This window comes from Bos mutus, chromosome 1, assembly GCF_027580195.1.
Source record: "Bos mutus isolate GX-2022 chromosome 1, NWIPB_WYAK_1.1, whole genome shotgun sequence".
In the NCBI taxonomy this organism is placed as follows: Eukaryota; Metazoa; Chordata; class Mammalia; order Artiodactyla; family Bovidae; genus Bos; species Bos mutus.
Window position 1 is genome coordinate 140789679 of NC_091617.1, and position 287597 is coordinate 141077275.

The window sequence follows — 287597 nt, forward strand, 5'->3', positions numbered from 1 at the left end:
GCCAAGGGACCACAGCCACCATCATGAAGGCGAGCTCTGGTTCAGACTCGGACTGTGTCGATTTTACGAGACCACTTGAAGGAGGGGTGCAAGGTCTCCATGTGCAGCGGGGGCCTGCAGAGGAAGACAGAAATTGGCATGCTTCCTTCAGACCTTCGCCCTTGGCCAACAGTGTGCCAGGGGGTCAGAGCCCAGTACCAGGCAGAATCAGAGGATCAGAGTGTGGCAGGGTCCAAGCCCCTCCGCTCACTTCCAGTACAACAGCCTTCCAGGTGTTTGCCAAGCACAGTTAGGAAGGTGACTCACTCAGCCCACGTTGGGGATGCTCACACAGAGCACAGGCTGCCGAGGAAGGTGCCAGAGCACGTGGGTACTGTTCCTCCTCTGGCTCCATGGGGCGGCTCCAGGAGGGCCCTGCCCTGCCCCCACCCCATGCAGAGGATGTCCCTGGGCCTACTATAGGCCAGTCCAGCTGCTAAAAATAGTCCCAGTCTGCAGCCAGAATCAATAAACATCATCACATTTTCCACAGCAGGCAGCAGCACAGATGACAAGGGAAATCATGGTGACTTTCCTAGTCTTCCCTGTGCAGCCTGCCCGCGGCAAAGGGGAGCTTTTTGAACAGGACTGAGGCCCCTGAATCTCACACTGCAGCTCCAAATGCTTTCCAGAGGTAGGTCAGGTAGGACCATGGTGCCAACATGGGAGAGGAGCTAGCCTCACACTTTTTTCATGTTCTGTGACATTTAAATCACATGTTTCTTATTTCTGAAAAGACCAAATGAATGACAATGTAGATAAAACAAGTCTACAAAATTGGTCTACAAAGGGATAGTTCCTTTTGTGAGACAAGTTCTTACCAAGCGAACCTTGTAAGTTTTAAAAATATACTGTTTCTCGGGGCTTGGAGGTCCAAAGTTTAAGAAACCACCTTCCAATTCACGGGACGCTGGTTCGATCCCTGGTTGGGGCGCTAAGATCCCACATGCCCCGGAGTAACTAAGCCTACATGCCACAACTAGAAAAGAGCCCAAGCACCGAGATAAGCACCCATCACAAAGTTTAAAAAATTAAAAAAAAAACAATAAAAAAGAAAGTATATTCAGTTTCTCAAAAAGTCCTGGTTGGTGTGCAACCATTTCATAAATGAGAACATAAAATCAGGTATAATATTACCCCTTGATCAATGTACTATTTAAAAAGCTTTCTTCCCCCATGTCTGATGAATTAACTCCCCCTATTGTGACTGCCTTAATATTGTTGTTGTTGTTTAGTCACTAAGTCATGTCTCACTTTCAGACCCCATGGACTGCAGTATGCCAGGCTCCCCTGTCCTTCATTATCTCCCAGAGTTTGCTCAAACTTATGTCCGTTGAGTCACTGAGGTTAGCTAACCATCTCATCCTCTGTTGCCTCCTTCTCCTCCCACCTTAAATCTTTCCCAGCATCAGAGTCTTTTCCAATGAATCAACTTTTTGCATTAGGTGGCCAAAATATTGGAGCTTCAGCTTCAGCACAGTCCTTCCACTACATATTCAAGGCTTATTTCCTTTAGAATGGACTGGTTGGATCTCCTTGCAGTCCAAGGGACTCTCAAGAGTCTTCTCCAACACGACAGTCCAAAAGCATCAATTTTTTAGCGCTCGGCCTTCTTCACAGTCCAACTCTGACATCCGTACACTACTACTAGAAAAATAAAGCACCCCGAACTGGGGCTCGAACCACAGAAACTTACTCTTAGCTCTAGAGACTCGAACTCCAAAATTGAGGCACGAAAAGAGCCACGCTCTCTCTGAAGTCTCCAGGGGAGGGTCCTTCCTGGCCCCTGCCAGCATCCTTGCCATCCTTGGCTGGCAGATGCATCACCCAGTCACATGGATGTCTTCTCCTGTGTCTTCTCACTGCCTCCCTCTGTAGCTGTCTGTCTAATTTTCCCTTTTTTAAGGATGCCAGTCATATCAGGGTAGGGTCCACACAATGCCTCATTTTCTTTCATTTTTTTAAAAGGCTGCTATGTTGCTGTGCTCTGTTGCTCAATTGTGTCTGACTCTTTGCAATCCCATGGACTGTAGCCCACCAGGCTCTCTTGTCCCTGGAATTTCCCAGACAAGAATACTGGAGCAGTTTGCCATTTCCTCCTCCACGAGATCTTCCCAACCAGGGATCAGACCCCCATGTCTTACATCTCCTGCATTGGCAGGCAGATTCTTTATTACTATGCCACCTGGGAAGCCCCTTTTTGCAAATAAATTGGTTAATTCCAGGTGGTGTAGAATTCAGGATAGAACAAAGACTAAAGAACACTCTGGCAGGAATATTCTGGGCTGGGTTTTTGTGTGTCTCACAGCTAAGGTAGGAATGGCTGAGAAGTACTAAAGACAAGATAAGCCAGTGTATGATTTTTTTTTTCACACAAGTTTATTATTCAATGGACAATAGGTTCCAAGACAACGCTTCCTTCTATTATCAGCTCTAGGTGGCAACAGACGTCATGGCAGGACATCCAGGTGTTTAAACAAGAACGGAATGAAGGATCGCCATTGCCTTAGGCACAAGGAACAGCTTACTTTTTGCCAGATTTCTTAATTCCACCTGTGGTCAAGCGGCCTCTCCCCACAGCCCTCGCTTTTAGTTCCTAGAGTTTCTTCTGCTCCTCCTTCTGTATCTGCTGGAACTCATCTCATCCATCTTCTTGGCTTTCTTCTTGGGCTGCTTCAGGGGCTGCTTCTTGCCTCCTTCGAGGCCCGACATGGCGCCTGCCATGCCTCATTTTTTTTGATCACCTCTATAAAGACCCTGAATCCCCATAAGGTCATGTTCTGAGATATAGGGGATAAGAACCCCAACATGTCTTTGGGGGATCACATAAATAATTCATATCACTGCCTAGCTTCTCCTGGAGGAGCAGAGGTGGGAGAGGGAGGAGAGACATGTGGGAAGATGTGGGGAGAAGCCTAGCCTGCTCCAGGCATGCCCACTTCATTTTTGTGGTTTGTACCCATGAAACATGCAGGGCAGACAGAACAAAAGAATTAAACTACAAAGCCAGAGCACAAACCCTGATGGTGCCAAAGATGCAGTGGTGAGAACATTACCTGAAGAAGTTGTTTTTCTGTTGTTGTTCAGTTGCTAAGTTATGTGCAACTCTTTGTGACCCTGTGGATTGCAGCACGCCAGGCTTCTCTGTCCTTCACTATCTCCCAGAGTTTGCTCAAACTCAGGTCTATTGAGTCAGTGATACTATCTAACCATCTTATCCTCTGCCTTCCCTTTTGCCTTCAATCTTTCCCAGCATCAGGGCCTTTTCCAGTAAGTCAGCTCTTCCCATCAGGTGGCCAAAATATTGGAGTTTCAGCTTCAGCATCAGTCCTTCCAATGAATATTCAGGGTTGATTTCCTTTAGGATTGACTGGTTTGATCTCCTTGCTGTCCACGGGACTCTCAAGAGTCTTCTCCAACACCACAGTTCAAAAGCATCAATTCTTTGTCATTCAGCCTTCTTTACGGTCACAACTCTCACGTCCGTACGTGGCTTCTGGGCAAACCATAGCTTTGACTATATGGACCTTTGTTGGCTGATGACTTTTTGTGATTTGTCTCAAAAGTGTTTGGTGTCTGAAGTCCATCCAGTCTGGGTCAAGTTTCAGGTGGGGCAGTAGGTCATGGGCCCTGGAAGAGCATCTGGCTCCCGGGGCACAGGCCTGGGGAGACCCAACCCCTGGCAGGTGGGCCCTAGTGACTTTCCCAGGAGAAGAGAAGCATTGGTTCAAGGTTACACGTGGCCTGTTCCTGGCTCTGTGGATGGAGCATGCTGTTACCATCTGCGATGCAGCGGGTCCTTTCAGCAGCACCATCCATGTTTCACAGCCCATGAGGCTGCCAGCCAGGTCTCAGGCTTTGGAGGTATTGGTCTCTCTGAAGCTAGGAAGCCTCAACCTTAAAACCTGGTACCGAAGAAAACACAGACAAGGCTGTCCGTTGCGGCCCATCCATCCTCCCTGTGCTGACATGACTCAAGAATCACATGACACTTTGAGTGCCTTTGTTCAGAAGCAGCCTGGGGATGGCAGGGGTCTCAGCCTGCTAGACTCTGGTTAGAAATGGCGACATCTGAGTGTCAAGGCAACACCATCTGTTCCCAAAATCGGGCTCAGCAGGATCACGGCTGATCCATCCTCGCAGTCCACCTCCTCTTCCAGGTTTCTCTCTGGCGTCCTCCTGTGTCCTCTGGGAAGGCGCCCCCCAGGCTGGCCAGGAGCAGTCGTCAGCACCTGGCTCCCCTGTGCAGGGCCTGAAAGAGGGCCCGCGGGCAGGCGTTGTTAGGAGAGGGCCCCAGAGAGCCCCAGCAAGGGGAGGAAGAAGGTGAAACTGGAGGAGGAAATACACTGCAAGACACAGGGGAGGTGGGTCATGAGGACTTGGCCCCCAGAGCTTCAGAGTTGTCAGGTGAGGTCAGACAGGGAGCAGCCTTGCCCATCCCCCCCTGGCTCCCATATTCAAGCAGTCACTCCCACATCTCCCGGCACCATCTGCATGCCAGGTGGGCTCCACGAGGAGAAGCCAGGGGCAGGAAGTGAACAGGGTTCCCCCAGACCTGCTCCCACAGCAGCAGCTGGGACCCGGGGGACAGGGCACAGGAGGCGCTGGGCATACCAGTCCCCCACGACATTCCTTCACTGCAGGGGCAGAGATTGTAATAAGCGAGTGGGCAGGCCCTTGCAGTTGAGTCTGGGTCCTGGGAACCAGGCCTCAGCCAGCAGGGGAGGCCGTGGAGAGCAGTCGGAGGCAGGCGGGGATGGGGGAGGCCACCTTGCCTCCACTGACTCACGGAGGCAGGAAGCACTCCTCTCTGAAGCCATGGAAGGCCCCAGATTGTTCCCTACGGTCACCAGCTGACCCCCAGCTGGTGGTGGGGTCTTCCTGACCGGCCCTCCCAAATGAATGCAAACTGGGTGTGAGATGATGAAAACACCCATTTATTCTGTACCTGCTATGAGGCTGGGGCTCCTTCTGCGGTATTTTATTGACCGTCCAGGATCCTGCAGGGCAAGCATGTGTGGGCCCCATTTTTAGAAGAGGACCCCAGGGCTCAGGGGGGTTGGCCTCTCAGCAAAATCCACACAGCAGGCGTGAGGGTCAGAATGCAGGGCTGCCCGCACCCTCGTGAGCCAGGCCCAGGTTGACTTGGTTTTATGTGCTTTGTTGACACCGTGCCAGGACATCAGTAGAGGGAGTGCCCTGGAGGAAGACTTGCAGGGGGCCCTGCCATGGTGTGTGAGCGTGTGCACGTGTGTGTGCATGCGTGCATATGCATGTAATGGGACGAGGAAGAGCCACACATCCTCAGAACTGCCTGCTTTGGTTCTCATTCAAACCTACACAGGGCAAAAAACAAAACCAGGATGCCCAGTTAAACTTGCGCTTGGATGCCAGATAAACAGATATCGCATACAATATACTTATACCAACAAATTATTTGTGTTTATCTCGAATTCACATTTAATGGGTGTTCTGAATCTTACCACTGGCTCTCATGGGCTCTCAGCTGGCCTATTCCTCACATTAAATACCATTAAATACCATGCTTTAAACATTTAGAGGGGTTTCTGTATACCTAGTGGGATGCTGAGTTATACTCAGGTAAAATAACCTGGACAGAAATACACTAAATTGTTAATAGCCCTTGTCTCTGGTTAGTGGGCTTACAGATGGTTTTATTTCCTTGTTTATACTTTTCTATATTTTCTAATTTTTTCAACTCACATCTACTTCACAGAAAACATTTTAATGACTCCAGTAACAATTACTCTCTCCTCCTTGGCACCTGAGACCAAAGGGCAGATTCTGCCAGCATGGGGGAGGGGACGGAGTGGACTTTGGCAGCTGTGGGTCCCAGGCCATGTGAATCATTAACCCTCAAGAGGGAGTCTTGAGGGGCTGATGAGGGTCTGAGTGCCTGGAGAAATGGGGCTGTGATGAGAGCAGTGACTGGAAAGAGTGGTTCAAAGGCAGTTCACGAATCGGCTACTTTGGATGAGAGGACTGTACAGGGGACCGCCCTGCCAGGTGCAAAGGCTGCTACCCACCTGGAGACAAGGAAGACTCAGGATGCTCTGGTGGAGAGGCTGAACTGCACCCACCGAGGGGCACATGTGCAGTAGGAACGCCACTAACATCGGCTACAGAAGCATATTCCCTGACAAAACTTCCACTTCTTCCCAAAAGGAAAACGAAGATCACAAGACCAGGCGTGGATTACAACCTCTTTTTTTTTTTTTTTTTAAGGAAAGGGCGTGTATCCATCCCCTTAGGAAAGAGTTGCAAGGCTATAAGCAAATGAGAACTTGTCCTCTCCAGGTGCCTCTGCAGACTGTCTGCAGGAAATCAGGAGCTGAGTGGTCCCACACGCAAGCCACAGGGTTGGGGGTGGGGGGTAGGCACCCTTCTAGGAGGCTGTCTTCATGCAAAGCCCATTCCTCTGCATCTCCTGGCAAAATGCTCCTTCTGCCATTTGAGACATCCATCATTGTAATCAGTGCTTCTGCTATAAATCTGTCACTCTGTAATCTGATACACTCTTTATTACCTACACACATCCCACAGCAGTCATCTAAAAGAATGATGTGTTTTTCACTTGTTGGCCAAAGTCAGCCAATAAAATGATAATTGCATGTTTGTTATTCACTTCACAAATTCAGGTAGTTGATCCAGACATCATAGAGTTCATTTTTCACTTATTTCCATATTAACCTTAAAATTACAAACAAACAAAAAAATAACTCTCTATACTTTTGATATAATTCAATAAAAGACTTCAAACTTTAAAAAAAAAAAAAAAAAGAGTGGGTATCCTGAAGCTCCAGCTAGGTCCTGGCCACTGGCTAAATGCAGTGGGCACCTCCTTCCAGATTGTGCCAGGTGGTTCAGTGGCCAAGACTCCATGCTCCCAGTGCAGGGGGCCTGGGTTTGATCCCTGGTCAGGGAACTAGATCCCACATGCCACAACTAAATATCTCACGTGCCTCAACAAAGATTGAAGATGCCACACGCCAAAACTAAGACCTGGCACAGCCAAATAAATAAATATTTTTAAAAGAAAAGTAAAGTGTGGGGCAGGATCTCAGAGCCCACCCCTCGCTCATTCCCCAGGGCCTGGGGAAGGGGAAGTCCTGATTGATTCAGTTCTTGCGGGGGTGTCCACTCCTGAGAAGGGGTTAACCTCACCCCTTCAGAACTGCTTGGACCAAATGTGAGTGTGTACGTATGCACATGAGTGTGGTAGGGGACACAGGCCACCCGCCGCAGAGAGCAGACACTTTAGGAAGCTCCCTGCGCCTGTTTCCTTTTCTTTAAAGTGCTTGAGTGTCTGACAGTGGCTGTGTGACTCTGTTTTGTCAGTGATCAGGAAGGTGAAGTCGCCAACGGCTTCTGGACAAGGTGACACAAGAGCTGTGAGAATAGAAGCCCTTTGCCACCTGCCCCTCCCTGCACTGGGTGTTGCCTAGGAGTATGTGATTCCTGGAACCCCTGCAGCCATCTTGCCACTGAGGGGCAAGCCAAGAAAAATCTCACCAACCCAGTGCCCTCCCTGCATAGTTCATGAAATGATTGAAGGCATTGTTATCAACTACACTTCAATTTTTAAAATGCAAAAAAAAAAAAAAATTTTTTAAAGAAAGCTTTGCTTTAGCTTCTGAGAGTTAGAGATTCTATTATTTATGACCAAAAGCACCCTATGACCACAGCCATTCTGTTGACAGACAAATAAATGGTCAGGAGGCCAGCTTAGTCATCTGGGTAGAATTTAGCTGAGACCTGTTCTGACACCTTTCTACCCAGGTACTATAAATGAAAACTTTGCCCCTTGACATGTCCCCAGCTCCCCATTCCCACACGACCATAACCTTCTGTGTGTGAAATGATTCCCGGTTGCCGTGGAGACCAGGACACCTGCAAAGGAAACAGACTGCACAGTGGGGTTGAAGGTTAGTCTAGGAGTAGGGCGTGGGAAGGCAGATTCTCCTGGCCCTTCTCTTTAATGGCCTAATTGTTATTTCGCACACAATAGTCTAATTATTTCCCTAAGGCTGGGGACACGGGCTTGCCTGGAATGGCTTTCTGAGTTGTCACAGGTCCCTTCCTTCTGACTCCTACTCGCGCCTAGCAGGGGCTGGGCAGCCCCCGTGGCAGAGACGGACCCTGGCTTAGCACCCCTGGAACAGCAGGGGTGGGCCAAGGGGAAGCTGCCCCTAATCTCACCCTCCACAGGACTGGACCTGGGCAGCACGGCTGGAGGTGTAAAGGTTCTATTTCTAGAACTCTCCAACCTGCCTGCTGAGCTCCAAGTCTCTACTGCAGGCAGGCAGATCGGCACGAACACTCATGAGATGCCCACTGAATGCATCATCCACCCCACTTCCAGGACCAACAATCAGGCCTAGATTGGGTTTCATCTGACCCCTATTCTTTCATTCAACACATATTTATGGAGCATATTTCTCTGCTCTCAGGTGGGGATGCCTATGGTGGGCAGAATAAACCCCCCTTCCACCCCTCTCCACCCAGGGATGATGATGATCCTGGTCCTGAGACCTGTGTCATTTCTTCTGGCAGCAGGGACCCTGTAGCTGTGGTTCAGGTAAGGAATGTGAGCTGGGAGATCATTCTGGATTATCCACGTGGGCCCAATGTCATCCCAGAGGAAGAGAATCAGTGAAGGAGACCTTCAGGGAAGCAGAGAGGGAGGGAAGTGATGGCTGGCTTTGAGGCTAGAGGAAGGGGCCAGAGAGCCAGAAAGATGAGCAGCTTCTAGAAGCTGGGAAAGGATTCTCCCCCAGGATTTATAGAAGGAACCTCCCTGCTGCCACTTGACTTTATCTCAGCCAGGCCCACATCAGACCTCTGACCTCCAGCACCGAGAGCTGATAAATGCAAGCTGTCTTAAGCCACATGTAACAGCAGCCACGGGGAACCAGCCCAGCGGCCCTCTCATTGACCTCCATCCCCAGACCCCGCTTCCTCCCTGTGCTTCACACCTTCCTCCTGCCACCTTTGAATCCAGACTTTCCTCTCCCAGGGAATGTCCAGAACAGGCACAGTCATAGAAAAACAGTAAGTGTTTTGGTTTCCAGGGCCTGGGGGCTGAGGGAAATTGCAGGGTGTTACTGAAAGGGTAGAGTGTTTCTTTTGGAGGTGATGAAGGTTCTAAAATTGACCATGGAGATGGCTGGGAGATGGTTGTACAACTCTGTGAATGTACTAAAAGCCATTGCATTGAACACCTTAAATGAATGAATTATGTGGTATATGAGTTCTTGCTCAGTTGCTAAGTCATGTCCAACTCTTTGTAACCCTAGGGACTGCAGCATGCTAAGCTTCCCTGTCCTTCACCGTCTCCCGGAGTTTGCTCAAACTCATGTCCATTGAGTCCATGATACCATCCAACCATCTCTTTCTGTGTCACCCCCTTCTTCTCCTGCCCTCAATCTTTCCCAGCATCAGAGTCTTTTCCAGTGAGTCAGCTCTTCACATTAGGTGGCCAAAGTATTGGAACTTCAGCTTCAGAATCAGTCCTTCCAATGAATATTCAGGGTTGATTTCCTTTAGGACTGACTGGTTTGATCAGAGGCTGGGAAAGGAGTCATGTAACACATGTTATTCTTGCCCTTCCTTTTCCTCCTCACCACCTCCAACCCGCCACTGCTTCCTGCACCCACCTGCCTGGCACTCTCTTCTCTCAATGGGGTGGGGGGCATGTCACCTGTTATGAGTGTTATTGTTGCCTGTTCTGGTGGTTGGGGGAGAGGTGTTGGGGAGATGCTTTCACTGTTTCCTTCAATGCAGATACCTGGGAGAGTCCCACAGGTGAGGCAGGGCATTGTCCTATTGGCCCCAGTCACACCTGGACGTGGGGAGGACTTCCTGGAGAATGTTGCCAGGACTGTGTGGAGGAGGAGGGATGTGGGCAGCAGGACAGCCAGGAAGCTCCAGAAGGAGGGGCACGGATGTGTAAGAGGGGCTGCCAGCCCTTCAGGGGCCAGGACGGAGGCCCAGGAGGGTAACTGAAAGTGGGGCTGGACACAGGCTAGAGTGAGCGGCCTTCATGGGGGCAAAAGGACCACTGAAGGCCTGGGGGCATCAGGCCTGGGAAGGAGAGTCAAGTTCCTTTAGAGGCCACTGGCTGCTGAAGGGAGAGAAGACAGAAGGTAAGATGGAAGGAGGCCTGGAGCCTCTCAGAGGGACATTCCTGGCTGGTGTCCTGAATTAACCTCATGAGTTAGTTCATGCTCAGAGCACAGAAGAGGCCAAAGTTCCTGTCAGGTGCCCTGGTGAGCACTCACAGCCGCCTAAGAGAGTCCTCCGCACTTTGCACCCGGGACTTCAGGGACTCCAGCCAGCTCCCCCGCCAGCCCACACTCTCCCAGCTCCCTCCTGGGCGCTTTCTGGGTTCTGGCTCCACCCCAGGTGCTTCACCACTGAGTGCCACACCCACCAGGGGTACCTGCAGATGGAGCCAGGAACCGCCACACCTCCCCCAAAGTCCTTGGTCCGGAAGTGGTGGCCAGGGACAAGAACAAGCAACTTGGCAGATTGGAGAGAGTCCTGTTCCCTTCATCTCCTGGCTGGCTTTGCAAATAGCAAAGCACGTTGTCTTTGTAATGCAAGAAATATCAGCTCTTTGTTAATGGTCATGACCCTGATGCTGGGAAAGATCGAGGGCAGGAGGAGAAGGGGGCAACAAAAAATGAGATGGTTGGATGGCATCACCAACTCAATGGACACAAGTCTGAGCAAACTCCAGGAGACAGTGAAGGACAGGGAGGCCTGGCATGCTGCAGTCCATGGGGTCCCAAAAAGTCGGACACAACTGAGCAACTGAACAACAAAATGACATCTGTGGGTTGCAGTAAAACCTATACGATAAGCTTACTTGAGAGAAATTCAAATATTGAACTATTTAAAAACAAACTTTCGGGGGGGAATAAATTAAGAGTTTGGAATTAGTAGAAATATATATATATATATGCTAATATATAAATTACAATATACAAAATAGATAAATAGCAACTGTACAGCACAGGGAACTATATTCATTATCTTATAATAACCTATAATGGAAAAGAATCTGAAAAAGAATATATATATACAAGAAAAAAATTTTATATATCATATAAAACTGAATCGCTGTGCTATACACCTGAAACTAACATGTTGTAAATCAACTATACTTCAATAAAACAAAAAACAAGGAAAAATTCGAAATTTAATAGAAACAAAATTTTATACTCTTCAAAGAACCAAGAATTACTAAGAGGATGTTACGTAAGTAAGGTGCTAGATAAAATGCAGGGCACCCAGTTAAATGTGAAATTCAGATCAGCAACAATTTTTTAGTATGAGTAGTCCCTGATAGCTCAGTTGGTAAAGAATCCACCTGCAATGCAGGAGACCCCGGTTCGATTCCTGAGTCGGGAAGATCCATTGGAGAAGGGATAGGCTACCCACTCCAATATTCTTGGGCTTCCCTGGTGGCTCAAGTGGTAAAGAATCTGCCTGTAATGTGGGAGACCTGGGTTCAACCCCTGGGTTGGGAAGATTCCCTTGAGAAGGGAAAGGCTACCCACTTCAGTATTCTGGCCTGGAGAATTCCATGGACTGTATAGTCCATGGGGTCACAAAGAGTTGGACACAACTGAGCGACTTTCACACATACACACAGTCATAAACAATAAAATACAAGTATAAATTATAAACATTTGTGAGCTATTCATCATTTTTTGTAAGTCCATGCAATATTTAGGGTATACTTGTGCTAAAAATTATGAATCATTTTTAAAATTTCAAACAGAACATTAGTAAAATTGAGAATTGTACATTTTAATAAAAAATTAATAAACTATATTATGGCTAACTTTTTATTGTAAGTATGTCTTGTGCAATATTTGGGATATTAAAAAGTGATCTTGGGCAATAGCTTCACCACTCTGGGGCCTCGATTGTTTCATATCCAAGGTTGTAGTCCAGTGTACACACTCCCATCCCCACTTAATCAGGATCCTCCTTGTCACCTGGGAGTGATGATACTGACCTTGGTTTTAACCAACATGATCAGGGAAGTTGGCCCCTGGCTGAGATGCTCTGACTCAGGTCATCCTGGAAGCCCCCCCTAAGGGGACTTGGGACCACAGGGAGTCGTTCCCAGGGCTGAAGGTCGAGGGAGAACTGGGTTGTGAGTGAGGACGATGGGGAGGCCACTCCAGGAAGGTGTGTTCAGGTAGATTGAGGTGATGATTTCCTGTGGCAGGTCCCAGCAGGCCGTTGCTGCCTTTGATGAATGAAGGAAGAATGTGGCCAGATCAGCAGAAGCGGTTTCCTGTGACTTGGTCTCCTCGGCGGTGCTGTGGTTGTCTACATTAACCTCTTCCCTCCTGTTGTTTCATCTCCAGAGAGAATGTGTGGTCCAGGCCCCTAGTGGGACTGCCAGGCCACCCTGCATCCCTGGGCAAGCCAATACCTTCAGTCTTATGAGTTTACCTGTATGCAAGGTAAGTGACATTCACCCAACTGAACAGGGTTCCGTGGGAACCTATGATGCTGAGGGGGCTCCAGCACCCAGGGCTGCTGGTAAGGGTGAGGAGAATGTGATGTTTCATTCTGTGCATCAGCTTGGCTAGACCATGGTGCCAGACATATGGCCAAGCATTTTTCTAGTTGTTACTGTGAGAATGCTTTTGGATGAGATCAGCATCTAAATTGGTAGACTTGGAGTAAAGCAGATTGCCCTTTGTGGTGTGAGTGGGCCTCACCACATCAGTCAAAGAACCCAATAGCACAAAAGATTGCCTTCTCAAGAAAAAGAGGGCTGCTGCAACCGATGAACTTTAGACTTCAGCTGGGTCTCCAGCCATCTGGTCTACCCCATAGGATTTGGGACTTGCCAGCCTCCATAATCTCATGAGCAAATTCCTCATGATAAATCTCTTAATTTGCACATTTTCACACCCACTGTTCTGTTTCTCTGGACAGATGTGATGAATGCAGGGCGTGTCAGGCCTGCTCCCTCCCCCAAGACCAGGAGAAGCTGACAAGCATCAGACACACAGCTCTCCAGGCTCGATCAAGGCTGGGAGAAGCCTTCTGGAGGGGCCAGATCTGTGCCAAACAACTGGCAGAGCTCCCCCAGCCCCTCCTTCATGGGCCAGCCCCACCCCTCCATCCCTAACATGGCTACAGCCAGGGTGTGGAGATCATTACTGCCACCACCAATAATCACCAGGAAACTCCACCCAGCCCAGCACCGACACAGGATTCCACAACAGCCAGGCCTCTTCTGACTCCTTGGGAGCATCTCTGTTTTGCTGTTTCAGAGTTGCTCCAAAGTGCAGCTCTGGGGGCCCACAGCCTGAGATGCCTCTGCCTCAGGAAGATGTGTCCTGTGAGTGGATGGTCATGCATGGGTCCCATTGTAGCCATTTCCCTGGGGAGGGAGCCCTGCCAGCCAAGATGGAAATGGTGGAGGGTAGGGTGGGGGTGGGGGCCCCTGGACAGCCTCCCCAGCCCCAAGCCCAACTCTCCAGCCCATGAGGCCTGGTCCTAGGAGCTCATCCAACTTGTTGGGAAGAGCCCAGGATGGCTCACTCCCACGCTGGGACCATAGTGTTCTAAGCTACTGCCTAACTGACTCCGAAAGGGGCAGCATGGGCTGCTCCCCATGTCTCCACAGCCCCCGTTTCTGGCCGGCATCCAGATCACTCCCAGCACACCAGCCCATGACACATCTCTGTCCATTGTTCCCACCTGCAAGGGCTTTCCTGGTCTCCCTGACCTCCCAACACCATCCCCTAGCCACCTGAGGGCTGGGTCCCCAGGCAAGGAACTTCCAGGCCGCCTCCCTCCCCTTCTCCTCTGGGCCGGCTCTCTCTGTTACTCACTGTCCTCTAGAAGGTGAGCAAGTGTCAGAGACGCTAGAGGGCTTGGTGTCCTTTGAGACCAGGAGGTGACCCACACTGCTCGGTGGGAGCTTGGTCTGTGCAAATGATGGAGGAAGTGAAGGAACAAAAGGTGGACTGAAGGGATGCCTTAGTCTGACATGTCCATGCTGCACAGCTTCATTACATCTACAAAAGAGATGCAGTGAATCATAAGACAAGACAGAGTCAGTGTAAAATAAGGACGCACCAGGCACCGCCCAGGTCCTTAGCGGGCCTGGAAGAGGAAAACACAAACAAGGGGCCCCTTTCTGCCTTTGGCTCAGGGCCTGGCAGCTGCAGGACTTGCTTCTGTTGAGGGACCTTTTTTTTAATGTATTGAGATGAATACACACAGCATAAGATTAGTCACGTTAGAGGCAGCTGAGGAAGCATCTAGCACATTCACAATGTTGTTCCAACCCCGTGTTTCCTTCCCTCCAAAGGAAAAGCCTGGACCTCTCAGCAGTTTCTCCCCAGCCTCCCCCCAGGCCTGGCCACCACATCCAGGACTTTTCCTATCCATGGAATATACAGTATGTGACCTCCGTGTCTCTTGTCTTTCTCTGGACATAGAGACTTAGAGGCTCACTCACGTGGTAGCAGGCACCCATCCTTCCTTCCTTCCTGGATAACACGCTACTGTGTGGAGATGCTACGCTGGGTTGATTCCAGTACCCACTGACAGACCCTGCACTCTTTCCCCCTTGCTGGTTGGGAACGAGCTGCTCTGAGTACAGGTGCGCTTGCACTTCTCTGAGTCTCTGTTTGCAACTCTTGGGGTGTAGACCATCAATAGTTCACAGTTCACAGGACTGTGGATATCCAGTTTTCAGGCATCATAGCTTCGCCAGCCCACAGTCAGGAGCAGAGGGCCGGCTTTGTACGTGGGTCTCCAGACTGCATGCCATTCTCCCTCCATGCTCAGGCTTCTCTGATGGTGAAGAAAGGGAACAGAAGGTGTGTCTTCTTGCCTTAGCAGGTGGGCAACACCCACCAGGCCAGGCCGCAGGCAATGTTGTTGGAGGTGGGGCCCACATAGTCTGCCACCACCCACCCGCGCCACATGAAATAACCAGGTTGGTCCACATGCCGGGGCAGCTAGAGGAGACCTGGTTAGCCTCAGACAGAGATCAAGGTTCAGCGTCCCACGGAGAGAGGCAAAGCCCAAGTCTGGGTGGAGGGAGGGAGGGGAGCGGGAGGAGCAGGCTCATGAGTGAAGCCTCACCCAGTTAGTCAGTGGCAGGTAAACATCGTTATTTCCACTCGGGGCTAAAAGAACGAGAAGGAAAGTTCCCTGATGATGCCACCATCCCGAGAAGCCACCATCAGCCTCTGAAGGTGGATTTGAGTGGACAGGAAAATCTGTGTGGGTTAATTACAAAGTCAGTGGTCAGATCTTAAGTCAATAGAGAAGTCTTCAGGGTTGGTTTCATGGACATCACTGGTGTGCCTTTTTCATTCTCCCTCAGGAAAGGCCAGAGGTTCTCAGCTCCTAGCTCAGGCGCTGGCACTTGGGAAGGGCTGAGGAATGCTTGTTGGATGGATGTTGAAACTTGGGCTGCCTTAAAAAGTGAAAGCAGAACCCCCAGAATCCTGCACTTGGGATCTTTCAGAGAGCTGGGTCTCAGCCAAGATACCCTGCCTTGTTCATTCCCAAGCCCCTTGGGGTCCTGTCATCAGCAAATCAACATGTGTAGGCATGTTCACTTGGTTGTTGCTGCTGTTCAGTCACTAAGTTATGTCCAACTCTTTGAGACCCTACGGACCACAGCACACCAGGCTTCCCTCTCCTTCACCATCTCCTGGAGTTTCTCAAACTCTTGTTCATTGGGTCAGTGATCCCATCCAACCATTTTATCCTCTGTCGCCCTCCTCTCCTGCCCTCAACCTTTCCCAGCATCAGGGTCTTTCCCAATGAATTGGCTGTTCACATCAGGTGGCCAAATTATTCCTTGTGTGTTTTTTAATCAGATCAGTAAATATACACGGTGCATTAAGCAAAGAGCTCCAGACAAGGAAGCAGAACACAACTGTCCCCTGCCTTACTGGTCGCCCACTGCCAAAATCCAGCTCTCACACAGTGGGGCAGCCACATTCAAGTCCTGAAGTTCGTGACTTCCTAGTGGTCTAGTGGTTTAGAATCCACCTTGAAGTGCAGGGGACATGTGTTCAATCCCTGATTGGGGTACTAAGGTCCTATAGAGCAACTAAGACTGTGCATCAAAACTTCTGAGCGCCCACGCTCTGGAGCCCGAACACCACTAGAGAGTCCATGTACTGCACCAAAGATCCTACATGCTGAAACTAAGACAGAGGCAGCCCAATAAATAAATATATTTTTTAAAAACTTGAAGTTCAAATCTTTAGTGTTCATCCTGTCCTAAGTGGTCACTGCTGTTCACTGCTGTTTTCTGTTTAAGTCTTCATTTCTGACTACAAAAGATGAAGATTGAGCCCTTTCATAACAGCCCCACCCACACGCACAGTCACCCAGGGTGGTTATGTCAACAGCCACAATGAAATTAAAATTCACTGTTTGTACATCACTATGCCTAGGTCAATAGGCTTGGACCTGCCCCTATCCTATGTGGACCAGATATGAAGACTTGCCTAATACACATTTAGAAATGTTGTATAAAATGTGAGAATCCCTTTACATGATTATCTAAATGTACCAGAAAAAAAGGGAGCAAAATTTCTAGGCACCAAAGGAGAAGAGAGAAATGAAGACCAACCTGGTAAATGTGGCTGCCAGTCTCCATACCTGGGGAGTTGGGTCCAACATCCCAGGACACAAGATAAGGCTGGGGCCCATGCAAGGCAGCTGTTGTAAGTGAGACCCTTGAGAGCTCCCTGTAAAGGAATATGTCTACCCACCAACAAAGAGAAAAGACCTGGAAACATACCTATCTCAGCCTGCGCCAGAGAAGAGAGAAGTGAAGTCACTCAGTTGTGTCTGACTCTTTGCAACCCCATGAACTGTTGTCTGCCAGGCTCCTCTGTCTATGGGATTTTCCAGGCAAGAATACTGGAGGGGGTTGCCATTTCCTTCTCCAGGGAATCTTCCCAACCCAGATATCAAGCCCACAGCTCCTGAATTGCATGCAGACTCCTTACCAGCTGAGCCATGAGGGAAGTCAGCCCGTGCCATGGGTGGTTTAAAAAACCAAGCAAAAAAACAAAAACAAAACCAATCTAGAGAACTTGTATTGGTGAGCCTGTCCTTTTCAGGTGTGAGATTCAAACGTGTACTACCTGCATAGTCTAGGACTCACAAAGCCCTGAGATTAGCATGAAAATAATCACTGACTGCCAATACAAATGAGAATCTTGCAAACACAAAATCTCTCAGGAAAAACACATCCTCAGCTTAAGCACAAAATATTCCCACAGGCAGAGCCCTACTGAAAATGAGCTCACAATCCAAAACTGTAAGACATGAGAAAACAATCCACCAGCAGACCCCATAAACAGGGAAATGAGATTCCTAAGAACCTCAGGTAATAGGACTATCAGATAATAGCTTTAAACAAACATGTTTAAAATGATTATAGATGTAAAAACAAGGAATTGAACCCAGGTACTGCTGGAAAAAAAAGGGGGGGGCATATTCAGAAGGAGTGAAATAGAACTTATAGAAATAAAAAATACAATGGATGGAATAACAATATCAATGGATAAGTTAATGACAGGTTAGACACAGCCCCATTCTCACAAAGTCAGCTCCACTCTGCAACTGGAAGGCACAGCTCCTATATAGGGGCCAATGATGTAGACCATAGCGAAGGGAGAGAAAAAGATGGAGAGACAAACAAAGCTGACAATTAAAGGAGAAAATTCACAGCAGTGCTAGACTGAAAAACTACCTTCCCGGGGACTTCTCTGGCAGTCCAGTGGTTAAGACTCTGCGCTTCCCCTGCAGAGGGTATGGGTTTGACCCCTAGTCGGAGAACTAAGAGCAAATGCTGCTGGGCAGTCAAAAAGAGAAAGGAAGGAAGAAAAACACTTTTCTTAGAATGTTGAGGGCATCGCTCTCTTGTCTTCTAGTTTGCCCTTTGTTGTCTAGCAGTCTGATGCCACCTGACTTAGAACCCCCCACCCCCAAGCCCCGGCAACCCCCTGGAAGTTTCCAGCACCACCTCTGCATCCCCACCCTGACCTTCCGGGTGCCATGCTTTGACTAGCTGTCCACCCAGACATTGCCCTGCACCGTGTGATGGCCCTTCTGTAGCTGAGGCTCCTGTCCTTACTTTGGGTGTCTTTGCTTCCTTCTCTCCTTCTGGACATTCTCTCATTGGGATGTTGGGCCTCCTGGAATGATTCTGACCTTCTTTCCTTCTGTTAAGGGTTTCATCTCTCCCACCACATTAAAAATTTTTTTCAATTTCTGTTCTCGAAATGTTCATGCACACACTCCTGTTCTGATTGCCGTTTGTTTGAAGTCTTCTGCTTTCTCTCTGAGGTAATTGTATATTTTAAAGTTTTCCCCTGCTCCATACTTTGTTTTCTCTGCTTGTTGGCTTAGTTGGGGGTGATGTCTTTCTTTTTCTTTCTTTTATTTTTTGGTTGGGGGTAGTGTCTTTCTTTGTCTTCCTTGTGAGAGGCTCACTGTTATCTTCCCAACGTGATTAGTAACTGAAGTCTGGAAGCCCTGTGCGCAGGGGCAGGGCTTACCAATGAGCAGGTGTCTCTGCAGGATGACAGAGGGCAGGGACCTTTAACTGTCAGGGCCAGAGAGCTTTTCCTGGCTAGAGGTGCTGAGTGCTGAGAGAAGGGAGAGAGGCCTGGGGGGCGGGGCAGGAGAGGCGCAGTTCCTATTTGTGAGTATAGAGAGTCACAAGGTCCAGGCACAACTGGTTCAAATGTGTCCCATGTCCCGTCTTTGATGGAGCAGGGGGCAGGGCAGGGAGAGGTCTGGGTCTAAGGGTTCCTGGCAAGAGCGCTGAGCAGTCCACGTGTCTGTCTCTGCCTTTCAGAGTCTGGTACCTTCACCTCTGAAGATTGACATTTTTAATATCAGATTCAACACATCCAGTTGGCTTTGTTCCTGGAAGCACAGGGAGAGGTGGACGGGCAGGGAGATGCCCTGCCTCCTGGGGAGCTGGCTGGTTAATTAGCAGGGCTCTTTCAGGTGGCTCTAGTGGTAAAGAATCCACCCGCCAATGTAGGAGATACAAGGGACACAAGTTCAATCCCTGGGTCAGGAAGATCCCCTGGAGGACGGCATGGCAACCCATGCCAGTGTTCTTATCTGGAGAATCCCATGGACAGAGGAGCCCGGAGGGCTATAGTCCATGGGATCACAGAGTCAGACACAACTGAAGTGACTTAACATGCACGTTCACACAGCTGCCCAGGAAAGACCAAAGAAAAAGGAGGTCCCGTGGCCACAGCCCACCACAGCCCGCGGAGGAGGCAGCGGCCTGCCCAAGAGCCAGTTTTTTCTCAAGCAGGGGCCACCTCCCCCCCAGCCACACTCACTGTCCCCATCAGGTGCCACTTCACCAGGGGCTCATCTTTCCGGTGGCCCAGCCAGCCCAGGCAGTGACTCAGGAGGGAGGAAGCAAGGAAGGAGACCTCATTCCCTTTGGTTGCCACAGAGGCGCCCAGGCTTGATGAAACCTTCAGGCTGTGAGCCAAGTAGCAGCAGCATCTAACTCAGACACGAGTCTTAAAAATTGAGTGTCCTCCCCCAGCACCCTCCACCCTCACGCTCCAGGCCAGCACCCCACAGACTCTGGGAGCATCCTTCTGGAGCTACATGCAACTATTGCTCTTTAGTCACTAAACTGTGTTGCATGCACTCTTTCGCAACCCCATGGACTATAGCCTACCAGGCTCCTCTGTCCACGGGATTATCCTGGCAAGAATACTGGAGTGGGTTGCCATTTCCCTTTCCACGGGATCTTCCCGACCCAGGGATTGAACCTGCGTCTCTTAGGTCTCCTGCACTGGCAGGCAGATTCTTTACCACTGAACCACCTGGGAACCCCACATACAACTATACAGTTATTTTTCCCCTACATGTACTTGTAGGTATGAAATGGCCGGCAGGGATGCCTCCTGCCCTAGGTGGGCTTATCTCCTACTGCATGTTTCCTCATCCTCATCCAGCAGCTAAATGCTTTTTTGAAAAATGTGGGTCAGATGGTAAAAAAAAATCCGCCTGCCAATGCAGGAGACATAAGAGACACAGGTTCGATCCCTGGGTTGGGAAGATCCCTTGAAGAAGAAAATGGCAACTCACTCCAATATTCTTGCCAGGATAATCCCATAGACAGAGGAGTCTATAGTCCATGGGGTCGCAAAGAGTCAGACATGACTGAGCACGCACACGCACACACACATACGTTACTTTTAGTGCAAACATTTTTATTACAGATATTAGCACTTTCCAATAGTCACGGAGGACACTTATTCTTTGTGTAACCCCTTCATCATCACGGCCCTCAGCCACCTGGGAGGTTCTGGGTTGTTCTTCCCTCCCGTAGCCTGCAGAGGTGGCCACCTGAGCCACCTTTCTGTTACTTGGTTGCTTCATCCCCTTCAATCAGGTGGGCACCCTCTTAGATCCAGCTTGGCTTAGGGAGGACAGGGTCTCAGTAACTAGGGATGACTCTTCTTCCTTCTAGATATGGTGAGAGTTCACAGAGCCGGGGAACAGGGGTTCCTCCCCCACCTCTGATGCATCGAGTGGGTGACCCTAAGATACTCTCTCTGACCCAGTGGCTGTGGCTTGGAAGCCACTGGGTAACTGTCCAAAAGCCAGGCCAGTGCCTTCCAGAACATCCCTGCTATTATCCAGGGTTTCAAGAAGGACCTGAATCAGGGAAACTTCTGTCCAATTCCTGAGATGTCCAGACACACATTCCACTGGCATCTCAGGTCCCCAGGCGGGTCCAGCTCATCTGGGGGCTCTTTGTGGGGGGTCTCTGTGTGGTGAAGCCTGTGTCTGTTAGTTGTTCAGTCGCCAAGTCGTGTCAGACTCTTTGTGACCCCATGGACTGCAACATGCCAGACCTCCCTATCCCTCACTGTCTCCTGGAGTTTGCCCAAGTTCATTTCCATTTAATCGATGACGCCATCCAGCCATCTCATCCTCTGTCATCCCCTTCTCCTCCTGCCTTCAATCTTGCCCAGCATCAGGGTCTTTTCAAATGAATCAGTTCTTTGCATCAAGTGGCCAAATTACTGGAGCTTCAGCTTCAGCATCAGTCCTTCCAATGAATATTCAGGACTGATTTCCTTTAAGATCGATTGTTTGATCTCCTCGTTTTCCAAGGGACTCTCAAGAGTCTTCTCCAGCACCGCAGTTCAAAAGCATCAATCCTTTGGTGCTCAGCTTTCTTTATTGTCCAACTCACATCCGTACATGACTACTGGAAAGACCTTGGCCTTGACTACACAGACCTTTGTTAGGAAAGTGATGTCTTTGCTTTTTAACACACTGTCTACCTTTGTCATAGCTTTCCTGCCCAGAAGCAATCATCACTACCCAGCCTCTAATCCACCTCTCCAGCAGGAGTGTCCTGGTTTTCCTTTAGCAAACTACCACCCCAAGTTCTGGGTAAGACCAACCACCTGACCCAGCCTGGGGTCCAGAGCATTCTCTTGCCCTGGCCACCACAGCTGGTCTTAGGAATGGGCATAGCCAGGCCGTTCCTAAGGGGAATGGCCAATGTACTACATCAATTCTGAGATGCTGTGAATGACAAAATGTACCCTTATCTAGAGCACCTCCAAAAGAGAAAAAAATGTTGCCAACTTCAACTGTAAGATGCCATCCACTCTCGCAAGAGCTGTTAAAATGTGGGGAGGAAAAAAAGTAAGTTCCTGTGTATGTGTGTGTGAGTCCCTCAGTCGTGTCTGACTCTTTGCAACTCCATGGACTGTAGCCCACCAGGCTCCTCTGTCCATGGGATTTCCTAGGCAAGAATACTGGAGTGGGTTGCCATTTCCTTCTCCAGATCTTCCTGACCCAGGGATCAAACTCACATCTCCTGCTTTGCATCTGAACCACCAGGGAAGCCCAAGTTCCTATGAATAACATTGAATTTGGGGTTTGAGAAGGGGCAGAGATGACGAGAACACTCTTTCTACTGGGATCCTTGGGCTGAGGTTAAGCTAGGAGATGTCAGAGCCATTTGTGTTTTTGTGCATGGAGCCTGCTTGCACCTTAATGAAACCACCAGTGGGGAAGTGTGACACTTGTGAACACTGGGTCCAGCCATTGTTCACACTGGATCATGGTGTGGCAGATTTTTCTTTGCCAATTGGGCCCAGAGTGATGACTAACACCCCTGCATAGTACACTGCCCATGTGGTGCCTTTCCTGACTCAACAGTCCCCACCAGAGCCACATGTCCCTGATCATGATGTCAATGCATGGATACAATAGGAAGCCTGGAGCTCCAGCACCTGGGAAGGTCGTGCCGGTGCTGGAATGGCAGGTCCTGACCCCCTGACTTCATACGATAATTGTAAAGGAAGGCAAGAGAAGAGAGGAAAAGAGGGGGATAAGGATGGGAGGGAGAGAGGTAGGTAGGGGGAAATGACTGAGGAAAGTGGGAGGAGAAGAGGGGTGGCTGAGTGGGGAGGGACCCTTGCCCAGGGTTAAGATCAAAGTTTTCCATAAGCTGGCCCTCGAAGTGAAAGCTCAGGGAAAGGACCCTGCTGAATGTCAGCTTCTCCAACGCTGGTTTCCGCTCTGCTGCTGCGTCAACAGGAGTCCTGAATCAAACTGCCCGCCACACCCAAGTAGCTGAGGCTGGGCAGTGAAATGCCTCCAGCCAAGGCCCTGAAGAACCGGCACCAGGCACAGTGACCTGGAAGAAGACGGCAACTCTGGGTGAGTCAGCACTTGGGTGTGGAGCACTCAAGTGGAAAACCAGGAGCCCATGGTGCCCAGGCCCGCGTGCAGGGGCAAGAGCACCAGGAGCTGACGGGAGGTGCCCTCAGCCCAATGGGGATCCGGAAGAAATTTGCACCCAGCTCACAATGTCCTCACAGTTGTTGGACACGGAGTCTAGAAACCACAGAAATGAAAGGGCTATATCGGTCATGGTCAGGGGTCTGACCTCTCTGCTCGGAGTGAGGCAGCAGGCACGTCTCTAGGGGGGACACGGTGACAACAAAGTCATGAGACACCTGAGCCCACGGGACCACATCTCCAAGGCTGGGACTGAGACGCAGCAGACACAGCACGCGGATACTGTGGCTATCCTGGTCAGTAACAAGGGAAAGCTTGCTGCCAGCTCACCCCTGGTTCTGACCTCAGCTCCAGGCTGCCCTTCCAAAGGGCGTCTCCACACGACGTGTGACCGCCTCAACCTCTGGTCTGCAGAAATCCGATTATTTGAGCTCATGTATAAAAAGATGTAGTCTCAAGGGCTTCAGAGAAGTAGGAAGAGAACTCAGCTTTATTGACATCAAGCAGACTTTCTTCCACGCGTTCTACATCCAACAGTAATACAACATAGTAAAGCACAAGGCGTATTAAAACATAGCCAGTTCTAAGCAGTCGGGATATTTCCTGTTATAGAAAAGAAGTAACCTGCCCACAGATTCACATTAACATACACGGTACATTAATATCAATCTCTGCTTCATACACCAGGCCAAGGGGCATGTGTACGTATAGGCTGCGGCCCTTCAGCAAACTGACTCTCACAACAGCATCAGCGGGAGGTGCGAGACACCCTTGATGATGAAAGAACAGTGCTTTTATAGCCGAGACCATGAGGCTGTCTCCTGCAGTCGTCTCGGGGGTCACACCCCGAAAGCTGAGGCCCCTGCACAGTGTAGCTGTCTGTAAAGCAAGTCAGGAGCCGCCTGGGAGACCCCAACACAGCATCACTCGCCACAAACCACCGTCTCTCCAAAAATAAGAACTGGAGAGAAAATGACATGAAAGGTGGGTCACTGAACTCAATAACACTGTTCTGAGTCCAGAACTGAGGCTGTCCGTTGACTTTTGGACAGCTGACTTTCGAGTTCAAATATTTTATGCAACATGAAATGAACAAAGGCAGGTAGCACGGCTGGCATCCATGTGTGGCCACCCACAAGGACAGAGTGATGGACAAACAAACTTGGGTGTAAAAGGGCTGGTGAGACGACTGCTTTTGTTTTAAAAAACCAACTTATCAGTTTATGCTCGTTGCCCACAAACTAGATTAACCTACTTTTTATTTAAATTTTCATTATCTATTTGGCTGCACAATGTCTTAGTTGTACATGCACGATCTTCAGTTGTGGCGCGTGAGATCCACTTCTGTGACCAGGGCTCAGACGCAGGCCCCTTGCACCGTGAGCATGGAGTCTTAGCCACTGACCACCAGGGAAGTCCCCGAACTGAGTGCTTTTAACAGATCTCAAGCGATAGCTGACACTCTTCATCCATTACTGACATTCTATAAAGCAAGAATCCCACTCAAACTCTGTGGAGCAAGCTTCTTCACTGCTGCAAATGGAGACAAAAGATTCAGCTTCTCCCGCACCTGCGTTCCCATGCACTCCAGGCAGCCGCTCAGGACAGGTGGGCTCACGGCTCTGTCACTGAGGGACCAAGATCAGGAGTGAGGGACACAACCAAATGCCTCCGGCCCACCATCCCTCCGACATGGGTGCCCACTAGCAGCGGCCAAGCACACTGATCAACCTCATCGGTACGCCTAAGCTCGGTCAGTGTCCCGCAGGCCACGGATGTGACGAGCACAGCACGATGCTGGGACAGGAACCCTGCTGGGCCCCGTCTCCCGTGTCAGCAGGCTAGGTCTTGCTCCGCCGGAGGAGCGTGGCGGCAGGACTGGGGCCGCCCTGGAACTTGAGGCTCTGTAGGTTGACGTGGGCTCCGTGTCTGAGCAGAGTCTCCACCGTCTTGGTATGTCGGCCCTGGGCGGCCAGGTGCAGTGCGCTGAGGCCCTGCTCATCGGACAGGTCGAGCACATCGGCGCTGACCAGCTCCTCCACCACCTCCGAGTGCCCGCCGGCAGCAGCCAGGTGCAGTGCTGTCTGGCTGCGGGGGCCCCGGGCCAGCATGTTGGCCCGCTCCTCCACCAGCAGCTTGACGGTTGCCAGGTGCCCATTGCGGGCGGCCAGGTGCAGAGCAGTGCAGCCCTCTGCAGTCACTGCCTCTCTGTGGGCGCCCCGGTGCAGGAGCAGCCTGGCCGTGCTCGTGTGGCCCGTCTCCGCGGCCACATGAAGCGGCGTCTGCGCCAGCAGGTTGCACACGTTGACGTCGGAGTGTAGGTCAATGAGGACGCGGGCCACGCGGTAGTGCCCGCGCTGGGCAGCCAGGTGCAGGGGTGTCCTCCCGTCCAGCGTCTGGGCGTCCACGCTCACCCCTGGCTGCTTGGCCAGCAGCTTGACGATGGGCAGGTGGCCCTGCCAGGCGGCGTAGTGCAGTGGCACCCAGGCGTCCTTCCCCGGCAGGCCTGCATCCACGCCACGGCGCAGCAGGATCCGCACGACGCCCTCCTGGCCGTGCTGGCAGGCCACATGCATGGGCGTCCGGCCCTCGCAGTCTGCCTCGTGCACAGAGGCGTTCTTCTCCAGCAGCAGCCGCGTGCTGCCCTCGTCCCCGTTCTGGGCCGCGAAGTGCAGGGCCGTCCACTGGTCCTCATCTGCGGCGTTGACACTGATCTTCCGGGCCAGCAGGAGCTCCACGATGCCCCGCACCCGTTTCTCCACGGCCACGTGCAGCGGGGTGGAGCCCCTCCTGTTGGTGAGGTTGGGGTTGGCATTGTTGAGCAGCAGCCACTTAACACAGTCCTCCTGCCCGGCCTCCACGGCCAGGTGCAGCAGGCTGGCACCCCCGTCCAGGACCAGGTCCACGTCCTGGGGCTGCAGGATCTTCATTAGCCTGCTGGTGTCCCCACTCACGATGGCGTCCACCAGCTTCTTCTTCTGGATGTCCGTGGTGCCAAGGTCTGCAGGGACAGCAGATGCAGGGGTCAGACGGGGCGGCTCCCGAGGTCTGGCCGGTGTTTGAACGTAGCTACTGTTAACCTGAAATCGCTTAAGTGTTTGTCCATGTGGTTTAAGACCTAGTGGGGAGACCTCAGGAAGGTCAATGAATATCCCCAAGGTGCTCTTTTGTCAAATTGCAAAATGAAAATCATTCCAGCTATCCGATGAAGTTGTGATTAAATAAAGGATATAAAATTCAGGCCCTTGCTGGTGCTCAGCAATGGCAGTGACTGCTAACAAGGGAGAGAAGGCAGTGAACACAGAGCAGGCAGGAGCCCCCAAGCCACTGGAGATCTGGCAGCTCCCACCTTGGGGTATCCCTCCAGGGCCAAGCAGCTGCCTGCAGCCCAACCTCCAAACAGTGCCTCTTGTCCCAGTACCACCACCTAGGATGTTTTCTAGAAAAATCCTCCAAGGACCGAGACTCCCACTTCAGAAGGACTGTTACTCATGATGTAAACATGTAAATGTTTGATTTACAGAAAAACCCCACTATGTTGTCTGGGGTTCTGATATGCATGAAACAAGGCGCCTTCATGGGAGACACACTCAAGGGGCCTTGCATAGGAGGAGGGGGTGCTGGGGGTGCTAAGACAACAGAGTAAATGCAGCTGGGACTTGGTGTTTCAGCACAGGCCCCTGAGATGGACCAGTGACTGATCTAAGCATGAACACGTTACCTGAAGGTACCAGACCCTGAGAAGAGTGCATTCTAATGACTTTCTCCATGGGAAACAGGTGCTTCTTTCTTTCCAACCTCAGCGCTGACTGCTCACCTCCAATGCAGCCAGGCCTTCCCTACATCTGCATCTTTGCAAGGTGTCTCCTTACTCAAAATGCTCTCTTTAATCCCAAACACACCACTCTAAAAATCCCAGGAGGGCCAAGGCATCTAGGCAAGGTCCTCATTCCAGGAAGAATTCCCGATTCCCCAGGAGGAGCAAGCTTCCCTTCCCCCTGAGGTCTGCACCCTCCCCACGACCCTCTGGCCACCCCTGTGCTACAGCCCTACACATGAACATCCGTCTTTTCCTCATGGAAAGGAAATCTCACACATCGTCCTCACAGGAGATGCAGTGAGGCCCTCACAGGAGGGCCCCCATGCCCAAGGGCCAGCAACTGGGACAGGGCCGGAGCAGGGAAAAGTGCCTTCCAGAGAGAAAACCCAAGGTGTATAGTCAGGACCAGGCAGTTATGACTTCCAACGACAGTGCAGGCCCAGGAAACGGGAGCCCACAAATAAGAAAGAATGGGGTGTGTACCCAGCGTTGCCTGAGAAAGAGGGTACAGGGCTGACATTACAAAAGAGAGAGAGCTCTCCAGGAAGAGGGGGTCCATCCATTCACTGGGCTACCTGGTACAATCCAGGTTCTTCAACCTACACACCTGAGGTCAGTCCCTGCACGCGGTGTCGGCACAGGCGAGACCCTCCACACAGCCAGGGGCATGACCCACTCCCCTTACACCTAAGTGACACCTGCTCAGCCCGTGTGCCCCCCCAGTGTGCACTGACACCCAAACCCCATAAGCAAAGGGCTGCAGAAAACACAGAACTACAGCCGGGCCAAGAAACAAGACGCCTGATCCTTTTCAGTTGCTCACACCATGCCTGCCCCCTCAGAATTAAACCCATTATTTCCCTGGTGTGGGGGTCCCTGCTCACCATTCGTTGAAGGTTCCCTCTCGAAAGACAAGGACAGTGACCCTCGGGAGGAGAAAGCAGAATCCACAGAGGACACCCCCGAGAGCCTCTTGCCACTGCTTGCCGACGGAAGTTTGGACTCGGAGGAGCTGCGGCTGAGCTCTTCCGGGCCCTCAAGGGTCTGGGAGATGCCAGAGTCCAGCTGGGACAGCAGCTCAGAGAGGCTGTAATCGTTGTCGAAGGTGGGGGCAGACGCACGCTTCAGTGGGGTGGGCACAGGGGCCTGTGGAGACAAGCAGACAGAAGAGATGACCGGATGGGGCAGGATCAGGGGAACATGTGGGTCCCCCCACGTGAGCCACACAGAGAATTCAACTCTTGTTCCCACACGGTGCTGGTGCTAAAGAGAAACGGAGGAAGGAGATGGCTTTGGGTAGGGTCCTAACACGCTGAACCCTCCTTGGGGCCATGCAAGGCTGGCTTGGGAGCTGCGGGTGCACAGGTGAGGTGTGGGGCTCAGCCCTGGGGAGGGCACGGTGTTCCAGCTCAACCCGTGCTAACAGGCCCTTCACAGGCTCTGTCCTGACAGCAGGGAGAAAGGCAGGTCCTGGTGAGGGATCAGAGCCTGCGAGGGACTCACGGCCCTTCCCTGAATCCTCCAACCCCGCGGCCTGGTGCGCCGAGTCACACCCATGTGCTGGGCCGCTCTTTTCCTTATCAGGGGCCAGGTCCCCTCCACCATCGCTTTGCCCCCAGACCTGACACACACAGCCCTCGTGCTCAGAAAGCAGACACACCATAAACGGTTACTTATCTGCCGGCCTTACACCCCGGCCAGGGATGATAACACCAGATAACACCTTATAAAGTCAGTTTATCAGCCTCCACTTTACAAGTCCGACTGCCTTAAATGTATTTATTTAGTTAGCATAGTTAGAATTTCTTATCACATCTTACATAACCTGTGTGGCACTCATAGAGGAAAAACATTTATGGGCAGTTAGAAAGGCGCCAATCCCCAACCTCGAGGTGCAGAAAGACACCCAGACCCCTGGAGCCCAGACCCCTCTCCCCAGTGTGGCCCAGCAGGGGCTTCAAGCAGCTCCCCTGGTTCAAAGAGCATCCGGCCCGGACTTCCCTGGTGGTCCAATAGTTAAGCCTGTGCCCTTTCAATACAGGGGGTGCGGGTTCTGTCCCTGGTCAAGGAACTAAGATCCCACATGCTGTGCAGTGCAGTCAGAAAACACACACACACAGCATCCAGGCGGCGGCTACTTAATGTCAGCCATGGGCCCACACTGCCCTTCCCTAAGCACAGACAGCAGGTGGGGATGGGATACCGTCAGGCAGGAAACCAATCCGGGGCCAGCACACCATGGACCTACCCCTGCCCTGAGACAGAATTCTGCGGCCGGCCCAAGCCTCAGAGCCGGGTGGGTGGTCCAGGCTGGCAGGGTGTCTGCAGGAAGCAGAGACTCAATCCCTGAAGCTGGTGTGGCAGAAACCAGGCCCCGGGAGGGTCCCCATTACCTCGGCCTCAGCATCAGGCGGGTCTCTCACATCTGGGTCTTGAGTCGTCTCTTTCACCTCCTCATCAGGTTTTTCGCACAGGTCTTCGGTTTCAGAAGTGATTTCTTTGGAGGAAAATACAAACGGGTGTGTCACTCAGACAATGAATTAGCAAATGAGCTACTTAAGCCTGTGACCTTGGAGGGGACCAGCGCCTGCAGTGTTCAGTCTGACCTGTCAGTGCTGCCCACGCTGCTGGCCCCTGGCTGAGCTCACAGCGGACCCCCGGCACCCCTATCAGCCACCACATGCAGGGTCTGGCCAGACTCTAAAAGGAGCCACCGTGTCTCTGTTTCCCCAAGAAGCCTTCGTCCAGGGAGCCCCACTAGCCAGCCCAGCCAGAGCTCGTACTCCGACGGCCTGGGCTGCCAGTACCAGGCTGCCAGCACTTCGTTCACACTCATTTTCCTCATATGTTTGAAATGTCATGATCAATTCCAACAGCATCAGGATCACTCTCCTAACCAAAGGACACAGCTGTTCCCTGGGGACGAGGCCCCAAGAGAAATTCAAAGAAGGCCACAGGCCAGTGGTCATGTGGTCCCCAAAAGACGCACTACTGTATCTGAACCCAGAACACCAGGCTCCTCGGGACAGCAGGCCGCAGCCGGAGGTGGACAGCTGGAGATGACCAAGTGGTTCCAGCCGCCCCTCCCTGGCCCTGGGAGCTGGAGGGCCATGGGCGGGGCCCTGGGCGGGTACAGCCTGCAGGAAGCGGGCTCACTCTGGCACTCCTGTCTGTGAACAGCCTCCTCGTCCCAGCTGCCGCCTGTCCCGTTCCTGGCCATCAACTCCATCCCCTGGGACAACAGCATGAGAGTCAGGCAGCAGGGCTCCCGGATCCCAGGGTGGGCGCTCACCTTGGAAGCTGGGCCGCTCCCGGGGGTCCCCGTGCCAGCAGCGCTGCATGAGGCGAAGGAGGCTCCTGCAGGCGCGCGGCCGGGGTTTGCAGACAGGCGGCAGCTCCGGCCTGTGGCCCTTCACCACTCTCACCATGATGTGCAGGATGTTTTTCTCGTCTGCAAAGGGAAGGTGCACAAGTCAGGGCAGCTCCCAGGGGCTGAGGTCGGATTTCTTATCTTCAGGAGGAGCGACGACGACCACGGGAAAGTTTGGGCGCCCTCCTGGGAGACACGGTATTATTTCCTCTTCAAAGCACAGAGGTTTCTGAAATCCTTAACCTTGCCGGACACACCTGTCCTCTATGCTCCAGATGTTGGAAACCACCTGTGATCTACCGAGGGGAATCACTCTCTGGTACCACAGAGATCTTTCTATGCCGCGAACTCAAAGAAAAATCAAGTTCAAAGGAGCAAAATATCTAACGGGGCAGATTCCAAAGGGGCCCAAACAGAGGAAAACTGATAAACCGTGGAGTCACACTGCCAGCCCCTAAGTGACCCATAGCTCCCTGCAATGACGAAAAAGTCTTTCTGAATTCCTACCCCAAAGCACACGTGCCTGGCGATGAGCCAGCCCCAGTGATGGTACATGGCTCTCAGTCTCTTCACACATGGGCTGTGTAAACGGGGACCCTTCTCCTGCAATTCGTAATGTGGGGCCCCACCTGGCCTCCTTTCTAACCCCCTTCAGAAGCAGGCGTGGACCCCTCACTATCATCATCCTGGTCACAGAATGAGGGGCCCAAGGCGACCCTCAGGGCCCAGATTTCCTCAATCAGCCTAAAACCACACCAGCGACCAAGCAGGAGTGCAAGTTTCTGGTTCCCACCACGCCCACACCAGGGGACTCCCAAGATGCCGAGCCACAGGGGTGGAAAACTGGCCCAAAGTCACCGATGGCTGCCAGGAGTCTGCTCTGATATTTTGTTCCACTTTCCCGTTAAACCTTATGCAATAGCGAGCTCAGGTATCTACATGTTATCTCCACAATAACTCAGACTTCCAAAACCCAGCAGGTCCTCTGGATAAAATGTAAGTCACCTAAACACCTGGAAGGGTTTCTGATGCCAAACACAGACGGAACAGGTTCATAAGCCGCCTCTGCGCACCCTGGATGGCCCGTCGACCAATTGATGAAGCACGGGCACCTCAGCTCCCACGTTCCTTCCCATCGTGTGTCTGACCCCAGGGGCCATGTCCAGCAGACGGTGGCAGTCAGACAGGCACATGGCCACACTGAAAAGAACCCAGACCCTGGACCTCCGTGGAGGAGGCAGCGCCATGGAGACAGGGTAACGACTACGGGCAAAACCCTACAAGGATCCTACTCTGCTTCTCAACCAGCAGACCTAGGGCTGCACACTGACTCTGATCTGCATTTTTAGAACTTTTTGGTCAAACCAGAAAAGATGAAGTAGCCCAGATAGGCTTGGAGAGGAAGAGGAAAGCTTTCCAAAATAAAGAGAAAAAGTACTTGACTTTTCCAGTAAACCAAGTCAAGGTACTGAAATCTCAAGGCCAGAAATCCATGTGGTGGGTGCCTGGTGGGTGCGGGGGAAGAGGAAACCCCCAGCTCTCAGGCTGGGCGGGCTGACCCAGGGACTCTGACCTGGGGGCACCCCTCTACACAGTGATTCTGGAGACTGGCTGCCCCAGAAGAACACCCTTCACACGACTGCACCATACACTTCAACACAGTTCTAGTAGTCATTTCTGTTAGACATGTATTTTACAACCAAAAATTACAAAATTTAAAAAAAAAAAAAAAAAAAACCTAGCTGGAAATAAGTACAACAGACAAACCCACAGAAACAGAAAACAGGTGAGTGGTGGTCAGGGGCTGGGGGCGGGGGGTTGGGAATGACTTGCCTAAGCGCCAGGGGGTCCAGGTCGTGATGATCATACAACACTGTGAGCTTAACACCACAATGCATAGCTGAAGTGATTAAAAATGGGAATTTTAGCAACTAAATGCTAATAAGAATTACTTCTAAAAAATTGTAATGGGAATTATATGCTATGTATGTCACACAACACAAAAGAATGAGCTGGTACCTAACAAGATCCACTGACTGGACCCCATTGGATCTGTGCCTTTCCCTGTATGTGAACTGCATGGAGAGATCACCTTTTTGACATATGGGAAAGCCCACAATGAGGTGGGCCGTGGGTCTCCATGCTGACCTGCTGGGCTGGACAGAGCAGCCTCACCACCCCACCTGCCTGGACAGCCCACCAGCTCCACAAGCCAGGGCAGCCCCCTCTGCGATTGGCAGGCCCTCCTTACACAGAAAGGACCGCAAAGCACCCCCTTCACGGGGCCAGGAGAGACGGCTGCACCACCCCTGACATGTCCACTCACCTGCAAATGGCTTCTTCTGCGTGAGCACGCCCCAGATCACGATGGCAAAGCTGCAAGGAGATGGGCACATCAGTGCCTGCAAGTCAGATTCTCAAACAAAGCCAGAGCCCCACTCCCCTGACACTGCGACAAGCTCAGTAAAACCACCCCCTCAACCAGAGTCTTTAAGAGACAGGGAGAGAGAGAAAGAGGACATGGAGGTATTTTCATGAATTTTTTAAATGGGCAAATACTCTTATTGTGGGACAAGGCATGCTGGAAGCTCAGACTGGACTGTCAGTCCAGACAGCAGGAAGGGGTCCCTGAGAGGGGGCCACCCTGTCCCTGGGCCATCAGCTTGTGCGGAGAACGGCGTGACTGCTTCATTCACACCACGTTCTTGCAGACACGTCCACAAGATGCTGACTACAGCTCTTGGTGACTGAGTAACCTGCCCACTGATGTCATCCAAGTGCATGGAAAAGACGAGCAGGCAGCCATCTGAGCTTCCCACAGCCCTTGGTGGTGATTAGAAGCTATATATACTTGTGTGGTAATACATATACAAATTGGGTTGGCCAAAAAGTTCATTTGGGTTTTTCTGTAACATCTTACAGAATACAGGAATGAACATTTTATCCAACCATGTAAATATACATACATAAATGTGTGTGTATGCACATATTTTTATATATGTACACATATTTATCTACATATATAATATATACATACACAACACACATATATATATACATGTGTGTATACACACACACACACACACACACACACACACACACAATCTATCTATATAATTGCTCTGGATATACCCCCCAAAGAGCTCAATCTGGTAAATTTAAAAAAAAAAGTCCAAACTTGGGCTATCAGCCTGCATTGGGTTAACAGCACCTGTTTATAGAGACCCAAAAGTCCTCAGTGAAAATTAACTGAAATCTGCCAGTTCAAAAACTGAAACTCTCAACTCTGAATAAAGAGAGAATTTTATTCTCCCTAAACCCTACGAGCCGGGCCCAGTGCCCCCGTACCGCTTGCCTGCAGACGGACAGAAAGAAGCCCAGCAGAGCACAGACAGGGCGGCTGTGGTCAAACCAGCTGGCGGGACCCCAGGCAGCGGCGATGACACAAGGGCAGGGCTCAGGGTGACAGTCATCCGCGTGGACAAGAACCACAATGACGGGGCTTAAGTGCCACTCACACCCGCCCGCCTGCTTTTCTTCTTCAAGACGTCTGAGGGATTAAGACCATGACAATTTGGGAAACGATGCTACCACGTGATTCCCGATTGTTCTCTGGCTCAGAAATCCCCAATGCTGCCTTGGAACAGCCTCCAGGTGTCCACGTTCCTGTCACAGGTCAGTGATGCTCGGAAGGGTAAGTTCTGAGCCAGAGGGACTGGATTTGGGAGCCTGAATTCACATGCAGACAGACGCATAGACCACTGAAAGCAGGTGGTCTCAACAGACACGTGAGGAAGCCTACCTTTCCTACAAACACCAAAGCTCTCACCAGGCAGGGGCTGCCCATCCATTACGTAACCGGCTCTGACTGACACCAGCCATTCATGACCTCCATCCTAAGCGGCATCACTCACAGCAGAGAAGTTCCTCTTGTAAGAAAGTTCTGGGGTTGGGACTTCCCTAACAGTCCCTGGTTAAGACTCTGAGCTCCCCATGCAGGGGTCACGGGTTTGATCCCTGGTCAGGGAACTAAGACCCCCACATGCTGCACAGCGCAGCAAGGAAAGAGAAGAAAAAAGAAAGTTCTGGGGTGGCTTGTGCCCACCGACTAAACGCCCTCTCATCTGGACTGAACCTCTTATCTGACGGTACCCAGGAGCCCTTGGGAAAGCCCCGTCCAAACCCGAGGAATGGAGCTGCAGAGCCGGCCGGGGCTGTACACCTGTCGCCCACCTGTACACGTCATGCTTGGTGTCAAAGAGCCGGCTCTTCTCCCGGATGCGCTCCGGAGGGAGGTAGGCGATGGTGCCGAACAGGCCATCCATGCTGAGGTCATGCGAGTGGGACAGCCCGTTGCACTTGGCCAGCCCGAAGTCGGAAATCTGGAACAGAGCGGCGAGGAGGGGGCTGGTCAGGCTTGGCTGGCAGCGAGCCGAGTGAGGTGGCCCGGCTGCCACTTGAGGACGTTTATCATCATGTCCCCTCAGCAGTGTTGGGGGGCGCGGTCCCCCAGCCTGGCTGTGCGGGCCCCTTCACAGGACCACAGCTCTCACGTCAGCTGCACTCCCCGAGCAGGCGGGAAGGCCCGGCTGGCCAGGGAAGAACCAAGCCTGAAGACATTAAGGGCTTGACAGCTTGGGAAAAGATGACACTATCAGGAAGGAATCCACTGGGAGAGGGAACTGAAGAATTACGGCTTGTCTGTGGGGCGTTGTGTCTGCCCCGTCACACAAAGGGAGGAAGCGGCCCTTCGTTTTTAGGTGTTGGGGCAAAGCAGTTATGCAATCTCGCAGCTGGGGAAGCGGGCAAGTGGTGGCACGTCCTTTAAAAGGAAATATGTCTTCAGAAGCCCTTTAAAGCGAGCAGAACACACACGACCAATCTGTCCTCCACGCAGAACGTTCTGGGGACAGATACTTGCTGTCTGCAAGCACACAGCATCCCAGCGTCCTGCAGCCGGCTCGTACACCACCCAGCCCACCAATCCAAGGGCACCTGTTCCCAGGGGCTTGGCCCTCACACCCCCCTGCCTCCTCGGCTCCTGGGACAAAGGTGCCCACCCTGAAGGTCTGGGGAAGCCACAAGGGGGAAGTCACTGCAGGGACCCACCGCCCTCCGGCCCCCGACCCCGGCTGTCAATCAGAGCTTGGTGGTGTTAAACGCCCCTTGCAGTTAAGCCACACTTGCCGGCAGGTGGAAAATGGCCCCTTTATAAATTCTCCTCTGAGCCTCGTGGATTTTTCTAAGCCTTCTAATTAATTCTGGGCTCCTCCTCAAACACACCTCTGGAGTGATCGGAAATGCGGCTGAGTCAGGCCTTTAGTTCTGGGCTCACCTGCCCACAAGGCGAGCCAGGGGCCTGGTGTCATCACCGCTGAGCAAGGGAAGTTCACGACTGGGGACCCGGTCCTCACGTCTGCGGGGGTGGGGAGGGTGATGGGAAGAAAGCCTGCAAGACTGGACCCAGCCCCCTATTTCTGCAGCCAGGCTGTGCCAGGGTGGGCGTGGGTCCATGCAAAGGAGGCCAGTCTGGCCACTTCTGGGCTTCCGGCAGCTCTCCGTTCTCTGGCCTCCAAGACACTTTCCACTCTGAAGAGCAAAGCGCCAGCTCCCCATAACAGACCCATCACCCAACCCCGCCGCTCGGGAGGAGACAGCAACACAAGGTAATAGCTGGACGAGTGGAAAGTGTCAGGACCAGACTCAGAAGCATGCTGGCTGCCCTTTCTTTTTATTTCTGCTGTTTTCAGGTACAGCAGGCTGCTTCATGATATACGTGGTGAAAAGAAAATACGCATAATTCTATGTGAAAGCCCTGGCGTCAAAATCAAACTCAGAAATGAGAATCCTCTGATGCCCACTGACCCTCCGGCCCGCCAGACTTCTCCACCTGACCTTTCTCATCTCCCCGTCTGTCCCCAGGTTCCTGGAGAGAGGGACAGTGTGGCAATCCCGGTGAACAGCAAGTGTCTACAATTCACAAATGAATTCACACTTAGTGTCCACTGTGGTACTGCCCAGAGCCAGTGTTCACACAGGCCCCGAGACACAGCCCTTCCCCTGCTGGGCCCAGCTGGACGAGGCTAACAGAGTAACCGAGGGCAGGGGCGGGCTGCGCCACCTCGGGGAGAAGGCCACTGTGGACCACAGAGGACAGGACCCTGGGTGTCCCTCTGAACACAGTCTGGGCTGAGCAACCTGGGCCTCAAGTGTGGCCTGAGGTTTTAAGTCCAGTTATTTCATTATGAAGTTGAAATGGGTTTACTGCTTATACTAAAATTAATATTTTAGTAGTGACACTTCGTATACTTAATATCAAGTATTCATTTAATATTAAGCGTCTTGAATACTCATTCCAAAACATACTGGTTGCTGTGAAATTTTCAGTTCCAATCCTCCTATCTTTGGACATTAATGAGTCTAGAGGGATCAAGGGAAGGGGGTGGAGTGACAACTTATCATCTTATTTCAAGATTGCAGATTCCAGTTATATCACTGCAAATAACCATCAATGAAGAACTGCCCAGAAATCCAGTGGATGACTTAGAACCTCAGACCAAGCTCCCACTGAGCCATTCCTGAGGATGAAAGAAACACAGCCCATAAACAGATTTTCTGCTGGTCTGGGGCTGTGTGTGGTGACCGCCCCATAAATAGGGAGTCATGGAGGAGTCCGTTCCTGACCTCTCCAGGGAAGTGGGGCGGTACCCTGGCTGTGTCCTCCAAGTGGCAGCATCCCTCCCCACCTGTTCCCAGCCATCCCAGGTCCTCCATGACAAGCCGCATGGTCCTTGACAGAATGTTCACCCACTTCCTAAAACTGTCAAAAGTGCCAGGCCTGCCAAGCCAGGGGCTGCCAAGTGGAGGAAGAAGAAAGTGGAGGGAGAAAGTGCTCAAACCGAGGAGCCTCAGAGCCAACGCAGAAACACACAGACCACAGGGACACCAGCCCCGGGTGCCGGCGAGTGGCACTCTCCACCCTGCTGGGCGAGTGTTTGGTCCTACTGTGCGCCCAGCATCAGGACCATCCCTGTAAGAAGGTCAACATCTGGTATGGACAGAACAGAGGGACTGTGTCCTGGCCATTCCAACTCCATGGGCCAGGCGCGGCGACCCAACAACAGGGCCATCACCCCACCCGCCAGGGGCAGAGCACAGGAAGGCTGTGCTGCTGAGGAGGGTGCTGGGAGGAAGGTCACCATGGTCCTACAGGGCGTGGCCTCCCGGCCCAAACGCGGCTATCAGCAGAGGAACCTGCACCGTGGGGAGGGAATGGGCTGAAATATAAGCCCCGCCGGGCCCACTGTGGTCCATGATGCTGAAAAGACAGCTCTGAAGGCCGGGCTGTGCCCACTGGGGACTCCCTAAGAAAGGTGCATTTTATTCCAGCGATGTCTCAGCAACCCTCCCACACCCTGTGCTCTAATCCAACTATGTCTGTTTCCCCTGCCCCTAAAACCCAGAACTTTCCATGACTTCCGCCACCAAAAGGCTGTTTCGTGTGTGCCCCCCAATCCTGACTGGTCCCCCTCTGGAGACCAGTCCCACCCAGTGACACCCCCACCTTGAGCTGTTCCGTGTGTGCCCCCCAATCCTGACTGGTCCCCTCTGGAGACCAGCCCCATCCAGGAACACCCCCACCCTGAGCTGGAGTTACAGTGTCTCCTCACACTGTACCCGGGGGCTGCCTGGGCACCTACCACCACTGCCCACTCCACCCCTGCGTGACGCCTGCTACCCATTATGTCTGTGAGCACCCGATGTGTGGCAGCGGGTTCGGTGACGGACCAAGGGCTCCAGGGCCCCCGAATGTGGTTCTAACCTCTGCTCAACCATGCACACTGGGACAACACGGGCCTTTGACTCAACTTTCCCAGCTTGGCAGGAGCCACCGTCCAGGTGGTGCTTCCCCTGGGAGATGCGGCAGCTCCTGCAGGTGGGGTCCTCTGCAAACAGCAGGGACCTGTCCTCACCTCCCCATTCTTGGGCATATTCAAGTTTGAGATCCAAGGTCTCACACTGACTGGGTGCCCATGGACCCCAGGTTCCCAGTCACAACCCTGTAATGTTCACAGGGGGCAGAGGGTCAACACATGAGGCCAGCACCCCAACCAGAAGGAAGCAGGACTGCAGGGGTGCTAGAGCTGGGCGGACCAGGAACCACCCACCTGATGTCTGTTTTCTCAATTCCCTGCTTCACTTTAGCAGGAGCGTACTTCGAATTTCTGCTAAAATCTGATTATTGAGTGACATCTCCTTAAGGACACATTGTAACTAAACATCTGATGTGAAAACTGATTTCCCCATGGGTCACAGGTGGACTTGGCCAGGGCTCTGTGCCTGTTGCAGAGTCAGGATGCGGGCGGTGGGTGCGGCATGCGGGGGACCAGCCTTCCTTCCAAGGTTGAGTGAGGATGCCAAGGAGCCAGAGGGGACCCAGGCCGTGGTGTGTGGGTCTTCCCACCAACTTGCCTTCCTGAGGCATGGGGAGGCCGTGGCGGCTGGGTGAGCCCTAGGACCCAGGTCACCTCGTGCCCTCCATCGACAGAGATCTTCAAAGAAATGCAAACCTGAACGCACTAACAATGGCCAATCCCAGCGGGCGGCCCCTGGTTTTTAGTTATATTATACCTCATGCTTTTCTGCTTTATAAACTTACCGAAAAATAGATCAGAACTAACAGGCCTTGAGTGAAGACAACAGAAGGCGTCCCTCCAGGGCTTCTCTCCATGACACCCCGAGACTCCCATCACCCCAGGAACCACCAAGGGGAAACACAGCCCCACCGGGCCTCACACAGAGTCAGCCAATCCATGGTCCACTTTCTAACCTGACTTTGTCAGATGGCCAATAAGCCCGGACTCCTAGAGTCCTGATCCAGAATGTGGGGCAGGGTGACCTGTGTTCCTAAGAGCCCATTTTCCAGCTACACCATCAGGGGCATTCGGACCAGCCACACACGACAACAGTGGGGGTCCTGATGCTGAGAGAGCCTCTGTTTCAAGTTCTTTCCTGCAGGAGAACCTCTTCCACCTTCTCGCTGGCCCTGAGGTTCCACCACCTTCCCCACCCCACCCCAGAGCACCCAGCCCTCCCTGGGCACCCCCACCTTGACACGGTAGTGGGCGTCCAGCAGGATGGCGGGCTTGAGGGCCAGCCTCCCCCTGCACCCCCAGAGCACCCAGCCCTCCCTGGGCACCCCCACCTTGACATGGTAGTGGGTGTCCAGCAGGATGGCAGGCTTGAGGTCCAGCCTCCCCCTGCACCCCCAGAGCATGAGCCCTGCCCGCGCACCCCCACCTTGACATGGTAGTGGGCGTCCAGCAGGATGTTGGCGGGCTTGAGGTCCAGGTGCAGGAGCGGCGGGGCCATGCAGTGCAGGAAGTTCATGCCCACGGCCGTCTCATGGATGATGCGGAAGCGCAGGTCCCAGGGCAGTGGCTCAGAGGCCAGCAGCTTCTCCAGGGAGCCGGTCTCCATGTACTCCATGACCAGGCCCACGGGCTCCCGGCAGATGCCGTACACGGGCAGGATGTAACGGAACTTGGCCATCTCCATCTTCTTGGCTTCTTCCAGAAGTTCCATGCGCTCCCTGGAAAAGTTCAAAGACACGAGGAACATGGCGGGCAGCAGTTGCCTGGTCGCAAACACGGGCACCGCAGCCAGGAGACAATCAGCTCCATACGGCTGACAAAATTGCTAAAACACATGTACGCATATGTACAAATGCATGCGTGTGTGTGCACACATACACACAGGGCTCACTTTAGCGTCAAATACAGTGAGACCCCTACATACGATAGAGTTCCTTTCAAGAGCATGTTCGTAAGTCCAACAAAGTGAGCCTAGGTACCCAACTAACATAATCGGCTATATAGTACTATACTGTCTAGGTTTATAAATACTTTTCAGAAATAATATATTAAAAAACAAACACAAATTAAGAAAGAAAACATCTTTTAACCTTACAGTACAGGACCTTGAGAGCTACAGTGTACGGCACAACAGCTGGCACACGGGCACATTCACATCTTTGAAAGTTGGCAACTTAAAGGTTCGTATGTAGGGGACTTTCTGGGCCTTCCAAGGCCTTCAGTTCCATGGTTATTCAAACACAGCTATGTGTTTTGGGGTTATCAGAGGTGAAAACAGAGACTGATTATGATCTGAAAACTCTCAGGCAGCACTGAGCCAGTGCAGGCTCTGGGCTTCAGAGGCGGCGGCCGAAGCTGACAAATCCTTCACTTGGGACGTTCAGGTTAAAAGCTGTAATGAACTGTCCACCCAAAGAGCACAGTCCCCTTCTTTTTGAAGCCCATCACTCCATCCGGCCTTGTCATTCCTGACCGCAACCCCATACTGAAATCCACAGAGCACTGGTCTTGAGCAGGGTCTGCAGAGACCACTGTCCAAAAGCCTCCTTCTCTTTAAAGCCACTGTAGTGAATTACATGTAACACAGCATTTATCACTGTGACCATTCACAAGTGGGCAATTCACAGGCATCAGTATCCATTCACGAGGTTGTACAACCAACACTACTCTCTCCACCCAAACTCTGTCATCATCCCAACAAAAGTGTCTGTGCCCACCCCAACAGGAACCCTCCTCGCAGCCCCCAACCTCCTTTCCACTTCCCAGACCTCTATGGACTTCACATAAGTGGAATCATACAATACCTGTCCTTTAGTAACTTGCTTGTTTCACTCATCATGCTTTCCCAGTCCACCCATGTTGGAGCACACACCAGAAGGTCACTCTTCTCAGAGCTGAGTAACATTCCGCTGTAGGAACCCACACGCTGTGTTTATCTGCTTATCTGCTGATCAGCACTTGGCTGGTCTGCACCTTTCAGTTACTGGGACTAATGCTGTACATTTATACACACAGGTGGTTCAAGTCCCCGCTTCTATCTCTTGGATATACTCTGAGAAGGAGAGTTGCCCGGTCATGTGGTATTTCTATGTCTAACCTTTTGAGAAACTGCTGAACTCCTGTCCACGGCCAGCTCCTATTTTCTAAAGGAACTCTGGCTGGGAGTCTTGCCCATCCATTCACGTCCCCAGGGGCAGGGCAGCCTCTACACTCAAGGCAACTCAAGGCAGAGATGCGTGGCCAGACTCCGTGGGCTGCAGAGCCTGAAACATTCGCTCTCTCCAGTCAGAAAATCGGCCAACCCCGCTCTATGTCACTTCCTGGTGCAGCCCATGGCCTTACAGCCTAGCACCCAGGGCCTTGGTCAGGGTTAGTGTGACGGGTCAAAGTCTCAGGGTGCATTCAGGAGACGAGGCTGAGGCCCAAAAGGACAGCGTCTGGCCACCGCAGAAAGGACCTGGGAGCTGGCTGAAATGCAGATTCCTCAGCCCTGCTCCTGGGGAATGGGCTCCAGGTGGGTGCCAGGAATCTGTTTTCTCCAAAGCTCCTAAGGGACAGTTCAGAAGCACATAGCCCATGGAGGGCTAGGAACTGAAGCAGAAAGCAGCACAAGAGGCCGCAGGGACCCGTCCCCACCAGAAGGCAGACTCCCACACCAGCCACCTCACCCAGACCCAGGATGGCTGGTTCCCACCGCAGGGGCTCTTTCGGAGTCTGGGTGCACCTGCCCACCCCGCCTGCCCCTGGTCCCACTTCTCAGCCTGCTGGAGAATCAGAAACCACCAAGAAAAATGAGTCTGTTTCTCACTGACCAGCCTCCTCTCTGTGACCACAGCTCACTCCTAGGCTCCCCTCACAGGCACGAAAGCACTTCCCAGGGTGGGGCCACCAGCAAGAAAGAGCCGTGACACACTGACACCGGCTCTGGCTCTGCCTTCAGTGGGCTCAGCTGGACAGCATCTCAGCACCTCTGCCTACCTGTCCAGCCCCTGCTTTTGGGAGGGGAGCCCCCCGCCCCGTGAACACTCACCACAGTGGGTGTCTCAGGGACAGGATCTCTGGATGTAGACCAGTGGTTCTCACCCAGGGGCAACTTTGCCTCCAGGGACACTGGGCACTGCCTGGAGACATGTGGGTTGTCAGAGCTGGGGGCTGCTGGCATCCAGTGGGGAGAAGCCAGGAGCACTGCCCACCCCTCTACCCTGCATTGCACAGGACAGCCCCCAAGGCCAAGACTTATCCAGCCCCAAAAGCCAAGGGTTAAGCCTGACAACCCCGGCAACAGAGCTAACGCATTTTTAGCCAAATTTAAAATAAACCACTACAGCCTGGAATCGCCCACTTCAGTACTCCCAGCATTTGCTTTAATTTTAATCCGTATCCAATTAAAATTCATTTATTGACATATATTTACTGAGCATCCTCTACATGTTAGAACTGATGACAAGGAGACCCTTCCTTGCCTTCAGGATATTTACCTTCTAGGGGAGAAGATGGAAAATTACCCCCAAAAAGAGGTGTCCAAGAAAAGAAAAATCCAAGATCTTTGAGGGTAAAGAGCAGGGACCTGGGGAGGTTTAATAAAGGGGGTCCCTAACTTGGGTGGGCAGAGGGCAGGTAGCAGTAAGGGCTTATGAGGAGGTCACAGCCCCACTTCTGCAGGGGGGCCCAGGCTAGGAACCACAGGAGCAGAGGGGCTACACACACTCAGGGTGGGTGACCCACTCAGGGAGGTCACCAGGGCGCAGGCTGGTCGATGTGGGGCTCATTTCTGAATAAGAATCATTAAGGCTTGGTGACGGATTGGATGTGAAGAGGGAGGGAACAAGGACGGTCCTAGAACGCTACTGGGAATCACTAGGCGGCTCCCAATTCAGGGAAGCAGTAGGAGGTGGGAGGTAGGAAGGGTTGGCATGGGTTAGTCCTAATCAGGTTCAAGGAGCAAGAGAACCCAACTTACTGGCCTCAAACACAAGTGTGACAGGTATCAGGTGTAAATAAAGACACGACTACAAAACAAAACTGAGCTAACTCGCCTTAGTGTGATGCACTTCCTTAGCACTCTGGTTAAAGAGCCAATGAATGGACAGACAGCAGGATGCCCACAAGAGCCCCTGTGGGGGTCCCAGGCTGGGCTGAAGCCTGGGTTCAGATGCCTGGTCCCAGCCAGCCCCTCCCTGCAGCCACACTGCTCGCTGGGTTCCAGGATGACCTGCAGGCAGACCCCAGCCCTGTACCTGATCTCGAGGGACATCTATACCAGAAAAGGGCTGGATCAAGCATCATTTAAAATAAAAGTAGTGAAGGACAGGGAAACCTGATGTGCTGCAGTCCATGGGGTCACAAAGAGCTGGACACAACTTGGCGACCGAACAACAACACAAGTCACTTAAGGATCGGAAATGGCACCCTTGGCCCATCCCCTTCTTCCTCCTCCGGGGAGACCTCACGTCACCTACACTAACCAGTTCAAGCACCCTCCTCTGACACTCACTACCCAGTGGTGGGGATCAGCACTGGGGCTGCTTCTGTTCCCTACTGAAGAATCAGTTTTATGACTTGTCTGGTCCTCCTGCCTTCCTTCATATTCTTTTAAAGTGACTGGTGTGCCACTGCTCCCCACCAGCACGAGTCCAGCATGCAGCACTCACGTGGCCCTGACATATGTTTGGCCACGGGATGGACAGAGACACACTTTCACCGGGAGTCCCCCCACAGGCCTGCAGGCTTCCAGGCACTGCTGGTTCCAGAGTTTACAGGCCAGTCACTCAGAGGACATTCTGAGAGCCAGCCCCAGCCCCACCCCCCTGCCAGCCTGACAACAGCCAAGGAGGTTGTCAATTACACTGAGGCTGAAGGTCTTATAAAGAGCGGCTCTGTGCCTCTCAGCAAAAGTGTTTGCTTCCATTTGCCCAAAGGGCTGAATACATAAGACCCAGGTGACTTCTGATGGCAGAGTTCGTTAGGCTCAGAGGAGCCGCTGGCAGCAGATCACTCACGGCCCCACCAGCCGAGGTCAGCAGGTTCCCAGCTCATTCCCCTGCCCCGGGCCCTTCCCGCCAAACTGAGACCCCGTTAACCTGACTTTGTTTAAGCGGGCTGGGGGACGGCCCTGCAGCTGTCTGCTCCATAGAGTTGACTGTGGCTGGAATGTTCTAAGACTGCCTGTACCCTTTCGGGAAGCAACACCAGGCAGGCTTTGTGACTGACACAGGTCAGTGTGACCACTGACCACACATCCCACGACAGTTGGAGGAGGAAGGTGAGATATCCTGGAAATGAAGTCTGCGTTTCAAGGGACAAATCACCTTCTCCGTGACTGCTCAGTCAGAAACGCCTTAAAGCCGAGGACCCTACCCTGGCTGCACCCACCGGGGGGGAAGGGGGTTCCAGGACCACACAGCAGGGGAATCAAGGGAACCCAGAAGGAGCCCCTCACATGGAACTGGGGGCGGGCTGGCCGAGCCCCCCACCACCCTCATTGTTCAGGTTCAGGAAGGTCGACACAAAAGGTGTCCGTCCCATTTATCCTCTAGGTCTTTCTTCCCCAGGCCTCTGGTACCGTGCCAGGACCCCCCACCCCACCCCACTCCACCCCACCCCACACCTGGCAGTATCAGCAGTTCAATAAGTCTGGGCTGGGCTGGGCCCTTTCCGGGAGCTGCTGGAAAAGACAGGAAAGTGCTTCGTACACAGAATGAAACCACGACTGTGTTTTCATCAATTTAAATGCACTTTTCCTCGAAGCAGTGTTTCCAGTTTATGCTGATGACAACACACAAAGGATGGAGATTGGATATTGTGAATGGCTGCTATTACTTAAGGACCAGGAGAGACTGTCAAACAGGTCCCAGAACCCAGGTGTAGGACCGGGCCAGGGGCCTACAGGTGCCCAGACTCCTCACCATCAAATCCCATTCCACCCAGCGAGGCGGGGAAGCTCCGGCCACCAGAGTCCACTGACATCAGTTCAGCCGCTCAGTCGTGTCCGACTCTTCGTGACCCCATGAATTGCAGCACCCAGGCCTCCCTGTCCATCACCAACTCCCAGAGTTCACTGAGACTCACGTCCATCGAGTCAGTGATGCCATCCAGCCATCTCATCCTCTGTCGTCCCCTTCTCCTCCTGCCCCCAATCCCTCCCAGCATCAGAGTCTTTTCCAATGAGTCAATTCTTCGCATGAGGTGGCCAAAGTAACTGGAGTTTCAGCTTTAGCATCATTCCTTCCAAAGAACACCGACATCAGTCTTCATTAAACCCCAAAATGGTGACGTGCTAAAAGCATGTCTACAATTAGGCATAATTCAGTAGGGCTGGCGTCATGTTTCTCTTCTGTAATCATTTCAATCACATCTCCTTTCTCCCATTTGGGGAAGGGTTGCTGTTTCCCAGCAGGAATGGGGGAAAGCACACCCGCCCCACCCTTCTTGCTCTAAGACGGAACACCAAGCTGGGGTCTAATTTGTTAAAGTCACTTATTCAGCACCATTTAGGTCAGTACAATCTTTCTTCTGGCTGAAACCCATTTCCCCACCCCAGAGAAGGCGTAGGATGGGGAGAGATGAGAAATCTCACCAGATTGATCATTTTTTTCTTTCTTTTGATATTCATTTGACAGTGTCGGGTCTTAGTTGAGGCATGCGGGCTCTTTTGTCGCAGCCTGAGCTGAGCTGCCTTTCAGCTCGTGGGATCTCAGTTCCCTGCATCCCTGCATCAGAAGGAGTCCTGGCCACTGGACCACCAGGGAAGTCCCAAACTGATTATTTCCAAAGGCCCTTTTTTGGAGAAGCCATGGGGTTCTCCTCCAGTCTCAGGCAGAAATTCCAAAGACATCCAGCCATATCCGGAGGCAAGTACCTTGTGGGGAGGAGGGGAGAAAATGGGTCCTGGGACTCAGGCTTCTGAAAAAGGAGCCGCAGGAAACTGCGGGCAGAGGAGGAAGGGTGGAGGTGCTGGGAGGCACCTGGTAACAAAGAGCTCCTCAGAGGGAGAGCACTGGGAAGCACCTATGGGAAGAGGCAGCAGGAGCACCATTTAATCATTCCTGAGCCTCCCGGCCCAGCCTCCTCTCTGTGCACCAACCCAGTTACATTCCCAGGAAGCCTGCAAGGGGTTCCCACACTGCTATTTTTAAAACTGACAAGAACCAGGCTTGTCGGATTGTCGGCTCTGTATGTACAAACCTGAGGTTTGCTCAGGCTCGCCCCAACGAGCCTCGGCCAATCACCCAGCAGCTGCTGGTGCTCAGCTATCCCGGGCTTCCTCTTAGCCAGGGGTGGGGGCCAGAGGAACGGGCCTGCAGGGCTAGTTCTCACCTAAATGGGAATGCCCCCCCCAACTAAGCTCTGCCCAAAACCTCAAGATCCCCTAATGAGGGTCAGCTGGGAGGACACACGTCTCCCCCGAGCTACCAGACGTCCCCATGAGAGGGGGAGATGCAGATGAAGGGGGCATCAGTTCTCCCAGGTCCCCCTTGGAAGCTACCTTGCAGGTGTTCCTCTGCCTGCTGCAAACTTCAAGGGGTGTCTGGGACCAGGCGACTCCTGACTTTCTCACAGAGAAGTACCTGCTCACATAGTCTGGGAGAGCCTGCTCCTCTGAGGAGCCCTCAATGGGTGCTGGGGATCAGGCCCCGCTGTGGCCAAGGTGTGGCATGAAGACTGGGGCCGGGAGACCCCAGCCTCCCTAGAGGGAGAAGCAGCTAATGAAAACAAGCCCACACGTGTGCCTGCAGTGGGTCCCAATGTAACCAGCGGAAGAGGCCCTTGGAAGGAAAAGTCAGGCCCTTGTGGCAGGGGTGAGAAGCACCAGCCTAAAAACAGGCGAGACAAGACTTGGCCAGGAGGGGCACGGGGCTGGGGGCTGCACCCAGGAACCTCAGTCAAATCAACTGCCCGCTCCTGGAAACATCTTGCAAACAGAAGGGTCAGGATGGTGCGCAGCTCATCAAAAGAGCATGGAGCCAACCTGTGGAAATCTGGCTGGACACTCCACCATTCCAAGATAGGGATGCAAGCCTGCTCCCCCTGCACCACTGAGGGAGGGGCATGAACTCCGAATGAGAATCTCAAACCAAAGCGTCAATAATTAACTCTGAAGAGTTTTCTTTACAAAGAGCAGGGGTTTGACCATCTTCTCAATCAGAGGAATCTGCTGCTAACGCAGAAGCCAGCCTGCTTGACTCAGCCTGGCAAAGCGCAAGAGGTGAATTCTTCCTGCTGGGCAATGCTGACCTCGACCCAACTGCCCAGCACATGCCTCCACCTGCCTATTTCAGGCAGGGCAGGAAAGCCTTCCAGTTACAGGACAAAACACTTTTCAACCAGGCCATGCAAGATTCTAAGTGGCCTGCCTCACGTGGAGAAACCCGACCTCCAACTGGGCCACCCAAGAAACAAGGGCCTGGACGCTGGAAATAACAGATCCTAGGGAGGGCTGATGAGTCAGCCTGGGGACCTGCTTGTTTACTCTGCTCTTCCAACACAATAAGGTGATGTTAAAAGCCCTCACTGATGAGGAAAACGGCCAGAAGACTCCAGCAGACAAATAAATGTCCCCGAGAGCATAAAAATCTACACAGCGGCAAGAGTCTTGCCTTTCAGTATCCAACTATTAGCTGGCATTCAAAGTGATTCAGATTTCATCAAAATAACCACAGCGCCCCTCCCAGACTGAGAAGCTCCCAGGATCCGAGGCAGAGCTTCTCAGGCTGCTCACCTTTGAGCCGGTGATATGTGCATGACACTTGTCACCACTCTACTGAAATTTGAGGCTTAGAGCAAAAAGCCACCAGTAGCTCTGCTGTATAATCTCTTAGGCCAGGATGAAAACACAAAAGATGCCCAGGGCTTCCTCCTATCGGGACCACGGGCTGTGGCAGCTTGCACTGTGATTCTGTGTACCGCAGTCCAGGGGGTACACATGGCCACCCTGGAAATGAGCATTGCCACCACTGGGGAGGGGGTGATGGGGGGTGGAGGCGGGGGGAGCTGGAGTTTGTAGGCCCCATCACTCAATAAGCCGAGGATTAGGAACCAGGTCTCTGAGATAGCAAAGGAGTCACCTTCCTAGTCTGTGTCTGTTCAGGGCTGACTATAGAGACAGCTCTCCAAGAGCCCGCCCGTCAATGCAGAAGACCCAAGAAACACTGGGTTCGAGCCCTGGGTGGGGAAGATCCCCTGAAGTAGGAAATGACACCTCATTCCAGTATTCTTGCCTGGGAAGTTCCATGGACAGAGGGGTCTGGTGGACTATAGTCCATGGGGTTGCAAAGAGCCCCAACTTTGCAACAAGCATTGTGTGGCATGGCTCCATACAAACCACAAATGCCACACAACTTGCATGTTGAATGCAAACTTCACCAAAGGCTAAGTAATTTAGATGCACTCAACTAAAGCTTATAAATTATTAAAATGCAACCATAAACAGTGAACAACCCCCAGCCAAAAAGAGCTGCTTCTCAAGACTCTCCTCCCACCTCCCTTTCCCCTAAAAGTACACACAGACCATAATCCACAGGCTAAATTTAACTGGGGCAGCTCTGGTCCTTTCCAACTGTCTTTATTTGAGCGCCCCTGTTACCGAGGAACAAGCAGATATTCTCCCAGCTTTGGATGGAGAAACCGGGGTCTAGGAGGGCGCCCTGGCCCGGCCACAAAGCGGGTAAGTGCAAGGCCGCTCCCCAGAGGCCTGGTCTGGAAATGAAATCAGCCTAAAAGGCAGTGTGCGACCAGAAAGCGCCGAGTGTTGTAACAAGGCTCCCGGGCCACCTGCCGAACCCACCGCCAGGCCCAAGCCAGGTAGCGACTCTCAAGTGCTAGGGCTCTGAGGAAGCCTGGCCAAGCCAAGTCCAGTGCTTCCGACCGAAATAATTACTGTCTTCCACCAATTTGTGCTCCAAAGTAAATTACTAAGTAAGTCGAATGGAGTCTAACTCACTCACAAAGCCCAGATCCCCACACGGCAATTTTTCTAAGCCGGGAGCAAACCGCAGCGCCTGGGTGGGACCTGGGCGGACCGGACGCGCCACCGAGGGTCGAAGATGCAAGGCGAGCTCGGGACCCTGAAAATCCGGGGCTCACCGGAAGCCAGGGAACAATACAAGGCACTCAACAACTCCTTAGGCGAACGCAGCTCCCCGAGGGTCTCCCGTAGGAGCCGCATCCCGGGACCCCGGCGGTCAGATAGACCCGGAGCTCGCCAAGCCGCCCCCCGCGTCCCTCCCACCCGGCCAGCGGCGCCCACCCCGCCGGGGGCTCACGGCCTCTCCCGGCGCTGGGTTTTCCTGCCGAGGCTGCCCCGGAGGCCACTCGGGTGGAGAGAACGGGAACGCCCGGAACCCAGGCTCCCCACCGCCCGCCCAGCGCAGCCGCCCCCGCCCGGGCCGCTGACCTGTCGTCGACGTGCAGGCTTGGCGAGCACTTGATGGCGAGCCACGTCTTCCAGTGGACGTGGCGCACCTTGTACACCTGCCCGAAGCCGCCCGAGCCGACCTTCTCCCAGCCCGCGAACTCGCCCGCGTCGAAGGTGCGCAGCAGCCCCAGGGCCCACGGGCCCCGACTCTCGCCCTCCATCGCGCGCGTCTAGCCGTCGCCCAGCGCCGCCGCGGCCGCCCAGGTGCCAGGTGCGCGCCCCGCCCGCTGACATCATGTCCGCCGCCAGCCCCGCCCCCTCCGGCCCCGCCCCCCGAGCGATCACCAGGTTGGGCAGAACGACCCACCGGACAGGTGAGGTCGCACGGCGCCCAGCGAAAGAAGGACCTGGTGGCGCCCGCGTGTGTGCTGCGGCCCTGCGTATGTGTTTAGATCATCGTAGAGCCATACGCAGTTGTAAAAAATAATTCACTCTGCCAAAGTGCTATCACTTTACAAAATTTTGCAAAAATAGAAAAAAGTAAATATTGACTTTGATACAATCCGCCCATCTTATTCAGATTTCTCCTATATTCTTTGTTAGTAAGAAGTTCTATACAATGTTACCACTTGTGTAGATTCGTGTATCCACCTCAAACTACCTTATGTTCCCACACAGGAATCACAGCGTGGGAGCTTTTGGAATTGGCTTTTTGCACTCAGCATAATTCTCTGGAGATTCATGTCTCACTTTTTCACACGGAAGTTTCCACTTTGAAAGTAACTTGTTTTGTTTTTCAATTACCCCAGCAGAAAATCTAAAGTGCGTTCCTAAGACAGCAGAGGTTCTCATCTTTTCCTAGAGAGCAGCATCTTTTTACATATAGAAGCGACCATTTGAAAAGATGCTTTTCCACTTTTGGGAGAGAAAAAACAATTCCCCTCCTGAATGCTCCCTGCTCTTGGAAAGATATCTGGATCAGAGGTCAAGAAGTCTGACTGTGAACTTCCATGCCTAAAATACCACTCATCGAGTATATGGCTGAGCGGTGAGAGATTTATTTTTGGCCAAAGAGATGAATAATGGGAGTAGGATGGGGGAGATGAGAAGGAGCATTTTAATGACATCAACTGTATTTTTGTGTTAGTCACTAAAAAGGAGAGGTTGATCTTGGGCAGCATGTGGAAGCCTTAGCTTTCACAGACCTTACCTTCCCATAGGCACATAATCTTAGTTCACAGCCAGTACCTGATCCCCATTTTATCTTCTCTTTGGCAAGTACTCACACACTGAAACAGGGCAGTGCTTGTTCCAGGGCCTCTTGGGAAGATCAGGAGGCTGTATCCTTTTCCATATAATCTTGAAATCAACATTGATCTCCCTGAGACTAGCATGGCAAATAGTTATCTCAAGCTTGCTCATGGCAAATGTAACTAACATTTTTAAAATAATTGGGATTTAAGATATATAAAGACAAGTTGAAACATATAACATGCTCATTGTTTTGAGGGGGAAAAACACAAAATTGGGTAGAAAATGAGCCTCTTGGGCTCCTTCTGCCACCTTTCTCTCAGCTTCCTATCAACTCCGGAGTCTCAGCTACAGGAAGTTCAGCAGGCTTGGTGACTAACAGTCCACACCAGTCTAGTAATAAAACACACCAATTTCATTTCTTTAATCACCTGCTTGCTTCACTTGACAAATATTTATGGAGTGTCTGCCACAGGCTCAGTGTTGGCCTCCTAAACTGGGGATCCAGAGCCCACAGGACCCTGCAGTGCTAGCCCCCAGCTGCAAGTAGATGGAGCCAAAGATTCGGTCCAGGGCTGGCTGGACTGGCCCGGCTGCTCCTCCAGCTGTACTGGGGTCCTCATGTCTGCCACTCATCCCTCTCTGAGGGTCAAGTTTTTCATCTGTAAAAGGAAAACAGTTTCCTTTACATGAACTGTGAAGACAGGTGGGTTCTAGACTTTTGGGAATATAGGAGAGTAATCACTATTTATGTTAATGGTATTTATGTTATTTATGTCATTTATGGTATTTATGTTAATGGAAGTTAAGGTTGGTATTTCCAAACATGAAAGCAACTTACAATCAAAACAGACTCATATATATATAGAGAGAGAAAACCAACTAGTGGTTACCAGTAGGGAGAGAGGCAGTATGGGTTAGGTGATTAAGTGTTAGTCTCTCAGTCTTGTCTGACTCTTTGCGACCCCAGGAGACTGTGGCCTCCTCTGTCCATGGAATTCTCCAGGCAAGAATACTGGGATGGGTAGGCACTTGCTTCTCCAGGGGTCTTCCTGACCCAGGGATCGAACCCCGGTCTCCTGCATTGCAGGCAGATTCTTTACTATCTGAGCCACCAGGGAAGCCCCTGTATGAGTTAGGCATATACAATTGAAATGCAAAACTTTTAATGTTAACTTTAAAATACAATAAACCTTATTAGAATATTACATAAGAAATGCATACTGGGGTGAATTTTCCATCTTAAAAGAGCTGTAGTGAGTTTCTTAGTAAACAGAGAAACTTTATCTGTATTTTGTAAGCATTCATATTCAAGGAAATGATTGAACTCATTCCAGCTTCAATACTTTTTATATCACTGGGAACTTTTAATCAAAGCATCAACTTTCACTGTTAATACATTTTAGGTAAAAGTAAAAGTGGATTGATTTAAAGAAAAATATTAGGTGGATAACAGTGCAAGCCTTGCATCTCACACTTGGCAAGTCGTGATCGTGAGAGTCCCTGCAAGCCCATCTTCGCAGTGCCTGGGTGCCCAATGCGGTAGGGAATCAGTCAGCCCAGACGGGGGCCGCCCCACGAGGGCGCTGCGCCGGGCACACCGCAGGGGCTCCAGGCGGAAAGTTTTTTGTTAGCAGAGCCCCGAGGGCTTGATGCTCAGATAAGAGACAGCTGACGTGCCTGGGAGCCGAGCACGAGTGAGCAGGGGAGGGTCAGTGAGGAGGAAACCGACAGGGATGCTGCTGGTCCTTCTCGCTAAGAATTCCTAAATCCGCTTCCTCCTTCTCGGGTCCTCGGCCGGTGCATCTCAATAGGCGGTCCCGCCGGTTGTGCTGGGCTGCGAGGAGATGTCCCCTTCTCCACGCAGCCATTTAGCACGGCGCACTGACCCTGCGGGCCAGCCTGGGGCTGGGAACTGCCTCTGTCCCACCGTGGGGACAGGCCGACCCTGCAGGCAAAGGACAAGCAGCTGCGAAGATTGTCCCGGGGCAGGGTCCCAGCACCGCTGCTGCGGATGAGTTTGCCGGTCCCTGAAGTATGGGTCTCTGCCTCAGGTTGGTGACGGTCTCCAGCCAGTGCGCAGATACTCGGTGATGGATAAACTGTGTCGATTGTTCGTTACTTCTCAGCCGTGTGTCGGCTCCGAGAACGTGCACCTCTCTTTGTCCTCCTTAGGGTCCCCGGAGCAGCGCGCCCCTTGACACAGCCTTCCCAGGCAAATGGCTCACTTAGGTCCTGGAGCCAAGCTGGGACTCACCGTGGCCCCGGGCCCAGAAGGAAGCCAAAGCCGCTAACATCCTCCTGCTGCACCAGTCCACAGGGAGAGGGAAGTGGAGCCCCAGCCAAGCCAGGGCATCCTCCACACTCCGTACCCCGCCTCCCCCTCCCCTCCTCCCCTCCCCCCTCCCCCTCCCCCTCCCCCCCCCCCCCCCCCCCCCCCCCCTCCCCCCCCTCCCCCTCCCCCTCCCCCCCCCCCTTCCTCCCTGCCCTCCCAGGGGCTCCTCCCAGGCCTGCCCCTTCTCTGCCCTGCAGGCTCCTCCCTAGGAAGGTGTCTTGTTCACCTGGAACTGCAACTCCTGCAGCAACCTGCGTGGCCACTTTTGAGAATTCCCTGCATGATTTGAAAGCTATTTGCAAATAGAAGGTAACTTGTTCTCTGCTGGCGATACTGCCTCCCTGAATTCTGAAAAAAAGTGATTTGGAAGAAGGGGGTACCAGGAGCCAGATTCCTGGCAAGGATTTCCACAGCCGCCCCAGGGGTTGGGGTAGAAAGGAAGAAGGGGGAACTGACTCCCAATTTCTAGCTTTTCTCAAGCTACTGTGTTCTTTTTACCCAAACTCCCTTTTCAGAGACCACCTCCTCTGACCCTAGAGGTCCTGTATATGTCCTCCCTCGGGTCTTCCTGTGAGGTCAGGGTCAACACCCTGGTTGGCCCTCAGGTGGAGTGCAACATTAAGCCCTTGTTTGTTGAATTACACTCGTGATAGTGCTCTGCCCGCTGGTATTTAAGTGCTGGGCTCCATCAAGCCCCATCCAGGCCCTCTTCTCCCTCACTGGATATTCCTCTCTTTATCCCTAGTCATCCAGGCCTCAGTTTCCATCTACTCAACAAAGACTCCTGTATGTATTACTTCAGGCCAGACCTCTCCTCTGAGCCTCAGAGCCCCAAATCCAGCATGGCACCCACACTGGAATATCTTTAAGCCACCTCAACACATTTGAGATGAGCCTGTAATTTTCACCCTCAGACTGGTTTTTCCACCCATCTCTGCCTTGTGTTCTGAAGGCCAGGAACAAAGAAGTGTGTGAGAATCTCACGCACCCTCCATCCTACAAGATCCAGTCCATCGCCAACAGCCCCACCCTACACATGGACCACAGAGCTGCTCCAAAGGGCTCCTGTCTACCCTTCTTGGGCCTGCCCAGGGCCAGGAGAGGCTCACCCATTGACATCAAGCTCTGGGCACCTGTGACCCGAGAATTCCCAGCCCAAATGTCCCCATGCCCACCCATCAGCCCCTGTATGGGTCTGTCTTCCAGAGAATGACCCCGCTGCTGAGATTTGCCAGCTGGACTTGGGCTCTCCAGGGCCTTGTGAAAGTGGGTCTTTCAAAGCAGAAGGACAGAATACACTTTTTAAAAATTATTTTATTTATTTATTTTTGGCTGTACTGGGTCTTCAGTGCTGTGCAGGCTTCTCTCTAGTTGCAACAAGTGAAGGTTACTGTCTAGTTGTGGTGCACGGGCTTCTTATCGCAGTGGCTTTTCTTATCGTGGTGGCTTTTCTTATTGTGGAGCACGGCTCTAGGGCATAAGGGCTTCAGTAGTTGTGGCACATGGGCTTAGTTGTCCCAAGGCATGTGGGATCTTCCTGGACCAGGGGTCAAAGCCACATCTCCCGTATTGCAAGGCAGATTCTTAACATATTCAGGGAAGCCTCAGGATACATTTTATTTAGTAGTTTGGTAGCTTGATTTATCGTCTTCACCAGTTTAGACAATTAGCATGTAGATTTCAATCTGAACCTGTCCCTTGAAGAAATGTCAGCATAGTCTGATCACTGACAGTAGCTCTTCCCTCCTGAGAATCTCCCAAGAGAACTCCTTCTCCCATACCAGCCCCTGAGCTATTTGGTTATTTCCCAGCAGGGTCATTACAGCCCCTTCCCACATTCACACTGTAGCTGATGTTTTAAAAACACAAATCCAGGACTTCCCTGGCAGCCAGTGGTTAAAACCAAGCATTCAACCCAGGGGGTTCAGGTTTGACCCTTGGTTGGGGACTAAGATCCCACATGCCTTGCAATCAAAAATCCAAAACATAAAATGCAACAGAAGCAGTATTGTAACAAATTCAACAAAGACTTTTTAAAATAGTCCACATCAAAAAAAAACAAAAAACCTCAAACCCCTGTCTCACTGATTGAGGATGGAAATGAGCCTGCCCTTCGAGCTTCATCCTCTAGCTTCCCTGCTCTTGTCCTTGGTGGCCCCTCCCCAACACTGCTTCGCCCAGGTCCTCTGACCCAGTCTCCCCGGGGCCTTTGCACAAGCTGTCCTGTCTGTCTGAAAAGTTCAGCTGATGCCTGCTTCACTCCCACTCAGCACATCTCTCTGTTTTCCCCAAGTCCCAGACTCGGTCACATGCTTCTGTTACAAGCTCATGGGGCATGTGGCTGAGTGTATCATTGTGTTTATTGGGGGGCTGTTGATTAATACCTGGCTCCTCCACTCTGGGCCCCATGGGGGCAGGGAAGCCCCTCCCCCTTCCCTGGCAGAGGCCCATGTCTATGCCACCCCACCCACTTGTGTGGGTTCATCACTGACCACCACCCCCTCTCTGTCATGGCCACTGGCGTTTTCCCCTCAGCCCATTGGCAGGTGGGCCAGGTTCTGGGCTGCTCTGGCCCTAATCCTCAGTGGGCCTTACCTGCCTTCACCTCTTTCTGTTCAGTATCATCACTTCACTGAGGCCTTCTTGTCCACGAAAGCGCTGACCCACTCTACCTGGATGGCACACCCTTGGAGCCACAGGGGATGCTGGCAACTTTGTCATTTCTCTGCTGACACTTGCCCTTCATGAGTTCAATTACTCAGGAGTGAGTCCTGCTTACCTGGCCTCCAAGCCTCTAGTGCCTGGATGATACAGCTCCCTAAGTCAGAGGCTCCCAAACTTCTTAATATCTCAGCGAGCCCCAAAGAAATGCCCTGAAGTTTTGTGTATTAAGCTTGCATCAAACAACTTGAAGAGTATTTATGGGAAAACCATATAATCTAGCAACTTCACTCCTAGGTATATACCCATAAGTGAAGATAGGAATTGGAACAAAACTTGTACACAAAGGATCCTAGCCAGGAGGAGGCCCTCCTGTCTCCACCCCCCACCCCCCCCACACACACCCACTCCCTCGCCCCAGGGCCCACATCCCGCTGTTTGCGTTGCACCGGGGTCTCTCCTATCGCTGCTCCAGATCAGACCTCACCAGTCAAGGCTTTCCTCTCCAAGATATCTATGGGAAAGGAATTCTCCTTGGGTCCTGCTTCTCACACAGGCTCAGGCGGCTTCGCCAAGTTCTGCAGGGAGCGTCCCACAAGGCGGACGTCTGCCACCTGTGGGCCGAGCGCGGGAACTGCAGCGGCGGCCGATTGGGACATGCGGTAGTGCGCGGCTGTGTGCCGGGCGCCGCTGTGGGCACGGGTGGCCGCGGCCTCCCTTTGGCCCTCTGGATCTCTCAGCCTGGGCTCCAGTGGGCCGCAAGGGCTGCCTCGTGGTGTCCAGACCTGCCTTGCCACCTCCCAGCAGGTGACAGAGTTTCTCCCTCTATAGGAGGAAGGTGGAACTGCGGCTTCGGACCGCTCAGGACTGAGAATTCAATAGACGTGACCCCAGGACAGTGTCAGCAAGAGTGTGGGCTCTGATTGTCTTTTTTCTTTCAGTCTGGGCTATTTTCAAGGGCTTTCAGTGATGCACTGAAAACCGCTGCTGTTAATTCCATCTGGTGTGTCTTCCCATTGATTTAGGTTTCTGTTAAAATATGATACAATTTGCAAAAGCAAAATATTGGAAGCAACCCAAGTCCCCACTGTTGGGCACTGGGTGAATTACTGTCACTCATCCCCTTGGATGGGGCTTCCCTGGAGGCTCAAACAGTAAAGGATCTGTCTGCAATGCAGGGGACCTGGGTCAGGAAGATCCCCAGGAGAAGGGAGAGGCTACCCACTCCAGTATTCTTGGGCTTCCCTGGTGGCTCAGACAGTAAAGAATCCTCCTTCAGTATAGGGGACCTGGGTTCAATCCCTGATGTCTGGAGGGATTGAAACCCTGGAGAAGGGAATGGCAACCCACTCTAGTACTCTTGCCTGGAAAATCACATGGACAGAGGAGCCCGGCAGGCTATAGTCCTTGGGGTCACAAAGAGTCAGACACAACTGAGGGACTGACACACACTGCTTATAGCAAACACCCTCTTCCAACAACACAAGAGAAGACTCTACACATGAACATCACCAGGTGGTCAACACCGAAATCAGATTGATTATATCCTTGCAGCCAAAGATGAAGAAGCTCTATACAGTCAGCAAAAACAAGATTGGGAGCTGACTGTGGCTCAGATCATGAACTCCTTATTGCAAATTCAGACCTAAATTGAAGAAAGTAGGGAAAACCACTAGACCATTTGAATCAAATAAAATAAAATCCCTTATGACTATACGCTGGAAGTGAGAAAGAGATTTAAGGGACAAGATCTGATGGACAGAGTGTCTGATGAACTACGGGTGGAGGTATGTGACATTGTACAGGAAACAGGGATCAAGACCATCCCCAAGAAAAGAAATGCAAAAAAACAAAATGGCTGTCTGAGGAGGCCTTACAAATAGCTGTGAAAAGAAGAGAAGCCAAAGCAAAGGAGAAGAGGAAAGATATACCCATTTGAATGCAGAGTTCCAAAGACTAGCAAGGAGAGATAAGAAAGCCCTCCTCAGTGATCAGTGCAAAGAAATAGAGGAAAACAATAGAATGGGAAAGACTAGAGATCTCTTCAGGAGAAGGCAATGGCAACCCACTCCAGTACTCTTGCCTGGAAAATCCCATGGATGGGGGAGCCTGGTAGGCTGTAGTCCATGGGGTCACTGGGAGTCAGACACAACTGGGTGACTTCCCTTTCACTTTTCACTTTCATGCATTGGAGAAGGAAATGGCAACCCACTCCACTGTTCTTGCCTGGAGAATCCCAGAGACGGGGGAGCCTGGTGAGCTGTCATCTATGGGGTCGCACAGAGTCAGACACGATTGAAGTGACTTAGCAGTAGCGGCAGAAATCTCTTCAAGAAAATTAGAGATACCAAAGGAACATTTCATGCAAAGATGGGCACAATAAAGGACAGAAATGGTATGGACCTAACAGAAGCAGAAGATACTAAGAAGAGGTGGCAAGAATACACAGAAGAACTGTACAAAAAAGATCTTCATGACCCAGATAATCACAATGGTGTGATCACTCACCTAGAGCCAGACATCTTGGAATGTGAAGTCAAGTGGGCCTTGCTGCTGCTACTGCTGCTAAGTCACTTCAGTCATGTCCAACTCTGTGTGATCCCATAGACAGAAGCCCACCAGGCTCCCCCTTCCCTGGTATTCTTCAGGCAAGAACAGTGGAGTGGGTTGCCATTTCCTTCTCCAATGCATGAAAGTGAAAAGTGAAAGGGAAGTCACCCAGTCGTGTCTGACTCCTAGTGACCCCATGGACTACAGCCTACCAGGCTCCCTCATCCATGGAATTTTCCAGGCAAGAGTACTGGAATGGGGTGTCATTTCCCTCTCTGAAGTGGGCCTTAGTAAGCATCATTAAGAACAAAGCTAGTGGAGGTGATGGAATTCCAGTTGAGCTATTTCAAATCCTAAAAGATGATGCTGTGAAAGTGCTGCACTCAATATGCCAGAAAATTTGAAAAACTCAACAGTAGCCACAGGACTGGAAAATGTCAGTTTTCATTCCAATCCCAAAAAAAAGCAATGCCAAAGAATGCTCAAACTGCCACACAATTGCACTCATCTCACACGCTAGTGAAGTAATGCTCAAAATTCTCCAAGCCAGGCTTCAACAGTACGTGAACCATGAATTTCCAGATGTTCAAGCTGGGTTTAGAAAAGGCAGAGGAACGAGAGATCAAATTGCCAACATCTGCTGTATCATCAAAAAAGCAAGAGAGTTCCAGAAAAACATCTACTTCTGCTTTATTGACTATGCCAAAGCCTTTGACTGTGTGGATCACAATAAACTGTGGAAAATTCTGAAGGAGCTGGGAATACCAGACTACCTGACCTGCCTCTTGAAAAACCTGTATGCAGGTCAGGAAGCAACAGTTAGAACTGGACATGGATCAACAGACTGGTTCCAAATAGGAAAAGTAGTACGTCAAGGCTGTATATTGTCACCCTGCTTATTTAACTTTTATGCAGAGTACATCATGAGAAATATTGGGCTGGATGAAGCACAAGCTGGAATCAAGATTGCAAGGAGAAATATCAATAACCTCAGATAGGCAGATGACACAACCCTTATGGCAGAAAGTGAAGAATTTCTTGATGAAAGTGAAAGAGGAAAGTGTAAAAGTTGGCTTAAAGCTCAACATTCAGAAAACTAAGATCATGGCATCTGGTCCCATCACTTCATGGGAAATAGATGGGGAAACAGTGGAAAAAGTGTCAGACTTTATTTTTTGGGGCTCCAAAACCACTGCAGATAGTGACTGCAGGCATGAAATTAAAAGACGCTTACTCCTGGGAAGGAAAGTTATGACCAACCTAGATAGCATATTCAAAAGCAGAGACATTACCTTGCCGGCAAAGGTCCATCTAGTCAAGGCTATGGTTTTTCCAGTAGTCATGTATGGATGTGAGAGTTGGACTATAAAGAAAGCTGAGCACTGAAGAATTGATTCTTTTGAACTGTGGTGTTGGAGAAGACTCTTGAGCATACCTTGGACTACAAGGAGATCCAACCGGACCAATCCAAATGGAAATCAGTCCTGAATACTCGTTGGAAGGACTGGTGCTGAAGCCGAAACTCCAATACTTTGGCCACCTGATGCAAATAACTGACTCATTGGAAAAGACCCTGATGCTGGGAAAAACTGAAGACAGGAGAATGGTACGACAGAGTATGAGATGGCTGGATGGCATCACCGAATCAATGGACATGAGTTTGAGTAAAGTCTAGGAGTTGGCTATGGACAGGGAGCCTGAGGTGCTGCAGTCCATGGAGTTGCAAAGAGTCGGACACGACTGAGCAACTGAACTGAACTGAACACTTACTTATCCCTGTGGAGGAGCAGCAGGCAGTGGGGAAGAGGGAGGAAGTCAGTTCTGAGAGGTGGCCCTGGGGTGATCACAGAGATCTGTAAACAGAACAAGGGGAAGGAGCTAATGATGCCCAAAGTGTATATCACTGTTTTTCCAGGACAGGTGGGGAACAGGAAGGCAGTCAGCTATCATCATAATACCTATCATCATAATCAATATATTGATCATATCTTTTGTTCAGTGGCTAAGTCGTGTCCAACTTTTTGTGACCCATGAACTGCAGCATGCCAGGCTTCTCTGTCCTTCACTATCTCCCTGAGTTTGCTCAAATTCATGTCCACTGAGTCGGTGATGTCATCCAACCATCCTATCGTCCCCTTTTCCTCTTGCCCTCAGTCTTCCCCAGCGTCAGGGTCTTTTCTGGTGAGTCAGCATTTCACATCAAGTGACCAAAGTATTGCAGCTTCAGCTTCAGCATAAATCATATAATCATCTCATATAATCATAACCATTTCAATCAGCTATGTTGCTGTGGTTTAGTCTTTAAGTCATGTCCCACTCTTTATGACCCCATGGACTGTAGCCCAGCAGGCTCCTCTATCCATGGGATTTCCCAGGCAAGAATATTAGAGTGGGTTGCCATTTCCTTCTCCAATCAATCAACTATGCCTCAATTATTTATCATCTACCCATCAATATTTATCAACTGTCTACCAGCTCTCAGCTATCTCTCATAATCTGTCAAGTATTTATCAACTTGTTATTGATATTATTCTGGTGTTATTATTCTGGGACTGGTATATGTCAAGGGATAAAGCAAGTGAGATATTCAGATTCTGTCAATACCTGTGATGTGGAGGTTTTTGTTTTGAGAGGGTGGAAGTTAAGGAGCTCTGAACTTAAAAGGAATATTAGCACAGAGTTATCAGCAAAATTAATCAAAATGGATAATGGAAACACACTCTAAATCAGGCTGGTTAGCCATCATAAAGTAGTGTATTGGGGAATCATTCCTTCAAATAGCGAAGGGCTCTCCTACTCTGCTCCTTGTTTTAACTGTGTTTGTGTACACCTAAGACTCCCATTACTACCAAAATGAGAGGCACTGCTTACTGCAGTGAATCTTCAGGCCATCCTAAGAATAAAAGGTGAAATAGATTATTCAGAGTTTGCTTACAGTCTCCAAATGCCAAAACCCTCCCTACCTGATCGGTTACTTCTATCCATGATCAGGGATGAGATTATCATAATTTTTAATTTTTCACTATTAATTGTAAAAGTCAGCAAAACATTCACTTTCTAGAATAACAGCATTTGAAAGCTATCAAACAATAGTAGGTTACATGCAACCAGTAAAAACATTCTGCAGAAATCAGGGTTTTCATGCTTTCAGTAACTGACTTCCCTTTGGATCCGAATTTCTGGGAGGGGACTGGGGTGAAATTCTGCTGCTGATCCGAGAAGGCGGGTCACGTAACTTTCCCACATGCTTACCTAGGGCGGCACGTGCCGTTGTAAAACTGGAGTGAACTCAGATGAAGGTCATCAATGCCATCCTTAAATGATTCTCAGACTCCCCTCTGCTTTATGACAAGTCATTTCATTTGCGATTTAAAGATTAAACAAATGCTGCCTGATTTAAATGCTCCTTTTTGATTTGCAGAGAGAAAAGTCAATGTTAATTATTAAAGATGTGGCTGAGATATAAGTCCTGTCTAGTGGGAAGGAGAAAACACCAAATGTGTGACTGCAGGGTACATGACAAAATTAGTTAACTTTTATAAAACTTTATCCTTAGGCTGCATTCCTTCCTAAGGTCTAGAGCACTTGTCTTTCCCCTGTGTGCACACATGTGTGTTTGTGTGTGAACCTGAACCAAGGTCTCCCCACTCAGCTTCCCCAGGACCCCCTCCCCAGGACCCCCTCCCCAGACATGCACCCACACCCGCTCCCATCACACAGATGGCCCCACATTCTACACACAGCACTTGGGGGCCTCTGGGAAGGGACTAAGGGAAGAGGCCCAGCTCACACCCAAAGAAACTTCCAGACTGGCAGAGATTTGAGAAAAGCCTCCAACTCAGAAGAAACGGTTCAGAGACAATTGTGTGAAGTCCAGGGCGGGGAGGGCGGACATGGCTTAAAACAGGAGACTTGCATGTAACCTTAGGGGAACAAGATGTTTGTACCCATGAAGTTAGAAGATGGGGGGTGGTAAGTAGAAAGATGACTAGGGAACCAGAAAGAACTCTTAGAAATTAAAAACATTTTTAAAAGCCAAGGAAATCTAGATATTTCAACAAAAGGCAGAGATAAAAGGTTGAAGGAGAAAGTGGAGTAGGTCAGCAGAAGAGGTCCAATGTCTAACTCACAGGAATTCCAAAACAGGAGGAGAGAGATGGAGGGATTGAAAGGTTATCAGAGAAAGAACACAGAGAACTGCCAGGACTCAATGGACATGAATTTGAGCAAACTCTGGAAGATAGTGAGGGACAGGGAAGACTGGCGTGCTGCAGTCCACGGAGTCAGAAAAAGTTGGACACAACTTAGCAACTGAACAACAGCGACAACCAATAAGTTAGTCTTAACTAATAATCTAAAATTAACATTTAAATTAAGTGACTACTGTTATTAGCTACACATTGAAAATAGATTTTTTTCATTTTAGGATCCATTTTTAAGTACTTTCACTTTCTGTGGAAATTGTTTTTTCAGCAACCAGCTAGTCTCCATGTACAAGTCAACAGCATGCAGAAGGCAAAGAGGTGGGTGCATGGATGGGAGCCAGGAGCACCTTAACTCAGTAAATATTGACAGGCTGGTGCCTAGAGGAGACAGCAAGATTGGCTGCAATTCCCTGAGAGCCCTGATACACCCTAGGTTTAGGGTTCAAGGACATGTCCTTGCCTTTCATGCTGAAGGCGTCTGTAAGCTCTCCTTGGAGATAATTTCGAGTGTATTACATTAAAAAATACTTATTTTTTTAAGGTCTCTGGCATTAACATATACATACTATAATATATGATAGGCGCTTCCCAGCTGGCTCAGTGGTAAAGAATCTGCCTGCCAATGCAGGAAATGCGGGTTTGATCCCTGGGTCGAAAAGATCCCCTGGAGAAGGAAATAGCAAACCACTTCAGTATTCTTGCCTGGGAAATCCCATGGACAGAGGAACCCCATGGGCTACAGTCCATGGGGTCCCAAAAGAGTCAGACACAACTTAGCAAGTAAACGACAACAGCAACAACATATAAGATAGATCATCCACAAGGACCTACTGTATAGCACAGGAAACTAAACTCAATATTCTTCACTAATCTGTAAGGGAAATGAATCTCAAAAAGAATGCCTACGTCTTATATGTAATTGAATCTCTGTGCAGTACACCTGAAACTAACACCACACTGTAAATCAACTATACTCCAATACAAAATAAAAATTAAATTGAAAAAGGTATGGCATCTAAAATAAATCATTATAAATGTTAATGAAGAAAGTATTAAATTATATAGCCCTTTGTTTTTCTCTCTTCTGTTGGTTTTGTTCCATATCAATGTTAGATGTTAAGCAAAAACTTGATATTTTATTTGAATTAATAAATTATGAATTATTTGGGAACGACAGAGGATGAGATGGCTGGATGGCATCACTGACTCGATGGACATGAGTCTCAGTGAACTCCGGGAGTTGGTGATGGACAGGGAGGCCTGGTGTGCTGCGATTCATGGGGTCGCAAAGAGTCAGACACGACTGAGCGACTGATCTGATCTGACCATTATTTATAATTTATTAATAATTATTTATAATTTTATTATATAATTAATAAATTATGAATTAATGATTCATATGATCATTTTCATACTTTAAGATTGCACAATATAAATCAGAAACACTTTAAAACCTTTCCATCATATCTGAAACTTGAAGTGCTGAAGATCATTCTTTTCTTCATTCAATAAAGTCTTAGTGAATTAAAAAAAAGAAACTATCCCGTTTACTTTTCTTCAAGCTGGTAAGAAGAAGTTGTGTTGTAATTGAGCAGCCAACACCTCCTACGTGTTTTCCTGGCTTGCTACCCATGTTCCCTGAGTACGTACATGGGTGCTAAGTCGCTTCAGTCGTGTCCAACTCTGTGTGATTCCATGGATTGTAGCCCACCAGGCTCCTCTGTCCATGGGATTCTCCAGGCAAGAATACTGGAGTGGGTTGCCCTGATCTCCTCCAGGGCATCTTCCCTACCCAGGGGTTGAACTGGCATCTCTTTCGTTTAACGTGTATTGGCAGGCAGGTTCTTTACCACTGGCACCACCTGGGAAGCCTCAGTTACTTTGTCCAGTTGTCTTCTCCTTGATCCTGTCTTGTTATCACAGAACCAGAATTCAAGAATCATTTGTCTCAGAGATGAGACATCGACACAAACCACAGCGCACAAGTCAGCCTGAGTAGCTAATGAAAAAGAAATCAGTAGGAAAGTTAAAACAGTCCAGTTAATGTGAGTCAACACCTTAATTCTTCGATTTGCAAAACAAAGCAAAAGGCTTTGCAAGCACCCGCCATGATGTTTGCCTTACTTGTTAAAAGGTAATTTGTTAGCAAAGATGTTTAAAATAATGTCAACTGTCTTGAATAAATATATGTTCTGTATCCAACAAACCCCAACTATTTGTAGGGCACTGTGGCATGTTTTATAGCAGTGGTTTAAAATACTTTAACCTACAGCCCCAGTGGACCAGCCATTTCCAAGACGGTCTCTTCAACAATGGTAAGAGATAGGCTCCGCACCTCCCTCCAGCCCTCAACGACCCCATGCTATGCTGGCTTCCTGTTCACTTCCTCACATTGACAAGGGAAGACTGGACAGGATAGGTCTTGCTAGCTGCCAGGGGCTTTCCCTGGCAACTCAAAGCTACAGGGAGAATGAAGAGTCCCACACATTGTAAGAGATTGCAGATGGTCTTGGTCAGAGGTAGGGATTGAAAGAAATTGTAGTTGCTATGGAAACCATACATTTTTCTATGCTAAACTGCTCAGAGTCAAATCATGGCCAGCTGCCCAAAAATGAAAATCACCAGGAAAAAACCCATTACAAGGAAATTCAGAATATAAAAGTTCCACTTGTTTGTTTTTTAAAGATGAATTTGTCATATGAATCTCTAGGGGTTCATCTCCATTTTTCTTTCCTCAGCTTGGGTAGATTCTAATTAATCAAACTCCCAAACTTGATTTTTTACCCTTTTCAGAATTAGACTAGTACGTAATTTAAAAACAACATATCTTTTTTAATGTAAATTTAGAAATCTCCAAAAAGTGATCTGTGCATTATAAGAAAAATATGAACAAAGCTAATGGAGGTGATGGAAGTCCAGTTGAGCTATTTCAAATCCTAAAAGATGATGCTGTGAAAGTGCTGCACTCAATATGCCAACAAATTTGGAAAACTCAGCAGCGGCCACAGAACTGGAAAATGTCAGTTTTCATTTCAATCCCAAAGAAAGGCAATGCCAAAGCATGTTCAAACTACCACACAATTGCACTCATCTCACATGCTAGCAAAGTAATGCTCAAAATTCTCCAAGCTAGGCTTCAACAGTACATGAACCATGAATTTCCAGATGTTCAAGCTGGGTTTAGAAAAGGCAGAGGAACCAGAGATTAAGTTGCCAATATTCACTGGATCATTGAAAAAGCAAAAGAGTTCCAGAAAAACATCTACTTCTGCTTTATTGACTATGCCAAAGCCTTTGACTGTGTGGATCACAACAAACTGGAAAATTCTTCAAGAGATGGGAATACCAGACCACCATACCTGCCTCCTGAGAAATCTGTATGCAGGTCAAGAAGCAACAGTTAGAACTAGACATGGAACAATGGACTGGTTCCAAATTGGGAAAGGAGTACATCAAGGCTATATATTGTCATCCTGTTTATTTAACTTATGCAGAGTACATCATACGAAATGCCGGGCTAGATGAAGCCCAAGCTGGAATCAAGATTGCTGGGAGATATATCAATAACCTCAGATATGCAGATGATACTACCTTTATGGCAGTAAGCAAAGAGGAACTAAAGAGCCTCTTGATGAAAGTGAAAAAGATGCATTAAAACTCAACATTCAAAAAACAAAGATCACAGCATCTGATCCCATCACTTCATGCCAAATAGATGGGGAAGCAATGGAAACAGTGACAGACTATTTTTTAGGCTCCAAAATCACTTCAGATGGTGACTGCAGCCATGAAATTAAAATACGTTTGCTCCTTAGAAGAAAAGCTATGACCAACCTAGACAGTAAATTAAAAAGCAGAGACATTACTTTGCTGGCAAAGGTCCATCTAGTCAAAGCTATGGTTTTTCTAGTAATCATGTATGGATATGAGAGTTGGACCATAAAGAAAGCTGAGTGCCAAATAATTGATGCTTTTGAAATTGGTGTTGGAGAAGACTCTTGAGAGTCCCTTGGACTGCAAGGAGATCAAACCAGCCAATCCTAAAGGAAATCAGTCCTGAATATTCATTGGATGGACTGATCCTGAAGCTGAAGCCACAATCTTTTGGCCACCTGATGCAGAGAACTGACTCATTGGAAAAGACTCTGATGCTGGGGAAAGATTGAAGACAGGAGGAGAAGGGGATGACAGAGGATGAGATGGTTGGATGGCATCACTGACTCGATGGACACAAGTTTGAGCAAGCTCCGGGAGTTGGTGATGGACAGGGAATCCTGGCGTGCTGCAATCCATGGGGTCGCAAAGAGTAGGACATGACTGAATGCCTGAACTCAACTAGGCTTCCCAGGTGGCTCGGCAGTGAATCTGCCAATTCAGGAGCCGAAGGTTCGATTCCTGGGTTGGGCAGATCCCCTGGAGAAGGGAATGGCAACCCATCCAGTATTCTTGCCTGGGAAATCCCATGGACAGAGGAGCCTGATAGGCAACTGTCCATGGGGTAGGAGAGAGTTGGATGTGACTTACGACTAAACAACAATAAAGCAGTCTAGCCACACAGTCTAACCTGGCTCCATACGGATATCGATAAATACATGCTCTAAAGTTAAACATAAGCTCACCAAAAATGAGCCATAAACTTATTAGTAGAGTGTGGTTTAATAAGTGAAAGTGACAGTCACTCAGTCGTGTCCAACTCTTTGAGACTCCATGGACTATACAGTCCATGGAATTCTTCAGGCCAGAATACTGGAGTGGGTAGCCTTTCCCTTCTCCCGGGAATCTTCCCAACCCAGGGATCAAACCCATATCTCCTGCATCGCACGTGGAATCTTTACCAACTGAGCCACAGGGAAGCCTAAGAATACGGGAGTGGGTAGCCTCTCCCTTCTCCAGCTGTATCTTCCGGACCCAGGAATCAAACCACAGTCTCCTGCATTGTAGGTGGATTCTTTACCAACTGAGCTATGAGGGAAGCCCATGGTTTAATAAAAGATTTTATAAAAATATAATTCATAATTCATATTTTTCCTGAAAAGCTACATGAAATGAAAGTAAATACTGATCAGCCCACACAGAAAGGAGAGTTGAGCACAGAGAGAAATAATTAAAATAAAATAAAATCACAATGAAAACATTTTAAATATAAACTATAATAATGATCAGCAAATATAAATATTTCAGAAGACATTTATACCTATACTCTAAAGTACTTTTAAACACTCATTTGCAAAAACTTGGTAAATGAATATGAAAAATAAAAATGTATTCTAAAATGCTAACTGAAAATCTTGAATGTGAGTTGCATATACGATTGTGTGTGTGACAACAGAAGAAAACGTTTTCTTATCACAGCTGACATTTCCTGCAAGAAAAGCTTCCTGTGAGCAGGGCCTCAAATTTCGAAAGCAGAACTATGCCAGCAACAGATTATGGGTCATGAGAGCCTAGCCATATATTGCTGATCTTATAATGTGCTCCATATGCTTGCTTTCCATTTGTTGTTGCTCATTCGCCCAGTCATGTCCAACTCTTTGTGACCCCATAGACTGAAGCACACCAGGCCTACCTGTTCCTCATCATCTCCTTGAGATTGCCCAAGTTCATGTTCATTGCATCAGTGATGCCATCCAGCCATCTCATCCTCTGACGCCCTCTTCTCCTTTTGCCCTTGATCTTTCCCAGCATCAGAGACTTTTCCAGTGAGTTGTCTGTTCACATCAGATGACCAAAATACTGGAGCTTCAGCTCAGCATCAGTCCTTCCAGTGAATATTCAGGGTTAATCTCCCTTGAGATTGACTGATTTGATATCCTGGCAGTCCAAGGGACTTCCCATTTAGAAATGGACATATCAGGACACTCCAGCTCACTCTAATTCAGTAGAGATATTTGGGACCCAAGCAGTTTACAAGGACCTCAAGCTGCCCCAATCTGTACAAAATCAAGAAGGAAGGTTCCTAAGACCTAATGCTTTATTTATCTATTTTTTCTTTTTTTTTTTTTTTTTTTTTTTTTGGCCACTTGAGTGCAGCATGTGGGATCTTAGTTCCCCAAGGAGGAATGGAACCCGTGTCCCCTGTGGTGGAAGCTCAGAGTCTTAACCATTGGACCACCAGGGAGGTCCCAAGAGTTAATGCTTTAGAAAAGTGCTAAATTCTTTTCTTGCTTGTGAACCCAGATTGCCCAATATGACCCTGATCCCTTACTTAATCTGAGACTGCACCCAATTTGTCAACACAAAACTTTATGTCACTTGTAGGTCACCCACAGTTATGATAAGAAGACAAATGCCTTTACAAGCAGCTTAGAGTTTTGCTAAAATGTCTTTCCGTATCATTACATCTAATAAAAGATCCTTAATAACATAAAGATATCAAGGAGTTTTTAAGATAGGCTGAAGCTACAATTAGATGACCTTCAAAAGCAAATGCATTAGATTGCAAAAAAAGTCTCTCTCTTTTTTTAAATGAATGAAGAACAATAACCACAGAAAAATATGCCATTCTCTTTAAAAAAAAAAATTCTAAACCTTTCCAAAACCTCCAGTTTCTAAACTTTCATTTTCCCGTCTTAACAATAAGTGATGCACTTTCTAAACCTTTCTTAAAAGAACTTCAAATCTAAATATAATGAACCTGAGGCACTTCCCTGGTGGTTCTTGGCCAAAACTCCACTCTTCCAACACAGGGAGCTGGGGGTTCAATCCTTGCTCAGGGAGGTGGATTCCACATGCCACATCTAGAAGACTCCGCATGCCACAACTCAGACCTGGCACAGACAAGTAAATAAAATACATACACACACATAAAATGAACTTGAAGAAAGCCTTCGTACAGAGTCGCACACAGTGTGTTCACAGTGACAGGTAAGAGGAAGCCAGTGTTACAAATTTTCCCTGTGTAGGCGTTTGCCTGGACCCTGAGCTCATCTGATATTACCATTACTGACCATAGCCTACAACTTCATTGTACAATAATGACACGGCGAAGCTGATGTCAGTGTCTTGTCAATTCAGTTTAACTCTAAAAGAAGTTGTTAAAGACCTACTGAACTGCACTGATCAACTGAGGAACTGTCTCTCCAGCTGTCCAGAAGAGTTGTGTATCATATGTACACAGTCTCCTTTACTTCAGATTCAAAAGGAAGTGCCAAGTTAAGGCATAGTACTGTAGGGGCTTCCCTGGTGGTCCACTGGCTATGACTCCATGCTCTGAATTCAGGAGACCCAAGTTCGACTCCTGTTCAGGGAACTAGATCCCACATGCCACATCTAAGGGTTTACATGCTGACACAAAGATCGAAGATTCCCTCTTGCTGCAACTAAGACCCAGTGCAGCCAAATAAAAAAATTAAATAATTAATTTTTAAAAAGCATGTAACTATGATTCCAAAACCTTCAAAACATCATATTTTTAACCTCTGGATTGAATCTGACTTTTGGAAAATAAAATATTTGGCAAGAATATTTACTTTGTCATCAAAAAAACAGCCATGGACTTGCTGTCTTCTGGAACCTGTGATTTCACAAGATCAAAAGTTTACATTTGGGGAGAACATTCCTGGACGAGCAGGACAAGCCAGAACTTCCTCCTGAGCGTGTGTTCTGAGTGCCCGCTGGGTTGGTGCCTCCTGTTCTCCTGGGTCCCTGCCTTAAAGGTATGTCCTTGAAGGTTATAAAGAGATCTCCTTCAGCTGGGTCATGTGATAAAAGTAACATTAGTTTTTGCAAGGCATTCTAAAACTGAAAGGGAGATGATTAACTTAAGCAGTATTTTCAGCCATTGTCTAGGGGAGCGCTCTACTTACATCCACTTGAAAAGGAAGACAATTACAAAGCACACATACAAAGTAATGTGATTCAAGTTACAGATCCTGAAAGCTTTATTCCCTGTCTAGTCAAGATGGGACATAAGGAACTGGATTTTCACCACTAGTACGCTCTCTTTCAAAGAACGAGACTAGGAAAAGTGTGTAGCCGAGGGGCACGCCAGCCCTCAATGTGGGCTAGCCCAGTTTAAGACATGATTCAGAAGTACATCCAGATGTAACTACAATGCTTAGGGGATGAGGGGTACATTAAAAATCTAAATTCCCCTGAAAAACTGAAAAATAGATCATCAATGAAATTAGGTTCAGGGACTTTCCTGGTGGCCCAGTGGATAAGACTATATACTTCCTCTGCAGGGTCCATGGGTTCAAACCTGAATGCTGCACACCTTGGTCTAAAGAAGTTAAGTTCAAAGTTTATATGGAGTACATGTTTGGATGAAAACGAAACCACAGAGGACTTCCCTAGCAGTCTAGTGGTTAAGACTTGATGCTTCCAATGCAGGGGGCCTGGACTCAATCCCTGGTTTGGGTACAAGGATCCCACGTGCCATGGGGTGTGGCCAAAAAAAAAAAAAAAAAGATTACAGAAAGCAAAGCCACAGAAATGCACAAAATGAACTGCTTCTGTTCAAGAAATGAAAATCAGATTGCACAAAAATGAGCATAAGCTTGATGTCCACGCACAAATAGAGCAACAGGTAGATTTCTGCTTGGCTTTATCATTGTCCTTTTTATTAAGAATCATGCAAGGACTCTATTTCTTATTTTATCTTACTACAATGTTGTTAAGGGATCTATTTTTGAGCAACATTCTTTGTACAAGACCTTTCCAAGACCAGCTGGGCTCTCCCGACAGTTACTCTTCATTACCTGAGCTGGACTCAAGCCCCCAGGGAGGGTCAATGTGTTCAGTTTTACTTCTTCAGGTCACAGAAAAGTGGTCCAGACTCATCATGGTTTCAACCCCCAAGGAAAGTGAGGATTTTAAAAAGGCTATCATCTCAGGAATGTCCTGCAAATTCTATCACCAAAGACAGAACAACAGTCAATCAATTCTACAAACTAACTGTACTTTGCTGTTGTTTAGTTGCTCGGTCGTGTCCGACTCTTTGTGACCCCCTGGACTGTAGCCAGCCAAGCTTCTCCATCCATGGGATTTCCCGGGCAAGAACAGTGGAGTGGGCTGCCGTTTCATTCTCCAGGGGATCTTCCTGACCCAGGGATGGAAACTGCATCTCTTGCATCTCCTGAATTGGCAGGCGATTCTTTCCTGCTGAGTACTTAAGTCAGGTTTAATTGAAGTAAAACGATTCAGAGTTGTTAATTCACTAGATACAGCCCTTGTCAGGAAGACCCTTTAACTAGAATATGCAAAATAATACTTGGGTTTACAGTTGAAAGTATTTGGAACCCTTGAAGAGAATATAGGCAAAACATTCTCTGATATAAATTGTACCAATGTTTTCTTAAGTCAGTCTCACAAAACAATAGAGATAAAACAAAAATAAACAAATGGGACCCCTTCAAACTTACAAGCTTTTGTACAGCAAAGTAAACCATAAGCAAAATGAAAAGACAACCCACAGACTAGGAGAAAATATTTGCAAACTATGTGACCAAAAAGGGCTTAATTTCCAAAATACACAAATAGCTCATACAACTCAACATCAAAAAAAAAAAAACAACAACTAATCAAAAATAGGCAGAAGACCTAAACAGACATTTCTCCAAAGGAGACATACAGATGGCCAATAAGCACATGAAAAGATGCTCAACATGCCTAATCATTAGAAAAATGTAAATCAGAACTACGTGGAAATATCACCTCACATCAGTCAGAATGGCCATCATGAAGAAGTCTACAAACAATAAATCCTGGAGAGAGTGTGTAGAAAAGGGAACCCTCCTACAGTGTTGGTGAGAATGTAAGTTGGTGCAACCATTATGGTGAATAGCATGGAGGTTCCTTAAAAAACCAGAAATAGAGTTACCTTATGATCCTGCATTTCCACTCCCGGGCGTATCCAGACGAAACTAATCCCAAAGGATACATACTTCCCTATTTTCACAGCAATGCTATTCACAATAGCCCAGACATGGAAGCAACCTAAATGTCTATCGACAGATGAATGGGTAAAGAAGATGTGGTGTATAAAGTGTATATACCATGAAGCATCAGTGAAGTGAGTGAAGTCGCTCAGTCATGTCCGACTCTTTGCGACCCTAAGGACTGTAGCCCACCAGGATCCTCCCCCATGGGATTCTTCAAGCAAGAGTACTGGAGTGGGTTGCCATTTCCTTCTCCAGGGGATCTTCCCGACTCAGGGATCGAACCCAGGTCTCCTGCATTCCAGACAGACGCTTTAACCTCTGAGCCATCAGGGAAGCCCATGGAGCATTACTCAGTCATAAGAAAGAACCAAATGACGCCATTTGTAGCAACATGGATGGATCTCGAGATTATCCATTAAGTGAAATTAAGTCAGGAAGAGAAATACGAATATCAGATCGTACCATTCATATGCGGAACCTAAACTATGACACAAATAAACCTGCCTATGAAACAGAATCACGGGGAACAGACTGGTGGTTGCCAAAGGGCAGGAGGTCGGGCAAAGGTTGGAGGGGGAGGTTGAGGTTAGCAGATGCAAGCTTTATAAACACGAGGGACAACAACAAGGCCCCACTGTACAGCACAGAGAGCTATATTCAGTATCCTGTGATAAATCATAATAGAAAAGAATAACTTAAAAAAAATGTATATATATATATATTTATAACTGAATCGCTTTCTGTATAGCAGTAATCAACATATTGTAAATCAACTATATTTTAATTAAAAAAAAAAACTGGAACCCTTCAAGGTTCAAGGGTAAATCGAAGAGGAGAAAACATCAAGAACAAAAGTCTGAAGAGCTAGGGCAGGTTGTGGAGTTAGTTTGTGGGTTTAAGAAGTGTAAGGTTATTGGACAAAAACCTATGATTGGCTCTTCTTGATCTTCACCACAAACAGAACAAGGGGGCATACCCTCAATTATCGGACACAAGGGTGTTTTTTTGCACAGAAACAACTCCACTCGCCTCATTAGCAGTAAAATAAACGCTGGGGGAGTTCAGTTGTGTTTCTATTCTTGGTTTGAAATACTGGTGCCAAGCAGCAGCTCAGGGCTATTAAAATCTGAGTTGTAGCAAGCTGAGGAAAAGCCACTCTGCTGGGTGTGAGTCACCAGAGCCAGGGAAGTTCTCACAGTGATTCACACGGCAAGCCAGAGGTGACGGTAAGCTCTGCAGCATCACAAGTCTGACTGTGGCTGGTGACTAAGCAGTTCAAACATTGAGGCTGTGACTCCACCTGAAGACAGGTGTGGGGTAGGGGTGGGGGGTAATTACAGCCTGAGTGGGAAAGCTGAGCCCTGTCTGACAAACTGTCGGAAGGGAGCCAGTAAAGTCATTTAACTTTTTTTATTGTTGCCTTTGCAGTTAAAAAGGGAAAAACATAGTATGGAGGGTCCTCAAAAAACTAAAAATGAAGTTGCCATATGATCCGGCAATCCCATTCTTGGGCATTTATCCAGACAAAACTAGAATTTGAAAAGATACATCACCCCAATTCATAGCAGCGCTATTCACAGTAGCCAAGACACAAAAGCAAGCACAGAACCATTGACAGATGAATGGATTGAGAAGATGTGCTACATACATACAGATGGGTATCAGCCTTAGAAAAATGAAATAATGCCATTTGCAGAAATGTGGGTGGACCTGGAGATTATCATACTAAACAAAGGCAGTCAGAAAGAGAAGGGCAAGTATCATACGGTATTGCTTATATGTGGAATCTAAGATATGACACAAATAAATCTATCTATGACAGAGATAGACTATCTTAATAAAACAAAGTTGAAGAAATAATTAATCATCTCATCAATAAGATTGAGTCATTGGAGACTAGGATTTCCAAGTCTCTCAAAGACTCGGAAGTTTCAAGTGATAACTCCAACTAGATTTAATAAATTTCTGTTTTGGGGGGTTAGTGCTTCAAAGCTTTGGTGCTCAAGGAAGTATGTTGTCTCCCTCGATGCTTAGGAAAAATACTTGCCTATTAATCTCTAGTGTGGGTCAGGCTTATTGCATGGGGCTGGGGGTGGCTCAGAGAAAAAATGATGAGAAAAAGCAGTCTCAGCTGAGCAACTGAGCACACACACGCTTTTGGAGCTTACTGAACAGCAGGGAAGCTCAAATATGAACAAAGTCATATAATGAGTAAATAGTGTAATTGCCAACTGATTGGTGTTGTGCTTGCTTTCAGATGTGATATGAGGGTGACTCCAAGAGGTGTCTCTGAGGTGGAGTTTGAGGCGAGATCTGAAGGACAAGTACATTTAACCAAGTAAGGGTTGGGAGCTAGGTGGGTGGAGATCTTGGGAGGGGGTGGGAGAGGGAGGCAGGACAGCCACTGCAGCCTCGAGGCCACAGAAATGATCAGGGTGTGTCCAGAGACAGAGTCTGTTGGAGGATACTAGCATTGATGCGTGGGTGACCATAGAGCAACACCCCCACAAGGGCCACTGAGGCCGCCCTGTGGAACAGGGGAACGAGGGGGGCTGACTGGCCCCACAGGGTTGTCCACTGGAAATTTGGAGGGAGACAGTCACGGAGATGGTGACACCCAGACAGATCCAAAGGCACTGGGGGTCTAAATGCGGCTCTGGGTTCTTGCCTGTGTGAGTAGGTGGAGGGCTAGGCTATCAGCTGTGAGAGGTGACAGTGGAGGGGAGGCGCCAGGTTTGGGGCTGGGGGTCATGGATTCCAGGGTCAGACGTGCAAGCCTGACAACCCTCGGGGACATCCAGGTGGAGATGAGTCGGTGGACTTCCCGGGAACAGAAGATGGCAATGCAGGAGCCACACAGCACCCTTTCCCCAACTGCAGCCAGCCCCCCGCTCCCACCCTAGATCGTCTAGGAAAAGCAGACAGTGACACCTGAGGACTTCTAAAACAGCTCCTGCAATGCAGCGCCCACTCCCTGTCTTTCCTTGATGATCTTGCTACCCTGTTTCATGGCTAAAACTTGGAAGAGAGAATTTCTGGGGTAGGAGGCAAGCTCCAGATGGTCGTGCAAGGGCATGATGCCCTAGCGCCCAGGAAGAGTTGAAAGTCCCAAGTGGAACAGACAGGGATCACTGGGTACTGAGTCCTGGGTCCTGCATCCTTGCTCTTCCAGGGAGGTGTGCTACGCCAGGCTCCCTGCAGACTCAGGTAGGTCTGTGTCCCATTGATGGGCCATCTTCCCACAGAGACTGGGTCCGTCTCCCTCCTTATGGAGCAAATGTGGGCAGATACACCTGTTAACGGGGAAGAGCAGACGGCTTGGATTCAAGGCAGTCTGCAGGCAGGTGCCAACCCTCTGGTGTTGTCTGGATGCCAGCTGCCTGCACCTGGGACCATGGGGAGGGAGGAAAGCCTCAGATCCTGGGGCACTGGGGCTTGGTGGGTGGGATGATCCCAGTCAGCTGGTTGTGTGGGTAACCTAGAGCGGCTGCCAGACAATTCTGTTGCTTCCACCATCACGCAAATCAGATCATTCGCTGTCATTCCAGAACCGGGGCACTTCTGATGCAGAGGCGCTCAAGCTGGATGAAAACAGCCAGAGGCGCAACTGTCTCCCCTTTCTACTGGAATTTGTTGGACGTACAAGAATGTGCTGACGGCCTGCTGGATGCTGAGCAGGTGAATCCCACTCACTGGCAGGAGGGTTAGCTGCTATCAGCTGTCCCCTAAGACAGAACCGAAGCATCTAAAACAAGGTTCTCCTAATTCAAATCCTTAGAAGGTCTGATGGCACACCAGGTGCTTTTTAAGTTTAAAATGACCACTCCTAACAAATCAGAACAATTTGATCAATACAATTTAAGGGATTGTTCCAGACCACTTGCCCAAAGAAACACCTTGCTTGTCAAGTTCTCCCTTCTCTGGCTACTCATCTTTTTTGGATCTATTCTCTCTGTTTGAACTGTGGTGCCGAAGAAGACTCTTGAGAGTCCCTTGAATGGCAAGGAGATAAAACCAGTCAATCTTAAAGGAAATCAACCCTGAATATTCACTGGAAGGACTGATGCTGAAACTCTAATACTTTGGCCACCTGATGTGAAGAGCCAACTCACTGGAATAGACCCTGATGCTGGGAAAGATTGAAGGCAGGAGGAGAAGGGGGTGACAGAGGATGAGATGGTTGGGTGGTACCACCAACTCGGTGGATATGGGTTTGAGCAAGCTCTGGGAGTGGGTGATGGACAGGGAAGCCTAGCATGCTACAGTTCGTGGGGTCTCAAGGAATAAGACATGACTGAGCAAATGAACTGGACTGATTCTCTCCGTTTAAGGGCTTACCCTGGTGGCTCAGACTGTTAAGAATCTGCCTGCAATGCAGGAGACCCAGCTTTAATCCCTGGGTGGGGAAGATCCCCTGGAGAAGAGAATGGCAACCCACTCCAGTATTCTTGCCTAGAGAACTCCATGGACAGAGGAGCCTGGCAGGCTACAGTCCATAGGGTCACAAAGAGTCGGACACGACTAAGTGACTAACACACATCTCCATTTAAGCTTTACAAAAATTGCTACTACCACTTGCTTTTTCAAAAAATTGATGGCTGCACTGTGAGACATGCAGGAAGTTAGTTCTCTGACCAGGAATTGGCTCTGTTCAAAAAAAAAAAACCTGTGAAAGCTTCTAATATTTTAATATCTTGTTTATTTTCAACGTTTGGGTCACTTAAAATAATCCAAACATTTCACAGGGTGTGAACCACACAGGAATTACAATCGTTCTCAAAATATACTAAGTGTGTCCCCCACTCAGGACGAGTGATCTGAGCAGACCGTGAGCCATGGAAAAACACAGCTCCTGGCAAATCTTGTCTTCGAACAAATTGATGGGATTTGAAGGACGTGTGACTTCTCAGCCTTGACACCTTTCAAAACCCAACAGGAAAGTGACTCACACAGCCCTGAGTTGGGAGCTATGAGCTCTGGGCGCCGTGGCAGTCAGGCCCACACATCTGCCTCCAGAGCCTGGAATCCTCCCAGGCGGTCACCCTTGGTCACATGACCACTGTGGAGCAGCACCCAGCATGGGAGCACACCCCCCTGCGGGCCCTCCTGTCCTTGCCTCACAGTCCATGTCAGGCAGTGTACCCCGGGGGCCAGCTCTGCAAGGCTCACAGCACTGATGGCGTGGACGACACTTCACGGGCCTAGACCCAGCGTCTTCTAGTTACTGATTTAGCGGAACTCGGGGATTCACAGAGCTCAGAGGCCACAGTGATTTCATCCCCTTTCCTCCTACACTTGTGCACCTGGGATCAATTAAACACTAAATCCTTTCTACCAGGAAACAGGGATAAATGTGCACAGCACTCTAGAGCTGATGGCTCTTTGGGCTGACTAGGTTTTTTTTTGCTCCCCAGTTTTTTATATGGAAACTCAAAGCAACTGTTTCACGACAGCACAAATCTATTTTGCCTCAGACAGTGATCCTATTAGGACAAATATTTCTACAGAAAACTCAGGAGTAAATCTGATTTTTATTTCGAGTTTTCGCTTATTGTAACAAGAAGTATTATTACACATCTGTGTATTGAAATGAACGATGGTAAGTACACTGGGGCCACACAACCTAAATTAGGTTCTTTAAAAACACACGATGCATTCTTATCCTAGTCACAAAAACAACTTTTCTTAAAAAAATAAAATTGTGATTTTAAAGGCCTTTATTTCATAGGGAAGAGGAATAAAAGATAAATGATAGCGGGTGTTCAATCACATCTGGGTTTTTTTTCCTTGGTCATTTGTCCTTTATCTTCTGCAAGTGCAAAAGGAAATGGTCAGTGATGTTTAAAAAAATACCTTAGGGACCTTGGCGTGCTTGATGACTCCACAGACACCTGGACCACTTACATTTGGAGAACAGAGAGAATGCTTAGAAAATATATCACCCCTAGCCCAAGTTCATTTGATGAAACTATTATGTATAAAGCAGTTAATTATATACATAAATAACATAAAAATAATTATCATAAATTAAAAGTCAAATAATCGCCCACGACAAATTCAACCGAGAGGGGCAAGCTGGGAGTTAGGGACGAGCTGGGTGTGGAGGGTGAATTCTGCAGCCCCCTTTCACATGCTGCATGGGTGATGAACTCAGTTCACGAAGGCCTGTATTGCACACATCAAAACCTAGCCCTCTCCTCAACAGCTTGTGACTTGGAACTACGCGAAGTGCTGAGAACGCTGCCCTTTGCGCGACAGATCTCCCGCAGCCTCACTGGCAGCATCAGGTCAGTCTGTCTCACTTATTCACTCTTTACTGAAGGTCTCCCAACTAACACAGGATCACAAAGAGTGATCGAGACAAAGCAAAGCAACCGTTATCTTTTCATTCTGGACAGGGCAAAGGCATCACTCAAGCTTCTTCACCTGCCTCTTTGTCTCCCTGGCTGGACAGCCAGAGGACTGGCTGCTGGCCGCCACCTCGGTGGCCCTGAGCCTCACCCACCACCCCTGAAATGGGTGCACACGTGTGAGCTGTCACTCAGCACATTCATTCATTCATTCATTCGGGGCGCTGATGCTTCTACTACTCAGCTAATGACCTTTTCTGCTTTCATACTACTTGGCAGGACAGCACTACCTCTGTATTTCAGAAAAAAAACCTACCCCTTTCCCCATAAGGAGCAAAGTTCATTCAACATTTTTATAGAAAACTGGTCTTGAAACACATCAACCTTTGGAATTAGAGTTTAAACAGAAAAAAGACATGAATTTCTTCCCCGTTCTCCAGTTCAGGGGACTCTAGCCGAGTCTCAGCCACAATAAATACATTTGGATGGCAGAGTCCTGAGACGGCTCCAGGGAGCCTCCAGAAGGGCCAGCGGGAGGCCCTTTTGATGCACGTGTAACAGCGACCCCTGCGTTGGGGCCGCTGTGTAAGCTGGACATAGGCCTACAGTGCAAACGACGTCGTGTGTCAAAAGAAAACAGAAGAACATGGTCTCCACAGTTTCGAACACACGAGATACGCTCGAGATAAAGTCTAAAAAAAGAACCGTACTGAAAATCCATTCAGGAACCCTATTACTAGGATGCCTTGCTGAGCGACCTCACGTGACCGCTTGCCTGTGACCAATGGGAAGGCCAGAGGAGGGGCATCACCCCACAGGGCAGCTTTCCACATGGTTTCAGCCAACGACTTTGACTCAACTGGAATTTCAAAGAAGATAAACGTGACTTGAACTTCTACTTGTTCAAAGTCCAGGAGCCGAGAGAAAACTCTGTTCCCGCCCAGCACATTGCTACATTTTAACACAGCAGCCCAGCCCTAAAGGGAAAAAGGAAACAAACCACTTCCCTTTTGCAAACCTCCAGTCCCTCCAGCTCTGGGAGGGAAGCCTGGGGGCCTGCCTTATCTGGGAGAATGTGTGGGGCTGCTCCTGGGGACAACTGGCCTGCCCAGGGTCACTTCTGAGTTCAGCTGACATACTGCCATGGTTCTGGGGGCATTTGGAGATAATTCTGCAAAAGCTAAGTCAACCTTTCTTACACTGCAATAATGTGTTTGCTTTTCTCTGTTTGGTATCCAGCCAACAAATCTTAAGTGAAAACAAACCCCCATCTGTGGTTCTTTCCCTGGTTTCTCTGTAAGCTGCCTCAGTAGCTGTACATCTGCGGCTGCTGCTCGGCCGGCACTGAGGGCTGGGCGGCCTGCGGGGCGGGGGCGGGCGGCGGTGGGGGTGGCCCATCCGTCTGGGGCACCGCCCGCCAGGTGAGCGGGTGCTGCTCGCCCAGCTGGCTCCCCAGGGGCGTGATGGAGTTGACCAGGGTGGTCAGGTTGATGAAGTGGGCCACAGATTGTGGGTTCGAGGCTTCCGGCTGCGGGTGGATCTGGAGGTCGTTCTGGCGGTTGTGCAGCATGGCGGAGCCGCTGACGGTATCAAAGGTCACGGTCAGGATGGAGTTGTCCAGCTGGAGCTGGCGTTCTGGAGTGGTCAGGTGCCCGACGGCCACTGGCTGGAGGTTGGTAAACTGGGTCCCGGCCGTGGTGGTGATGGGGGTCACGGTGATGTTGGTCAGGCCGACGGAGCTGGACGGGGTGGTCACGTTGGGGTCGCCCAGGGTCACCACCACCTGGAAGAGTCACGCATGACACGAGACCGTTAGTTTCTGAAGAATTAAGAACAAGAGCAGCTTCCTGTGCTGTGCTTTGTGGAGGATTCCCCGTGACGCAGGGATCATCTCACGTTCGGCCCAAAGGAAGGAGGTGAGATGTGCTGGTGAAAGACTAAACCACACTAGTTTCCTGGAAAAAGAATTCCAGGGAAAAAGAGAAACGAGATACAAATGTGATCATTGAGACCATCAGTTGGATCTGAGCAATAAATGATTTCAGTGTCGAGAAAAAAACAGAGAACAGTAATCACGAGAGAAGCTGAAGTGAAGAGGAACTCAAGAGCCTCTTGATGAGGGTGAAAGAGGAGAGTGAAAAAGCTGGCTTAAAACTCAGCATTCAAAATACTAAGATCATGACATGTGGTCCCATCAATTCATGGCAAATAGATGGGGAAAAAGTGGAAGCAGTGACAGATTTTATTTTCTTGGGCTCCAAAATCACTGTGGATGGTGACTGTAGAAGGCGAAATTAAAAGACACTTACTCCTTGGAAGAAAAGCCATGACAAACCTAGACAGTGTGTTAAAAAGCAGAGACATTACTTTGCCAACAAAGGTCCATCTAGTCAAAGCTGTGGTTTTTCCAGTAGTCACGTATGGATGTGAGAGTTGGATCATAAAGAAGGCTGAGTGCTGAAGGACTGATGCTTTTGAATTGCAGTGTTGGATAAAACTCTTGAGAGTCTCTTGGACAGCAAGATCAAACCAGTCAATCCTAAAGGAAATCAACCCTGACTAGTCACTGGAAGGACTGAGGCTAAAGCGGAAGCTTCAATATTTTAGCCATCTGATGTGAAGAGCTGACTCATCGGAAAAGACCCTGATGCTGGGAAAGACTGAGGGCAGGGGGAGAAGGGGACGACAGAGGATGAGATAGTTGGATGGCATCACCAACTTAAGGAACATGAGTTTGAGCAAACTCTGGGAGACAGTGAAGAACAGGGAAGCTTGTCATGCTGCCATCCATGAGGTCGCAATGAATCAGACATGACTCAGCGACTGAACAACAACAATCACGAGAATATTCTTCGTTGTCTCTTAACACACTGCAAAGCTCAGAAGGACAACAAACCCGTGTGCGTGGCCAAGAGCTAATAAACAAAAAAGACAGCACCGCTCTCCCCACGAAGAGGGACAAAAGGCCAGAGAAACACAGGAACCCTTGCAACCAGGATGACCAGGGCCACTCAAGAGAGGCGCGGCGTCCAACACACGCTGACAGAGAGCTGAGGGCCCTGAAACCCAAGCAGGGAAGGGTCGGCAAAGGGGAAGTTCTGGCTAAAAGCAGCGGCTGGACACACGCCCTGCTGTGCAGGGTCAGGTCCCCCCGCCTGACCAGCACACTCAGGCCCCTGAGGACGTCCCCCAACTGGTCCCAGCCAGTTCCCAACCGTGGGGGTACGCCTGCTTTTCACCACGATGGTGGTGACCTCTGGGTCTGCACTGGGAAACGGGGCACAGGCTGACGGCGGTCAGGGTCCAAGTCCCCATGGGGAGAAGGGTACCAGGCCGGCCCCCCACACCCGGGCCAGACTCCGCACAAGCGCCACCTGCTGGATGCTCTGCACGGCCGAGTCCGTCTCGTCCCCGACACCGCCCGAGAACGAGCCCTCCTTCTCCGAGAACTCGCTGAAGGCGGCATCCTCAGGGCCCGTGGCCCCGGCCTCCTCCTCCGGCTTCTGCTTCCTCTTGGGAGCTCTCCTGGTGGCTTTCACGTGCTTCCCTTCGGCCAGCTCCTCCTGCTCCAGACTCAGCTCAGGCTGCATGAGCAGAAGGTGAGACAATGACAGGTCAGTGCGTCGTGCCCCTGAGGCAGCCTGGCACCATCTCCAGACACCAGGTGACCAGGCCCATCTGCTAATGTGCACATCTAGGGATGGCAGCAAGTTCCCGCTGGTCTCCGCTGCTTTTCTTTAAAGTGAGGAAAGTTGGATAGAAGTCATACTTGGTGCTGAAATAGAAATATCTCTGAAAACAGGTTTTGAGCCCCTGTTTCAGCCCTGTTGAGCTCTGCCTGAGGCTACAAAGGCTTTCACATCGGGCTCTCTGCCCCAGGCTGACACAGGTTCACTGTAGACATAATCTTGGATCAAGGATGAGTCTGACTGCAAGAACCGTGTGGTCATGGTTTTTAGGGATAGCAAATAAGGGCCCAGCAGTAATGGTGACCACAGATGGGTGCCCGGCATACTTCTTTCCCTCCTGCTGACCCACAGCTGGCCCAGCCCAGGATCACATTGGCCGCTGGGCAGTGGTGGCCCGCAAGGTTCTCCGCCTCGGTCACCCGCCACCCCTCCTGTCCTCGGCGCCATCCCATGAGGTGTGGCCTCACCCAGTGGCAGACAGACCCCAAGGAGGCCTGTCAGGACATGGCCACGAGGGGCTGCCCATGTCAGGGGCGGACGTGGTCATGGGTCTCAGGCCTGGCTGTTTAGCGCAACCCAGCCACTGAGCACTGGGCTCCAAGCTCTGCTACAAAACAGAGAAGGGTAAACGCGATTTTAAAGTAACTGAGCGCGAAATGTTCCCTTCAAAATAAGAGAAAGCCTTTATATCAAGGTACTGACTACAAATTCCTTTTGAAAGTTCACATAATACGTTTAAGGTTATTTTGCTCTTCTGGGTGATACTTGTGATGGTTAACTAAAGCATCCCTTTGCTAGTTTGGGGCGCCCAGTCATGTGGCCCAACACCAGTCCAGATGCTGTCCTGAAGGTGTTTTTCAGATGTGATCAACACTGAAGCCAGTAGGTGCTGAGTAAAACAGCACCTTCTGAACGTGGGTGGGCCTGGACCAATCAGGTGAAGGCCCTGAGAGCCGACAAAGTTCCCAGAAGACGAGGGAATTCTGCCTCCAGCATCAGCTCCTCTTGGGTGTCCAGCCTCCGGCCCTCCCGGCAGATTCTGGACCTGCCAGACCCACAACTGAGTGAGCCAACTCCTTAAAATAAATCTAGTTCTCTCTGCATGTGCGTGCATGCGCGTGCACGCACACACACACACTTTACTGTTTTCTCTGGGGGAACTCAGTCTTAATAAACAATCTATTCTCTAAAAAGACACACATCTGTTTTCAGAAAACTGAAATTCTAGAAATGTTCACAGAAACTAGAAGGCTCCTGGGGTGATGACCAATTAACAGAAGAGAGGGAAATGAGTGTGACACGTAGGGGTTGCCCCAAGGGCTGCTCCTGACACCTGCTGGGCTCCTCGGGTGAGACGCCCTGCCCCGCGTGCTCCGCACTCACCTGGACGATGCCGATGGAGGAGGCGTCAATGGTGGTGGTCTCCGGGAGGTGGTCCAGGTCATCAATCCTCACGGCCAGGACCTAGGAGTGGGTGCAGGGCCGTGAGCCCAGGACACAGCGCCTGAAGGCCAGCCCAGGAAAGTGGGGCCAGACACACGGCCGCCGGGCTGTCTCCCTCACAGGCCCCTGCGCGCCCACCGGCCCTGCTCAGCACTCAGAAGCCTGGGATCCAGAGTCCTGCCCGGCTCTCCTTCCCTCCTCCCAGGCTCCCTCTCCTCAAGTGTCCACCACGTTCCCCACACGGGGGTGTCCCCTCGGCCGTCCATGCGTCATCGCACCATCTACTGCCCCGGTGGAGGCCCTGCTTCCCTTCCTGTCCACGCCGTCCACTCTCTGAGGAAGTGCGTCCTCACTCAATCTCAGTATCTCTCACTAAAGCAGAGCGGGATAAGACACAGTACAGCAAACCCATCCTATAACGAGTTACCAAGAGGGAGACGTGTCCACGTGACACACCTTAATTTCCCAGCTGCGCCCCCCCACCCGCAGCCCCCAGGAGCCACACCGGCCTGTCCTCAGCAGGAGGCAGACCCTTACACTGGAACGCACGCTCGAGCTTTACATGGTTCCCCCCTCACCCCAAACCTGGTCCACACCCCGCTGACACTGGCTACACAGGTGACTGTGGTCACCTAACTGAACAAGTCACAGGTGGTGCACAGAGCACGTAGGACACTTCGGGGGGAGGCTGTGATGGGGAGTCGCTGAGGGACGGAGGTGGCTGTGGAAAAACGAAATGCAACCAGGGAAAGCACGGCAGTCTGTCCAAACGGCTCTGCAGTCAAATGGCTTTGCAAGCATCTTTCCATTTTTGTTCCAAACTAAATTAAGAACAAAACTATAGGCTATATATCATGGGTGTGGCTTATTTAAGAAAGATGACAGACCACTGTATTTCTGGGCTTAGGATCCAAGACCATCCAGGACAGGGCACTCTGAAAGGGTGGCCAGCGAGGCGGTTATGTGTGTTTCAATAGAAATACTGACATGGTGGTGAGAACTCAAGTGTGACTGAGGCTGCAAAGCTGAGTCAGAGCAGCTGGAGGCCACTGACTGTTCTCTCCCACCACACCACCTCCACCTCTGTCACCATCACCACCCCATCGCTGCCACCACCACCTCCATCACCAACATCATCAGTGTCCTAGTCACACCATCCGGAAGCCAGAGAGAACCACCACAGCAGCACCTGTCGACTTTACTCTGTTAGGAGATTCGACCACACGTGAAAAGCACTTTTTGTGTTTGAATTTTCCTCAATGTAACATTCATTCAAAGCAGAGGGAAGACCATGAGTGGAGTCACAAAATAGCATGAATTCTTAAAGATCCTGAGTTTGTGAAAGCAGCTTATACTTAACACCCTAACACGCAGGCCAGTCTTCACCAGACCCCCACGCCCGAGTCTGTGCCCAGCACCACTGCGGAGCACCCCCGCCCTGCACAGCACCCCCGCCCTGCACAGCCTGGCCGCGCGTGGTGCCCTCACTGCAGCAGAGCCTCCCCGGCCTCACTCCTGCAGTCTGGGGACGTTTCCCCCATTCCCTCTGCTCTCCTCTGTGTGACGTGTCTGCATCCTTCCCCTCCTTCCATCTACCACCCTAGACCATCAGGTCCAAGAGGACGGGGCACCCCCGGTCCAGCTGGTCATCAGCGCTCATCCCTGCAGGCACTTAACTATTTGAACACACAGAAGGAAACAACAGAGAAACATCAAAGGATCGAAGGAAAGCAGCTCAGGGGAGAGAGGCTGAAAGTGCCTGAGACAGAAGGGAGTGAGGAGAGAGCCCCGACAGTGGAGCCCGAGCCTGCTGGGGGCCCCTCCAGAGTACTCTGCAGCCCAGCATGGTGGGCTTGACAAGAGGTGCTAAGAGGTGGCCATGCAGATGGAGCGATGAGACAAGCGATCGTTAACCAGAGGAAAACGTCTGCTGAGCTGCTCCGTGTCCGCAAGGGCCCTGCACCCAGCAGCACACATCACACATGCCATGGGTAAAACCCACCGTGCACACCGTTAGTGCACGGAGCTACAGACACCCATGTGCCGAGAAATCACTCACTCCCACCCACCACGAGCCCCCGGGGGAGCCTGCAGCATCTGCCCTGGACCCCAACACCTAGAGGGGGCCCCACTGACACTGGGCAGCCAGATGGATGCTGACACACCAGGCTCCTGCTCCCGACTTTGTTTCTCTAGGTGGAGACGCCAGCAGGCCACTAGGCGAAAAAGGCTGGAGTGAGGGGAGCAAAGCTGGTGGAATCCCAGTTCCTCATGCTAAGCGGAAAGAGCCTGGGGTCCATGGGTCATGGACCTGCACGGGCTGTGGAGGACATGGCGAGGTGATGGGAGAAAAAGACGAACTCATCAGCCAAATGAAGCAGAAGGTGCTCTTATAATTGCAAAAGTAACCCATGTTCATCAGAGGCGATTCTTTGAAACAGAGAAAACTATAAAGGTAAGAAATAACCAAAACTTCGGTGCCAGAAGACCACAGTGCAATGCTTCCCCCTTTCTTGTTTCACATGGTTTATATTACACAGGTGAGTATCTGTAAATATACAATGTGAACGACACGCTGTGGGTACACCTGTAGTCTATGCAAGGTGCACGCTGCTTTCTTACAATGCGCATTCACAATCTTACGCAGAACTCTCTGCAAACACATCACAGTCACGCACATCGCTGAGCTACCACTAACAGCGGCATTCCTCTTACTGGACACTCAGGGGTCCACACAGTCATTTATTAAAGCATTGGGGAGATGTCACACTACCCTCAGGAGGACATGCAACTGTGCATGCCCTGGAAAGTGAAAGTGAAGTCGCTCAGTTGTGTCCGACTCTTTGCGACCCCATGGTCTGTAGCCTACCAGGCTCCTCTGTCCATGGGATTTTCTAGGCAAGAGTGCTGGAGTGGGGTGCCATTTCCTTCTCCAGAGGATCTTTCCAACCCAGGGATCGAACCCTGGTCTCCCGCACTGCAGGCAGATGCTTTAACCTCTGAGCTTCCAGTCCTGGAATTGGGTGCAATCCCAGTCATTCTGAATCCCAGAACCTCCCCTAATTCCACGGAGGAAGCATGCCACCTTCTACTGTTAAAGGCTTTCTCTCGTGTCTCAACCACATGTACTTCCTTTAGTGAATCTCCTCTCCCCAGACACAGTGGGTTCTCTGTTATTCTCGTGGAAGGCGTGCTATCTTTACCATTAACAGCCAGTATTTGTTAACTGCTGCTGCTAAGTCACTTCAGTCGTGTCCGACTCTGTGCGACCCCATAGACGGCAGCCCACCAGGCTCCCCCATCCCTGGGATTCTCCAGGCAAGAACACTAGAGTGGGTTGCCATTTCCTTCTCCAATGCATGAAAGTGAAAAGTGAAAGTGAAGTCGCTCAGTCGCGTCCGACTCTTAGCGACCCCAGGCTCCTCCGTCCATGGGATTTTCCAGGCAAGAGTACTGGAGCGGGGTGCCATTGCCTTCTCCGTCTGTTAACTATACTGACCCATTTTTCAGTTTTCCCTTTGCGTGTTCTCTTGACCCCCAGAAACTCTACTTGTTATGTTGCTTACTTAGTCAAATCGTTTGTTCAAAATTTTCACTGCTTTCGTGCTTATAAAGCCTCTAGTTTTGTTTTCAGTTTACTGTCTTTTCAAACAGAATGACTTATTCAATGCCCTGGACCTGCCTTGAGCACCGGCTTCTGGGTGTCAGGGTCCACCTACCTTCCTGGGTACACTTTCTCCATCTCAATCCTCAGGGCCACTTTCTAAGCAGCCCCCAACACCATGCAGAGCCCCTGGTTCTGCACATTTTTTAGCTACTCTAAAGGGAGGAATGGGGGAGAGGGAGGGTAGCACCCCTGTCCTGCTATAATTCCAGGGAGGGAGTAATTGATTACTTCAGCAAAAGACCACTTGGGGCTCTTCTATTCACTCATCCATTCGGTGCCTCCTACCCGCAGGCAGAGGGGAGCGTCGGACCCCAGCCCTGCCTCCAGGAATCCCGGGGTGGTGACCCTGCGTGGTGGGATCTCGGAGCGGGGAAGTCAGCGGGCCGAGGACAGAGGTGCCGGGCTCGCACGGGGGAGGGGACGAGAGTGGGCAGCCCCGCCCGGCGCATGCTCACCTCAGGGTGCTTGCGCCGCATGTGTCTGCTCATGGAGGCCCTGGTGGACACCTTAGTCCCACACAGCTGGCAGCTCTGCGCCTCCACCTTGTCGTGGGTGAGCTGCACGTGCTTCTGCAGCATGTACTCGGTGACATACTTCTTGTCACACACGGAGCACGTCCACTGCTTGCCCACTGCGCGGGCGCATGGGGAGGGAGAGACGAGCGTGGGTGGTGAGGGGGTCAGCCTCTAGGTCGCAGACCCAGTCACCCACCCCGAGGTCAGGCCTTGGAAAGACCCTCCTCCCACCCAGGAATGCTTCAATCAACATCTGAAAATGCGAGCATGAATATTCAAAAGTTTTGTGGCTGAATTTTAGGGGGGAAGGGGCTTCATTAAGGCACAAAAGTGTCAGATATTCTGAAAAAGTCCACATAGAGCCTCACAGCCAAGCTCTCCACACCCTGCACGCCCAGACGGCCCCAGCAAAAACCATGGCAGCCGGCCGGATGGTCCCCAGGCACTCCCAGCTCACCCGTGTGGATGAGCTTGTGTGTCTCCATCGTGTTTCTCTCACTGAATGTTTTTCCACACAGTTCGCACATGAAATCTTTAATCCCTGCAGGAAAAGGCACATTTAACATCACATTTCTCGAGTGTTTTAACTGTATACAGCATCAGTCTTGTCCATGACACGTTTCTGTATTTGTAAAGGCTGTGGGGGCTGCTAAGTTACCCAGAGATGACAGTAAGCCTTCATTCCCCCATTCAACCTGCAAACTGTGGCTTGAAAACCATCCTACTGCAGGTGTCTGAGTGTTCAGATCAGTGACTTGGGCTGGGGTGGTCACCCTGCCCGCCTGCAACCTGGTAACATGGAAGCATCAAGCCGTCAGACCGTTGCATTCCCCAAGCTGACAAAAAAGGTGGGCCCTCTGCCTCTTAGATAAACATTTGCCCTAAATGTAAAGCACGGCAAGTGACTTTCAAGTCTGCTTATCTCGGTCCTATATTTGCTGGGCCCCTGGTACTGAGGATCCCATGTTCACGTGGCTCCTGGCGCGAGAGCGACAGAGGCCACTACACCCCAGTGGGTGGAGAGTTGTGAGACCCCCAAGGAGGCGCAGGACCCAGTCCCAGGAGGCGAGTGCTTCCAAGAAAAGGGGAAGCAAGAAACGGATGGCCTCCCCCAGGAAAAGGAGAGCCGCATGCTTTTGTGAAAGCCCAGTGCCCTGGGGGCTGGCATTCCAGGGGGACCCAAAGCAGACCTGTGTGGTGGCCTGGCCGGCCCTGGGGGCAGTGAGAGAGGTGGGCACACAGCTGGGCCAGGCACTAGCAAGACTCAAGTCCATTTTAGAGAGAATATGAACCAACCAGATGCTCCTGCTAACTTCACACACAGCTCCACCACCCTGGGAAGACTGTCTCTCATTCTGCTGTCGATCTGATTCTGTCTTATATACACGTTCACCCATAGACAACCGTTTATAAGAAATGAGCTCGTGAATGTTGATGAAAGTTAACATGCACATCTCATCACTTGAAGGATGCACTGTCCTTTAAGGTGGACACACAATTCAGCCTCTGCCCTGCTGATAGACACTTAAGGGGTCCAGTCTCCCGTCCAGATGACATGACGATCATGCACACACACATGCCAGGTCTTTGTCTGATGGTTTCTCCTGGCTGAGTGGGAGGGAACGGCACTGAAGGCATCGAGGGCGGTAACCAGGACCTGTGTGTTTGGGGGACGCAGGGGGCTTGTTGCAGGGATGGGGGAGCTTCTGGGAAACCGGTTACTTATCCAGTTTCCTAAAGCTCGACCAGAGAGCCAGGGGCCTGTTGGGAGCTAGAGACCCTGCGGAGCAGCGGCGGCTCTGCTCGAGCTGTTCCTCACCAGCGGGCTGGTGCCTCTGCACCAAGCACCACGGACTCACCCGTGTGCCGCTTATAGTGCTTGAGCATGTTGACCTTCTGCGCGAACTTGCGGTGGCACTCCCTGCACTCGTACTCCTTGATGCCCTTGTGCAGCTTCATGTGGTGGCGCAGCGCGTGCTTGGTCTTCATGCCTGCGGGACAGGGCGGGTTGGCGCCCCACCTCGGGAGCCGCCCATGCCACACCCCACACCCTGCCCCCAGTGCCCACGCCTGCCCCCCACACCCCGCTCATCCCCCGCCCTGAGGGTCCATGCCTTACCCCACCCCCATGTCCTTCCCTGCCCCCACGCCCCCGCGTGCCCATGCCCCACCCCCACTCACCCCGAGTGCCCATGCCCCACCCCCACTCACCCCGAGTGCCCATGCCCCACCCCCACTCACCCCGAGTGCCCATGCCCCACCGCCACTCCACCCCAAGTGCCCATGCCCACCCACAGCGCCCATGCCCACCCTGAGGAAAGGTATGCCATACAAGATGTGAAAACAGGCCCCAGTACCTGCCCTGGACACCCCTCCCCATCCGGCCAGGCCCACTGAGCAGCACTCAGGACTCAGGTGTGGTTGTCCCTGCCCACCTGGGGGCAGGGCCCACCAGACCTGTCCCCTCCAGCCCTCCCCACCTCTCCACAGCTCCAGAGCGGTGGGAATGGGGCTGGAAGAGCTGTGGCAAAGATGGGGCTGGGGCTGGGGGTGGACTTCCACCCAGCATGGCCAGGGCTAAGACACGGGTAGAAACTTCTAGAAATGTCCGTGTGCAACACTTACATGCTGCTTTTGAAGCATGTAACTAAGGCCTGAGGCAGGAAAAACTATTTTGTATAACCATTTGTGTTGTTTAAAAATAAATATTTTTTGGTTAGGTTCTTGTGTTACTTTTCAATAGAACAATCTGCACTGTTGCACAGGGTTACTCTGGAGAACAGACAAGAAACTCTTGCCTCTGGGGAGGGGGACTGGAGCTGCCCGGGGTGAGGAACTTCTCACTTTCTGCTCTTCTCTGGTTAACTCTTTAAGTCTTCTACACGTAATCTTATTTTATGAGGCTAATTAGCAGTTGATCCAGTGAGTAGAATTATGGGACATTTGTGTTTGCTTTATACCTTCCTGTTTAATTTTAAAAATCAAGGAAAAATAAAAACTTCATGAAATAGTAAATTTTTAAAAAATGCTAACGGCATCAAGACAAACTTTTAAATCAAGACAGACTTGATTTGTCCTGTATCTGAAGGAGGGTGGCCCTGCCACTCTTCCACACACACAGCACTGGCAGCCGCTTGGAACCAAAGATCCACAGCTCCAGGCCTTCCTCAGTTTTGGTTTCTTTTTAAACAGAAATGGGTTAAAATTTTACCATGGACTGGGATTATCTCTTTCTATCTGATTATACTTAGTGATATGAGCTATTTTACTAACAGGTTCATTTAACTAATTTCACCTGATTAAAATAAAGGTCATTGTCATCACCGGCCACAGAAAGTCAGTGTCGACACACAGCTGGTCCCTGGAAGCAGCTGAGGGGTCTGCACCTCCACTGAGACCACACGGTGATTCTGAGGGCACTCTGTACATCACACACGGTGATTCTGAGGGCGCTCTGTACATCACACACGGTGATTCTGAGGGCGCTCTATACATCACACAGCCACGCTGCACTGTCTCCCTGCTCTTAAAACAGCTTACCTATGCCTCGGTTTTATCCCCTGCCTTTGACTGACTTTTCTTTTTGACCCACGGTTAAATACTCTGGGTCTTCTTTTCTGGTAGATGACTCAGGTCTGGGCAACGCCCCCCACCAGCCACTCGGCCTGCTGCCCCTTCTGGATGACGGCCAGGCCCCCACCTGCCCTCACCTTTCCCACACTCCGCACACAGGTACTCCCGGATGTTGTCATGGACACGCATGTGCTCCTTCAGCATGTCCTTCCTGGCAAAGGACTTCCCACACTGCTCACAGGCATGACTTTTCACACCTACGAGCAAACACAGGGCAGGCTGTCACCGCAGGGAATCCTGACCCAGGGTCACTGCACGAGGGCAGCACCCGGAAGAAGCACATCCCCTGGCCCAACCCAACCCACCCCTTGCAGCTGGAGCCCTGACCACTGAACCCTCCTTCCTTGGTCTCTGCAAGGACCCAGAGGGGGACTGGACAAGGAGGGGCTGAGTTGGGAGGAGTAGCAAGTATGGATGGAGAAGGACCAGCCGGGAGATGATGACGACCCCCCAGGGCAGGAAGCACGCAGAGGGGCCTGGCGCTGCATCCTCCCAGGCCCGGCTACCTGTGTGGATTAATTTGTGCCGCTCCAGGTTCCCGATGCTGTTGAAGATCCGCCCGCAGATCTCGCAGGGGTGGATGTACCTGAAAGCAGACACAGGCTCAGGACGGCACACAGCCTCGGCCGACCGGCACACGGAGTGCACTTGCATAAGCGCCTTTATCAGCAAGTGGGGTAAAAAAGGTGCTATGGGGGTGACAAGGGGCCCGAGACTTTAGCCTCCATCTGGGCTGAGTTGTCCCCCTCGAAGTTCAGATGCTGGTATCCTGACTCTGCACCTCAGAACGTGGCTGAGCCTGGAGATGGGGGGGGGGTCTCTGCAGAGATCCTCAAATTAAAGATGAGGTCACTGGACGGGCCCTAACCCAGTAACTGGTTTTCTTTCAAGCAGGGACACAGAGACACGCGCAGAGGGAAGGCCATGAAGACACACCCTGGCGCCAAGGAGAGAGCTGGGGCTGACACTCTCCCATGGCCACAGGGGGACCCAGAGCTCGGCCTCAGCATCGACATAACATGTCACTGTTGTTCAGGCCTCCGGGTCGCGGCCCCAGCGGAGGACTCGGCTCTAAACAAGGCTGTAGCCTGACTCACCCAGACACGCAGTACTGACTACTGGCTGCAGCCAGATGGGGGAGCTGATGTTCACAAAACCTAATTACTCTGGGGAAAAGGGTCTCTGGTCCTATGTAGGCAGGTCTGCAATGCCGCCCACTGCTGTGGGTCCCAGAGACTGTGCGAGCTGATGACCAAGCAAGGAGCAAGGCCAGCGCATCCCCCAGGCCGGCCCAGGGCTCTCAAAGGAGACAGGTTGCTCCGTGCCCAGCCCTCTCTCCGCACCACCCTAGAGTCCCGGGATCCTCACTTCTGCACGTTGGGGTCGGGCAGGTTCTCGCGGTGGATGACCATGTGGGCGTGGTAGGTGGCCTTTAGGGCGAAGCGCCGGTGGCAGATGCTGCAGCCGTAGCCCTTCTCCTTGTGCACCTCCATGATGTGCTTCAGGTACTCCTTCCCGCGGCCGAAGGTGAGCTGCGGACGCACACGCTGTTCACCTGCGCACGCAGCCCATCCCCGCGGCTAACGATGCGCCGCCTCCGCGCAGGCGCCCCGGGCACAGGGGGAGAACCCGCCTCCACGCAGCAGAGAGGAACTCTAAGGTGCAGGGCCAGTACCCGGCAAAACTATGAAGCAGGGGGGCCGTTAAGAGGCAGACCCCAGGTCCTCCTGTAACTCTCACAGCAGGTCCCGTCCCCCACCCAAGGCAGCTTCTAGAACTCCTCTCCTCTGCACTCAACCGACCCCATCTTTCCCCCACGCCCAAAGGTCCTGACAAGTGCAGGGCCTGGTGCGGGTGCCCAGCACACAGGGACCTACTTTGTGAAACCACAGGGTCTACCAATTGCTGAATATGGAAACCTCCCCCTGCACCCCCAGCTGCTAAGCAAGGCCCTCTGCTGTATGCGAGGGCACGGCCAAGGAGAGAAGCCCCGGCGCACAGGTCCACGCTGGTCAGCCACACAGGCACCGTGTGGACCAGACTGGTTCTGAGACGGTGGTCCCTGTGATGGTGATAAGACCCACAACCATCATCCCGGAGAAGCGACGAGCCCTGGGGCACCCTCCAGGACTTCTGTGAGGGCCCCACCCAAGCCTGAGCCTCTGTGGGCCAGCAGCCCCGCTACCCCATGCAGTCAGCAGCCGTGGTCCGCTTACCTGACACCTTTTGCAGCTGTATTTGTGAGGCTCTGAGTCTGCACTCTCGTCTGAATGGTCATCATTTTCTTCTGAGGAGATCCCAATCTTGCCAATAAACTCCTCTCTCTGGTGGTCATCCATCAGCGCGATGTCCTGCAAGACAATCACCGTGTTCTGCTTCTAACGTGCTTGGCAGAAGCATTAACCGGTGGCCTGTACACTAGGTGCAGAAACTATGTCCTCGGGTCACCTGGAACACCCCACCCCCTGACGATGGTGCCATCAGGTCCTGCTTGCGTTCACATGACTCTGCATGCCAGGGCTGGAGCTCCCAGGAACAGTCCCTGAGACGGACGACGCCTGGAGGGCGTGTTCTCCATCCTCACTTGGGCACCTACCACTCTTTCCTTTTTCCCGAATCAGCACTTCTCCCCCGAGAGCGAACCCGAATCCTCACTACCCTGCACACTGGCAAGCTCTCATCTCATGTTCCTCAAAGGTAGGGAGGGAAGCAAAAGCCCCTGGCCTGATCCTTGGTCTTCTCCCAGGAGGTATCTAGCATGGAGGGTTTTTTTGTTTTGTTTTTTTATTTTTATTTTTAAACTTTACATAATTGTATTAGTTTTGCCAAATATCAAAATGAATCCGCCACGGTATGCATGTGTTCCCTATCCTGAACCCTCCTCCCTCCCCATATGGAGGGTTTTTAATGTGAGCCCTTTAGGTGGGCGTGAAATGCAGCACTCAAGAGAGCTCACCTGGAGAGCAGCAAAAATATCCCTCAGACCCAGAGGGCTGGCCCCGCCCCCCCGCCCCCCCGCGCGCCCCGCGCGCCCCGCGCCGAGGGCTGGCCCCGCCCCCCCGCGCCCCGCGCTCCAGGCGCCTGACTCACCTTGAAGTGGACGTGGATGTGGTCCCTGAGCACGTCCACACGGAAGAACTTGCGCCCGCAGATCTCACAGGTGTACTTCTTGTCGCCGTGGGTCAGCAGGTGCTTGTTCATGTTGCTCCTGCAGGAGAACACCTGCGGGCAGGAGAGCGGGGGCGGAGATGCCTGTTACCACGCATGTAGGGCCTCACTGAGAGAACATAATCGGGCACAAAAATGCGGTAGTTTCCTCCCAAAATATAAGTTGCCACAAATCCTCAGTGTTCAAGAGAAATAATCCCGTGGTGCTGCAATCATGATCGTTTAACCATTTAAACTGGTGCTTACATTGTAATACAGAACTAACTGTTCTTTAGTCTTCACCATACACTACTCTGCTCACAATTTTACTCAAATATTTCACTGGAATGGGGCCTACCAAGAAGAGTAAGTCACACAAACAGCTGCAGTTTTCTCAAAGTGGGTATCAGAGTTACAGTTTGTGTTCCCTATTTCATGCATAATTATTATCACCTCCCTCAATTTCTCTGTATTTCGTGTCTAAAGTGATAAGTGTGGGGACTCCGCCATTCACCCAATCAATACTAATCCAGATGTGCCTGCAGAGACCACCCCCACGACCCCACTGATCTAAAGTCTCTGGCCGCATGGCTTTCCCCCGAATGGTCAAATAACCAGAGGAGCAGGTCTCCTTAGCACTCTTCTCAGAAAGAGACCAAAACCTGAATGAAAGGGAAAAAGGTTCACAAGGAACAGAGGCAAATGTTGTTGAGGGACATTTCCGTTCAAGATCTGCAGGTGACTTGGGGCCGACAGCCCTGAGACCACAGCCCAGGGAGGCCGGGCCGCAAGTCAAGTCAGCAGAGCAGGAAGACGGGCACCTCTGGGGAGGGACAGAGGCCCTGGGTGTCCCCCAGCACCTGTCTTCTCCAAGCAGACAGGGCTGGAGACAGGTATAGCTGGAGGCAGTGAAGAAGTCAGTCCTGGAGACATTCAGGTTCCTTTGTTGCCGGCATCCCTCTGTGAGCATCCAGTGAACATCTCACAGAATAAAACGTGTCTGAGTGTGAGTCACATAGCTGGCTGGTTCACGCACAGGGTATTCCAAGAACACAGGAGGGACATGGTGTTGTCACTCCTCAGAGCCAGTGGTCGGCAGGCAGGATGAGCAGGATCCGTGGACACAGGGCAGCCTCATCCACCCCTGCCTGGCCACCTGGGCTCAGGTGTGCATTCTGCGGCACCTGCTCCCCCTGCCACTCCAGCCCCTAAACCCACACTAAGTCAGGGCCTGCACTGTGGGTCCACGGGCCACACAACCCAGCTGACCTGTTTGCTTTGTGGTTTGGAAAAAAAAAAATCAGGAAATTTCCCATAAAAACATGGATTTCCGTTTTCTCTTGAAAAGGTCAAAAGATCTGGCAATGTGGCCACCTGCCAGCAGGCTAGGCCAAATCACAGCTGGCCAGTGGCCTGGGGTTTCACTTTTCCATCGTCTGGACCTGGTGTCTGTTGAGGGTGCACCGATGCTCCAGGGCCACGTGGCTCCCGTGGGCTTGTGGGACTGAGAGCCTGGGCCTCCCGAGTGGTGGGAGGCAAGTCTAAGAATGGAGCAACTGCAGGGGGCACATGCACAAAGACCACCACCATTTCCCGTGTAAGCTGACGTGGCCAGGACGGCAGCACTTGGACAGGGCTCCCCACGCAGGGCTGATCAATGCCCCTCCTGGACGTGGCCCGGGGCTATTCAGATAGTCGGTGCACTCTGGAAGTATAGGGTCTGCCGAGCAGTCGGGCCTCTCTGACGGCCAGCTCAGACAGCCCAGCATTGATTTGCTTACTTGGGGCACAAGCATCCATGGACATGCATGGCGTGTGTGGCCGTGGCTGGGTCAGTGTCTCACTTGGAAATAGTGCGGGAGGATCACAACTGACCAAGATGTAAACCTAGAACGTCCAGCCCCCTCCACCACACGCGCCCGGCTCCGGGCACTGGAGATGGAGCATGCGCACTTTGGCAGCATCAGCGGAAAATCCTAGCTGAGCGGAGACAAGGCTGAGCTCCTTCACTGGAGATCCACCTCGACAGCAAGAGAGCAGATGACCGGAGCACCGAGTAACGGGACCCCGTGGCTCAGGACACCCGAGTATCCACTCGACCCTAAACCTTCTCCCCCAACCCCGTCCACGCGTGCAGTGGGTAGAGCTTTCAGGTTTCCCATAGAAAAAGGTGAGCTGGGTCCCGGGTACCGCACCGACTCGTGTTACCTTGCCGCACACCGGGCATCCAGACGGCTCCTTCCTGTAGCGCACCAGGTTCTCACCGCCGCCGGCCTCCACGTCTTCCCTCTTCACCCGCCGCACTCCTGAAACCCCCGCCCGCGAGAGTCAGAGTCAGTGCGCACCGCACGCGGGAGCCCTGGTCCCTTCCGACGTCCGCCATCTGCCAGGGGCTCGCCCAGCCAGCAGAGGTCAGGGCTGCCCACGGGTGGGTCCAAGGAGCCAGCAGGGTCTCTTGTCTGTGATGCACTAGCGCCACCTGCCGCTCGGAGACGGAGCCCGGGCGATGGGGCAGGAGCCCACGCCACAAGCTCCTTACCGCCTGCCGCACCTGACACTTGCAAATCCAAGGGCAGCGAGTTTTACAACGCAGAAGAGTCAGAATGCGTTACCGTAAGGAAGGCATTTGTGCTCAACCTAAAGGCTCAAGACAACGGTGGGATTCTTTGAGACAGCTGAGAGTAGGCGGGAATACTTATTAAAAAGATAGTAATATTCATACTTAACATTAAATCAGCCCAATCAGGATCAAGGTAAACAGTAAGACTAAAAAAAAAATAAAAAAATTAAGGCATAAGTGTTCATGTGTGCGTGCTCAGTCACTTCAATGTCTGACTCTTCAACCCCATGGACTGCAGCCTGCCAGGATCCCCTGTCCATGGGATTCTCCAGGTAAAAATACTGGAGTGCGTTGCCATGCTGTCCTCCAAGGAATCTTCCCCACTGAGGGATCAAACCCTGGCCTCTTACACCTCCTGCATTAGCAGGCAGGTTCTTTACCACTAGCACTAGCTGGGAAGCCCAAGTGTTCATAATTGGGGTCAAAACAGACTGAGAAGTTCTCAGGAAACAAGGAATTTTTGGATACAAACAAGAAGTTCCTTCTCAGGGTCTCTTACTAACCACTGACCTGTCTTTCTGGGGCATTCTTGCATAAACCATGTGAACACAGAGCCAGGCTCAAACATGGCTGGCAAAGTGACCTGGAGACAAACAGTTCCCAGCAGTAAAGCATGCAGGTGTGCAGCTGGTGTGGTTTACGCTTCTATATAGAAGGGAAGGCCATGAACAGCCACAGAGTATTCGCTCATTCCCAAGGAAAATGATTTGAGCTGTGTCAGCTGTAAAACATTGTGAGATAAAAGTTGTATAAAGCAACCCACACATGTGTCAATCAGGAAACACCTGACTTCTCCAGGTAATGGCAGCTCTTAGGGGCCCACCTGGGGCTTGATAATCAGGGTCCAGTTCAACCAGGCCAGCAGGTCAGCTCAGTGGTTATCCCCACCGCAGATGGTGAGGAGACAGGCCCAGGGGCGTGCCCAAGGCCACCTACTCACAAAGTGGACACCAGGCCCTTGGAGCAGCCCCAGATCACAGAGGGAGTGGTGGAGCTTATGAACCAGGTGGAGAAGGGCCAGGTAAAAAGGCAGGATGCAAACGTGAGGCAGGACGTGATCAGGCATGTATTAAAAGCCACGATGACACACGTACATACACAGCTGTGTGCAGTGGTCAGACTTCACGTACGAGTTTGTTATCTGACCTTTTTCCTCAACAGGCATATATACTCCATTTGTAATTCTTTGTAAAGTGACTTTTTTTTTAATAAGAAGGTGCTCTGCTCAGTGAGTGCTGCTTACAGAGGCCGGTTGGCAAGAGAGCAATGGCCTGCAGAATAAGGATTGTGCTGTGCTTAGGCAGTCAGTCATGTCCCACTCTCTGTGTCCCATGGACTGTAGCCCACCAGGCTCCTCTGTCCATGGGGATTCTCCAGGCAAGAACACTGGAGTGAGTTGCCAATGGATCTTCCCAAAACAGGGATCAAACTTGGGTCTCCTGCATCGTGGGTGGATTCTTCACATCTGAGCCACTAAAGCTGAAGTGCCACTTAAAAAGAGGGTCTGTCAGAGCAGGTTCTTGGAGAAAACCTCAGGTGAGGTGCGTGCTCAGGACACACCTGTGGCCCAGGGGCCCAGGTCTCCTTCTTCTCTTTGGTGCCCTGGCCTTCCCGTCGGGTCTGCCCTGTGGGGGCCCCCCACACACACACCTCACTTCCTGTCTTACTCCTTCCCTCAGTTGCCCTGCCACGTCCCACCCCAATACTGATCCCACTTAAGTCCACCTTGTCTTGTGCTGGCCTCTCGTGAACCTACCACATGAAGGGCAGCCCCAGGCCCGCCAGACTTGGCAAGGGTCATCAGGGCCCTCGACAGACAGAAGGGGAAGAGGGGGAGTCACTCGTGGTCCCAACAGCATCCTCCTGCAAGGCTCTGCTCCACCCACATGGCTGCAAGCACACCCCATGTGGCACTTCATACCCCATCTTTTCCCTACTTATATCGGAAGCATTTCCTTAATATTAAACTCCTTGGAAAAACTGTTTTGGGTGACTGAGGACGTTCAGTCCCTCAAAGAGTCCAGTTCCCCTGATATCCTCCCCACGCCCCGTGGAATGTTCAGCGCCCCGTGGAGTGTTAGGGACGGCTCCGGTTCCCACTGACACGTGACGCGACCATTCCCCGCAGGACCCGAGGCTGTGCCAGTTCCTGTGAGGCAGCGCCTTACAGCAGGCACCCACGGGGGTGGGGCGGCATCACCCATGCCCACAGGTGCGCTCACCTTCCAGGTGCCGCCTCTGGTGGTCGAGCATGACGTCCTTGCGGTAGAACATCTTGTTGCAGACCTCACAGGCGAACTTCTTGTCCCCGTGCTTCTTCTTGTGCTTGGAGAGGTTGCTGTTGGTGGAGAAGAACCGGAAGCACATCTCACACTGGAACGTCTTGTCGTCTGTCGAAGAGGTTGGGAAAGGAAGCGGCTTTTAGGTGCGTGACACTGAGCGCGTGTTCCCCTGGGGCTGGCAATGAGGCCGAGGGGAAGGGCAGAGTCAGGAAAAGGCACTGCCGCCACCATCTGAACTGAGAAAACACCCTGCCCGGCCAGGCCTGAGGCATGTGCAGAGTGGACAGAGCTACTGCCCAGCCCATCCCCTCACCCCCAGGACACACATCTTCAGCATCTGGGGATTCCTAGTGAGGCAAAAGGCCTGGGCCCTCACCCCCTAACCTGACTGCAGCCCCCACCCCTGCTTTCCCCACACCCACTTCGGACAAGCTGCCTCCCACCCCAGCCCAGGCTCAGCTCCCCACCCCAGCCCAGGCTCAGCTCCCCACCCCAGCCCAGGCTCAGCCCCCCAGCCCCTCTTTCCCCCCACCCCACCCAGGCTCAGCTTCCCCAGAGCCCAGCTATCACCTGCCCCTTCTCTCCCACCTGGCCCTCCATGGGCTCCTCCCCCATCGCACATAGACATCCCCCGTTTCTCCCACCTGTAAACAGATTGCCTTGTTCCTAGGGCCCCTTTAGGAGATACATACCTTCCACCTCTACCCCTAATGAAGGCTCTGGAAATACCGACGGCCAATATCCCAGCCTCACCCCCAGTTCCTCCCCAAAGGTGGCCAAACTGCCCACCAGGGCCTCTGACAGTCCCCACCCTGCTCTTTCCTTCCAGGCAAGCAGGGCACCCCTCAGCCCTCCTGCCCACCCCCTAGCCCTGAGGATCTGCTCCCCATGAGTGCAAACAGAGGGGCCATCGGGGGACCTGCGTGGCCCTGGCCTCTCGTCAGCTGTCCACCTTGGTCCCACCCACCTGGCCTCCGCCAGGGGATCTCAGCCAGCACTCTCCTCTCAGACTGGTCCCCTGCTCCCCCATCTCATGTCACCCCCTAACCCCCATACCCACCCTGCTCCTGCCAGGACGCGTACCTGCCAAGGTCTGTCACCTAAACCAGCCCCATAAGGGAGTCCCCACTACCCACTGGCCCTCCTCCAACCCAGGAGCCCTGTCCCTTGTCGCCTGTGTGGGTGGGCGTGACAGTGTGCTTCCTGCTCCGGAGTGAGGGCCAGAGGATGCTCTGCATCACACTCATTTCTGGGCCCTTGGTTACAGCCCACTGACCACTTCCCGTGGTCAGTCAGTGTGTGCTGAGTGCACCAATCCCAGAGTTAAGTTTCATTTTCTACATTGATTCTGACTGGGGTTCTCATTCTGCTTCACAATGGACCCCCATCCCAGAATCTCAGCCTGTGCACTGCAGACACTTGGGCTGATCATAGTGGAGGAGGATGGGTGGTGGGGGTGTCCCACAGTCGGCATGCTGAGCAGCATCCCTGGCCTCCCCCGCCCCAGATGCTGGCAGCACCCCCAGCTGTTACAAGCCAGTCAGCTCCAGACTCAGCGGTTAACTTCTCTCCTGACCCCAGTGTGCAGCCCCGTGAGGCCCAGGGGTGTCCACACAGTGCCCTGTACACGGGTTTGTGCATGTGTGCACAGCACAGGCACTTAGCATGTGAAGATTTTCAGACTTATTTTAACAGCTACATAATATTCTACTCAGTTCATGTATCACAATTTTCTTCATTGTTTTTGATACCAGACAATTTAGTAGTTCTTGGTAATTTTTTTTTTCCAACTAGATTTCCCCAGCATTGATTCTTAGGAACAAGACCAGAGACAAGGGCATCTGCCATCTTGCTTAGTGAAGGGCCACACCATAGAGCGTGCTGAAGCTGACGCTCCAATGCTTGGTCACCTGATGTGAAGAGCCGACTCACTGGAAAAGACCCTGATGCCGGGAAAGACTGAGGGCAGGAGGAGAAGGGGATGACAGAGGATGAGATGGCTGGATGGCATCACTGACTCAGTGGACATGAGTTTGAGCGAACCCTGGGAAATAGTGAAGAACAGGAAGGCCTAGTGTGCTGCAGTCCACGGGGTCACAAAGAGTCAGACACGACTGAGCGACTGAACAGCACCCCCCTACAGTGCTATCCCAGCAGATTACTGGAGGCCCCACCCATCCTGGGCCTCCCAAACCACACAGGTGAGCGTCCCTCCTGGGCAGGTTGGCCCCACAAGCCCCAGATGGAACCCGACAGCCGTGCAAAGTGCAGTGCAGCCCTTGGACATCAGCTCCCTCTCTCCCTAATGAGTCCCTCCCAGCTAATGGAGATGACCCACTTCTAACCTTTCCCAAACCACAGAGGTGGCCTCCGCCCAGCGACAGTGGAGCTGGAGCAGCTGTCGGGCCAGGCTGTCAGCTCGGGCGGCTTTTCCCGCCGTGGCATCCACCTGTCACCAGTTCAGGAGTCCAGACAGGCGCTCAAGGACAACCTTCTCCCACCCATAATCCTGTTGCCCTCGAGGTCTACACTGGTCTTTTGACAAAATGCAGCAACTGCGAATGAATACCTATTATGTGGTGTGTGGTCAGGCCACGCGGGACGGCCGTCCTCCGGCTCTCTGTCCACCTCCTGCTTGTCCAGCATCTGTCTCACCTCTACTCACATGAACCGCTTGCCCTCTGCCTCAGCTAGGGACTGTCCTAATCTTTAGGCCAGAAAGACTCCACCTGCTAGTTCATTCAAGGGAAATACCTGCCCTCGTGCTGGTCCTGGCTGTTAACCTGAGGGGCTGGAAGGGGTGTGCCCCAGCTGCTGGACTCCCTGGTAACTGACAAGCCAACCTGAAGGCAATCTCCCCCTATAAATGGGGTGTGTGTGTGTATAGCAGAGGCAGCTGTGGCTTCAGAGCCTATGTTTCTGACGTGTAAGGTAATGTCTCTGTCGCTGTCTCTGGACTTTCTTTGGTTTCAAGGACAGGCAACTCCAAGGCCTGCAAGCCTGGGAGTGCAGCTTGACACGCAGGCTCTGGTGAAGGGTAAGTGTGCAGGACATGGGATAGGGAATTTCCAGGGGGCTGGCTGCACGGGAACCCAGGTGGCTCTGTCTTGCCCGATGGCCTAGACATGAACCTCAGCTCTTCTCTAGCTCCCAAGAAAGGCTGAGAGCAGATGAGGGCCATTTACAAGAGTTAGACTTACGCCTCCTCATACCCAGGACAGGCTCCACTGTCCCTGAGAAAAGCCCAAGAAATCATCATTTCAAAGCTCACACAAATCCCTGACTTAAGAGCCTATGGAAGATACATTGTCCTAAGGTGAGTACTATATAAAAGTATAATGGTGCAAATATATATTACACAAATCAGCTCAGTTCCCAGTTTATCCTGTTTTCCATTCAAAACTTCTAACGTTTGAAATTACAGAGAAATTACACTTCAATCCACTGCTGCTCAGGTACTTCTATATAACAAAGAACCACAAGCGTCTGTTTTAACAGAATTTTCTGCTGACGTGTAGCAACTGCTGCTTTGTCTGCATACATCCTGTTTCATTTGTGTCCAGAGAAATAAAGATAAAAAAAGGACAACTTCTCTTCCTCGGCTTTGAGCCAGTCTCACCAAACAGGACCTGTGTCACCCTCCACTCACCCAGTGTGCTCGTGCAGAACCGAGCGTGGCCACACGGGGCGCCATCGTCCCACTGGGCACCAAGGTCAGCTGAGGCCCATCTGACTGTTGCTTGCTCGCTAAGGCTAACACGTGTCCCACTCTTTGCGACCCTATGAACTGCAGCACACCAGGCTTCCCTGTCCTTCACTATCTCTCAGAGTTTGCACAAACTCATGTCCATTGAGTCAGTGATGCCGTCCAACCATTTCATCCTCTGTCATTCCCTTCTCCTTCCGCCTTCAATCTTCCCAGCATCAGGGTCTCTTCCAATGAGTCAGTTCTTCACATCAGGGAGCCAAAGTATTGGTGCTTTGGCTTCAGCATTAGTCCTTCCAATGAATATTCAGGACTGATATCCTTTAGGATTGACTGGTTGGATCTCCTTGCTGTCCAAGAGACTCTCAAGAGTCTTCTCCAACACCACGGTTTGAATGCATCCATTCTTTGGTGCTCAGTCTTCTCTATACTCCAACTCTCCCATCCATACATGACTACTGGAAAACCATAGCTTTGACTAGATGGACCTTTGTAAGCAAAGTAATCTCTCTGCTTTTTAATACACTGTCATCTATTTCTGCTTTATTGACTATGCCAAAGCCTTTGACTATGTGGATCACAATAAACTGTGGAAAATTCTGGAACAGATGGGAATACCAGACCACCTGATCTGCCTCTTGAAAAATCTGTATGCAGTTCAGGAAGCAACAGTTAGAACTGGACATGGAACAACAGACTGGTTCCAAATAGGAAAAGGAGTTCGTCAAGGCTGTATATTGTCACCCTGTTTATTTAACTTATATGCAGAGTACATCATGAGAAACGCTGGACTGGAAGAAACACAAGCTGGAATCAAGATTGCTGGGAGAAATATCAATCACCTCAGATATGCAGATGACACCACCGTTATGGCAGAAAGTGAAGAGGAACTCAAAAGCCTCTTGATGAAAGTGGAAGTGGAGAGTGAAAAAGTTGGCTTAAAGCTCAACATTCAGAAAACGAAGATCATGGCATCCAGTCCCATCACTTCATGGCAAATAGATGGGGCAACAGCGGAAACAGTGTCAGACTTTATTTTTTGGGCTCCAAAATCACTGCAGATGGTGACTGCAGCCGTGAAATTAAAAGATGCTTACTCCTTGGAAGGAAAGTTATGACCAACCTAGATAGCATATTCAAAAGCAGAGATATTACTTTGCCAACAAAGGTCCATCTAGTCAAGGCTATGGTTTTTCCTGTGGTCATGTATGGATGTGAGAGTTGGACTGTGAAGAAGGCTGAGCGCCGAAGAATTGATTCTTTTGAACTGTGGTGTTGGAGAAGACTCTTGAGAGTCCCTGGGACTGCAAGGAGATCCAACCAGTCCATTCTGAAGAAGATCAGCACTGGGATTTCTTTGGAAGGAATGATGCTAAAGCTGAAACTCCAGTACTTTGGCCACCTCATGCGAAGAGTTGACTCACTGGAAAAGACTCTGATACTGGGAGGGATTGGGGGCAAGAGGAGAAGGGGACAACAGAGGATGAGACGGCTAGATGGCATCACTGACTTGATGGACGTGAGTCTCAGTGAACTCCGGGAGTTGGTGATAGACAGGGAGGCCTGGTGTGCTGTGATTCACGGGGTCGCAAAGAGTCAGACACCACTGAGCGACTGATCTGATCTGATCTAGGTTTGTCATAGCTATTCTTCCAAGGAGCAAGTCTCTTTTAATTTCATGGCTGCAATCACCATCCGCATAGATTCTGGAGCCCAAGAAAATTAAATCTGAGTTTCCACGTTTTCCCCATCTATTTGTCATGTGACAGGACTGAATGCCAAGATCTTAGTTTCTTGAATGCTGAGTTTTAAGCCAGCTTTTTTCAGTCTCCTCTTTGACCTACATCAAGACGCTCTTTAATTCCTCTTCACTTTCTGCCATTAGACTGGTAACATCTTCATATCTGAGGTTATATTTCTCCCGGCAATCTTGATTCCAGCTTGTGCTTCATCCAGCCCTGCATTTCACATGATGTCCTCTGCATATAAGTTAAATATGCAGGGTGACAATATACAGCCTTGATGTACACCTTTCCCAATTTGAAACCAGTCCGTGGTTCCATGTCCGGTTCTAACTATTGCTTCTTGTCCTGCATACAGGTTTCACAAGAGACAGGGAAGATGGTCTGGTATTCCCATCTCATTAAGAATATTCTTCAGTTTGTTGTGATCCACACAGTCAAAGGCTTTAGCTTAGTCAATGAAGCAGATTTTTTTTTTGGAATTACCTTGCTTTTTCTATGATCCAGCATATGTTGGCAATTTGATCTCTGGTTCCTCTGCCTTTTCTAAATCTAGCTTGTACAGCTGGAAGTTCTTGGTTCACATACTGTTCAAGCCTCACTTGAAGGATTTTGAGCATAATCTTGCTGGCATGTGAAATGAGTGCAATTGTGTGGTAGTTTGAACTTTCTTTGGCATTGTTCTTCTTTGGGATTGGAATGAAAACTGACGTTTTCCAGTGCTGTGGCCACTGCTGAGTTTTCTAAATTTGCTGGCATATTGAGTGCAGCACTTTCACAGCATCATCTTTTAGGATTTGAAATAGCTTAGCTGGAATTCCATCACCTCTACTAGCTTTGTTCGTAGTGATGCTTCCTAATGCCCACTTGACTTCACATTCCAGGATGTCTGGATGTAGGTAAGTGATCACACCATCGTGGTTATCTGGGTCGTTAAGACCTTTTTTGTATAGTTCTGTGTATTCTTGCCACCTCTTCTTAATATCTTCTGCTTCTGTTAGGTCCTTGCTGTTTTTGTCCTTTATTGTACCCATCTTTGCATGAAATGTTCCCTTGATCTCTCCAATGTTGTTAAAGAGATGTCTAGTCTTTCCCATTCTATTCTTTTCCCCTATTTCTTTGCATTGTTCATACAGTCAGCAAAAACAAGACCCGGAGTTGACTGTGGCTCAGATCATCAGCTCCTTACTACAAAATTCAGGCTCAAATTGAAGAAAGTGGGGAAAACCACTAGGCCATTCAGGTATGACCTAAATCAAATCCCTTATGACTATACAGTGGAGGTGATAAATAGACTGAAGGGACCAGATCTGGTAGATAGAGTGACAGACAGACCTGTAGACAGACAGATAGTAATAGGCAGACAGAATGACGGACAGTCTGTAACACTGTGCAGGAGGTGGTGACCAAAACCATCCCCAGGAAAAAGAGATGCAAGAAGGCAAAGTGGTTGTCTGAGAAGGCCTTACAAATACCTGAGAAAGGAAGAACAGTGAAAGGCAAAGGAGAAAGGAAAGGATATTCCTAAGTGAATGCAGAGTTCCAGAGAACAGCAAGAAAGCCATCCTAAGTGAACAATTTGACTGACGTGACATCAAAAATTGGTGGGTTTCCCCAGGTTTGGGGCACACGACTGCAGACTGCAGGTGGCGGGGCACATTATATGGATCCACCTGGAAGCTTCCAAGTCCGCTTCACCCCGTGACTGACGCTGCAGAGCAGCCTGAGCTCAAGTGAGACAAGACTCACCTGCCACTTCAGAAAAGCCCCACCGTGGGTGGAGGAAACAGCCTTGGTTTCCAACAGAAGCCCGCAGAGTGGAACAAGCACGTGAGTCAAACAAAGGGACAGAGCAGAGCCTGCAGGAGCAGGCGCCGGCGGGGAGGGCAGCGACGGTGGATATGATGGGTAAGGATGCCCCAAGATGAGGACTGGCCAGCACCTTAACAAGAATCAGCACAGAGTCACAGAGTGAACAGGGACCCACATGGAGGGTCAATGGAAGGGGATTCGGAATTAAGTGCTAACTTGGCAAGTGTCCAAGCCGGCTGCCACCAGTGCCCCCTCCCATCCCCCCGGCCCAGGTGCCATGATTCCGAGAATAGGGGCCGAAAAGACAACAGTGACCCTCCCCGGTGCCCATCCTCCCAGGGTGGGGATGGGGGGCAGCGAGCCTTCACCCACGGGGCGCCAGACAGAGGCCACCCTGACCGGCTGAGCCCCACACAGCCATGTCCTGGCCATCCTCAGAGATTTATGTACATCATGTGTGCTCACCAGCTGTGAGCTGGCCAGACACTGAGCTCAGGATGCTTGGCTAGGCCCAGCAAGCCATCCTGGCCACAGGCTGGTCTGAGCATATGGCATCAGCCACACACAAGCAGACGAAGGTCCAGGTCATGAGTGGAGACCAGGGACAGAGGCAGGCTCAGAGCAAAACCAGTCAGTGAGAGGGAACAGCCAGGCCTTTGCCGGACACGGGTGGGCCCACGGAGGGAGGAGGGTGGATGGCTGAGGAAGGTCCTACCGATAAGGAGGCAGAAGCCCACTCCTCCAGCCGTGACCCCACCTCGGCACGTACTTCTCCCTTGATCCCCGAACAAACCCTCCTCGGCCGCTCAACATTCTTGGTGAGGATGAAACCTCCCCAGTCTCAGATGCAGCCATGGGCATGCTCAGTCGCTCAATCGTGTCCAACTCTTTGTGCAGCCCCATGGACTGTAGCCCATCAGGCTCCTCTGTCCATAGGATTCTCCAGGAAAGAATACTGGAGTGGGTTGCCAGGCCCTCCTCCAGGGGATCTTCCCAACCTGTGGATGGAACCTGCATCTCCTGAATTGGCAGGAGGATTCTCTACCACTAGCGCCACCAGGGAAGCCGCAAATGCAACCATATGTAGCTGCTTTTGATGAATAGTAGGAAATAAATTCTCTTTTAAATGGGAACTCTCCATCTGCATGTCTTAGCATTAACAGCTGCTTGAAAGCAAACCAAATGGAGCAGAATCTTAAAGGTGAGGTTACCAGTTAAATTCACCTTCACCCCCTGCTGGAGCACCTGGTTCCCACCCCGCCAGGTACCTGAGCCTCAGTGCTGGGCGGGGCCGCTCACCTGTGCGGCAGTTGTGAAACTCCAGCGCGCTCTGGATGCGGAAGGTCTTCTCACAGGTGCCACAGCGGTACCTGTACTCGCTGTCGACCTGATGGGAGGAGACGGGGGGGAAGGGGGGCAGTAGTGGGGCAGCTGGGACACCCTCTCCTCAAAGGAGCTGCTCCAGCAATGTCGTGTCTCACACTCCCTCCCTCTGCTACCCTCCTGCCCAGCTTAGAAACACGAACCGTGCCTGGCTGACCCACTGCCCTGGAAAGAGAAGCATCCAGGTGACCTCGGTGCCCACGTTGGCCTCCGGCTCCTCCCCGATCCGCGGCAGCACCCTGCCAGGCCCCGGCCTATCTCGGCCCCTGCGGCTCCCTCTCCCCACTCCCCTCGCCCGGGACTCTCCAGTCATCATTGCTCTTCTCTCCTCCACCACCCACCTCGTTCCTGCTGTGCTTGTACGAGACGTGCTGCTTCAGGCTCTCCTTGCGGCTGAACAACTTGGCACATTCCTCACATTTAAACAGCTTGTCACCTAAGGACAAGCCAGTGACGAGCACGTCACTCCTCCAGGCGCACCGAGACCCCGGTGCCCGCCTGGGGCCGCCGCCTGGCCCCCGGGGCGGACATGGCGGCGGCAGGGACTCACCGTGCGAGCGCACGTGCCTGCTCAGGTTGCTGCTGTTCTGGAAGACCTTGCTGCAGATACTACACTGGTATACCCGCCTGTGCTCGCCCAGCTGCCGCACCACCTTCCGCCGGATGCCGTGCCGGCTCGAGAGGATCAGGCTCCTCTTGAGGGTGATGGTGCCGCTCTGGTGATGCGGGAACCTGCGGGAGAGACGCACAGGCTGGTGAGGTGGGCGGGAGGCAGGGTCGCTGGGGAGAGAAGCTCAAGGTTAGTCATCCTGGAAAGGGCGCCTGTCGAATCTTCCCAGCTAGACACCGGAGGGGAGTGTTGGGCACAGGTGTCCCCCAGCTTTGGGGCTTCTGGATAAGGGAGCACCCTGAATGTCTCTGGAAGGGAGACACCCTGAATGTGCGGTGGCATCACTCAGCTTTTCCACACCAGCCACTCATCTCCCTCGGCATTAACTCTGGTCACCAGAAGCCTGGACCTCAGTTAGTACATTGGCCAGAGTGACCCCATCTCTTCTGCTTTCCTCACTTGCCTCTACCCTGTTTCATATCTTCCCTGAACCTGATTTTTTCAAACTTCTTCTCCCTATTAAATGTGTTTCTAACAGTAAGTTACTGAAATCCTCTGGGCAATAAGATGCAGCATGAATAAGTAGGTCACGCTCACCATTTCTGACAATGCTCTGCTCTGCTCTGTTTTTGCACAGCTTCCTGGACTGTCTAGGACCAGGCATGCTTTGACACTGAAGGATGCACTCCAAAAAGGACCTAAAAACTGTCACAGGCTTATTCAACTTCAGGGCAAAAATTACCAAGAATAATAGCTAAAACAAACATTTTCCTCATTCACAAAAAGAAGAGAAATGCAGAATATTAAATTTACAGAAGTTCAGATACAAACTGTTCCATCATGGCAGCCTTGTTAGACACAACACAAGTATCAGCTGGTGGAAGGAGTGGATGAACCAAGTGTGGTCCTCCCGCGTGATGGAGTAGCGTTCCGACCTAAACCAGAAGGACACTCCGATACCTGCTGCGACACACATGGACCTCGAGGGCGTTACGCTAAGTGAAGTAAACCAGTCACCAAAGGACAAACATGTGTGATCCGTTATACGAGGTCCTGAGAGACATGAGTACCTCCTGTAAGGTCGTCACAGAGATAGAAAGCAGAAGAGTGGGTGCCAGGGGCTGGAGAGGGGGAGATGGGGAGTTAGTATTTCATAAGGATGGAGTTTCATCTTGGGGAAGATGAAAAAATTCTGGAGATGGATGGAAGGTTCTGCAAAGACGTGATTGTTTTTGAAAACACTGAACCATACACTTAGAAATGGCTAAGATGATAAACTGTATACTATGTGTATTTTACAACAATAAAAAGGCTTTCTCATCTATTTTCACAGAGGCTGCACTATTAACTCCCTGAGCTCCAGGACATTCCTGCTGCTCCCCATGCATGTGCATTTCCCATAAGAAGTAAACCATCCCCTCTCATCAGGCTTTCCCTCTGAAATGGATTAGCCGCCACACGCTGCTGCCCATGAAGCCAGGCCAAGTGCCATTCTGGGACTTACTTTGGCACTGAGCTGGTGTCGCTGGGGGTGGCGGCCAGCTTTCCCAGAACAAGCTCCATGATCCGCTCATCTGGCGTCACAGTCACGGGCTCGACCTCAGTCATGATCTCTGTCACTTGCTCTGCAAGGAGGGGACAAGACAAGCTGTGTCACTTCTGGGGCCGTGGACAGAACACAGCTGAACCCAGATGACAGGCCCAAGGGGTGGCAGCCAGGCCAATGCCATAGACACGGGTCACAAGATTGACAGAGGGAAAAAAACAGCAATACTTTAGAATCCACACATTTGCCTGCAGATTGAAAAGAGCAAAATGTTATTCTTAACTCAAAACTGGAGTTGGAATCTGTGATTCTTTTTAAAACCACAGGAGTCATAACTCTATTTCAATCCCTTTTCATACCACCTAAAACAAAACACTTTGATATATAGTAGGGTCTTATAACTTATTAAATTCATCCTGACAGAGATTTAGGAGTATTAATTTCTGTAATTACACAAGTCATCGTATGTTCAAAAGCAAATAATCATTTTCTATAAGAGTTAAATACCAAATGACCACAGTAATAGGGACCCAGGACTGACCCTCTAAACAAATGAAATATGGGAAGACTACACAAAAAGATTTATCTACTTCACCTACTATGATGTGTCTTCCTAACGCAACTAATAATTAGTGAAATAATCACTTAATAAGTTTTTCACTTCTGTCTTTTCTTCTTGTTTATAGAGAAGTACAGAGACTGTCCAGGGGAAGCTTAAACCACTTCTCCTGAGAATATTATCTGAGGGCTGCTCCTCTGAATTCTCTTTAACTCTGAGAGAGAACAAAAATTTCTTGTCACTCACAAAGAAATCCTAGGCTACAGCAGACAGCAAGAAGAAAAACTGCCCAGTGGGTGGTCAGTGAGGAAGGCAGTGAGGGGACTCACGAGTGTCTGAGCATCAAGTCTGGTCCTTGCGTGCCAGACCCGCCAGAATCTGGTGGCACTTCTGGTGAGGCCATGAGGTCTGAGGGGACGTGGCCTCGTGGGGACCCCTCACCCGAGAGACCAGGTTCCCTCCAAACTCAACTGAAGCTACTATATTGTCAGAGTAACACCTTTAGCCATGGCCCAGAGTGCAGCTGCATGTCCGTTCACAGGAGACAGGGAGCAGACGCTGGAGCACCCACACGATGGACCGACATGACTCGGCACCGAAGGAAAGTGGGAAGCCCAACGTGGACAAGTCTTTTCCACATGTGGCCTGGAAGATGCTGAGCACAGAGCTCCCAGGATGGGTGGCTGAGGAGATGGAAATGTTCTGTCCAGACGACCACCTACAATGGGGAACCCGCCTATCAAAGTTCACAGCCCACGCACTCTACCAAACGCACTGGGAGTAAGCTGTACTCGAAAGAGCTGGTTCACAGCAAGAGCAGGGCTTAAACAGCACCTCCGTCTAGACTCTGGACCAAGTTCTCCTGCCTGGCAAGGAGGCAATATGGCCTCAGGCCCCTCCCTGCTATCATCACTCCTCCCCCAGGACCACGCCCCAAGCTGGCTCCTCCCCATGGCCACGCCCCCAAGCTGGCTCCTCCCCCAGGACCGCCCTCACCTGCTGGCTCCTTGCCTTCAACAATGACTAGAGGCTGCTCTGGTTTGGATGCTTTGGGTTTTCTTCCCCTTCGAGGCTTTTTCTTCTGCTCTTTGGTGGCACTGACAGTCTTGGGAACCTCAGCAGGTTCCCCCCGGGGCACATCTGCTTCCTTCTCCGGGGCTGACTCCTGCTGGCCGGCTGGGGCGCCGCTCTTGGATTGTTCCAAGTGGCCCAACAGGTGCTCTGCAGAAGATGCTTATGATGAATCCACCAGGCTGAAAACACTTAGGCCACAAAAACAGAGCCCCCACTACCCTTCTCCCCAACTGAACTACTCTGCTGAGATGGAGGACACACAGAGGACTTCAAGACAAAGCACAGATCCCTGGGAGGAGGCCCGCGGGACACAGGCCAGGAGAGGAGCCAGGGGAATCCTGACACCCTCCCCGATGGAAGTGACAGTGCGCGTCTGGGAACGCATCCGGAGACTCCCTGGCGTCTGGCCCAGCAGGCGCCTGCCCCTTACCATTCAGCAGCTGCAGCTCCAGGAAGGTGGCTGAACACACCTTGCACACCCACTGGCTGGGCTCTGCCTCCACTGGGGTGCTGTTCTCTGGGGTGCCTGCAGCTTCAAAAGACAAGGTGGGGGGAGAAGGTCCAGAAGTTCCTCTCTGTGCTGCCCAGCCCAGTGGAGGGCGCACCTGCCCCATAGGAGGTGACAATGACAGTGGTGACAACTGCCATCTCTTGGGAGCAAATCCAACCCTCCAAACACTGTTCTCAGAGTTTTACCCACAGGGACTCGTTCATGCCTGTAAGCATCCCCATTTCACAGATGAGGAAACCGGGCACAGAGAACTGGAACCAGTCTGAGGCAGGGCTGGCACCAGTCAAGGAAATGTACCCTCTTCACAGAAGCCAGTCCAGTGGGAACAGACACACACCCCTCCACACACACTGATGACTTCAGGAAAAAAAAAAAGGCATCCTAGAGCCCACAGCGAATTCTCTACTCTCTCACTGGCTCATGTGTCAAGAAGGGGCGAATCCACGAGTCAGGCGCCATGCCCTGAGCCCAGTTTCGCCATGGCTCCTGCCCAAGCACTGTCAACAAAACTTTTGCAATGACAGAAATGTTCTGTAACTGCCTTCCAGGTGGCAGCCACGTGTGCCTAGTGCCCCTGAGGAACTGGACTTCTGCTTTTACTGCCATTTGAATTTAGGTTTAAATAGCCCAACCACTAGACCATTCAGGTATGACCCAAATCAAATCCCTTATGATTATACAGTGGAAGTGAGAAATAGATTTAAGGGCCTAGATCTGATAGAGTGCCTGATGAACTATGGAATGAGGTTTGTGACATCGTATAGGAGACAGGTATCAAGACCATCCCCATGGAAAAGAAATGCAAAAAAGCAAAATGTCTGGGGAGGCCTTACAAATAGCTGTGAAAAGAAGAGAAGCGAAAAGCAAAGGAGAAAAGGAAAGATATAAACATCTGATGCAGAGTTCCAAAGAATAGCAAGAAGAGATAAGAAAGCCTTCTTCAGCAATCAATGCAAAAAAATAGAGGAAAACAACAGAATGGGAAAGACTAGAGATCTCTTTTAGAAAATCAGAGATACCAAAGGAGCATTTCATGCAAAGATGGGCTCAATAAAGGACAGAAATGGTATGGACCTAACAGAAGCAGAAGATATTAAGAAGAGATGGCAAGAATACACAGAAGAACTGTACAAAGAGATCTTCACGACCCAGATAATCACGATGGTGTGATCACTGACCTAGAGCCAGACATCCTGGAATGTGAAGTCAAGTGGGCCTTAGAAAGCATCACTACGAACAAAGCTAGTGGAGGTGATAGAATTCCAGTTGAGCTATTTCAAATCCTGAAAGATGATGCTGTGAAAGTGCTGCACTCAATATGCCAGCAAATTTGGAAAACTCAGCAGTGGCCACAGGACTGGAAAAGGTCAGTTTTCATTCCAATCCCAAAGAAAGGCAATGCCAAAGAATGCTCAAACTACCGCACAATTGCACTCATCTCACACGCTAGTAAAGTAATGCTCAAAATTCTCCAATCCAGGCTTCAGCAATATGTGAACTGTGAACTTCCTGATGTGCAAGCTGGTTTTAGAAAAGGCAGAGGAACCATAGATCAAATTGCCAACATCCGCTGGATCATGGAAAAAGCAAGAGAGTTCCAGAAAAACATCTATTTCTTCTTTATTGACTATGCCACAGCCTTTGACTGTGTGCATCACCATAAACTGTGGAAAATTCTGAAAGAGATGGGAATACCAGACCACCTGATCTGCCTCTTGCGAAATCTGTATGCAGGTCAGGAAGCAACAGTTAGAACTGGACATGGAACAACAACAACAGACTGGTTCCAAATAGGAAAAGTAGTATGTCAAGGCTGTATATTGTCACCCTGTTTATTTAACTTATATGCAGAGTACATCATGAGAAACGCTGGACTGGAAGAAACACAAGCTGGAATCAAGATTGCCGGGAGAAATGTCAATCACCTCAGCTATGCAGATGACACCACCCTTATGGCAGAAAGTGAAGAGGAACTCAAAAGCCTCTTGATGAAAGTGAAAGAGGAGAGTGAAAAAGTTGGCTTAAAGCTCAATGTTCAGAAAACGAAGATCATGGCATCTGGTCCCATCACTTCATGGGAAATAGATGGGGAAACAGTGGAAACGTGTCAGACTTTATTTTTCTGGGCTCCAAAATCACTGCAGATGGTGACTGCAGCCATGAAATTAAAAGACGCTTACTCCTTGGAAGGAAAATTATGACCACCATAGATAGCATATTTAAAAGCAGAGATGTTACTTTGCCAACAAAGGTTCGTCTAGTCAAGGCTATGGTTTTTCCTGTGGTCATGTATGGATGTGAGAGTTGGACTGTGAAGAAGGCTGAGCGCCGAAGAATTGATGCTTTTGAACTGTGGTGTTGGAGAAGACTCTTGAGAGTCCCTTGGACTGCAAGGAGATCCAACCAGTCCATTCTGAAGGAGATCAGCCCTGGGATTTCTTTGGAAGGAATGATGCTAAAGCTGAAACTCCAGTACTTTGGCCACCTCATGCGAAGAGTTGACTCACTGGAAAAGACTCTGATGCTGGGAGGGATTGGGGGCAGGAGGAGAAGGGGACGACAGAGGATGAGATGGCTGGATGGCATCACTGACTCGATGGATGTGAGTCTCAGTGAACTCTGGGAGTTGGTGATGGACAAGGAGGCCTGGTGTGCTGCGATTCATGGGGTCGCAAAGAGTCGGACACGACTGAGCGGCTGACCTGAGCCCCCCCGGGGCAGGTGCTTCTGCAGGGCAGTGCCTCTACCCCTCCTGGTACCTTCACCGGAGTCTGGGTCGGAGGAAGACGACCAGGGCCCATGGAACACAGAGGGGGATCCTGGCTGCGTAGACTCTTTTAAAAAAAAAAACTGATGCTCTTGTGAGTCCTCAGAGTTAGGAATGTAATAGAGAAGAACCTTTGTTTTCTATTACAGGTGGAACTAGTAGTCAAGAATCCGCCTGCAATGCAGGAGACGTGAAGAGACATGGGTCCGATCCGGGGGAGGGAAGATACCCTGGAGTAGGAAATGGCAACCCACTCTAGTATTCTTGTCTGGAAAATCCCACGGACAGAGGAGCCTGGGGACTGCAGTCCACTGGGTTGCACAGAGTCAGACATGACTAAAGCGACTTAGCACATGAGCACCCACAAGTTAGTCACTAAAGGGATGTTGCCTGTAAGCTTAAATTACACATTATGGCCCATCCCTGGGAACCCTGCCTCTCAGGGTTTGAGAGGCAGCTTAATGAACATTAAGCTGAAATACCTTTGTTTAGCTCACAGGAAACACCCTGACCAGGCTCACCTGTGAATGGCTGCAGGAAGAAAGAAATTAACACATCCCCTCTGGAGGCTGACTGGAACCAGGAAACGCTTGCCTTCATTCCCTCCCCTTTTAGTACAAAAGAGGCCTGAATTCTAACTCAGAGAAGATGGTTCTTTGGGACACTGGTCCACTATCTTCTAGAACCTGCTGTCTTTCCAAATAAAGTGGCTATTCCTGCCCCAACAACTGTCTCTCGATTGACTGTGCAGTGAGCAGTATGAGCTTGGATTCTCTAACAGGGACGTTCGAAGCAAATGTATGTTCATGATATCCTGGCCCAGGAGACTGATTTCTCTAAACCCCACATGGCAGCCTGTCAGGGCTGGACAGAGGCCACCAGCTCTCACCACCACCTCCACTCCTGTCTGTGTGTAGCTTGTGTTGACACTCAGGACCCATCACAACACCCATCAAAACACGCTGGGGCCACCCACAAAGCAAGACCCTCCAGGGCTGTGACTTGCGCATGCCTTCAGTTACTAGGAAAAAGCACACCTCTTTCTGTATCAAAAACCAGCAATAAGGCTGCAAAAGATGGAAGGAAAAATGGAGACCACCGCTACAACTATTTGCGTGCATTTTCTGAGTCTTCGTCAGATAACAAGAGATTAGAAATATAAGTGGATGTGAAATTTTCGGTTATACCAAAACTAGAACAGAAAGAGCAGACAGTGAGCAGCACAGAAGCAGGGCATGTTCTCGGGAGGTGCCCTCTGGCTCAGCCTCTGCTCTCGCCTGCGCCTGCTCTCTGGGGAATCCGTGGAAGAGCATCAGGAAAAGGTGGTCACAATTGAAACCAAAATCCCATATCTCACTCACCTTCCCCAACACACACGGTCTAAAGAGGGCAGAGTACTCTTGCACAGGAGAGTTTCAGAGAAGGAGGCTGAGGAGGGGTGAGCGGGCAGCTCCTTCTAACCCAAATGAGTTGCGGTCACCGCACCACGAGGTCCCCGCCCAGGGGTGGAATTCACGCTGACCTGACCTGGGGCAGGAAACCTTTTTCTTTAGCTGATGTCCGGAAGCAGAAGCGGGGCTGACAGGACCAACTAGAAGAACCAGTCATGACCGCTGTCCTCTCACTGAGGGCAGTGTTCTATTTCACAAAAACTATCTTTAAAGGTAAAAATTATGAGAAAAAAAAATATTAGCCAACGATCAGGAGGCAACTGCTGATCACAATCACGCACGTCCAACAAGACAGACACGTCTATGCAAAATGAAACGACGCTGTGGGGGAGAGGCAGCGATGACACGGAAGGCTCCCAGCAGACAGTCACCAAAACAAGTGACGAAGACCGAGCACGCGGTGTGCCAGCACGCGAGGCAGGACCTCAGCCTCGCAGAAACGCACGGCTGCGTAAACAATGGAAGAGAAACGGCGTAAGTACAAGGACGGGGATGGACACTGGTCACCAGGGGACGGGGTACAGAGTCATACGAGGGAACCTTCTGGGGTGAGGAGAACATTCCATATCTTTTTTAAAACAATAAGTTTGAATGTTTGTTTTTTAATTTCTTTGGCTGTGCCAGGTCTCAGTTGCGGCATGCGGGATCTTTAGTTGTGGCCTGCAAACTCTCAGTTGTAGTATGGGGGATCTAGTTTCCTGACCAGGGATGGAACCCAGGCCCCCTGCGTCGGAAGCAAGGAAGCTTACCCGCTGGACCGCCGGGGAAGCCCCAGACCATTCTCTATCTTGATTGCAATGGAGGTCCTGCAACTGTGGACCTTTGTTCAAACTCTGATACCGCCCACTAAAATCACTATTTTATTGTTTGAAAACTATATGCCCACTGTGTTGATTTGTAAAAACTGCTAGAAAATGCCAAGCAAAAATCCCAAGAGTCATTAAGATGGTGCTGTTATACGTAATCAAGAAGTTCCTCAAGTGTTAGGAAATGTATTTACAGCTCACCTCTTTCACTAGGAAAGTGATTTTGAAAATCTGACGCTGACAGCTGACTCTAAATCCTACACGCCTGCTGGCTGAGACCAAGAGGCTTCCTGGGCTGCCTACTTCATCGGCCAATGGGCCCAGATGTGTGTAAAGAAGAGAAATTAACCTTCATGGACATTCAATGAAAACATGTGATTAGGAAAGTAATCCAATACCAGGGAAAAAAAATTTCTAGATTAAGTTTTGAAAGAAGTGTGTGTCACTGCTCCTTCAGGTGGAAGGAAAAATACTTCTGTATTTAAATGTCTATTCTGGCAAACTGCAAACTGGCGTAATACCTGTATAATTATTAACAGTGCCCAATGTTCTTAGAAGCCCAGAGGTGGCCTGGTGTTCCTGAACGAGAGCAGTCAGGACAGGGTGGAGAGGCAGATGTGCTGGATGACACGGTTCCAAGGTGATTTCATTAAGATCTGTTCTATCAAACTCAGCCCCCGATTAAGGAGCTCTCCTACAGAAGAAGGCAATGGCACCCCACTCCAGTACTCTTGCCTGGAAAATCCCATGGACAGAAGAGCCTGGTAGGCTGTAGTCCGTGGGGTCGCTAAGAGTCGGACATGACTGAGTGACTTCCCTTTCACTTTTCACTTTCATGCATTGGAGAAGGAAATGGCAACCCACTCCAGTATTCTTGCCTGGAGAATCCCAGGGACAGGGGAGCCTGGTGGGCTGCTGTCTACGGGGTCGCACAGAGTCGGACATGACTGAAGTGACTTAGCAGCAACAGCAGCAGCTACAGGTAAAAAAAAAAAAAAGCCAACAGGACAACTGTCACTCTGATTGTTGTTCTTCAGTTGCCAAGTTGGGTCTGACTCTTTGCAGACTATCTCCTGGAATTTGCTTAAATTCATGTCCATTGAGTCAGTGATACTACCTAACCATCTCATCCTCTGCTGCCCTCTTCTCCTTTTGCCCTCAATCTTTTCCAGTATCAGCATTTTTTCCAATGAGGTGACTCTTCACATCAAGTGGTCAAAGTACTGGGGCTTCAGCTTCAGCATCACTCCTTCCAATGAATACACAGGGCTGATTTCCTTTAGGATGACTGATTTGATCTCCCTGCAGTCCAAAGGACTCTCAAGAGTCTTCTCCAGCAGCACAATTTTAAAGCATCAGTTCTTTGGCACTCAGTCTTCTTTATGGTTCAACTCTCACATCCAGACTGGAAATCCCATAGCTTTGACCATACAGACCTTCGTCAGCAAAGTGATGTCTCTGCTTATTAATACGCTGTCTAGGTTTGCCATAGCTTTCTTCCAGGAGCAAGCACCTTTTAATTTCATGGCTGCAATCACCATCTGCAGTGATTTTAGAGCCCCAAAATATAAAATCTGTCACTGCTTCCACATTTCCCCTTTCTATTTGCCAGGAAGTGATGGGTCCAAATGTCATGATCTTAAGTCTTTCAAATGTTGAATTTTAAGCCAGCTTTTTCATTCTCCCCTTTCACCTTCACCAAGAGGCTCTTTAGTTCCTCTTCACTTTCTGCCATTAGAGTGGTATCATCTGCATATCTATGGTTGTTGATATTTCTCCCAGCAATCTTGATTTCAGCTTGTGCTTCATCCAGCCCGGCATTGCACATGATGCATTCTGCACAGAAGTGAAATAAGCAGGGTGACAATATACAGCCTTGTCACACTTGTTTCCCAATTTTGAACCAATTTGTTGTTCCATGGCTGGTTCTAACTGCTGCTTATTGACCTGCATACAGGTTTCTCAGGAGACAGGTAAGGTGGTCTGGTATTCCCATCTCTTGAGGAATTTTCCAGTTTACTGTGATCCACATTGTCAAAGGCTTGAGCACAGTCAATGAAGCAGAAGCAGATGCTTTTCTGGAATTCCTTTGCTTTTTCTATGATCCAGCATATGTTGGCAATTTGATCTCTCATTCCTCTGCCTTTTCTAAATCCAGCTTATACATCTGGAAGTTCTTGGTTCATGTACTGCTGAAGCTTAGCTTGAAGGAATTTGACCATTATTTGCTAGTGTGTGAAATTAGTGCAATTGTGTGGTAGTTAGAACATTCTTTGGCACCACCCTTCTTTGGGATTGGAATGAAAACTGACCTCTTCCAGTTCTGTAGCCACTGGTGAGTTTCCCAAATTTGCTCGCATATTGAGTGCAGCACTTTCACAGCATCATCTTTTAGGATTTGAAATAGCTCAGCTGGAATTCCATTACCCACACTAGCTTTGTTTGTAGTCATGCATCCTAAAGCCCACTTGACTTCACACTCAGTATGTCTGGCTCTAGGTAAGTGACCATACCCTCATGGTTATCTGGGTCATTAAGACCTTTTTTGTACAGTTCTTGAGTGTGTTTTTGCCACCTCTTCTTAATCTCTTCTGCTTCTGTAAGGTCCTTAGTATTTCTGTCCTTTATGGTTCCCATCTTTGCATGAACTATTCCCTTGATCTCTCCAATTTTCTTAAAGAAATCTCTAGTCTGTCCCATTCTATTATTTTCTACTACTTCTTTGCACTGTTCATTTAAGAAGGCCTTCTTACCTCTCCTTGCTATTCTCTGGAACTCTGCATTCAGTTGGGTATATCTTTCCCTTTCTCCCTTGCTTTTTGCTTCTCTTTTCTCAGCTACTTATAAAGCCTCTTCAGACAACCCCTTGGCCCTTCTTGCATTTCTTTTTCTTGGGGATGGTTTTGGTCACTGCCTCCTATACAATGTTACAAACCTCTGTCCACAGTTCTTCACTAGCACTGGCACTCCATCTCCTAGATCTAATCCCTTGAATCCATTTGTCACTTCTACTGTATAATCATGAGAGATTTAATTTAGGTCATATCTGAAAGGTCTAGTGGTTTTCCCTACTTTCTTCACTTTCAACCTGAATTTTACAGCAAGGAGCTCATGATCTAAGCCACAGTCAGCTCCTGGCCTTGTTTTGCTGACTGTATAAAGCTTCTTCATCTTTGGCTGCAAAGAACATAATCAATCTGATTTTGGCATTGACCATTTGGTGTTGTCTATGTTTAGAATTGTCTCTTGTGTTGTTGGAAAAGGGTGTTTGCTATGACCAGTGTGTTCTCTTGGCAAAACTCTGTTAGCCTTTGCCCTGCTTCATTTTATACTCCAAGGCCAAACTTGCCTGTGCTCCAGGTATCTCATGACTTCCTACTTTGGTATTCCAATCCTCTATGATAAAAAAAGTATCTTTTTTTTTGGTGTTAGTTCTAGAAGATGTTGTAGGTCTCCATAGAACCGTTCAGCTTCTTCAGCATTAGTGGTTGGGGCATAGACTTGGATTACTGTGATATTGAATGGTTTGCCATGGAAATGAACAGAGATCATTCTGTAGTTTTTGAAACTACACCCAAGTACTGCATTTCAGACTCTTGTTGATTATGAGGGCTACTCCACTTCTTCTAAGAGACTGTTGCCCAGAGCAGTAGATATATATAATGGTCATCTGAATTAAATTCACCCATTCCCATCCATTTCAGTTTACTGATTCCAAAGATGTCAGTGATCACTCTTGCCATCTCCTGTTTGACCACATCTAATTTACCTTTATCCATGGATCTAACATTCCAGGTTCCTATGAAACATTGTATTTTACAGCATTGGACTTTACTTTCACCATGAGACATATCCACAACTGAGAATTGTTTCCACTTGGCCTAGCCGCTTCATTCTTTCTGGAGCTTTTAGTAATTGCCCTCCACTGTTCCCAAGTACCATACTGGACACCTTCCGACCTGGGGTCTCATCTTCCAGTGTCATATCCTTTCGCCTTTTCATACTGTTCATAGGGTTCTCGTGCCAAGAATACTGGAGTGGTTTGCCATTCCCTCCTCCAGTGGACCACGTTTTTGTCAGAACTCTTCACTATAACCCATCCGTCTTGGGTGGCCCTGCACAGCATGGCTCATAGCTCCAATGAGTTACACATGCTCCTTTGCACTGACAAGGCTGTGATCCATGAAGAAGAAACTCCAATATGGGGAGTAACCTCTATGCTGGCTTTGACCTTGAAAGTCATGAGGCATGTGCCATACACAACCGATAACGTCAGACCCTAACAACCGAACCCTGACGTGCAGTCTAGGCTGGTCACATGGAATACGGAATCCAGGACATAAGGAAACCAGGTCAGTAAGATGCTGGTGACCCTGGAAGCAGTTGGGGAGCTGGCTTCATCCCACCCACTGCAGGTGCCTCTGGGGGGTAGGGCAAGGTACCCAGTTTTAGCAAATCCAGAGGGTGGGTCTAGGAGCAGTCTGGTAAAAAACCAAGGGTCTCTCCAAATTCCTTCTGTCTCCTTTCCTATCAAAATAAAGAAAGGCCCCTCAAGGCCAGTGTCCCTCTGCAAACACCCCTGTGAAGATGTAAACCCTCTGCTGCCATCAGGCCCCATGTGCAGCCGTCTGTCTTTCCTGGGGAATCCCCAGAAGCTCAGCACACCACCACCTGCACCCAGCCTGTACTCACTGAAGGAACGCCCTGGAAATTCACGTCTACCCAGAGGCTCTGGGTAGGGGTTTTGAAGAAGTAACCAAGGCAAGGCAGGTGAGACTGGATTTGGGTGGTCCTAAATCCAGTGACTGGTGTCCTCATAGGAAAAGGACCCAGAGACCCAGGGAGAGATCCCGGCAGGGACGAGGTGATGCAGCGACCAGCCAAGGATCGCCAAGGGCCATCAGCAACACCAGAGCTGGAACAGGGCCGGAGGAACCAGCCCTACCCACACCTGAATCCTGGACTTCAGGCTTCCAGACTGTGAGACAGGACATTTCTCTCATTTAAGCCCTGGTCTGCAGTGCTCTGAGAAACCGTGCGGGCCACTTCATGGACCCCTCCCTCCTTGATACTGCTGGGCAAGCCCACCTGGAGTGGCTCCCAAACCTCAGCTACGATGTAGGGGTCATGGGACAGCCCAGAGCCCCCCAAACTTGTTACCCCTCTTGCCCTACCAAGCCATCTGTAACCCACAGTGCTCAAAACAAAAGAGATCATTTCCTTGTCAGAATCCTGTGGTTTGGGGTCAGGAGGAAAGTCAGCGTCTGCTTCTCCCCAAGAGGAATTCATCTTAGAGGCAGCCACAAGCGTGTCCACCCCCGGCAGTCCCAGGTGGGGTGTGTGAAATCCCATTCACCCAGGTCACAGCCCCACATGTAAGCCATTCACAAGGTCAGGTGGGAAGGACATGCACCCAAAGGACCTACAATGGGGGTGGAAAAGCCTTAAGTCCACCCGCCCCTTACAAGGTCAGACGCCCCAGTTCGGGGTGGCAAGCCCTCATCTGATTTGCTTCTCCATACGATGCAGGTGAATCACAGGTGTCCACTAGGTCTTTCTCTGACCCCCCCCCCCCACACACACACACATATGCACACCCCAACCTCTAGGAGAAGGCTGCTGGAGCCAGAATCCGGGTTCAAATCCTGATTCCTTCACTCTCTGCTCTGTGACTCAAGGTAGGTTTCTTAACCTCCCCGTGCTCCATTCCCTCTGCCCAAACCCTGGGACCATAACCTGACCCCAGAGGATGGGCAGGTGAGTGATGTGGGAAGCCAGAGGACCGAGCTGGGAATGGAGCTGCCGCCAGCAAGCCTGGCCTTGGGCGAGCTCTTCTAACAGCCTCTCAGGCCAGGCAATCAACATGCACACCAACTAACCCATCTGCATTCCCCACCCCCGCAGGCCTGCCCAGCTGGACGCCTCTCACTAACATCAGGTTGCTGTGCGAGGCAGGGGCAGCAGGACAGCGGGCAGGCTGGGGGCAGGGGCCACCACATACCCTGGAGCCCGGGGCAGGCCTGCCTCAGCATGGGCTTGTCCATCCTCTTGGCGTAGAAGGCTGCGTACCACACACGCAGCTCGGTGCCCGGGGGGATGTCCCTGGAGGTGGTGAAGTAGACATCGCTGCCGTGCTGGAAGGCTGTCAGGTTCTGGTGACCTGGCTCTGCTGCCGGCCGCACCAGCATCATCCAGTTGCAGTCGTCCTCGTTGGAGGTGTCGAAGCACACGGGGTGCCCATCCTTCTGGAACACCTGGCGGGGGGAGCGCAGACCACCGCAGGGCCGGGTGGGGGCTGGTTATCCACCAGTGTGTGTATTAGCGTGCACACACGTGTGTGTGTGTGCATGTGCGCACGCAAGGGGCTACTGAGTGACCAGTCTAGACACTGCCACATCAGGGCACTGCACGGACCTGTTCTACACTGATAGGTGTCCACACTGATGGGCGGGCAGAGGAGGACCCCCGAAACAGGTCAGACTGGTCACAGGCAACAGGGAAGCAGGAGGCACAACTAAAGGTCAGGTGTCAGGGGGAGGCCTGAGTTCTTAGGTGGGAACTGGGGTGCCTCATCTCCACCTGTGGTCCAGGCGGGTACCTGGTCACGTGTGCTCTGCTCCTGTTCCAGGATGCACGAGGAAGCCTGAGCTCTACTCCCAGGTCAGGAGTTCTCAGGAGCCCTGAGTGCTACGCATGGTCCTGTTGGGAATGAGGACACCTCAGGTCTACCTGTGGTCCAGGTGTAGGACCTGGACACTCAGCTCTAATCAGTTTTCAAGTGGGCATGAAGACACCCGAGTTCTACTCCTGGCCCAGGGTGTCAGGGGAACACCTGAACTCTATACCTGGGCCGGGTGTATCAGGATACCTGAGTTCTTTTCCCAGTTCTGTTGCAACTATGTTCAATGACTTTGGCAAAGTTTCTCAATCCCTTTTTAAAAATTTGAATTATTTATTCATTTATTTATTGACTTGTTGACCATTCCAGGCGGCATGCGGGATCTTAGTTCCCAGACCAGGGAGTGGACCTGTGCACCCTTCAGTGGAAGTGCGGAGTCTTAACCACTGGGCCATGGAAGTCCCATTCCTTGATCTTTACAAGCTGTGCCCTCATCTAAAAAGCAGCACCATCACTTTATGGATGGAATGCAGGCAGGGACGAGGGGGAGAAGCCTGAATATTTTGAAGTTCAAAGTAACCACATGGAATGGGGGCTCCAGTCCCCTATTTGCTGATGCAATTGTTGTTTCCTCATTATAGAAAGAAATCTCCCTTCTTCTCCTGCCTTTTCCTGTAGGGGCACCCCACTGCTAAGAGCTGGAGAACCCCCTCTGAGAAGGGGAGGGGGTGGAGGGGGCTACCAGGTGCCTAATGCCTCCTAGTTGGTACAGGGGCTGCTCCCAGTTGGCCTTAGCCTCCTCCTGTGGGCATAAAGGTGCCCCCAGCACCCAGGTACCCAACACTGAGCCTGTGCTGGAACAACTCAACACCAGACACAGACCTTCGGAATCTTGAGTCACTGAAAGAAACCAAAACAGGCACAAAGGGCTTTTTCAAAGAGGCCTTGGCCAACCACGGGCCCACAGCGATTACTCCCATCAGCCCCGGGTCTCTTGACATCACTCCTGCACATAAAACAGCCTTTCTTTCTTTCCTTTCTTTGTAAACAAATCAAGTCCCTTTCCTTTCTCTCTGCCATGCTGAAATCTCCCTTGTAAACTCAGTTCTCTGAGGACTGTCGAGTCCCCACGGTCAGCTGGATCATCTCTGTCACAAAACACTTGGGTCTCTGCTAAGGGTCTCCAGGAAAGCTCGCCTCTGGGGCTCACTGCTGCCCGACCAGCGCCTGTTCCTCTCAGTTTATTTCATGGGTGTTTCTGAAGGCTGGCTGCGGCTGAGCCCTCTGGGCATGGGGCCAGAGCTGTGACCCATACTCACAACCCCAGCCTCGCGGCACCTCTGGGGGTCTCACTTTAAGTGATCAAGTCCTCCCTGTGATTTTCTTCCATTTCCTTTTTCTCAGTGTCACACAGAAGCCATCATCTCCCTGTCTGATGTGCTTTTCAGAGTTGCCAAATTTTGCACTGGTCTCTCATCAACACAAAACACCTTCCTTTCAAAAGAGCCTTGCAAACTCCACACAGGTGTGAAATCCCCACGCGGTTCTGCAAATTCCACAGAAAGCCCCTCCTACAGCCTGCACTGGGGTGGTAGGGGGGCTGTCCATTCTTGCCTATGTTTTAAATATACTCTTATGAGTTTTGCAAAATACTAACTTAACTCATGCTCTTTGTGATATAAACTAAAAAAAAAAAAAGAAAAAGAAACACTGTCTTGGAAATTCAGCAGAACTACAACACCTAGAGCTGTCTCTGTGATGTTTGTAAATCACTGAACTCTTCAGTGAGCATCGCCCTCACACACCTGCACGCAAGGAAGGTCACAAACACGGGTGCCACAGCCCCCACCAGCCCAGCGTGTACCTTCAGTGGAAACGCGGACTCCTTCTCCCATTTGGCGACGCGTCGCGACTCAAAGGGGCCGAACTGCGTGCGCTTGACGAGCTGGGTCACGGCAAACACCCCCTCAGCTCCGTCTTCCAGGCGTCTGATCTCCAGGTTGGAGGGAAGGGATGACCTAGAGATGAAACAAAGCAAGAGAGTCTCGGCCTCCAGTGCCCACTGGCCAGGGTGCCACCCTCACCAGGGACAGAGGGTTAGGACGATGGAGAAGGCTGCTCCCGCTGGCCCCAGAGCAGCTGACGGAGAGGCAATGACTTGAAGATGTGTTTATACTCCCCACCCAGGAGACAGAGCCAATGCTCACATGCATGCATACACACACACACACACACCCCCTAAGTGGGCCCATAGAGAGGGAGGGAGGACCAGAGAGAGACCACGAAGAGGTGCCAGGTGGAAAGGACCACGGGAATGACAAGACCAGAAGAGGGTTTCCCTGCGAGGCTGCGCTGGGCGAGGTTCATCACGAATGTGGCCTTTCTAAGTCAATTCAGACAATGTTAAGGAGAGGACACGTGTATCCTGGTGGGAGAGGAAGGGAGGTGTGTCGGCAAGGACCTAGCGTGAGCCAAGACCAGGGCACGCCTGACCCACGTCTGGGGTGGGGTATGGACCCCTCACAGGAGCAGCAGGAGGCCAGTTGAGATGAGGAACCCATCTGGGAAGGACCGATGGCTCCCACTGGAGCTTTGTGGGCAATGGGCAACCACTGAAGGGTCTGGAAGAGCTGGTCAGATCTGTGGTCTGGGCCAAAATAGGAATCTCTCTGCTCTGCACAGGTAAGTCACAGTCAAACTAGTTGGGAGGCCTCTAGGAACAGCAGTGATAAGATGACAGCCTGAGTGCCAGCCCATTCCTAAAGCAGATGTCGTGATGACAGCCACGTCTGAGGGGCCACCCTCTCCTCTTTACAGATGAGACAACCAGGATGCATAGAGGGGCACGTCTCGTCCAGGTCCAAACAGCTACCACATGGCAACAGGGCTGCAACCTGGGGGCCCCACAGGGGACACGGTCCCCCAACCCCAGGGAAACGTGGACTGGCAGAGCCACAGAGCCCCTGCACCAGATCTAGGTGCTCGTCCAGCAGCTACTCCCCCTTTGCCTAGCCACCTGTACTCACTGCCCACAGCTCCAGCCCCCAGCCAGGCATGTGTCAGACAGCAAGCCTGGGTTCGAACCATAGGGGAGACTGAAGGAGCAGACCTACAACCTCAGCCGTGGTCACTTGGTGTATAAACCAACTCAGCGCCCCAGCTGAACCAGGAACTAGATAAAAGATATTGACCAGGAAGCCTCTTCCTTGACATGCCCAGGCTCATCCCCGGGGCAGGTAAACAGCTTGCAGTGGATGGTGGCTTCGAACAAGAGGACGATCCCTCTCCTCCTTATTTGCTGTCTCCTCCTTTTGTGTAGACACCAAGGTGGCCAGGCTCTCGCCACAGGTGACAAACAGACAACCCTGTTTGACAGGCAGGATGGTAAAGACAGCTGGAGGGGTCACTCACCTGGCCCTGCTTAACACGAAGGAGTCTTTGACCATGACCACCGGGCCCAGCTCAGGACATTCAGAGTCGTGGTACTGGCTGCAGTCCTCACACCCTGAAAACAGACATCCTGGCATCAGGGGAGGGGGCATCAAAAGGGGAGGGAGACGCCCACAGAGCATCCCGCAGCCCGGGGATGACCCACAGCGCTCCCCACAAGTGCAAAAAGAGAGCAACACAGGACACGAGCCCCCAGGAGAAAAACCCAGCTCCACGGCACGCGGCAAGGCTGACCGAGTCAGCTCTATGGGGACGCAGGACAGCGTCTCAGTCAACGAAAACTCACCAACGTAACTCGTTTCTCATAAATCGAACATGTCGGAAACCCTTCTAAAACCCGGGATGACCTTTCTGAGTCTGCTGCTACCCTTGTCCCAGTGCCCTTTGCCGGGAGTTCTGGGAAAGAAGATTCTTTTAAAATCGGACCCGGTAGCCCATTTCATGTCATACACTGTGGTTCTCAGTAACAGGGAAAATCCCGTCTAAAAGGAGACAGCTTTTCTCTACACAAAGACCAGATGTGCACGTGACTCTGCCTGCTGGTGAAGGTGGGCCACGGGCCCTGCAACACTTACAGATGAACATGATCTCTTCATTCCCGTCCTCAGCCATCGCCGCCACCTGCCAGGACACAGTGCCACATTAGTGAGCAGCTTTGGGCCCAAGGCATTTTTTTTTTTTAATTTATTGAGTAAACTTGATTTACAAAGTGGTGTTAATTTCTAATACACGGCGAAGTGATTCAGTTACATATATGCATGCGTGCTGAGTCACTTCGGTCGTGTCCAGCTTTTTGTGACCCTGTGGACTGTACCCACCAGGCTCCTCTGTCCATGGGATTCTCCAGGCAAGAACACTGGAGTGGGCTGCCGTGCCCTTCTCCTTCAGTTATACATACAATTCTTCCTTACATTCTTTCCCACTGGCATTTTTGATGATTAATATTTTTTAATTGGAGGATAATTACTTTACGAGGTTGTATTAGTTTCTACTGTATAATGAAGTGAATCAGCTACATGTATACATATATGCCCTCCCTTGCGGACCTCCCCCGACCCCCATCTCATGCCTCGACGTCACCACAGAGGACCAAACTGAGCTCCCTGTGCTTCTGGACCTAGAGTCCATCATACAGAGTACAGTTAGGAAGAGAAAAATTTCACATATGAATGCATATATGTGAAAGCCAGAAAAATGATACAAATGAACCTATTTTCAGGGGAGGAATAGAGACACAGATGTAGAGACATGTGAACACAGTGGGGGAAGGGGAGGACGGGATGTATTGGGAGATTGGGATTGACATATGTAAGTTACTGTGTGTAAAATAGCTACCTAGTGGGAAGCTGCTATAAAGCCAGAAAGCTCAGCTCAGTGCTCCACTTGCATATTTTTTTAGTATTTATTTATTTGGTTGCACCAGGCATATAGAATCCAGTTCCCTGACCACGGATCGAACACAGGCCCCCTGCATTGGGGGCATGGAGTCTTAGCCACTGGATCACCAGGGAGGTCCCCCTCCATTGGCATTTTTTAAAGACAGTTCCTGCTCCCATGGACAAAGGAGCCTGGTAGGCCGAGGTCCATGGGGCCGATAAGAGTCAGACACGACTGAGCGACTTTACTTTCACTTTTCACTTTCATGCATTGGAGAAGGAAATGGCAACCCACTCCAGTGTTCTTGCCTGGAGAATCGCAGGGATGGGGGAGCCTGGTGGGCTGCCGTCTATGGGGTCGCACAGAGTCGGACACGACTGATGCAACTTAGCAGCAGCAGCAGCAGCAGCTAATGGCCCCCTAAACCATATACAGAGACTGACTTTGTGATTAGAAAAAAAATTTTTTTTCCATTTTGTTTTTTTGGTCACATCATGTGGCTTGCAGAACCTCAGTTCCCTGACCAGGAATAGAACCCGGGCTCTCAGTGGAAACACAGAGCCCTAACCACTGCACAGTCAGGGAATTCCCTGACTTGGTGCTCCAAAGGCAACATGCAGTACAGTCCTCTTTATTGTGGGATGGGTTTGGGCCTTGAAATGTTTCCTCACCCAGAACGATGTTGCTTTTAACAAGCCACATGTGTGCATGGCTCTGGATTTAGGACACTGTCGTGAAACCTGGCTTTCACCTTTCCCTAGCAGCCATCCGCTTCCATATGTAAAATACATGTTGTTGTTGTCCAGTCGCTCAGTTGTATCCGACTCTTGCAACTCCGTGGACTGCAGTATGCCAGGCTTCCCTGTCCTTCACTATCTCTCAGAGCTTGCTCAAATTCATGTCCATTGAGTCAGTGATGCCATCCAACCATCTCAATCTCTGTTGCCCCCTTCTTCTCCTGCTTTCAATCTTTCCCAGCATCAGGGTCTTTTCCAATGAGTCCACTCTTCACATCAGGTGTCAACAGTACTGGAATTTCAGCTTCAGCATCAGCTTCCAAAGAACACCCAGGACTGATCTCCTATAGGATGGACTGGTTGGATCTCCTTGCAGTCCAAGGGACTCTCAAGAGTCTTCTCCAACACCACAGTTCAAAAGCTTCAATTCTTCAGCACTCAGATGAAAGTGAAAGAGGAGAGTGAAAAAGTTGGCTTAAAGCTCAACATTCAGAAAACTAAGATCATGGCATCCGGTCCCATCACTTCATGGCAAATAGATGGGGAAACAGTGGAACAGTGGCTGACTTTATTTTTCTGGGCTCCAAAATCACTGCAGATGGTGACTGCAGCCATGAAATTAAAAGACGCTTACTCCTTGGAAGGAAAGTTATGACCAACCTAGACAAATATTCGGAGAAGGCAATGGCAACCCACTCCAGTACTCTTGCCTGGCAAATCCCATAGATGGAGGAGCCTGGTGGGCTTCAGTCCATGGGGTCCCTAGGAGTCGGACATGACTGAGCGACTTCACTTTCACTTTTCACTTTTATGCACTGGATAAGGAAATGGCAACCCACTCCAGTGTCTTTGCCTGGAGAATCCCAGGGACGGGATTCCCAGCCCTGGTGGGCTACTGTCTATGGGGTCGCACAGAGTCGGACACGACTGAAGTGACTTAGCAGCAGCAGACAACATATTAAAAAGCAGAGACGTTACTTTGTCAACAAAGGTCCGTCTAGTCAAGGCTATGGTTTTTCCAGTAGTCATGTATGTATGTGAGAGTTGGACTATAAAGAAAGCTGAGTGCCGAAGAATTGATGCTTTTGAACTGTGGTGTTGGAGAAGACTCTTGAGAGTCCTTTGGACTGCAAGGAGATCCAACCAGTCCATCCTAAAGGAGATCAGTCCTGGGTGTTCAGTGGAAGGACTGATGTTGAAGCTGAAACTCTAATACTTTGGCCACCTGATGTGAAGTGCTGACTCATTTGAAAAGACCCTGATGCTGGGAAAGACTGAGGGCAAGAGGAGAAGGGGACAACAGAGGATGAGATGGTTGGATGGCATCACTGACTCAAGGGACATGGGTTGGATAGACTCCAGGAGTTGGTGATGGACAGGGAGGCCTGGCGTGCTGCGGTTCATGGGGTCACAAAGAGTCGGACACGCCTGAGCGACTGAACTGAACTGAACAGCTTTCTTTACAGTCCAACTCTCACATCCATATGTGACTATTGGTAAAACCACATCTTTGACTATACAGACCTTTGTCAGCAAAGTGATATTTCTGCTTTTTAATACACTAAGTTTGTCACAGCTTTTCTTCCAAGGAGCAAGTGACTTTTAATTTCATGGCTGTAGTCACTCTCCACAGTGATTTCTGAGCCTAAGGAAATAGTCTGTCACTGTTTCCATTGTTTCCCCATCTATTTGCAGTGAAGTGATGGGACTGGATGCCATGATCTTAGTTTCTTTAATGCACTGCCATTTAGAGAAAGCCAGTTTCCACGTGGCCACTTCTATTCTCCCTGCCTCACAGGACTGTGAATGCCTCCAGGGCAGCCTTGTCTCACACGACCTCTATTTTTCTCCACCTGCTAACCTCTGCGAAACATCACATTTCTCACATTTCTCTCGGGGACTAAGGCACCACCTAACATCATCGAGGGGAGTCCTCCTGCTCTCCACAAAACCTTTATCACATCCGGTCACTTCTATTTCTGGTTCAACCTTGAGGTTCACCTCCATAGCAGGCAGCCACACCCAGCCCCACTACCTATATATTTGTGGGCAATCTGAACATGTTCATTCTGGGGTCTCAGACTCCTGACCCATAAAAGGGAAATTAAGATGCCCACCCCATATAGCTTTGGGGGGAGTATAAAGTGAGATACACCTGGTGTGTGCCACTTAATAATAGTTCCTCTTCCCCCCCACCCTTCCATCCCCAATTAAGTCAACCCAGTACATCCTTCCTGTATCCCACTCCTGGCCAAGACCATCTGTGGTACCATATGCAGGCTTGCATACTTCCTGAATGCTGATTCCACATGCCCTCTGTCCCATTCCCATCCCCAGGAGCTATTAAAGGATGAACAGCAGACAATGCAAAGTCCAAATGAAAATGCAGATTTGCTGAGCACATAATTTCATGAGCAGAGTAGAGGACAGAGTTGAAAATTCCACCACCGAAGTCGATTAGTTACAAGGAAATGAGGCAGAGACGGGATTTCCAATTTGCCCTTAAAATGCCAAGGATCCATAACCAGGGCATATTTTCCCCCAAACACAGCACAGTAGCTTCTGTTCCTGGGAACACACCTTTACAAGATGTCTCAAGTGGTTCAGCATGTTTAACTTGGGGCTTCCTGCCTGATGGCCTGCACAGGCAGGGTCAGAGGTCAGCCTGGAATGTGGGCAACGGCTGGTCACAGGGCAAAAGAGGAAGGACAAAGAGGAAGAAACATGTGGAAACCCACTTTCGTGAGCTGCTGAGGTGCCCCCAGGGGCCTAAGAACCGTCTGCTCACTGGCAGGAACCACTGACCTCCACTGGTCACATTCAAGGAAGTTCTCAAGAACACTCCCCAAACTGAAGCCAGATCATGGCAGAACACAGGATTCCCACAAAGCTGGCAGCATCAGAGGGTGCAAACGACGGGAACCACTCTGGCCTTTCTTGAGGCCTGATGTGGCCACCTGCCTCTGGTCTGGCCTCTCAAGGAGTCCACTTCCTGGCTATTATAAGTGGTCCTTCTATGAACACTGGGGTGCCAGAATCTTTCTGAATTACAGTTCTCTCCCAGGGATATACCCAGGGACTGCTGGATCATATGCTAGTTCTCAGTGCTTTAGGGAACCTCCATGGTTTTTTCCATAGTGGTTGTACCAACTGACATTCCCTCCAACAGTGTAGAAGGGTCCCCTTTTCTCTATACCCTCTCCATCACTTGTTATCTGGTTCCTGCCAGACTTTTCAGCGATGGCCATACTGACCAGTGTGAAGTGATACTTCACTGCAGTTCTGATCTGCATTTCTCTAACAATTAGTGATGCTGAGCATCCTTTCACATGCCCATTTGCCATCCCTGGGCTTTCCTGGTGGCTCAGATGGTAAAGAACCTGCCTGCAGTGCAGAAGACCTGGGTTTGATCCCTGGGTCAGGAAGATACCCTGGAGAAGGGAATGGCTACCCACTCCTGTATTCTGGCCTGGAAAATCCCATGGACAGAGGAGCCTGGTCTGCTGCAGTACAAGGGGTCACAAAGAGTCAGACATGACTGAGCAACTAACATTTGGCCATTCCTAGGGATCTCTTCAAGAAAATCAGAGATACCAAAGGAACATTTCATGCAAAGATGGGCTCGATAAAGGGCAAAAATGGTATGGACCTAACAGAAGCAGAAGATATTAAGAAGAGATGGCAACAATACACAGAAGAACTGTACAAAAAAGATAATCACGATGGTGTGATCACTGACCTAGAGCCAGACATCCTGGAATGCGAAGTCAAGTGGGCCTTAGAAAGCATCACTATGAACAAAGCTAGTGGAGGTGATAGAATTCCAGTTGAGCTATTCTAAATCCTGAAAGATGATGCTGTGAAAGTGCTGCACTTGATATGCCAGCAAATTTGGAAAACTCAGCAGTGGCCACAGGACTGGAAAAGGTCAGTTTTCATTCCAATCCCAAAGAAAGGCAATGCCAAAGAATGCTCAAACTACCGCACAATTGCACTCATCTCACACGCTAGTAAAGTAATGCTCAAAATTCTCCAAGCCAGGCTTCAGCAATATGTGAACCGTGAACTTCCTGATGTTCAAGCTGGTTTTAGAAAAGACAGAGGAACCAGAGATCAAATTGCCAACATCTGCTGGATCATGGAAAAAGCAAGAGAGTTCCAGAAAAACATCTATTTCTGCTTTATTGACTATGCCAAAGCCTTTGACTGTGTGCATCACAATAAACTGTGGAAAATTCTGAAAGAGATGGGAATACCAGACCACCTGATCTGCCTCTTGCGAAATCTGTATGCAGGTCAGGAAGCAACAGTTAGAACTGGACATGGAACAACAGACTGGTTCCAAATAGGAAAAGGAGTTCGTCAAGGCTGTATATTGTCACCCTGTTTATTTAACTCATATGCAGAGTACATCATGAGAAATGCTGGACTGGAAGAAACACAAACTGGAATCAAGATTGCCGGGAGAAATATCAATCACCTCAGATATGCAGATGACACCACCCTTATGGCAGAAAGTGAAGAGGAACTCAAAAGCCTCTTGATGAAAGTGAAAGTGGAGAGTGAAAAAGTTGGCTTAAAGCTCAACATTCAGAAAACGAAGATCATGGCATCCGGTCCCATCACTTCATGGGAAATAGATGGGGAAACAGTGGAAACAGTGTCAGACTTTATTTTTCTGGGCTCCAAAATCACTACAGATGGTGACTGCAGCCATGAAATTAAAAGACGCTTACACCTTGGAAGGAAAGTTATGACCAACCTGGATAGCATATTCAAAAGCAGAGACATTACTTTGCCAACAAAGGTCCATCTAGTCAAGGCTATGGTTTTTCCTGTGGTCATGTATGGATGTGAGAGTTGGACTGTGAAGAAGGCTGAGCGCCAAAGAATTGATGCTTTTGAACTGTGGTGTTGGAGAAGACTCATGAAAGTCCCTTGGACTGCAAGGAGATCCAACCAGTCCATTCTGAAGGAGATCAGCCCTGGGATTTCTTTGGAAGGAATGATGCTAAAGCTGAAACTCCAGTACTTTGGCCACCTCATGCGAAGAGTTGACTCATTGGAAAAGACTGATGCTGGGAGGGATTGGGGGCAAGAGGAAAAGGGGACGACAGAGGATGAGATGGCTGGATGGCATCACTGACTCGATGGATGTGAGTCTGGGTGAACTCTGGGAGTTGGTCATGGATAGGGAGGCTTGGCGTGCTGCGATTCATGGGGTCGCAAAGAGTCGGACACGACTGAGCGACTGATCTGATCTGATGACTTCCTTTGGCAAAATGGCTATTTAGGTCTTCTGCCCACTTTTTGACTTGTTTTTCTGTTACTGAGTTATACAAGCTATCTGTATATTTTGGAAATTAAGCCCTTGTCAACTGCATAATTTGCAAATATTTTCTCCCATTCCATAGGTTATCTTTTCATTGTGGTTTCCTTTGCTGTGCAAAAGCTTATGAGTTTGATTAGATCCCATTCGTTCATTTTTGCTTGTATTTCTATTGCCTTGGGAGACTAAGAAAACATCAGTATGATTTATGTCAGAGAATGTTTGGGCTATATTCTCTTCTAGGAGTTTTCTGGTATCTTGTCTTTATGCCATTTTGAGTTTATTTTCATGTGCAATGAGAGACCACGGTCTAACTTCATTGTTTTACAAGTAGCCATCCAGCTTTCCCAATGCCAGTTACTAAAGGGACTGTCTTTTCTCCATTGTACATTCTTGCCTCCTTTGATGAAAATTAATTGACTGTAGATACTTGGGTTTGTTTCTGGGCTTTCTACTCTGTTCCATTGATTCACAGGTCTGTTTCTGTGCCATACCAAGCTATTTTGATTAGTACACCTTTGTAATATTATCTGAAGCCTGAGTTATGATGCCTCCAGCTTTGTTCTTCTTGCTCAGGATTGATTTGGCAATTCTGTGTCTCTTATGGTTCCACATAAATTTTAGGATTATTTGTCTATGAAATATGTCTCCAGTCATTTGATAAGGGCTGCAATCAATTTGTAGACTGCTTTGAGTATTACGGCCATTTTAACAATACTATTTCTTCTAATCAAAGAGCATGGGCTATCTTTCCATTTCTTTAAACAATATTTAATTTCCTTTTTCAGTGTTTTATAGTTCTCAGCATATAAGTCATTCATTTCCTCAATCAACTTTATTCCTAAGTATTTTTTATGCAATTTTAAACAGGATTTTTTTTTTAACTTTCCCTTTCTGATATTTCACTGTTAGTGTAAAGAAGTGCAACAGATTTATGCATGTTAATCCTGCATCCTGCTACTTTGCTGAATTCATTTATCGGTTCTAGTAGTTTTTGTGTGGCATCTTTTTTGTTGCTGTTCAGTGACTAAATTGTGTCTAGCTCTTCACGACCTCACGGACTACAGCACACCAGGTTTCCCTGTTCTTCACTATTTCCTGGAGTTCGCCCAAACTCATGTCCATTGAGTTGGTGATGTCATCCATCATTTCATCCTCTGTTGCCCCTTCTCCTGCCCTCGAGCTTTTCCAGCATCAGGGTCTTTCCCAGTGAATCAGCTCTTCCCATCAGGTGGCCAAAGTACCGGAGATTCAGCATCAGCCCTTCCAATGAATACTCAGGGTTGATTTCCTTTAGGATTGACTGCTTTGATCTTCTTGCAGTCCAAAGGACTCTCAAGAGTCATCTTCTCCACCACAATTTGAAAGCATCAATTCTTCAGCACTCAGCCTTCTTTATGGTTCAGCGCTCATAACCATACATGACTACTGGAAAAACCATAGCTTTGACTATATATGTACCTTTGCTGGCAAAGAGATGTCTCTGCTTTTTAATCTGTTATCTAGGTTCGTCATTTTAAAAAAGAAAGCAGAGACATCACTTTGCCAACAAAGGTTTGTTGTGATTTTGGAGCCCGAGAAAACAAAGTCTTTCACTGCTTCCACTTTTTCTTCCTCTATTTGCCATGAAGTGATGGCACCAGATGCCATGATCTGAGTTCAGAAATACTGGAATGGGTTGCCATTCCCTCCTCCAGTGGACCATATTTTGTCAGAACTCTTCACTACAACCTGTCCATTTTGGGTGGCCCTGCATGGCATGGCTCATAGCGTCATTGAGTTACACAAGCCCCTTTGCCATGACAAGGCTGTGATCCATGAAGAAGTGGCATCTTTAGGTTTTTCTATATATAGTATCATGTCACTTGCAAATAAAGACAATTTTACCTCTTCCTTCCAGTTTGGATACCTTTTCTTTTTCTTGTCTGATTGCTGTGGCCTGCACTTCCAATAACTATGTTGAACAGAAGTGGTGAGAGTGGACACACTTGTTCCAGATTTTAGCAAGGAGGCTTTCAGCTTTTCACTGTTGTATATTACATTAGTGATGTGTATGTCATAAATAGGTTTTATAAAGAAGCCTCCTGAAGTCTGTGCTATCCTGGAAAAATCCCTTTGGTGCATGGAATGCTCCTTTGTAGAAGGGAAGTTCAGTCTCCAGACTTTTTCAGCATGTAAGAAATCCTAGAACAAGGGACTGTAGATAGTACTCTTGTAGGGGGAAATGACAGAAAAATTCACAAAGTGTGAGATTCAGCCATTTTAACTACTGATCCTGGAGATACGTACCTTACACCAGTGGTTCTCAAAGTGTGGTCCCTGGACTAGCAAACAGTAACACCAGCAGCACCTGGGAATTTCTTGAAAAGGCAAATTCTTGGGTCCCTCCCCAGACCTGCTGGAGCAGCCTCTCTGGGCTGGGATCTCCATACTCTGCAAACCGTAAGGTATTTGCAAACCTTTAGGTTATTTTGATGCAGCTCAAGTCTGAGAACAGCTGCTTAACCTTAAATCTTTTTAAAACTTACACGGCTGCCAAAAGAAAACAAACAGCAACTGTGATCACTGGAGGACCACGGTAACAGTGTCAGGAAACCTGTGATCGCTGGAGGACCACGGTAAGTGTTAGGAAACCTGTAATCGCTGGAGGACCACAGTAACAGTGTCAGGAAACCTGTGATCACTGAAGGACCACAGTAATAGTGTCAGAAAACCTGTGATCACTGAAGGACCACGGTAACAGTGTCAGGAAACCTGTGATCGCTGGAGGACCACGGTAACAATGTCAGGAAACCTGTGATCGCTGGAGGACCACGGTAAGTGTTAGGAAACCTGTGATTGCTGGAGGACCACAGTAACAGTGTCAGGAAACCTGTGATCACTGAAGGACCACAGTAACAGTGTCAGAAAACCTGTGATCACTGAAGGGCCATGGTAACAGTGTCAGGAAACCTGTGATCGCTAGAGGACCACAGTAACAGTGTCAGGAAACCTGTGATCACTGAAGGACCACAGTAACAGTGTCAGAAAACCTGTGATCGCTGAAGGACCACGGTAACAGTGTCAGAAAACCTGTGATCGCTGAAGGACCACGGTAACAGTGTCAGGAAACCTGTGATCGCTGGAGGACCACGGTGACAGTGTCAGAAACCTGTGATCGCTGGGGACCACGGTAACAGTGTCAGGAAACCTGTGATCGCTGGAGGACCACGGTAACAGTGTCAGGAAACCTGTGATCGCTGGAGGACCACGGTAACAGTGCCAGAAAACCTGTGATCGCTGGAGGACCATGGTAACAGTGTCAGAAAGCCTGTGATCGCTGGGGACCACGGTAACAGTGTCAAGAAACCTATGATCGCTGGGGACCATGGTAACAGTGTCAGGAAACCTGTGATCGCTGGAGGACCACGGTAACAGTATCAGGAAACCTGTGATCACTGGGGACCACGGTAACAGTGTCAGGAAACCTGTGATCACTGGAGGACCACGGTAACAGTATCAGGAAACCTGTGATCACTGGAGGACCACGGTAACAGTATCAGGAAACCTGTGATCGCTGGAGGACCACAGTAACAGTGTCAGGAAACCTGTGATCACTGGGGACCACGGTAACAGTGTCAGGAAACCTGTGATCGCTGGAGGACCACGGTACCAGTGTCAGGAAACCTGTGATCGCTGGAAGACCACAGTAACAGTGTTAGGAAGCCAGATTCATCCTGAATGTCAGTTAGGCTCAGGTCAGGATGACCTGTGTGTAACTTGGTGAGAAATGGTTTGAAAGGAGGGGTGATGTGGAGCAGATGTTCTCTGTGACAACTGAGGTTTACGAGGCAGCCCCCGTAATGATAACTGTTAGGAAATGATTCTGAAAAGAAGATTAAAGTGGGAGGAGTCACCCTACCTGACTCAAACTTAATTATAAAGCGACAGCAATGAGGACTCGGGTTTAGCTGGAGAGACAGAAGCATAGGTCAATGGAAATGGAGAACAGAGTCACACAAATATGCTCAACTGATTTTGAACAAAGGGTAGAAGGAGCTCAACTAAAGAAGTTGGTCTTTTCAACAGTGCTGGAGCAACTGGACATGCAGAGGCAAAAAAAAAAAAGAACTGTGACCTTACATCTTACACAAGGATTAATTCCTAACAGACAAGAAACTTAAAAGGATAAAAAAATTTTTTACTTTTAGAAAAATAGGAGAAAATCTTTGGAAACTAGGGCTAGCCAGCTTTTAGACTTGTTACCAAAAGCATAGTTGACTAAAGGAAAACTAATAAATGGGACTTCACCAAAATTTAAAGATTTTGCTTTACAGAATTCACTGTTAAGAGGATGAACAAAGTAAAGAACCAGAGACATTTTAACAAACCATGTATCCATATGTAAGATACGCAAAGAACTCTTAAAACCCAAGGATAGGATAAAAATGCAAGCAACCCATTTGTAAAGTGGGCAAAAGACATAAACAGACATTTCACCAACAAAAACACTGGAATGACAAATAAGCACATGAAGAGATGTTCAACATCATTAGCCTCCAAGTACAAAGCACAATGAGACACCACTACACACCTCTCAGAACAGCAGAGACTGGGGCACCCATGCACCCTGGTGGCGTGGAATTCAATTCGACAATTTCTGATGAATCAACATGGCCTATGACTCAGCAACAGTACCGGCTGGGTGGTCATCCCAGAGAAATGGAAAGTTCCATCCATATAAAAGCCTGTACACTGCTGTTGGGGGCAGCTTTATTCCTAACAGCCCCATCTGGAGATAACCCAGGGTGCCTCACTGAGTGCCTGGTTCTGTAGCCCATCTACAGTCTGGAATACTAGTCAGCAACTGAAAACATGGAACTCTTGACACACAACAGACCCTGGTGAGCCTCCAGAACACTGCTGGGTGAAAAAAGCCAATCCCCAGCAGTTACATAGTGTGTGATCCTGTTCACGTTCTTGAAATGGCAAAATCAGTGAGAAGGGAACTAGAGCAGTGAGTGGCTGGTGGGGGTCAAGGAGGGGTTGGTGTGGAAAGACAGAGAGCATGAAGCTATTAGAGGGCTCCAACCGGGCTGGCATGTCCTGTGTCTGGACCCCATCAAGGTCACCATTCCTCCAGTCACCCAGTACTGGAGTTGTGCATGGTGGTACCACCAGTGGGAAGTGGATGAAGTGAATATGGATCTCTGCATTCTTTTTTACAACCACCTGGGTAGCCACAGTGATCTCCAAATCACAGCAGTTTAAAAGCGACTTCCAGCACAATGGGTGGGAATGGTCTGGATCCCAGTGGAAATAAAGTACATATGACCTTGACTGGACAGCTGGATATCTGAACACTGGCTGGGTATCTGGCCAGATTTTGACCACATTAAGGTGCCAGCATTAAACGCTTTAGGTGGGCTCACGTATGGCGGTTATTTTTAGAGTCCTTCTCCTGGAGAGACACACACCGAAACATTTACAGATGCAATGATGTGACCAGGGTTTGCCTCCAGGTCCAACCAGTGGCAAGTCCTGGACGGGGTGGAGGGGGCAGTCAGGCCCCAGGCAGCGGCAACTGGGGTGGTGATTGACGCATGACTGTTGCCAGCCTGCTTCCTGTGTTCAGGTTTTCATACGAAAACCCCTTGTGAGTGGCACCCATACACACTTCCCCTGTCCTCTTCTTCCGTTGATTTTTTTTGAGTCCTGCCCCCAGAGCTGACTGAAGACACATGTCAAGTCCATTAAACATCTTTTTCTTCACCTCACTTGACCTCTGAGTCATGCCAGACGTGGCTGACCACCTTCCTCTCCCCACATTCACTCGCCATCACCTCCCATGCCCAAGTCCACCCAGGCCCTGATCCTACCTAACGCTTAGGTCCAGGCATGACTGACCTCTTTGACCTCTTTGATGGTCCCACAAAAGTATTGTGTGAAATGCTATTTCCGGTCCTTCACCTGACAGTATAAGTAGCTCAGCCTTACTTGAAACAGCTGTTCAGTTCAGTTCAGTTCAGTCGCTCAGTCGTGTCTGACTCTTTGCGACCCCATGAATCGCAGCATGCCAGGCCTCCCTGTCCATCACCAACTCCTGGAGTTCACTCAAACTCACGTCCATCGAGTCAGTAATACCATCCAGCCATCTCATCCTCTGTTGTCTCCTTCTCCTCCTGCCCCCCAATCCCTCCCAGCATCAGTCTTTTCCAATGAGTCAACTCTTCGCATGAGGTGGCCAAAGTACTGGAGTTTCAGCTTCAACATCAGTCCTTCCACTGAACACCCAGGACTGATCTCCTTTAGGATGGACTGGTTGGATCTCCTTGCAGTCCCAGGGACTCTCAAGAGTCTTCTCCAACACCACAGTTTAAAAGCATCAATTTTTCGGCACTCAGCTTGCTTCACAGTCCAACTCTCACATCCATACATGACCACTGGAAAAACCATAGCCTTGACTAGACGGACCTTTGTTGGCAAAGTAATGTCTCTGCTTTTGAATATGCTATCTAGGTTGGTCATAACTTTCCTTCCAAGGAGTAAGCATCTTTTAATTTCATGGCTGCAATCACCATCTGAAACAGCTGTGAGGGACATAATTTCCAGCATATTATAAATATTGACTTCTTAAAATAGTTCTGTGGCTCTTTAAGCATGTCTATTGGAATCAAAGCACCAGAGCGTGACATCCGGTCATAGGGTATGTGGACAAGCTCTTCTCCCCCTTCAGGAGGTGCTTCTGTCTCTACCAGCATTTGTTTCCATCACTGCAGGTGTTAAACCCCACGTGTTACATTGGTGCTTGAAATGACTATGGATCACCTTTTATACATATAGATCAAACTGGTCTTGATTTTCTAGGACCCTGAGTCTGTGGCAACTTCTCCTGGACTGAGCTATCGTTCCAATAACTGGGACACCACTGATCAAAATGGAAATGCTGCCCACACCGGTGACCGCTGACCTGACACACAGGCTGGGATTAATGAGGTAAACAGGGCTTTCTCCCCAGTCCACTCATGTACGGTGGAATTTGATTCAGCTCCGCTCCTATCCTCTGCTCTCACAGATGTGAGTGCAGAAGGCTCTGCTCCACAGACAAGCAATTTTGCGGGGGAGGGGCTCTGTCACTACTTAGCGACAGCCACTGCCCGAGGTCTCCCAGACACCGTGATGCCCACACGCCTGTGAGCTGACCATGGCCCACACTGAGACTGGGGCTGGGGGTCGCCATGTCCTGGATGACGGGAGGGGCCTTTCTTAAGCCGGGAGCACTTCAGGAAGGTGAGGACCAGGGCCGCGAGCGCAGGGCAAGGGTCTCTCCCACCCTGAGGGGCAGTTTAAAAATGCTGCTGGTCTCCTGGGCCCTGATTCCCTGACCACGCCCCAACCTGCACACCTGTCAGCTGCCTTCAGCGAATGGCACCGCCTGTCACCCCTGCACATTCCCCACCAGTCCAGTAGCAAGGCCTGCCTCACTCTAGAAACACTCCTTGTCCTGTCCTGACTCCTCATTTCCCCTCTGCCTCCACCCTGTTTCTACGGGAAAGACACAGATTTGCTGGACTCCTGCCCAAAGCCCCCAGGGGTGTCTGGCTCTCAGGGTGAACTCTGAGTAGAGTACAGCCTGTGCTGCCCTGACTCGGCCACACAAAGCTTGCTGCCACCCCAGGGCCTTTGCACTTGCCCTCATCCCAGATCTCCACTGAGGAACACTGGTTTCCATTCAGCCATCCCCTCCCCAGATAGACCTTCTGGGTCCCCACTGCCCAAGTGCGCCCACCCCTGCCCAAACCCCCACCTCCACCTGCCACCCTTCCTGCCTTCTCCTCCAGGCTCCAACCACTATCCATCTCCTCCCCTCCAGAACATTCGATCTATGGGGCAGGGCGTTCTCTCTTCTCTGCAGCACCCGGCAAGGAACAGCTGCTTGAACGATGGCCGATGAATGCAGGCATACATGAACTGTGTGAGATGAACTCAGTGAGTATTGTCATGGGTCACAACTGTGAAAAGGAGGCTAAGAAAGCATTTGAGTCCCTGCTCACAAACTCAGCCTCTCAAATCCCATGTCCAAGAAACAGCTGCCTTCAATCTCTCTCAAACCTGCAGAATGGGTGCTGCGTTCTCCGGCCTTCTACACAGACAATGGTATGTGAGACACATATGCCAAGCTAATGGAGTTCTTTCTCAAATACAATTATTCCCAGAAAAGCTATTAGCCTCGCAGTTGAGTTTTGTTTTGGTTTATGGGTGTTCTGGAAAAATATAAATGTTTTTTCTGTTTACAAAATAGAACATATTACTACTGCATTCTTTGTTGGCAATTTTTCTGCAAAAATATGAATCAAAGATATAGGAGGAAAAAACTACATAGGATAAATCCTACTATTTTTCCTCTTCAAAATTCAAACTACAGTTGTTTTCTTAACCATTCAATCACCATAAGGTAGTGATGTCAAGGAAATGCAGAGAAGCAGAATGAAGCAGTGAAAATGTGGAAAATGTGAAAATATCCAGATTTGAAACAAAATATGGTAGCGGTATGTGTGTAGTGGGGGGAGAGAGAAGAGGGGGGCTGACTTATAAAACAAAGTGTCCACAATCATTCCAGGCAGAGTTCACATTGTTGGCTCTAAAGATTTGTTACAAAACCAGTTGCTCATTTACTTTTCATCCTTAATACTTCCAGGAACTTAACAGTGTTCTCCAAATTGATCTGGTGAGTCCAGATTTTATGAGAGTGGCTTAGGCAACCCTGATATTTGTGGGCTGGCAGCTTTAACTATGTACACGGGTCCACGTGTCTCTGATCACACACTTTTTTTCTACCATTTTAATCTACCCATGGTGTACCCAGTGGTGGGGAGAGGGCAATTTCTGAGCGTTTGTGGATTAAAAAAAATCTCATCCACTACATTAAGATCTTAATAAACACAAAATAACGATAACCATCAGGAAGGTGGATATTTCCATAGGGCGTTTCCACTTGTCCCCTCAAAGCTGACCCTCACCGGTCCGACATCCTCTCCAGAGGCCACATGGCCTGCTGGTCCACCTGTCCGCGCCAGGGCGGGGCCAGCGCACCCCTTCCCAGCACGGCCACCCACCCGGAGAGTGGGCACATGTCACCTGTCCGTGGGTTTCACTATCTTGCCTCTGCCACGCAAGGGTTTACATAAACGGGATGCAGGGTGCTCTTGGGGATGGGGGTGGGGTGGGCAGCCCCATCGCCCAAATTCAGGGGTCTGCCTTTGTAATCTCAGGAGCCAGGGGTCCAGGGACCCTCCCTGTGCGCCCCCGGAGGCTGGGCCCAGGACGGGGGAGCGTGACATCAAGAGGGACCGTCGGCGACGAGGGCGCCCGGGGGCGGGACCGCGGGCCGGGGGCCGGGGACGGCGGACCCCCTGCGCCGCGCCCACGGGCGAGCGCGGCCCCGGCCCCGCGCCGGGAGCCGGCCGCCCGGGGTGCGGGGGCGGCGGCGGGGCGGCAGGCGGCGGGGCCCGCGGCGGAGCCGGCGGCGGCGGGCGGGCGGGCAGGCGGCGCGCAGGGCGATCCCGGAGCGGCTCCGGGAAATCCAGCCGGGTTTTGACTCCGATCGCCCACGGTGCCCGCAGCCGGCGAATGTAACAAAGAACAGGCGGCATGGCGGATGGACCGGGGCGGGCGGCGGCCGGGCGGGGCCGGGGCGGCAGGCCGGGCCGGGGCGCGCGGGGCGGCCGGCCGGGGGTGGCTGGCCGGGGCGGCGCGCGCGGGGGCGGGCGGCGGGCGCGGGACCCGGGCTTTACCTGCCTTTGGAATGTGCAGAGCGGGATCGGATCCGGACTCCGGGTTGCGATCCGCTCCGGAAACTGCGCAGCACCGGAAGCCGGGGGGCGGCAGCGAGGCATTGTGGGAGTTGTAGTCCTCGCGGGACGCGGGCGGCGTGGACGCGAGAGCCTGGACAGGAGAGCGGGAGCGGGCGGCCTGGGCCTGGACTGGGCGGTGTGGCCGCGGAGCAGGCGGTCTGGACTGGGGAGCGGGCAGGGCGGACCGGGAGCGGGTGGTGTGGACGGGGCCGCGGGCGGCGTAGACTGGAGAGCCTGGGAGTAGGAGGTGTGGACGCGGAAGCGGGCGGCATGGACCAGCGAGCAGCAGGGCGCGGGTCATGTGGACCGAGAGGAGGTGGCACAGACCGGTGGAACGGTAGCGGACGCGGTGGACCGGGGCAGTGGGATTGCGGATCGCATGGACGAGGGGGACCGGAGCGGCGTGGACTGGACTGGCAGGGCGCGGGCGAGGCGTGGACCGGTCGCTGGGTGAACGGGCGGTGTGGATCCGGATCGGGCGGCAGACGCGTAGCGGGTTCCGGCTGCCCTTTCCCCGGGGCCGGAGGGGGCGTCAAGCGGCCGCGCGCACCCCTTCCCCGGTGGCGTGGCGGATCCGGATACCCGCGACGGGTTCGCGGGTTCACGTTGGCAGCTCGCACACCGCCACCCAGCGCGGACCTTTCTTCTGACGGTTCCCTCGAGACTTAATTTCCTGGGGGTGGGGGAGGGGAGGTGAAAGAGAGTCGAACTTTCTTTTTTTCTAACTTATTTATTTTTTAATTGAAGGATAATTGCTTTACAGAGTTTTGTTTTCTGTCAAACATCAAGAATCAGCCATAGGTGCACCCATGTCCCTTCCCTCCAGAACCTCCCTCCCATCTCCTTCCCCATCCCACTCTTACAGGTTGTTACACAGCCCCTGTATGAGTTCCCTGGTCATACAGCAAATTCCTATTGGCTATTTATTTTACATATGGTATTGTAAATTTGCATGTTACTCTCTCCATACATCTCAACCTCCACCCCCACTACCCCCCACCCCGCCGGTGTCGATAAGTCTGTTTGCCGCCCAGGAATAACGATTTCTGAATTTAGCCCACAGACCTGCTTGCTACCTTTCTTGGTCATCTTTCTGTCCACTTGGTAAAGGCTTAGAGGCTCTTGACTTGCTTGCCAAGCTCCTAAATTAGAGCAGCTCACTGGTGAGTGGAGATCCTGCCTTTTAAGTTCAGGCCCTGGGAGTCCCCAGAGTTCTGCCTTAACCACTGCCCCACACTGCGCTGTGCCAAGTACCTACAGGCACCCCGGATGCTGCGAACTTGAGGCCAGAGCGCCACTGCCTGGCACAAACTGTTTCTGTCCCCTCTGCCTTCCACCCAAGCTTGGGGGAGGGATGGGGCTTGTATGGTCTCAACCCTTATCATTCACTGAACAAACAGTCACAGAGGAATAGAAACAGAAGAGACCAGAAGGATCCTTCATCTAGTCCTGGGCGCTCAGATTTGGCAATGTAGCTGCCTTGGCTCAGAGATTAAAACGTCTGCCTGGAATGTGGGAGACCCGGGTTCGATCCCTGGGTGGGGAAGATCCACCTGGAGAAGGAAATGGCAACCCACTCCAGTACTCTTGCCTGGAGAATCCCATGGAGGGAGGAGCCTGGTAGGCTACAGTCCATGGGGTCTCCAAAGAGTTGGACACAACTGAGTTCACTTTCTGCCTTGTACATTTCTGCCTGGCAAAAACATACTAATAAAATCAAAGAGAGGGAGTGAACTGAGAGCAATGATTTGAAATTGATATTAGAAAGGGCTCCTTCCCCTAATATATATAAAGCTCTTAAGAACCAGTAAGAAAAAGATAAAGAACCCAACAGAAAAATCAACAGTCTATGGACAGTTCACAGAAAATACAATGACTCCTATGTATGTTATTCACTCAGTCATGTCCAACTCTTTTTCAACCACATAACTGTAGCCCTCCAGGCTCCTCTGTCCATGGGATTCTCCAGGTAAGAATACTGGAGTGGGTTGCCATGCCCTCCTCCAGGGGATCCTTCCCAACCCAGGGATCAAACCCAGGTCTCCCACATTGCAGGCAGATTCTTTACTGTCTGAGCCACCAGGGAAACCCATAGGAAATGCTAACCAACTATATTATTGCAGCTGTGTATGTAAGCAAACTTACAGTGAGATCATTTTTATCTCTTACATTAGCAAAGATTTTCAAAGATTAATAGCATGATTTTGAAGAGACTGTAGAGAAACAAACAGTCTCATCCTTTCCAGGTTCAGATATAATCAGCACAGCCTCCATCTGGGCCATCTGTTAATATCCACAGAAATCCTCGATGCACAGAACCTTTGGCCCAGCCGTCCCACCTGCAGGAATTTATCCTTCGGTCGGACTCACTTGTACAAATTGATCTGTGTACGAGGTTGATCTTTTTTTCCTTTGTGGGACTTAATTCCCTGACTAGGGATTGAAACCACGCCCCGGGCAGTGAAGTTGATCTTAATTTCCCATCAGCAGGGCGTGTCCATAGGGACTGGGGAGGAAGTGCTGCTGGGGCTCCTTTCTCTGCTCCTACCCCACCTTGACAGACAGCCTTCCGCAGTGGCTGCCGGGTGGCACTCTCAGTAGGTCCGCATCACCACCTCCCACACCTGGATTACCTCACCTGTGCCTCCTCAGCTCCACCCTGCTGAGCCCCACCCAGTGGTGAGATTCCAGCCTTCTGTTCCTTGAACACGTTGCCAAGGTCTACACTTACCCCTGTATCTTGGAACATGTTCCCAGGTTCTCCCCATCATTCAGGTCTTTGCCCAAGTGCACCCCAACTGCCAAGAGCCCCAAACTGACCACAGCAGCTAATGTGCAATCCCCACCAACACACTCACCCCTCTTGAAACATCACTCCCAGGTCTCATTCAATAAGATCATGGCATCTGGTCCCATCACTTCATGGCAAATAGATGGGGAAACAATGGAAACAGTGAGAGACATTACTTTTTTGGGCTTCAAAATCACTGCAGATGGTGACCGCAGCCATGAAATGAAAAGACGCTTGCTCCTTGGAAGAAAAGTTATTACCAACCTAGATAGCATATTGAAAAGCAGAGACATTACTTTGCTGACAAAGTCTATCTAGTCAAAGCTATGGTTTTTCCAGTAGTCGTGTATGGATGTGAGAGTTGGGACTATACAGAAAGCTGAGCACGGAAGAATTGATGCTTTTGAACCATGGTGTTGGAGAAGACTCTTGAGAGTCCCTTGGACAGCAAAGAGATCAAATCAGTCAATCCTAAAGGAAATCAGTCCTGAACATTCATTGGAAGGACTGTTGCTGAAGCTGAAACTCCAATACTTTGGCCATCTGATGTGAAGAGCCAACTCATTGGAAAAGACCCTGATGCTGGGAAAGATTGAAGGCAGGAGGAGAAGGGGGCAACAGAGGATGAGATGGTTGGATGGCATCACCAACTCAATGGACATGAGTTTGAGCAAGCTCCAGGAGATGGTGAAGGACAGGGAAGCCCAAAGTGCTGCAGTCCGTGGGGTCGCAAAGAGCTGGACACGACTGAGTGACAGAACATGTTCTTAGAAAAAGCTTTCTGAAGAATTTAGGGTGAAACATGATGTCCTCAAACAATAATCAATCAATTGAGCACTAGATCCTGGATTGAACAAATAGAGCAAAACCAGAGAATCTAGGTGAAGGATATATAGGTTATTCCCTAGGTTGGAATTTTTAAAAATAAATTGGGAGAATTAAAAACAAAAACACACAAGGCTTTCCCTTGTGTGTTTGAGTGGCTAAGTCTCCATGCTCCCCATGTAGGGGGCCGAGGTTAGTTCCCTCGTGGGAACTGAATCCCACATGCTACAATTAAAGATCCCACATGCCACAAAGAAGATTTAAGATCCTGTGTGCCAGGAACAGCGAAATAAATAAATATGTATAAAACCCCACATAAACAGAGAAGTGCTTCCCATATGATCAGCGGATTTTCCTTCTCAAACAGCAGCTGTGACGTTAAGATGCCATTGCCTTACTGTGCAGCCCCAGACTGGGGCTCATGCTCTCAGCCCCGACATTGGCCTGCCTGATACATGTCTCATAGCTCTGGCTTTCTGTTAATTTAAACATAAAGCTCCTTTGCTAGGGGATACTGTGGACATACATATCCTAAGCTTCACTTCTCCACACCACCTTTAGCTTCTGCTTTCAATCTGGCTAATTCTTCCCATCCAGATAAAGAGAACTAACCAGCAAGGACTTCCCTGGTGGCTCAGACGGTAAAGCGTCTGTCTGCAGTGCGGGAGACCTGGGTTCCATCCCTGGGTCGGGAAGAGTCCCTGGAGAAGGAAGTGGCAACCCACTCCAGTACTCTTGCCTAGAAAGTCCCACAGATGGAGGAGCCTGGTGTCCATGGGGTCACAAAGAGTTGGACACGACTGAGCAATTTCACTTCACTTTCACAACCAGCAAGTGGTCTCGTGCCTACTGTGTGCCAAGCAGTGCATCTCATGTTCCATCATTCTCACCCATAACATAAAGTTCGGGAAAGACCATGTGAGGCCACAAGTCCTTGGTCTCTTCAGTTGACACGAGGTGGTGGAGACTAGTCATAAAAATGGGTTCTGCAGCCAGGCAGCCTGGGCTTAAATTCTGATCCTGCCAAGTTACCAGCTGTGTGATCTTGAGCAAGCGACTAAACCTCTTGATGCCTCAGTTTCCTGAGATCATAACTCACAGGGTTGCTTCAAAGAGCATAGAAGTCAGTGTCTAGTAAATTCTTTGCAAAATCCTGGCACATAGCAAGCGCTCAGTTAGTTTTGGCAATAATTACTGTGATCTCGAGTCCTCCCCTGGTATTTCTCTAAAATATCAAGCAGCCCAGTGCACCTATACAAGCATCTAACTTGATGAATATTGACAGCATCAGTATCATGAATCGTTCTGAATGCCTGGCACATGCAAGGCACAGCTTGGCCATTTGCATTACAGACAGTTACGGTTCAGAGCGGAGGTGAGCTGTGGACAGCTATGGAGGGTGATGGCCCTGGCTCACCTTGGGAAAGGGGCCTGGCCTGGCAGCTTTCTCTTGAGGGCGGGCACTGTGCTACATCATTCAGGCTGGTATCCAGCCCTCTATGGCGAGCGAGCTGCCTTTCTTTTGATAAACGATTTACTGACACATACACACAGCACCCTACATTTGTGAGGGACCAAGGTCAAGAGCAGCATTCTTTGTCACACACATCCCCTCCATGTCTGCTCCATCCCCAGACCCCAGTGAGTGGGGTAGGAGTGAGTAAGCAGAATTCCTGTATGAGCTGGTACAAAGCTGTCAACTGATGTCCATCATCATGGACATCATTCTAAACCCAGGGGATACGGGCACCCACATTCTTGCTGGGCTTCAAGTCTAGGACAGGGTGAGAAGGGGCCGAGTGGCAGGGCTGAAGGATGCTGACAGAATTGCTCTGGGGCAGGCACTTCACATAGAGTGCAGGACTTGTTTGGTTAGACCGTAAGAACGGGAGAGGTGTGTCCTGGGGCTGAGGGGTGCGCACGCCACGATGAATGTGCTGAAGTGGCTGAACTGGATCCATCTATGCTGTGTAGACGGGATCGGCAAGAACACAGTGTGCACCTGCAAGTGACCGCCAGGAGGTCAGGTTAGGACAGCTGGTCGTCCAGCACCTCCATCAGACTCCTCCCGAGTGTCAGAGCAGAACAGACTGCTGGCCACACAGGAAGCAGCTGTTCAACAGAGGGCCTGAGACACCTTGATCCCAAGCCAGACTCGGCGCCATCGCCACCTGCCATGTCCAGAGCAGAGAACCCAGAGCCGAGCCTGCAATGCTGGGGCTTTATGTAGGCGGACTCCTCCTCTGAAATGCAGGGCTGTGAGTCAGTCTTGGCCCTCGAGTGACCACTCCATACCTAGAGGACGTTCAGGGTTAGGACAGCTGAGAGGAAGGATGGGGGATGGGGATGGGGGTTGGACTGGGGACCAGTTTTCTTAGGGCTTGGGCAGAGCAGGGGGACAGGAAACTGACACACGGGGAGGCTGATAAGCAGCAAAGATGTGAGGCCTGGAGGGCTGGCACAGGATACTCTGTCTGCGCGCCCCTCCCGGCCCCTGCCCCACCGCTACCCCCTGAACCTACAGCCTGGATCCCAGCCATCCTGGGGCCCCACCTGGCATCTACCCCTCCAGCTCTCAGGCAGCTGGGGCAGGGTGATGATGGTGGCATGGTGGATAGATAGCGGTTTCACCCCAATGGAACAGTGCTCCTCAAAAAGTCCCTGGGGATCACACAGGGTCACATAACCACTGGGGGACCCAGGCCAAGAGACCCCGAGTGGCAGGCAGCACCTACAATTCACCGGGGCCCTAAAGTTCACTGGAGACACTGTCATTCCAATAAATGATTTTAGCCCCAGGCTTAAAGCAGGTGCTTAGTGACATATGAATCATTTATGAAGAATGTTAGGACAGCTCCTCTTCCAACCACCTGACCAGGGTCACACCTGACGAGAGAAAAACCAGGATTCCCAGACCCTCGGAGAAGTTGAGGGACACGGGGGCAGCGCAGGACTCAGCAAAGACAACTCAGTGTTTAGTGTTCTGTGGGCCCGTTTATTTCCTTCCAAGACCATTTGCGTTCCAGCCACATCTTCCCGGAATGAACCCAACCACACAAGGTCAGTACGAGACCGCAGTCTGTTTTTAAAGTGCTACCCAGGAATACAATCACGGTCGGGTTAAATTCATCACCACGCTTGATCATCAAGCCAAACCTCTCCGCATACCTGGAAACCCTTTTGTTTTCTTCTTAAAAAAAAAAAAAAAAAAATTGTAGCTTTGATATAACACTGGGGAGGGGGGAACTATAAGCCTAAATTATAAATGGCACATTACTGGTCGTTTGGAAGCTGGGGGAATGGGGCTGTGCTGTGCTCAGTCATGTTCAACCCCTTGCAACCCCATGGACTGTAGCCTGCCAGGCTCCTCTGTCCATGGGATTTCCCAGGTGAGAACACTGGAGTGGGCTGCCATTTCCTCCTCCAGGGTGAATGCGGCAGTTGGTTGCATTTTGACTGCTTCCTCATCTGGAAGGAAGGAATGCCAAAAAAAAAAAGAAGGAAGCAGAGAGGGGTGACCTGAGTTTGCTTTGTAGGACTAGCAGTGTTGATGTCCCTGGGCCGCCTGCTTTGGTCATCACGCCTTCACAGGCTTGGGGTGGTGGTGGCAGGACCTGGCAACAAGGTCTAGGCTGGTGCTGAGACCTGTTTTTCATCTGATGGAGTTAAATGTTCTGGCTTCCAACAGTCACCAATTTATATTTCAAGTTTCAAGACTGAGGGCCATGAGAACATTACTCAGAAAACATTTGAATTGAGTGGCAGCAGTGTAAATTAACCTTTCCCTTTCTGTTCAAGAAGAAAAGGTATAGCATTCTTCTATACATGTGACCAGTAAGACCAATCAAACATCTGGACAGGCACCCAGCTTGTCACTGGCTGGCAGCGGCAGGCCAGGTAGTTATCTCTAGAAATCCAGGGATGCTTGTGGACTTAAACTTGAGACCTGGTTGAAATAAAGTGCTTGGTCTAAACCTTCTTCCTCACAGCAGGTTTTCAGCCAGAATGATGAGGTGGGTACTTCTGTTGATGCTACATGAAAACAGACACACACCTGAAGGTCCATTTCATTCCTCAGGAAATAACACAGGCTCATCCTTAAACAAATCCAATAGAAGTACTGGCAACTTATTAAAACCGACATGAGCAGCTGGTTCCAGACATACAGATACACATTACCATTAGTGTTCATGAGAAATTGCTTTCAAAGCACCACTCTGCAAGAAATTTCATCAAAACAATATCAAAAGCCCCCAAACCACTCTCACGTGTGGAAAAGGTAAAGGGAATGAAGTGATTTACAATAAGTAGGTTTTGCATTTGGTGTATAATCTTAATTGATGTTTGGTGTCAATGACATTTAACATAAATATCCTACACTATTAAAAAATACACCTGGATAAACAGCTTGGAAATGAAACATTCACAGTATCAATACAGCCCACGTTCTCACGGCACTACCCTGACCCTACCTTTCATTTTTCCTGTCTTATTCCTATGTCAGTGTCCTCTGTCACTTCAGAAAAATGCATTTTCGGGAGACTAATGTATGTGCATCTGGAGGGTAGGCTCCTGGAGTGACTTAAATGTTCAGGGTTCTTGAAGTGCATCTAGCAGACACCAGCAGACATGCATCTCGCCAGCACACACTCCCTCTTGTGTTAATCCATGTGCTTCTCCCTCACAGGTTGGACGGAAAGCCCCTGACACTTCCCCAGGACCCTGAAAAGGAGTCAGGTCTTGAGAAAGTTGAGAAGCAGAGCCCTGGATGAAGGTATGGAGCAGTGAGCAGGATGCTTGTGGGGTTGTTCAGGAATGGGAATGGCTACGACTTCTTTTAGAGTGAGAAAGTTGAAAGTAAGACTCTGACACCTTCACACTCAAGTAAGTCGAGTTCAAATCAAATAAAAAATTGCACTGACAACTTCTGATCAGTGTCTGACATTCTGACACACACAATACCCTCTTAGAATTAATTCTGAAATGTCACAGGTTCTGCCGAGCACATGAGAAAGGACAAGAATCCCTCAAGTGAAACAGAACATTAATGAGACCATTGGTTCCAAAAGACTAGTAGTGATTTCTAGTCTGTGGTGACTAACTTGGTATGAACATACTAGATTTTGGAATGTCAGGTGCTAATTTACAGTGATAACAATTGGAGTATAATCTTTAAAAGCAATGTATGCTAAAAAAGTCATTTTACAGTCAGTTGATAATTATTGGGACACCTAAGGATTTTGAATAGTGCGTTTTAAAACAAAATTCCTGGTTTTTAAGTTTTTTTGATGTGGACCATTTTTAAAGCCTTTATTGAACCCGTTTCAATATTGGTTCTGTTGTTTATACTCTAGATTTTGGCCACGAGGCATGTGGGATCTTAGCTCTCTGGCCAGGGATTGAACCCATACCCCCTATACTGGGAGGTGAAGCCTTAACCACTGGACCACGAGGGAAGTCCCTATAATAAAATTCTTAATGTTATTTTCTAATCTCATCCCAAAATGAAAAAGAGTAGGAAAGGAAAGAAGTCTATAAACTTGATTTTTATAAAGGTTTCTGCTCATCCCTGGCTCTCTTCCATGAAGTATATGTTGAAGGAGTCACAAAGGCACCTCTAGAAAGGGGCTCACCCAATTTCCTATCTGTGACAGAAGCCGAGTTTTCATAATTGCCTTTGAGTCTTACGAAGAAAAATGGATCTTATGCAAAACCTGTCATCAGGATGACAGGTGCTCCTTAATAAGCATTTCTCCTAAAAGTGCCTCATCCAGAGGAGTGAAAACCTGTGACTGGACCCCAGGGGAAGGGCTCATGGATGAGGAACATGGTTTCCCCCTGGGAAAAGGCGAATTGATGAGGAAGGTGGTTTGGAAGATCCATAGGATACTAACATCGTGTGCCAAGCTCACTGTTTTTCCCACTGGAAATTAAAACAAGGGCCTCCCAAGAGTGGCTGAGCAGCGTTCACAGTAGCATTCTGAAGAGCTCATAAAAGAAATCTGATGTGTGTTTGGCTCATTTGTTATTAAACTTCCATTCCTAAGACTCACACCTGAGACATAAAATGATTTCCTCCTTTGCCCTGATAGTACTTTGTTTCAGCTGTTGGCAATATTTGGCAAAACCTTGAACTAAAGAAAAACCACGTATGTATGGTGAACACAGCCTTGTGTTTGTGGCTTATTGCTCCTGACTTCATCTGACGGGCTGGCTGCTCTCCTGTGAGCCCGGACGGCAGACGGCAGGGAAAACATTCCGTGTGTTGACTGCTCTGTTGGTATTATTATAGCTTCTGACGCTATTCAGAAAAATGTAAAACCACCTAAGGATTTACATATCTCCTACTTGCAAATAGGCTCAAAGTAAACTTAGAAAAGTGTTCAGCATAATATGCATAGGATATATTTAGTATTTGCATAATTTTTCAAATTATATGGCTAATATCAAAGGCAAGTGTCTTCCTATATTTGTCAGTGTTTCCATTACTGCAGTGATTGCTCTGTTTGCCCGCGTCCCTCCTCTCAGTCTGCAGGGGCAGCCGCACTTTTTATTCTGAGTAGCCAATCAGGAGAGGTGACCCATCCATTCCATTCACAGTGACAGCACGGAGGAACCGTCCCCTTTGCTATGTGGTCCAGGCACCAACCAAGGTTAGAGCATGGAGGACCGAGCTCGTTTCCCCAGCTGCCCGTCCACAGCCCCTTACAGTGAGTTCCACAGCTCGCACGGGAAGTATCCTCCCATCTAACTTCAGTCCTCAGCTGTGAGCACAGACAAACGGTGGAGTCTTCGGGTCCCCTGGCTTCTGGTGGCAAATTGGGCTTTGCAGATTCTCTTCAGGGAAGCCTCCTGGATGGAGACTGTTTTTTTTTTTTTTTCCCTTTAAAAGACAAAATGGTTGGAAAAACCCCAGCTAGACGGTGGACAGGGCAGCCGTCCAGCAGCTCGCTGGCCCTCTGGCTGTATCCCGGCAGGTGGCGATGGTGGGTCCGCACCTGCAGCTTCCCTGGGGAGGGGGCACCGGCCTACGGGCAGGGGTCCGAGGGGGCGCCATTCAGGGTGCTCTGGCCCCGGTGCCTGGAGAGCAGCTTCTTGTTCAGGATCCGAGAGAGCGTCACCCCCTTCCTCCGTGACCCATCAGGCTGCTGCAGGAACACGAGGTCATTGTGTGACTGGCTCAGGCCGGGGTCTTTCTGCTGGTGCCGCCGGCGGAAGAAGAGCTTGGCACCCTTCCTTAAAATTCCTCCTGAAAGAGCAAGGCATAGGGTCAGAGGGCTGCAGCGAGAGGCTGGGACGTGTCCGGGAGGGAAGGAGAGAAGGCAGCTCCAGTGACTAACACAGGCAGCCTGTGACTGCAAGCGCAGAAAGGCAGCTGGGTCAGGCCTGTGCGCAACACAAGAGCTCCCAAGGCGTAGTGAGCAGAGCAGCTTAAAAAAGGAGAGTAGGGGCAGTGGGCTGGACTGTCCCTTGGAATCCATTCCCAGGGAAGGCACTCAGATCCCTGACTTTTAGGGGTCCCCTAGCCCTACCCACTCCTTGTCATGAGGAACAGTATAAGTAGCAGAGCAGGGCTCTAATGACCCAGAAAGGATGCTCCGATATCAAAACCAAATTAAGGACTCTGACAGAAACGATTTTCACCTTCTTAGGAAAGTTGTTGTTTAGTTCGAGTCGTGTCCGACTCTTTGTGACCCTGTCAACTGTAGACCGACAGGCTCCTCTGTCCATGGGATTTCCCAGGCAAGAATACTGGAGTGGGTTGCCATTTCCTTCTCCAGGGGAGCTTCCCGACCCAGGAATCAAACCCACAACTCCTGCACTGGCAGGTAGATTCTTTACCACTGAGCCACCTGGGAAGCCCCTTAGGAAAGTTAAATGACACTTATTCTTTTGGGGAGGAAGAGCTTTTATAACTCCAGATCCAGCATGTGTCTATTAAGCTAAGTCACATGACATGTCTGTTACTTGATCACTTTTGATCTACAAAACCTCAATTTTGCTTGTTCGGATCTATGCAAATTCGATGTAAAATGATGGAACATGAACTAGAAAAATATAGCAGCAGCAGTGATTTCAACAGCGATGGTTCCTTAAAGGTTAAAGGCCAGTTACCATAGCAACGGGACAGAGCCCACTAACCTGCTTTCACTTCCACAAACTAGTTTAACATCCTGTGAATAAGGCCCCACCAGGGTCCTTTCCAGTCAGGCTGTGAAACCCATGACCATTTTGCATGCAGGAGTTAAGGACTTTGAAAGAAGAATGGCTTGACCTTCCCAATAAGGAGCTTTATAGCTAACCTGGCAATTCATTCTTTTCATGACAGATCCAGCAAGTACTTCAAAAGCTGTGACATATGCAAAACCATCCGGCTTAATCCAAACAGGAGGCCTGAGGGCAACGCTTTGCTCTTCTAGCTGAGACAGATAATTGTGGAATCTGACCGAGCCCTGTCCACAGACCTTTGCAGGATCAGCACTGACTGTGGCGAAGGCAGCAATCCCGTGAATTTCAGAGGCCACACCCTAGACCTGAACTTAAGGATGCCCGTCCTACTTGCTCTGCCCAGAATGGATGGGTCTCCTCTCCTGATTGGCTGCTCAAATAAAACCCCTGAGGACTGAGAGGTGGGACAGAGAAACAGAGAAACCACCACAGGAACAAAAACACTATGACAAGTGTAGGAAGACATCTGCCTTTGATATTAGCCATATACCTTGAAAACTTAGAAGCTTCTGTGCGGAAGCTCAAGAGAAACGGGCTGAGTTTCATTGGGTCAAAGCTGCCCCCAAAGAATTGTTTTGGTTCTCTCTTTGGATACAATCACCTTTCAAGAAGGCTGAATAGGATATACATATATACATCAGTCAGTTCAGTTCAGTCGCTCACTCGTATCTCTTTGCGACCCCATGGATTGTAGCACGCCAGGCCTCCCTGTCCATCACCAACTCCTGGAGTTCACTCAAACTCATGTCCATTGAGTTGGTGATGCCATCCAACCATCTCATCTTGTGTGTGTGTGTGTATATATATATATATATTTACAATTATATATATTTATAGTTATATATATGTATATGTCGGAGAAGGCACTGGCAACCCACTCCAGTACTCTTCTTGCCTGGAGAATCCCATGGCTGGAAAGGCCTGGTAGGCTGCAGTACATGGGGTCGCTACGAGTTGGACACGACTGAGCGACTTCATTTTCACTTTTCACTTTCATGCATTGGAGAAGGAAATGGCAACCCACTCTAGTGTTCTTGCCTGGAGAATCCCAGGGACGGGGGAGCCTGGCGGGCTACAGTCCATGGGTCACAAGAGTCAGACACGACTTAGTGACTAAACCACCACCACCACCAGAGTTGGGAGGTGGTGTGCAGGGGCTTGAGGAAGGCTGGAAGAGGGACAAAGCAGAAAGGTGAATGTAAGTCTCCGTGGCTTTACTTCAAGTCAACGGGCCTGACTGGCTGCTCCCTGGACCTCAGAGGTCCATTCCTGGATCCATTCTAATCCCGGGAAGATGCAGCGTATCTCAAAAAAAACAGCAGGCAGGGTGCATGATGGCAGGGGTCACCACAACCCATGGGGCCTGACTCTGGAGTCTGGCCAGTGGGGTGGATACAGTGATGCCTGATGGTTAATGACCTAGGGACTCAAATGTCCCGGAGGCTCCCAACCTGGCCAGGTTCCCTTAGGTTCGGGTAGGTGGGGGATGGGAGGTGCTTAGGAGGTGTTTCTGGTCTACAGGTAGCTGCTCTGGGTTAAGCTCACAGTCACTCAGTCATGTCTGACTCTTTGCGACCCCATGGACCGCAGCACACAGGCTTCAGCCCCTCAAATAGCATGTAAATGTGGGGCTGTCACATCAGAACAGAGGAGAGGGAGGGAGGTCCGAGGGACCCATCTGGTTAATCTAGACTCTAATCCCACTTCCCATTCCCATCTCCCTGGGGTGGGGGACAGGGAATGGAAGTGTGGGGAGGGGAGCAGACCGGTCTGTTCCCCAGGCCAGCTGCAGACCTAGGGATGTGGAAGCCAGCAGTAAGAGAACCTCCCCTTGAACACTCCATCCACAAAGCCCATTTCACACGTGTCCCTGTGCTGAAATCCCATCCGGGGTTTGGAGCCAAGATCTAAGGTGTGAGTGGGGGCGGTGTCACAGTTTGAATCTTGTCCATCCAGAATTCTTATGTTGGGGTCCTAACCCCAGGTCCTCAGAATGTGACCTTACTTAGAGATATGGTCATGACATTGGCGATTCAGTTATAGCAAGGTCATTAGGACAGGTGCTAATCAAGTATGACTGGGGTCCTTATAAAAAGGGGAAGTTTGAACAGAGGCGCACTGGGAAACGCCATGTGAAGATGAAGGCAGAGCTCAAGGTGATGCACCTACAAGCCAAGAGGCAACGTGCTATGTTGTTAGCAATCCCCCCCCAAACCCCAAAGCTGGGGGAGCGGCTGGGACAGACCCTCCCTCCCAGCCTCAGGAGCAGCCAGCCCTGCCCACATCTTGATCTTGGACTTCCAGCCTCTGGAACTCAGAGACGAAATCTCTGTTGTTTAAAGTACCTCACCTATGGAGCTCTGTTTCAGCCACCCCCAGGGTCTAACACAGACGAGACAGGGAAGGGGAAGATCTGACTTAGGATGAGGATCCTGGAACGGCAGCCGTGTCCTCCTGTATCCCTGAACCCTGGATACCGTGTGGAAGATTGCGCTGCCCTCCCTGCCAGGCACACGCGTGGTTTCTGTCCTTCGTCCTCCACCCTCTGGAGCAGGGGTGCTGTGTTGTTAACTGCCTGCTCAGCATCAGTCCAGAACCAGATGCTGCCACATGTGCTCTGGTTCAGATTGACCCCTAACTTGCCACGACTTGCCACACTCTGGGGACGTCGGATTTTTGGACAGAGGATGGTCACGTGAGGGGCGAGACTGAGGTTTGCACCTCTACAAGCTGCAGCCCAGGTTACGTTTCCCAGCCTTCTCCAAGGGTGCTCTCATCTCTTGCTTACAAATAAGGAAGTAGAGACTCAGAGAGGGACATGCTCTGTCCTTCAAAGCTTGGCTCCTCTGTGCTGCTGAGGATGCATCTGAACTGGAGGTAGCTGGCGGGCATCTGGAGGGCCGGTCTGCCAAGTTGCTGCTGGGGAGTTCTCCGGAGGGTGGGACTGAGCAGTTCTCAGAGGGAGCTCAGAGCAGAGCCCTGCTGTTTGGCAGGGACTGGGATAGGCTTCCGGGCATGATGAAAGGCATGCCGGTGGCCTGGGGAGGACAGAATATTCCAGCGCTGTGAGCCCTTCTCCAGGCTCTGCAGTTTAACTCATCACACATGAAGAAGGACCAGTACAAGCCGAGGTTATTCCATTTTCATCACTAAATAAAAATGTGATCGTCTGTTTAGACTTGGTCACTCAAGCACAGTGACCTTCGGGGTAAATGACTGGGGATGGACACAGCACAGCTGCGCTTGGTGGACACCGATACAGCCGCAGCACGGCAGGTCGTAGTTCAGACGGGCAAGTGCACTCTTCTTTGCAGGGAGGCAGGGCCATTCAGAGCCACATGACCAGGACGCCGCACCCAGTGTTCTGTGCCAGCTTGCCCAGCGTGCCCAGCGACTCCATCCGGCACTGAGCTGAGTGTTGCTGGGAAGGCCCTGTCCGTGTGGTCCAGGTCTCCCACCTGTGCCTGAGCCCTAGGAGATACCCCAGGTGACGTGCATGGCCTTCATCCAATCAACTGAGAACAAAAAGGAAGGATCCCCGGGCAGAGATTCTGCCTCAAGACTGTGGCATCAGCTCCTGTCTGCCCTGTAGGTTTCAGACTCACCCACACAACCCAGATCCTTGAAATCTAGAACCAATCAATTCTGTTTCCCTGGAGAACCCTGATGACACAAGAACTCTAGTTTCGAAGGTCACACTTTCCCCGGGCCCCAGAATCTGTCACTCCTTGCTGACAGGGGAACTCACAACCATGGGGCAATGGAGAGAGGCTGTTCAGATTTAACAAGCCCACTTCATTCACCTGCCGGGCAAGAAGCAAGGCTCAGACCTCACTCCCGATCTTAAAGATGCCTGAAGGTCAAATGTGAAAATGGGTTACGTGAAACTTAAGGCAAATAACCAAAATCTTACACGGTACCAGGAAGAGAAAAAAAAAATCTTTCTCTGGTTCCAGCAAGGTTGCTGCTGCTAAGTTGCTTCAGTTGTGTCCGACTCTGTGCGACCCCACAGACGGCAGCCCACCAGGCTCCCCCGTCCCTGGGATTCTCCAGGCAAGAACACTGGAGTGGGTTGCCATTTCCTTCTCCAATGCATGAAAGTGAAAAGTGCAAGTGAGGTCGCTCAGTCGTGTCTGACTCTTAGCGACCCCATGGACTGCAGCCCACCAGGCTCCTCCATCCATGGGATTTTCCAGGCAGGAGTACTGGAGTGGGGTGCCATTGCCTTCTCCGCCAGCAAGGTTAATAAAATATATATATGTGTGTGTATATATATATATAAGGCTCAAGGATAAACACATTGTTTAGTTGCTCCGTTGTGTCCAACTCTTTTGCGACCCTATGGACTGTAGCCTGCCAGGCTCCTCTGTGCATGGGATTTCCCATGCAAGAATACTGGAGTGGGTTGCCATTCCCTTCTCCAAGGGATCTTCCCAACCCAGGGATTGAACCTGTGTCTCCTACATTGGCAGGTGTATTGACAGGTGTATTCTTTACCACTGCACCGCCCCCGAGAAACCCCATAAACTCATATACGAAGGAATTAAAAATAATTATTCTATTTGACGTTGCAAATACTCCCCACTTTATTCCTGCTTGTTTCCACAGTTTAACAGACATAAATTGCTCAAGGAAAAATGTGTCCCAACATCTTACTGACAGGAGAACGGTGACCAAAAGCAAACTTGTAAGTTGCAGTTTGCTACCCAAAGGACAGCTTTAGACTTCAAGGGGAACCATGGACAGCCCATTTATAGAAATGACTACCTTTTAGAACCAAGGACAGTTATGGAGGCCGGTCCGTCTGTATTTCTTGGTGAGGTGGTGGTGCACGTGGGCTACCACCGTCCTGTCTTTCCCTGAGATGCCGGTCTCCTACCACCTGACCAGGGCACTTTGCAGGAGGGATGTGGGAAAAGTAGCATCCTGGCAAGGTCCAACTGGGAAGGGACGGGAGGGATGGGGACGTGGGGAGCTTATCTAGCTTCCAGCTCAGTTAGGGTATCTGCTTTCCTCATAGCAAGACTATTCTTAATTTAAAAAAATATATAAAACAAAAATAACTTACTGTGTAGGCAATTAACTCTGGTTGGCATAGCGATCCTCTTAAGTTAAAGGGGATGAGCAGGAGATGGAGAAAAGGAAGAAGTGAAAAGAAAAGTTTGCAACAGCAAAATCAGAATGCGAGACGGTAAGAGTTTGAAGCATTTACATCACACAACGTAGGATGCTACTGTGCAGGATGTTGGTTTGTTTCTCTTTGTCTTACTTTTGAGTGTTTCTCAAAGTCTCCACCGATGCTTTTGTTCTGACTTGTGGTAAAACAGACATAAATGTACCATCTTAGCCACTTCTACGTTTGGTTTGTCTTAAGTGCATTCGCAGTGTGGTATAAGCATACCAGGGCTTTGTTAAGCTAAAAATAAAACTAGTTTGAGAAATGCATTTCCTGTCTTGGCTGCATCATCACAGTAAGTAGATTTCCAATCAGCAGAATTCCAGGGGAATTCTGACAGGCAGGCAGGTCTCAGAAAGCTAACTTCCTCCTGTGACAGGAGACACAGGTGGTTCTTAATCTGAAAACTGTTTTTAGTTTACAAAGGAGAGCTGCCTCCTTATCACCAGTTTTGGTGGGAAACAGCAACTATCTGCACAAGGCAGAACCATCTAAGGTTCTGACAACAAATCTCTCAGATAACACTGAGAGATTAACACTGAGAATATAAAGCCCTTTTTTTAAGTGCTACCAAATGCGTCCCTTTAAAAAATCCTGCGTCTGTGAAGCCCTAGGAGTGAGGTGCGTCCTGGGAGCCCAGCGCCATCCTCCGGGGCTCAGGGTGGAGGACCAGCACATCTGTGGGCACCAGGTCCCCAAGAGTGAGGGTGTCACCCATCCCACCGGCCACGGGAGAGAAGCAGGGTGGCCAGGACACAGCAAGGACACACACCGCAGGGAAAGAGCTCCCTGGGAGGACCGGCAGAGGGAGCGAGGGAGGAGGGAACAGCGGTCTCCGAATGCACCTGGGTTGGCGAGGCTCAGCCTTTCAGAATGGGCTGAGGGCGGGAGGCAGGGCCAGCTTCTGTGAGAAGAGGAGACGGACGGCTGCTGGTCTGTTGGGCACAGAAGGGGCACATCCACCTGTTCCCCGTGTGTCCACCCTGCCCAGTGCCCACCTGCCTGCCTTAGGCCCAGGTGAGCCCCCTTGGGCAGCTCTGGCCCCAAGACACCGGGGGCGGAGGTCGGGGGCTGGTGCATGCCAGGCTGTGGACCAACAGCCAGGCCACCTTTTCCACAACAGAAGCCAGGAAGCCACCACAGAGCCAGTGCTCAGGTCACCACTCCCCACGCCACTCCTGGTCACCTGATGGGGCCCTGGGGATAAGGTCTCAACACTGGGCAGGGGGCAGATGGAGTCTCTTCATCTCAGGGTCTGGAACCACACCTAGGAATCCTCTCCTCTCTCTCTCCTCCTCTTCTAACTTCTGCCTCCTCCCCGATCTGTCCCCGATCTGCGGGGGTGGGTCAAGGGGGACAGACAGGAATCGAATGCGGAGGGCTCTCCAGCTCCATCCCAAGGATACCAGGGCTGTCCTGTGCCCTGAGGTGTGATGACAGGCAACCCTGGCCTCGACCTGGCTGAAGCCAGCAGCACCCCCTACTCCCAGCTATGACAATTGAAATTCTCCAGCCACGTCCGGCATCCCCTGGGGAGGGGACATGATTGCCCCAAGCAGGAACCACTGCACTGGTCCGCGGCACCAAGAACAAAGGAGCAGAAGGCAGAGCCGCTGACCACGGTTCCCGACTAGTGAGATTCCTAATGTCTACCCTCGCCGAGGAACCAGGACAGAGCTGTACCCAGGACTCCTGGATTGGCCCCAGCCCCTGCCTCGGCTCTCCTATCCCATGCTCTGCACTGGGACCTCCTATAACCGCTCGGCCGGTGGGGTTCTCGGGGAGGCGGGCACCCGCAGTAGGTATATCCCCGAACATGGAGGAGGGAGCTGAGACTCAGTGAGTCTTGAAGCCTCACATCTAGAGCTGGCCAAACCTCTGGGCTAAATTCTCTTGGCAAGTATCTTCAGGTCACCATCGTGCCAAAGCACTGTCTGGGTTAAACTGCACACTGAAGAAATGTACAGATTTAAAGCCCTGTTTTAGTGCTAATGCAAAACAGTCGCTTATTCTAATTCAATGATTACCTCACCTCCACACATGTGTTAAGTTAATTGGCTAATTTTCTAGCGAGCTCTCTCTCTGTGCGTCCTGTTAGGGCTGAGTGGGGAGGTCTGGTTTGGTTTCAGTTGGAGGGAAGAGTCTGAGAGGCATGCAAGTGCAGGGGAGCCCATCTGTGCAGCTGAGGGAACCCCAGTCTCTGCCCAGCTGGTCTCCTTGGCTCCATTGTGGTATGTGGCTCCTGGTGGCCCCTCTCCATGCTCTGGATGGTTCTACTCCCAGGAGGAGGGTGCACAGACAGAGAACAGGGTGCCTCTAGCCATGAACACCAAGTGGCCCCGAGAACACAGAGAAATGACCCGGCCACTCACACGCAGAAGGGTTCTGAACGTGTCCCCAGCCCTGCCCATGGGCTCGAAATGGGCTCAAACATTGAGTGCAGGTGTTTTTGTAGGTGTGGGGGTGCAAGGGTAGGGTGCCCTTGTAGAGGAGAAGGGAAAGAGAGCAGAGGCTGAGAACTGAATTTCAGTCTGGAAACTAGCAGGAGACCAAAGCCACAGACTGGCAGAGGGGAGCGATGGGGAGCAGGGCCGGGTGGGGAGGGGCTGGTACCTTTATGCTTCTTGGCAGCGGCTGGCTCCAACTCCGACACACTCAGGGAGCTCTCAGACAACTCGTCCCCCTCGGGGTCCTGCAGGGCCTGGCCACCCCACGCCCCAGCGGGTGGCTCTTTCTCCAAGTCCCAGGAGTCCAGCTCTATCTCCTGGGGCTCCAGGGCTGGTAAGGTCCCCACTGGGGCCTCCTCCGGTGGGGCAGAGGTCACAGCCGCCTCCGGCTGGTCCTGGGGGGCATCCTCTTGGTGGGCACCATCCATGGAGGCTGCGTAGTCCAGCATCAGGGCCGCATCACTGTCCTGAGATAGCGAGGTCTGTCCAGGGGCGAGAGACAAAGTCAGGGTGAGGAAGGTGCCAGGATACTCGGGAGGAGCAGTGAGCTGGAGAAGCCTTGGCAGCCCCACACACACAGCCGTGGGGGTGGTTTTGGCGTCCGAAGGTGCCCGGCCCTCCAAGGAGACAGCTAAGGAAGCTGAGAATCAGTGGACGCAGGTCTCCCAAGGCAGAAGGTCGGCCTGAGGTGCCAGGCTGGGGGAATCTGGGAAAAAGCACCCTCTCTGGGTGTGGAGGTGGCACATAGTCTGCTTAGTGACCACTGACAACTGCCTTTTCTGACCCAAGTCAGAAATGCCCACTGATTCAATCTGGGACAATTTGACCTTCAGTAAAAATGAGGCTTTCTTGGCGGCTCAGCAGTAAAGAATTCCCCTGCCAGTGCTGGAGATGTGAGTTCAATCCCTGAGTTGCAAACATCATCTAGAGGAAGAAACCGCAATCCACTCCAGTATTCTTGCCTGGAGAATCCCATGGACAGAGGAGCCTGGTGGGCTACAGTCCAGGGTTCGCAAAGAGTTGGACATGACTTAGCGACTAAACAACCACAACAAAAATGGTAAGTCAGCTGGACTAAATGATCTAGAATAAAACCTTAGAGAAAGAGGAGATGGAGACAGTCACAAGTCTTGTCCTTATTTGTTCTTTTTTTTTTTTTAAGCCTCTGGTGCCTCAGACAGTAAAGAATCTGCCTGCAAATGCAGGAGACCTGCGTTCTCTCCGTGGGTCGGGAAGATCCCCTAGAGAAGGGAATGGCTACCCATTCCAGTGTTCTTGCCTGGAGAATCCATGCATAGAGGACCCTGGTGGGCTACAGTCCATGGGGTCACAGAGGGTCAGACACGACTGAGTGACTAACAGTTCTACTCTCATTCTTATTTTTGGTTTTTAGTTTGGTATAGTTTTGTTTTTGGTCACACTGCTTGGCATGTGGGATCTTAGTTCCCTGACCAGGGGATGGAACCCCCTGCCCCCTGCAGTGGAAACTTGAAGTCCTAACCACTGGGCCACCAGGGAAGTACATTCACTCATTTATTAATCCTAAAGAAAACCCAACTACTGAACTGAGCCGGGTGCTTCCAGAGATGCTATCGCCCCCTCCTGGCTGCTTCTGGAAGTGCATGCAGGAAACCCAGAGGCATCACCTGGCTCTTGGAAGATGGTTTCCAAGGCCACCCACACCCTGGGTACAATTGCAACATTGGTGACTCGCCCCTAGCACTTCCCACGATCTATTATGGCCCCTTTCCCAAGAGCCAGGGGCTCAGGTCTCAGCATGCCCTCCTATCCACCCTCTTATGCCCTCAAGAAATCAAGCTACCCGCCGTGTCCAAAAATTCATCTTTCTCCTTGTCCCCTCCCAACTACTAAATTTCCCACCTGCCCCTCCATCACTCACATTTTCTTTGCTCATTCTGAAAGGTTAAAAAGAGTTAGGGACTGTCACCTAGGCCCTTTCCCTGAAGGGCTAGCCTCTCCAGTAGCCTGGCCTGCCCATTGTCCACACGGGATGCCTCGAGCCTGCCATCTGCCCTGGACTAAGGTCACAGAGCAGCACAAGGAAGGCACAGGGACAGGGATGTGTTTTAAAACAAGTTTCATTTCTCTGACTGCAGGAGGCATAAAGTTTCACTGCAAAAGGAAGGGTTTGGAAATGAGTCATGTGTAAAGTGAAAGTTCCCCAAGACGGCTTGGTGATGGGGGTGGAGGTCCTGTCCTGAAGGGGAGCTGACCTCATCTCGGTCTTTCTCTTTCAGTAATTTTTCTTCAAATGATTCACCAACCTCTCAACACCCAAAGCATCCCAGGTCAGAAACCATCAAGTTCCTTCCTCAACAGGATAAGCTGCGTAAACAAAAATGCCACAAGTAATCCCTTGTTGCTGTTGCTGCTGCTGCTAAGTCACTTCAGTCGTGTCCGACTCTGTACAACCCCATAGAGGGCAGCCCACCAGGCTCCTCCGTCCATGGGATTTTCAGGGCAAGAGTACTGGAGTGGGGTGCCAAGGGATTCTCTGAATCCCTTGTTGGGGGAACACAATCTGACATTCCCCAGGTGGCGCTAGTGGTAAAGAACCTGCCTGCAATGCAGGAGACCTGAGAGATGCAGGTTTGATCCCTGGGTCAGGAAGATTGCCTGGAGGAGGACATGCAACCCACTCCAGTATTCTTCCCTGGAGAATCCCAAGGAGAGAGGAGCCTGGTGGGCTACAGTTCATGGGGTTGCAAGGAGTTGGACACGACTGAAGCCACCTAGCAAGCACGCAGGCAACCTGACATTCCAGGGGTGGAACTTTTCGGAGTTAAGTTGAGAGCCAGGGCAGGGCAAGGCGGGCGTGGGAGGAGGAGAGGCTCACCTTGGAGACCCCGGATATGATGATTGTGCTCTTCTTCCTCGGGGACTTGAGCTTCAGCTTCGAGGACTCGCTGAGCTGTCGGATGGCGACTTCAGCCACCGGGTCGGCCCCGTTCAGCACCAGCAGCTCTGCCGGGGGAAGAGCAGGGTCGGACACATTAGCAAAACCTGGAACTTCGACAGGAACTTCAAAGACTGGGCAACAGATCTGGTCGTTAAGGAGGGGTTGGCAAACATTTTCTGTAAAGGGCCAGAGAGTGACTAGCTTGGGCTTTGTGGGCAGCTGGCCTGTCACAAGTACTCCACGCTGTCTCAGAAGTGGGTAAGCAGAGACCAGATGTAAGAGTGCACACCGGGGACTTCTCCCCCGGATGTGGTCCAGTGGATAAGAAGCTGCCTGTCAATGCAGGGGACATCAGTTTGATCCTTGGTCCGGGAAGATTCCACATGCCTCGGGCCAACTGAGCTTGTGTGGCACAACTATTGAGCCCAGATTCTAGAGCCCATGCTCTGCAACAAGAGAAGTCACAGCAATAAGAAGCCTGTGCAATGCAAATACAGAACGCCCGTGCGTGGCAACGAAGACCCAGTGCAGTCAATAAAATAGAAGTAAATAATACAATAATTTAAAAAATTATACTTTTTTTTTTACAGTGGGCATGGCAGGTTCTGGGGAAACTTCATGAGCAGGACAGGCAATGTTACTGGTCTACAGCTGATGCTCTGTGCTTACACACACTCACCAAGGTGTACGCTTCACATCATGCACTTAAAAAATAGTAATAATTTTGTTTATTTATTTTTGGCTCTGCTACTGCTCGGGCTTCTCTCCAGGTGCGGCAAGTGGGGGCTAGTCTCCAGCACAGGCTCTAGAGCACAGCTCAGTAGCTGCAGTGCACAGGCTTAGTTGCTCTGCAGCATGTGGCATCTTCCCAGATCAGGGATCGAATCAGCACTTCTGATTGGCAGGGGGATTCTTCACCACTGAGCCACCAGGGAGGCCCTCACATCGTGCATTTTAATGTATGGAAGTGATGCCTCAGTGGAGGTGATAACTAAGGCATGTAAGGAAACAGAAACCTCTGAGCTTTGGGGAGACGTGAATTCTGAAGGGCAGTGCAGCTACCCCCTGGCCCTCCCAAGTTCGCACACACAAGCTATTGTTCAGGGTGTCAAGCGACCGTTCACGGAAGCTGCTCCTCCCCCAGGATTAGCCCACACCCCGGCCAACATCCAGGGAATGCTTAACTCGGACCCAAGCCCTGCAAAGAACTCAGTGTGTGTTATTTCAGGTAAATACTCCCAAGGTCTCCAGGGGGGCGGATTTTTTCAGTCTCCATTTGAGGAATGGGGAAGACAGGAGGCAGCCAGGTGGGCGGCAGGGCTGGGACCTCCCCCACTCCCCGCCCCCTGCCCCCCATCAACCCGGCCAGGTCTCTCCCACTCAGAGATGCTGCTGGATCTCACAGGTAATCGCTGCTGTAGGGCAATTAAAAGGACATGGGTGAAGGAGCAGGATGTCAACAGGAACTTTTTCTCACTTTGGCCTTAGTCTGTGGACCACAGATGCTCCACATCCACGGCAGTCGTGAAGGACCAAGTGGTGGAGACCTATGTGGCCAATGACCACCCCCCACCCCCGACCCCAGGGGAAGAGCAGAGCATGGTGAGGGCTCCCGGGAGATGGCAGCGCTGCCACTCCCAGGTCTCAGGACAGGGATGGCGGCACCGAGCCCAGAGCTTCCGTCCATCCTCAGAGATCCCAGCCGGGTGTCAGCTATGCTTGAGAAAGCTTCCAGGGTCCTTGGCTGCACAGAGCGGGCTGGGGATCCACAGCGGGGACACCCTGCTCAGGGTGAAGGTGCCCCCATGCTACAAGGCAGAGCTGAGCAAGGACTCTCGGGAGCAGCCAAAGGAGGGGTATTGCTTCCGCCGAGGATTCTGCAGTTGTTGTCGGTGGAGGGGCGGGTACCCTGCAGCTCCCATAGAACCAGGGAAACTCCCATGGGGAAGAGGCAATTTTCCACTCCTGCCAGGCTCTGAGAACACACAGCCATCCCAAGACAGCACCCATCAAAGGAGCGCTGCCTGCCCCGTGCTCACCCCTCCCATCCCATCCGCAACCTTAACAAGGAAAGAAAAACAGGACTCGGTGGACGGGGGCTGGTGGGCGAGCTGGAGAGAAGCTGCCTGCTCCATCCTTCTCAAAGTGCAGGTCACATGTGATGATCAAAGGGAGGAAATTTAACCCCAAATTTAGATTGTGTTTTGACTCCAATGGCAGTGACACAAGCGACCAGGAAGTGAGAACCTGCATCCAGAGCTCTGGGGACACTAACCCAGTTACAGGGGCTTCCCAGGTGGCGTTAGTGATAAAGAACCCACCTGCCAACGCAGGAGATGTAAGAGACCCAGGTTCCATCCCTGGCCGGGAAGATCCCCTGGAGGAGGGCATGGCAACCCACTCCAGTATTCTTGCCTGGAGAATCCCCATGGACAGAGGAGCATGGTGGGCTACAGTCCAAGAGGTTGCAAAGAGTTGGACACGACTGAGTGACTTAGCATGCCACCTTATTACAGAGGTTTCCGGAGACAAAAAATAGAGAAGTCTTTACAATTATATCCCTGAATCCTGCTTATTTTATGATATCCAGGTAATTGGCACACCGAACAAAAGGAAAAATCACAGCCATAAATTTTTCGCAGTGAGGCATGAGCTGGGTTTTCTGCTTCTTTTGTCCAAGTTCCCTGGAACTTAGGGCAGGGATGCCAAGGCCACTCTCAGTCCTTCACTGACTTCCACTTCCCTCGTGTTCTTTTAGCTCCTCACTTATCCTTGAAAAAAACAACTCTTCCCCAAACTCTAACAAGGAAATGCGTCTTCTCACCAGATGAGAGCTCGCAAGCAGAGCCGGAAGGAGCCGACTGGGGACCATCTCGAGTGGCCTCACGTTACCTGTGTCTGAGGAAGAGAATGTTTTGCTGACGGGGGCACCGTGGCAGGAGATGGCCTCGACCGAGATGTCCTTCTCGATGACCTTCACCTTGACAGGTGTCCTCAGGGGAGACTCTGCCGGGAGAAATCCTGGTTATAGCGGCCCTTCGAAAGCTGTCTGACTCTGCAGTCACCGGAAAGTGAAACCATGTCTCATTTCAGCTCTACTTCAAGCAGCCTGGGGGGCTTCCCTGGTGGTCCAGCGGCGAAGGCTCTACACTCCCAAAGCAGGAGGCCCGGGATCAAGCCTTGGTTAGGGAACTAGATGCCACAGACCGCAACAAAAGAGTCCCTGTGCCACAGCTAAGACCCAAGGCAGCCAAATACGTAAATATAACTAACTGTAACAACCTAGAGGGGTGGGATGGGGAGGCAGGGTCAAGAGCCAGGGGACATGTGTATATCTATGGCTGATTCGTGTTGATGTTTGGCAGAAACCAACACAATCCTGTAAAGCAATTACCCTTCAATTAAAAAATAAATAAACTTTAAAAATGTATTCCTAATTAAATATTCATGCAGCTGGAAAAGGTAAGAGGAAAACCTTAAGATATCTTTAACACACTCTTTTATTCTTTTTCGGGGGGAGGAGAGGAATGCCCCCAAAGGGGCATTGGAAACCTAGGTTTAAATAAAATTTCAGAAACCTTTGAATGAAGCCAGAATTTCACTTTCTGATTTTCATTCAAGAACTGAGCCAAGTGATTTTTTCTGGCATGATAATACTTCTGTATAGGCAGGAACACAGTACAGATTAAAAAGTAATAATATATCATACACTTCTACAGAAGTTGTCTCCAAGGCAGTGGATATGGGGACAGGTACAGAATTTGACAGATCTGAAACCACTATGCGTCCAGCCTCCGAATGAATGATTTTTAACATGAGAAAATATACTGGCTGCTCACATCTAATGTTTTAAGATAAAGTGCTGCCCCGTGTAAATGTCATGGCGTACTTAATTTAATGAGATATTTCATCTAGTATCTTGACTTTGGTATCAGAATACACTGCAGGGTTGAACCTTGATTTGTCTTGTCCTGCGTCTGACAAGATAGAAAGATAACTGTCTTGAAAAAAAAAAAAAAAAAAAGCTATGCAAAAGCCTTGCCAATTACCATTCTTCCTGTGCCAGGAGATTTTTCTTAGGAATAATCATGCAGCCTACAGTGCTCTGCAGTTTATAGATGCAAGACATTTCCCAGGGAAGCGTGATTTCAGATTTTCTACGGGGAGGAGCCTCACCAGAGCCCAGCGGGGATGCCCTCCCTGCGTCGAAGCGAGGCTTGGTTCTCACGGCAGTGACAGCAGTGACCACGGTCCCGCATGGCATCACAGTGCGGTCTTTTTCTATCTTTGCGGCAGGAACAGGCGGAGGCATTTGCCAGGGTTTTACCTCACCGGGTTCTATGTAAGAAAACTGCAGAGAAGGCTGGTTACCTGCTTTGTGGTCCATGCCGACGGACACCTCGCCATGGCACACTGCCTGCCTTTGCAATAACCTCTGATATCTTTAACTGTCACTTAGTATCATAATTAATGGGTAAGAATTCTGATTTTCCCAGAATTGACATAGAAGGATGAGACTCAGGCTCAGACCCAGCCACTCAGCTTGTAAAGATAGGAACACAGGCTGGAGAACCAAACAAAATAAGATAGGCCTGTCTGAGTTAGGCCTGAGTGAAAGGACGTCACGGGCGATTATGTTGGGCAGACGATGCTGCGTAACCCCGGGCAGGAAGCGTCCCACTCATGTCTAGAAACGTGTGGGAGGAACAGCAGCTCTTCTTGGATAAGGGTCTTGCTTCAAGGTGAATGAGAGCAGGAGTCTGACAGACATAAATTGTGGTGCCCTACAGCAAGGTCACAGTTGTGGAGCCCTATACCCAGGTCACAGGTGTGGCGTCCTACACCAAGCTCACAGGTGTGGAGCCCCACACCTTGGTCACAGGCGTGGAGCCCTACACCGAGGTCACAGGTATGGAGCCCTACACTGAGGTCACAGGTGTGTGCCGTACACCGAGGTTACAGGCGTAGAGCCCTACACTTTGTTCACAGGTGTGTGCCCTACACTGAGGTCACAGGCGTGGAGCCCTACATTATGGTCACAGTTGTGGTATCCTACACCAAGGTCACAGGCACGGAGCCCTACACCGAGGTCACAGGTGCACAGGTGTGTGCCCTACAGGCGTGTGGTCACAGGTGTGTGCCCTACCGAGGTCACAGAGGTCACAGGTACATTATGGCAGGGCCCTCACAGGCATGGAGCACTGAGGTCTACACCAAGGTCACAGGTGTATGTGCAGGGCCCTGCACACCAGGTATGTGCCCTACACCAAGGTCACAGGTGTGGAGCCCTACATTGTGGTCATATTTGTGGCGTCCTACATCGAGGCCACAGGATAAAAATTTCCAGAATTAACCAAGCCCCACAGCAACTGTTTACCGTGAACTTCTGGATCTAAACCTGCCAGTTCCCTGACATATTATGTAAAATACCCACCCTTCTACCCACTCTATAGCATCCTAACCAATCACTTAATACCACCATTCTAGCATGAATTTCCTTTGTCTTGAGGCCAATAGTTCTCGGAAGGGGTTGGCTCTCCCTTGAGCCTGTCCGCTGTTCTAAGAGTGTCTCCCACTCTAATAAATTCTATTCTCTCATTCTGCCTCATGTCTGGAAATTCTTTTTCACCTTGTGCTCAGACCATGACATCAACAAAGACGTCCCTTTGCTCAAGTGGGTGGGGCAGGACGTTGGCCTCATAGAGGACCTCATACCTCTGCCGTTACTGAACCCAACGCCGAGCTGCCCGAGGAGGCCCCGCTGGTTAGCGTAAAGCTCTGAGGCCCGGAAGGCTGCTTCTTGAACAAATCCAAGGGGACAGTCGTCATCGCCAACAGAGCTAAAGAGATAGGGGATGAGTGGGGAGAACCATGGGTGTCTGCACGGGAGCAGGATGGCCCAGAGCAGCTCCGCCAAGAAGCAACCCTGGACGCACCCCCCACCTCTCACCCCTCCCCACCCTCCTGCCTTGCTCACTGGGAAACGCTCCCATTTCAGACCATTTTAGAAAAGTTAGTGTTGTGAAAGATACAAGAGGGCTGTGGAAACGCCACAAACCAAGGGGGCTACAGAGTTATGAAGATCAGAGGCGGTATGTGATCCTATCCTGGACTAGGATCACTATACTAAGATCAAATACTGCTAGGAAGGACCTTAGGGGATCGGCTGATGGGAACTGAAAAATCTGGTGGGTAGATTAACAAAGTGAATCAGTGTAACTCAGGAAGCTGATAACGACACTGTGGACAAATAAGAGAATGCCCCTATTCTTAGGAAGCACATACTAAAGAACTTAGGAGCAAAGGGCTAGGATGCCCCATACTTAAATGCACATGGTTTACCCTGAGTGTGTGTGTGTGTGTGTGTGTGTGTGTGTGGCGAGAGAGAAAGACCAACTGACAGCAACCGCCATGCATGAGCACAAACAATGAAGGAAATGGGCAAAATGTTAAAAATATCTGAGTTTGAGTAAAGGTTATATGGTTGTTCTTTGTCCTGGTTTTTGTTTTTTCTTAAGTTAGAAATTTCACAAATCCCATCAGGCTGGACTGGAATGAAATTCCCACATGGCCAGCAGGGGTGGTGCCCTGGGCCTGGATTAGCAAACAGCAGTTCCACCCTGTGTTCAGACCACACACCCTCTCTTGGAATGTCAGTTCTTATCTCAGGAGCATCCCAGTTATCTCCAGACTACAGAACTCAGGAAACTGCCTCAAAATTATGGCTAATTAACTAGGGAGCTTGAATTGCTTTTTTCCTATGTCTTGGTAACTTTAGGAGATAAACAGATGGCTTAGTTTCACAGCTTAATTGGCCAGGCAAGGGTCACCTCTCCATTTTGTTCATAAAGATTTTAAGAAACCTAATAAATACTGAAACTATGGATTTACACACATGCATACACAGGTTCACACTCAGTCCAGGGAGTTTTACCTCTGATTATTGTTTTCTTTTATCTAAAGCATGTGCCCAATTTTGGAGAAGAGAATGGCAATCCACTCCAATATTCTTGCCTGGAGAATTCAATGGACAGAGGAGTCTGGAGGGTTACAGTCCATGGGGTCACAAAGACTCAGACACGACTGAGCCAACTAACACTTTACTTCAAAGCATGTGCTCAGTTTAAGCTGCTGGGGCTTCTTTTACAAGGAAAAGCCAGTTGTAATTCATGGAGACAGAAAGCAGAAGGGTGTGTGCCAGAGGCTATGGGAGAGGCATGGGGAGTGAGTGTAAGTTTTGTAAAATGAAGGATTGACATTGAAGCTGAGGCTCCAATACTTTGGCCATCTGATGCAAAGAGTGGACTCACTGGAAAAGACCCTGATGCTGGGAAAGATTGAGGGCAGGAGGAGAAGGGGGCGACGGAGGATGAAATGATTGGATGGTATCACTGACTCAACGGACATGAGTTTGAGCAAACTCTGGGAGATGGTGAAGGACAGGGAAGCCTGGTGTGCTGCAGTCCATGGGGTCGCAAACAGCTGGACAAGACTGAGTGAATGAACCACAACAAAGATGAATTTTGGAGATGGATAGTGGTGATGGCTGTACAACCATGTGAATGCACTTAATGCTACTGAATTTTACACTCAAAGATGGTTAAGATGGTAACATTTATATATGTTTTACCACAATTAAAAACTGAGATAAAATCTAAAAAAAGAAGGTTTATTAAGCCCAAGAAGGCTGAAAACTGCTTCTCAAGCCAAAAATTGTTGCATAAAAGATTTTGGATATTTGTTTTAAAAAATGAAAAGAACCAGTTGAATATACTCTTTCTCAGAATGTTTGACCTTGCTAATAACTAGAGTTACTGCTGACAAAGGTCCATATAGTTAAAGCTATGGTTTTTCCAGTAGTCATGTATGGATGTGAGAGTCGGATCATAAGGAAGGCTAAGCACCGAAAAGTTCATGCTTTCGAACTGTGGTGCTGGAGAAGACTCTTAAGAGTCCCTTGGACTGCAAGGAGATCAAACCAATCAACCCTAAAGGAACTCTTTAGGATTTCCATCAGGCCACCTGATGGAAAGAGTTGACTCACTGGAAAAGACCCTGATGCTGGGAAAGATTGATCAGGAGGATAAAGGGGCGACAGAGGATGAGATGGTGGGATGTCATCATCGACTCGAGGGACATGAGTTTGAGCAAACTCCAGGGGATAGTGGAGGACAGAGGAGCCTGGTGTGCTGTGGTCCATGGGGTCGCAAAGAGTGGGACAGGACTTAGTGACTTAACAACAACAACAATAATTGGAATGGACTTTTGACTAAACATTCCATTGGGAAAACCTGGAGTGGCTTAGTGGGCAGGACCAATTCTTCTGCTGAATCTCCCACCCTCCCTGCTCCAAGGCCCTGGCCAGGGCTGCTGTATGACCCTCCCAGAGAGCAGGCCTCCTTCTGTCTGCTGAACACCCACCTTCTGAGGACTGCCCGTCATCTGAAATCTGCAGGTGCAACTCCCTCGACTTGGCATTCAACTCACTGTGGAAAGAAGGGCTGTGAGTCCTTAAAAATGCTTTAATATTTTCTTGAAATAGTATTTTGTTTTCTGATTTGACAGAAAGGAATGCAAATCACCATCAATATTTAAGAAACTACAGAGACATATAAGCCAAGAAAATACAAAGATTATCAGCAACTTCACTATCCGGAAATAGTTAATATTTGGTGACTAGTCTTCTAGGATTAGGATTCCCAGGTGACTCAGTGGTAAAGAATTCACTTGCCAATGCAAGAGATGCAGGTTCAGCCCCTGGATAGGGCATATTCCCTGGAGTAGGAAATGGCAACCCACTCCAGTAGTCTTGCCTGGAAAATCCCATGCACAGAGGAGCCTGGTGGGCTACAGTCCATGGGGTTGCAGAATCAGACATGACTTAGCGACTGAGCCCACATGCACATTCCTAGGATTATCCAATGGAACTTAATGAATGATGATGGAAAGGTTCTATAGAACTGCCATCCAGTTTGGTGGCCACCAGCTACATTTGGCTATTGAGAAATTTATTTTCTTTTTGGCTGTACTGGGTCTTCATTGTTGCGCATGGACTTTCTCTAGTTGCAAAGAGTGGAGGCTACTCTTTGTTGTGGTGAGCAGGCTTCCCATGGCAGTGGCTTCTCTCGTTGCAGAGCACGGGTTCTAGGCACGCGGGCTCAGGCACACAGGCTCAGTGGTTGTGGCTCACGGCTAAGCAGCTCTATGGGAGGTAGAATTTTCCTGGACCAGGGATCGAACCTGTGTTCCCTTGCATTGCAAGGCAAATTCTTAACCACTGGACCACCAGGGAATCCCAGCTATTGAGAACTTTAAATGTGGCCAGTGTAAACTGAGGAACTGGGTTTCATTTTGTTGATTTTAATTAATTGAAATTTAAAGAGCTACATGTGGTTAGTAGTTCCTGTATTAAAAGGCAGAGCTGTATAACTACTTGAAAACAAATATAGAACATAATATACCTCCCCACTCCTTTATAATCTGTTGTTTTCACTTAAGATTTCATGCACATCTTCCCATGTTAATAGCTATAGAGCACCATCCTTTTTCATAGGCATCTAGCACTCCACTCTCTGGGCCTCTGAGATTTTATTCAGCCAACTCCTTAATAACCAAGCCTTAATAATGTTTTGCCACCAATATTTCATAATTATAAACAAGCTGGGATCAACATCCTCATATGTATATCTTTGCACACATGTGTGATTATTTCCTTAGAAAAAGAGCAATTGCCAATCAAAAGGTATATGCATATAAAAGATTTTGGTTTTTTATATATATTGATGACTTTCAGAATAATTATTCCAATATATCTATATATGCACTGGCAACTTTCAGTTTTTCTCTACCCACTTGTAAGGGGAAAAATAATCTTTGCTTAAGTTTGCATTACTTAAGCTATTTCTGAGACTAAGTATCTTTTCAGATGTTTCTAGCTGTCTATAATTCTTACCTTTTTATTTCTAGTTGAGATGTTTTGCCCAATTTTCTATGAGAATCTCATCTTTGTATTAATAATTTATAAAAAGCCTTTATATTATACATGGGCCACCTTCTTCCATTACCTTTCTAATTATTTACTATTCAACACCAGAAAGCGCTTTCTATATTTTTGTAGTCAGCTGCTTTACCAACATATAACTTATATTGATTTTTGTATTATTGTTTCTATCCTTTATCCATTATTTCTAATAGTTTCAATTGATTTTCTTGAGAAGTCTGTGTGTGCTGGTTGCTTAGTTGTGTCCAATTCTTTGCAACCTCATGGACTGTAGCCCGCCAGGCTCCTCTGTCCATGGCATTCTCCAGGCAAGAATACTGAAGTGGGTTGCCATTTCCTTCTCCAGGGGATCTTCCTGACCCAGGGATCAAACCCTGGCCTCCTGCATTGCAGGCAGATTCTTTACTGCCTGAGCCACCAGGGAAACCCTGAGTAGACTAAATATCCAATAATATCATCTCCAAGTAATGATTGGTTTTGCCTCTTCCTCTCTGCTGCTGCTACTGCTAAGTCGCTTCAGTCGTGTCCAACTCTGTGCGACCCTATAGATGGCAGCCCACCAGGCTCCCCCCGTCCCTGGGATTCTCCAGGCAAGAACACTGGAGTGGGGTGCCATTTCCTTCTCCTTGCATACTATTTCTTTTTCTTATCTAATTGCATTAACCAGTACTTCTAGAACAAAACAATGGGGCTACTTCTCTTGACTTAGTGGGACTGCTTCTAATACTCATCACTAATGTGATTTTTTTTTAATCTTTTGAAAAAGAAGTGAATATAAATCTTGTTCTAATTAAGTGTTAAAAATTAGAAATGGGTATTAAATGTCACTGACTGTCTTTTGGGCCTATATAGAGATAATTACTTTGTGTTCTCCTTTGATCTCCTGACGCAATGGATTTCATTAATAGATCTCACATTAAACCATACTTGCACTTTTGGTATGAACTCAGCCTCAGTGGATTCTTCTTTTTTTTTTTTAATTCAGTAGTTGCAGTACGAGGCTCCGTAGTTGTGGCTCACAGGCTTAGCTGCTCCATGGCATGTGGAACCTTCCCAGACCAGGGATGAACCCATGTCCCTGTATTTGCAGGAGGACTTCCACCCACTGCACCACCAGGAAAGTCCTTGGTATATTATTCTTAATGTGCTACTGGATTCTATTTGATAATATATTAGTTCCTACATCATAATTTATAAGTGGTCTACACGTTTCCCTTTTTCCATTCTCTTTGTCAGATTTTGGTATTGAAAGAGTTAATTCTTGGGTGGGTTGATAAGGAGTCTGGGGTCCTCAAGGAGGAAGTGGTCTGGAGCCCTCAAGGAGGAGAAAAGGACATTTTTTTCCTACATTGCTTTGTCTTAGTCAAGTAAGAGGTTATTTTCTTTAAGCCAATGATGAGGCAACAAAACTCATCTTGCTCAAGGATATGTTTTTCCTTAAGTTCTGTACTAATGATTATATATCATCAATGTATCTTGCTCGAGGACATGTTTCTTCTTCTTAACAAGAACATTCTGACTAATCTTGTTATCTTAAGATGTATGTTGTAAGAGTGGGTCTGGTAAGACCTCTCAGTTGTTAGTTCTAATCTTGTTAATTTAAGATTTATGTTGTCCCTTTTCTTATTTTAATAAAACTCTGCTACACAAAAGCTCTTGAGTGATCAAGCCTGGTCTCTGGTCCCAAAGCTAAACCTTCTTCTTTGGAGATCACGAATCCAACATTGTTCACTGTAAGCGATCAGTATCAACCAGAAGTTTCCTTCCATTCTGCTCTGGGTGGTGTGTGTTTCTAAAGCAAGTGGAAGGCCCAACACGTCTCTCTTGTCAGAGCGGGGCAGGGGAGTAGGTGAGGTGTGACCGATACTAAGCGCTGCCTTCAAAAGGAAATCCGTGTCCGACTTAAAGCCACCCTTGCTCTTTTCCTTTCCTTCCTTCCTTCCTTTTGTGCTACAGGATGGTTTCAGAATTTGGCAGCATCGAGTAGGTGAGGCCATGGAAACCCAAGTCCATGACAGCCAGCTGTACTCACAAGGTGAATTCTTCTTCCCAAGTGAGGGCAGTAGTGTTTCTTGAGAGGGTGCTGGAGAACTTCTGTACAGGATCATTCAGCCGAACTATACACACTGGGTTAACATTGCCTGTAATCAGACAGAAGGCCACTGTATTAGCCTTTATTTCTCTCTTCTAGTTGGATCAAGACGTTTTGCATATAAGAGAAAGGCTGAATTCAATGTTTGTGGTCTTGGCTCTCCTACTTCTGAGTGTCCATCTACAACCTCTCAAAGCACATACTCTGGGGTGACAGATTCTGTACTTGCTGGATGTCCACAGCTCTAGACTGCCTCCAAGTCACACTCCTCCCCCCTCAGCTCTGACTGCAGGCACTGCGCCCCAGGGCGGTGCCCTCCCTGGGGTGACACTACAGCAGAGATGTGGGCCCCACTTTGGAAAAGACTAACTGCTTGGAAAAGTCAGGGCATCTGGGGTAACTGCTAAATTTGGGGGTACCTCACATAGAACCTGCTTCCCTTTTACAAAAATGTATGTTTTTACAGTTGACTCAGCTTAGCCAAAAATTTTTGAGGTTTTGATGCAGGTAACAGGACATTTCACTAGTGAAGACTTGTGTCTGCTTCAAGGCTGTGCTTGCCCTATGGCATAAAGCTGTGACTATATCGTGTGATCAGTCATCAGTGGTAGAGCTTCCTTGGTGGCTCACTGGTAAAGAATCTGCTTGTCAACGCAGGGGACGCAGGTTTGATCCCTGGTCTGGGAAGAGTCCACGTGCCACAGAGCCACAAAGCTCACGCGCCAAGAACTAGTGAGCCCTGCTCTACAGCCCGCAGGTTGTCGCTGCTGAGCCTGGACACCCCAGAGCCCGCGCACCACAACAAGAGAAGCCAGTGCACACCACGGCTGGAGGGCAGCCCCCGGTGCCTGCAACCAGAGAAAAGCCTGCACAGCAACAGCCCAGCACAGCCAAAATCAAACCGAGTCATCCGTGCATATAAACAATCCATGGTGAAGGGCCGGACCGCGCTGACCCTTTACCAGGTGGTGCTGTGTTCCATGCACATCACCTTACTAATTACCACAATCACCTCCAAGAGGAGACTCACACCCAGCTGGGGACCTACTGGCGGAGGTGAGAAACGGGGCCCCCAGTCCTGGCCAAATGGGTCCCGGGCAGCCCCTCCCACCTGCTAAGTGGTGTGGCCTCCAGAGGCGACCTTTGAATTCCCAGCTTCACAGAGCCTTGGCTTTCAAATGTGCTCTGCCCATACTTCTGGAACTGGATGAATCTCCTCACAAATAAATACAAGTAACCCCTGATGTTCTCAGACAATAAAAAAGGACTCATTGCTATTCTTGGCAAAAACCACATCACAGTGGAAAGATGTGTCCAGTCCCAGGCTCCTTGGCATCTGGAGTCTCGGCAGTGATTCAGAGTCACCCGCTCTGCAGTGTTTCTGTCCTCCTTCATGGCAGCCTCTCCTGGCAACACAGGGGCCCCCAGGGGCCTGACACCTTCGTGACACCCATAATCCCGTGTGGCGCCTCCTCTCCCAGGAAGAAAGGAGTGCGCTGATCAGGGATGCTTAACATGTATTTATAGCGTCACTAGGAAAAGATAAAAATAGAAAGGTGGCTTCCAGGCTAGAGAAAAGGACAAAGCAAAAAAAGTATCCTCCTTCTTCCTTTAGCCTCATGTGTGCAAAATCAGGACTGTGTTTTCACCATCTTGCATCATTACCACAGTGTTCAGGAGCTGCTCTCTGCTGAAAGGCAGAGATCACACTGTACACCCAATTGCCGGGAGCCACAGAAGGAAGCAAAGACCACAGACAACCCATGAGGCATCCCGGCCCCTCTGCTCATACTGCAGACAGTCACATCCACAGCCAGCCGGCACCCTGCCCTCACCAGGGTGCTTTCTGCAGCCCCATCACCCACCTGAAGCACCAGGATGGCTCAGGAGCGAGACTCGGATGTTCTTCACCAACAGTTTGAGCTCATGAGCCCTTGGAGGTTTGGGAGGGCAGGATTCCTGAGTGGATGAAGTGCGCTGCAGATGCTACAGAAAGGAAAATGGAGAGCAGTGACTCCTGGGGAAGAGGCAGTGGCCATCGGGCACCTGTTCCAGGGAAGGGATCTTCAAGAAGACCTGTAGAGGGAGCCTGGCCCTCACGCCAGCTCTGGAACAATGTTCCCTTCTCAGGAGGGTGGAAGGTACCAGCCACTCACAGCCGCTTCCCATAGAAAGCAAGTGGAGGAGCAAAGTGTTCACCCAGAGACGGCGCCCCAGAGGCCCACTGTGGGTGAAAATGGGGTCAAGCCCGAGCCAGCCAGGAGCTAAACACAGAATGGGACATGCTCCGTGGGCTGCAGGCGCCCACTGCCCACCAGCAGCGAGCGGGACACCAACCAGGACACGAAAGGCTGCTTCCCACCTCGGGGCAGACCCGCCATCCACGTGGGGAGGAGCTAAGTGTCGTCAGGGTGTCACGCTGGGGACAAAGCAGAGGCAGGTGCCCCTGGGGCAGCTTTGTCACCTCATCCTCAAATCAGCATCGAGGTATTTTCAATGGAGAGCCTCCCAGAGCCTGGGGGACCCCACCTTCAGACCAGCCTTTCCAAGCTAACTTCCGCCTCCCACTTACAGCTCTGAGTGTTCTTTAAGAGGGGCTCTAGACACAAATGTTTGGGAGTCCTGAGAGGCTTCTCAGAGACATCATGGGCCTCTGCACAGTGAGGTCTTCCAGGAAGGATCCTTAAAGCTGACTTGACCTCACAGTGCTTTCCGGGGGGAAACTTACTAACATCTCAAGGACTGTAGTCTCCTTTAGGTCACTACCTAGAAAACACTATTGCCGACTGTGAGCTGAAGGGGCGGGGTGGCCAAGAAGTCATCACAGAATCCTTAAGATCCAGGGCCCTGAGTTCTGGGGACAGAGTAACCCACATGTCTGGGGTGGAGATGCAATGTTTTCTCAATTCTGTGTGTGTGATGGCTAATTTTATGTGTCAACCTGACTGGACCGTGGGTTGCCCAGGCGTGTAGCCCATGACTAAGCAAATAAGCATGCATACACATTATGCAATTATATGTATATGATTGGCTCACACAATTACAGAGACTCTCACGTATGTAAATATATGCACACACACATCCCTTAGTTCTGTTTCTCTACAGAACCCTAATATAGTATGTATGCTATTTTGATACATAAACTCTGCAAATGTATTTAAAAGCATTATAGAATGCATTACAGAAGCAGGCAAGAATACTAGAGGGGGTTGCCTTTCCCTTCTCCAGAGGATCTTCCTGATCCAGGGATCAAACCTGGGTCTCCCGCATTGCAGGCCAATTCTTTACCCTCTGAGCCACCAGGGAAGCATTGTATAGTCATATTCCAAACAGGCAGCTTTGATGAACTGGGAACCCTGCACAAACACCCACAAAACCCTCACTCTGCCTGTCTGCTTACTCAGCGGCTCCGTCTGCTTCGTCAGGAGGGTGAAGCCTACTTCTTATATTCTGATAACCCTCAGTGCCCAGAGGGAATTACACAACACGGTGACCCACTGGTACGTGTCCAGGGAATCAGAGAGATTTTGTCTCCAGACTCTACACACTCACAGCTGGTGATGCCCTAAGAGGAACCAGAGTCCAAGAGCCTGCATCAAAGTCAAATTAAGGTTATACTATCACACTGCCTTTTTTTTTTTTTTTTTTTTTAATACAGTTCATGGGGTTCTCACAGCAAGAATACTGCAGTGGCTTGCCATTCCCTCCTCCTTCAGCATTCCCTCCTGCTGCTGAAGCTGAAGCTCCAATACTTTGGCCACCTGATGTGAAGAGCTGACTCACTGGAAAAGACCCTGATGCTGGGAAAGATTGAAGGCAGGAGGAGAAGGGAATGACAGAGGATGTTTGGATCACTGATTCAATGGAGATGAACTGGGCAAACTCCAGGAGATGGTGAGGGACAGGGAGGCCTGGTGTGCTGCTGTCCACAGAGTCGAAAAGAGTCGGACATGACTAGGACCGAATAACTTCGTCACACCATATAATAATGGTGGCTATTCTACCATGCCACATAAAAATACTGGAAACACGAATGAAAAATCACTTTAGGGACTGTATGTGCCTATTTTGCATAACCATCGTAAGAAGATCTGCTCATAAATGGAAGAATTAATTCATCCCAAGCAAAGGTTTTTAGATGTGCTGCCAATAAAGATGTGAGAGGCCAAGCCCAGGGGCTGGCCTGGATAAATGTCGTGAATGTAAATTTAGCCAAAGAGTTATTAGCACCTAATCAGGCAGTGGTGAGGGTCCCAGACCGGGGAGGGAGGGCAGGCAGCATGGGGAGGGAACCACAGACAGCAGACAGCCTCGTGTGTCTGCACTACCCAAGGGGGGCAGACCTCCGAGAGGTGGTGCTGTTGGAGGCAGGGCCTGGCCATCAGGCTGTCCCTGGCCTGGTCGAAAAGTCTGTGGCTACAGTGTGCTGCTCTGTCTCTCAGGGCAAGTTCCCAGGTACCTCGATCCTGGAAGGATAAGGTCTCAGACAATGGGCTCTGGGTGGACAGTGAAAAGTCACGTACTGGTCCCTGAAAATGATGGTTTCTGGGCTACTTAGACGTGGACTATGCTGAGTGGTCCAGACACCTCCTCCTTCCCTCCCACGGGGCCTTGGACCCCCGTGCCCTGAACTCAAAGCTTCGCCCCAGACTGCAGTCATCACCCACCAGCAGTCGTGCAATCTTGCTCTACCTGGGGCGGGGCAGAGGGATAGGAGGTGCCACTGACTGTCCAAGAGAGGATGACCACAGTCCGTCACAGGGCTGCAAAGCACCCGCACGCTGAGAGCCCGTTTACCTGAACTTCTCTCAGGTCCGCAGGCGTGGTGCTCAGCACCACCGATGGGGAGGCAGAGCTAACCAGGTGCTTCAGAATGTCCTTGAGGCTCTCAGAGACTGCCTCTGTCCCAGCTACCGGGTCCTGTCGAAAGAGGAGGTTGTCACCAGATCATCTCCGAACCGGGCAGAGGGCAGAGGGCACAGGGCACAGGGCAGGCCAACACACGGCTTTCCTGATGCCCTCGACACGAAACAGAAGGTTCAGGCCAGAAAAGACTCACTCGTTCTCATCTTTACTGACCTCAGAAGTCACTCATGCTCCTTATTCTTTAAAGTGGTTAAGAATAATACAGACGCAACATACAAATATGTCAGCATTTCTGTGTATGTTCTTTCAGTCTCTTTCCTCAAATACATAGATGTGTGTTTTTTTCTTTCTTGACTGACATCTGATTTTTTTTTTTTTAATTAAAAAGTATTCAAGGGACTTCCCTGGAAGTCCAGCAGTTATGACTCTGTGCTTCCACTGCAGAGGATATAGGTTTCATCCCCGGTTGGGGAACTAGGATCCCACACGCTACATGTGGCCAGAAAAAAAAAAAAAGGATGGAAATCACGTGTTCACAATATTGGAACAAAAAAGATTAGGGTCTTGGATCCCAGATGATACAGAGGAACCACTGTACAAGCCCTGATCTCTCTGCTTCTGAGAAATTAACTTTTGTATTAAAAAAATAATTTAAAAAATCCAAAAAGTTGAAAAGCCCAAGAATGAAGAGAAGTTTGCAGAAGAACAGAAAGCAGGATGATGTGCACCACCAGATGCCAAGCTCTATAAGATTACAATAATTAATACCCAAAAGAAATGTGTCTATATGTTCTAGAATGTTCACACAAACTTAAAATGGAACTACCAGAGACCAAACCCATGCTCCCTGCATTGGAAGTTCGGAGTCTTAACCACTGGACCGCTGGGGAAGTCCCTGGAAGAATTTTTAAATACACATATTTCAGCTGTGCTGATAGTTTTGTAACAGAATAAGAGTCTGAAATAGAGTGAAATTTCAAGAAAATATCATAAAAGCCACTGCAAAGGAGTAACGTGACGACCTCAGCCTTCGGTGTATGTGATTTTGCATGATCTTTCCAGCAATTAAAAGTGACGGCACCCACATGACTTAGCAGCCTGCCCCACTCCCAGTCCCGCTTCCAAAGTCACTTCCTCACACACCCAAGGCCATGGGAGCAGGGAGATGACCTTCAGATTGGAGACGCAGCTTTGAAAGAGCTGGGAGAGAAGGGAGGTGGTGGCCTTGGGAGCCAGGTCTTGGACCCAGCCCGAGACGGAGGTGAGTGACGTGCCTTCACAGGGAAGGAGGGCAACTGAGGGGTGGGTGTCACAGAAGGTCGAGGAAAACCTAGATGCTACCACCGCAGTGGCTCTCAGCCTCCACTGCACAGGAGGGCTTTAAAAGCTTTCCGGTCCAATCAAACCTGCCTGGGGAGGTGGGGCAGTCTTTGGGAATTTTTAAAAACTGCTAGGTGATTACAGGTGCAGCCCAGGTGAGAGCCTGGCATTAAATCCACGGAAGCTACCCCCACCCACCATGCTGCCCTGCCTCTGCCCTGCCTGCCATCCCCCAGGATCACACACCAGGGACCCCACTGATCAGAGGCTCCATCCCCCAGAGCTGGTAGTCACAACGTGCCCACGTTCACATATTCATGATGGGGGAATCACAGAACCTCACAAACTGACCTCCCCTGGGACTTTGGGCTGGACTGTGATGGCCATCTCTGGGGCGCTGATGAAGGACCACTTGATCTGAATGTCTTCCCTCTTCTCCTTCATGTGGAGCTCCAGCTGTTTAAAAAAAAAAATGAAAAAAAGACTATTGGAGGGCTGCTTTCTCCACCGGAGCCTCAATGTATGTCTGTGTGTTCATTTCTTTTCTTAGACAGTGGTTTATCCCCTGCCTTGGCATCCTGTGTGCTTTCAAAATCACAAGGAGGGTCCCCAGTCCCTGACTGCCCCTCCCCTGTCGTGTAGCCTACCCCATCCCCATCAGCACCTTCCTCTGCCTCAACCAACCACTCAGAGAGGAACATCAGGGTCGGGGCTGAACACCAGATCTCATGAAAACCTGCAACCTCTGCTGTGCAGCTCTCTTCTGAGAGCATCACCAAGACATACTGGAGCCGGAGGCACAGAGAAGGGAGCTGGGATGCCTCGTCCACTCCCACACACTCACACGGCCCCCTCCCCTCACCCTACCCTGATTGTATGCAGGGGCGCATCAGCACTCTTAGCCTCTCTTGCCTGGGCCACTGCACAACCTCCACACGGACTCCAATCTCTCCCAGGGCCCCATTCAGCCCTGCCTGTAAGTCATGGCAGAACGACGCACCCCACCCCAACCCACCCCCCCCCCCCCCGCCCCGGCAAAGACAAGCACGCTCCTTGGAACCTGTGAATAGATTTCCTCAAATGGCAAAAGGGACTCTGCACGTGTGATTAGGGTAAGGACACTGAGGTGCGGAAACAATCCTACATGATTCCAGTGAGCCCACAGAGGTATAGGAGCCCTGAAAGATAGAAGAGGAAGACAGAAGAGCATGCAGGGAGAGGTGACTTGAAGACAGAGGAGGATGCCAGAAGCCCGGGGGTAAGGTTGCCTCTAGAAGCTGGGACCTGCCCTCAGCTGACAGCCAGCCAGAGATTGGACCCTCAGTCCAACAACTCCAATAAGGAGCTGAATTCTGCCAACAATGGGTGAGCAAGGAAACAGATTCCCTCCAGAGCTCCCAGAAAGGAAGGCAGCCACCAGCACCAGGATTTTAGCCCGTGTTGGACATCACACCTCCAGAATGGTGATTGATAAATGTGTGCCATTTTCAGCTAAGATGTGGTGATTTGCTTCAGCAGCCACAGCAAGCTAAGCTACCATCCCTCCTTCTTCAGCAGGAGGCTCCTTCTACAGCCAAAGTTTTGACCCTTCCAATCTCCATGCTTCCTGCCACCACCCAGGGAAAGGGAAGGAAAGCATGGCTGTAGAATTGTTTTCTCAATACTGGGTACGCCCCCTCATGCTAGCAACCACGTAAAACAAAGGATGCTCCTGTTGCCCTGTAATTCTGGGCGACTCTAGCAAAATCGCACTTTAATTTCATTGCCACAGTCCCTGAGTTGTTCCACCACGTTGGGGAGAGGGCGTAGCTGCTGGTCTCTATGCAGTTTTTATCTGAAGAACAGAGGAGGGAATGCCTCCTGCCAAGAACATTAATAATTCACCAACCTCTAGCAGCTGCTTCTGCTTTGAGAGGTAACCCACAGGCTGCCTTTAAACTGTGTTAAGAGATCAAAGACACAATTGAATTACCTGTGTCTGAGCTGTATAAAATGGCACATCAACAGCATCTCAGGAAACATGTTTCCTTGGTGAATGTTTGTGGTCCTTGCTGAACTCACCCCATCCTGAACACATCCCAGACTTTAAAATTATCTTCTAACCACATTGTCCAAAAAACTAGGGGAAGCAGGAGGGCTTTAACATCTGACAAGTCCATGAGGTCAACTTAACTTCCCTGACTCTTGAAAATGGATAGGGGTATAGAGGATGGGTTTCATAAAAAAAGCCATTTAGGTAGCCAGAAATTTTTGCTTGTCCTGGTTGTTTAAACCCATGTCTTTTAAGGAAACCAAATGGAATACAATCTCTTCTTGTGGTTGAGAATCTTGAAAGATTTGGGATCACCCTCCAAATTAGCAGCCAAGCACAAGTTGAATTGGCAGTGACCCCTAAAACAGACCCAGAAATTCACAATTTCTACATGTCAGCTAAATAAGAACATAAGTGAACTTCTGCTCCATGTGTGACATTCACAGTTATCTGATGGGTTAGTCAACCAGAAGCTTCACTAAGTCTATTATAATTATTATCTCTACTTATAATTGTTCAATGTATAAAAATATATCAGTTATAAAAGTTATATACTATGTGTCTATTACAATTATTATAATAATGTTGACTATTCAAAAATAATGGTGATACTCATTTTCTAACATAAAAATAATGAGCCTTTTAAGTTGATTTTTTCAAACACTGAAAGGAAGAATGCTAAGTCCAGACCTTGAGCTGTGTTTCCAAGATGGAGGGGACTTTTGAGGTGCAGCATCTGATTCTAAATTATTAACAGAACCACCTTCCTCATCTCAGATGCCATCATCCTCAATCCAACAGTCAACAACATCTTGGACATGTGCTTTGAAAAATACCATATGTCCCATATTTGATAGATGGAAACTCTGAACTCATTATATATGTGTATACATCAGATCAGATCAGATCAGTCGCTCAGTCGTGTCCGACTCTTTGCGACCCCATGAATCGCAGCACGCCAGGCCTCCCTGTCCATCACCAACTCCCGGAGTTCACTCAGACTCGTGTCCATCGAGTCGGTGATGCCATCCAGCCATCTCATCCTCTGTCATCCCCTTCTCCTCCTACCCCCAATCCCTCCCAGCATCAGAGTCTTTTCCAATGAGTCAACTCTTCGCATGAGGTGGCCAAAGTACTGGAGTTTCAGCTTTAGCATCATTCCTTCCAAAGAAATCCCAGGGCTGATCTCCTTCAGAATGGACTGGTTGGATCTCCTTACAGTCCAAGAGACTCTCAAGAGTCTTCTCCAACACCACAGTTCAAAAGCATCAATTCTTCGGCGCTCAGCCTTCTTCACAGTCCAACTCTCACATCCATACATGACCACAGGAAAAACCATAGCCTTGACTAGATGGACCTTTGTTGGCAAAGTAATGTCTCTGCTTTTGAATATGCTATCCAGGTTGGTCATAACTTTCCTTCCAAGGAGTAAGCGTCTTCTAATTTCATGGCTGCAGTCACCATCTGCAGTGATTTTGGAGCCCAGAAAAATAAAGTCTGACACTGTTTCCACTGTTTCCCCATCTATTTCCCATGAAGTGATGGGACTGGATGCCATGATCTTCGTTTTCTGAATGTTGAGCTTTAAGCCAACTTTTTCACTCTCCATTTTCACTTTCATCAAGAGGCTTTTGAGTTCCTCTTCACTTTCTGCCATAAGGGTGGTGTCATCTGCATATCTGAGGTTATTGATATTTCTCCCGGCAATCTTGATTCCAGCTTGTGTTTCTTCCAGTCCAGCGTTTCTCGTGATGTACTCTGCATATAAGTTAAATAAACAGGGTGACAATATACAGCCTTGATGAACTCCTTTTCCTATTTGGAACCAGTCTGTTGTTCCATGTCCAGTTCGAATTGTTGCTTCCTGACCTGCATACAGATTTCTCAAGAGGCAGATCAGGTGGTCTGGTATTCTCATCTCTTTCAGAATTTTCCACAGTTTATTGTGATGCACACAGTCAAAGGCTTTGGTATAGTCATTAAAGCAGAAATAGATGTTTTTCTGGAACTCTCCTGCTTTTTCCATGATCCAGCAGAGGTTGGCAATTTGATCTCTGGTTTTTCTGCCTTTTCTAAAACCAGCTTGAGCATCAGGAAGTTCACGGTTTACATATTGCTGAAGCCTGGCTTGGAGAATTTTGAGCATTACTTATGTGTGTACATATGGTGGCTTTGGTGGTTTAGTCACTAAGTCATGTCCGAGTCTTGCAACCCCATGGACTGTAGTCCGCCAGGCTCCTCTGTCCATGGCGATTCTCCAGGCGAAAATAGTGAAGTGGATTGCCATTTCCTTCTCTAGGTGTGTATATATGTGTGTGTGCATACACCTGTGTGTGTGTCCATGTGTATATATGTGTGTACATACACCTGTGTGTGTATATACAGTGTGTATTTATTTATTTATTTGGAGTGGATAGCCTTTCTGTTCTCCAGGGGAACTTCCCCACCCAGGGATCAAACCCAGGTCTCCCACATTGCAGGTGGATTCTCTACCAGGTGAGCCACAAGGGAAGCCCAAGAACACTGGAGTGGGTAGCCTATCCCTTCTCCAGTGGATCTTCCCGACCCAGGAATCGAACCAGGGTCTCCTGCATTGCAGGCAGATTCTTTACCAACTGAGCTATCAGAGAAGCCTGTGTGTATTTATACATAAACCCATTACATGCACACTTTTGTATTTCCCACAAAGACAATATAATATGAAGGTAACAGTCTGAAACCAATGAACAGTAGTTAATGAAAACAGGAGCATGCGCGTCTGTGACAGCGCCCCACGCACCCTACAGATTTACGAAAACTGTTTTCCTAGGACAGACTCAGTCTCCCAATCTTACCTGTAGATGGAGCGGAGAGAGCCGCACGCCATACAGCGAGCGCCCTGCGTCCTCAGGTGAGGGTGGCCCCGCGCTGACCAGGAACTGGATGGTCTCGCCCACCGCATGGCAGAATACCACCTGCAGGGGGGACCAGAGAACACGCGAGTGTTACACCGGAGAGAGGACAGCGTCCGCCTTACCCATCTGCATCTCACGGAACAAAATAGCCTGGACTCCACAGATGAGCAAGAATGAGAACTCAGTTTCAAATGTGGGTGCATATCTAGATGCATATCTTTTCTATTACACCAGAGCTTAAAAACTAGAAACAATATTTCCAATCTTTTATCCCTGATGTATTCTCAGTTCAGTTCAGTCGTTCAGTCGCTCAGTCGTGTCCGACTCTTTGGGACCCCATGAATTGCAGCACGCCAGGCCTCCCTGTCCATCACCAACTCCCAGAGTTCACCCAGACTCACATCCATCGAGTCAGTGATGCCAGCCATCTCATCCTCTGTCGTCCCCTTCTCCTTCTGCCCCCAATACCTCCCAGCATCAGAGTCTTTTCCAGGACTTGCCCAAATCTAGTCAGAATCTTTCCACACAATTTTTTTTTCCTTTAAATATTTCTTTTTTCTATTTCTTCATGCAGCTGATTTTTAAATTTCCTGGGCAATTTATTCATATGGAGTGAAAGCCATTAGCCATCATCTCTCACTAAAAAAATGAGCCTTAAAAAGAAAATTAGTTATGGATGTTTACAGGTAAAAATTTTTAAAAAGTACCCAGAACATAAGAAATTGTTTCTATTTAAATATATTGTAACCTATTGGGGTTTAAAAAGATGTGGGGATAATTCAAAGAACTGTGAAATATTGAACGGTTACAAAATGATACAGTCTTAACAAAAATAGAGTTGTTAAAATGAGCTCATTTAAAAACCTATGAGACAAAGCAATTACATCAGGAACAAACCAGACCATATTCCTGACATAAATCACAAAGCACTTTAGAGAGAGGACTGTGAATGCTGTTACTGCAAAGGGAAGCATTCAGTCTCTGCCAGCGAATCCCCTACAGGAGCAGACCTTCCAGAAGGAGGGACTGGCCACCCTCCTGGCAGGATGCCAAGCGAGCCCAGCACAGGCTGACTATGAGGCCAGGTACCAGGTGTGCCTGGTAGAGGGGTGCTGGGGAGGACGAGGGGTGCCTGGCAGGGGGCCAGCGTGTCTGGCCAAAGCCAAGGCATCAGAGGCTGAGAGGAAGGCAAGATGGACCCCTACACTCCCAAGGGAACAGCTGACCCCCACATCGGATGGTGTCACTTGGGAAGGAAGGAAAAATTCTTTAATTCTCTGGTGGATTTAGAACCTAAAATACCAAGTAGAAAGATTAACAAAATAATTACTTTGTCGGGGCAACTGCTATTTCACAAAGTTCAGGCTGAAAACATGTCTCCCTCCCCTCTCCTGATCCCTGGCTTACTGGCCCCCTCACAGGCATAGCTCCACTCAGAGCCCACCTGCCCATCCAAAAATGACCTGACCTGTACTACACAGGGAGCCCCCAGCAAGGGGTCCATTTCCAGGGTCCACTATAAAAGCTTTTGGCAGCACAGGGTTAGAAAAAGAAAACCCTGCCTTTTGTAAATACTGGCAGAAAAGTGCAGAACCCTCGTTTCATCCACTGTTGTAAAGGCCCTCTCTGAGGACTGACTTATGAGGATTAGTTACGTCTTTATCACGTTACTGCATCTCCAGAGTTCATCAAAGGCTGGAACAAAAAAATGTTTGTATAAGAAATGTCGCCCATTCACTTTAAAAATAAATGCTCTGTAAACAGTCCTTGTAGGAGGAATGTATTTTGGTGCCGGATGAGGTACACACACACAAGTGACATGATAGAAAATTCTGTCCTTTGTCTCAAGAGCGGAGGTCATTTTACTCTTTAAAGTAAAAAAAAAAAAAAAAAACAGTGATTGGTTGACTTCTGTTATTTCTATGGAACTTTCTATATGAAGCTAATTAGAACGTCACTGAGAACCTTGACAGATTCATTAGCGCCCTAACTCAAGGAAGAGTTTGGTTTCTGTTTGTATTCAGTTCTACAAAAAGCTGGACCCCTCTGCTGATCCAGTGGTTAAGAATCCCCGGGGGCAGCCTAGATGGGGGTGAGTTTGGGGGAGAATGGAGATATATATATATATACATACACACATATGGCAGAGTTCCTTCACTGTTCACGTGAAACTATAACAATATTGTTAATTGATGGAAAACTCAGCAGTGGCCACAGGACTGGAAAAGGTCAATTTTCATTCCAATCCCGAAGAAAGGCAATGCCAAAGAATGCTCAAACTACTGCACAATTGCACTCATCTCACACGCTAGTAAAGTAATGCTCAAAATTCTCCAAGCCAGGCTTCAGCAATACGCGAACCATGAACTTCCTGATGTTCAAGCTGGTTTTAGAAAAGGCAGAGAAACCAGAGATCAAATTGCCAACATCTGCTGGATCATGGAAAAAGCAAGACAGCTCCAGAAAAACATCTATTTCTGCTTTAATGACTATACCAAAGCCTTTGACTGTGTGCATCACAATAAACTGTGGAAAATTCTGAAAGAGATGGGAATACCAGAACACCTGACCTGCCTCTTGAGAAACCTGTATGCAGGTCAGGAAGCAACAGTTAGAACTGGACATAGAACAACAGACTGGTTCCAAATAGGAAAAGGAGTTCATCAAGGCTGTATATTGTCACCCTGTTTATTTAACTTATATGCAGAGTACATCATGAGAAACGCTGGACTGGAAGAAACACAAGCTGGAATCAAGATTGCCGGGAGAAATATCAATAACCTCAGATATGCAGATGACACCACCATTATGGCAGAAAGTGAAGAGGAACTCAAAAGCCTCTTGATGAAAGTGAAAGTGGAGAGTGAAAAAGTTGGCTTAAAGCTCAACATTCAGAAAACGAAGATCATGGCATCCGGTCCCATCACTTCATGGGAAATAGATGGGGAAACAGTGGAAACAGTGTCAGACTTTATTTTTCTGGGCTCCAAAATCACTGCAGATGGTGACTGCAGCCATGAAATTAGAAGACGCTTACTCCTTGGAAGGAAAGTTATGACCAACCTAGATAGCATATTCAAAAGCAGAGACATTACTTTGCCAACAAAGGTTCATCTAGTCAAGGCTATGGTTTTTCCTGTGGTCATGTATGGATGTGAGAGTTGGACTGTGAAGAAGGCTGAGTGCCGAAGAATTGATTCTTTTGAACTGTGGTGTTGGAGAAGACTCTTGAGAGTCTCTTGGACTGCAAGGAGATCCAACCAGTCCATTCTGAAGGAGATCAGCCCTGGGATTTCTTTGGAAGGAATGATGCTAAAGCTGAAACTCCAGTACTTTGGCCACCTCATGCAAAGAGTTGACTCATTGGAAAAGACTCTGATGCTGGGAGGGATTGGGGGCAAGAGGAGAAGGGGACGACAGAGGATGAGATGGCTGGATGGCATCACTGACTCGATAGACGTGAGTCTGAGTGAACTCTGGGAGTTGGTGATGGACAGGGAGGCCTGGCGTGCTGCGATTCATGGGGTCGCAAAGAGTCGGACACGACTGAGCGACTGATCTGATCTGATCTGATCTGATACACCAATACAAAGTTAAAAGTAACTATAAGAAAAGAAAAGAATCTGCCTGTCAATGCAGGGGACACGGGTTCCACCCCTGGTCAGGGAAGATTCCAGATGCCTCAGGGCAACTAAGCTCGCGTGCACCACAGCTGCTGAGCCCATGCTCTGCAACAAGAGGAGCCACTGCTAAGAGAAACTGCAAACCACAAGCAGAGAAAGCCTGCATGCTGCACTGCAATCAAAAATAAATCCATTAATTAATTTTAAAAAAGAATGAAAAAAAATTTTTAAAAAGCTACCCCACTGCTTTGTTTCTGATACATGGATAGCTGAAGCACCTGGCTAAAAGCAATTAAACCAATAATCCAGCATAGATTTTAAGACTTTAAAACTTCTAGAATGCAAACCTCAAAGGTCACAATTACCATTCATGTCACATCTGGAAACTAGATGCAATCATTGACAACGGGACACCTTTTGCAGAGATCCCTGGAAGGTCTTCCCGGCCATACGCCAATGCTCTCAGTAACACCTGTTATACGGACCAATCGTTTCTTGGCCTCTCTTCAGTGTTCAGCTGAAAAACCTAATTAAAACAACTATCTGATCAGTTTCAAGATGGGCAAACAAAATGCCCCCACCATTCCTACGGGTCCAGTTGGGAGGGATAATGACCAGGGCCAGCCTCTGCTCCTCCACCCTGAGAGTAAAAGTCCCATTTGTCAAATGGACCAGAACAAAATGGAAAAGAGATTTTAAATATAAGTAATCTTCTTTCAGGGCATTATGGTGTTTTATACACAATGGGGATTAAATGATCTCAACCCAGGCAAATATTGGCTGGGCCGTCCCTGTAACCAAGGGGTCCCCTCTTGGAATGGCAGAAGGCAGGATCACCCAATGCAAGGTCAAGCAGACCCTTCCAACCAGGGCCAGAGTGACCAGGGTTGATGTCTATTAAATACAGACAAACAGGTAGAGACCCCGATCTTGACCCTAGAGTCTTCCTACCCCAAACACAGACCTGTTCATAAGGCTCCCTTCTGAAGTTTATACATTGGGTCCTCAGAGCATCCCAATTATACCGAGCTGTTTGATATGGCTCGGGCTTCCAGGTGCATGTGTGCCAAGTTACTTTACTCACGTCTGATTCTCTGTTGTTGTTTAGTCACTAAGTCGTGTCTGACTCTTTTGCGACCCTATGGACTATAGCCCGCCAGGCTCCTCTGTCCATGAGATTCTCCAGGCAAGAATACTGGAGTGGGTTGCCATGCCGTCCTCCAGGAGATCTTCCCAACCCAGGGACTGAACCCGTGGTAAAGAATCTGCCTGCCAATGCAGGAGATGCAGGAAACATGGGTTTGATCTGTGGGGCCATAAAGAAGGGTGAAAGATGAAGAACTGATGCTAAGTTGTGGTACTGGAGAAGACTCTTGAGAGTCCCTTGGACTGCAAGGAGATCAAACCAGTCAATCCTAAAGGAAATCAAGCCTGAAGACTCATTGGAAGGACTGATGCTAAAGCTGAAGCTCCAATACTTTGGCCTGATGTGAAGAGCCAACTCATTGGAAAAGACCTTGATGCTGGGAAATACTGAAGGCAAAAGGAGAAGAGGGCAGTAGAGGATGAGATGGTTAGACAGCATCATTGACTCAATGGATATGAGTCTCCCAGCAAACTTCGGGAGATGGTGAAGGACAGGGAAGCCTGACATGCTGCAGTCCATGGGGTCTCAAAGAGTCAAACACGACTGAGTGACTGAACAACAACACTACCAGGAGGTACTGTTACTACATACTGCAGCTTAATGTGGGCTTTCCTTGGCTTAAAAATCTGAGAATGCATTATCCTCCATGGTCTCTATGCATTAAAAGACACATATAAGACACTGCCTTTAAAATGAGGGCAGGGGAGAGCTGGGTCTTTTCCAGGCTGGCTGTTAGTGTTCTACTCAGTCATATCTTCACCATTAGCCACTGCCTTGTGTTCCAACTCACAAGCAAACCCCCAGCTTGCCTGAGGGTCCTTTCAGCAGTCTACACCAGGCAAAGTACCTGAGGGCTGATTCAGCCCAGATTCCATCTGCCTGCCTCCAAACAAATAGGTGGCCCTCCCAGAAGCTCTGCCCCTATTCCGGCCCCAAAGGGTGGGGCCCCCAGGGAGGAATCTCTCACCTGCCTTTAGAAAGACCCGGCTTCAAAACAGTTTCACAAGTTGTTAGAACTTTAGCATAAATACCAGGCTAATAGGGTACCTGGAATTTCAAGTCATGCAAAACCAAAAAAAAAAAAGTCAATTAGTTCCATGGTGGCTCAGTGGTAAAGAATCTGCCTGTCAATGCAGGGGACACCAGTCCCATTCCTGGGTGGAGAAGATCCTACATGCTGCAGGGCAACTAAGCCCGTGCACCGACCTACTGAGCCTGCGCTTTAGAGCCCAGGAGCTGCAACTACGGAAGCCCGTGTGCCTACAGCCCATGCTCTGCAACAAGAGAAGCCGCTGTGAGAAGAAGCTGTTGCATCACGACTAGAGAGTAGTCCCCGCTACAACTAGATAAAAGTCCCTGCACAGCAATGAAGACCCAGCACAACCAGAAGTAAATAAATAAATATTCACTTATCCAGAAAAAAAAAGTCAACCAAATTTCCTATTTGCAACTACAACTTTGTGTTCCACTACCCTGGCAAAGGAGAAGGGGATGGCAGAGGATAAGATGGTTGGATGGACATGAACTTGGGCAAACTCTGGGAGATGGTGAGGGACAGGGAGGACTGGTGTGCTGCAGTCCATGGGGTTGCAAAGTCAGACATGACTCAGTGACTGAACAACAACACACTTGCAAAGCAAGGGGTTCACCAAGGTTTGGAGAGAGCAGAGGAGACCCAGGAATCTCTCAGAGTATATTTTAGTGTATAAATGTATAACAGACAGCCTTTAGATCGAAAAAGTCCATGTGCTCAGAATACACAATTCATACCCAGGGAGGGTTGCGGGGTTCCCCGACATATCAAGTGGAATAAGATTCTGGGGGAAATTCCAAGCAAATGCCTCAATCTGTTTGTTGCTATGGTTTCATGGAAGCAAAGGTTGGTTAGTGCCTTTCAGTTCCCCTTTTCCCATCTTCCCTCTTTCCTGGGGAGGGTGGGAGCTTAAGTGAAATGATAAACGTAAAATGATAATAATAAAAAAGGAAAGATAATAGTAACAGCACCATTTACAGTGTATCACAGTCAGAGCCTGTTTCTGGAGGCTGATTCGGGTTCAATTAAGCCTCTGCTTATTCAGTGGTTCCTGGTTCCCTCACTAGCCTCTCTATACCTTGGCTTCCCCCTCTATGCAAAGGTCACGATGCTTCCTTGGGTGGAGGAGAGCTGTGGGTGCTAAGGAGAACAGACAGAGCCTGTATAGCCCAACGACATCAGGAGCAGGTCCCTGCAGGAACTGCACAGGCCGGGGCCAGGCAGGGGTTCACCTTTACAGACACAGCCCGTGGCTCAGAGGGAGAAGGAAATACCCGACAAGCTTGGTGCCAGCCTGGATCTCTCTGACTTCTAGATCTTACTCCAGTCTGCGTGGATTTCTGTTTATTTAAAACTTTAACCTGAAGCTGATCGATGCACCATTAGAAGCCTCTGTTTATTTACAAATGACACAGACAACAAAGCTAATTCATACTTCAGGGGTAGGGCCACCCACCAAGGTAAACATCACTGCAGTCCCTCAGCACCAATGACTGTCGCTTTCCCTGGTGAGCCTTCAACATACGAATCCTGTTTACAGGGACACTCACCACGCTTGCTAAGGAAACGTGTGGCCTTTGCAGCAGGTGCCCGTCCTGCACAATCTGTCTGACCCTGGTTCATGTTCAGGGAGCTCAAATGCTGCCCGTGTAGACCTCATGCCTCCACAGGTGCATCAGGAGGGGCCACTGCTGCCACCTGAGGACGAAGAGCTGCTCTCGGGCCACTTGCAACACAGAAATTAAGTCTCCATCTTCTGGGTCAAACATTCTGGAGCAAAGCTCTTCCAGGACATGAGCAAAGAGAATGCAGCTGAAACTTGTTGCTCTTGTGTAAGAGTGTAATTACAGTCTGGGAGAGAGAAATGTGCTTGGGGCGTGTTGGGACTGGAAGGGACGACACAGAGAGCCCTGCAGAGAAGTTGAAGGGTGATGCCTTGCTCCATGAGTGCTGTAGACAGGGGTGCTTCCAGTCGCCACCTGAAAAGATGCCCTTCCAGAGGAACGCAGGTGCCCTGTCCCAGGAGCACTCCCTTAGAGAAATGCCCCAGCCGCTGGTAGGCTTGTCTCTTGGGATAAATATTTGGTGCTGTCCTCAGATCATGGCACACAGCTTCTAAAACCCTTGGAATCTCCGGAGTGATAAGAATGTCTTTTGGATGCTAAGGAGATGACTGGTGGCTGGGGACCTAGATAACAACAGGAGGCAGGGAGGAGGTCAGCACAATCAAGGCGTGATGAGAGGGGAGAAGCTTTGCCACCTGGAGCTCAGGGGAATGAATAGGGACTAGAGATGGGATCACAGACCCATGGCCTGTGGTTTAATCAGACGTCCTCTGTAATGGAACCTCCATAAAACCCTTTATCAATGGGGTTCAGAGAGCATCTGGTCCTGGAAGGGTGGCACATATAGAGGGCATGGAAGTTCCCGTCCCTTCTCCCTTCCCTGCTCCAGACACCTTTGCCATTTGGCTGTCCCTGAGCTGTGTTCTTTATAAGACACTGGTAATGGCTCAGAGGGTAAAGCGTCTGCCTACAACGTGGGAGACCCGGGTTCAATCCCTGGGTCAGGAAGATCCCCTGGAGAAGGAAATGGCAACCCCCTCCAGTACTCTTCCCTAGAAAATCCCATGGACTGAGAAGCCTGGTAGGCTACAGTCCATGAGGTCACAAAGAGTCGGACACGACTTCAATTTCACTTTCAATAGTAAGGAAGGGCTTTCCAGGTGGCTCAGTGGTAAAGAATCCTCCTGCAGTCTAGGAGACCCAGGTTTGATCCTTTTGCAGGGAGGATCCCTTGGATGGCTACACACTCCAGTATTCTTGCCTGGGAAATCCCATGGACAGGGGAGCCTGTGGGCTACGGTCCATGAGGTCACAACAAGTCAGACACGACTGAGCAAGTAAACAACAATAGTAAGGAAACTGCTTTCCCAAGTTCTGTGAGCTGTTCTAGCATAAGGAGGGGCTGTGGGAACCTTCAACCTTATAGCCAGTTGGTGGGTACAGGAAGGTCAGACCTAGGGTTGGCCCTTGACCTGAGGGGTCTGCACTGTACTTAGTGCCAGAATTGAATTGAATTGTAGGACACCCAGTTGGTGTTCAGAGGATTGGAGGACTGCTTGTTGGGTGAAAGAAAAAATGCACACATTTGGTGTCAAGAGTCACAAGTAAACCACTGAGAGGTCCCCATTCAGCCCTGGCTGCAGGGTGTGGAATGTGTAGCTCCCGTGGGTCCTGGCTGCAGGGTGCAGAATGTGTAGCTCCCATGGGTCCTGCAAGACGACTCTGATGCTCTGACCTATGCAAGACCCCACTCTCTGTGCAGGACCGGGGCAGGGGGCTTGCTGATGAACAGATATTTGTAACGGTGGTTACTTTGGCACACAGGGGTCTTCAGGGGCTGCAGGAGAAAGTCAGAGCACAGAGCACTTGGAGGGCGGGGGAGGCCCAGTTCTGTTCTGGGGGGGTCCTGCAGGGAGACTCGTTCAAACCCAAGTTGAAAAGATACCCACAAAGGGAGACCAGCACCCCATTCTCATCTGACCCAAGCCCCATTCAAGTCTTGATCCAAGACGTGACTATATACCAGCCCCCTTGTCCAGGCAGATTCCTCCTCTTCGTTACCTCAAATACCATCCACACGTCCCTTGTCAGGGCTGAGACAGGAGGATGAGAAACACGGACCCTGATGCTCTGAGGGGAGCAGAGAAAGGACAGGGCGGGGGGGTGGCGGTGGTGGTGGATGTCCTAGAATCTCCTGTCTGTATTCCTTGGACACGTTCTGTTTGTATCGTGAGGTTCTGCTGTGGATTTTCCCTTCTCAGGAATTACACTGCACCGAGAAACATGTGACGGTGCTGGTACAGGATTCAGTCTAAGTTTGGAGACCCTGGGGGTGGCTCAGACCCTGAAAGGAGGAAGGCACTGTCATCAGCTCCTGGGATGATGTCTGTCCTTCATTTAACTTGTGGATATTTGGGAACCTCCCATGGGGACACGTTACAAGAGAAATTGACTAGTCAGGCTCGACTGCTTTGCAAGCGGGTACCCTGAAATGGGCTGTGATCAGCCAAGATGCATGTCCAAGAGAGGAAGAGGTTGCATACAGGATCCAAGCACCTGGGGGTATCCTGCTCCCCACTTCCCAGGGGCCAGGTGGATCCCCACAGGGCGCCTGAGCTGGTTCCCTGGGACCACGACCCTCAACCCACTTTCCTGCATTGCTCAGGGGGCTGAGTTCCTGCCCAAGAGGAGGGCCCTGATGCCAGCACAAAGGTACTGGCAGGCGCCCAGGTCCTCTCTGGCCAAGAAAACATAGGAGTCAAGAACTATGAAGAAACTTGTAAAAGAAAACAAAATCGTGTTCACTTTCCAGTAGTTTACTGGGTGAAAAGCTTCCTAGAACAGTGTGGACAGCTGCCCGTGGTCCCATCTGCAGGGAGCAAAGGAAGGAGGGCTGAGAGCAAGGAGGAAGAGGGCAGACTTAAAAAACTTGATGCTGGGCTTCCCTGGTGGTCCCATGGTTAAGAATCCACCTTGCAATACAAGGAACACCTGTTTGATCCCTGGTTTGGGAAGATCCCCCGTGCTGGGGAGCAACTAAGCCCATCCACCACAACTACTGAGCCCATGGGCCGCAACTAGCGAAGCCCGTGCACCTAGAGCCCGTGATCTGCAACAGGAGAAGCCCACCACAGTGAGAAGCCCACACACCGCAACAAAGTGTAGCCTCCCACTTGCCCCAGCTAGAGAAAGCCCGAGGGCAGCAACAAAGACCCAATACAACCAAAATAAAAAATTAATTAATTAAATGTTTAAAAAAGAGTTAATGACAGGCTTAAAAAAAAAAAAAAGCCTGTGCAACTTCTATACATTGTTTTCAACTTTTTGATGGGTGTGCAATATTTCTGCCATGGTATTAAAACAAACACAGTTTAACCATTCACTTTCCAAACGTTGCGTTTCTGGTACTATCTATATATCAAGACCTTTAAAAATGGTCTATGGCCATTTCTCATCCCTGCTCCCTCCCCAGCACCTCCAAGCCAGTCTCTGAGCTCTGTTCTCTTAATACTGACAGTGTCAGAAATCAGGGAACAGAAACCATCCATCACAAAGGGACTTGAGGCTTATTTGTCAATAATAGGGCACTCAATCTGGAGAAGGCAATGGCACCCCACTCCACTACTCTTACCTGGAAAATCCCCTGGACAGAGGAGCCTGGTAGGCTGCAGTCCATGGAGTCGCTAAGAGTCGGACACAGCTAAGCGACTTCACTTTCACTTTTCACTTTCATGCATCGGAGAAGGAAATGGCAACCCACTCCAGTGTTCTTGCCTGGAGAATCCCAGGGACGGGGGAGCCTGGTGGGCTGCCATCTGTGGGGTCGCGCAGAGTCAGACACGACTGAAGTGATTTAGCAGCAGCAGCAGCAGGGCACTCAATCAATGCACAGGGGCACATCCCAAGCAGGGGACTCAGGTAGGCCAGGCCTACAGCAAGCTGCCCCCAGACCCCTAGCTTTTGAAACCTGGGCACTGCACCATCTGCTCACAGGGCCCCTTCCAGCTCTCACGGGCTGTGCTGGTGCCAGCATCCTGCCTTATTGCCACCAGTTTTCTCCCAACATCTCCCAGGGATTTCCCATGCTTCCTGCAGGGGTTATGGAGCTCTGAGACTCCAGGATCCACCAGGGCATGGGGAGAGAGAGCCCTTTTGCATTGCCAGGGCAAAGGACGCTGGGTCAGTGCCTGGGTGACCAATTCTGGAGTCCATGGTGGAGCTGATTGTGTGTACCTACAACCCAGGAACCCCACACCGGCCCCAGAGATACTCCCAGGCTTGAGTCTGAGGACTCAGGAGACAGTTCAGGGCAGCCTTGCTGCACTTGTGAAAAAGAGAAAACCATCTCATTGTCCATCTGCGGAAGGTGGACAAAGCTGCCTGTGCCCACCCAGAGTCGTGAACTGCAGTTCCAGCTAAATGAACTAGAGCCCCAAAAACCAACCTGGGTGAACATTCAAACTGCCATGTTCTTATAAAGAGAAAGCTTGTTGGGAAAACGTACACACAAAACAATAAACATTTGAAATGCACAAATGATGTTCAGCTGACCCAGGGTGGGGGTGGGCGGGGATACACAAGGATGGGGTTCCAGGGGCCGGGTGGGAGCTCCTTCTGGGCCCAGGGGCCAGCCAGGTATCTCCTCCTCACAGTCTGCTAAACGGTATGCATTTAACTTGACAATAAAACATCAAGATCCAAGAGGAAGCTTACACTTGAGAGTCTCTCAGCACTTCACAGAGACTTTTTATTACAAAAAATTCTTCCCATTTTTTGTGGTAGTTGACCAGTGTAATAAATAATTTCAGCCTGTGAACTGTTAGCAACTATAAAATAAACTCTGTGTAATAGCTAAATGGCTAAAATCTATATACCATGCTACAGAATTATTCACATATTATTTATAACTGTACCTATATAAATCTAGAGCTTCCCTGGTGGCACAGTGGTAAGGAACCCGCCTGCCAATACAGGAAACATGAGTTCCATCCCCGGGTCGGGAAGATCCGCTGGAGAAGGAAATGGCAACCCACTCTAGTATTCTTGCCTGGGAAATTCCTTGGACAGGGGAGCCTGGCAGGTTCCAGTCCTTGGGGTCACAAAGAGTCGGAAATGACTTAGCAACTAAACAACATTTTATAAATTATAAAATGTATGTTTATAATTTAATAAAATTTATAGATCAGTCCTGGGTGTTCATTGGAAGGACTGATGTTGAAGCTGAAACTCCAGTACTTTGGCCACCTCATGCGAAGAGTTGACTTATTGGAAAAAACTCTGATGCTGGGAGGGATTGAGGGCGAGAGGAGAAGGGGACGACAGAGGATGAGATGGTTGGATAGCATCACCGACTCAATGGACATGGGTTTGGGTGGACTCTGGGAGTTGGTGATGGTCAGGGAGGCCTGGCATGCTGCAGTTCATGGGGTCGCAAAGAGTCAGACATGACTGAGCGACTGAACTGAGCTGATATGTATATAAATTTACATATAATCCAATCATTTAAACTATACAATCAAATGGCTTTTAAATATACTAAATATTTGTTAAATACATTTCACATTGTTGTACGAGCATCACCAGCACCACCTTTAGAACGTTTCATCACCCCTTAAAATCCCATCCCCATTAGCAGTCACTGTTCACAGCCCACTCCCAGGCCCTGGACACTACTTGTCTACTTTCTGTCTCTATTGATTTATCTATTCTAAATATTTCATATGAATGGAATCTCATAATATGTGTCATGTCTGGCTTCTTCCGCTTAGTGGAATGTCTTCAAGGCTCATCCACGTGGGAGCATGTGTCAGAATCGCATTCCTTCATGAGGCCAAATAATACTCCATCATGTGGGAATGCCATATTTCATTTATCCATTCATCAGTGATGGGCCATATTTTATTTATTTTTTGGTGTAAGATGTCTGGCATTTTCAATAATTCTAAGAATAAATTCCCCCACCCCAGTTAAAAAAAAAAGAAAACCGAAATATAGTTGATTACAATGTTGTGTCAATCTCTGGTGTATAGTAAAGTGACCCAGTTATACATCCCAGTTTTAAATTGGCTTCCTGGGTGAGGAAAGGCCTCCAGCAGGTGACGGCGCCTGGCTCACCTTCTCCTGGGCCGACTGGGCCACGCTGGAGACTTGCTGCACAGTCAGCTCTAGGGGTGGCTGCAGCAGGTCCTCCTGGAAGCAGAGGAGCAGCGGGCCCTGGAACAGAAGAGCAGAGTGAGGAGACGGTGCCCTGGGAGGGTGGGGGGGCGGGGGGAGCTACTTTCTAAAGGAGATGACGTACTTGCTGCAAAGCTCTGCAGCTCTGCAGCTCTAAGAAGATGTGATATGACTTCATTTAGTTCAATGTGTGCTTCTGAAGAGCAGCCATGGACAAATATCAGTAAGAAACTCAGAGACAAAATAAAAAATGTGGCAATGAAGACGGCAGAGGGGGTTTTGAGAGCTCAGGTTCACAGTGAGAGTGGAGAAGCCCAGGCTCCCAGGAGGGTGGGTGCGCGGCTGGCCTGCAGGTGGGGCACAGCAGGTACATGGGCTGTGTTCTCCCCTTTCTCTAGGAAACCTCTCTCTAGTTTCAGAGAATCACCTCTCCCTGCCCCAAGGGGGTGCAGGCACTCTCCTTAGGTTACCCTCTTCTCCCGATGCCCAAGTGGTAGGTGGGCAGGAACCCGTGGGGAGCAGACAGGTGCTTCTCCGTGGAATTTAGGATTCCTAGCCTGGAAATGAGCCAGCCGGCAGTATTGCTCAAGGATGAGATTCCTGAGTCCCTGCTTTGAGGATCCCCAGAGCTGCCAGGCTCCTGCCCTCCATGGTCTCCTGGTTTAACTCCACCTTCAGCTCTCCACATCCTCTCATACCCTCCCAGAAATGTCCTCCACAGCTTGTCACTCTGGCAGGTGACAAGTTCTTGCAATTAAAATCTTGCGTTAAAATTCTGCATTAAGTTTTGGTCCTTACAATTAAAATCTTCAATGTAAGACATGCAAATCAATTAATATGACCACAAGGCAACAAGACTAATGCTTTATGAAAGAATAAATCAGGACTTGGATTACCAACCAGGTCTTGGTTTTTTAAAAAATAAGTTCTCTTGTAAGGCTGAACACATATGCCAACAATATGACCCTGGAACGAAACTCTCCTTCAACTCTCTTCCTGATATGCTCCAGAAAGCCCATCATCATCAAATGAGTTCTGATCACGTATTTAAAAAACAGACTCAGCCCCACAGCTCCCCACCACATCTCATCTATTTCCAAGACTCCTGGCTGTGATGAGCTGGTTCCAACTGCAAGGCAAGATCAAGGGTGGGGGATAGAAAAGGTACAAATGGCAGGAAAGCTCTCCTGGCAAGTGCAGTGGGGATGAGCAAGAATGAAGTCAGCCCAGGGCTGTTTCTTAAGAATCCCCAGTGATGCAGCGTACACCTACAGGCACAGAACACTGTCACTGACGTTCTTCTAACCTCATCTTGTCTTAGCGACATCAATCTCACCTCTACAAACCATCAGGGGAGAATTAAATCTACTTCGTGAGAGTGATGAGGTCATGGTTCGGGGGCTGCTCTGCGGATGTTCTCCATGGCTAGAGCTTGCTTTGGTGCGACCTGCTGGCCAGTGGCTTGGGGATGACATCGCCCTGTGTGCCAGGCCTCCTGGTTGAAAGAGCAGCCCCAGCACAGAATGCAGCGCTAGGCAGGAGACTGACCCCTCACAGGAGTCATTACAGCTGCTAGACCACCACCAACTCTTTGTGACCCCATGGACTATAGCCCACCAGACTCCTCTGTCCATGGGATTCTCCAGGCAAGAATACTGGAGTGGGTTGCATTTCCTCCTCCAGGGGATCTTCCCCACCCAGGGCTAGAACCCATGCCTCTTGTGTCTCCTGCACTGCAGGAGGATTCTTTATCACTGCACCATCTGGGAAGCCCCACAGCTGCTGGGGACTGCATGTGAAACAATGTACCTTCTACCCCAGCCTGAAGAGACCACGTAGACTTAAGCTGCCTGGATGTCACCTCCTGCCCCTGCCCACCAGGAGGTGCCATCTACACCCTCTTACCCATGGCACCTTCTGAATGAAAACCCTGTAGATATTCTGCTAGGAAAGTTAATGTCAAGAGGCAGGCTCACAAAGAAAATACATGATTCAGTTAAAATGAGGACCCAAAAGTTCCCCTTCCCTTTCTGATTGATCCTGGAGTTTCAGAGAGCCCAGCCTGTATGCAGCAAAATCCCTGTATCTCTGCACTCTGTCCGTGGGCAGGCAGCCTTGTTCCAGACTCAATCCCACTCAGACCAAAGAAAGACTTTACATCTACAAGGAAAAGCAACAGGCAGGAATTGCCAGGAGAACAACTGAAAAAGAAACACAAGACACCAGCTCTCCGGGACATTAAGACACACTACAGAACCTCTGTGGGCTTCGCAGGTGGCACAGTGATAAAGAATCTGCCTGCAGTGCAGGAGATGGAAGAGATGTGGGATTGATCCCTGGGTCGGGAAGATCCCCTGGAGTAGGAAATGGAAACCCACTCCAGTATTCTTGCCTGGATAATGCCATGGACAGAGGAGCCTGGTGGGTTACAGTCCATAGGGTCACACAGAGTCAGACACAACTGAAGTGACTTAGCATGCATGCATGTACAGAACCTCAAGGATTCCAGGCGTGTGGTACCAGCCCATGAACACACAGATGACCAGTGGGGCCAACACCGGGCATTCAGAATAGACCCCAACGTGTATGGAAACAGTCAGTGACAAGAGTGGCATCCCAAATCACTGGCTAAAGATGGAGCTGTGAAAAATCGGGATGTGGGAGGAGCCCCAGATAGAACACAAACGTAACCACACAGGGAAAGGACACAACCGCCAGAAGCGGCAGGAGACAGAGTGAACCTGAGAAACCGGAAAACAGGGTCCTGGCTGCACATAAACGCGAGAATCTAGGCAGGAAATGTGCTTCTCACGGGGGTACAGGTCAGCAATCCAGAAAGGACGTTATATGTACGCTGGAGTTGACCAAATAAGTACGTTACAGACACTGAGTCCCAGATGCCTCGCTCTTGGAGGAGGAAGTTAGAGATAAGGAAAGGGGAAGATGAAAATGAACTCTGTGCCATTGACCTGGAATCTTGGTGATCAGTATTTGTTGCTCAGTGGCTCAGTCATGTCCGACTTCTTGTGACCCCATGGCCTGTAGCACGCCAGGCTTCCCTGTCCTTCATCATTTCCCAGAGTTTGCTCACACTCATGTCCATTAAGTCGGTGATGCCATCCAACCATCTCATCCTCTCTTGCCCCTTTCTCCTCCCGCCTTCAGTCCTTCCCAGGATCAAGGTCTTTTCCAACGAGGTGGCTCTTGGCATCAGGTGGCCAAAGTATTGGAGCTTCAGCTTCAGCATCAGTCCTTCCAATGAATATTCAGGGTTGATTTCCTTTAGGATTGACTGGTTTGATCTCCTTGCCATCCAAGGGACTTTCAAGGGTCTTTTCCAGCACCACAATTTGAAAGCATCAATTCTTTGCTCAGCCTTCGTTATGGTCCAACTCTCATATACATACACGACTACTGGAAAATCCATAGCTTTGACTATATGGGCCTTTGTCAGCAAGGTGATATCTCTGCTTTTTTAACACATTGTCTAGTTCTGTCATAGCTTTCCTTCCAAGGAGCAAGTGTCTTTTAATTTCATGGCTGCAGTCATCATCTGCAGTGATTTTGTAGTCCAAGATAATAAAATCTGTCCCTGTTTCCATTTTTCCCTCATCTATTTGCCATGAAGTGATGGGACAAGGTGCCATGATCTTAGTTTTTTGAATGTTGAGTTTTAAGCCAGGATACTTGGAATGGTTTGCCATTCCTTTCTCCAACAGCATGAAAGGGGTGTCAGCATAGTCATGATTTTGAAGATAGAGGCAGAGAGACGCGTTACATGAATCTGTGCCACCCATATGTATCTTTCCTAGGTCTGTTCACTAAGAGGGTCTAGAAGCAATGAGACCCCAGCAGTAATAAGCACCCCTGATGCCCAGATCTTGTATTCTAAATAATTCTTTAGTAAAAGGAATCAGAGCTGCTTGGAGAAGTGGTCAAATCCAGGGCCAGAGAAGAAGAAAATACAAGATGAGTCTACAACAAACATCTTGCAGAACCATCAAGGAAATGCTAATATATATATATTAGCATATATATATATATATAAATATATATATATATAAATGCTATATATATATATATATATGTGTGTGGAAGAACACAAAAGAGCTTCTAGTGGCCAAAACAACAGTTTAAACAACAGAACAAATAGTGACGGTACTGGATTATAGGGGCTTCCCAAGGGGCACAGTGGGCAAGAATCCGCCTGCCAATGCAGGAGAGGCAACAGACTCAAGAGACGAAGTTTCGATCCCTGGGTTGGCAAGATTCCCTGGAGTAGGAATCGGCATTCCACACCAGTATTCTTGCTTGGAAAATTCTATGGACTAGGAGCCTGGCAGGCTATAGCCTCTGGGGCTGCAAAGAGTTGGACATGACTGAGCACATGCATGCTGGGTTGTAACCCATGGAATAAAGCAAATATCCATGAATACACACTTATGTAAATACTCAAAAAAATGTATAGATGGAAGAGAAGTGTCAGCTCTCTCTTGCAACAGAATTCCAATGAATAAATGCAGAAGGAAAGACAGAAAAAGAGAAAATCATCATTAGGCAAACTCCACAGAAGTGTTGCAGACTAGATACGTGGATGCCAAAATCAGTGTGCGAAAGTGTGAGGAGTAACAGGATTTGTGCAGTCTCAAAGTATCTCCCCAAGATATTTGTTAACTATAGGGAGAGAGGATAAGGGAGACGTAAGATACAAGAAGAGAAATGGGTGGAAATCACCTTAACACAGGGATCAAGGCCACAGTCCCCATTGGTAAGCCACGCTGACGTCATAAACCCATGAAACAGTACACTCAAAGGGGCACATCCCTTCTGTGGTTTGTGGAACTGCAGCCCAATTGTGCAAAATGCCGAACTGAGGGATATTTGGCAAAACAGCAATCAATACTCTTCAGAGTTGTCAAGGTCATGAAAAAACAAGGGAAGACTAGGAAACTCTTACAGACTGCTGGAGACAAGCACAAAGCAACAACTCAACAAATGTAGGACCTGAACGGGACCCTGGAACAAGAAAAGGACACTGGTGGAAAACAAGGGAAACCAAGCAGAGTCTGCAGTTTATTAAAATGTTTTGTTAATTTCTTATATTGTTACAATGCTAGTATCATTGTACCATGAAATATAGTAACACTGTGCCAACGTTAATTTCTTATATTAGAATAACATTAATATCATTGTGCAGGTCAGGAAGCAACAATTAGAACTGGACATGGAACAACGGACTGATTCCAAATAGGAAAGGGAGTACGTCAAGGCTGTACATTGTCACCCTGCTTATTTAACTTATATGCAGAGTACATCGTGAGAAATGCTGGACTGGAAGAAGCACAAGCTGGAATCAAGAATGCCGGGAGAAATATCAATAACCTCAGATATGCAGATGACACCACCCTTATGGCAGAAAGTGAAGAGGAACTAAAAAGCCTCTTGATGAAAGTGAAAGAGGACAGTGAAAAAGTTGGCTTAAAGTTCAACATTCAGAAAACTAAGATTATGGCATCTGGTCCCATCACTTCATGGGAAATAGATGGGGAGACAGTGGAAACAGTGTCAGACTTTATTTTCTGGATCTCCAAAATCACTGCAGATGGTGACTGCAGCCACGAAATTAAAAGACGCTTACTCCTTGGAAGGAAAGTTATGACCAACCTAGACAGCATATTCAAAAGCAGAGACATTACTTTGCCAACAAAGGTCCATCTAGTCAAGGCTATGGTTTTTCTAGTAGTCATCTATGGATGTGAGAGTTGGACTGTGAAGAAAGCTGAGTGCCGAAGAACTGATGCTTTTGAACTGTGGTGTTGGAAAAGACTCTTGAGAGTCCCTGGGACTGCAAGGAGATCTAACCAGTCCATTCTAAAGGCGATCAGTCCTGGGTGTTCTTTGAAAGAAATGATGCTAAAGCTGAAACTCCAATACTTTGGCCACATCATGAGAAGAGTTGACTCATTGGAAAACACTCTGATGCTGGGAGGGATTGGGGGCAGGAGGAGAAAGGGACAACAGAGGATGAGATGGCTGGATGGCATCACCGACTCGATGGACGTGAGTTTGAGTGAACTCCGGGAGTTGGTGATGGACAGGGAGGCCTGGTGTGCTATGATTCATAGGATCTCAAAGAGTCGGACACGACTGAAAAACTGAACTGAATATCATTGTACTATGAATTGGCACTGTGGTAAAGAATCCACCTAACCAATGCAGCAGACACAGGTTTGATCCCTAATCCGAGAAGATTCCACATGCCTCGAAGCAACTAAGCCCGTGTGCCACAACTACTGAGGCTGTTCTCCAGAGCTCGGAAACCTCAACTACTGAGCCCACTCACTGCAACTACTGAAGCCCGTGCGCCCTGGAGCCCATGCTCTGCAACTAGAGGGTAGCCCCAGCTCTCTTCAACTAGAGAAAAGCCCAGCCCAGGGCAGCCAAAAATAAAAATAAATTTAAAAAGTTTTATAGTAACACTGTACCAATGTTAATTTTTTATACTGTTACAATGTTAATATCATTATGTTATGAATTATACTAATATTGTACCAATGTTAATTTCTTATACTGTTACAATTTTAATGTTGTACTATGAACTATAGTAACACTGTATCAATGTTAATTTTTATACTGTTACAATGTTAATATCATTGTACTATGAATTATAGTAACATTGTACCAATGTAATTTCTTGTTTCTGATTATTGCGGCCCTGTATGGTTATGTAGGCTGGATAAGGAAAGGATAGAGACTCTGAATTGTTTTCACAACTTTTCTCTAAATCTAAAAGCAGTAAAAAATTTTAAAGTTTTTTTTAAGGGGATGTTACAAGAAAGCAGCCCATCTTGACCCTATTGGCTAACGGCTTCACACAGATGTCATCTCATCTGGACTAGCTGCCGTTTCCCAGACTGAACCCCAAGTTATCCTCTTCCAGAGATGAAGCACAGAGAGGTCAGGGCTTGCCCAAGGTCACACAGCCCCAGAGCTGCCTGCCAACCTAAGCAGAGAAGACACAGCTCTTCCAAGCAGCTCAAGAGGTCCCCTCCCTACTCAACAAGCCGGGGGGCTGGCGGGAGTGGAAGTTAGCTTTGGCTGCATTTTAGTTGACATTAACACTACGCCCACTCTTCCTTCCCCTGAATCCCCATCTTGCTGAGAGAATGGGTGAGCGCAAAGAACAACCTGAACTGGCATCTCTTCCTCGTTTCTACTGACAATCTGCAGAGTCATCAGTGAGCCTCCTTTAGGTTGATGCTTTACAAGTGAAAAACAAAGCACATTAAACAGCTTGCTTGGCCCAGGCTTGGCCAGCTCCCAAGCAGGGGAGGCCTGAGTCCAGACAGGCTGAGGTACATCACCACCGTTTCTCCCCTTCAGTGACAAGTTTCTAACAGGGGCTGTTATTCATGCCCTGAGACAGCTGAGCACTCGGCACCGGGTGGGCTGCGCCTGGATGGACAGAGCTCTGGCCTCCCTCACAATCCTGGGAGCTGATGAGGGCACCAGTGACCCCACAGTGCTGCTGGGGTGGGAGTGGGGCAGCATTCACCAAAAAATGGGGAGGAGGGATTTTTGTTCTGAGACCTGAAATACTGCTGTTGTTTTTCAGTCGCTCATTCACATCCGACTCTTTGCAACCCCATGGACTGCAGCACACCAGGCTCCCCTGTCCTTCAACGTCTCCCAGAGTCTGCTCAAATCCAAGTACATGGAGTCAGCAATGCTATCTAACTATCTCATCCTCTGCCACCCCCTTCTCCTATTGTCTTCAGTCTTTCCTAGCATCAGGGTCTTTTCCAGTGAGTCGGTTCTTTGCATCACATGGCCAAAGTATTGGAGCTTCAGCTTCAGCATCAGTCCTTTCAATGAATATTCAGGGTTGATTTCCTTTAGGATTGACTGCTCTGATCTCCTTGCAGCCCAAGGAACTCTCAAGAGTCTTCTCCAGCACCACAGTTCGAAAGCGTCAAGACAAAGGCTGAATAAGTGTTGGGGATAGAAGGAATGCCCTGTGGGAAGACCCCACACAGGAAAGAACCCAATGTTTGAGCAACAGAAAGGAGAGTAATTCGACGGTCAAGTGAAGGGTGACTTGACTCAAGGTCACCTTCCCATTTTTACCAGCTGACCACTTATACTGTGGCCACCATCGGTGCTCAAGGACCTTGAATTTTTGTGAGCAGCACTTGAAGGAAGCTCATTACAGAACAAGAAACCTCCAAGTCAGGTCACTTTGTTTACTCCTCAAATTGCTGCAGCTCATATACAAGGCAGAGCTATTAATACCATGTTTTAAGTTCACACGGCATTTTCCGTTTTTTTTTTTTTTCTTTTTCTTTTTTTTTTATGAAGACCACAAATTGTCCTACAGTCTTGGTCATCTACATTTAGAACATTCCTCTGAAAAGAATCCTGGGGCAAAGGACTAAAGAAACAAACAGCTTCATGACTCTCCCCACCAGGGCCTGGGCCTACTCAAGCAACCCATTCCCAGACAAGTCCAGAACATGGTGCTTGCTCTCAGACCACTGCTCCCCACATGTAGTCCCAACAGCATCAGCCTTGGGAGGGAGGCTCTGTCCAGCCTGTGGGTAGGGGTTCTCAAGACCATGGGCTCTGGCTTTCAGAGCTGGTGACCTGCTGTGGAAAGAGCAGCCCCAGAGTCAGCGGTGGGTGTCAAGGGTGTGGACTGCTGCTGGGGTGATGTCACCCCAAACCACTTTGTAAATATTCACGGAAATGCAAAGTGAAAACCTCTACTGTTGCCCTCAGATAACAGGCAGGGCATTAGTTCCCAGGTTGGTGACTGAACCAATCCTGGGATCTTCCCGTTCTCATGGACCGAGCCGCGATCAGAGCAGCTGATGTCAGGTGTTTGCAATGCCAGTGTGGAGAGGTGTTGCTGGATGGGGGGACTTTAACTGACTGAATGCTGGCTGGCGTATGGACACTGTGTGTGTCCAGCAGCTTCTCTCTAGTGAAGAGCTAGCCTCGGGAACTTGTGAAACATACAGTAGCCTCCCTGTACCCTGCTGACTCCCTGGGTCTGAAGTGGGGGAGGTGGCAGGCATGCATATTCTTTCAAAGGTCTCTAGGCAATTTGCCAGTGTTCCCCAAATACCAGGCATGTGCTGCCAGAGCAGCCACGCTCTCTTCATCTGTCTCTCCAACTCAGCATCCTGTCTAATCATAAGGAGTAAGGGTCAAAACCCTGCAGGACCCCCTGATACAAGGAGCCTGCCCTGCCTCAGTCACTGGTCATCCAGGGTCAAAGGAGACTCCACAAGTTACTAACCATCTTTAACTCCCTGGAGACACGAGCCCCATTGTTGGGGATGATGTGTTAAACAATCGTACCCTTTGATCCTTTCTTGCTGGACTGAAGGAAATATTTGAGTCTCAAAGTCAAATTTGCTGCCCATGGGGGACCATGGACCCTTGCAGATGTAGATGAACCATGAAGACCCCTGGCCCTTTGTTCTAGCTCAACACTGGCAAGTCTCTCCAGTTCATAGTCCTCTGTCTCCCCTTTTGGAGAAGGAAGAGGTGCTGCTAGAAGGGTTTAGGGTTCCTTGCAGTCCTAAGATACGAGCTGGGGTAAAACAGGATGAGAGGAGTTGCTCCACTCCGGAGAGAACTCCACCTTGCACAGAAGATGCTAGAGACGACTGAGTTACTGCCAGTCCCCCAGCGACAGGAGTGCTCTCCTCTTGGGCCAGGGCATGGCGTGGGGGCAGGAGGGGCCTCTAAGCTGGCTCGCTGAGCCGAACGCGGACTTGGAGTTGTCAACCCTAATCGGGGATTAGTGGGAATCGAGCTGAAGGGAGGACAGAGGGAGAGTCCCGCAGGGCTGGCTGCCAGGTCAGGACACCCACTAAAAACAGCAGGGCCTGCTCACCCACACTGCCACTAGTGCTGCGATCGGATGGCCCAGGACAGGGGAGGGGGCGTGCCAAGGCCATAGTAGCAGTTACCCAGATCCTATCTGATGGGCTGCCATCTATGGGGTCGTACAGAGACGGACACGACTGAAGTGACTTAGCAGCAGCAGCAGCAGATCCTATCAGCCTGCAGAACCTTCCATTTGAATTCAAATCAAGCAACACGTCCAGGTACCAGAGAGAGCAGAGTCACACACACACACACACACACACCACACACACAGCCCCCCCCCCACACACACACACTGAGCCACCTGATATCACACTCAGACCCAACTGCTGTCAGAGAAGACTTAGAGCTGCCTTGAGCTTATACTCAGTATATCATTGTCCCTTCCAGGCAGGAGTTCTGGAAAAACTAGTGTCTAAGATTCTGCAGTGCATGGTGAATAGCAGAGGACAGGCAAATAAGCCAAACCTCCCCCAACTCAAGCCCCCAGCCGAGGCCTCCGCCCACACAGATGCAAGCGAGCAGGAAGAAAGGTCTTCATTCGAAAACTTCAGGTATTTTCTCCAGTTACTCGAAGGGCTGCCCGCAAATTCCAGGGCAGAGATTTCCTCCTTTCTCAGCCCTCCAGGCACACAGGTAATCTGGAAGCTTCCAATCAAGGCAATTGCAGGTTCTGAGCCAATCAGGAAATGTCAGGGAGCCAGGCAGAATGGTTTAAGCAGGACTGTCCCAGACTTACAGGAGGGAGGGTTGTGCCTCTGCCTGACTCTCTCAAGGGCCCCAGCGTGACAACAGGGCCCTACAGATCAGCTCCAAAAAGGCTAAGAAGCAGAATCAGTGGCCCACATCATGCCCCTGTCTCTTCCAGCTGAGACAAGACTTTCACCCGCTCACAACTCCAGCCTGCAGTGTACTCAGCCCTAGTGCCCAAGCCCAGGATACCCGGTCAAGCAGGGGTCAATGACAGCAGCTTTGAGGGGAAACAAATTTGTGTTTGCTTGTCCAGGTGAGGTCACGGGGCTTCAGGGCTCCCACAAGAAATGGGGTGGTTCCTCTGAAGAGCTGTCCGGTTCTGGCAGCAGGGGTCACAGACTCCAGGCACCAGGGCAATCGGAAGTCAAATGACCTTGAAGGCTTTTTGCACCCAAAAGGCATGGTAATTTTTTCCCAGAGTTCAGAACACGGTGTTTTGTTGGATTTACACTCATTCGCACTCAAAGCTTTTCTGTTTTTTAAGTCCATGGCTACATGAGTCAAGGCCATGGCACAAGGACCAGACAGAGGGCTCGCCATGGAGTATTCTGAAGGCTGATAGTTTAGACACACAGCATTTGCTGTTTCCAAAGCAAAAGGCCATGGGCTTCTCCACTAAGTTCCCAAGCAGGTGGAGGGGCGTGTACATCTGAGAGCAAGGAGGACTGGCAAAGACTTAGTGCCCCAGACCCACCAGGCCTTCATTCCTCCTACGGAATATTTAGAAACAGCAGACAAGAGGAGCGCATCATTAAACCAAGATGCCTTAAGAGTAACAATAAGCCACCCAGTCATTAACTAGACCAGGAACACAACCACAGGTGCCCAAGGCAACAGAGTTCAGACTAAGCCCCTGAGTTTTCATTTCAAGCTTCATTTCAAGGCAATCACAGGTTCTGAGCCAATCAGGAAATGTCAGGGAGCCAGGCAGAATGGTTTAAGGAGGACTATCCCAACCAGCAGGTAGCTGGGTTCAAATCCTAGCTCTGCCACCCACGGGCTGTGTGACCCTAGGCAGGCTACTTAACCTCTCCAGGCCTCAGTTTCCCCCACCTCTAAAATGTTGAGGACGCCTTTGCTCCAGGAACTGTGAGGATTCAGAGACGATTCCATGTACCTGAAGCCCCAGCACACGTCTGGCCAGTAGCTGCCCTCGATGGTCACTAATTATAAGTGCTAACCTTTGGGTAATATATTCTGGGTAAAATTCAGCTCCATAGACGGAAGCATATTTGGTTCAGAGTGATTCATAAATCAGGTGCAAAAGCGGTCCAGTGTCCAGGCGAATACGGGAAACCACCTGGGATGCCGGCCAGGAAGGGCAGGTAAGAGCCAGAGGGGAAGTGGCCCCTGGACAAATCCCTCCAACAGCCAGGCTGTCCCTCTGGCACGCTTCACGTCAGGGTAATAAAACCTAATCACTCCGCCTTCATTCCCCATCGACGGTCCTCCGTCTCCAGGTCTTTCTAACTTTCAAGGATGCTTTGCCCCTTGAGGCAGTCAAGGGCTGTGGAGAGGCTCCAGGGAAGAAGAGCCTGAAGACACCCCGAGATCACCGCGCCCGACCCCGCAGCACGGCCGTTCTCACAGAAACTTACCCCCTTCCGTTTGGCCTCATCGTTCAGGGCGGTCACCCAGGCGGCCTGCCACTGGCTCCTCCAGCTGTTCAGAGTCAGGATCCAGGCGAGCAGCGCATCCGACTCTGGGCGCTGGCAGTCGCCAGGCTCCGCCGCCCGCCTTCGGGAGCGGGGTCGCGCCCTGGCCAGCGCCCACTGCGCCAGGTACAGGCCCACCGTGCCCAGGGCCACGACGAAGAGAGCCACCAAGACCAGCCACAGGACCTCATCGAGCCACGAGCCCAGGCGGGACATGGTGATGGCGCATACCCGGCACGCCTCGCCCCAACTTCCCAGGAAGCCCCCGGCCGGGCGCACAGCCCGCGGGCGGCAAGCTCAGGACATCAGCTCGCCGCCGGCAGGGACTCGCGGGGGGCGGGAAGGGGGCGCGGCGGGCCGATCAGGGCAGCTGGCGGTGCGGGCCCCGGGCGCTGAGAGGCCGGGCGGACGGGGTGAGCGGGAGGAAAAGCCGGCCGGCGCGCGACGGCCACGGCCCAGGACTGCGCCTCCAACCCCGCGCACCTGGCAGATAGAGACGCGGCCGGCGTTCCCGACTCGGGCGTCTGGGCTGTTCCCGGGCCGCGGCCGGCCGCGCTTCCTCCTGCGCGCGCCGCCCCAGGCGTCCCGCCCGCGGCCCAGTGGCGGCCGGAGAAGGCTTGGGCCGCGGGGCGGGGGAGGGGGCGCGGCCTGTGGGGCGGGGCCGGGCCGGGGTCGGGGCGGGGCCTGTGCCTCCCTTGTGCCTGGGTCGTCGCGTCCGTCCCCGCCCACGCCGCCCGCCCGCACGCCCTCTTAAAGGCCCGGCGTCCGGCTCCGCTGTCGGCCCCGCCCCCGCCGCGGCCTCCGGCCGGCCGGCCACGTGCGCGCGCCGCCCGCCCGCTTCAGGGCCTTCCCAGGGCGGCGGCGGCGCGGCGTCTTCCGAACCTGACCTGTCCACAGCGTGGCGACGCGAAAGCGCGGGACTTTCCAATTAGCCCGACGCCGAGGCTGCAGTGGGGCAGTCTGGCTGGATTTCCATGAGCATCTGTGCACACATGTGTGCACGTGTGTGTGTGCATATTTGTGTGCGTGCGTATGGAAGGGTGATTTCTAGGGTTGCCGTCTGCCCGCCAGCAGAATACTGAATCTGGTTTTCACATCCTTGGAAAGTCCCTGGAAACCCACCATTCGCACTCTGAAGTCTGGACCCTCCCTTGCAGAGCTGCCGTGGTATCTCCCAGGAGCGTCAGAAAGAAGGCTCATTAAGAAGTTTGTGCCCATGGAAGCGTGTGACACCTCCTGGCGCCCCTCACCTTGCAGAGTGAGCCCCCATCATTAGGAAATGCCTCAAGGCACTAGCCTGAGATTCTGACAAACCTGAACCCTAAGTTAGTGATTTGCTTGTCCTTCTGCAGCTGTATGAAGGGGATTTGACCTTGAATTGGGTTGACTGAACCTGGGCACAGAGGTGTCTCTCTGGCTGGGTCTGATGGTGCCAACCAGGGTCTGCCTGTCTGATACCATCAGTATGGGTCCTGGCCCCACCACTGCAGCAGAGGGTCCTCAATGATTCCTCCCCAACCCTTCCTTTCCAACCTGGCTCAGGGAGAGACTGATAAGACGGACTAGTGTCTGGCCAATGGACATTAGGATCTAGATCTGGCTGGGAGGTTGGTGGCATTTATTGACAACTATTATGCACAAATCCTGGAAACAGTAGAGCAAAGAGAACCACAGAAAGATGCTATGACAGATCTGCCCTGGATGCCAAATATTAGAGACAAGGCTGAGGTGCAGGCTGGAAAGGGCGAGCTTGGTGTAAGGGTATTTGAAGAAGTGTGTGTGTGCAAAGGCCCTGAGGCCTGCATGTGGCTCAGTACCCCAAGGCATAGAATGTGAGTGGGATGTTGTGAGGGTTGCAGTGGGGTAGGAGGTGGGGCAGAGGCTGTACCTGGAGCACCTGAGTTATGGATAATAGATTGTGCCACAGAAAAGGAGAAGCAACAACCTGTCTTAAGCAGAGTGGAAAAATTGAATTTTACAAAGATCACACCTAGCAACACGTGGGACTAGATTGGAAGAAAGTGGGAGAGGGCAGAGAGACCAACTAGAAGGGGATCTCAAGGGTCCACAAGAAGGGTTTAACACAGGCCTGGTGCATGGCATGGGGCAGAATGGGCCGCCACAGAAGAGGACATTTCTGGCTTAGAGACTGAAGGCAAGGAGATGAGGGTGGATGAGGTTTTTTTGTTTTTTGTTTTAATTTTACTGAAGTATGGACTTCCTAGGTGGCTCAGTGGTAAAGAACCCACCTACCAATGCAGGAGACACAGGAGACCTAAGTTTGATCCCTGGGTAGGGAAGATCCCCTGGAGGAGGAAATGGCAACCCACTCTAATAATTCGTTCCTGGAGAATCCCGTAGTCAGATCCTGTAGCCTGGTCGGCTACAGTCCATGGGATTACAAAGAGTCTGACGTGACTTAGCAACTCAACAACAACAACAAAATTGAAGTATAGTTGATCTACAATGTTGTGTTAATGTCTGCTGTACAACAAAGTGACTCAGATCTATATATACATTCTTTTTCATATCCTTTTCCATTGCAGTATTTCAGGATCATGAATATAGATCCCTGTGCTATAGAGTAGAACCTTGTTGTTTATAGAGTAAGTTTGATATGGTGAGAGCAGCCAAGGAGTTTACACTCAAGGGCCTGATTTTCTTTGAGAGTGAAGTCACTCAGTCGAGTCCAACTCTTTGTGACCCCATGGACTATAGCCTGCCAGGCTCCTCCATCCGTGGGTTTTCCAGGCAAGAATACTGGAGTGGGTTGCCATTTCCTTCTCCAGATCTTCCCCACCCAGGGATCAAACCCGGGTCTCCCACACTGCAGGCAGACTCTTTACCGTCTGAGCCATCAGGGAAGCCCCTTTATCTGAGAAGGAGGTAGGAATTGGGAGGTAGGTGGACTGAGAGCCCTAGTGGGAGACAGGACTGGAAGCTGGCAGGTAGGAGAATTCATCAAATGGCCCAGGTGAGCGGGAGCCAAGGAGAACCAGCCCTTCCCCGGTAGGTCTGATATCAGGTCTGACCTTCTAAAAGCGGAAGTGCTGTGATCCTATCAGTTTCCAGCAAGTTACCAATCCCTTAAACCGTAGCTCACCCCTCAGCACCCACACCGGAAAGGGTTGAGAATTGCTTTTCTTTTCTCAGAAATCTCTTCTTCTAATTACTTTCTGATCTGTAGCCAGACCTATGCAGTTCAATAATCCAAGTCAGGCTGGCCTCCTTGCCAGAATAACTGGGACAACTGGGTACCCCAGGCTCTCCGTCTCCCTGTTCCATGATGAGTACAGGTGTGCACTTGTGCACTGGCTGGGTGGCAGGTGGGAGACGGCCGTCCGCACCCCGTGTGACTGGTGGAACCAGTCTCATTCCTCTGCTGCCGTATCTCTGGGGCACGCTACCCGCACTGGCTCATTTAGAGGCTTGTCACACACTGTAAACTAACAACCACCCCAGTCTGGAATTCGTCACGTGCTCTAAGTTTTTTCAAAGGGAAGATAAACATATAAGTATTGAATTGTTTCTGTGTAGAAGCAAAGTGAAGGAAAAGGAGGGATGTCACGGGCTCACAGGAACACACAGCTGGCCAAAATGTGCAATAGGAACTAAAACTCTTCTTGTAAACCGAGGAAAAAGAGCAGACTGCCTTCACTTCTGCTCTGTCACCTGGTCCCGTCCGTCCGGTGTGTGGAGGATACTGGACGGCTCAGTCTCTAGGGAGAGCAGCATTCCCCTGACGTGTGATGACAGTCCTTAACCCTGTAGCCCTTCAACCCAAGGGACCAGGCCATGATTCTACCCAGGAAGGAACTTTGCTGTCACCCCCTAAAACCTCCCGGTGGGTCAGGGACCATAACACTCTGCAGCAGTGGCTTGCTGCTGTTAACCCCACCTCAAAGGAAACCACTGTGCTTTGAATCCTCTGAGCCCCGGAACTGAGCTTCTGTGAGCAGGCAGGGTGGGGGTCTAGGGGTCTGGGTGCAGGGGAGGGGCTCATAGGTACTTGCTGGCCATTGTCCCCAAGCCTGTAGGCCCAAGGAAAACCATCTACACCTCAACCTACTGGGCCGCCAGAGGCAGCCACCTGCCTGGAATTCTCCAGGAAGGCCTGACTCTGAACCTTGGACCATGTGGGTCCCAGAGCAGCAGAGAGGAAACAGCAGACACTGTGTTTCGAAGGCCTCCTCAGACAATGCTCTGCAGCAACTGGCTGTGAGCGCACAAGAAGCAGGGGAGAGGCTTCTTGTCCCATTTGGTGGCTCATCTGTTTCCATGCTGCTGTTCTATTGTCTCCCTCTACCAAGCCCAGGAGGCTCTGTGAGGATGATGTTACTTTTTAAAATAGTATGTCTAGGATCATATATGTTTCATAACTACATACAAAGTTATTAACACTAGAAAGTACTCATTACCATTGAACCAGATATTCTTATGGTCTTTTAAAAACACTTAACAAAAAAGTGGGATTAAGTACTTACTAAAAATGTCACTAAATTTCCACCGAATTATCTTAAGTTTCCAGAAGAGGAAAGGGACAAATTTAGTAAGCCTCTAGTTTGTCCCTGACTTGGTGGGGACTCTTCTTCACACTGTAGCAGTTTGCTTGAGGGTGACGAGGAGGACAGCTTAAAGTATAAACTTGTGCCCGCGTTGCCCGATGGACAGACGTACTGACGGATGGGCAGCCTGGGCCCCAGCGGGGCTGTGATGGGCCACTTGGAAATGCAAACGCGCAGCTTCTTCCTCTGTGTTTGACAGAAGACATTCCGAGAATTCCTTCTTAGCGAAATGCCTTTTAAGACTTGGCTCTATGCCCTTAGCTGTGGGGGTCCGCGGGGACATTTGACCCCATCTCTTCGGCTGCATCGGCAGGACTTAGTCACTTCCACAGTCGGAGGCTGGGGGCTGGGGGCCGTTTCCTGTCGTGCCTACTGCAGGGGGTGGGGGTGGGCAGGGATGCAGGGAGCCTGCGGCCGGTGGTATTAGAGGCCTCGGATCCTCCTGCTGGTAATGTTCGTGGTTTTATGATGCCATCCCTGGGAGAAAGGCTGCATCTCTGTATAACTGCCTAAATCCCAAGTACCAGTGTCAGGACGGCCGTGAGAAAATGTCTGAAGCTGAAGATCAGACCACACGCAGGTCGTCCCTGGCTGCGTGAGATGGAGATCCCGTCTGTCCTGCATGCCCCGTCCTGGAGGCCACCCCTGCACCTGGGGTTGGGCCCCCACAAAGGCACCTGGCATGGGTGGGTGACTGCAGGTGCTCACAGCGGGCACAGCTGGGTGCTGGCAACATTGAGGTGCCCCTGCCCTTGAGGGACTCACTTAATTTTCATGGCACTGTGACAGATTTCACCATCCAGTGTTAAAGGTGTGGAAGCTGAGTTCAGAGAGACTGGGTCACTGGCCCAAGGCCACACAGTGAGAAAATGGCTGAGCCGGAGTCGGCCCCCAGGTGGTGTCAACCCCCAAGCCCCTGTTCCTTCCGTCAACTATCATAAAGTAAACACATTCTGCTAAAATTAGAAACCTGTTCAAAGCTGGAAATGAAGGGGTCCCGTTCCTCCTGTGCTCCCCTGAAGATCTGTCAACCCAAGATGAATTGCCTTTTGTGTTCTCAAGTCCAGGAGAGGCGGATTCCTTCAGACCCAGAGGGGAAGGAAGTTCATTCAGGGGTCATTCATACAAGAGGGGCTTGTGTGGTGCTTCTGCTGGGACCCAAGCCCATTCCTGGGAGGACTGCGGGGCAGTCAGACAGCCCTGGGGCAGGCGCACAGCGAGGAGCACCGAGCCCCACCCCCCGCACCCCTGCAGGGTGCCCAGGCTGTCCACCTCTCACCCAGAGCCAGCAGTCACCAGGATGTGCCCTCATTCCCCGGCAATGGCCGCTGAGGAGCCTGAGTCACTGGTGTTGCAGGGCCAGAGCCAGGGCCTGGCAGCCTGCTGCAGGCCAGCCAGCCAGCCTAGAGCCCGCCTGGGCCACCCCGATGACACAGTTCCTGTGCACAGCGCCCACAGTGGGTGGTGAGGGACAGAGGGGAAGCAGAGGAATGGAATCCAGTCCGGCCAGGTGGCTCGTTTCAGCCTCCCGTGTGTGACTGCCCAACAGCAGGGGGCTGGGCAAGCTCACTGGCACCCGAGGCTAGGATCTACCATATGAATAAATATTTGAGCTCGTATGTTTTCATACTGCTAAACTGTCCTGAGGAGGCAGTTGCCTACACCCTATGCTCTCAGAAGAATGCGGCCCCGCACCTGTCTACTGGTGTCTGAAGTCACGCTGTCGGAGAGTCAGATGTGTCCGCCAGGTAGAGGTCACATTGGTAGGGTGGCCGTGGCAGCCTGGCGCAAGTGCACGCCGAGGAAGAGAGAGACGAAGGCGCTGAAGACAGCTGTCGTCCCTCCCTCACCTTGTTGGGACTTTGCTTGGCTACACCAGAGGCTCCAAGGGGGGCCGCTGTGTGGCCACCACGGGACCTTCTTGCTGGATGCAGACTCCTGGGCACGGGGGGGCACAGCCCCTTCTTTCTTAGAATCCTTGAGATCTGCCTCTGGCTTCCCCCTGACCTGACCATTCCTGGTGCTGACTTCAGAATAACACAGGTTTGATGCATGGGATGATGCAGCCGCACAAGGTACAAACTGGAGGGAGGGCCATGCTTAGCCCACCTGTGGCCTCGGAAAGCTTCTCCCATCCCCCATCAAGGTACAGGCCATATAATTTATATTTTGCTTTTATTCTGGCCCCAAATTTTCCTTTGTGCTATGTGTTTTTCTGAAAAAGCCTTGCTGGGCACAAGGTTAGAATCAACTAAATATCTGGAGGAATATTTAGTCTCTTTGAGAGTTAAAATAAAGTACTATTAAACAGTTTTAAAAACAATTCAAATACACCTCAAAAAACAAAACAAAACAAAACAAAGGCACCTGTTTACCTACAGAGAATGAATGTAGTAATTACAAATGGTTATTATCTATTGCTTCCCTGGTGGCTCAGTGGTAAAGAACATGCCTGCAAAGGCAGGAGATGCAGGAGACTCAGGTTTGATTCCTAGGTTGGGAAGATCCCCTGGAGGAGGAAAGGGCAACCCACTCCCAGTGTTCTTGCCTGGAAGATTCCATGGACAGAGGAGCCTGGTGGTCTACAGTCCACGAGGTTGCCAAGAGTTGGACACAACTGAGGGACTGGACACAATTATCTTGCAGTGGCAAGTGGAGCAGTCCAGTAAGACAAGTGAACAATTTCGCTGATCTGGAAAAGTCTGGAGTCTGGAAACAACTGATCTAGTGCTTAAAAGAGGGAAACATGAATGCCTGCTGTTTGCCTGGCACTCTGCAGTGATCCCCACAACAGGTAGCTCAGCAGGGACCACGTGGCTTGAGTGGATCTAGACCCGGAATCCGGGTGCTCTCTGTGGGACCCTTCTTGCTGCGCCTGTGGACCATCCCTTTGCAACTGATGAGCGATTCTTCACAATGACTTACCACAGAGTCTCATTTTTCACTGACTGTGATGGAGTTGTCATCTCCCCATGCCACTCAAGTGGGAAGTTCGACTCTACCTGTGAACACCTGAGGTCGTAACACCTGAGGTCGTCACACCTGAGGTCATCACGTGCATCTTCTGGTGCATCATTTCTGGCAGAATCACCTTTTAGAAAGTCTGCCAGCTCCCTCTCAGGGGCTCCGCTGAGCCCAGGGACCAGGGAGGCAGCAGACCATGGGAGAGGGACACCCCTGTGCCTCCAGCTTCCCTCCCTGCCCAAACAGGCCTGGCTCTCCTTGAGTTAAGGGGGGGTTAACAAGGATGAAGCAGAAACTCCAGCGAGGGAAGCAACTGAGCCCTCACTCTCCAGGCTCTTCCCCAGGTGACAGGAAGAAGGCAGCTGATGATCCCAGTAGGAGAAAAAGGTCCCGCCTTGGTCTCACCCTTTCTGTTTGTGCAAATATAATAATCCTGCCTGGGGTCTGTTAGCAGTACAGCAACTCCTGATTATTCAATAGAATATTATTCAATACATATTCTGTTTTTTTTTTAATATTTCTTTAAATTTTTTAAAATTTTATATTGGAGTATAGGGGCTTCCCAGGTGGTACAGTGGTAAAGAATCTACCTGCCAATGCTGGAGATGCAGGTGTGATCCCTGGGTCAGGAATATATGGCAGCCAGCTCCAGTATTCTTGCCTGGAAAATTCCATGGACAGAGGAGCTTGGTGGGCTACAGTCCATGGGGTTGAAAAGAGTCGGACACAACAGTGCCACCACCCATAGCTGATGAACAATGTTGTGATAGCTTCAGGTGGACAGCAAAGGGACTCAGCCATACATACGCATGCATCCATTCTCCCGCAAACACCCCTCCCATCCAGGCTGCCACCCAACGTTGAGCAGAGTTCCCTGTGCTGTACAGTAGGACCTTGTTTGTCATCCACTTTATTTTTTTGAATGTTACTCAGCCAGGAATAGAATGAAATAGTGACATTTGCAGCAGTGTGATTGATTGCTCCAAGTAGATCTAGGGATTACCATACTAAGTGAAGTAAGCCAGAAAGAGAAAGACAAATATAACATGCCATCGTTTATATGTGGAATCTAAAATAGGACACAAATGAGCCTGTCTACAAAACAGAAACCGGCTCACAGACATAGAGAACAGGCTTGCGGTTGCTATGGAGGAGAGGAGGATGGGGAGGGGTGCACTGGAAATTTGGGATTAGCAGATGCAAACTAGCATATGTATAGGATGGATAAACAACGAGGTCCTCCTGTGTAGTACAGGGCACTGTATTCAATGTCCATATTCCATTATGGAAAAGAATATGACAAAGAATATATATATATATATACACACACACATATAACTGAATCACTTTGCTGTACAGCAGAAATTAATATAACACTATAAATCAACTATATTCAGGAAAATGTTTAAAAATTCAAAAATTAAAACCAGGCTAAAAAGTCATTCATTTTAAATATAACAGTGAGCACATGTCCATCCAAACTCCTTAACTATCCCTTCCCCCGTCTTTACCCCCTGGTAACATTATTTCATTCTCTGTGAGTCTGTTTCTTTTTATAAATAAGTTCATTTTGTTGTTGTTTGCTTGTTTTAACTTTAAAGTTTCTGTTTTGTATTGGGCTATAGCCAGTTAACAATGCTGTGACAGTTTCAGGTGAACAGCGAAGAGACTCAGGCATGATATTCATGCATCCACTCTCCCCCAGACCCCCTCCCATTCAGGAGGCCACATAACATTGAGCAGAGTTCCATGTGCTGTACAATGGGTCTTTGTTGGTTATCCATTTTAAATATAGCAGTGTGTACATGACCTTCCCAAAGTCCCTAACTATCCCTTCCCCCTGGCAACCGTAAGTTCATTTTCTAAGTCTGTGAGTCTTTTTCTGTTTTGTAAGTTCATTTGTATCATTTCTTTTTAGATTCCACATATATGGGATGTCATATGATATCTCTCTTTCTCTGTCTGACTTACTTTACTCAGTATGACAATCTCTAGGTCCATCCGTTTGATGGAGATGATATTATTCCATTCTTTTTAGGCTGAGTAGTACTCCATTGTGTATACATACCACATTTTCTTTACCCATTCCTCTGCTGATGGACATTTAGGTTGCTTCCATGTTTTGTACTGTAAATAGTGCTGCTGTGACTATAGGGGTGCACGTTTTTTTTAATTAGAGTTCTCAACTTTTCCATATGTATGCCCAAGAGAGGGATTGTTGGATCATAAGGTTACTCTATTTCTAGTTCTTTAAGGAATCTCCACACTGTTCTCCATAGTGGTTGCACCGGTTTGTGTTCCCATCAACAGTGTAGGAGGGTTCCCTTTTCTACACACCCTCTCAAAACAGCGTTTACTGTTCGTAGCCTTTTTAATGATGGCCATTCTGACTGGTGTGAAGTGATACTTCATTGTCCTTTTGATTTGCATTTCTCTAATAATTAGCGATATTGAACATCTTTTGATATATCTGTTGGCCATCTTCATATATAACCTGGGTTTTAGCTCCATGCTTCTGTGTCCAGCAAGATGGGGGGAGGGGCAAGACACCTTGAGAATCATCCTGCCCCCACACAAGGAGGAATCCTTTGGGGAGTGACACCAGCAGCCTTTCACATGCATTATTGAGTTTGACTGGAAAACAGCCTGGACTTCAAGGCCTCCCCGGAGGAAAAGAAAGAAGCCAGGGCAGTTTCCCATGCAACAGGACAGAGCAGGCAGGGAAAGCTCAATGGTCTTCGTCACCAAGGAGCTGGGGGTTTAAGAACACTAGGAAGCAGATGAATAAGAGCAGGTGGAAGTGAGACCCCCCCTCTCAAGTTGAACAGACCCCTTGGAAGGAAAAACAATTTTCTGGGAGAAAAGAATGATGTCAAGGAAGATAGTTTACATTTATATTAATTGAGCAATCTGAGAAATACATGCAAATATTTATATAAAAGGGAACGCCCAGGGTCCCTGCAGAAGTCCCTCTGGAGAGTAATGTCTTTCATCGTGACTCTGAAGACCCTCGGCTTAACTGCTTCATGCCAAGTTACAAAATCTTTGGGGAAAGTTGGCAGCTGAAACCACCTAGAATCTTAGCCAATACGATCGAGCATAGACTAACCCAGAGTAAAAATGATCAGAGATTCTTTAAAGGGAGTTGAAAACATGAACGAGGAATAAGACATGGTTTGATTTTATCACAGTGCTCTGATGTGGACATCCCTGTTTTGTGGCAGGAGCCTGCAGTCGAGAGAGTCTGCATTTACTACCGACACAGCTGAGGGGTCATGGGTGTGTCCAGGGCACTGCTGCTCCCATGCCCTCCCCCTGATCACTGAGAACAGCCTTGGGGAAGAGAAGGGACCAGGGGCCGCGAACCTTACTCCCAACACATCGCCCTCCACCCTGGATGAGCCCTTGGGACCTCTCAGTCTTTAGCTCAAGCCATTACAAAGGGCCGGTTGGCATTATTTGCTCCAGTAATAAGGCCCTGAATATCCTTTAAGGAAATATCATCAAAGCTGCCCTCACGTGAGAAAGTGCACAGGCGTCAGTGGGCAGGCTGCCGATGATGGAATTGTGCATCACTGTTCAAATGCAGTAACCCACCTTGACTGTGGATTGTTTTTTTTTTTTTTTTAAGTTTCTCTGAGAAGTTATGCAAAATTGAAAGAATAGAAAAAAAAATTGTGGTCTATGCCAAGTTCTGTCACTGCCAGAGGTGTGTTTAGTGTGGAACCGTGCCCCTCTGAGGGGCAGACTATGAGGGGCTATCAGGCTCTGTGGTCCAGAAATGATGGGCGAGAGCCACCCAGATACATGTCAGCAAACATGCTGACCAAAGTTTCACCTCCCTCCCAGGATGAGGTAGGGAATAAATGATGGAAACTGCTTCCTGATGGTGGTTGTGTAGGATGTAAAGATTCTGGCACGAGCTGGAACCTCTCTGTTGGGGAGAGCCGGACTGGCCATGAGTGGATGTGGTTAGTGAGAGTCCTGGACCAGGGGGTATGTTCAAGAAGGCCATTAGAGGAATTGTCCTCATGCACGAGGCCAAGGGGCAGAGCTGGTCCATCCATCGTATTGAAGAGCTCTGTCCTGAGAAGACCAAGGGAAGAGGGAGCCAGCGGGGAGAGATGGTGCCAGATGAGCCCCGAGGCAGCCTATCCTCATTCTGTGGCTCTGGGATCAGCCTCAGGGAAGCCAGGGCTTGAGTCAGCAGAAATGAGCATGGAGACTCAGATGTCCATTGACAGATGAGTGATCCACCGAGCGCACCACTTGGCTTCGTTCACAAGGACAATTCCTCTAATGGCCTTCTTGGATGTCCCCCTGGTCCAGGGCTCTCACTAACCGCATTCACTCATGGCCAGTCCAGCTGTCCTCAACAAAAAAGGATGTTCCTTGTGTCACCACTTCTCACAAGTCTGCCCCTCAGAGGGGCTCAGTTCCACACTAAACACACCTCTGGCAACGGTAGAGCTTCACGTGGACCACGTCTGCTTTCTCCTCTTTTCCTGTTTCTTTTCATTCCATACTGTGGAATAGTTGAGCCATGAAAAGGAACACAGTAGTGACCCAGGCTACAGCGTGGATGAACGTCGACCCACGATGCCAAGCGAAAGAAGCCAGAAATGAAAGGCCATGTAGAGTGTGACCGAATTTATATCAACTGTCCAGACAGGTGAAAGGATTGCAGAGAGAAAGCGGATTTCCATGCATGCCAGGGACTGGGGGTGGGGAGGGATGGAGACTGGCTCCCAGTTGTTATGGGTTTCCTTTTGCAACCATCACGACATCCTGAAATTAGTTAGGGTGATGGTTGCACAAAATTGTGCTGCTGCTGCCGCTGCTAAGTCCCTTCAGTCGTGTCTGACTCTGTGCGACCCCATAGACGGCAGCCCACCAGGCTCCACAATGTTGTAAATAATGCTAAATGGCACCAAATTGTTCATTGTAAAATGGTGACTTTGGCGTCATGGAATTTTACCTTTATTAAAGTAAGATTATAGTGAATGAATCAAAAGAGGACATAATCTCTCATCCAAGGTGGTGATGCTCTCCCTTAAACACAATCAAAGAAAGTGCAAAGGGAAGAGCTGCTCATTCATTCATGTAACTCATGCTTACTCAGCGCTTCATTGGAGCGGCAACAGACAAACACAGTTTAAATGTTTTTGCAACAACAGAAATATTCCTGCCTCCCCACTTCTCTCTCTCTGTCCCAGTGGAATCATTTTCTTTCACAAACGCACCCAAATCATCTTTACCTGCCTTGTGTCTCCAACTCTGGTCCCATCCCCTCTGATGGATCGGAACCCCAATCCTGTCCTTCTCAGTCTAAATGCAGTTTCTTGCTTCCTTCCTCCCAGGTCCTGTCTGCAGGGCTCTCCCCTCAGTCCTCGCGTGACTGGGTTGCTTTCTCCTCCAGGCCACCTGCTCCCAACTTCGGACCACTAGGGTGGGTGGCTCCTCCCCCTCAGTCCTGTACCTTTCAGGCGGAGTGACCCTGATACTCACCTGACTTTCCTCAAGCTCACCTCCTCTCACAAAACGGGCACAAGAACGCTGAGCTCACCTGGCCACTGGGCGGCCTGGCGACTGCAGCAGCTGTTGAGCTCTTGCACAGTACACAGTGCTCTTGCACTGTTGAGCTCTTGCACAGCACCAGGTGCAAGTTGAGAGGGTCTGGCGTCGCCCATGGCTCCCCAGTGCTCCCAGGATTACTTCCTGGCACCGAGGCTCCCCCCAACCTCAGTTGCCTCCATGCACACGCTCAGCCACCCTCCACTGCCCATTCCCCTGACCGGTGCTCCCCCAGGTTACAGCACTAGGCCTGTGGTCCCTACCATGGCTTCTCTGCAGGCCCCCTCACCGCCCCCTCCCCACAACCTGAGCCTGCACGCCCTCCGCTGTCACATCTCCTATACTGTGCGGACGTCAGGGGGATCTTCACAGGTATTTCTGTGTGTGTGTGTGTGCACGCATGCACACATGTGCACATGCCTGTGACCTCACTGGACTCTGGGTTCCTTCAGGACTGAGATTTTAGTCCTTTGGATTCTCTGCAAGAATTTTCAGGCTTTCAGGAACTGTCTGTTGGTCTGGAGTAGAGGTCTATAGCTCGAGTCCCAGAGGCCAGTCTGGTGTAGGGCTGCAGTCTGCACCTCAGCCCAGGTGTGCACAGGTGCTGCTCTGGCCGTGCCCTCTGGGGCTGGGCTGGGTCTGCTCTGGGGGACCAGAGGCCCTGCACCCACCTCAGGCTTGGTCCTTCCCACCGCGGCCAGGGGTGTCTTTCTGTGATGCAGACAGGAGTACGGAGCTGCTCCCCCTCAGCCTGGAAGCAATCAGTGTCAAACGGTCCCTTTCTCACTATCCCTCTGGGCCTCTCCCTCCCCCTTCCTCCCCTCCCCTTCCTCACTCCCCTCCCCCTCCCTCTCCTTCCACTTTCCTCCCTTCCTCCCTTACCCCTCCCTCCCCCTCCAGCTGCAAACGGCTCTCCTACCTCCAGGATCAGGTCAAAGTCGCCCCCTAACAGGAACTGTCACGTGGGAGTTATGACCTCAGGCTCCAGGTCAGACCCCCTGGGTTCAAATTTGGGCCCTTGTGACTTAAGGCAAGTCCTCTCATTGCTCCGAGCCTCAGTTTCCTCATCTGTAAAATGAAGTTATTTTTCTCATCTCCAAGAGGACTGGACAGGCTAATGCATACGTGTAAGAGCACAGTGCTGGCAGCGGCCCAGTTCCCAGGCCCTCTTAACACCTCTCCGGTGGTGTGCAGATGTGGCAATCCCATTTTCTGTGTCTCTTTCCCTCAAAAGGCCGGGAATTCCTGTTCTCTGCTGTGCTCTAAGCTGCATGCCCACATGGAACAGGAGACAGGTCAGAGGGCATGGACTCGACGGGTGGTTGCTGGTGGTTGCACTCTGACTGTGTCGACTGAAAGAAAATGCACAGCCTGAAAGCTGAGAGTTGTTTTATCTGGCGGACAAAACTGAGGACATGAGCCTGGGACACAGCATCTCTGAGGTCAGCGGGGAGCCAGGATATATAGGAGTTTTTGCAACAAAGATCAGGTAGTTGGAACATTAACTGTTAATTAAAGAAACCCAGACACGGCAGGTTAAGGAATTTGGCACCCCTGTGCCCACCGCATAAATAGCTTGACTATGTATCTTCTGGCGAGGCCCTTCTCCCCAGCCCCCAAGAATCACTTCCAAAAGTGAACCACCAGGGGGCAGGCTCTTACCCCTGGGGAAGCCTGGTGATGGCCTGCACAAGGGGTTCCGGGTCTACAGCGATGGAGAAAGCCACCCCTGAAACCATTAGTTACAGAACAGTGTGCCTGGGGGACACAGGAGAAGCATACCCAGGCTGCTAGGGGCGGCCGTGGATGTGAGAACGTCTGAGCTGGGTCTTTTATGCCAGCAGAAATCAACAAGCCGGGGGAGGAAGTGGTGGTGGGAGGGCCAGGCACAGAGAGGAGGGGCAGAGCAGGTTCAAAGGCCAGGAAGTGAGAGTAGTGCTGGGGTGAGGCTGGGGGTGAGGCTGGGGGTGAAGGCAGGGCCTGGCCACACGTGGCCGTGCGGAGAGTCGGGCTGTGGGCCTAAAGGGATGGGGGACCAGCCAAGGCCTGAGCAGGGAAGACTGTGTGCAGGAGGCCCCCAGAACCTCACCGTGCAGAGCGTGGCCTGGGCCCCCCGCTGCAGCAGTGTCACCTGGGAGCCTGTAGGTAACCAGACTCTCAGGCCCCGCCCCTGTAAGAAGAGCCCGGGAGTTTCACTTTAAAATTTGAGAAGTCCCATCCCAGGAGGCTCTTGGTGGGGCGGGTAGGGTCGGCACCCCATCCTGTGGGGAGGTGGGGGGATAGACGGTCAGGGGCACCTACTGAGGAAACTGGGGGGTGAGGCAGAGGCAGCGACTCTCGTCCACGGGTGGGCTGAAATCCTCCGTGAAGCTGAGGGGCTGAGAGCAGGTTGAGAGAAGAGGGAGGTAGCTGGTGGGCTCCGTGTAGGGGATGTTACCTGTTAGGCGTCTGTGGCTGCGGGTCCAGAACTTAGAAACCAGAGACATGCACTGGGAGCGGTGGTAGCAACCCGGCTGGTTTTGAGTCCCTCCTGTCTGCTCAATGATCCATCTGACATGCTGTCAGGGATCACTGCCAACACGGACAGACTGAAATTTCTGGGAGCTGCCTTGAAAAAACCGGGACATTTCCACTCCCCCTTCCTTGCACCTTATAGTAGAATCTCTGAATGCGGTCCCTCCAAAGTTAGCAGCTCGCTTCCTCACTGAGGTTCTAAATAAGCTAGACCAGTTAACAAGGAGGGAGACTGGCATCATTGGTGCTGGTGAGCCCAATGGGCACTTGACTGGGTGTCTTAGCTGAGCCCCCGTATCAGCTAGATGCAGGTGCCCGGGCACTGGGAGGGCTGGGCACACCTGTGCCCTGCAGGCAGCTTGGGTAGTGTGTCCAAGAACTGCAGGAGGGGGGGGGTCACATGAAGGGGATTCCTGGGAGGTTGGGGTGCCCCCCCAGTACACCTGTCTCTGCTCACCCAGTTCCAAGGACAGGGATCCTACAGTCACATCTGCAACTGGGTGTCCTTGTGTTGACCTGCCTGGGCCTGAGGACCGATCCGAACAGTCTCCTTCTCTGGCTGCAACACCCACCCAGACCAGCTGATGGTGTTCAGATTGGGGACGGCTGTGGTGGGTGAGGGGTCAGAGGAAATCAGAACAGACTGAGGGCCCCTGTGGTGGAGGGGTAGGGGGTTCCCGAGCTGCCAGCCTCGCCTCACTCAGGGTCACTCAGGAGGACTCAACTTTTGCCTCCAGCTGGTGTCCAGGGCGCTGTCATAGTGGGCACTCTGTGAAGCCTCCCTCGAGATGAAGGGGCATCTCTGGGGCCCTTGTTTTCCTTCCCCACCTGCACAGTGCCCTCCCTGAGCCTCCTCTCAGCCCGGAATGTGCCTCCTGCCTTTGGCCAGTTAAAATCATTGTTGAAAGTAGCTTCCGAAATCCCTTAAGCCAACTTTCTCATTTGGAGAAAAACAGATAATTCTAAGGAAATTCTCCCCATCCAGTGAAGCAATTGGGAACTTGATGGGTGTTTCCCAAACCTGCCTAAGAACCATGGTGCTTGTTTAAAATGCAGGGCCTCGGGCGCCACAGGCCCAGACACACAGTGCACTTGTGCTCCTGGGTGGTGCTGGGTCGGGCAGCCTTGACCCCACTGGGGTTGTTCTAACACAAGCAGGAATGCAGAGTCCTGGGCTGCCTGGGCCTGGGTGAGCAGGAGCTGCAGTTAATGAGGTGCCAGGCCCGTTGACGCCTGGGAGGCCCTGCACTCGGTGCCTACATTAGAGTCTATCGGGGCTGTTGGAGGGTGGGTATGCCTGCCTCAGGCCTGGGGCTCCCTGCCTCCCCGGCCCTCTGGTTGGCCTGCAGTGGGCCTGGCACCGTGCCCCGTCCAGGTACGTTGTGAGCGTTCACTGCAGTGTATCGTATCTCAAGAAGCGCACGCGCCTGCTAGCTCTGCGAGTTGTCACTGATGGGCTGTCCCCACGTAACGCAGGGGAGGAATCTAAATGGGACCAGCACCTGGGGCCCTGCGCACAGACAGATGGATTCCCTCCCGGTCACGCCCCCTCACCACCTCCAGAGATAACCTGGTAATTGTGCTGCCAGCCCAGGGTCACGGCTGTGGTTCTTCCAGAAGCTGCCATGGGAAGCTAAGCTGCTTCATTGTTAGCCTGCGCACAAGCCCATCATGAAGACTCGATGCTCCATCCACGCTACCCTCGCCTTGGGGGGCACCGGTCACCTGCTGTTTGGACTGCTGTGGATGAGGCACCCGTTTCTCTTCACAGTTACCGTGCTGACTTCAGTGCAGAACCAGGGCAGAGCCACGGGCCCACACAATGCTTCGTTCCCTCTGGCACCTCTGCCAGACAAGGCCCACCCAGCCCCCAGCCCCTCCGTCTTCAGTGCCCACTGAATGGCACTGGCAGAGGCCCTCTCTATCTTTCGTCCAGCTGCCCTAGGATAACAAATGGCCATTTCCAAGAGCCTCTGTGTTCCTCCAGGACAGCGGGAGCTGTGATAAATTTTCAAGTCCAACCTTACTTTCTTCAAGTCAGGAGCTCTGATGAACAACAATGTGACCTATACCCACAACCACGAGTCTTCAAGTGTCCAGCCAGGGAGAAGGCGGAAGCTCCATCTCTGCCCGCTCTCTCTGCTCCTGGTGGGTAGATGGCTCGAGGTGCCAGGGCAAGTGTAAGGTGAGGAAGGCACTTGTCTGCGTGCAAAATTTAAGGAGACTCAACCCCTCAGAAATCAAGATAATCACCATTTTTATGCAATATTTTAAAAAAATCAAGATGAATGCATAAAATCCATGATGAACAAATTACCAACATTTTAAACAAAGGCCAGTGCTGAGCTGAACCATACTGGATCACCAGCAAAACAATGTACGCCCTACATACACGGTCTTCCCCTTCATGGATCACAGCCTTGTCATGGTGAAGGGGCTTGTGTAATTCAATGAAGCTATGGGCCATGCTGTGCAGGGTCATCCAAGATGGACGGGTCATAGTAAAGAGTTCTGACAAAATGTGGTCCACTGGAGAAAGGAATGGCAAGCCACTCCAGTATTCTTTCTATGAAAACCCCATGAACAGTATGAAAAAGCAAAAAAATAACGACACTGGATAAGAGCCCCCAGGTCAGAAGGTAAAATATGCTACTGGGGAAGAGTAGAGAACAATTACTAATAGCTCCAGAAAGAATGAGGCAGCTGGGCCAAAGCAGAAACAACTCTCAGCTGTGGCTGTTTCTGATGGTTAAAGTCCAATGATTTACAAAGAATAATATTGCATAGGAACCTGGAGTGTTAGGTCTATGAATCAAGGTAAATTGGAGCGGTCAAGCAAGAGATGGCAAGTGTGAATATCGACATCTTAGGAATCCATGAACCAAACTGGACTGGAATTGGCCAATTTAATTCAGACAACCATTATATCTCTAGCCTGGTTGGGTCTGTGGGACCTGGAGAAGGACATGCGCTCATCTTCTCCTGTGAGAATGCCAAAACTGCAACTATCCGCAGAACAACCATCAACAGGAGAATGTTGGATCTCACCAAAAAAATATACCCTATGCCCAAGGGCAAAGGAGAAGTCCAAACAAGATGGAGGGGGGCGGTGCAAAATCACATTTAAATCAAACACCATGCCCACCAGAGAGGCTCAGAGGGCACAAATAAAACCTTGTGTGCACCAAGACCCAGGAATCCCACAACAGACTGAGCCAGACCTGCCTTTAAGTGTTTGGGTGTCTCCTGCGGAGGCACAGGTCAGCAGTGGCCTGCCACAGGGACAGGGGCTCCGGCTGCAGCAGACCTGGGAGCTAAGCCATGTGAGCCCCACCACAGAGCCACCCAGCAGACAACCCACAGAATGGAGAACAATTATACCAAAGAAGTTCTTGCACTGCTGCGAAAGTTCTAGGGCCCACAACAGATTTCCCAAGCTGGGGATCTGGCAAGGGACTGAGAACCCCCAGGGAATTTGACTGTGAAGGCCAGTGGGATTTGATTACAGAACTTCCAAGGACTGGGGAAACAGACTCTTGGAGGGCACAAGCAAAACCTTGTACATAGGACCCAGGAGAAAGGAGCAGTGACCCCACAAGAGACTGGGCCAGACTTGCCTATGAGTGTCCAGGAGTCTCTGGCAGAGGCATGGGTCGACAGTGGCCTGCTGTGGGATCAGGGGCACTGAATACAACAGTCCTGGCATAAGTCCTTTTGAAGGAGGTCTCCATTACCGCCATTACCCCTACCACAGTTTGGCCTCAGGTCAAACTACAGGGAGAGAACACAGCCCCACCCATCAACAGAAAACTGGGTTTACTGAGCATGGCCCTTTTCGTACTGTTCATGGGGTTCTCAAGGCAGGAATACTGAAGTGGTTTGTCATTCCCTTCTCTGGATTTAGAAAAGGCGGAGGAGCCAGAGATCAAATTGCCAACATTCATTGGATCATAGAAAAAGCAAAAGAATTCCAGAAAAACATCTATGTCTGCTTTATTGATTACGCCAAAGCCTTTGACTGTGTGGATCACAACAAACTGTGGAAAATTCTGAAAGAGATAGGGATACCAGACCATCTTACTTGCCTCCTGACAAATCTGTATGCAGGTCAAGAAGCAACAGTTAGAACTGAACATAGAACAAAGGACTGGTTCCAAATTGGGAAAGGAGTACGCCAAGGCTATATATTGTCACCCTACTTATTTAACTTCTATGCAGAGTACACCATGCGAAATGCTGGACTGGAAGAAGCACAAGCTGGAATCAAGACTGCTGGGAGAAATATCAATCACCTCAGATATGCAGATGACACTACCCTTATAGCAGAAAGCAAAGAAGAACTAAAGAGTCTCTTGATGAAAGTGAAAGAGGAGAGTCAAAAAGCTGCCTTAAAACTCAACATTCAAAAAACTAAGATCATGGCATCTAGTCCCATCACTTCATGGCAAACAGATGGGTAAAAAATGGAAACAGTGACAGAGTTTATTTTCGTAGGCTCCAAAATCACTGCAGACATTGACTGCAACCATGAAATTAAGACTTGCTCCCTGGAAGGAAAGCTATGACAAACCTAGACAGTGTATTAAAAAGCAGAGACATCACTTTGCTGATGAAGGTCTGTATAGTCAAAGCTATGGTTTTTCCATTAGTCATGTACAGATGTGAAAGCTGGACCATAAAGAAGGTTGAGCACCAAAGAATTGATGCTTTTAAATTGTGGTGCTGGAAACGACACTTGAAACTCCCTTGGAAGCTAGAAGGTCAAACCAGTCAATCCTAAAGGAAATCAACCCTGAATATTCATTGGAAGGAATGATGCTGAAGCTGAAGCTCCAATACTCTGGCCACCCGATGCGAAGAGTTAACTCCCTGGAAAAGACCCTGATGCTGGGAAAGATTAAGGGCAGGAGGAGAAGGGGGCAACAGAGGATGAGATGGTTGGAAGGCACCATCAACACAATGGACGTGAGTTTGTGCAAACTCTGTGAAACAGTGAAGGACAGGGAGGCCTGGTGTGCTGTAGTCCATGGGGTCACAGAGTCGGACTTGACTTAGCGACTGAACAAGTTGGGTATTAGATGTTACAAACTCAAAAAAATAACCTCACATGTTACAAACTATTCAATAACCCATCTGCTGTCTTTGATTTTGTGAACAGAAAGGGGTTCTTGATAAGCTCTTTGAGTTCAACTTGGAGACCCAAGTTTAATGCCTGTGAGCACCTACTTTTCTTCACTGAGATCATTAGAACTAAGTCCCTGCTTCTACCAAACTTCCATTTTGAAAGGAACAAAGTAAGGTTTCATCCTGATGTGTTTGTGCTTCCCTGGTGGTGCAGTGGTAAAGAATCTACCTGCCAATGTGGGAGACATAGAAGATGCAGTCCGCCCCTGGGTCAGGAAGATCCCCTGGAGGAGGAAATGGCAATGCACTCCAGTATTCTTGCCTGGAGAATCCCACGGACAGAGGAGTCTGGTGGACTACAGCCCATGGGATCTCAAAAAGCCAGACATGGTTTAGTGACTAAACAACAGCAAACAAGAACAACCTGATGCGTTTATCAAATGAGGGAGAAAAATAGGTTTGGCGAGCCTGCCATTGTAACCACTTATCATCTCTGCCATCGAAACACCAAGTATCAAAGGTGACGGCTCTTCACGCAGTAGCAAGTCACAGGGCCCCTAGCTACCTTCTGGAGGACACCCTTGCCACCCAGTTATTCACATACCCGGGCAGGATAAATTGTCTGTGTGGGCTGTGACCCATTACCAGATCAGGAAATTCATGTAATGGGTTATGATTGAGGTATTGTTTGTTTGTTTTAATAGTAAATGAATAAAACAAAGGCAGATCTACTGTGCAGCTAATGAAGCTAGGCGCCAGGATCCCTCACCTGTGCAGGCCACTTCATAAATTATCCAACTGTGGCGACTTGTATCACAGAGTGACCAGGCACATACTGAACATGAGAGAGAGGTCTGTCTGTTTCCATACTGCATCCCCCCTGCCATCACTTCCTTCATGATGGTTGGTGTGGAGGTGAACATAGGCTTTGTGAGGTCTGCCTAAGGATAAGCTGGGGAGGGGACAAGTCTAGTTTGGGTTTAGTGAGATGTGATTTTCTGCTCAAGTCAGGGAAAATCCTTATTGAATTCTTTCATTTATGAGTTGCTTGGAATTTGCAGGAATCCTCCATAGGCAGGTTTTTGGTGTAGCATCTACAGATGCACAGTGTTAGATGTGTTAGGACATGTTTGCTGACCTACTGATAATAAAATAACTAGTCTCAGTTCCCCTTTTGACCAAGATGCAGTAGTAGGGACTACATTCACCATCCTTCTTGAGACAACTGAATCCCAGACAACACATATGAAAGGATGATGTTTAAAACAATGAACACCCAGGCAATGAGGAACAGTGACCACTGAGGGGTGAGAAAGAAATGAAGTAGAGCAGCATCTCCATGACTGAGGACTAGAGCAGGGAGTCCAGGGAAGACACGGTGGCTGGGATTCTGAGGGGACCAGAGAGGAGAATGCTGCACAGAGAGGACTTGACTCTTCAGCCCCATCCTAATCAACACGTGCAAGTGAGGAAGCCTCTGAGGCCAAGAAAAGAACCGCCAGAGTGAGTCAGAAGGAAAACCCTGGAACTCACACTGCTTTACATAACTCATGGGACACTGGATAGGGGTGTATTTGCCTCAGCAGTGGAGCAAAATTAGTCCAGATAAAATGCTTCTGGAATCTCACTTAACATGGCTTGAAAACAAAACCTAAAAGGCTAGAGCTGTTTCCAAGTAAGTTAATTATGTCCCCCAAACAAAGCTCTAGAATATTTATAGAAATACAAAAATACCCAGCACCCAACAACATAAAATCCACAATGTCTACCATCCAACAAAAAATTACCAGATATGCCAAGAGGCAGATGTTACCCAGGATGAGAAGAGAAAGAAGCAAATTGAAACCAACCTAGAAATGGAACAGATGATAGAATTAGTATACAGGGACATTACAAAGTAATTATAACTGTATTCCATATGTTCAAGAAGCTAGAGGAAAGATCAAACATGTTAAGTAGAGACACACAAGATAAATATAAGATCCAAATCAAATTTCTAGAGATGAAAACTATACCAGATGGTTAATGGCAGATTATACACTGCAGGAAAAAAAAAAAAAGAAGAAGATTAGTAAACTGGAAGCACAGCAAAAGAAACCATCCAGAATGAAACAGAAAGAAAAAAAGGGAAAATTTTAATAAAGCAACAGTGATCTCTGGGACAATTTCAAGTGGCCTGATAAATGTGTAATTAGAATGTTGAAGGAGAGAGGAGAGAGGGCAGAAAAGCAAAAAATATCTGAAGAAATATGGGTACAAACCTTCCAAATCTGGTAAGAACTATAAACTCAAATATTTAAGAAAGTAAATGAGCCCAAGTGTACATGGGCACACGCGCACATACATACACCCCCCCCCAAGAGTATATCATAGTATGTTGTAATCAGATTGCATAATATTTGTGATAAAGAGAAACATTTAAAGGAAAATTGGTATATTATGTATAGGGGGACAAAGATAAGGAGAGCAGATTTCTCACTGGAAATAATTCAAGATAGAAAAAGTAAAGCAATATCTTTAAAGTACTGAAAAAAAACAAAACAAAACAAAACAAAACTATTCATTCAAGAATTCTATACCCAGCAAAACTGTCATTCAAAATTGGCAAAATAAAACCCATAATGGAAAAGAATAACAAAACAATATAGACATATACACATATATGTATAATATATATGTATATAATTATATAACAGAATCACTTTGCTGTACACCTGAAACTAACACAACATTGTAAACCAAATATATTTCAATAAAAAGTAAACAAAATTGGCAAAAAAAAAAGACTTTTCTGAACATACACAGCTGAAATAATTCAGCACTAGTAGGCCTTCTCTGTAAGAAATGTTAAAAAAAAAAAAAGAAAGAAATGTTAATGTGCTTCAGGCAGAAGGATAATGACATCATATGAAAACCTGGATCTGCAGGTGAAATGAAGGGATCCAGAAATGGAAATTTCTATGGGTAAATATAAAGACTTTATTTTTTATTAATTAAATTCCCTTTAAAATTTAATTATTTAAAGCAAAAATAAAATCCTTCTTTCCTTTGTTAAAAGCCAATAGATAGATCCTCACGTGGACAGCAGTCAGCCTGAGTGTGGAAGGGAGACCCAAGGGGGCTGAAGATGCAGGGAGCTAAGTTCCTTACCACTGGAGAGGAGAGATTCAAACCTGGAGAGAGGCAGTCAGAGAATAAATCGTGTGGTGTTGGACTATAGTTGAAGCTGTGTGTGTGAACTCATAGATTTCTGAGTATGTCAATAGGTCTAGAAGATTCAGAAGTAAATTCAAGTGTGTGTGTCTGCTTCCCCTTTAAGCCTGTCCACAGAAGGGTCTGGGAGCACCTACACTTTGGTCACAATCGGTAAGCATGCTTAACACCCAGATCCTGGTCTCCAAACACCACTCTCCACTAAAAGGAACCAGATTCTTCAGGGAAATGGGTTATTTCAGGGCTATAGCAGAGAAGAAATAAGACGGGTCTGGAACATCTTGCTGTGTCAGCAAGCAAGAAAATACTCAAGGAATAAAGGGGCCATGCCAAAGGTCAGAGAAGACAGGGTGATGGCCCCACTGGCCAAATCTAGGGTAATCTGAGCATGAAAACAAACAAACAAAAAATGATGGCAACTGATTGTAATCCATTGAATAGAACATGAATCCACGAATCTGCAACACATAAATAAGTAAATGAACAAATTAATGGGAGAAACAGAACACTTTTTCCTTGCAGTAGAAAACCCACAGATTAACGAAGGAAGAATGAAGGTTTGAGAAAATCTCCACTTGGCAACAACTATACAAATAATTCGGGCAAGACACAGAAATATCAACAGTTGCTACAATTAGTGAGTAAAACTGAGATGAAGAAGGTAATTTTATGTAGTCTCAGAATGTCTCCCTGCTAAGTATTTACTGACACCAAAGGGGGAGAAACCTAATGAGGAAACACGGCAGAAAAGATCTCAGTCAAATGATTAAAATTAATACCCTCAGTAATAGGACACACAGGCATCGTGTGCCACCCATTGGCTGAAATGAACACAGACTCTGTGACATCCTGGTACAAAAAATGCATGACATGGCCTCATCATGGGAAAACACTGGAGAAACTCCAGCTGAGGGAATCTGCTAGATGGCTGGCCCGCAGTCTTCATAATCATCAAGGCCATAAAAGTCAAAGACAGACTGAGGAATGTTCCAGATTGAAGGAGAACAGAGAGCACTGGGCTATCTGAGAAGGGGCTGGGGGTGCGAGGGTCAGGAAGGGAAAGTCAAAAGTAATATGTGAGGAAAACAAGCCCTGCTGTTGCTGTTTTACAAACTCTCAGACACGCATGCGTCTTGCTTCACACACGGTGAGCACAACATTGTTAGGGGAAGCACGCTGACTGAAACCACCCACCCTGACCAGGCACCATAGTAACCATTTGGGTGAGCTATTTTATGACTACTTACTGGGTCTGGAAAGGAACATGGAGCAAGCCACCACCAACTGGAAGACTTTGAGAAAGGTCAAAAGGAGATATCACGTGTCCTACCACCTCCAAGAATCCTTCTCACTGGCATCCTGTCTGAGCAATGCGTGCGCCACCAGGAAGGACCCTGAGTCAGAATGATTGGCTAGAGACAACCCATTGGCTAGAAACTAATCCCATCACCATAAAACCTGAGACTGCCAGACACGTGGCAGAGCAGTTCTCCAGGGTTTCCTTACACTACTGCTCTCTGCCCGGGCACCCCTTCCCAATAAAGTCTCTTGCTTTGTCAGCACACGTGTCTCCTTAGACAATTCTTTTCTGAGTGTTAGACAGGAGCCCATTATCAGGCCCTGTAAGGGGTCCCCCTTTCTGTAACAACACTAGGAACCGCTATCAACTAGCTAGTGCTACTCTTGGGTTTAATGATGAGTTTATCTGGGCAATTGGCCACACTGGTATTGACCAATTGGGCCCTTTGGCAGTGCCAGGACGCATACAGAATTGTTAGCAGTGCAAGAGTGATGCATGTATACAGTTGAAGGGGCTCATCAACCTAAGACTTGTTACTTGAGCATTTCCATTCCTCCTTAGGCTAACTGAGAACAACAGGAAAATGAAAATACATTCTGGGTCTCTCGGGCTTCCCAGCTGGCACTAGTGGTAAAGAACCAGCCTGCCAATGCAGTAGACGTAAGAGAATCGGGTTCAACTCCTGGATCAGGAAGATCCCCTGGAGGAGGGCAAGACAACCCACTCTAGTATTCTTGCCTGGAGAATCCCATGGACAGAGGAGCCTGGTGGGATACAGTCCCTATGGTTGCACAGAGTTGGACACAACAGAAGTGACTCAGCACACACACATGCATGCTGGGTCTCTTATTGAGTAGTTGAATCAAAATTGGGGAAATATATGCAGAGGTACGGAGAAGGCAATGGCACCCACTCCAGTACTCTTGCCTGGAAAATCCCATGGACGGAGAAGCCTGGTGGGCTGCAGTCCATGGGGTCGCTAAGAGTCGGACACGACTGAGCGACTTCACTTTCACTTTTCACTTTCGTGCATTGGAGAAGGAAATGGCAACCCACTCCAGTGTTCTTGCCTGGAAAATCCCAGGGACAGCGGAACCTGGTGGGCTGCCGTCTCTGGGGTTGCAGAGTCGGACACGACTGAAGCAACTTAGCAGCAGCAGAAGCATGCAGAGGTATTCAGGAAGTTTCCTTCCAATATTAGCTGAAAACCAATGGTCTGGTTGTCTCTCATCTTGGGCAAGATTTTTTGCTGTATTTATCAAATAGTTAACCCTTCCCTTGCCTGGCTCCGGAAACAGAGATGGGTAATAACAGCCCCCACCCTTGGGCCTTTCCTGAGGAACCATACCTGGTGAGACAGAGGTGTTAGAGGGATGGCAGGGTCATGTCAGAGTTTTATGAGAATACGTTGGAGGACAGCCGCTTTGGGTTAGAGTGGGAGGAGTGGCCGGACAGAGGAAGGGAAGTACTTCCTGGAGGAAATGTTGTCAACCACAATAAGTAGGATCTGAAACATTCAGCTGGGTGAAAAGCAAGTTTACATTGCTGAAACCATTTACCTCAGATTGGGACTTGAACCCACGTGCTGGGGCTTGAACCCAGCCAAAACTCAGTTTGGGACTCAAACCCACATGGCCAGGACTCCAATCTGGCCAAAACCCTTCTTGGGACTTGAACTCACATGACTGGGACTCAATCCCAGCCAAAACCCATGGTCTCCCAACTGAGATCACAAATCTGGTTTCAGGACCTAATGAAGCTCAGGTTCTTGATGTCTCATCACAGAAAGAATTCAGTGAGAGACAAAGTGATAGGTAAAAAGTGGATTTATTCAGAGAGAAACACACTCCACAGATAGATTGTGGCTCACCACAGTGAGTGCAGTGGTTTGAAATGTGGCATGGTTAGTTTTTATGGGCTGGGTAATTTCATAGGATTATTCCAAGTATTTTGGGGAGTTCAGTTGCTCAGTCATGTCTGACTCCATGGACTGCAGCATGCCAGGCTTCCCTGTCCATCACCAACTTCCAGAGCTTGCTCAAACTCTTGTCCATCAAGTCAGTGATGCCATCCAACCATCTCAGCCTCTGTTGCCCCTTCTCCTCCTGCCTTCAATCTTCCCAGCATCAAGGTCTTTTCCAACTAGTCAGTTCTTCCCACCCTGTGGTCAAAGTATTGGAGCTTCAGCTTCAGCATCAGTCCTTCCAGTGATTATTCAGGATTGATTTCCTTTAGGATTGACTGGTTTGATCTCCTTGCAGTCCAAGGGACTCTCAAGTCTTCTCCAACACCACAGTTCAAAAGCATCAATTCTTTGGCACTCAGCTTTCCTTATGGTCTTTATTTTGGGGAAGGTGTGGAGATTTCCAAGAGTTGGGCCACTGCCCACTTTTTGGTCTTTACCTTGGGACTGTCATGGTGCCTCTGGGTGTGTCATTTAGCTTGCAGATGGAGGATCAAGGTCTAGTGGAAGTTGACTTGTCTGCCATCTTGGGCCCATTTGATTCTAATGGGTTTATGTTGTGTCCTTGGGGTATGTCATTCTTTTGAAAGTTGTGCCCTCCCCCCTTCCCTCCTGTTTCATTACATCAACAAAGGGGCCCAGGGACTCTACCCTAAGGTGGAGGGCTGATGGTGGCTTGTGATAGCCAAGTTCATGCTACAGCAGGCTTTCTATTTAAAGTGCTTCTGTGACAACACGGGGAATCATTTTCTCCAGACAAGTGCCTTGTAGGAGGTATACCTGCCACTCCACTTCCATGGTTCACAGAGACAAGATTTGGGCCTCTAGCCAGCAAAGTGTTACATGTTGGAGACATGTAATGTCATGGTTTTGCCACCACAAGCGTCTGTTGAGTGTGTGCCCAAGATAAAGGATGCAACAGGAGTGTCACTGTGCCAACCTCAGGAAGCCTGTGATTACTAAGAACAAAGGGCAAACCTAAGTTGTTTTTTTTTTTTAGGAAACAATATTCGGAGGCAAATTGAACAGCAGGGCTAAAGTGGATTAAAATAAAGATTAAACCACTTACACCTGGTGTAGTGTGTTCATAACTTTTAGGCAGAGGATCCCTAGAAAAGCTAGGCTAGGGTATCAGGCAGGGAAAACGAAACCTTGAGAAGAGGTGAGGGCAAGCCCAGGTGAAGGGAACTGGCCTTGATCATCCCAGCTCTTCACTTCGGCTAACATCTCAGAGTGAGCACACCTTGGGTGTTCTGGAAGAGCCTGATTAGAATGACAAAAGATGCTATGTGGAATCCCTTAAAATGTGAAACAAAACTAGGGTGCTAAACATGTCCTTTTTTATGCATTTATCCCCACAATCACATTAAAAACTACCCATCTGGACAGCAAAGAAAAAGGTGGACAGGCAAAGACTTCTGCTTATGGGGTTTTATTATGCATCTGTGGTGCCTGAATAACTTAAGCTTTACAAGCCACCTGGAGCAGTGGGGAGACGAAATTTCTCTCTTATGTGGGTGGCTACTCACACTCCCCTGGAGAAGGCCATGGCACCCCACTCCAGTACTCTTGCCTGGAAAATCCCATGGATGGAGGAGCCTGGTGGGCTGCAGTCCATGGGGTTGCGAAGAGTCGGACACGACTGAGCGACTTCACTTTCACTTTTCACTTTCATGCATTGGAGAAGGAAATGCCAACCCACTCCAGTGTTCTTGCCTGGAGAATCCCACGGACAGGGAAGCCTGATGGGCTGCCGTCTATGGGGTTGCACAGAGTCGGACACGACTGAAGCGACTTAGCAGCAGCAGCAGCAGCACTCACACTCCCCAAGCAGAAGGAAAGGCTTTATCTCAGCTTCCATAAACTATTGTATCATTCAAGTCCAAAACATACCAATGAGACCACAACTCAAAACAAAATACAGTACAAATTTATTGACTCCACTCAATCTTAGTTGAGATTTAAGCAAAGTAAACAGACAACTGGATACAAAGAAGCGATGGCTTAACATTAGGTAGAATCCTATTTTACTATGAGTTTTCAGTCCAAAAAAGCTTATTCCTAAATAAAATTGAACAATGATTTCTCCGCAGAGGCATATGAAACAAAATACACACAGTTATAAAACCACATTTGTTGTTCTTTTAGCAATAAGCATTTATTCAATGAAAATTTTGAAACAGTCTTGGATTAATGTCAAGAAGAAATTATCACTTTCGTAAATTAACCAAGTATAACTTTGTGGAAAATCTGGACAGCACGAATAAATGACTAAAGAGCACTGAATTCAATGATTTTAAAGATGTACAGTAAAATACTTTGGTTCCCAAATGACTGCCTCTAAATGGAATTTTTTAAAAACCTGACATTGACTCATTTTTTCTCCTCCAGAATCTAAAGACAGACCATGAATTTTCTCCAGTCACGTGGCAACGTGACGCCCTGGCGCATACCCGGGAAGCACACCAAAAACTATGCAAACGCCAAACTCCTTAAAGTGCTAAAGCCACAAGAGAAAAAACTATGTGTAAAACTTAAAAAAAGCCAGTGTTAAAGAACTTATTAAAGAATATGTGCTAGCATTATTGAAATCAATAATGCTTTTCACAATTATTGCAAAAAACATCAAAGAGACTTCAGAAATTGATAAATTGACTTGTAACATTCCAATATTAATTAGTGCAATTTATAAAGAAACCTGTTACAAATGACATGTAATTATTTTTGCAGTAAGAAATGAAAACAATTTTACTTTCTGAAGTTCCAGATTATGGTTGTACACACACACACACACACACACACACACACACACACACACACACAGAGTTTGAGGGAACAAAGGCCGACTTGGACCAGTGCATTCCTGTCACTCCCTCATCCAACCACAGGGTTGGCCTGAACACACCTCTTTTCTCCACCAAAGGGCACATTTAATTCCGGTCTCAGTTACTACTCTTAGCACCCATGGGTGCTGTGTGTGGACCAGATGATCACCGATTAAGTGCTGGGGTTATATTTTTTAAGAGAAGGCTGGGATGATCTGTTCCCAAACAGAAAACCAGGAACCACATCCATCTCACTACAGATGCAGACATCACTGTCAAACCGTTGGTTGTATATTTTGACAAAGTTATAAACGCATATTAACCATAACCAGTTCTAAAAGTGAATAGTCTCTTATTCTTTAAATATTTTTACTATAAAAAATGTACAAGATTTGTTACCTCCATTACTTATTTTGATAAAAATCCCCTTTTTGTGGTGTTCCTCCCTCCCCCCAAATGAAGAAAATGATCAGATAACAAGTTTTCAGATTAACAAAGAATATATTAAAACATCTGACATTCTTTCCACAATTGCATAAAAAAGGCAGGCATCCTGAATACGTACAAAGGAGTAAGGACCTTTCTACACTTCCCAAAATTAATTACAATCAGAAAAAAAAAGATTTTCAAGAATATCTTTCCTAGCTAACGCATTTCAGTATGAAAAGACCAACTTGCCTTATACCAAGTATTTGCCCACTGGCTGAGTTAAACATTCTTAAAAAAACACTTTACTGCATAAAGCAATTTATCTGTCTTTCATTATTTTACATCTTAACATTTAAAATAGTCAAATGAGAGGAAGCCTATTTTTCTGACCACCAAAATAAACTCTTCCAAGCCTAATGCTTTTAAGGTACAGTATAAAAAGTAATAGAAAAACCAGAACTGCATTATAAATGTTTTTGGTTCAAAATTTTATTTGAAAACTTATGTTCCTTGCCTAGACAAAAATGTGGACAAGACAAAACACTGGCAATTTTTAAAATCTAACAGATATGCAGAGCCTATATTAGATCAAAAATATTTTTTTTTTTACTAATTAATGTTATTAAAAAATCTTCAAAAATGTAGCATAAAGATTCAAGTCCTGGGATACTGAGTTTACAATGCCAAGATCCCATGTATCAGGGAATTATCCACCCAGCCTCCAGCAGCCATAAATAAGCATTACTCTGAAGGGAACTGTCTTCTTTTGAAGTGATAGCTACCAGGGTGTTCTGAGTAAGAAATACCACATTATGCAGGGAATGAATTCAACAAACAATAAACCTATCCTAATGTTTCACAGAAAACCACATGCTCTTGCTGTCTTTACAACGCATAGGTTTGTTCAAGGAAATCTAAAGATGGCGATAATCAATAATGGCAACTTAATTTTATTTTCTCCATCAAATTTAAGAACAAAAATAGGAAGTAACCATATTTGGGGACTTTTGATAGTTTCCAAATGAAAAAATAAAAGGCAAAATTTCACATGTAGTTTCTACAGTGTACAAAGTCAATTAGAACTTTATAAAAATGCTTGTGTTTCCATAAAAAAGAAAGAATCTCTTTCCTACTATTGGTATGGAATGCAGGTTATGAGACTATGAACAGACTTCTGCCAGAGGACCAGTTTAAGTATTCGGTAGAGTATTTCTCAGTCACAGTAGTTGATTTTCTTATCTGAAAGAAAAGCTTGCAAAAAAATTAATAAACTTGGAGGCTTTACCATCAAGGTCCATCATTACTTTGAAAGAATTTAAGGGTTTCGACAATATTTCTACTTCTATGTATCTCAGTTCCCCACCCCTGCCAATGAAATAAAAATTCTTTTCCTTTTTAAACATCCCAATGAACTCTGGACTATACCAACTCAAAGGCTTTAAATTACAACTTACACAAAATAGGAAAACAAAAAAAGAAGCCCAAGTGCTATGGGCCAAAATAAGTAGCAGAAACTAACTGTGGACCCTTGAGAGTACTTTCATACATATTTATGAAATATTCAGCAGTGCCTTAAAGAAGGATGGTTTCATTATGGACATTTTACCACTGTAAACTCCAAAAAATCTTAACAGAAATCACAATACAAAGAGGCAGGAAAACTGATGACTGTACAGGTTGTTCTTGAAAAGGGTGTGGAGACTGCGGTGTGGCTCCTCCCTCTGCTTCAAGTCTCTGAAAGTGAACAGTAATTCGGGATTTAGAGCAGCTGCACTCACTCTGGGGGGTGCTGTATAAGTACATGTCCTGACCTTACATGTTATACTAATGTTAAGTTCAAAATTTGTGCTGTATGCTAACTGTCCCCATTACACACAGTTTCAATCTGTGATGGCACAAACCAGGGGAAGCAAACCTGCACAGCCCCTCGATGCTGGTCTGAATTCAGGGCCCTGGTGGGTGCTCTGACCACCACGCCCACCACCACCAAAGCTTTGGAAACCAAGGTGGAGGGCTTTCAGAAATCCCCATGCTTTCCTTTCCTGAGTCTTCCATCACTAATTACATGAAATGACCTAAGAGCAAGTTTTTTGTTATTTTATATAAACCTAAGTATTACTATTGCTGATTTAAATCTCACGATTTTCATACAAAAAAGGTTCTAAATAACCACAAAATACCAAATATTTATTTTTATCAAGTGTCAGGATATCTTATTAAAGTTGAGGTTTATCTTTTTTTTTTTAATTTTATTGCTGAAGTACTCTAGGATCTTAATACTGCAAACTACTCCACTTTGTTCTGATATGTTTGGACTTGAGAACATGGCTAAGATGTACGAACTTAGGTTTCTTCATAGAATCTAAAGAAGAAATACTTTCATAGTGCTTCAATAACTGAAAATCAGTAAGAAAAAACCAAACCACCTCAAGTAGATTATACTGACACCATGGGATGAGGAACCATGCAAACAACCAAGAACAAACTTCCACATTAATAAAGGCATTACTGAAGGTCCAGAAGCACAGGGCTTTTGGGAGTTTTCCTAGGTTGAGTAAGGACATTTCTCATTAATATCAGTTCACCTCAAACTTATATTCAAGCATAATGATTTGCAACCTTTATTATTCTTTTTTTAAAAATATTTTGTTTCTTATGACACAGTTCACGATTCGGGCTGAAGTCTGGAGACCGGAACTTGTCTCCAGGGCTGAGAAGTCTTTTAGTTGTGGGTCTGCTCGTGGCTCCAGAGGCTGAAGGCCGTTTTGAATGTCCTGTGGCAGAGCTTACACATGAACTGTCTTTTAAAAGTGATGGCGGAGAGGGGGGGCGCGTGGTAGAACAGCGTGTCTGACTCTCGGGGCGCGAACAGCTTGTCGGCCGTGGGAGTGGGGGTTTCGGGCAGGCCTGTGGGGCTGTCGGGCTCCAGGGGCTGGATCTTGGGCAGCGGTGGGGGCAGCGGGGGCGGCGACGGGGAGCCGGCGGGGCCCGGGCCAGCCTCAGGTTCCCGGTGCGCAGGGTCCTCAGAGGCCTGGGCCATGTGGGACTGAAAGTGGCTCCAGAGCCGGAAGTTGGTGCGGAAAGCCTTGTTGCAGACGTGGCAGATGAAGGGCTTCACGGAGCACAGCAGCTCCTGGTGCCGCTCCAGCTGCTTAGGTGCCGGGAATGTCTTGCCGCACTTCTCGCAGGGCCACAGGTCCTTGGGGGCCGCGCCGGCTTCGGGCACCTCCTCCTCGGCCTCCTCCGGCGGCTCCTCTTTGACCTGGATCTTCAGCGGCTTGGAGAGGCTGAGGTCCTCGGGGAGGCAGGTGGAGTCTTCGGAGTCAAAGTTCACAGGCTCAGGGCCGCGGCCGCCCCCCGCGGGGTCGTCTTTGGCGGCAGTGGCCGCGGGGTCGGCTCGACCAGGCTCGGGCGGGACAGGGGGCCGGGCAGGGCCGGTGGCCTCGCCGTTGAGGTCAGGCCGGGGTGGGGAGGTGCCAGCGGCCGGGGCCATGCTGTTCTGATTGTGTACTTCCACCTGGTGCCGCCAGATGCTGAAGGCCGACTTGAAGGTGCGCATGCACTCCAGGCACGTGAGCTTGCGGAACTCGCACTTGCCCTCGTGCTCGCGCTTGAGCTCGGGCGAGAAGAACCTGAGGCTGCAGTAGGGGCACACCGTAGCAGTGCGGCACAGGCGCTCGTGGTTGCCTTGCTCTAGGAGAGAAGAGAGCTTGGCGTTACAGAGGCGGCACAGATAGAGCTCCGGGCCGCCCGCTGCGCCCCCGGGGGCCGCGCGCTCCCTGGGCCGCGCGGCCCTGGCAGCCCCAAGGGCCTTCTCCCCCGGGTGCATCTTCACGTGCTGCTTGAGCTGGGAGAGGAAGCGATAGGCCTTCCCGCAGGCCGTGCACACATACGCGCCCTTGGCCCGGGAGCGCAGGCCCCGTTTGAGGACCTGCGCTGGGGAGCCGCCAGGGCCCTGGAAGCCCGGCCGGCCGCGCCGCAGCTTCAGGATCAGCGCTTTCTTGATCTCCCGCTCTCGCACAATATCAATGAGCTTCCTCTGGAACTTCTCGTCCAGGACAGCATGGGAGCTGGCGGCCGGAGCCGGATTTTTCACCACACCGTGCTGCGTTTGGCAGTGCGTCCACACTTTGAAGTTGGTGTGAAAGCGCTTGTGGCAGATGTCGCAGGCGTACGGCTTCTCGGGGTTGTGGTACATGTTCACGTGCCGGTGCAGGCCCGCCGTGGATCTAAAGATTTTAAGGCAATGTTTGCATTTAAACTTTTTGTTTGGTCTCGTGCCCTCCAACTCACCGAATTCGTCTTTGTTTAAGTCAGAGCCTGGGAAGTCGGCCCGGAGGGCAGATGGGCTCGAGCCCTCCTCGCGGGGGTCTCCCGAGCCCGGGGAGCCTGGGCTCTCAGCCTTGGGCTGCTTGGCCGGCAGCCTCCTGTCGGTCTGGAACCGCCTCTTGGCCGGGAGTCTGCTGGGGTCTTTCCGGTCGTCTTCTGTCTGTAGCGCCAGGTCTCTCGTGGCGGCCGCGGCATCCCCCACGGTGACGCGAATGATGTCGCATGGCTCCGGGGGGCTGCGCGGCTCGGCCTTGACCCGCACCTCCGGCCCCTGGGGCGCCCCCGGCCGCTCAGCCGGCTGAGAAGCGCTGAAGGACCTGAGGCGGTGAGGCTGCGGGGCAGGGGTCCGGGTGTCGGGGGCCACCGTCTCGCCCCCGTCCTTCGAGGGCGGCCTCTGAGAAGAGAAGGCGCAGAGCACACTGCCAGCCACATCGCCCGAGCCCGCGCCTGGGGGAGCCTGCAGCTCAGCAGTGGGCGTGTACACGGGGACTTGGCTGTCCATGGACAGCGACCGGCGCAAGAGGCTCTTGACGAGTGGGCCGCTGCGGTCCACACCCTGGGTCCCGGGCGCCGGCGCCCCGGCTGGGATGACCAGCCCCAGCCTAGAGTAATACAGCAGGTTCCGGTCCTCACCCGGCCCGCTGCCCCGGCCCGCCTCCTTCAGCAGGAAGGGCGTCTCGGGAGAGCCCCGCAGGGACAGGACAGGCGGCCGCGGGCTCCGCAACGCCAACTCCACGGCCACGCCTTTGGGGAGCAGGGCGCTGGCGCCTGGCCTTTCGTCCACGGCCGCCCGGTCCAGCGGGGGCTTCGAAGGTGGTGCCACGGCCCGCTTGGCCAAGCCGCCCCGGCTTGGCTCCTCTAAAGGCCCGGCGAGCTCGGGCGGCCTCGCCAGAACCGCGGGGCCATCTTTCGGCCAGCTTTTTTCAGCTGGCGCCACGTGGTGTGGGGGCTCTGTGGGTTTTGGGCCGGGGGGCTTACTGGCATTTGCCTTGACCGCGATGCTGGCGGAGGGCCGGGGAGGGTGGCTCAGCTCAGGGGTGTTCTGACTCCCGGCTTTCCCGGAGGCTTCGTTCCTGCTCTGACAAACGATGACGCTTCTCTTTTGAGAACTGTTCTCCTCGTCCTCGGTGAAAGTCTTCTTTCTGTTGGGACACGTGGGAAAGGGGGCCTGGGGCGTCTTGGAGGCGATGTTGGTCAGGAAGGAGATGCCCAGGCTATAGCCGAGCTCCTGCACGGCAGCCAGGCTGCTCTTCTCCACGAACAGAGACGAAGAATAGATGTAGTTCAGCACATTGTCGAAAGCATCTGGCTCACAGAAGTCCAGCTGGAATACAGTCTGTGCCTCGTTCTCCTTGTTGGTGAACAAGCTCTGGAAGTATTCACTGCTGGCAGCCAGGACGTTTTTATGAGCTCGGAACTTCTGGTCACCCACGATCAGGAGCGCGTCACACAGCTGCCCTTTGAGCCGCTCCTCATTGAGGGCGCTGAGGAGAGAGATGGCATGTGCTGGGTTGATGTAGTGCAGCAGCCCCTCCATGCTCAGCCTTATCTGAAAGACAGATAAAGTCACTGTGAACAAGGCCGTGCGATGCGCCCCCAGGTAAGGGCTCCTCAAGGGCAGGGAACAGCAGCTGTCTTCTCACCAGCAGACTGTGGCCTGACAAAAACTTTCTGGATGAACAATCTTATTTAAATAACACAGAAAATACAAAGAAACAAGTATCACAGCTTAAGTAGGTCATCCATCATTAAAACTGATGAACTTGAGAAACTAAGTCTCTGTAACAAGCATTTCACACCATCAAAAAGGCACCTAGAACTTGGCAGGTATGTAGAGAAGCAATATTTGAAAACAAGGTTTATTATTTAGGGCCCTTATGCATTTGATGCTTAATTCTATTCCTTATTAGATCAGAGTAAGTATGTAGTACCAAACCCTATAAAGTCCACAATTCTTAAAGGAAACAGTTTTATTACTGGATATGATTAAACACAATGTGAATTAACAATAGGCTGTAGAGGTTGCAAAAAACAGATAAGAATTTAGAAAGAGAGAAATCATTTAACTACTATCGCATCAAAGTGTTTTTAAAAAGTTAGAAACATTATATAGAAAAGTTTCTTTACTTTCTTATGCTGAACACCATGTAATCCTAATACTAATTCTTACCAAATTACACTTTCAACAGTAACACAATGGAAAGTTTAGCCTGGAGCTAAACTTAATTATACTAATTCTAAACCTAAGGGGTCTGACTTGAGATTTCACCAAGACTCTTCGAGTCTGTAGGTGAGATCTCAGGGCCTAGTGGCTGGGCGCTGGCTCCGCCCTTGTGGTCAACTAGTACCTGGGATCATCAGGTTCCTCACATGAGGCGGTAACAATTGTGCCCTCCTTTAGGGCTGCTCTGAAAATTAAATGAGCCTGTATCTCATACCTGGTAAGGACTTGACAAACGTGCCATTAATTTTCACAAATTGCAGGGTTACTAGACATTTAATTCAGAATAAAAGTGTCTAGATTAACTCCTGATGAAGATGAAGCCATTTCACACAGAGACGATGCTTGACTCTCCAAATCTTTCTCTCATGCAGCTGCTGCCGTAACATCTCATCTCTTTGGGCTGGTTTTACAATGCCATCTCTTCTTTAAAATACTTAAGACATGTATTTTTAATATAAAATGGATTCAGAGTAACTAAGATTGTTCAGAGAGTCTTACCATTCTCTAGAGGACAAACTATCCATACACAGACATGGCACCCAGCACACCTGCAGGTTCTCCTCCAGCTTCAAAGGATCAGCTTTTGCTGGCTACCCAGCCTCTGGTCAACAGTTGGCCAACAGCCTCTTAGTATCCTCTAGAGACACCAAGGGAACATTTCATGCAAAGATGGGCTCAATAAAGGACAGAAATGTATGGACCTAACAGAAGTTGAAGCTATTAAGAAGAGATGGCAAAAATACACAGAAGAACTACACAAAAAAGATCTTCATGACCCAGATAACTACAGTGGTGTGATCACTCACCTAGAGCCAGACATCCTAGAATGCGAAGTTAAGTGGGCCTTAGAAAGCATCATTAAGAATAAAGCTAGTGGAGGTGATGGAATTCCAGATGAGCTATTTCAGATCCTTAAACATGATGCTGTTAAAGCGCTGCACTCAATATGCCAGCAAATTTGGAAAACTCAGCAGTGGCTACAGGACTGGAAAAGGTTAGTTTTCATTCCCATCCCAAAGAAAGGCAATTGCCAAAGAATGCTCAAACTACCACACAATTGCACTCATCTCACATGGCTAGCAAAGTAATGCTCAAAATTCTCCAAGCCAGGCTTCAACAGTTCGTGAACAGAGGACTTCCAGATGTTCAAGCTGGATTTAGAAAAGGCAGAGGAACCAGATATCAAATTGCCAACATCCACTGGATCATCGAAAAAGCAAGGGAGTTCCAAAAAAAAAATCTACTTCTGCTTTATTGACTACGCCAAAGCCTTTGACTGTGAGGATCACAACAGACTGTGGAAAATTCTGCAAGAAATGGGAATAACAGACCACCATACCTGCCTCTTGAGAAACCTATATGCAGGTCAGGAAGCAACAGTTAGAACTGGACATGGAACAACAGACTGGTTCCAAATAGGAAAAGGAGTACATCAAGGCTGTATATTGTCACCCTGCTTATTTGACTTATATGCAGAGTACATCATGAGAAATGCTGGGCTGGATGAAGCACAAGCTGGAATCAAGATTGCGGGCAGGAATATCAATAATCTCAGATATGCAGATGACACCACCCTTATGGCAGAAAGCAAAGAAGAACCAAAGAGCCTCTTGATGAAAGTGAAAGAGGAGAGTGACAAAGTTGCTTAAAGCTCAACATTCAAAAAACTAAGATCATAACATCTGGTCCCATCACTTCATGGGAAATAGATGGGGAAACAATGGAAACAGTGACAAACTTTATTTTCTTGGGCTCCAAAATCACTGCAGGTGGTGACTGCAGTCATAAAATTAAAAGACATTTGCTCCTTGGAAGAAAAGCTATGACAAACCTAGACAGAGTATTAAAAAGCAGAGACATTACTTTGCCCACAAAGGTCCATCTAGTCAAAGCTATGGTTTTTCCAGTAGTCATGTACAGATGTAAGAGTTGGACTATAAAGAAAGCTGAGCACTGAAGAACTGATGCTTTTGAACTGTGGTGTTGGAGATGACTCTTAAGAGTCCCTTGGACTGCAAGGAAATCAAACCAGTCAATCCTAAAGGAAATCAGTCCTGAATATTCATTGGAAGTACTGAAGCTAAAACTCCAATACTTTGGCCTCCTGATGTGCAGAAGTGACTCACTGGAAAAGACCCTGATGCTGGGAAAGATTGAAGGCAGGAGGAGGGGAAGGGGACGACAGAGGATGAGATTGTTGAATGGCATCACCGACTTGATGGACATGAGTTTGAGCAAGATCCAGGAGTTAGTGATGGGACAGGGAAGCCTGGTGTGCTGTTGTGCATGGGGGTCGCAAAGTGTCGGACACAATTAAGTGACCAAATTGACAGCCTCTGTGGTCTTCGGCAGAAGCCACAGAGGCTGCCACCTGGAGTGACCAGTGTCTGGTGGCCCCAGGTCTCCCTCCCTGCTGCCCTGGCTCCCTGCTGTGGTGCTGACTCGACCTGACTGACAGAGGCAAGGCTCTGCTTCCAGGGACGAAGCTCGGAGCCTGTAGCTTGTACACAGACAACTGCCTCGGTCAACCTGCACTGAGTTGCTGTTCAGTTTTGCCTGGCATCGTTTCATCTTGATGGTGAATGCCCGAGAGACACGTTTTTCCCTTCTTTTTTGTGACAGCCATTTTAATTTCTTCCTTAATCTTACTACACTGTACTCACGCATCTAATTATGTGCAAAGAAATCTGCCATCATTTACAGAGGTCAGCAGAGAAAAAAAAAAATAAGCTTATAAATACCACACTCATAACTCAGCTGCATTCTAAGCACTATTTTTAGTGCAAATAATTTTTGAGACAGCTAGTTCAGATCTTGCCCCAGGGACAGAGAGGCTCAGGAGATGCAAAATCAAAAGTCTGGACAAGTACTTTCCAAAAGGGTTTCTTAAAATCAATTTAAAATTGATGTAGTCGTCCCTCAGTATCCACAGAGGACTGGTTCCAGGCCCTACAGACACCAAAAACCCACAGACACTCAAGTTCCTATAAAAATGGTGCAGTATTTGCATATAACCTATGCACATCCCCCCACTTTAAATCATCTCTGGATGCTTACATCAATGATACGTAACATGATGTAAATGATACTTACATAGTTGCTGGTGAGCAGCAAACTCAAGTTTTGCTGGATTTTTTCCTTTTTGAATATTTTCCATCGGTAGTTGATAGAGTCCATGGATATGGAGGACTGACTGTACAATACACTCCTTCCTGTGGCTCAGAGTTAATACAGTTTAAATGTCAGTGCTCTAGATCCCCTAGAGGAGGGCATGGCAACTTACTCCAGTGTTCCTGCCTGGAGAATCTCCATGGACAGGGGAGCCTGGTGGCTACAGTCCATGAGGTTGCAAAGAGAGTTGGTCATGACTGAGCAACTAAGCACAGCACAGCTCTAGGCTAATGCTCTAGAGCTTTCTGAGCCTCAGTTTTCCCACCTAAAGTAACAATAGTATTAATAATGTTACTGTGAGAATTAAAGGAGAAAACCGTAATTGCTACAATTTATTCAGGTCTTATAACACACTACAGACAGCACCAGGAACTTCACATATCATTCACTTATTCACTCCCTCAACAAAACAGCATTTGAGGAGGCCTGGAAGACACACGGATGGGCCATGAGGATCACCAAGGGCCAAGCACACTGGCAGAGGGAAGACAAGGTGACAGCAGGGCTGGAGCAGAGCTGAGGGGGCTGTGGACGAGGATGCTGAAGGAGCATGGGGAGGCATCGTGCAGGGCTGGGTGGACCACTGGAAGGACTGCACTTTTTACTAGGGCAGCTGCTGGAAGATTCTGAGCAGAGGAATGACAACCATCTGAATTTTGTTTCAAAAAGATTCCACTGGTTATGCTGCAAAGTATGGAGCACAGGAGAGGCTGCAAGCTGGGAAGCCAGCTGGGAGTCCACTGCAGGGATATGTGCCAGACAGGATGGTGCCTGGACTGGGGTGGCAGGAGTGGACGTAAAGATACCATTAGAACTTCTGAAGGACTGACTGCAGGGGTAGGGAAGGGAGGAGATAAAGATGCCGCCAGAACTGGAAGGATGTCCTTACCTGAGATGAAGTTGGACAGAAAAATTGGTGCAGAATTTTTTTTGGAATTCATTTAGATATTCTAAACATGCACAGGAACCTGGTCATTTAACGGACCCTTCTGGGCACCCTTTCCTGCTCCACTTTCCCTACAACCCTTCCTGTGCTTTCTGCGATCACTTCCCAGATAAACATCTACATCTGAGTCCATGTCTCAGGGTCTGCTTCTGGGGGAACCCAAACGAAGAAATCAAGGGACTGTGTGAAGACGAAACCAAGTGAAATGTTCTGTGTCCCTGGACAGGAAGCAGTGCTGACCCACACACCATCTGCTTCCTACTCCTACATTTTCTCACTTTTAATTGTTCAGAAAAGTTTCCTTCTTTCTCTCCCTTCCAATTATCATGACCTGTATTTCTGTTCTAAGTAACTGCTTCTAATCCCTAAACCACAGGCTTCTATACTCCTTGGATGAAACAGGGAATTAGGGAAAAGTAAGTCACTGAGAGCTGGGTTGTTAAGAGGAATAGTCACTGTCCAGGAAAATTATTTGGAATTGAAATCTATTCATTTAACTCTGCTGCTACTGCTGCTGCTAAGTCACTTCCTGTGTCCAACTCTGTGCGACCCCATAGACGGCAGCCCACCAGGCTCCCCCGTCCCTGGGATTCTCCAGGCATGAACACTGGAGTGGGTTGCCATTTCCTTCTCCAATGCATGAAAGTGAAAAGTGAAAGTGAAGTTGCTCAGTCGTGTCCGACTCTTCGCAACCCCATGGACTGCAGCCTACCAGGCTCCTCCGTCCATGGGATTTTCTAGGCAAAAGCAGCTAAATGTGTCCAAACCTGACAACTACAGCAGAACTCCTCCAGGTGCTGGTTTTCCACTCCATTCCCTAGACACTGATCAGACATGAATGACAGCTGATATCTGAGGGTTTACTCTGCTGTAAATATACTACTATAAACATCTTTTGCGTTTACATTATTAAACTCATTATTTACACCAACCCGAGGAGGTTGTACTATTTGATCACCATTTTACAGCTGAGAAAACCAAGGCACACGAGGTTAGGTATCTTGCTCAAGTCTGCACAGACAGTGAGGAGCAGAGCAGAACTCTTACCAGATGACCTGGCTCCAGAGGCCATCTCCACCCACATACCACCCTACCTCTAGTTCCCTCTTAGTTCTCACATAAACATCTGAAATAGGCACTGCCATCATCCCTGTCTCACCAATCAGGGAACCCAGACACTAAGAGTCGGGGGCAGTGTGCCGAAGGTCACCCACTCAGCTGACAGTGGGGCTGGGAGCCTGGCCCCAGGGCCTGCACTCTTAGTCATCATGCTGCACGCTCCTCATGGCCGGCCGCCTGTCTAGTGTGTGCTAGAACTGGCCTGACAGGGAGGCTGCCAGTCTGACAAGCATGGTCCTGCCTTCCTCTCAGCCTTGCGTGGGAACAGGACAAGTCGATCCCTCACACACTCCGGTGTGTAGGCACAGGCGGCAGGGTGCAGAGGTGCAGATGGGAGCAGAGGTGAGGCACTGGGTCCAGGTTGAGAGGAAGGTCGGGGAGGCATTCCACAACAGAAGTTTCCTGGAGAAGCTGAAGTCAGAAAACGTGGGAGGCAGGAAGGATGGGTGGAGGACATGTCAAGGACAAGAGCAGTGTCCAATATACAAAGACAAGACCAAGTCCCTGAGGGAGCAAAAGACACATGTAGGGGACTGCAGGTGATGAGGCTGCGGAGGGGGTGGAGGCATGAGGCCCTGGGAGCATCAGTAAGGCCCCTCCAGGGTCACTGGAGGACAGTGACCCCTCCCATCTTCTTCAGGAGACAGACCAAGGGTTCTGGGTCCTGGGGGTGAGAGGGGCACGCAGGCACAGCAGCGCAGACTCCTCACCGTCTTGCAGAAGCCCTTGCTGTCACCTTTCCATTCAATCATCAAAGCTTAACCATGGAGCCCCTTCCTGGTCTAGCGGCAAACAATGATCACTGTAGACTTTAGTGCTTTCATGACATGGTAGATATACTTATTGAGCCTAAGAACTTTATTAAAAATATAAAATGCTACACTAAGAATGCAGGCAGCAACAGGGATCATGACTACTGAGTGTCATGAGATAATCAAGATTAGGGTGATAATCACACCCTCAGTGGCTGGTGGATATGCAGGCTGAACTCTCAAAACCACCTGCCCTTTCAGCTCTTTGGCCTCAGATAAGGCTAGTTTTGGTGCCAGAGGTACTTCCTCCTTCATAACCCTGCTGACTTATCAAGCCCTAACCTCAGTATGTTTTAACTGTGGACACACAGGGCATCCTGAGTCTGATGGCTCTGATGTGGACACGCGCTGTGACTCGGCCCCTCCCTCCCACTGCTCGTCTCCGGAGTCCCCAGTGCAGAGCGCCCACCACTGCTGCAGTCACAGTGGAAACCTTGGCACTCTTACAGGAAAAGTGGGTGAAACAGGGAAGAAAAGGTCCCTTCCCTATGGAAAAAGCTGGGAGGAAATCCCCCAGGAAAACCAGGGGCTGGCTTGCTTACCACTCGGATCCTTGAACAGAAATCTTCCCAAACTCTGCCTGAATTGTTTCTATTTCATGTTGTTTCCTGATATTTCAAAATGAGGGAATCTTTACAGTTAACACTCCATGGCAGTCACTACAGCTCCATGGGAAAGACTTTCATAGTCATCTACTTGTCTCAAATCCTGGCTTTGCCACCTATTAGGTATCTAACCTTGTAAAGATCACTCGACCTGAGTACAAGTTTCCTTAACTCGTTCAATGAGACTAACGGCTGCCCACCCTATGGGATTCTTATGAAGGTCAACAAACGCAGTATATCTACAAGTTTCCGGTACATACAGTATTTCCTGTCTGCAAGCTGGCACTTGACTTCATCCTTCTCTTCCTTTCCTGAAAGTTTCCACAGTAGGAAAGACACATAAGGATACAAAAAGTGCTATGAGAAGAATGATTTCAGCAAGCAGTTGACTTGGCCCAGGGGTGGGAGGGTCCATGAGTGAATGCTGGGGATGTGAGTACAGATGGGGGCTCCGTGCTCACTGGATGGTTATGTTACCACAGACTCCGCTCTTCACTGATTGTAGACATTTCCCAGAAACATGCATCTAACAGTGCCAGGGCTTCAAAACCCCAGAAGCCCCTGGGCTGAAGTTCCAATTCCCTAGAAGAGCTTCAGCGCTCCTCACAACTGGATTCCAGAAAACTACTTCATACCATCACCTCAAAGTCCTCAGGGACCGTGTGCTAAGACAGAGAATCCATATCTTAATATAAGTTAATTCAACGCAAATAATTCCCTCTTTATACCAACTGCAGGAAGCTAAGATTTTTAAGGAGATGGAGAAAGGGTAGGCACTTTTGGACTATAGAACATTCTGGGGCTATAAACAAAAGAAAGCAAAGCAGAGCTAACACTCGGATATAAGGAAACTGGGAGGTGGATGAGGGCCGGGAGATGAGGAGGGGCCACATAACCTCACACCAACCAGCTTCCAAGTCCTGGAGACTAACACCCAGACTGACATCAGAGCTAAAGGTGCACTGCACATCGAATTTGCTCCTAGACCAGCCCGTAAAAGCCTTGCTACCAGTTCTGTAGGGAAATCTCTCTTTACATCCAAAACATTAATGTGAAACTGAACTCTGGGCACACGATGCTTTGGAATATTGGATATTTCTTATATCGTTCTCCAAAGCAAACAGAAAAACAAAGCACCTACATTTGACTCTGGAATATAAACACACACACTGTTCACCCCCACAGCCTTACCTCTGGGTTCAGCCCTGACTCTCCTTGATTTCACTGTGAGATGGTGACAGGAAGTTGGCTCTGAGGTGAGGTCTAATCATGGCTCACTAGGAGATAACGCAGACATCCAGACACCATCGACAGCTCCTCGGATTTCAAAGCGGGCCTGGCTGATCTGACCCTTGGAGAGCAATGATGTCACTGCCTTGGGTCCCATTTCCCACATGCTCAGTCTCCCTAGAGAGGGTCTGATCTGGTCTAAGGGTGTGTGCTTGGCCACGACCAAAAGGCACCTCGGCTTGGTGCTGGCCGCTGGGCAGCCAGTCTTCCTTGCGCTGGAGCGCGCCATCCTGAGTGGTCTGTCGGGCCTCACTCAGGGCTGGCCAAGCCTGGTAGGAAACTCTCTTTTGAAAAATGGGCTCAGAACAACAAAAGCAGAACTGAGCGGAGCCGGTGCATCTCAGTCACAGCCTGAAAATGCAGCCCACAGTGCCCATGATCCAGACTCCTGCAGTTACCCTGGTTTTCATCCTTCCTGGCCCCATTCTTCGTTTTTTCCTTCACTCTCAAGAGCAACCCTCCACTTTTAAAGTCAATTTCTTTTTCTATTTAAGCTGATCTGTCAGTTTCTGCTCTTGTTACAAAAGGACCCTAACATATTTTCAAGTGGTATTAGGTTCTTCCTATCATGCCCTCCAAATCCACCTTTTATTAATACTGCTGCCAGACTGGCTTCTTAAAACAAAGCTCTGATCATTCCCTGGATGTGCGCATTAAGCATTACTATCATTAATTCAGCTTATTTACTGAGCTCCTGTTATGTGCAAGGTGCAATTCGACATTAGGAATACAGAGGTGCATAAGACAGACAAGGCCCCCACTTTCTTGTGGGATAAATCAGACAGTGAGCAAGGAAACAAAGAAGGTAACTCTGACTTTGTTAGGAGCTACAAGGAAATAAACAGGGTGCTAGGACTTGGGGGAGAAACCAAGGTTCGCAGAAGATGGTCGGGAAATGCCCTGACGTCACGGCTTAGCTGACACCTAAGACCTCGGTAAAAAAATAAAATGATGAAAACAATGGCTCTCCATAGGTTAAAACGCAAAATTTTAAAAACATGGACTTCAGGGTTCTATCAATCTGGTTTCAAACTACTTTTTCAATTCTCTTTGCTTTAGTTATTGCCTTGTGATAACTTCCTGCTTCAGATACTTTGTCTCTGAGACAGACCTGCAGGTCTCACCTCTTCTGTTACCCAACTTGCAATGTCCCAGGCCTCCTCTAACCCCTCCCCCAACACTGCTCAGCTGAAGCTCACTCACTCTTCCAAGCTCAGCTCAAGGCCTCCATTAAGCCTTTAGTCATGGGCTGGACTGTCCCACAAGGTCTAACCCCAGCACCTCAAAATGTAAGTGGATATAGGGACAGGGTCCCCTAAGACATCAGAAGTTACAACGAACCCTTAAGGGTGGGCCCTAAGGTCCCCCAAATGAGGTGGTGTTTCTGTAAGAGGTGGGGATAAGGACACAGACACAGAGAGACACTTTGTAAATACAGAGAAGACGACCATCCACAAGCTGAGCAGAGAGGCCTCAGGAGAAATCGACCCTGCCAAAGCCTTCATCTTGGACTTCGTGGCTCCAGAATGGTGTTCAACGCCCCTGGTCCGTGGTGCTCTGTTATGGCCGCCCTAGATCACTACACTATACACACCTTCCTGGACCACTGCCATCTGCATCGAGCAAACACCTTTCAACTCCAGTATTATTCCAGTGTTTCTTCAGTGCCACACACTGTTAGCTGTCTGTTCCCCCAGCAGAACTGGAAACTATTTAAGGGCTAAGACTCTATAATGTCTTCTGACACTCTTCACAATGCCCAACACGGTATCTTACACAACAATAAATATTTGTTGATTTTTCTGGACTCTGACACTCTAATTGGATGCAGGAGTGGAACCTGTGCCTTTTGCTTGTTTCCCTAAAGCAGAGCTAGCCCCGTCAGCGCCCTTTAGAACACTGCATCGATTTTTCTATTGCTCCCTAGATAAAACCCAACCAAACTCTCCAAACTGGCACACAAGAGTCTGCATACTGTGATCACAGTCCACCTCCCCACCCCTACTGGACAGCATGCAGGTGAGCATTTACCCTACCCACCGTCTTTCTTACCTTTCCTTCAGTGGTAGAACTCCTACAGAAAGATCCAAATGTCATTGCCTCTGCAGAGCTCCACAGATGGCTCCTGGCTAGGAGCTCAGCCACCTAAGCCACCACAGCACCTCATCTCTTCTTCAGTACCATTGCTATTTTAAGTTACCTGCCTCTACATCTACCCTCTCATGGGAGTCCATGAAAGGAAGAACCCTTGTTTTTAGCTGTGTATTCCTAACACTTCATGCAGGTCCAACAAGTGCCTCCTGGACAAAGAGCGAAACCATCAGGAAGGCTTGAGACCTGGGCTGGGCCGAGAGAGTTGCAGGTGGCAGCTGTCTTTGCTTTTGGGATGAGTGGTTGTGGCCCTAAATCCCACTGGCCAATGACTCCCAACTCTGTTCTCCTGCTTAGACTTCTCAGGGCTCTTCCGTTACAGGATACGCCCCTTGTCCAGTGCCGTACCTATGATCCTGACTGACCCCCACATCTGCTGCTCTTCACATACTCCATTTAGTTTGGTATGCTGCCAACCAGTAGGTCTCTCAAACTAGAAACCTCTTCTCTTTCCTTTCTAGTCAGTGACCCAGCCTGTCAAGCCCTGGTCATAAACAGCTCGAGTCTGCTCTCCTCAACCCCACTGACATTGGGGCCAACTGAAATGGTTCCTCAGTCATCTCCCGCTAACCCAGACACTCTCTCAATAACTTGGCCCCTCTTCTGTTAAACACCTAATATGCCCTGCCGTAAACTATCTTAAGTTCCTCAAAGGTGGGGGTCATAGTCTTTCCAACTTCTATTTCCACAGAATGAAGCACATTAAACGCGGGATGGTGTTAACAGGAAGAATGAATTAAACTTCAAGTTATTTTTAAGTAAACTAGTGCCCCAAATTTCTACTTTATTTTTTAACATCGATATTTAGCGATTCTCAAATTCAATGTAACGACTATTACTCCTTAAAGTGGATGAAGGATTTAACTCCAAGCATCAGAGGGTAAAAGGTCTCAAAAATAACCATCAAGGAGAAATCTAAAATGGATTAACCCACTTTCTTCCAAACAAGGAACCAGTACACAACGCAGGCTCCGTCCGGATGACTCAGGGTCAGCGTTATGAACACTCATGGACTCTGCTGAACATGCTGGTGCCCTCAGATGCTAGTCGTGAGCCGCTCCTGACCTTCGGCACCAAGACCCCTAGGCTGCTAGACCGTGCGGGGTCTGGTTAACGCTTCCCCCACCTCCCACTGCCAGGCCATCCCGCCGGAGAACCTGTCTCTAAAATCACCCTGCCCGCTAACGTGCTGCTCGAGGGGCTTCTTCCAGAAGCAGGGCAGTGCTGCGGGCTGAGTGCGCACCAACCGGAGTGAAGGGCCAGGACCGCGGAGCGTTCCTGCGGTCAAGGGAATGCTCTTCTGTAGTGGGTCAGTGAACTTGCTCCAAGTGAGGGGTCTGGGCGATGAGAGAAAATATGTCCGGGACGCCGGCAGAGGAGATCTCTGGGGCGGGGTCTCCAGCGCGACAGTCGGGAGTCAACTCCCCCTTCCCCACCCCAACCCCGCAAGTTGCGGACCAGAGTTTTCTCGACTGGGGGCGACGGGGATCCGCATTTCAGCAGGGACGCTCGCGACCAGCGGTGGAAAGTCGGGGAACCGTGTCCTCCCGGAGGGGTCGGTCGGGGGACGGGGCAGAGAGAGCAGTCTGCTTGGGTCAGTGGTTGGATGTGCCGCTGGCCGCCAGGCGGGGCTCGAGGGGGCGGTGGCGCGGAGGTGCGGGCCGCGGCAGGTGCGGGTTCCCCCGCACCCAAGCTTCCGCGTACGCTCGCGCACCCTGGCGAACACCGGCCGGCTTCCACGCCTGCCCGGCATGGAGCACGCGCCCTCGGCCGGAAGGTACCCCAACCGCCCGGCGGAGGGGAACCCGGCCCGGCGAGGGAAGCCCAGTGAGGGATGGAGCGTGCGCAGTGGCGAGGGCGAGGCCAAGTGCGGGCAAAGAGCATGCGCAGTGTGAAGGCACAATCGGCTACGTGGGAGCCTGGGGCATGCTCGGTGAGAGCCGAACCCGGCGCACGCGCAGAAGCGCTCAGAACCCGCAACCCGCTGGCGGAGAGAAAAAGGAGGAGAGAGATCACCTCAGAGTTACGTCAGGAAAGGCCGCGTTTTGCGGGGAGGCTATGGCCTCCCACGGGCCCCGCAGTTCCCCTGGGGCGAGGGGCGTGACAGTTACTCACCGGTCTTCAGCCCCGAGGCAGACGCCAGGCCCCTTTCCGCTCACACTCGGCTCGCGCGCGCCGCAGCCGCCGCTGCCGCTGTGATTCCATCCATCTTGAATTTGACGTCATCCCACACCAGAGATGAGGTCATCGCAGGCAGCGCTCGTCACGTGCGCGGCGCTATGATTGGCCACCGGGCCGCGGGGGGGGGCGGGGCGAGGGAGGTGCGCAGCGCCGGGGGCTGGGCGAGGGCGGGCCTGACGGCAGCCGGGTCACCGCCACCGCTGCTGCCGCTGCCGCGTCCTCCCGCGCGCGCCTTCCGCTCGAGGTTCTTCCTCCTCCCGCGCCGCCCGCGCCCGCGTCCTCTCCCGACCCTAGGCGGGGTGCGCGTGCCCCACGGGCGGCCCTGAGGGGAGGCGGCAGCGAAGGCTACAGGGGCGCGCATCGCGAGGGCGCACAAGAGGCGGCCCCGGTGGGCTTGGCGCCGCCGGGTCACGCGTCGGTGGGCTCGCCGGCTGGTGCCCCCGGCCCGGCGCGCTGCGCCGGCGCCTCCACTCGCCTCCTCGGAGGACGGTTCTCCGACGGCCGCGGCATGGTACCCCAGGTACCTCCAGGTCCAGGTGCCTCCGGTCTCGCAGATGCCTGTGGAGGCACGCGGGCTGCGACCTGCCGAGAAGAATCGACCTGGGCGGTCCGGTCGTGGGTACCACTCAGGGCTGACTTGGGGTGGACGGGCCTCCAGGTTCCTTCCACTTGAACAGGTGGGGGTGGCTGCTCTCGCGGCATCCGCTTGTCAGCTGCGCGTTCCCAAACGCCTTCATTTTTATAGTCATTGATTTAAAGATCACTGGGCAGCTAATTTTTCCCCCCTCTCTTATTCTCATTTGCTGTCTGGTAGACTGTCGTTTTCTTGTATGAATGTTACAAGCTCGTCAATTAGAAAACTCACTTCACTCATTCAAAACCGGAAAATTAGTGTGACAGAAATGCCGAACTGTAAACACTAAAGAAAGGTTCTGTTGGGCAAGATACACATACATCTAGATGTGTTCCCCAAAGCCAGAACAGATCAGATTGGAAGGGCGAGGAGACTGCGTTATGTTTGTTTTGAGTAGGACATGCCAGATTTTAGTTCCCCTACCAGGGGTCCAGTCTGTTCCCCCTGTGGTGGAAAGTCAGAGTCCTAACCGCTGGACCCTCAGGGAGTTCTGGAGACTGCCTTTTAAAGCGATATTTTCTAGGACTGATGTTTTAATTCCTGGATTTTAAACCCATGTTGTTTAACACTTTTCAAATGTCTTAATTTTCAGATAAAATATTTTTTAAAGTTGAATTTATGCACATGACCTAAGATAAAATAATTTATGAAATGTTTGAAGAATACGTGTAAGAAATAATCTTGTCTTAGGTTGACTAAAATGAAAAACGTGTCCCAAGTGAACAGCTCTGTTGTGAATTGTTTTCATTCCTCTCGTTTTAAGAGGACTCAGTCTCAAAGGAAGAATCTTGTGCTTCAAAGCCTTTGCTGCAACTATTTTAAAACTTTATAAAAGTTTTTTTGTATTTTGAACTGAATCGTGGTCGAGCAAAAAGTGGCTTTGAACGTAAAAGAACAGTGATTGTAAATCTTTCAAAGGGCCTTGAGTTTTACGGTTCTGTGTGGTTAGGCTGGGTGAGCGTGCTTTACAGGTAAGAAAACCTATACCAGCTGTGTAGCTAGAGCTAGAAGCTCAGTTGTCTGGTTTTTAGTGTACTGCACCAGATGCCAGAGCAGTTCTCTGCCTGCATCCCTTCCAGTTGCCTCAGGAGGATCCACCTTGGTGTCTCCTGTTTAAGAACGTTTCAAGGAAAGGGGTCTGAGTGATAGGACTGGTGCTGTGGGTGAGAATCTGCCTGTCAGTTCAGGGGCACCTGGGTTTGATCCCTGGTTCTGGAAGATTCCACGTGCCCCTGAGCAGTTAAGCCAGTGCACCACAACTGCTGAGCCTTCGTGCTGCAGCTGCTGAACCCTGTGCGCCTAAAGCTTGTGCTCTGCTACAAGAGACGCCATCGCAGTGAGAAGCATGTGCACCACGATGAAGGTAGCCCCCACTTGCTGCCACTAGAGAAAGCCCCAGCAAAGGGACAAAGACCCACCTCAGCCAAAAATAGAACATAAATAAATGGAAATAACAATTACCAATAAAAATCAGGCTTCTCTGATGGCTCAGACAATAAAGAATCTGCCTGCAGTGTGGGAGACCTGGGTTCACTCTCTGGGTTGGAAAGATCCCCTGGAGGAGGGAATGGCAACCCACTCCAGTATTCTGGCCTGGAGAATTCCATGAACAGAGGAGCCTGGCAGGCTGCAGTCCATGGGTTTGCAAAGAGGCGGACACAACTGAGTGACTTTCAGACAGACCAATATAAACGGGGGCACTGACTGCTAAATCCAGCAGAATCTTTCAGTCTGTTCAGCTGGCCCCGTTGGTTTGTGGTTCTACCAATTTCATCTTGAAACCTACTTGTTTCAGTGAAGCCTCATTCCCCTGGATTTTCTTTTTCTTCTTTGGGCCGTGCCACATGACTTGCAGGATCTTAGCTCTCCAACCAAGGATTGAACCTGGGCCCTCAGCATTGGAAGTGTGGTGTCCTAACCACTGGAGGACCAGGGAATCCTCTGCTCTGGATTTTCTACCTACTTGTTTCAGTGGTGCCTCCTCCCCCTGAATTTCCTACCCGCTAATCTGACCTTTGGCTCTCAGCCTTCCCTGTCAGCTCCTCTGCCCAGACCCTGCTCACACTTTGGGTCTCCTGATGTTCTGACCTTGGCCCTCTTGTTCCGCTCACCCCATGCAGTCCTGTCCATCCCTGGGACACGAGCCCAACAGCCTGAGCCAGAGGCTCTCCCTCATTGCCAGTGTTCGGCCCATCACCAAGTCCACGCCAATCACCTCCTGACTGTTCCTCTGATAACGTAACCACGGCCAGTCCAGGAACTTTCTAACTGTCCCCCCAGCTGCCAAGATGTATCCTTTAAACCCACAGTCATTCTACAGTCCACATGATCTTTTTTAAAAGCCAGAAGTATCACACTGCCCCCTCGCTCAAGTTGTTGATGACTGTCCACTGCTTTAAGGATAACTTTCAAATTTCACAGCGTGGCTGACCGGCCTAGTGACAGCCCACTTCTAATTAATCCTGTGTCCCTGGCACCCACATGGACGCACACTTTCTCTGAACAAGTCACGTTCTGTCTCTTGCCTCTGAGTGTCCCCGTGTGTGTGTGCTTTTCCCTGAGAAGTTCCTCCCCCAGCCCTGTGCACATTCAGTCTCCCCTCCGTAATTTTATCTTCCTGGTTCACATTCCCCCTTCCTCCCCTGTCATCACTCAGCCTCATTCTGGGTTTGGTGCTCCTGCCTCGTGCTCCCATGGTTGCTAGAGAAGATTGTTCTACACTCACGCACCTGCTATTGGATTTGCCTGCCAGTAACCTCTCCCCCTCAGTAGGCTTCCTGTCCCCCTCTGCCTGCCTAGTGCCCAGCAGGGTGCTGATGCTGCAATTCTTTGGCCACCTGATGCAAAGAGCTGAATCATTGGAAAAGACCATGATGCTGAGAAAGACTGAAGGCAAAAGGAGAAGGGTGGCAGAGGATGAGATGGTTAGATAGCCTTACCGACTCAATGGACATAAATCTGAGGAAACTCTGGGAGATAGTGAAGGACAGGGAAGCCTGGTGTGCTGCAGTCCATGGGGTGGTGAAGAATTGGACACAATGGATCGACTGAACAACAGGAACTACCAGGTCATAGTTGCAGCATGTAGAATCTTTACCTGTGGCACTCGAACTCTTAATTATAGCATGTGAGATCTAGTTCCCTGACCTGGGATTGAACCTAGCCCCCCTGCATTGGGAGCACAGAGTCTTAGGCACTGGGCCACCAGGAAAGTCCCCTAACATCTTTTTATTACATGTTATCCATACACAGATGCCTCCCAGTGGGATTTCTAGCTCCATATAATTATATATTTATTTAGACACAGTGCAGTTCAGTTCAATCACTCAGTCATGTCTGACTCTTTGTGACCACATGGACTGCAGCACTCCAGGCTTTCCTATCCATCACTAACTCCCGTAGCTTGCTCAAACTCATGTCCATTGAGTCGCTGATGCCATCCAACCATTTCATCCTCTGTCGTCCCCTTCTCCTCTTGCCTTCAATCTTTCCCACCATCAGGGTCTTTTTCAATGAGTCAGTTCTTCGCATCAGGTGGCCCAAGTATTGGAGCTTCAGCTTCAGCATCAGTCCTTCCAAGGAATATTCAGGACTGATTTCCTTAAAGAGTCGCCGGTTTGATCTCCTTGCAGTCCAAAGGACCCTCAAGAGTCTTCTCCAACACCACAGTTCAAAATCATTGATTATTTGGACACGGTTCAAAAGCATCAATTATTTAGACACAGTTAACATCATTTATCTGGCCAACTTCTTGTTAGACATCACCATTCAGATAACCTACAGCTCTGTGCTCAGCAGGCTCATAGTTTAGCTTCCTAGGTGCTTTCTCTCTTCCCTTAAACCTGTTCCTCCACCCCTAAGCCCGTCCTACTAAGTGGGGCTGCCCTGTAATCCTGGCCAGAAACCTGATGGTAATTTTAGACTCTCCTCTCTCAGTGTCTGCATTCAGCCATCACCCAGGCCTATTAGCATACCTCTGAACACCCGATCTGTCCTCAGCTGCCCTCCTGCTGTTGCTCCCTGCCTCCAGGGCCTCTGGCCAGTCATTGTAGCCACTCAACCAAGTTCCTGCTCTGGGTTTGCATCTTCCTTTCCCAGTCCAGTTCATTTTCAGTCCGATATGAGTGTAAATCTGATGTTGTCTGCACCCTCAGTGCTGGCGAGGCCTGCAAAGTGGAGTGGAGGTGTCCCCAATAGCTCCAGCATATGCAGCTGGGACAGACACTGCCCAGATCCCGTTTTCTTATTCAATCTGTTGGCAGACCCCATTTCTCCTCTAGTCATCAGCTCAGGCCTCCTGTCCCTGTGCTGTACTTGCTCTGCTGTGACACCTGTCCATCCATTACTGGCTGCTCACGGGCCAGCTACTCCACTAGCTTGTGGGCTCTTGGTGCAGACACTGTGCCCATTAACCTGTGTGCCCCCAGCTGCCGGCCTGTGGCTAGCATCCTGGGCCATCTGCCTTTGATGACCAGTTTTCCCTCAGAAACTGTCACTGTGATGTCCGAGTCTGAGTCAGTAATTTTATAAGTTGACTTGTTTGCGTTTCTTGTACTAAACACCTCTTTCATTAATTGGGGTTTAAATATATAAGCCTCTTCATTCTTGGAAGTGGGAAGTTTTTTTTTTTAATTTTTATTTATTTATTTTGTGCTGGGTCTTCATTGCTGCACACAGGCTTTCTCTAGTTCAGGTGAGCAGGTGCTTGGGCTTCTCATTCGGGTGGCTTCTTTTGTTGTGGAGCACAAGCTCTAGGGCGCGAGGACTCAACAGTTTCAGTGCAAGGGCTTAGTTGCTCTGACACATGCAGAATCTTCCTGGACCAGGGGTTAACCCACGTCTGCTGCATTGGCAGATGAGTTCTTAACCACTGGACCACCAGGAAAGTCCTGGAAGTGGGAAGGTTTAACCAGCTGTGATTTTCCATTTCATTTTGAACTTGCATCTAGATGTGCAAATTTTCCCAACCCGTAGGTTGAGGGGTTGTCCCTTTAAACACTAACGTTAGGGTAGAGGGTGGTGGTTTTATTTTCTGTGGCTTTTTTAAACAAATTACCACAGTCTGAGTGACTTAAAACAACAGAGATGTATTCTTTCATGGTTCCAGAGGTCAGAAATCTGAAATGAGTGTCACTGGACTGAAATGAGGGTGCCGGCAGGATCATTCTCCTCGAGGATGTGGGGAGGATGCTGGGGGCCTATGAGCTTCTGTCTGCTGGCATTCCTTGGCTTTCGGTCTCTCTTATCAGGACCCTTGGGATGGCATTTAGGCATCACCTGAGTAATTGAGGATGATCATCTCGGCAGGAAGAGAAGGGGATGACAGAGGACTAGATGGTTGGATGACATCACCGACTCAATGGACATGAGTTTGAGCAAGCTCCGGGAGATGGTGGAGGACAGGGAAGCCTGGTGTGCTGCAGTCCATGGGGTTGCAAAGAGTCAGACGTGACTGAGCAACTGAACAACAGCAACAATCTCTCCATCTCAAGACCTTTAACTTAATCACATCATATATGGAAAAGACCTCTTTTCCATATACGATCACATCATAGTTCCAGAGATTCAGTTCAGTTCAGTCTCTCAGTCATGTCCGACTCTTTGCCATCCCATGAATCGCAGCACGCCAGGCCTCCCTGTCCATCACCAACTCCCGGAGTTCACTCAGACTCACGTCCATCCAGTCAGTGATGCCATCCAGCCATCTCATCCTCTGTCGTCCCCTTCTCCTCCTACCCCCAATCCCTCCCAGCATCAGAGTCTTTTCCAATGAGTCAGCTCTTCGCATGAGGTGGCCAAAGTACTGGAGTTTCAGCTTTAGCATCATTCCTTCCAAAGAAATTCCAGGGCTGATCTCCTTCAGAATGGACTGGTTGGATCTCCTTGCAGTCCCAGGGACTCTCAAGAGTCTTCTCCAACACCACAGTTCAAAAGCATCAGTTCTTCAGCACTCAGCCTTCTTCACAGGCCAACTCTCACATCCATACATGACCACAGGAAAAACCATAGCCTTGACCAGATGGACCTTTGTTGGCAAGGTAATGTCTCTGCTTTTGAATATGCTATCTAGGTTGGTCATAACTTTTCTCCCAAGGAGTAAGCGTCTTTTAATTTCATGGCTGCACTCACCATCTGCAGTGATTTTGGAGCCCCCCAAAATAAAATCTGACACTGTTCCCACTGTTTCTCCATCTATTTCCCATGAAGTGATGGGACCAGATGCCATGATCTTCGTTTTCTGAATGTTGAGCTTTAAGCCAACTTTTTCACTGTCCTCTTTCACTTTCATCAAGAGGCTTTTTAGTTCCTCTTCACTTTCTGCCATAAGGGTGGTGTCATCTGCATATCTGAGGTTATTGATATTTCTCCTGGCAATCTTGATTCCAGCTTGTGCTTCTTCCAGCCCAGCGTTTCTCATGATGCACTCGCATATAAGTTCCAGAGATTAGGACCTGATATCTTTTTTTAAACTTTTTTTTTTTATTGTGGTACAAGTTACATAATATAAAGCATACTATTTTAACCATATATAACTGTAGAGTTCAGTAGCACTAAGTACATGGATATTGTTGTGCAGCTCTCACCATCATTCATCTCCCAAATTTTTCACCTTCATAAACTGCACTCTGTTTCCCCATTAAACACTAAGTCCCATCCCCCCTCCCCACCCGCCTCCTTCCTCCTTCCCCACAACCAGCCCTGGCCCCTGGCATCTATTAGTGCAATGTACTTTCTGACTGTATGAACTTGAGTGTTCTTGGGACCTCATATAAGTGAAATAAATAGTATTTAGGACCTGATATGGAATTTCCCAGGTGGCACAGTGGTCAAAAACTATGGTGGTGGTAATGAAGATAATGGTGACCTCCCCCAAAAGACCCCAGGCATGTACTGCTACAGTCTGTGCCCCCAACCCTGCAGCAGGCCACCAGTGACCCACGCCTTCACTGGAGACTCCCGGACACCCACAGGCAAGTCTCCTGTGGGGTCGCTGTTCTTTCTCCTGGGTCCTGGTGCACACAGTTCTGTTGTGCTCTCCAAGAGTCTATTCCCAGTCCTGTGTAAGTTCTGGCAGCTCTATAGTGGGGTTAATGGTGACCTCCTCCAAGAGGACTTATGCCATACCCAGAGCCCCTGTCCCTGCAGCAGACCACTGCTGACCCGTACCTCCACAGGAGATGATGCTCAAACACAGTTCTGTCTCAGTCTCTGTGGGGTCCCTAGGTCCTGGTGCCCACAAGGTTTGTTTGAGTCCTCTGAGCGTCTCTGGCAGGAATAGGGTTTGATTCTAAACGTGAATTCGCCCCTCCTACCGTCTTGCTGGGGCTTCTCCTCACAGCCACTCCAGTGCCTACCACTGCTTCATTACTCCACCATAGTTTGGCCCCAGGTAAATAGCAGGGAGGGAACACAGCTCCACCCATCAACAGAAAATTGGATTAAAGATTTACTGAGCATGGCCCCGCCCATCAGAACAAGACCCAGTATCCCTCTTAGTCAGTCTATCCCATCAGGAAGCTTTCAAAAGCCTCTTATCCTTCTCCATCAGAGGGCAGGCAGACTGAAAACCACACTCACAGAAAACTAACCAATCTAATCACATGGACCACAGCCTTGTCTAACTGAATGAAACTGTGAGCCATGCTATGTAGGGCCACCCAAGACAGATGGGTCATGGTGGAGAGTTCTGACAAAATGTGGTCCACTGGAGAAGGGAATGGCAAACCAGTATTCCTGCCTTGAGAACCCTATGAACAGTATGAAAAGGCAAAAAGATAGGACACTGAAAGATGAACCCCAATCAGTAGGTGCCCAGTATGCTACTGGAGATCAGTGAGAAATAACTCCAGAAAGAATGAAGAGATGGAGCCAAAGCAAAAACAACACCCAGTTATGAATATGGTGATGGAAGCAAGGTCTGATGCTGTAAAGAGCAATATTGCATAGGAACCTGGAATGTTAGACCCATGAATCAAGGCATATTGGAAGTGATCAAACAGAAGATGGTTAAGAGTGAATATCAACAGTCTAGGAATCAGTGAACTAAAGTGGACTAGAATGGGTGAATTTAACTCAGATGACCATTATATCTACTACTGTGGGCAAGAATTCTTTAGGAGACATGGAGTAGTCATCATAGTCAACAAAAGAGTCTGTAACACAGTACTTGGATGCAGTCTCAAAAATGACAGAATGATCTCTGTTTGTTTCCAAGGCAAACCATTCAATATCACAGTAATCCAAGTCTATGCCCTGACCAGTAATGCTGAAGAAGCTGAAGTTGAACGGTTCTATGAAAACCTACAAGACCTTCTAGAATTAACATCCAGAAAAGATGTCCTTTTCATTATAGGGGACTGGAATGCAAAAGTAAGAAGTCAAGAAACACCTGGAGTAACAGGCAAATTTGGCCTTGGAGTACAGAATGAAGCAGGGCAAAGGCTAATAGAGCTTTGCCAAGAGAACGCACTGGTCATAGAAAACACCCTCTTCCAACAACACAAGAGAAGATTCTACACAAGGACATCACCAGATGGTCAACACTGAAATCAGATTGATTATATTCTTTGCAGCCAAAGATGGAGAAGCTCTATACAGTCAGCAAAAACAAGACTGGGAGCTGGCTGTGGCTCTGATCATGAACTCCTTATTGCCAAATTCAGACTTAAATTGAAGAAAGTAGGGAAAACCACTAGACCATTCAGGTATGACCTAAATAAAATCCCTTATGATTTTACAGTAGAAGTGAGAAATAGATTAAAGGGACTAGATCTGATAGATAGAGTGCCTGATGAACTATGAATGGAGGTTTGTAACATTGTACAGGAGACAGGGAACAAGATCATCCCCAAGAAAAAGAAATGCAAAAAAAGCAAAATGGCTGTCTGGGGAGGCCTTACAAATAGCCGTGAAAAGAAGAGAAGCGAAAAGCAAAGGAGAAAAGCAAAGATATACCCATTTGAATGCAGAGTTCCAAAGAATAGCAAGGAGAGATAAGAAAGCCTTCCCCAGTGATCAGTGCAAAGAAATAGAGGAAAACAATAGAATGGGAAAGACTAGAGATCTCTTCAAGAAAATTAGAGATACCAAGGGAACATTTCATGCAAGGATGGGCACAATAAAGGACAGAAATGGGATGGACCTAACAGAAGCAGAAGATATTAAGAAGAGGTGGCAAGAATACAAGAAGAACTGTACAAAAAAGATGTTCACGACCCAGATAATCACGGTGGTGTGATCACTGACCTAGAGCCAGACATCCAGGAATGTGAAGTCAAGTGGGTTGTAGGAAGCGTCACTACGAACAAAGCGAGTGGACGTGATGGAATTCCAGTTGAGCTATTTCAAATCCCAAAAGGTGATGCTGTGAAAGTGCTGCACTCAATATGCCAGCAAATTTGGAAAACTCAGCAGTGGCCACTGAAAAAGGTCAGGTTTCATTCCAATCCCAAAGAAAGGCAATGCCAAAGAATGCTCAAACTACTGCACATTTGCACTCATATCACGCACTAGTAAAGTAATGCTCAAAACTTTCCAAGCCAGGCTTTAACAATACATGAACCATGAAATTCCAGATGTTCAAGCTGGTTTTAGAAAAGTCAGAGGAACCAGAGATCAAATTGCCAACATCCACTGGATCATCAAAAAAGCAAGAGAGTTCCATAAAAACATCTATTTCTGCTTTATTGACTATGCCAAAGCCTTTGACTGTGTGGATCACAATAAACTGTGAAGAATTCTGGAAGAGATGGGAACACCAGACCACCTGACCTACCTCTTGAGAAATCTGTATGCAGGTCCAGAAGCAACAGTTGGAACTGGACATGGAACAACAGACTGGTTCCAAATAGGAAAAGGAGTATGTCAAGGCTGTGTATTGTCACCGTGCTTATTTAACTTATATGCAGAGTACATCATGAGAAACGCTGGGCTGGAGGAAGCACAAGCTGGAATCAAGATTGCCGGGAGAAATATCAATAATCTCAGATATGCAGGTGACACCACCCTTATGGCAGAAAGTGAAGAGGAACTAAAGAGCCTCTTGATGAAAGTGAAAGTGGAGAGTGAAAAAGTTTGCTTGATGCTCAACATTCAGAAAACGAAGATCATGGCATTTGGTCCTATCACTTCATGCGAAATAGATGGGGAAACAGTGGAAACAGTGTCAGACTTTATTTTTGGGAACTTCAAAATCATTGTAGATGGTGACTGCAGCCATGAAATAAAAAGACGCTTACTCCTTGGAAGGAAAGTTATGACCAACCTAGACAGCATGTTAAAAAGCAGAGACATTACTTTGCCAACAACGATCCGTCTAATCAAGGCTATGGTTTTTCCAGTAGTCATGTATGGTTGTGAGAGTTGGAATATAAAGAAAGCTAAGGGTTGAAGAATTGATGCTCAGTGTATGTCATGTCAAATGCTCAGTGAGCCTCAGAACTGGGTGGGCCCCAGCTCTCTCTCTTTCTCAGGCTGAGTCAGTTCCACTGCATTCTCACTGCTGAGAAGGCAGGTCTTTACACATCATGGTAAGAAGAGGTTGGGGACCAAACTGAAGAACCTGCCCCAGCAGAAGCATCAGTCCTCTGTGCTCTTCCCCTTCTAGGCAGGACCTAATGTCCTGCCCCCTCCTCTCACCACCCTGGTCCTTAAAGACATAGACACCTCAAGGTCCCCCAGTTCAGCCAAAGTTGCTCCCGAGCGACCAAATCACATCAACACCTCAACACCAGTTCCTACCAACCCTTCTGTCTTCAGCAAGATTGGGAGAGGACTCCTGTGTATGTGTGTGTGTGTAATAGCAGTTGTAGTTCTCAGTATTGATTATGAACTATGTAATAATCATGGATTTAGATGAGATTTATCATCTATATGTGTGCCATGTGTGCCGTTCTATAAGCTGCTCTCATGAAATATGGGGGCAGTGTAGTCCATGAAATTAAAAGACACTTGCTCCTTGGAAGAAAAGCTATAACAAACCTCAACATCGTATTAAAGTGCAGAGGCATCACTCTGCCGACAAAGGTCCATATAGTCAAAACTCTATGGTTTTTCCAGTAGTCATGTATGGATGTGAGAGTTGGACCACAAAAAAGGCTGAGCACCAAAGAATTAATGCTTTTGAACTGTGGTGCTGGAGAGTCCCTTGGATAGCAAGGAGATCAAACCAATCGATCTTAAAGGAAATCAACCCTGAGTATTCATTGGAAGGGCTGATGCTGAAGCTGAAGCTACAATCCTTTGGCCACTTCATGCTAAGAGTCGATTCATTAGAGAAGACCTTGATGCTGGGAAAGATTGAAGATGGGGGGAGAAGAGGGTGGCGGAAGATGAGATGGTTGAATGGCATCACCGACTCAATTAACATGAGTTTGTGCAAACTCCGGGAGATAGTGAAGGATGGGGAAGACTGGTGTGCTGCAGTCCATGGGGTCGCAAAGTAGGACATGACTGAGAGACTGAACAACAACAATGCGATCCTTTTAAAAGCTGATTTCCTTGGTAAAGGAAGATGGGTCCAGGGCAGACACCAGAGCTGATGGTCCTTCTGAACTTTTAGACCAAGACAGCAAATTGTAGGGGGAAAAGGAACTCACTGAAAGGCATTGGTCAGGTGGCAGTTTCCAAACAGCAGTGCATTGTGGGTATCCACAGGTGGAATGGTGGTGTCTCTCACCTGGACACTCCCACGACTGAGCACTTTTGTCCCATTTGGAGCTCAAGCTTCATGTGTTTCCAAGTACATAGTAAACCAAGGGCTAAAAGTGCTGACTAGGCACTTCCCTGTTAAGAATCATGCTTCCACTGCAGGGAGTATAGGTTCGATCCTTGGTCAGGAAACTGGGATCATAAATGCCATGCAGTGCAGCCAGAAAATTAAAAGAAAATAAAATAAAAGTGCTGACTTAATTGATTTGATCCTGAAGCCATTTTTAAAAGATCAGAGATGTCACTATATTTTGTTGTCTCTTTTTTTCCCTTTAAAAAAATCTTGGAGACCCTAGAGCTTCATCCCTTTTCTTCTAGTAAGAGTCAGTCTTGTTGACCCTTGTCCAGAATGTGAGTCACTCTATTGAAACAAGGAATATGAACATGCATTGAAGTTTGATTTTAGAACTACTTACTGTACTTAATCATCTCCAAGGTTCCTTTTGCTATTTGGGCATGTCTTATGCTATACATATGACACATTTAAACACCTTTAATAATTCCCCCCAATTAATATTAAAATAGCAACTATAGACCTAGACTCGACAGAACATTATAAAAATTGTAGTTTGCTTATGAAGTGCCCTCATAAAAACTTGGCCAGATGATTTAATCTGCTTTCTCCAATAGTACGTGTGTGCTCAGTTGCTCAGTCGTGTTCGACTCTTTTGTGATCACATGGACTGTAGCCGGTCAGGCTCCTCGGTCTGTGGGGTTTTCCAGGCAAGAATACTGGAGTGGGTTGTCCTTTTCTCCTCCAGGGGATCTTCTGGACCCAGGGATCGAACACGTGTCTCTTATGTCTCCTGCATTGGCAAGTGTGTTCTTTACCACTGGCACCACCTGGGAAGCCCTTTCTCCAATTAGTGAGCACCCCAACATGTGACCCGGTTGATCTGGTGCACTGTCTGGTTCCTTGATACCTGTAAAATTACTCCTCCTAAAATAGATGCCCTGTCCCTTCCTTCCACCCTTTCTTTTATTAAAATTTCTTTATTTGGCTCCTCTGGCTCTTCATTGCTGTGTGTGGACTTTCTCTGGTTTCGGGGAGCTGGCTTCTCATTGAGCTGGCTTCTTTTGTTGCACAGCACGGGCTCCAGGACACTTTTCCCTGACTGTCCTTCCCCTTCAACCTAGGGTGCTCACAGTAACGACGTGTCCTGCCCTCTGCCATTGCAGAGGACCGTGTGAGCAGTTATGGCTGGCGAGTTGTGAGAAAAAGTGATGTTTGTCACCTACAGCTTTAGGCAGGTGTTCGATGAGTGCTTATTGAGCAGGTGCCAATGAGTAAGTGTGCTTTTGCTGCTGGTGGGGTGCAGAGATGTGCAAGGCTCAGACCCTGCCCAGAAGGAGCTCAACTAGTCAGTGGCACACATGAAGTCGTCAACATAAAATCAGTGTGATAAAGTGTCTGTGTCCCTATTTCCGTTCACATGCCCCTCAGGTTCTCCTTACTTCACTCCAGTCTTTCTGAGTCTCCACCCCTTGCCAAGGTCACTGGTAGCTTCCCTGTGCCCAAACCAAGTGGTCACTTGTCTTCATTCATTCATTCTTCTGCACCTACTACATGCTGAGCACTGTTCCAGCCCTTGCTGCTACTGCTGCTAAGTCGCTTCAGTCGTGTCTGACTCTGTGCAACCCCATAGACGGCAGCCTACCAGGCTCCTCCATCCATGGGATTTTCCAGGCAAGAGTACTGGAGTGGGTTGCCATTGCCTTCTCCGGTTCCAGCCCTTAGGATGGATCAATAGGCAAAGCAAAGCTCCCGCCCTCATGGAGTCTACACTGCACAAGTGTGGGCCCAGCTGGCACCCACGAGGATGAGGGCTGAGCCTGGACAGGTGGAGGATCTGTGAGCATGTGACAAGGCCTGGTCTTCCCTTGGGTGATCAGGACACGGTGAGGTTTTCCTGTCAGGAGACACACATCCAACTTGTGAGCCTTGGTCTGCAGAGGACTGGAGGAGAGCAAAGAGCCTGGTAGTGATGAGTCATCTGCAATGTTTACGACGAGGAATGGAAAGTGCCTGAAATAAGACAGCAGTCGTCGTCACTGATGCAAACACCCAGGAGGGAGATTCTAGGGTGCTGTGACTCAGTGGGTTTGCCTGTCGAAGAGGGAGGGAGGTGTACCCCAGGGCCCAGCCCATGACCACTGCTTCCCCTCTCACTTTCCTTCTCATGCCGTTGTGCATGCTGTCAACTCTGGACACACTGCCCCAGCCAACTGTCCCTGCCTGTTGAATCTTGGCTGGCGGTTGCATTAACCAATCCCGGATTAATTAATTAACACTGCCAAACATGCCAGAGTTCATCAAAATAAGTAGCTTTTGTCTTGGATGGGAAGGACTTCAACCGCATTACACATATGCTAATAAGGAGAAAAGGAGAAAAGGAAAGAGAAACCCACTTAAATGCAGAGTTTCAAAGAATAGCAAGGAGAGATAAGAAAGCCTTCCTCAGTGACCAGTGCAAAGAAATAGAGGAAAACAATAGAATGGGAAAGACCAGAGATCTCTTCAAGAAAATTAGAGATACCAAGGGAACATTTCATGCAAGGATGGGCACAATAAAGGACAGAAATGGGATGGACCTAACAGAAGCAGAAGATATTAAGAAGAGGTGGCAAGAATACAAGAAGAACTGTGAAAAAAAGATCTTCATGACCCAGATAATCGCAATGGTGTGATCACTCACCTAGAGCCAGACATACTGGAATGTGAAGTCAAGGAGGCCTTAGGAAGTGTCACTACGAACAAAGCTAGTGGAGGTGATGGAATTCCAATTGAGATATTTCAAATCCTGAAAGATGATGCTGTGAAAGTGCTGCACTCAGTATGCCAGCAAATTTGGAAAACTCAGCAGTGGCCACAGGACTGGAAAAGGTCAGTTTTCATTCCAATCCCAAAGAAAAGTTAAAGTGAAAGTGAAGTCATGTCCATCTCTTTGTGACCCCATGGACTGTAGCCCACCAGGCTCCTCTGTCCATGGGATTCTCCAGGCAAGAATAGTGGAGTGGGTTGCCATTTCCTTCTCCAGGGGATCTTCCCGACCCAGGGATCAAATCCAGGTCTCCTGCATTGCAGGCAGATGCTTTAACCTCTGAGCCACCAGGGAATCCCCAAAAAAGGTAATGCCAAAGAATGCTCAAACTACCACACAACTGCACTCATTTCACATGCCTAGTAAGTTCAGTTCAGTTCAGTCACTCAGTCGGGTCCGACTCTTTGTGACCCCATGAATCACAGCACACCAGGCCTCCCTGTCCATCACCAACTCCCAGAGTTCACTCAAACTCACATCCATCGAGTCGGTGATGCCATCCAGCCATCTCATCCTCTGTCGTCCCCTTCTCCTCCTGCCTCCAATCCCTCCCAGCATCAGGATCTTTTCCAATGAGTCAACTCTTCCCATGAGGTGGCCAAAGTATTGGAGTTTCAACTTTAGCATCAGTCCTTTCAATGACCATTCAGGACTGATATCCTTCAGAATGGACTGGTTGGATCTTCTTGCAGTCCAAGGGACTCTTAAGTCTTCTCCAACACCACAGTTCAAAAGCATCAATTCTTTGGTGATCAGCTTTCTTTATGGTCCAACTCTCACATCCATACATGACCACAGGAAAAACCATAGCCTTGACTAGATGAACCTTTGTTGGCAAAGTAATGTCTCTGCTTTTGAATATGCTATCTAGGTTGGTCATAACTTTCCTTCCAAGGAGTAAGCGTCTTTTAATTTCATGGCTGCAGTCACCATCTGCAGTGATTTTGGAGCCCCCAAAAATAAAGTCTGACACTGTTTCCACTGTTTCCCCATCTATTTCCCATGAAATGATGGGATCAGATGCCATGATTTTCATTTTCTGAATGTTGAGCTTTAAGCCAACATTTTCTCTCTTCTCTTTCACTTTCATCAAGAGGCTTTTGAGTTCCTCTTCACTTTCTGCCATAGGGTGGTGTCATCTGCATATCTGAGGTTATTGATATTTCTGCCCACAATCTTGATTCCAGCTTGTGCTTCTTCCAGCCCAGTGTTTCTCATGATGTACTCTGCATATAAGTTAAATAAGCAGGGTGACAATATGCAGCCTTGACGTACTCCTTTTCCTATTTGGAACCAGTCTGTTCCATGTCCAGTTCTAGCTGTTGCTTCCTGACTTGCATATAGGTGTCTCACAAGGCAGGTCAGGTGGTCTGGTATTCTCATCTCTTCCAGAATTTTCCACCTTTTATTGTGATCCACACAGTCAAAGACTTTGGCATAGTCAATAAAGCAGAAATAGATGTTTTTCTGGAACTATCTTGCTTTTTCCACGATCCAGCGGATGTTGGCAATTTGATCTCTGGTTCCTCTGCCTTTTCTAAAACCAGCTCGAACATCAGGAAGCTCACGGTTCACATATTGCTGAAGCCTGGCTTGGAGAATTTTGAGCATTACTTTACTAGCGTGTGAGATGAGTGCAATTGTGCAGTAGTTTGAGCATTCTTTGGCATTGCCTTTCTTTAGGATTGGAATGAAAACTGACCTTTTCCAGTCCTGTGGCCACTGCTGAGTTTTCCAAATTTGCTGGCATATAGAGTGCAGCACTTTCACAGCATCACCTTTTGGGATTTGAAATAGTTCAACTGGAATTCTATCACCTCCACTAGCTTTGTTCCTAGTGATGCTTTCTAAGGCCCACTTGAGTAACGCTCAAAATTCTCCAAGCCAGGCTTTAACAATACATGAACTGTGAACTTTCAGATGTTCAAGCTGGGTTTTAGAAAAGTCAGAGGAACCAGAGATCAAATTGCCAACATCCGCTGGATCATGGAAAAAGCAAGAGAGTTCCAGAAAAACATCTATTTCTGCTTTATTGACTATGCCAAAGTCTTTGACTGTGTGGATCACAATAAACTGTGGAGAATTCTGGAAGAGATGGGAATACCAGACCACCTGACCTACCTCTTGAGAAATCTGTATGCAGGTCCAGAAGCAACAGTTGGAACTGGACATGGAACAACAGACTGGTTCCAAATAGGAAAAGGAGTATGTCAAGGCTGTATATTGTCACCATGCTTATTTAACTTATATGCAGAGTACATCATGAGAAATGCTGGGCTGGGTGAAGCACAAGCTGGAATCAAGATTGCCGGGAGAAATATCAATAACCTGAGATAAGCAGATGACACCACCCTTTTGGCAGAAAGTGAAGGAGAACTAAAGAGCCTCTTGTTGAAAGTGAAAGAGGAGAGTGAAAAAGTTTGCTTGAGGGTCAACATTCAGAAAACTAAGATCATGGGATCCGGTCCTATCACTTCATGGCAAATGGAAAAACAGTGGAAACAGTGTCAGACCTTATTTTTTGGGGCTCCAAAATCACTGCAGATGGTGACTGCAGCCATGAAATTAAAAGACGCTTACTCCTTGGAAGGAAAGTTATGACCAACCTGCTTCTGCTAAGTCACTTCAGTCGTGTATGACTCTGTGCGACCCAGTAGATGGCAGCCCACCAGGCTCCCCCGTCTCTGGGATTCTCCAGGCAAGAACACTGGAGTGGGTTGCCATTTCCTTCTCCAATGCATGAAAGTGAAAAGTGAAAGTGAAGTTGCTCAGTCGTATCCGACTCTTCTCCACCCCATGGACTGCAGCCCACCAGGCTCCTCTATCCATGGGATTTTCCAGGCAAGAGTACTGGAGTGGGGAGCCATTGTCTTCTCCATATGACCAACCTAGACAACATTAAAGAGCAGAGACGTTACATTGCCAACGAAGGTCTGTCTAGTCAAGGCTTTGGTTTTTCCAATAGTCATGTATGGATGTGAGAGTTGGACCATAAAAAAAGCTGATCACCAAAGAATTGATGCTTTTGAACTGTGGTGTTGGAAAAGACTCTTAAGAGTCCCTTGGACTGCAAGGAGATCCAATCAGTCCATCCTAAAGGAGATCAGTCCTGGGTGTTCATTGGAAGGACTGATGTTGAAGCTGAAACTCCAGTACTTTGGCCTCCTGAGATGAATAACTGATTCATTGGAAAAGACCCTGATTCTGGGAAAGATTGAAGGCAGGAGGAGAAGGGGACAACAGAGTTGGACATGACTGAGGACATGCACGCACAGAGTTGGAGGACCAGAGAACCAAGCCCAAGCCTGTAAAAGGGGTGAAATAGAACAGGCTGGCAACCAGGCAGATGGGACTTGAGGCCTTGGGGATAAGGAGGCAGGAGTCAGATTGGGGCAGGGGGCCAGAGAGGGGACAGAACGGAGTGAAGCCTCCACTGCAGCATCTTCCGTAGGGCAGATTATAACAACTAAGGGCAGTTGCTCTGCAGGAAGTCAGAGGAAAGCTGGTACTACCAGGTCTGTCTGGGCTGGGGAAGGGTGGGGTGTTGTTTCTATCAAGGGTCCCTGTGACATTCCTTCCCTGCCCCAAGCTGGGTCCCATGCCTTGACACATGCCCAGCGCCGCGTGAGACTGCCACAGTGGGCCTCAGGTCTCCATCCAACTTGGCTTTGAACCCCAAAGGGTTTTTGGAGGCTGATTCTAACAGAGCAGCCCCACGCTATCTGGGAAGAGAGAATGAGGAACAAGAAGCCTATGGACAAATACAACCTAAAGTGGGAGGGGGTAGAACTTCAGCAGTAGCAGTTAGGGAAGTTCTACTATCTCTAGACTTTAGGGAGGCATGTGAGCCTGAGCTGATGTAGCTCGCTCCCATCTCTCTGGCCCTCTGAAGCCCACAGACATGCTGAATTGCCACCAGGTAGGGTTCACTTTCATGCATTGGAGAAGGAAATGGCAACCCACTCCAGTGTTCTTGCCTGGAGAATCCCAGGGACCGGGGAGCCTAGTGGGCTGCCGTCTATGGGGTCACACAGAGTCAGACACAACTGAAGCAACTTAGCAGCAGCAGCAGCAGCAGCAGCAGCAGCAGTAGCAGCAGGGCTTCCCAGGTCTGCCTGCCAATGCAGGAGACACGAGTTTGATCTCTGGGTCAGGAAGATCCCCTGGAGAAGGAAATGGCAACCCACTCCAGTATTCTTGCCTGGGACAGAGGAGCCTGAAGGGCTACTGTCCACGGAGTTGCAGAAGAGTCGGACATAACATAGCAACTGAGCACACACGCATGCAGACGTGACTTTAATTCAGGTAGCTCACACAGCTTCTCTCTCCTCCCTCATCCTCTCTGGAATGTCCCTCTCACACCTAATTCTTAGCCAGCTCCTCCTCATCTTCCCAGACTCAACCTGGTGTCACCTCCTCTGGGGAGCCCTCCTTGACCTCCGCACAGAGCTAAGTAGTTATTCCTTGCTGTCCCATTGGGATTCAGGTGCAGTCCAGGTACAGTACTTGTCACTTGGATGCAATCGCAGATATCGTCTCACCTGTTCCCGACCTTTTCTTCCTGCGTACAGTCCTGGGCTTTAACATTGTGTCTGACACAGGGAGGAGCTTCATGATCTTAGAGACTAGATGGGGGATGAAGATGAAGGAGGAGGATTCAGAGTTGAGGAACATGGGGCTGGGAGTGGGGAGCACACACTTGGATGGGCTTGGGGGGCCACGGATGGAACTTGGGAGATGGCCATGAGCTCTGGTGCTGGTGGGCGGGGCCCGGTGGGACTGGGTCACGTGGTCAGAGATATAGAGAGGGTGTCTGGTCACAGGTACAAGGTGGCTGAGAGCAGGAAAGCAGGGATGGGATGGAGTAAGAACCTGGGGAGGGGGTGAGGGTTGAAGATGGGAGAGGCAGAGCCTCTGGAAGGCGGGATGGAGCAGGAGGCAGAGTGGAAGAGAAGGGTTGAATGTGTGTGGTCAGGTCCAACCCAGAATTTTTGTTGTTTCTGGTGGTGATTGGACATAGTAGTTGCTCATTGAATACTTGTCTGCTAAATGAATTCACGTTTCCCCTGACTCAGGCTACGTACTTTCAAGTCCTGGCTTTGTGCTGCCTGCAAAGTGTCTCATCGGAACTAGCCCTGGAGCCTTGCATGGAAACCGTGGTGCTTTGGAGAGGATGCTCACAGATCCAGAGGTCTGGTCGAAGGCATGGAAGAGCCCCGTCCAGGGCAGTAGAGGCAAGTATCCTGTCTCCTGAGGCCTGTGGGTGCCCAGATCTCTGTTCCCACAGCGTATGCATTCAGGTGGTTTTTCCCATCCCCCTGAGAGCAGGGCTCAGCCCTGGGGTAGCCCTGGGACACTGCCCTGCTTCCTGCCTCCTCCTCGCTGCCATCCCTGAGGACCCTGCATTCCCCGGGGCAGGCCTGAGCACACAGTGGGTGGAAATGCTTCCCCAAGTGTATTCACTTCCTAAGCCCCAAACTTGTGAAGGTGACCTTATTTGGAAATGGAGTGCTTGCAGATGTAATCTGGTTGAGATGAGGTCATCCTGGAGTGAGGTGGGCCCTAGATCAGAGACCCATGTCTTTAGGAGGAGAGAGCCGTGTCTTGGAGACACACAGATGCACCGGGAGCAGGCCGTGTAAAGATGCAGGCAGAGTCGAGTGAGGCAGTCACTCACTCGGAAAAGCCAAGGAAAGCCTGGGAAAGCCAAGGATTGCTGGTGGCTCCCAGAAGCTGGGAGTGGCACAGAGGGGCTCCTCCCTGGAGTCTTCGGAGAAAGCAGTCCTGACCACACCTGAGTCTTGCACTTCTGGCACTTGAACTGAGAGAAAATCTATTCTCATTGTTTTAAGCCACCAAGCTTGTGGCCCTTTGTTATGGCAGCCCTGGGACAAGAACACAGGCTGAACCACTTAGTGTTGAAGGAGGAGGCTGTGAGTCCAACCTGAGTCACATCCCCACCTTGCCAGGGTTGAGCTGTGTGACCTTGAATGAGTTACTTAACCTCTCTGTGCCTTGGTCTCCCCCTGAGTTGTGGACGGGCTGAGTTAGTGAGTCTCCAGTGTCAGACAGTGGACAGGTGCCCAGCACGATGTAAGCCCTAAGAGTGCTGGTTCCATGTTTCAGAATTTAAGCTTCCCGTTCACTTCAGCACTGGCATGGGCACCTTAGGACACACACTTGTTCTGTGCCATTTTATGGGGGCTCATTCTATGCACCACAGACCAGGCAGCTTAAACAACAGAGCTTTATGCTCTCAGAGTTCTGGGGACCAAAAGTCCAGAATCAAGGAGTCAGCAGGGCCGTGGTGTCTCTAAGGCGTCTAGGGGAGCTAGAAGGTCCTCCCTGACCTTTTCCAGCTCCCATGGGGGCCTGGGCCAACTCGGTTTGCAGACGCATCATTCCACCCTCCACCCTCCTCGGTGTCTCCATCTCTCTTTCCTCATGACCCCAGCGGTCAGATCGGAAACCAGCTCCTCAGTGACCTCATGTTAACCTGATGACATCTACGAACACCCAGTTTCCCAAGGTGGCCACAGCTGTCGGTGTTGTGGTCAGGACTTCAGTGTGTCTTGCGGGGACACGATTTGCCCCACAGCACTGCTTCTTGTGAAAACTTCTAAAATTTGTGGGGAGGTATTTTTTCACTTTAGGCACTTAATAGATTTTTTAAAAATGTATTTTATGCATGAGCATTGGACAACCAGTGGAACGTGTGTTAAAACAGGTGCTGAGTGTATATCGCTACTGTGTGAGGTTTCATGAATAGTTGGCTCAGACACTCAGTTGTGTCCGACTCTTTGTGGCTTCTTGGACTGTAGCCCATCAGGCTCCTCT

At 49.5% G+C, this 287597-nt stretch overlaps 4 protein-coding genes and 1 pseudogene across 8 annotated transcripts; all 5 read right to left on the reverse strand.

The window, feature by feature from the left end:
* Positions 1–2563: 2563 nt before the first annotated feature.
* On the reverse strand, positions 2564–2751 carry LOC138989159 (translation machinery-associated protein 7-like; annotated as a pseudogene).
* A 20622-nt stretch (positions 2752–23373) lies between these two features.
* Positions 23374–49575, reverse strand: RIPK4 (receptor interacting serine/threonine kinase 4). 2 transcript variants are annotated; one of them, XM_070376435.1, is made up of 8 exons: positions 49356–49575; positions 39390–39681; positions 34323–34471; positions 32416–32465; positions 30012–30170; positions 29113–29216; positions 27604–27865; positions 23374–26017 (listed from the first exon to the last, which is right to left on the reverse strand). In XM_070376435.1, the coding sequence occupies exons 1-8, from the start codon at positions 49535–49537 to the stop codon at positions 24741–24743; spliced, it is 2475 nt and encodes an 824-aa protein (XP_070232536.1). In that variant the 5' UTR covers positions 49538–49575; the 3' UTR covers positions 23374–24740. The 2 variants fall into 2 exon arrangements, with proteins under 2 accessions (XP_070232536.1, XP_070232539.1); XM_070376438.1 differs by having other exon boundaries at positions 23376–25900.
* Positions 49576–76922: 27347 nt separating this feature from the next.
* On the reverse strand, positions 76923–145541 carry PRDM15 (PR/SET domain 15). 2 transcript variants are annotated; one of them, XM_070376514.1, is made up of 24 exons: positions 144802–145541; positions 128157–128202; positions 127543–127636; positions 125996–126149; positions 123514–123766; positions 112408–112509; positions 111900–112124; positions 110303–110423; positions 108739–108920; positions 108530–108624; positions 108105–108192; positions 99486–99653; positions 96852–96949; positions 94587–94718; positions 93713–93847; positions 92865–93028; positions 92003–92082; positions 91574–91693; positions 89723–89854; positions 88321–88404; positions 87804–87979; positions 83622–83702; positions 81924–82133; positions 76923–80332 (listed from the first exon to the last, which is right to left on the reverse strand). In XM_070376514.1, the coding sequence occupies exons 1-24, from the start codon at positions 145156–145158 to the stop codon at positions 79856–79858; spliced, it is 3774 nt and encodes a 1257-aa protein (XP_070232615.1). In that variant the 5' UTR covers positions 145159–145541; the 3' UTR covers positions 76923–79855. The 2 variants fall into 2 exon arrangements, with proteins under 2 accessions (XP_070232615.1, XP_070232621.1); XM_070376520.1 differs by having other exon boundaries at positions 144798–144851.
* Positions 145542–154855: 9314 nt separating this feature from the next.
* C2CD2 (C2 calcium dependent domain containing 2) lies at positions 154856–216916 on the reverse strand. The gene is made up of 14 exons (XM_005893023.3): positions 216240–216916; positions 203932–204030; positions 190390–190509; positions 185875–185979; positions 184135–184257; positions 181203–181323; positions 179278–179386; positions 175667–175731; positions 172961–173085; positions 171422–171596; positions 170138–170251; positions 167183–167310; positions 164492–164807; positions 154856–155722 (listed from the first exon to the last, which is right to left on the reverse strand). The coding sequence occupies exons 1-14, from the start codon at positions 216510–216512 to the stop codon at positions 155502–155504; spliced, it is 2094 nt and encodes a 697-aa protein (XP_005893085.1). The 5' UTR covers positions 216513–216916; the 3' UTR covers positions 154856–155501.
* Positions 216917–246274: 29358 nt separating this feature from the next.
* Positions 246275–265645, reverse strand: ZBTB21 (zinc finger and BTB domain containing 21). 3 transcript variants are annotated; one of them, XM_070376554.1, is made up of 3 exons: positions 263316–265477; positions 251061–252645; positions 246275–250460 (listed from the first exon to the last, which is right to left on the reverse strand). In XM_070376554.1, exons 1-3 carry the CDS (start codon positions 263358–263360, stop codon positions 249490–249492), a joined length of 2601 nt encoding a protein of 866 aa, XP_070232655.1. In that variant the 5' UTR covers positions 263361–265477; the 3' UTR covers positions 246275–249489. The 3 variants fall into 3 exon arrangements, with proteins under 3 accessions (XP_070232655.1, XP_070232651.1, XP_070232643.1); XM_070376550.1 differs by lacking the exon at positions 263316–265477 and adding an exon at positions 265530–265645 and having other exon boundaries at positions 246275–252645; XM_070376542.1 differs by having other exon boundaries at positions 246275–252645.
* Between the last annotated feature and the right edge of the window lie 21952 nt (positions 265646–287597).

Excerpts from the sequence above, each read along its gene's own strand:
- C2CD2 (XM_005893023.3), bottom strand. The coding sequence starts at position 216,512 with ATGTCCCGCCTGGGCTCGTGGCTCGATGAGGTCCTGTGGCTGGTCTTG. Across the intron at positions 181,324-184,134 it reads CGGACCTGAGAGAAGTTCAG|CATCTGCAGCGCACTTCATC; the intron begins GTAAACGGGCTC and ends TCCTTTCTGTAG. Across the intron at positions 171,597-172,960 it reads TGGGTTCAGTAACGGCAGAG|TTTTCTTACATAGAACCCGG; the intron begins GTATGAGGTCCT and ends CCTTCTCTGCAG.
- ZBTB21 (XM_070376542.1), bottom strand. The coding sequence starts at position 263,360 with ATGACATTTGGATCTTTCTGTAGGAGTTCTACCACTGAAGGAAAG. Across the intron at positions 252,646-263,315 it reads GTTCTACCACTGAAGGAAAG|ATAAGGCTGAGCATGGAGGG; the intron begins GTAAGAAAGACG and ends TCTGTCTTTCAG.
- PRDM15 (XM_070376514.1), bottom strand. The coding sequence starts at position 145,158 with ATGACCCGCGCCCTGCTGCTCGCTGGTCCATGCCGCCCGCTTCCGCGT. Across the intron at positions 96,950-99,485 it reads CCAGAGGCGGCACCTGGAAG|GAGTGCGGCGGGTGAAGAGG; the intron begins GTGAGCGCACCT and ends CGGGGGTTTCAG. Across the intron at positions 91,694-92,002 it reads GCACAAATTAATCCACACAG|GTGTGAAAAGTCATGCCTGT; the intron begins GTAGCCGGGCCT and ends GTTTGCTCGTAG.
- RIPK4 (XM_070376435.1), bottom strand. The coding sequence starts at position 49,537 with ATGGAGGGCGAGAGTCGGGGCCCGTGGGCCCTGGGGCTGCTGCGCACC. Across the intron at positions 34,472-39,389 it reads ACGCCCACTACCATGTCAAG|ATTTCCGACTTCGGGCTGGC; the intron begins GTGGGGGTGCGC and ends GCTCTGTTCCAG. Across the intron at positions 26,018-27,603 it reads GAGGGAACCTTCAACGAATG|GTCTTAAACCACATGGACAA; the intron begins GTGAGCAGGGAC and ends TCTCCCCACTAG.